The sequence below is a fragment of the Eriocheir sinensis genome, chromosome 39, assembly GCF_024679095.1.
Source record: "Eriocheir sinensis breed Jianghai 21 chromosome 39, ASM2467909v1, whole genome shotgun sequence".
NCBI lineage: Eukaryota > Metazoa > Arthropoda > Malacostraca > Decapoda > Varunidae > Eriocheir > Eriocheir sinensis.
The window spans coordinates 15,569,476-15,857,833 of NC_066547.1; the positions used below are offsets into that span (position 1 = coordinate 15,569,476).

At 44.9% G+C, this 288,358-nt stretch overlaps 3 protein-coding genes, 8 long non-coding RNA genes and 1 pseudogene across 67 annotated transcripts in view; 7 read left to right on the plus strand and 5 right to left on the minus strand.

Annotated features, from left to right (window-relative positions):
- Positions 1 to 32,496: 32,496 nt before the first annotated feature.
- LOC127009069 (uncharacterized) lies at positions 32,497 to 48,670 on the plus strand. 2 transcript variants are annotated; one of them, XR_007761559.1, is made up of 4 exons: positions 32,497 to 32,644; positions 42,096 to 42,419; positions 47,351 to 47,429; positions 47,649 to 48,670. It is a non-coding gene; the product is annotated as an uncharacterized LOC127009069 (long non-coding RNA). The 2 variants fall into 2 exon arrangements; XR_007761558.1 differs by lacking the exon at positions 32,497 to 32,644 and having other exon boundaries at positions 41,872 to 42,419.
- Positions 35,596 to 38,292, minus strand: LOC127009075 (uncharacterized). 6 transcript variants are annotated; one of them, XR_007761569.1, is made up of 4 exons: positions 37,437 to 38,292; positions 36,684 to 37,262; positions 36,535 to 36,594; positions 36,232 to 36,444 (listed from the first exon to the last, which is right to left on the minus strand). It is a non-coding gene; the product is annotated as an uncharacterized LOC127009075 (long non-coding RNA). The 6 variants fall into 6 exon arrangements; XR_007761566.1 differs by lacking the exons at positions 36,232 to 36,444; positions 36,535 to 36,594 and adding an exon at positions 35,596 to 36,223 and having other exon boundaries at positions 37,437 to 38,290; XR_007761568.1 differs by lacking the exon at positions 36,232 to 36,444 and adding an exon at positions 35,663 to 36,163 and having other exon boundaries at positions 36,535 to 37,262; positions 37,437 to 37,553.
- Positions 48,671 to 50,396: 1,726 nt separating the features above from the next.
- Positions 50,397 to 55,631, plus strand: LOC127009072 (uncharacterized). Its single transcript, XR_007761562.1, has 5 exons — positions 50,397 to 50,681; positions 50,888 to 51,062; positions 52,226 to 52,422; positions 52,926 to 53,026; positions 54,839 to 55,631. It is a non-coding gene; the product is annotated as an uncharacterized LOC127009072 (long non-coding RNA).
- A 3,030-nt stretch (positions 55,632 to 58,661) lies between these two features.
- On the plus strand, positions 58,662 to 66,390 carry LOC127009068 (uncharacterized). The gene is made up of 4 exons (XR_007761557.1): positions 58,662 to 58,936; positions 60,488 to 60,642; positions 62,778 to 62,910; positions 66,353 to 66,390. It is a non-coding gene; the product is annotated as an uncharacterized LOC127009068 (long non-coding RNA).
- Positions 66,391 to 66,687: 297 nt separating this feature from the next.
- Positions 66,688 to 70,656, minus strand: LOC127009071 (uncharacterized). Its single transcript, XR_007761561.1, has 2 exons — positions 69,437 to 70,656; positions 66,688 to 68,759 (listed from the first exon to the last, which is right to left on the minus strand). It is a non-coding gene; the product is annotated as an uncharacterized LOC127009071 (long non-coding RNA).
- A 1,620-nt stretch (positions 70,657 to 72,276) lies between these two features.
- LOC127009082 (uncharacterized) lies at positions 72,277 to 86,545 on the minus strand. 2 transcript variants are annotated; one of them, XR_007761573.1, is made up of 5 exons: positions 86,389 to 86,545; positions 80,097 to 80,909; positions 77,634 to 78,684; positions 75,730 to 75,837; positions 72,277 to 74,983 (listed from the first exon to the last, which is right to left on the minus strand). It is a non-coding gene; the product is annotated as an uncharacterized LOC127009082 (long non-coding RNA). The 2 variants fall into 2 exon arrangements; XR_007761574.1 differs by lacking the exon at positions 86,389 to 86,545 and adding an exon at positions 84,717 to 84,805.
- A 2,830-nt stretch (positions 86,546 to 89,375) lies between these two features.
- Positions 89,376 to 89,944, minus strand: LOC127009081 (uncharacterized; annotated as a pseudogene).
- Positions 89,945 to 90,392: 448 nt separating this feature from the next.
- Positions 90,393 to 134,132, plus strand: LOC127009076 (GRAM domain-containing protein 4-like). Of its 21 annotated transcripts, none has more exons than XR_007761571.1 (15): positions 97,483 to 97,965; positions 112,759 to 112,810; positions 115,882 to 115,969; positions 116,922 to 117,126; positions 118,357 to 118,596; positions 119,548 to 119,834; positions 122,296 to 122,506; positions 123,862 to 124,068; positions 124,685 to 124,858; positions 125,198 to 125,444; positions 126,360 to 126,447; positions 127,283 to 127,373; positions 130,511 to 130,652; positions 132,054 to 132,773; positions 132,918 to 134,132. XR_007761571.1 is itself a non-coding variant. In XM_050881799.1 (14 exons), exons 4-14 carry the CDS (start codon positions 112,766 to 112,768, stop codon positions 128,119 to 128,121), a joined length of 2,631 nt encoding a protein of 876 aa, XP_050737756.1. In that variant the 5' UTR covers positions 97,476 to 97,682; positions 109,744 to 110,289; positions 110,433 to 110,864; positions 112,759 to 112,765; the 3' UTR covers positions 128,122 to 128,813. The 21 variants fall into 21 exon arrangements, 19 of the variants coding, with proteins under 19 accessions (XP_050737751.1, XP_050737753.1, XP_050737754.1 ...); XR_007761572.1 differs by having other exon boundaries at positions 132,054 to 132,694; positions 132,839 to 134,132; XM_050881799.1 differs by lacking the exons at positions 130,511 to 130,652; positions 132,054 to 132,773; positions 132,918 to 134,132 and adding exons at positions 109,744 to 110,289; positions 110,433 to 110,864 and having other exon boundaries at positions 97,476 to 97,682; positions 127,283 to 128,813.
- A 1,483-nt stretch (positions 134,133 to 135,615) lies between these two features.
- Positions 135,616 to 232,349, plus strand: LOC127009077 (uncharacterized abhydrolase domain-containing protein DDB_G0269086-like). 30 transcript variants are annotated; one of them, XM_050881840.1, is made up of 15 exons: positions 135,628 to 136,012; positions 140,131 to 140,160; positions 173,082 to 173,255; positions 176,452 to 176,555; positions 177,070 to 177,163; positions 178,826 to 178,879; positions 190,648 to 190,988; positions 191,308 to 191,357; positions 192,169 to 192,312; positions 199,559 to 199,699; positions 207,774 to 207,818; positions 213,415 to 213,626; positions 222,368 to 222,406; positions 223,615 to 224,035; positions 229,995 to 232,349. In XM_050881840.1, exons 1-15 carry the CDS (start codon positions 135,887 to 135,889, stop codon positions 230,222 to 230,224), a joined length of 2,205 nt encoding a protein of 734 aa, XP_050737797.1. In that variant the 5' UTR covers positions 135,628 to 135,886; the 3' UTR covers positions 230,225 to 232,349. The 30 variants fall into 30 exon arrangements, with proteins under 30 accessions (XP_050737798.1, XP_050737797.1, XP_050737801.1 ...); XM_050881828.1 differs by lacking the exons at positions 135,628 to 136,012; positions 140,131 to 140,160 and adding exons at positions 170,439 to 170,999; positions 226,004 to 226,051 and having other exon boundaries at positions 223,615 to 224,056; positions 229,995 to 230,143; XM_050881841.1 differs by lacking the exon at positions 140,131 to 140,160 and having other exon boundaries at positions 135,616 to 136,012.
- Positions 174,442 to 176,444, minus strand: LOC127009084 (uncharacterized). The gene is made up of 2 exons (XR_007761575.1): positions 175,955 to 176,444; positions 174,442 to 175,861 (listed from the first exon to the last, which is right to left on the minus strand). It is a non-coding gene; the product is annotated as an uncharacterized LOC127009084 (long non-coding RNA).
- A 9,171-nt stretch (positions 232,350 to 241,520) lies between the features above and the next one.
- Positions 241,521 to 288,358, plus strand: part of LOC127009080 (uncharacterized) — a 71,633-nt gene continuing 24,795 nt past the window's right edge. Inside the window, exon 1 of the mRNA XM_050881849.1 lies at positions 241,521 to 242,849. Within this exon, the coding sequence (XP_050737806.1) occupies positions 242,583 to 242,849 (267 nt within the window). The 5' untranslated portion in view covers positions 241,521 to 242,582. The remainder of the gene's footprint in view (positions 242,850 to 288,358) is intronic.
- On the plus strand, positions 260,637 to 261,513 carry LOC127009085 (uncharacterized). The gene is made up of 2 exons (XR_007761576.1): positions 260,637 to 260,798; positions 260,896 to 261,513. It is a non-coding gene; the product is annotated as an uncharacterized LOC127009085 (long non-coding RNA).

The following is a 288,358-nucleotide window of genomic DNA, read 5'->3' on the forward strand; positions in this document are numbered from 1 at the left end:
CCATGCTGCCTGTCCTTCCTCCTCCCAGCACTGTGTACGTCTGTGTGTGTGTGTGTGTGTAATAATTCTCTCCCAGCACTGTGTACGTCTGTGTGTGTGTGTGTACGTCTGTGTGTGTGTGTGTGTGTTGCTTAATTCTCCCTCACAGCACTGTGTACGTCTGTGTGTGTGTGTTTCTTAATAATCCCTCACAGCACTGTGTACGTCTGTGTGTGTGTGTGTGTGTGTGGCTTAAATCTCCCTCACTGCTCTGTGAGCGTCTGTGTGTGTGTGTGGCTATTTTCCACCTCACTGCACTGTGTACGTCTGTGTGTGTGTGTTGCTTAATTCTCCCTCCCAGCACTGTGTACGTCTGTGTGTGTGTGTGTGTGTTGCTTAATTCTCCCTCACTGCACTGTGTACGTCTGTGTGTGTGTGTTGCTTAATTCTCCCTCACTGCACTGTGCGTACGTCTGTGTGTGTGTGTTGCTCTGTCTCTGTCTCTCAATCTCTGTCTCTGTCTCTCAATCTCTGTCTCTGTCTCTCTATCTCTCAATCTCTCTCTGTGTCTCTCTCTCTAGTTAGTAAAGAACGGGCAACGTTTGCCATGGAAGACTCTACAGTATACATAAGACTACAGTGTACATCCCAACCCTCTACGGCCGTTGCTGCTCCACCCGGGCATTACCACATCCACCCGGGTCTACAAGAAACCTCCACGGCCGAGCCTCAACCACAGAACACACCGCTACCGTTGATGAGGTTCCACGCCCCGGACTACCGCCATGTTAACCTCCATAATAGTCCTCGGCGCACTTGTTCTGAGACGTCCTGGTGAGTGAGTGTCCTAATTGCCTTTACTGATAATGTCGCAGGTACCCAGTGGTTCAGGTGTGGCTTCGGATATTTTTGTTATTGTGTCGTAAATATCCAGTGATTATTTCCGAGTCGCTGAATGTTCGCTACACAGTTTGTCTTTGAGTAAAACACTGATTAATATCCATGATCGGTTAGGTTAAACTCCTCGATTTCAGACTGGAGAGCTACACAACACTGGTCATCCGCTGAGTGGTTGAATTCCTGGTCTACGGCCCCTGGAGGAGTGGTCAATTGCCTGGTCTACCGTGGATATGAGTGGTTGATTCCCTGGTCTACCCCTGGATGACGGCTGTTCCTATGCAGGGAAGACTCACTTACAAGATAAGGTAAGATTTTAATGGCTGGGTTTACAAGAGTTTTAGCTGGGTTCAAGAGGTTTTAATAGCTGGGTTTACAAGAGGTTTTAATAGCTGGGTTTACAAGAGGTTTTAATGGCTGGGTTTACAAGAGGTTTTAATAGTTGGGTTTACAAGAGGTTTTAATGGCTGGGTTCAAGAGAGGTTTTAATGGCTGGGTTTAAAAGAGTTTTTAAATTCTAGGTTTACAAGAGGTTTTAATGGCTGGGTTTACAAGAGGTTTTAATGGCTGGGTTTACAAGAGGTTTTAATGGCTGGGTTCAAGAGAGGTTTTAATGGCTGGGTTTACAAGAGGTTTTAATGGCTGGGTTTACAAGAGGTTTTAATGGCTGGGTTTAAAAGAGGTTTTAATAGCTGGGTTTAAAAGAGGTTTTAATAGCTGGGTTCAAGAGAGGTTTTAATGGCTGGGTTTACAAGAGGTTTTAATGTCTGGGTTTACAAGAGGTTTTAATGTCTGGGTTTACAAGAGGTTTTAATGTCTGGGTTTACAAGAGGTTTTAATAACTGGGTTCAAGAGAGGTTTTAATGGCTGGGTTTACAAGAGGTTTTAATGGCTGGGTTCAAGAGAGGTTTTAATAGCTGGGTTTAAAATCGTTATGAATAGCTGGGTTCAAGAGAGGTTTTAATAGCTGGGTTTACAAGAGGTTTTAATGGCTGGGTTTACAAGAGGTTTTAATGGCTGGGTTTACAAGAGGTTTTAATGGCTGGGTTCAAGAGAGGTTTTAATAGCTGCATGGGTTTACAAGAGGTTTTAATAGCTGGGTTCAAGAGAGGTTTTAATGTCTGGGTTCAAGAGAGGTTTTAATGTCTGGGTTCAAGAGAGGTTTTAATAGCTGCATGGGTTTACAAGAGGTTTTAATGTCTGGGTTCAAGAGAGGTTTTAATAGCTGGGTTTACAAGAGGTTTTAATGGCTGGGTTTACAAGAGGTTTTAATAGCTGGGTTTACAAGAGGTTTTAATGGCTGGGTTTACAAGAGGTTTTAATGGTACATATCTACTGAATGTTACTTCCCCCCCTCCCCCAGCACCTGTCAGACCTGGAGACTCCCCCCTGAGCCTGACGGTGGAGCTGTGGGCCCTGCACCAGACCCCCACACCCCCCCACACCACCCACAGCAGGGGCAGGGCGTTGAGACTCCCCCCCACAGGCTAAGACAGGGAGGGACTTGAAGATCCAGGTTTTTGTCATCTGCACAGGAATTGACACGTGGTATTTGGGACCAGCGGGTAGCAGGCTTTTTTAATAGAGTTTCCTTTTTTGTGTGTGCCCTTGAGCTGCCTCCTTTGTTGTAGAAAAAAAAATACTTGACAAGGCTTTCATAGGTGTTTGGGGCATTTCCATGGGTAGTTTAATGACCCTGGTGGTAGTCTGACCCTTCCTCTGTGCAATGAACTTGAAAACGCTCAAAAACATGCAGATATTAACCCAGTAGCAGCAGGGATCATGTTTCTTAATGGTCCCTCAAGAGAAAAAATGAGAAAAATTCACCTCACACACACCATTTCCTATATATCAAAGCATTTGCGATCAGATTCTGTATCTTCTATTTTGGGGGGGTTATATCATGGCTCACAACCAAGAGAGCCCGGGCAAAGTGGAAAAATTTGGGTAGCTTTTCCGATACCTACGCCCCTATCCACCCAGCAGTGATTGGGTACCAGGTATTAATCAGGGGTTGTGTCCCGTCTCCTGGGGTCTGTTCCTTCTCCTATAATTCTTCCCTTCTGTCTCTCTCTGGCATATGATCACCGATGTTGCACTCCACTAAACAAAAACTTTCCTTCCTTCCTTCTGTCTCTAAGGTTCCCTCCCATATGACCACAGATGTTGCGCCACTAAACAAAATCTTTCTCCTTCCCCTTCTGTCTTCCTGCATATGGACCACAGATGTTGCTGCCCACTAAACAAAAACTTCTTCCTTCCTTCCCCTCTCTGGTCTCCTCCGGCACATGACTTCTTCACAGATGTTGCACCCACTAAACTCAGAATCTCTTCCTTCCTTCCCTTCTGTCTCCCCTCTCCGGCATATGACCACAGATGTTGCAACTCCTGGATGGTACTAAACAAATCTTTCCTTCCTTCCCCTTTCTGTCTCCGGGTTCAATTCAGGCATATGACCACAGATGTTGCACCCACTCAAACAAAAACTTTCCTTCTTCCCCTTCCAGTCTCCTCCTCCGGCATATGGACCACAGATGTTGCACCCACTAATCAGTGTAAAAACTTTCCTTCCTTCCCCTAGGGGTCTGTTCTCTCCTCCATATGAGACCACAGATGTTGCACCCACTAAAACAAAAATCCTTTCCTCTCCTTCCCCTTCTGTCTCTCTCCGGCATATGACCACAGATGTTGCAACCCACTAAACAAAACTTTCAACTTTCCAACTTTCCACGGTTGAATTACAGTTTGGTCCAAGTGCTGTCCCTCAGTGGCTCACCTCCTTGGGAGAAACATCTGTTGCTCTGAGGATAAACTTAAGCAGGAATTAGACCATAGAAATACTAGGGTGTCATTGTTGAAGAAAATAAATCCACAGATCGGCTCAATAGTATGACATATATGTGGCATCCTTGTGTGTTACAGCCATAATATATATACTGTGTCATCTGTATATAAAAGTAGTGGATAAGGAAACACTAATTGACATACCATTATTTACATAACATATAGTTAACAAAGGAAGTCTCAGGATTTATATATATTTATTTATTTTCTTTTAATCAAGGTTTTAGTAAGAAGAGGAACCCTGTACCCTGTACTTCCCACCTACACACACTCACACACAAACACAAACACAAACACAAACACACACACACAAACACACACACACAAAACAACAAACAAACACACACAAAAAATATATATATGAAAAATATTGATGAATTTTTCCATTTCTTTACTTGCCTCCTAAACATAACCCACCCTCCGTTTGACCCCACCATGGCCTCTTCATGACCTAACCTAACCTGACCTGACCTAGGACTCTTCCTGAGCCATCGACGCTGGCTGAAGAGCTGGCAGCCGGGTCAAGCTACGGACAAGGGAAGTTCTGCAGAGATGTCGTCGTGATGTTGTTACGACCTCGGCCACATCAATGTTACTAAGGTAGGAGAGGTAGGAACGGCATCTACATTGACATTTGTATTTGACTCAAGGAGACTCGCTGAGACTATTATTATTCACTACTACTATTACTATATACTGTCCTTATACTGCTATGTGTACTATTAAATCCTTCTGCACTGTTACTATGTGTACTATTGAATCCCTCATATAGTACTTCCATGACAGCTGATGAGTAATACTACTACTACTACTACTATGACCAATTAACTCTTGGTAAGTACACTGTCATTATTTCATTATCATTATTTAGGTTAAGGTCCATTTATTTCAATCTTCCTGAGCAGTTGGATGCTTTATGGCTCTCCCTCCATCTCCCCACTTCCCTGTCTTCTGCCCAATGCTTCCCTACGGTCCTATCAATCCCAAAGTCTTCCTGTACACCTTCTCCATGTTTTCCTAGGGTTCTACCAACTGGTCTCCTTCCTTCTACCCCCCAATCTCTCCAACACTCCCAGCACTGTATCCTCCCCTGCTCTCTTTACATGTCCAAACCATTGGAGTCTTTCCCTTCTGAGCACTGTTTCCAGGTCCTCTACTAAAACTCCCAGCACTGTGTCCTCCCCTGCTCTCTTCACATGTCCAAACCATCGGAGTCTTTCCCTTCTGAGCACTGTTTCCAGGTCCTCTACTAAAACTCCCAGCACTGTGTCCTCCCCTGCTCTCTTTACATGTCTCTGCCAAATATTTCCCTCTCCCTGCCTCTGTCCCTGCCAAATCACTCTCTCCCTGCCTGTGTCCCTGCCATATCTCTCCCTCCCTGCCAAATCTAGCCTCTCCTCCTTACCTAACCTACCTGACCCTACCCTAAGCTACCCTAACCTACCTCTCTCTCCACCAGGTTGACAAGCCCGTCCATGGTGAAGAAGCCCTGTCCTACCTGCACTGAGATGACCCGTGTGGGCAACGCTACCATGGACGGAGCAGTGGGGGAGGCGGTGGCTGAGTGGATAGCATGATGGCGCCATATTCGGAACAACGTGAGTTCAATCCCTGCCCGGTGCCACCAAGCTGGGATTTTTCAGCCGCCGCCGAGTGGCTTAAAACTACCCACATGCGAGCAAAATCTGGAAACTTATCTTCGTTACTGGGGCTATTTCCTTGCAAATGGGGACTCTCCTGGGAGAGTACATCACGGCAAAGCCATTTCTGGTCTCAAAATTGCAATACAGCGCCTACCGGTCGAGATAGCCTTGTCTCGTTCTGTCTCTCTCTTATCTCTGTGTGTTATGTAAAGGGTGGCCTCTAACAATACATGCAAAAACATATGTAACTGTACCTAATGGGCTATTAAGAAATGTTTCAAATGTTTTAAATGTTTCAAATGTTCTGTCTTTACCTCTCAGTTAATTCATTCTTCCTCATATATATATCTTGATTGCCCTCTCATCTTTTTAATTAATCCTTGATCGCTCTCTCTTAATCATCCCAGCCAGCTGTTCCTCATAGGGCACTCACACACTTGTACACAATTTTCCTTACATACCAAGATACACTTTTAATCGTCAGCCAACTCTAATATAAATTCTCTCTCCCACTCCTCTTTATAATAGTTCTGTCTCTCTCATCTCTGTGTGTTCTGTCTTTACCTCACAGTTCATAATTTCTCTGTATCTCATAACTCTTGCCTCATGTGTAGTTCTGTCTCTCTCTGTGTGTTCTGTCTTTACCTCACAGTTCATAATTTCTCTGTATCTCATAATTCTTGCCTTATGTGTAGTTCTGTCTCTCTTGTCTCTGTGTGTTCTGTCTTTACCTCACAGATCATCATTTCTCTCTATCTCATAACTCTTACCTTATGTGTAGTTCTGTCTCTCATCTCTGTGTGTTCTGTCTTTACCTCACAGTTCATCATTTCTCTCTATCTCATAACTCTTGCCTTATGTCTAGTTCTGTCTCTTACCTCTGTGTGTTCTGTCTTTACCTCACAGTTCATCATTTCTCTCTATCTCATAACTCTTGCCTTATGTCTAGTTCTGTCTCTCTCTGTGTGTTCTGTCTTTACCTCACAGATCATCATTTCTCTCTATCTCATAACTCTTGCCTTATGTCTAGTTCTGTCTCTTATCTCTGTGTGTTCTGTCTTTACCTCACAGATCATCATTTCTCTCTATCTCATAACTCTTGCCTTATGTCTAGTTCTGTCTCTTATCTCTGTGTGTTCTGTCTTTACCTCACAGATCATCATTTCTCTCTATCTCATAACTCTTGCCTTATGTCTAGTTCTGTCTCTCTTTGTGTGTTCTGTCTTTACCTCACAGATCATCATTTCTCTCTATCTCATAATTCTTGCCTTATGTCTAGTTCTGTCTCTCTTTGTGTGTTCTGTCTTTACCTCACAGTTCATCATTTCTCTCTATCTCATAATTCTTGCCTTATGTCTAGTTCTGTCTCTGTGTGTTCTGTCTTTACCTCACAGTTCATCATTTCTGTCTCATAATTCTTGCCTTATGTCAGGGTATTAGGCTTTATTAACAGGACGGTAACCAACAGGAGTGCAGAGGTCATCCTCAGACTCTATTTAGCGTTAGTTAGGCCACACTTAGATTATGCTGTCCAGTTTTGGTGCCCACACTACAGAATGGACATCAACTTGCTTGAATCAGTTCAGAGGAGGATGACCAAGATGATTCAGGGGCTGAGGAACCTCCCATATCAAAATAGGCTGAAACATCTAAACTTACATTCACTAGAGAGATGAAGAGTGCGGGGAGATCTGATAGAAGTATTCAAATGGGTCAAGGGTTACAACAAAAGCGATATAAGTAAAGTATTGAGAATTAGCCAACAGGATAGATCACGCAGTAATGGATTTAAATTAGAAAAGTATAGATTTAGGAGAGATATATGCAAGCATTGGTTTAGTAATAGGGTGGTGGGGGAATGGAATAAACTCAGCAAGCACATAGTGCAGGGATGATAGCTTGTTTTAAGAGTAGACTGGATAGCTACATGGATGACAGGTGGCAGTGAGGTGTGGGTGCAGTAAGGTGACGGGGTGCTGGATGCGTGCCTGGGTACCGCCGGTATAGCGAGGATCAAGCATCTACCTGTAACCCCTGTAACTACACCTCACCCACCGTGAGTAGTGGGAGGGATTCTGGAGCTGCCCTGTGTAGGCCACCCGGCCTCTTGCAGTTTCCCTATGTTCTTATGTTCTTATGTCTTACAACTCACAAAGCCTAGCTACCATCTGCCTGGAAAACTGCTGCGGTCATTTCCATTCCTAAGGGTGATGGTAACCTTAGACCTATTTCCTTAACAAGCTGTCTGTGTAAGATGATGGAAAGGATAGCTTAGGCGCTTGACTGTATAAGTGGGAGATACCAATCATACCATGTCACGGAATCTGTATGGCTGTATGAAGGGACTGGTGACTGCTTGATTCAGTGCTTATAAGTTCTGCAGGTGCTGTTTGTCGTGCTTTCATTGACCTCAAAGGTGCCTTTGACAGAGCCAATAAAGAGGTTATATTGGAACAACTTATTTTAAAGGGCGTTAAAGGGAAATTACTGGGGTGGCTCAAAGACTATTTGCATAATAGGAAGGCTGAGGTGTGGCTCCATGCTCTGCTGAAGGGAGTTTTGAATTGGGCACTCCACAGGGAGGGGTCCTTAGTCCTTTGCTCTTTAATATTCTCATGGACAAAATTGCACAGTACCCCGGCCTTTCCTCAGGGCACAGAAGTTTTTATATATGCTGAAGATATACTGCTTCAGTGTAATGCTCCACGGACGCTTACTTTAGCCCTCCACCAGCTTGAAGACTTGTGCACTTCTATGGGTCTAGTTAATGAATCCAAAACTAAACTTCACTCCTCCTCCAACTCCTTGCACCCACTTATAGATCCACCTTAATTTCCTCTATCCATCTACACTATCCACATCTTCCTATCCTTATCCGTTCTCCTGCTATCCATGTGTTTATCCAGGACTATGCTTATCATCTTCCATCTTTCTTGGGGGTCAGAATAGATAGAGTATGTCACGTGACACGTATCAATGACGTCAAACTCGATCGTGTCCACTGTTACAAATACTTGGGTGTCTATCTTAGCTTTAATAAATTGAGTTAATCACGTTGCCATAGTACTGCCATAATTCATACACAGAATCTGCCATAATTTATAGGCAAATTCCATAATTTTAACATTGCGGTACAACAATTTGGTCCGGCTGGCGTCATGCCCAAAAGAAGAAGAAGAAGAGTAGGTGCACGGGCCGGCCTGCGTAGCGCCATAAACCTTACTTTTTCTCGTGTTTTCCTTCAAACTACAATGACGAGAAGATCCACAGCCTGTGAGAAGAAGGTGGAGAGTACAGTGGCGGCCAGGGAAAGGAAGAAACACCGCAGAGAAGCCTTCATATGACGAAAGTGCCCTTCCACTACGCCACCACCACCACCACCACAACCACTACCACCACAACCACCACCAAATCACCACACTAAGGTATCTTAGTACGAAAGAATTTACTTAGTGATGTGACGTGACATCTTCATTTCCTACACTGAAGAAGGAAAATGTTACTACTGACGAACTTTTGTCATTTGAAGGTCACATGTCCGAAAAAGTCAACAGAGCCAATCAGGTAATGGGGCTAATACGACGTACATTTGCTGCTCTGGATGTTACTACTTTTAGATGTCTCTTCAAGTCCATGGTAAGACCTCATCTGGAATATGCACAATCTGTTTGGTCTCCCTACAAGAAGAAGGACATCTGCACAGTTGAAAATGTTTTGAGGAGAGCCTCTAAGTTGGTACCAGGGATGAAAAATCTTTCATATGAAGATCGTCTGAAACAGCTAGATATGCCAACAATGGCATACAGACGAGCAAGGGGGGATATGATTGAGGTATATAAAATCCTCAATGGAAAATATGATGAGGAGGTAACCATACATTTGGAGAGGCACACAGGACCAACACGAGGAAACAACTTGAAACTTAGTAAGACTAGATTTAGGACTCAGAAGAGGCAAATGTTTTTCAGCTGCAGAGTTGTGGACGCCTGGAATAGTCTTCCTAATGATGTCATAGAGGCAGTGAGCATAGCATCCTTTGAAAAGCGATTGGACAAGTTTTGGGCGGATCAACCAATCAAGTACAATTGGGAGGAGAAATTAATAACCACCAGTGCCCACCACCGTAGTATAAGTTTAAACAGTGACGACACAGAGGATCTGGATATAGAGGCCTAGTAGGCCTGCGTCCAGTATTTCCGTAAGGTTCCGTAAGGTAAGGTAAGGTTATTATTGAAAAAGATGTTTTATATAGGTATGTTTGAAGTTAGTTTACTGGTAGGTTTTCAGGGTAGGTCTATGCATGGATAAGCTATAACTGAGTATTAGAAACAAATCAGTACTAGACAAGTGGAGGAAGAGGCCCGCTGTTGATGTGCCGAGGACCCCCAGTGGGTTAGGTAATTGTTTCCGGCAAAGGCCTAGAACAAATGTGTTGACAAAATCCTTTAATATTAAGCTAGAGTTACCATTGTTTGGTTACAACATGGCCTATAGGCATAACAGAAGTGACCAAAGTTTGATGCACGTAGGACTCATACTTCCTGAGTTATGACACAAACAGTGTTGTGTTTCTTGGATTCCCGGAAAATGATATTTTTGAAGTATAAAATTTCCCAGAATGCTTATTTATGGGGGGATTTTGAAAATAAAAAATACACCCCTTGTGACATAAACATGCCACCTGTCCGCTTGTCAAAACCAATATTTTTTGTCCCTGAAGGCTGTACAGGGACCTAGGGAAAATAGAGGGAGTTGAGGGGGGCACAGCATTAAGATAGGTTAGAGCTGTACGAGTACGAGCCTTCCATAGCTCAGAGGGGCCAGCCTCAGACAGACTGGTTAAGGAGTACTACGTGGCTCTCCCGCCTTGGTGGGCGCCGATTTAATCCCCGGGGCCGGCAAAACCTTTCCTTGTCTGGATTAATTTCTCGTGTGTTAAGTTACACACTGTGGTTGTGTGAGAGTGTAGAAAAGAGAAAATTCAGGGCGTTTCATGTGGTCCACAATAGGGATATCGTGTGCTGGCCCCAGGCGCTGAAAAGTCACTCATTTAGTGGTACATAGGGTGCTTCGTGGTGCAGTGGTTAGCACACTCGGCTCACAACTGAGAGCCCAGGTTTGATTCCCGGGCGGAGTGGAAAAATTTGGGCGGCTTTTCTGATACCCTACGCCCCTGTCCACCCAGCAGTGAATGGGTACCAGGTATTAAATCGGGGGTTGTGTCCCGTCTCCTGGGGTCTGTTCCCTTCTATAATTCCTTCCCCTTCTGTCTCTCTCCGGCATATGACCACAGATGTTGCGCCAACTGAACGAAACTTTCCAACTGTTCGCTTCTCCTATAATCCCTTCCCCTTCTGTCTCTCTCCGGCATATGACCATAGATGTTGTGCCGACTAAACGAAACTTTCCAAATTTAGTGGTACATAGAAAGTAACATTGCCTCCATAGTAAATATCATCATGTCTTGCACAGAAATAAATAGTCAGGGTCTCAAAAATAATAGGCTACCCCTTCCTCAACAATACACATTGTTATTATTATTATTATTATTATTATTATTATTATTATTATTATTATTATTTCTACTACAATTTTTATTTCTTTATAGCTTACACTGGTATAGGAAACTACCTTTATCATATTTATTATTATTATTATTATTATTATTATTATTATTATTTCAGCGTGAAGATGTCAGGTCGCGACACGTTGGTCCATCGGCGCACCTTCCAGAACGCCAACCAGGTGGTGGAGTTGACCACACGCACCATTCCCAAGGCTCAACACCACCAGCGAGGACATCAACACCAATCACCACCACCACCACCACCTTTCGCTCGTAACTACTGCAACAAAAAACAAAAACAAGAACAACACCACCTTGAAATACACCACCATTCACCACCACCACCACCACCAACACCACCACCAACACCAACACCACCACCACCACCAGGGTGCTCTATGAAGGGTTTAGTGTCCATGTCGTCAAGTCCATCTCCGTCAATCTGTTCTGGGACCATTTTAGTTGTGGTTCTCTGTATCCTTTCCAACTCCACATACTCCACCACTTCTTCCCGCAAGCTGTTCCATGTGTTAATACTTCTGTGTGAAAAACTTTACTTTTTCCAGTCACTTAAACAGGCTCCTTTATTAAGTTTCCTTCCGTGTCCTCTCAGCCCCTGCGTTAGTGATGCTAAGAAGAGATCATCTCTATCCATCTCATCAAACAGGGGGCTTCATGGTGCAGTGGTTAGCACACTCAGCTCACGACTGAGAGAGCCCGGGTTCGATTCTCGGGCGGAGTGGAAAAATTTGGGCGGCTTTTCTGACACCCTACGCCCCTGTCCTCCCAGCAGTGAATGGGTACCAGGTATTAATAGGGGGTTGTGTCCTGTCTCCTGGGATCTGTTCCCTTCTCCTATAATTCCTTCCCCTTCTGTCTCTCTCTGGCATATGACCACAGATGTTGCTCTGACTAAACCAAACTTTCCAACTGTTCCCTTCTCCTATAATTCCTTCCCCTTCTGTCTCTCTCCGGCATATGACCACAGATGTTGCTCTGACTAAACCAAACTTTCCAACTGTTCCCTTCTCCTATAATTCCTTCCCCTTCTGTTTCTCTCCGGCATATGACCACAGATGTTGCGCCCAATAAACAAAGCTTTCCAACTCTTTCCTCATCAAACTTATTTACCAACTTGTACAGTGTGATCAAATCTCCTCTCTCCCTTCTTTGTTCCAGTGTCGTCAAGTCCATCTCCCTCAATCTGTCTTCATACGTCATATTCGAGAGTTCTGGGACCATTTTGTTGCAATTCTCTGTCTTGAGTCCAACATAATAATCTTCCTTTGCATAGTTTTTCCTTTTTTCCTTATATGCCTCATCTTGGTATTCAAATCCTTCCATAGTTTTCATCTGTCATAGTTGATGGCCATTCTTTCCTAAGGGGCACTCGTGACTGACTCCTTTATCTAACTCAACATTTTTTGTGAAAATTAGGTCAAGTCTTGATGGTTGGTCATCTCCTCTTAGCCTTGTTTCTCCTTTAACCCACTGCATCAACAGATTATCACATCAGGTGTGTGTGTGTGTGTGTGTGTGTTTAGCTAATTGTTGTATTTACCTAGTTGTAGTTTTATAGGGCCTGGGCTTGACGTTCGTGTGGTCCCATCTCTATATCTACATTTATCCAACTTTTCCTTGAAGCTTTGCACACTCCTTTCTGATACTACATCCTCACTTAGTCTGTTCCAAACCTCTATATTTCTTTGCGGGAAGCTATATTTCTTTATGTCTCTCAAGCATCTTCCCTTCCTCAATTTTTTACTGTGTCCTCTTGTGTTCCTGGTGGTAATTTCTTCTTTTAGTAGTAACTCCTCGTTGTCTACTTCTTCCATTTTGCTCAATAATTTGTAGATTTGTATTAGGTCTCCCGTTTCTCTTCTTTGTTCTAGTGTTGGTAAGTCCATTTCCTTTAGTCTCTCCTCGTATGTCAATCCCTGGAAGCATTTTTGTTGCCATCTTTTGTATTCTTTCTAGTTTCTTGATGTGTTTCTTCTTATGGGGAGACCACACTGCCTCTGCATGTGTGTGTGTGTGTGTGTGTGTAAGATTGACTGACTGATGAATGAATAACTGAGATTAAGGCTGGTATTACAAGACACTTTCCCTTCTCACATCAGCTATTTCTAAAGGTCAAAGGGGGATATCAATCAGGTTCTAATGAGTGTTTTTCAGGCTCATGGCACAGAAGAAGGGTTAAACTACCACCAGGGTCATAAAACTACTCCTGGAAATGCCCACAACTCCTGCGAAAGCCTTGTCAAATAGGTGTTCTTGGGCGGCGAAATGTCTTATAATACGACCCTAAGTAAATAACTTCCTGATGGAGTGGATGATTGACTTGGCATCTTGTAGCTTTACTCTCAGCCATTTCAAGTTCCCAACTGATGTACTAATACCCCCTCAGATTGGCTACAGTGAAGGTCGTGGCAGCCAATCAGAGAGTGTACTGAAACTCCTGCTGTGAGCTACTCCTGAGGGCCAAGACCTGCACCCTCACCACCCCTGTAAAGGATGCCCAGCTGACCCAACCCTCCACGGTGAGTCTGTCCCACTTAATGTTGCAAGAGTTATCCAGTATCTTCACTCTCTCATGCTTTCCCTATGTCCTGTGCTGTCCAACTTAATAATGTGAGAGTTAACTGGTGTTTTCACTATCATCTTTTTAGAGTGTCTGATTAAAAAACTAATGCAAGAGTCATGGTGTCTTCACATTTTTGTTCCTGTTGAGTGCCTGGACTTATCAGCTGTCTTGTGCTGTCCAACTTATTAATGCAAGTCATGGTGTCTTCACTCTTAACCCTTTCATTGCTAAGCGCTCGCAAAGAGACTATCCCCTCAGGCACGCTCGGGCACCCCAGCGGGGGAAGGGAATCTCTTTTAACCGCTATATCTCAAAAACTATTCATCACAGCTACAAAACAAAGACACCATTGGAAAGAGGAGGCCAAGATCTATAAGATTCGGTTATGTAAGCCTCTCCTGCGAACGTACAGGCATGTTCAGGTGTTTTTATTTGCTGTGAGTGCGACTGGTGCTTGCAGCGAGCTTTTAGCACCACCAGAAAGTAACGCTAGTGCTCGCTCTTTTAACCTCTGTATCTCAAAAACTATTCATCACAGCTACAAAACAAAACCACCATTGGAAAGAGGAGGCCAAGATCTATAGGATTCGGTTATGTAAGCCTCTCCTGCAAACGTTCAGGGCGTGTTTTTTGCTGTGAGTGTGTCTGGCGCCCGCAGCGAGCTTTCAACACCACCAGCAAGTGACGTTAGTGCTCGCTCTTTTAACCTCTGTATCTCAAAAACTATTCATCACAGCTACAAAACAAAACCACCATTGGAAAGAGGAGGCCAAGATCTATAGGATTCAGTAAAGTAAACCTCTCCTGCGAAAGTACAGGCACATTCAGGGGGTGTTGCCTGTGAAGACGTACATTTATACGTGCGCGACGGTCAGCCGTAAGGCAACTACTGTAGATCTCTTGATGATGGGGTGGTGGCAGGGCAGTATTGCCAACTGCAAAATTTACAACTATTTGGTCAAAATATCAGTCATGTGAAGCTATGCAAAAATGTCGCTATATTGGACAACAACATCCACCAGTTGCTCGTTCGTAGATTTTCCACGCTGGGCTGATATGATTTTCCACCAAATTTAGTGAAGATTCCACTCACTTGGCAATCCTGTGTTGTGAGAATTAGTGTTGGAACACTCATACACGGGAGATTTGAGTGCGGGTGGAGCTCACAGCGAGCGTTTAGCAACACCAGGAAATACGCCTAACACTCACTGTGAGCATTTAGCCATGAAAGGGTTAAGAAACATGATCCATGCTGCTGCCACCACCGGGTTAAAAGAGTTAGATCCTGATGTTTCTTGGCAATAGTAGGTGTCAGAAACCAGTAAATACAATGCTCTGAGTATGACAATCTGTTAACGGTGGGGAGAATGCTGACAGACCAACGATTGGCTTATGTCAGCCTGGCCAGCAAGTCGGTCCGTCTATGAGGACTGACGTGTCTCTCTGTACAGGTGGAAGGCATGAGTGCGGGTTCCCTTTGTTTGCCGCAAGACGAGAGTGCTCACAGCGGAAAACAATGGGAAGAGAGCCTCAGGGCCGTATTTTAAAACATTTCAGCGCCCAAGTTCACCTATTTGACGAGGCTTTCCTAAGAGTTTGGGGCATTTCCAGGAGTAGTTTTATGACCCTGGTGGTAGATTGACCCTTCTTCTGTACCGTGAACCTAAAGAAACACTCATTAGAACCCGCTTGATGCCCTCTTTGACCTTTGTAAACAGTTGATGTGAGAAGCAAAATTGTCTTAAAATACCAACCTCAGTTTGCTATGAGGGTAGAGGGTAGCAGGTTGCCTAGCGGGTCAGAGGCAAGAACAAACACATGTTATCTAATAGGAGTGGCCATACAGGACGCGGGTAGCGGGTTCCCTCCAAGCTTACCCATTGTATTACATAACGTGTTTATTCTTGCCTCCGACCCGCTGGGCATCCCACTACCCTCTACCCTCCCAGCAAACCACCGTGTGCAGTGTGGCCGCACCCTTAGGGCTTCGGCCACCTTGAACTAAGAAAAATAAGGAACACAATCCTCCAGTACAGAACCAATACATAGTTTAACCCCCAAAAGTCGGCAGGTTTGAGCTTGTACAAGTTTTCCGCCCCACCCGCCTGCTACACTACAGTACGGCTAGCGAGTGGAAAGCTGCCGATTTTCACTTTACTATTTCCCAATATGCTCACTCTCAACCTATATACACAACCCCCGATTAATACCTGGTACCCATTCACTGCTGGGTGGACAGGGGCTATGTAGGGTATCAGAAAAGCCGCCCAAATTTTTCCACTCCGCCCGGGAATCGAACCCAGGCCCTCTCAGTTGTGAACAGAGTGTGCTAACCACTGCACTACGAAGCCCCCCAAGAATAGGGAAACTGTGGCTGCTAAATTCCGGTGCAAAGCCTGCACCTCCAGCATAATAACTGGTTGAGGGAGTCTCCCTAACAACCGTAACACAGTGATTCGTGTTGTATGTCATTTGTCATTGATATTTGTTCATAAAATTACTTTTAACTCATATAAAATAACATCTATAATGATTTTTGGTAATATTTTGATGGGATATGGGATGCATTAATGGAATTCACAGTAATTCATAGATTTGCATCCACATGCACACATACTCGTAAACGCACACAAACGTACATATACATTCACACAAACATACATATACATACACATAGCTGGGCGTTATCGCAATAAATTATCGCGATACTTTATCGCTAATAACAAAATCGGATTATGGACCATCCACTACTTATTTAAATATATATCGGTATCTTCGTTACTTTTGTAACCAAACTAGCGATAATCGCTACTTTTTTTCCGCCTCTCAGAAAAAAACGTTGTCTCCCTACTGCGCATGCGTGGCCCGGTGTTGTGTGAAAAAACTTCGGGGTATGAAATATCTTCGGTGATGAGATTTCATACTTAGATCATGAAAATTAAAACGCAAGGTTATTTTTTTATGCTACTCAAAAATCAATATATCACTGAGAAAAATCATTTAACTTTCCCCCAAAATGATTATTCACTGCCTCAAATTTGATATTCCATATTAGTTTGTGACCATGCCATGGTACTGAAGGCACCCGGTGTTGTGTTGTTTGGTGTCCCATCATCAAAAGCTGGCGATTTTGTGTACAAACACTGGTCTCTCGTGAACTGCGCATGCTCAGACCATTAAGTGTAGACCTGTACAGTCTCACAATGCTTTTTTAACACATTAAGAGTTGCTGGAAGGCTGAATCAAACATACAGTACCACCATCCTTGCTGTTTCTAGAACGACGTACACTCTGTACATATAAATACAACTCGTACAGAGTGTCGTTCTAGAAACAGTGAGGATGGTGGTATTGTTACTATATGTCTGATTCAGCCTTCCAGCAACTCTTAATTACGGTTTAAAATCTTTATGAGACTGTACAGGTGTACGCTTGCTGGTCTGAGCATGCACCGTTCACGAGAGACCAGAGTTTGTAAACAATTTTTGACGGTGGGGACGCCAAATAACACAACACGGTTCAGGCATTTCTAGTACTACCGTCCATATGTACGTGCCAACGTGTGGTTTTAAGGTTTTGTAAGTTTCCTAAAATACAGATGATGAAAATTTTAATTCATCAATGTTGTTCTATCTGAAATATCAATATAGTATCGTTTTCGCCTATTGGACTTATCGCTAGCTAGTATCGGAATTGTGGATTTTTATCGGGTATCGGTTATCAGTTATCGCCTATATTTGTGTCTCTAGTTAATGAATATCGGTTATCGCCGTTAAGGTTTTTCATTATCAGTTATCAGTTATCGGGAATAAGGTTTTCTGTTATCGTGCCCAGCTATGTACATACATACATATACATACACACACATACACATCCATACATATATATACATACACAAAATAAACACACATGTACATACCTATATATCAAACCTTTTACTATACACCAAATATATAGAAATTCTCATTCATTCTGACAATTAATTAAATGATTTTTTCTTTTCTTTTTGAATGGCGAAAGATTGCAGGTTAACATAAGATTTTTTCAATGTGTTGCCAGTGAACTCCATATTCCTGGACCAAGACAGGCAATGCTATTATTACAGAGAGATGTATTAAATCGCGGGACATGAAGATTTGTACTGTTTGCTCTTTGTCCATCTATTAACAAGAAGGTTAAAGAGTCTGTTTCCTTAATGGCAGTGAGTTCCATATTCCTGGACCAAGACAGGCAATGCTATTATTACAGAGAGATGTATTAAATCGCGGGACATGAAGATTTGTACTGTTTGCTCTTTGTCCATCTATTAACGAGAAGATTAAAGAGTCTGTTTCCTTAATGGCAGTGAGTTCCATATTCCTGGACCAAGACAGGCAATGCTATCATAATATTAAATAATGTATTAAAGCGCGGGACATGAAGATTTGTACTATTTTCTCTTGTTACTCTTTGTCCATCTATTAACGAGAAGGTTAAAGAGTCTGTTTCCTTAATGGCAGTGAGTTCCATATTCCTGGACCAAGACAGGCAATGCTATCATAATATTAAATAATGTATTAAAGCGCGGGACATGAAGATTTGTACTATTTGCCCTTGTTACTCTTTGTCCATCTATTAACGAGAAGATTAAAGAGTCTGTTTCCTTAATGGCAGTGAGTTCCATATTCCTGGACCAAGACAGGCAATGCTATTATTACAGAGAGATGTATTGAAGCGCGGGACATGGAGACTTGTACTATTTGCCCTTGTTACTCTTTGTCCATCTATTAACGAGAAGATTAAAGAGTCTGTTTCCTTAACCCGGTAGCAGCGACGGACCAAATTTGTGGCTTTAGCGGGTACCAGCGACGGGCCACATTTTTGCCATGATATAAACCCCCCAAAAATAGATGATGCATAAACTGATCACACATGCGTTGATATATGTTATGAAATGGTTTGCGTGAGTGATGATTCTTTCTCATTGTTTTACTTAGAGGGGCCTTTAACCTAACCTAACCTAACCTAACCTAAGAAACATGACCCCCCGCAGCTTCCGGGTTGATGGTTTTAAATATCAATAACAGCAGGAAATAATTATGAATTGAGCCGATATTCAACAAATGATGTTCAGAAAATATCTCTCAAGTTGAACTGAATTGTCTAATGAAAAATATACATCTGAATACCGTTTTCTGTGCTACTACTGACTTATTTATAGCGTCTTCCATTTAGCGTAATCTGTTTTTGGGTCGTGATCTGTAGAGTCCCTTATAGAGTCCCGACTACCTAAGATTTGGACGCCATTATTGTGCCTGTTTTCGCCGTGCTTTTCAAACGCTATCACACGCTCTCGTGGGGACAACAGGACCAATAATGGCGTCTAAATCTTAGGTTGTCGGGACTCTATCTTTAAAGGGACTATACAGATCACGACCCAGAAACAGGTTACGCTAAATGGAAGACACTATTAGAAGAGAAGGCCGAGGACAGACACACACAGAAATGCAATAATGGAGGAAGGGAAAGGCGAGCGTTTAGTGTGGCTGGACATTATACCGATATGTTTATTTTGTATTTATAATGTCTATTTTCCTTTTATTTTCCTTCCTTCCTTCCTTCCTTCCTTTGTTCCTTCCTTCCTTCCTTCCTTCCTTTGTTCCTTCCTTCCTTCCTTCCTTTGTTCCTTCCTTCCTTCCTTCCTTCCTTCCTTCCTTTGTTCCTTCCTTCCTTCCTTCCTTTGTTCCTTCCTTCCTTTGTTCCTTCCTTCCTTTGTTCCTTCCTTCCTTCCTTCCTTCCTTTGTTCCTTCCTTCCTTCCTTCCTTCCTTTGTTCCTTCCTTCCTTCCTTCCTTCCTTTGTTCCTTCCTTCCTTCCTTTGTTCCTTCCTTCCTTCCTTCCTTCCTTCTCAATTTTATCATCTAATCTTTCCTTTTTATTAATGTTAATGACTGTGAATGTATGTTATTATTGTTATTATTATTATTATTATTATTATTATTATTATTATTATTATTTATCTTTTTCTGTCTGTGTGTGTTCAGAATTATGTATTATATGTGTATTTTATTTATTTTAGTTCTCTCTCTCTCTCTCTCTCTCTCTCTCTCTCTCTCTCTCTCTCTCTCTCTCTCTCTCTCTCTCTCTCTCTCTCTCTCTCTCTCTCTCTCTCTCTCTCTCTTAATAACTTTTTAGATAATATGAATTCTCTCCCTCTTCCCTTTTCCTTTCATTCCCTTCCCTTTCCTTCCCTTCCCTTTCCTTCTCTTCCTTTCCCATCCCTTCTCTTCCCTTTTCCTTTCCTTCCCTTCCCTTTCCTTCTCTTCCTTTCCCATCCCTTCTCTTCCCTTTTCCTTCCCTTCCCTTTCCTTCCCTTCCCTTCCCTTTTCTTCTCTTCCTTTCCCATCCCTTCTCTTCCTTTCCCTTCCCTTTCATTCCCTTTCCTTCCCTTCCCTTTTCTTCTCTTCCTTTCCCATCCCTTCTCTTCCTTTCCCATCCCTTCTCTTCCTTTCCCTTCCCTTTCATTCCCTTTCCTTCCCTTCCCTTCCCTTTCATTCCCTTTCCTTCCCTTCCCTTTTCTTCTCTTCCTTTCCCATCCCTTCTCTTCCTTTCCCTTCCCTTTCATTCCCTTTCCTTCCCTTCCCTTTTCTTCTCTTCCTTTCCCATCCCTTCTCTTCCTTTCCCTTCCCTTTCATTCCCTTTCCTTCCCTTCCCTTCTCTTCCTTTCCCATCCCTTCTCTTCCTTTCCCTTCCCTTTCCTTCCCTTTCCTTTCCTTCCCTTCCCTTTCCTTCTCTTCCTTTCCCATCCCTTCTCTTCCTTTCCCTTCCCTTTCATTCCCTTTCATTCCCTTCCCTTTCCTTCTCTTCCTTTCCCATCCCTTCTCTTCCTTTCCCTTCCCTTTAATTCCCTTTCCTTCCCTTCCCTTCCCTTTCCTTCTCTTCCTTTCCCTTCTCTTCTCTTCCTTTCCTTCCTTTCATTCCTTTCCTTCCTTCCATCCTTCCTTCCCTTTTCTTCTCTTCCTTTCCCTTCCCTTCTCTTCCTTTCCCTTCCCTTTCATTACCTTCCCTTCCCTTTCCTTCCCTTCCCTTCCCTTTTCTTCTCTTCCTTTCCCATCCCTTCTCTTCCTTTCCCTTCCCTTTCATTCCCTTTCCTTCCCTTCCCTTTTCTTCTCTTCCTTTCCCTTCCCTTCTCTTCCTTTCCCTTCCCTTTCATTCCCTTTCATTCCCTTTTCTTCTCTTCCTTTCCCATCCCTTCTCTTCCTTTCCCTTCCCTTTCATTCCCTTTTCTTCTCTTCCTTTCCCATCCCTTCTCTTCCTTTCCCTTCCCTTTCATTCCCTTTCCTTCCCTTTTCTTCTCTTCCTTTCCCATCCCTTCTTTTCCTTTCCCTTCCCTTTCATTCCCTTTCCTTCCCTTCCCTTCCCTTTCCTTCTCTTCCTTTCCCTTCCCTTTCCTTCTCTTCCCTTCCCTTCCTTTTCCTTCTCTTCCTTTCCCATCCCTTCTCTTCCTTTCCCATCCCTTCTCTTCCTTTCCCTTCCCTTTCATTCCCTTTCCTTCCCTTCCCTTCCCTTTTCTTCTCTTCCTTTCCCATCCCTTCTCTTCCTTTCCCTTCCCTTTCCTTCCCTTCCCTTTTCTTCTCTTCCTTTCCCTTCCCTTCTCTTCCTTTCCCTTTCCTTCCCTTTCCTTCCCTTCCCTTCCCTTTCCTTCTCTTCCTTTCCCTTCTCTTCCTTTCCCTTTCCTTCCCTTCCCTTCCCTTTCCTTCTCTTCCTTTCCCATCCCTTCTCTTCCTTTCCCTTCCCTTTCCTTCCCTTTCCTTCCCTTCCCTTCCCTTTCATTCCCTTTCCTTCCCTTTCCTTCTCTTCCTTTCCCATCCCTTCTCTTCCTTTCCCTTCCCTTTCATTCCCTTTCCTTCCCTTCCCTTCCCTTTTCTTCTCTTCCTTTCCCATCCCTTCTCTTCCTTTCCCTTCCCTTTCCTTCCCTTCCCTTCCCTTCCCTTCTCTTCCTTTCCCTTCCTTTTCATTCCCTTTCCTTCCCCTTCCCTTTCATTCCCTTTCCTTCCCTTCCCTTCCCTTTCCTTCTCTTCCTTTCCCTTCCCTTTCATTCCCTTTCCTTCCCTTCCTTTGCCTTCCCTTCCCTTTCCTTCCCTTAAACTGCTCTCAAAGGCAAGGCAAGGAGAGAGACAGAGGTGATAGATAAACTTATTATTATTATTATTATTATTATTATTATTATTGTTATATGGATGGGAATGTCTTTAAGGAGGAGGAAGAGGAGGAGGAACACAAAGGAACACAAAGGAAGAACAAACAACAGCAGACCTGCTGGTCCTTACGAGGTTGTTTGTGACAAGCTACACTAACTATCTAATCAAAGGTGGAAGATGAAGGACAGCAAAGGCAGGCTCCTCACCCCATCCCTCCAGCCAAAGCTGGCAGGAAAGGAAAAAGAACCATGCAGCATGGAAAAACTGCATGGAATTTATGTAGGAAAGAGGAAAGAACTACCATTACTGCTACCACTAACCGGGCGATAAAAGCGGACAAGGGCACCAGTATTCGAAAGAACTTAACGTTATTACGACAATGAGTAATATCTTAGTTGCTGGTTGGATTCAAAACACTTGTCTAATCTATTCTTGAAGGCCGTAACTGTTGTACTATCAACGACATCACAGGGTAGAGAGTTCCAAACATTAACAACTCGATTGAAGAAGAAGTGTTTAGCTGATGCGACGAGAATCTTTTACCACTTATCTTCAAATTGTGATTTCTTCTTGTTCTATTTGATCGATCAATTGTAAAGTAATCTTCCGCATTAATATCACTGAATCCTTTGAACATTTTAAACACTTCTATTAGATCGCCTCGCATTCTTCGTTTTGATAGGCTGAATAAATTTACTTCTTTAAGCCTTTGTTCATATGACAAATTTCTCAACCTAGGAATCATCTTTGTTACTCTTCGTTGGACCCGTTCCAACTTTTCTATGTCTTTTCTGTAGTAGGGAGACCAAAACTGTACACAGTACTCTAGACGGGGTCGAACCAACGAATTATACAGTTTTAATATTACTTTTTCCGATTTATTATTAAAGACTCGTCCGATGAAGCCAACCAATTTGTTTGCAGTTTTGAGGAGGAGGAGGAAGAGAAGAATTAGTTGATAATGAAGGACTGGGAGGAGGAGGAGGAGGAGGAAGAGGAGGTCCTTCATTATCCACTATTTCCTCTCTTCCTCTTCTTCCTCCTTTTTCTCTCCTGTTTTATTTCTCTTCCTTCTCCTTATTTTCCTCATTTTTTTTTTTTTTTTTTTTTTTTTTTTATTTATTCCTCCTCCTCCTCCTCCTCCTCCTCCTTCCTCTTCTCATCCATCTTTTGACTCCTTATTTTCCATGTATTTTTATTTACTGTTATAACTGAACTTTCAACAAAGCAATATTAACAAGTCTCCCCTTTGACCAGGTTTCCCCGTGACCCGCGTGCCGATTTCGTTGACCAGCGGGGCATACAGTGCTTCTGAGAGCCCCCGCCCCAGCCCCGAGACCTGCGGGGTGATCCACTGGACTTGAGGTGGGTCTGGGTTCCTATGCTGTCACATCCCTTATGCAAGAGTTCACCAGCATCTTCACTCTTTCATCCCTGTGCTGTCTAAATCCCTTATGCAAGAGTTCACCAGCATCTTCACTCTTTCATCCCTGTGCTGTCTAAATCCCTTATGCAAGAGTTCACCAGCATCTTCACTCTTTCATCCCTGTGCTGTCCAAATCCCTTATGCAAGAGTTCACCAGCATCTTCACTCTTTCATCCCTGTGCTGTCTAAATCCCTTATGCAAGAGTTCACCAGCATCTTCACTCTTTCATCCCTGTGCTGTTCCAACACGCTCGCAGCGGGCGTTTAAGGCCACCAGCAAATACGCCTAATGCTTGCTGTGAGCGTTTAGCAATGAAAGGGTTAAATCAAGTGATTTAAATCAATTTAAATGAGAGTAAAAAAATCATGATTTAAATCAAAATTAAATATACTGTATTTAAAATGATTTAAGTGATTTATCAAGAGTAAAATACTTAATAATTTATATATATATATATATATATATATATATATATATATATATATATATATATATATATATATATATATATATATATATATATATATATATATATATAATAACATGTGAATCAGTTGTAGAGGAAAAGTATCAAATCTACTTGTCCTGTAGTGGTCCTGTATTGGTCCTGTAGCAAGTCAGGCACCAGTTAATCATTGCCATCTCTTACAAGTCAGGCACCAGTTAATCATTGCCATCTCTTACAAGTCAGGCACCAGTTAATCATTGCCATCTCTTACAAGTCAGGCACCAGTTAATCATTGCCATCTCTTACAAGTCAGGCACCAGTTAATCATTGCCATCTCTTACAAGTCAGGCACCAGTTAATCATTGCCATCTCTTACAAGTCAGGCACCAGTTAATCATTGCCATCTCTTACAAGTCAGGCACCAGTTAATCATTGCCATCTCTTACAAGTCAGGCACCAGTTAATCATTGCCGTCTCTTACAAGTCAGGCACCAGTTAATCATTGCCATCTCTTACAAGTCAGGCACCAGTGAATCATTGCCATCTCTTACAAGTCAGGCACCAGTTAATCATTGCCATCTCTTACAAGTCAGGCACCAGTTAATCATTGCCATCTCTTACAAGTCAGGCACCAGTTAATCATTGCCATCTCTTACAAGTCAGGCACCAGTTAATCATTGCCATCTCTTACAAGTCAGGCACCAGTGAATCATTGCCATCTCTTACAAGTCAGGCACCAGTTAATCATTGCCATCTCTTACAAGTCAGGCACCAGTTAATCATTGCCGTCTCTTACAAGAAAAATATTCAAAATCATAAAAAAAGATAAACTATTAGTCCTACTTATGATTTTTGTGTGAAAAACTCCTCTTGGGTAATGTATATTAAACTATGATTTCATTGGCCAAGTTTAATACAAGAAATTGTCCCCATCAGGCTGAGTAGCTAGCGTGCGGCCTTGCATTCTCCCTGGACAGTTCTGCATCTTTATAATTTCCTGTACCTTTCAATGTTACTTTCACTTTTTTCCTGTCACCAGCGAGGGGCCTAAGACTACCCACATGCTGTCCTGAAGACCACCCAGCAACCCGGACTCTAGAGGAAACCGCCCAAGTAAATCAAGAATGAGTTCCGGGGGGCAGCATGAGCCAAGATTAAATGGCGTCACTATAAAAATTGCCTGCGCCATGACGGGCTGGGGCCGACCACCAGGCCCCTGAAGAAGGCCTACCGGTGCTATAGGGGAACACATAAAAAAAAAAATGGAAACAAAGAAGAATTTATGCAAAAAAAATCATTTCAATCAAAAAAATCGATTTAAATAAGAAAAATCTCCTTTAAATCAATTAAGTCGATTTTTTTAATTTTTTTTTTTAGAACATCATGATTTTTTCCAACCCTGCCTCTCGGAAACTCTTGGGAGCTTTCTGTAACCTGGGAGAGCTCTTTGGAACCCCTGAGAACTCTTGGGAGCTTTCTGTAACCTGGGAGAGCTCTTTGGAACCCCTGAGAACTCTTGGAAGCTTTCTGTAACCTGGGAGAGCTCTTTGGAACCCCTGAGAACTCTTGGAAGCTTTCTGTAACCTGGGAGAGCTCTTTGGAACCCCTGAGAACTCTTGGAAGCTTTCTGTAACCTGGGAGAGCTCTTTGGAACCCCTGATAACTCTTGGGAGCTTTCCGTAACTTAGGAGACTCTTGGAAATGCTTACGAAATCTCTTAAAACTCCCTCAAACTCTACTGAAAGGATCACCCCATTTCCGCAGGTCCTGGTGGCACCCGACCCGAGCTACTGGTACTGCCCTTGGCTGGCGGATGAGATCTTCCTGACGGATGTGACGGCCAACTTCCTGACTGTGAGGATCGGGGAGTGCAAGAAGCGGCCGGAGGTTTTCAAGGACACGACCGACCCAAACCAGAATTCCCAGTGCTCGATTGTGTGATGTGTTGTGATTGTGAATATGTCTTGACTTTGCTGGTGAAGGTTTCCATGGTGAACAGGATCATACTGAAAAGATATTAGCCGGGGGTCTTCAAGGACACGACCGACCCAAACCAGAAATCCTAGTACTCAATTATGTGGTTATTGCGAATATGTCTTGACTTTGCTGGTGAAGGTTTCCAGGGTGAACATGATCATACTGAAAAGATATTAGCACGGAAAGATATTGTTGTGCTGTGTTCGTGGGAGTCCCGTAAACAAACATGTGGGTACAGCTATTACTGGACGCAAAATGTTATTGTAAAGCATGCTGGATACATTTGACAAGCATAGAAAACCACCTAAAAATTACAAGTTAAAACTCTGTCATCACTTGCAGAATTGGAAGTCCAAACAATCTAAACTGATACTTCAAAGGGAGCCCACAGCCTTGGGATTACTTTAGGCATTTGGGTTTGAGTCTTGGTGCAAAGCCAGATTTTTAGGAAATTTATTTATAAAATTGTGCGGGCCGTGACCACCTCGTGTGTGACCCCCTGCTGCTCACAAGCCGTACACCAATTAACCTGGTAGCAGCGACGGGACAAATTTGTGGCTTTACCGTGGAGCAGCGACGAGCCAAACTTGTGCCATGATTTAAACCCAAAAAAATAGATGATACATAAGCTGATCACAAATGTTTTGATATATACTATGAAATGGTTTGTGTGAGGGGTGATTTTTTCTCATTTTTCTCGCTTAGAGGGACCATTAAGAAATATGATCCCCGCTGCTACCAGGTTAAAAAAAAAAAAACATCCTATGGAGAAAAAATATTCTCTGGGGAAGCTCAAGAGATAGAGGAAGGCCATTTCCTGAGGAGTATTTGCACTCTTTGTTTTGCTTATTAGGGCAAACACAGATTTTTAATTAGTATTTTCCCACCAGTAGTACTATGGGTTGTCCACCTCACCCTACAATGGAAACAATATAACATTTGAAAAATCATGCTATTCCGCCTTCTGTATAAAAAGAGATGTTATATGTTTTTTCCTGTTTTAGTAATGGAATTTACTATTAAGCAGAATATTGTTGTACACTTGGGCACTTAAACAGGAGGAGGCTTTTCAAACAGGCAAATGTTGGTGCCCAGATGTTTAAAAATGCTGCTTGGAAGTCTGGAAGAGTGACTGGAATCTGCGACGTCTTTGCTGATGGGGGCTTCGTGGTGCAGTGGTTAGCACACTCGGCTCACAACCGAGAGAGCACGGGGTCGATTCCCAGGCGGAGTGGAAAAATTTGGGCGGCTTTTCTGATACCCTACGCCCCTGTCCACCCAGCAGTGAATGGGTACCAGGTATTAATCGGGGGTTGTGTCCCGTCTCCTGGGGTTTGTTCTCTTCTATAATTCCTTCCCCTTCTGTCTCTCTCCGGCACATGACCACAGATGTTGCGCCCACTAAACAAAACTTTCCAACTTTTTCTCTGGTGATTCTCTGTACAGGCAGTGGTTCGGAAGGTGTACTAGACTGCCTCCAGCTGACTGTTTGAGGCTCTACCATGTCTACCGGTCATGGTTTTAGGGTTTCCGCCGTCCATAAGCTTAAGAAATCTTGTGTACTGTATTTCCAAGCTTCTGAAAATGGACCCAAAATATCATACTGAGTGCCTTTCTAATGTTTATCTCTATGTATAGGGAAGGGAGTTGTATCATAGCCTGTTAAGAATATTAAGGTGTCTATTGTGTATTTCCAGGCCTCTGAAAATGGACCCAAAATATCATACTGAGTGCCTCTCTAATGTTCATCTCTATGTATAAGGAAGGGAGTTGTATCATAGCCTGTTAAGAATATTAAGGTGTCTATTGTGTATTTCCAGGCCTCTGAAAATGGACCCAAAATGTCAGAATGAGTGCATGTTGTACCTCTAATGTTTATCGCTATGTATAGGGAAGGGAGTTGTACCCACAGAGTTATATACATAGAGGGTTCCCAGAGCCTGGATTTTGAAGCAACTGGCGGCCATCTTAGGGTGACGAATGGCGAGACAGAGAGAAATTTACTTTCCCATAGTTATGTCTGCTATTATCAGGTCAGCAGTGCCTCAGCGACCCTCTGTCAGATAGACTTGTTATTTTCTTGTCCATTTTCTACCCACTGACTATTGTTACATTGGTACATGTCATATACCATCTGCATCGGAAAAACATGCTCAATTTGAAGCTGTAAACGAAAATCTAATACAATAAAAAGTTCCTGAATGACAAGTAATTGAAGCAAAAAAGATGAACAAAAATGTTTATACACTACCATCATGATATGCAGCAATGTCTCATGAACACGATGATCGGCTCAGTTTTCCAAAATATCATAATGGTGGCTTGCTAATAGTGGTTAAGCGTAAACATGTGGAACAACGGAAAGGTCGCCAATCCGTCACTCTATGGCGGCCGACCACAGGCAGGAGCAGTGGCTTCACCTCTCACCGTGGCGAGAGATTGGAGTTGAGCCCTCTAGTCTATAACTCTGTGGTTGTACCATATCCTGTTAAGAATATTAAGGAGTCTGTTGTGTATTTCCAGGCCTTGGGAACTGTGACAATGGACTGAAAACAACATTGGAATTAGTGCAAGATATACCCCTGATGTCCTGTTCCTGTTCTTCTCTTGTATATAGAGAGAGGAGAGAAAGAACAGACATAGTTAGTGAAGTGCCTTTCTTATGCCTGCCTAGTAAAAAATAATAATAATAAGAGGGAGAGATAATGTTATAAGCTATTGTGTTCTTAAGGGCTGATTAAACTTTGCTGGTATTGGAATCTGATTTTTTTTCTTTAATTCCTATTAGATATTATTAATTAAGTCCACCTTAGAAAGTTAAGTAAGATATGAAAAGAGAGAGAGAGAGAGAGAGAGAGAGAGAGACATATCTCCCACAAAGTCAAAATATATTGGCTCCCCATGTTTAAAGGGAGAGAGAGAGAGACATATCTCCCTCAAAGTCAAAATATATTGGCTCCCCATGTTTAAAGGGAGAGAGAGAGAGACATATCTCCCTCAAAGTCAAAATATATTGGCTCCCCATGTTTAAAGGGAGAGAGAGAGACATATCTCCCACAAAGTCAAAATATATTGGCTCCCCATGTTTAAAGAGAGAGAGAGAGACATATCTCCCACAAAGTCAAAATATATTGGCTCCCCATGTTTAAAGGGAGAGAGAGAGAGAGACATATCTCCCACAAAGTCAAAATATATTGGCTCCCCATGTTTAAAGGGAGAGAGAGAGAGAGAGAGAGATATCGCACAAAGTCAAAATATATTGGCTCCCCATGTTTAAAGGGAGAGAGAGAGAGACATATCTCCCACAAAGTCAAAATATATTGGCTCCCCATGTTTAAAGAGAGAGAGAGAGAGAGACATATCTCCCACAAAGTCAAAATATATTGGCTCCCCATGTTTAAAGAGAGAGAGAGAGAGAGAGACATATCTCCCACAAAGTCAAAATATATTGGCTCCCCATGTTTAAAGAGAGAGAGAGAGAGAGACATATCTCCCACAAAGTCAAAATATATTGGCTCCCCATGTTTAAAGGGAGAGAGAGAGAGACATATCTCCCACAAAGTCAAAATATATTGGCTCCCCATGTTTAAAGAGAGAGAGAGAGAGACATATCTCCCACAAAGTCAAAATATATTGGCTCCCCATGTTTAAAGGGAGAGAGAGAGAGAGACATATCTCCCACAAAGTCAAAATATATTGGCTCCCCATGTTTAAAGAGAGAGAGAGAGAGACATATCTCCCTCAAAGTCAAAATATATTGGCTCCCCATGTTTAAAGAGAGAGAGAGAGAGAGAGAGAGAGAGAGAGAGAGAGAGAGAGAGACATATCTCCCACAAAGTCAAAATATATTGGCTCCCCATGTTTAAAGAGAGAGAGAGAGAGAGAGAGAGAGAGAGAGAGAGAGAGAGAGAGAGAGAGAGAGAGAGAGAGAGAGAGAGAGAGAGAGAGAGACATATCTCCCACAAAGTCAAAATATATTGGCTCCCCATGTTTAAAGAGAGAGAGAGAGAGAGAGAGAGAGAGAGAGAGAGAGAGAGAGAGAGAGAGAGAGAGAGAGAGAGAGAGAGAGAGAGAGAGAGACATATCACACAAAATCAAAATATATTGGCTCCCCAAGTTTAAAGAGAGAGAGAGAGAGAGAGAGAGAGAGAGAGAGAGAGAGAGAGAGAGAGAGAGAGAGAGAGACATATCTCCCACAAAGTCAAAATATATTGGCTCCCCATGTTTAAAGAGAGACAGAGAGAGAGAGAGAGAGACAGACAGACAGAGAGAGACATATCTCCCTCAAAGTCAAAATATATTAGTTCCCCCATGTCTAAAGAGAGAGAGAGAGAGAGAGAGAGAGGTCTTATAAATCCGTTGAGGGAGAGAGATATTTAATTAAATGTCTCGAAAATCTGTTTAGGCAAACGTGACATTTAAGCTGATAAGAGTTTGTTTGGGAAGGAAGATGAAGGCAATTAGTCCGTCAGTCAGCTGGTAAGTCAATCTGTCAGGCAATCAATTTTCATTCATTCTCTCTCTCTCTCTCTCTCTCTCTCTCTCTCTTTAGGCATGGGGAACTAATATATTTGACTCTCTCTCTCTCTCTCTCTCTCTCTCTCTCTCTCTCTCTCTCTCTCTCTCTCTCTCTCTCTCTCTTTAGGCATGGGGGAACTAATATATTTTGACTTTGTGTGATCTCTCTCTCTCTCTCTCTCTCTCTCTCTCTCTCTCCCCCGACGTGAGCAAGTATACGCCTCCTTTGTTATAAAAAAAAACTCATTATCGTGTATCTGTGGGTACTGCCAGGACCTCACACAGCCCATCCTCCTTGCTCAAGGGGGGACAGTAACCACTCCTAATGAACGGAGAGAATCCGGCCTGAGCGGGGCTTGAACCGCCGTCTGTTTGGCCGTGAAGTCTGGCAGCGCGGCGCTCTAACTGACTGAGCTACTGGAGCGGTGTGTGTGTGTGTGTGTGTGTGTGTGTGTGTGTGTGTGTGACTGGCTGACTAAGTGATTGACTGATTAACTGACTCACTCACTAATGGATGGACTGATTGAGTGACTGACTGACTGAATGCAGATGAATTCAATTAGTCAGTCAGTCAGCCAGTCAGTCAGTCAGCCAGCGATAATGTTAACTACTACTTTCCTGTGCGAAGCCGAGTTCCTCATAAGTATAGGTCTTTGAGAGAGTGGCGGGGGGGAGGGGGGACTGCATGTGTGTGTGTGTAGGTGTGTATTTTCCATTTTGCCTCCAAACCTCCTCCTCCTCTTCATTGTCTAAAAGTCTATATCCTTGTTTTTCAGGCGTAGAAGAGAGGGTGCAGGTCACAGGCTCGGGCAAGGTAGGGTAAGGTAGGTATGCGGTTCTTACATCAGCTATTTCTAAAGGTCAAAGAAGGGTCAGTCGGGTTCTAATGAGTGTTTCTTCAGGTTCATGGTACAGAGGAAGGGTCAAACTACCACCAGGGTCATAAAACTACCCCTGGAAATGCCCACAACTTCTAGGAAAGCCTTGTCAAATAGGTGTTTGTTTCTTCAGGTTCATGGTACAGAGGAAGGGTCAAACTACCACCAGGGTCATAAAACTACCCCTGGAAATGCCCACAACTCCTAGGAAAGCCTTGTCAAATAGGTGTTTCTTCAGGTTCACGGTAAAGAAGAAGGGTCAAACTACCACCAGGGTCATAAAACTACCCCTGGAAATGCCCACAACTTCCAGGAAAGCCTTGTCAAATAGGTGTTTCTTCAGGTTCATGGTACAGAGGAAGGGTCAAACTACCACCAGGGTCATAAAACTACCCCTGGAAATGCCCACAACTCCTAGGAAAGCCTTGTCAAATAGGTGTTTCTTCAGGTTCACGGTAAAGAAGAAGGGTCAAACTACCACCAGGGTCATAAAACTACCCCTGGAAATGCCCACAACTTCCAGGAAAGCCTTGTCAAATAGGTGTTTCTTCAGGTTCATGGTACAGAGGAAGGGTCAAACTACCACCAGGGTCATAAAACTACCCCTGGAAATGCCCACAACTCCTAGGAAAGCCTTGTCAAATAGCTCAGTAGGACTGTGCCAATGATTCAGAGGTGCCAGGCAACAGAGCAGCAATTAAGGCTTTTGTTAACCGCGTATGGCTCAAGTTGAAAGCAGACGAGTGCCATTCAAGTTAGCCTAGTCTGGACCATGCCGGGTCTGTGTGGTCTGATTTTCTATGTAATTCTATGTAATTCGATGTAATTTTCTCTCTCTCTCTCTCTCTCTCTCTCTCTCTCTATCTATCTATCTATCTATCTTTCACACACACACACACACACACACACACACAGAGAGAGAGAGAGAGAGAGAGAGAGAGAGAGAGAGAGAGAGAGAGAGAGAGAGAGAGAGAGAATTACATAGAATTACATAGAATTATATATCAGACAATCACATGCAGGGAGACAGTAACGCACAGAGAGAGAGAGAGAGAGAGAGAGAGAGAGAGAGAGAGAGAGAGAGAGAGAGAGAGAGAGAGAGAGAGAGAGAGAGAGAGAGAGAGAGAGAGAGAGAGAGAGAGAATTACATAGAATTACATATCAGACAATCACAGGGAGACAGTAACGCACAGAGAGAGAGAGAGAGAGAGAGAGAGAGAGAGAGAGAGAGAGAGAGAGAGAGAGAGAGAGAGAGAGAATTACATAGAATTACATATCAGACAATCACAGGGAGACAGTAACGCACAGAGAGAGAGAGAGAGAGAGAGAGAGAGAGAGAGAGAGAGAGAGAGAGAGAGAGAGAGAGAGAGAGAGAGAGAGAGAGAGAGAGAGGAAAAAAGGTTTATGAGAACAGAAAAAGATAAAAAAAGAGAAAAAAAGAAAAATACACGGAAAACAACGAGAAAAACAAGTAGATGAAGAACAGGAAGATAAAAAGAAAAAGAAGAAGAAGAAGAAGAAGAAGAAGAGTGAGTCTCCCGCGCGAATCAGCTGAGTTGGTCTGTGACGCAGCGCAAAACTTAATCCTTTTTACTTATTTTGCGCTAAGTACGCGGTGCCAGCAAACCACAGTGCCACAGGAAGGATAAAAAGGGCCAGAGATTACGTGGGTGCCATATATAGACCTTGGGAGGCCCTAAATAAGGTAAAAAATTGAGATAAACTGAGGGGAGGGAGGGAACATGGCGGGTAACGATGGGAGTTCACTCAAGTGCCGACGTTTTTTTTCGTGTTTTTGGGCATGTTACGTGTTCCCGAGTGCCACAGTGCCATCAAGGGAAGATGAAGGTGCCAGTGATATTACAGTGCCAATCGTAGGTCCTGGAAAGCTCGGATAATGTGATAAATAGGACAAAATGAGAGAAGGGGAAAAATGGCGAGGGGGGGGATGGAGTTGCAATTATATATTTTAAAGTTTTAGAGGGAATTACGTGTTCCCATAGTGCCACAGTGCCATCAAGGGAAGATAAAGGTGCCAGTCGATCCTAGTGCCTGGAAAGCTCGGATAATGTGATAAATAGGACAAAATGAGAGAAGGGGAAAAATGGCGAGGGGGGAGGGAGTTGCAATTATATATTTTAAAGTTTTAGAGGGAATTACGTGTTCCCGAGTGCCACAGTGCCATTGAGAGGGGAATGTGGTGCCAGTGATCTTGCAGTGCCATTCATAGTGCCTGGAAAAGCTTGGATACGGTTTGAAATAAGAAAGTCAAGGGAGGAAGTGAGGTAAGTGCTTATTATTATTATTATTATTATTATTATTATTACTTCTACTACTACTACTACTGCTATACTGCTACTACTATTATTATTATTATTATTATTATTACTACTACTGCTACGTCTACTACTACTACTACTAATACTATTATTATTACTATTATTATTATTATTATTATTATTATTATTATTATTATTATTACTACTACTACTGCTACGTCTACTACTACTACTACTAATACTATTATTATTACTATTACTATTATTATTATTATTATTATTATTATTATTGCTAGAAAAAATCGTATGATCATAAGCCGTTGTAGAGAAGTGTTCGTGCTGGAAAATGAGTGAAAGTGTTGAAAATGACGTTGATAATTAATGGTGGTTAGTTTAGAAAGGAGGAATTATTATTATTATTACGAAAAAAGTGAAGATGAATTCGTAAGATTAAAAAGAGAGAGAAAATGATGGAAAGTGTTGAAAATGACGTATTTAATTAATGGTGGTTAGTTTAGAAAGGAGGAATTATTAATATTATTATTACGAGAAAAGTGAAGATGAATTCGTAAGATTAAAAAGAGAGAGAAAATGATGGAAAGTGTTGAAAATGACGTTGATAATTAATGGTGGTTAGTTTAGAAAGGAGGAATTATTATTATTATTACGAGAAAAGTGAAGATGAATTCGTAGATTAAAAAGAGAGAGAAAATGAGTGAAAGTGTTGAAAATGACGTTGATAATTAATGGTGGTTAGTTTAGAAAGGAGGAATTATTATTATTATTATTACGAGAAAAGTGAAGATGAATTCGTAAGATTAAAAAGAGAGAGAAAATGATGGAAAGTGTTGAAAATGACGTTGTTGATATTAATGCTGGTTAGTTAAGAAAAGAGGAATTATAAGAAGAAGAAGAAGAGTGATTGTTAATATCCTCGTTACACACACACACACACACACACACACACACACACTATTATTACTACTACTACTACTACTACTACTACTACTACTACTACTACTCCTTACTTTGATATTTGATATTTTTAGGTAAGATAAAAAGAAAGAAAATAAAATCGCCATAAGTTAAGTTCTAAATCAATCTTAATGTAGTTCAGAAAAGCACATACAAAAATAAGGAGGATTTTTTTTATATATATATATAATAAAAATATATCTCTATCTATATATCTATCTGTCAGTGTGTGTGTGTGTGTGTGTGTGTGTGTGTGTACATATAACCCCTTGGAAGGTATTGTGTTTAAAAGTCGTTGGCTGGAGGGTCGTCACGTGATATGTAGAGACGTCTGTTCCATTAATATTATCTGCTAACAATAAACTGGATAGGATTTTAATTATAGCCTCTACTGTGGGTATTTGGAAATAGATAGATAGATAGATAGATAGATAGATAGATAGATAGAGAGAGAGACTCTCTCTTCTCTCTCTCTCTCTCTCTATCTATCTATCTATTTCAATACAGTAGAGAGCTATAATTAAAATCCTATCCAGTTTAATATTAATGGAACAGACGTGACGACCTCCAGCCAACGACTTTAAACACAACTATCAAGGGGTTATATGTACACACACACACACACACACACACACACACACTGACAGATAGATATATAGATAGAGATATATTTTTATTGACCACAAATGTACATAAAACCAAAACCTTATACTCAATTCGGAAGTTATTCAAGAATGCTAGTTTCGTTAATATAAGAACGTTTCCAATTTGTAGTAAAATCTTTATCTAGTCACTTAAATATACGGAACTCTAGTGTCGTTTCCGGCTTAAAAATAGTTTGAAAAAATATTAAAACTTTACAAATTTAGATAATGATACGAAACTACTTATAATCACTCTCTCTCTCTCTCTCTCTCTCTCTCTCTGACAAAAGAAAACTTAATAAGAAAAACCTGTAAAACACAAACCCTGGAAGATGACGAGTTCTCTAAAATAAATATATACTGAAATGTTAATAGCCCGGACATTTTAAGACGTCCAGGACATTTATAATTGAAATGAGCTTGTTCGGATCAGCGGTCTCGTGATTTGGACAAGATAACTTACACACACACACACACACACACACACACACGACCGTTTAACTAGCTCGTATAATATTGTGAAAGGTGTGGTGTCACCTGTCATCCCGTATCGTGAGACATCCCATATCCTTATTTTATCATCGCGAAACCCCAAAATTGCTATCATAGACTGACTAATTAAGTGAAGCATCTAAGTGTGAAAAAAGTACTACTGAGGACTTAAATAACGATGGAAGGCTTGTTATTAGGTCACAAGAAGAAGAGGAAGAGTGACGGGTGATATCCTCGTTACACACACACACACACACACACACACACACACGTCATCATTTGCTTTCATAATAAAATAAATAAACTTGGCTGGGACAGATTCCGACAAGCAGACGACAAAAGACACGGTACCTTGTCGAAATTCGGGTATGTCTTCAGGATATGGGATGTCTCATGATACCCGGATGTCTCATGACGCCACACCCTGGGCTTACACGTCATTCAAAGTGCCCGTTAACACGCACACACACACACACACACACACACACGACCCTTAACAATAGCCCTGCTCCGCCCTCTCCAATAGGCCAACAAGCGAACTAGGTACTCGGAACAACTATCTCCAACTATCATTCACCCACAAAGAGTAGTAAGTGGGCGGGGCGAGCGCGCGCCCTTCCTCTCTTAAACCCAGTACCTCAGTGTAGCACAAACCTCCACGTCGTCCGGCAGTAGTCTCCGTCAAGCCGCTGTTCAGTGTTGGCCGCGGGAGCTCTTCACCAGTACCTCAGTTTAACACAAACCTCCACCTCGTTCGGTAACAGTCTCCGTCAGGCCGCTGTTCAGTGTGTTGATCGCGGGAGCTCTTCACCAGTACCTCAGTTTAACACAAACCTCCACCTCGTTCGGTAACAGTCTCCGTCAGGCCGCTGTTCAGTGTGTTGATCGCGGGAGCTCTTCACCAGTAGTCCAGTACCTCAGTTTAACACAAACCTCCACGTCGTCCGGCAGTAGTCTCCGTCAAGCCGCTGTTCAGTGTGTTGATCGCGGGAGCTCTTCACCAGTACCTCAGTTTAACACAAACCTCCACCTCGTTCGGTAACAGTCTCCGTCAGGCCGCTGTTCAGTGTGTTGATCGCGGGAGCTCTTCACCAGTACCTCAGTTTAACACAAACCTCCACCTCGTTCGGTAACAGTCTCCGTCAAGCCGCTGTTCAGTGTGTTGATCGCGGGAGCTCTTCACCAGTACCTCAGTTAACACAAACCTCCACCTCGTTCGGTAACAGTCTCCGTCAGGCCGCTGTTCAGTATGTTGGCCGCGGGAGCTCTTCACCAGTACCTCAGTTTAACACAAACCTCCACCTCGTTCGGTAACAGTCTCCGTCAAGCCGCTGTTCAGTGTTGGCCGCGGGACCTCTTCACCAGTACCTCAGTTTAACACAAACCTCCACCTCGTTCGGTAACAGTCTCCGTCAGGCCGCTGTTCAGTGTGTTGATCGCGGGAGCTCTTCACCAGTACCTCAGTTTAACACAAACCTCCACCTCGTTCGGTAACAGTCTCCGTCAGGCCGCTGTTCAGTGGTGGCCGCGGGACCTCTTCGCCAACACCCGCTGCCCCTGAATCTGCTGGTCTGGGTTCGATTCCCATGCACCGTAGGTCAAGTGTTTGTGTTACGGCCCCCGACTATGTATCTTCCGGGTCCCAGTTCGATACCCGCCCTCTGCTGCATGTTAGAAGTGTGTTATATCGGCGGGGAGTCTTAACAAGCGCCGCCCCCGCCCACGTAACTGTTGTCCCCGGTTCGAATCCCGCCCTCATCTACAAGCCCCGTAGCCGCCCACGTAACTGTTGTCCCCGGTTCGAATCCCGCCCTCACCTACAAGCCCCGTAGCCGCCCACGTAACTGTTGGCCCCGTTTCGAACCCCGCCCTCACCTACAAGCCCCGTAGCCGCCCACGTAACTGCTGGACCCGGTTCGAATCCCGCCCTCACCTACAAGCCCCGTAGCCGCCCACGTAACTGTTGTCCCCGGTTCGAATCCCGCCCTCATCTACAAGCCCCGTAGCCGCCCACGTAACTGTTGGCCCCGGTTCGAATCCCGCCCTCACCTACAAGCCCCGTAGCCGCCCATGTAACTGTTGACCCCGGTTCAAATCCCGCCCTCACCTACAAGCCCCGTAGCCGCCCACGTAACTGTTGGCCCCGGTTCGAATCCCGCCCTCACCTACAAGCCCCGTAGCCGCCCACGTAACTGTTGGCCCCGGTTCGAATCCCGCCCTCACCTACAAGCCCCGTAGCCGCCCACGTAACTGTTGGCCCCGGTTCGAACCCCGCCCTCACCTACAAGCCCCGTAGCCGCCCACGTAACTGTTGGCCCCGGTTCGAACCCCGCCCTCACCTACAAGCCCCGTAGCCGCCCGGCCCCGGTTCGAACCCCGGCCTCTGCTGCATGTTACAAGTGACCTCGCCTCCACCCCAGCGTAACCAGCGTGTCACTATACAAAGGAAGGAGCTTGTGAGACTTCAATGACCTCCGGCAGTACTTCGAGGTCAACATCACCACGTCAGAGTACTTAAGTATACATTGAAATTATACGTGTTTTTGATGTGGTTGTGGTGACCGGAGGGGTGGTTGTGGTGGTGGTTGTGGTGGTTGTGGTGACCGGAGGGGTGGTTGTGGTGGTTGTGGTGACGAGGGATGTATGGTTCCGACGGAAATACCGGTTTTCTTAAATAATAATACCACCCCGCCTCTTCCCGGTATAAGTCATAATACCAGTAAAAAAAAAAAATACCGATAATATATGTAGTGGTGTTTACTTTTGAAATTTAAAACTTTTGGCTTGTCTATTCTCATACAATAACCTTAATAACCTTAATAAACTGCGCAAGGCAGTTTATTAAGGTGACTTCAAACTTTAATTATTTTTTGCATGAGAGAGAGAGAGAGAGAGAGAGAGAGAGAGAGAGAGAGAGAGAGAGAGAGAGAGAGAGAGAGAGAGAGAGACTACAATCGCACAATGCAGTTTATTAAGGTGACTTCAAACTTTACTTATTTTTTGCATGAGAGAGAGAGAGAGAGAGAGAGAGAGAGAGAGAGAGAGAGAGAGAGAGAGAGAGAGAGAGAGAGAGAGAGAGACTACAATCGCACAATGCAGTTTATTAAGGTGACTTCAAACTTTAATTATTTTTGTCATGAGAGAGAGAGAGAGAGAGAGAGAGAGAGAGAGAGAGAGAGAGAGAGAGAGAGAGAGAGAGAGAGACTACAATCGCACAATGCAGTTTATTAAGGTGACTTCAAACTTTAATTATTTTTGCATGAGAGAGAGAGAGAGAGAGAGAGAGAGAGAGAGAGAGAGAGAGAGAGAGAGAGAGAGAGAGAGAGAGAGAGAGAGACTACAATCGCACAATGCAGTTTATTAAGGTGACTTCAAACTTTAATTATTTTTTGCATGAGAGAGAGAGAGAGAGAGAGAGAGAGAGAGAGAGAGAGAGAGAGAGAGAGAGAGAGAGACTACAATCGCACAATGCAGTTTATTAAGGTGACTTCAAACTTTAATTATTTTTTGCATGAGAGAGAGAGAGAGAGAGAGAGAGAGAGAGAGAGAGAGAGAGAGAGAGAGAGAGAGAGAGAGAGAGAGACTACAATCGCACAATGCAGTTTATTAAGGTGACTTCAAACTTTAATTATTTTTGCATGAGAGAGAGAGAGAGAGAGAGAGAGAGAGAGAGAGAGAGAGAGAGAGAGAGAGAGAGAGAGAGAGAGAGACTACAATCGCACAATGCAGTTTATTAAGGTGACTTCAAACTTTAATTATTTTTTGCATGAGAGAGAGAGAGAGAGAGAGAGAGAGAGAGAGAGAGAGAGAGAGAGAGAGAGAGAGAGAGAGAGAGAGAGACTACAATCGCACAATGCAGTTTATTAAGGTGACTTCAAACTTTAATTATTTTTGCATGAGAGAGAGAGAGAGAGAGAGAGAGAGAGAGAGAGAGACAATGCAGTTTATTAAGGTGACTTCAAACTTTAATTATTTTTGCATGAGAGAGAGAGAGAGAGACTACAATCGCACAATGCAGTTTGTTAAGGTGACTTCAAACTTTAATTATTTTTGCATGAGAGAGAGAGAGAGAGCGAGAGAGAGAGAGACTACAATCGCACAATGCAGTTTGTTAAGGTGACTTCAAACTTTAATTATTTTTTGCATGAGAGAGAGAGAGAGAGAGAGAGAGAGAGAGAGAGAGAGAGAGAGAGAGAGAGAGAGAGAGAGAGAGACATACCCCGAGTTCACTTCCTTTTGAATCATCCATCTGTCACATAACTTAGCTCTTTCTCTCTCTCCTTTTTATATAGGTAACAGATTCTCGTGTCATATGAAATGCCTTCTATATCTCCTGTGTCCCCTCCCCCACACCCAGGAGCTGCCGTGACCAAGGCCTATCTCAGCGCCTGTGTCCTGTCCCCCACACCCAGGAGCTGCCGTGACCAAGGCCTATCTCAGCGCCTGTGTCCCCTCCCCCACACCCAGGAGCTGCCGTGACCAAGGCCTATCTCAGCGCCTGTGTCCCCTCCCCCACACCCAGGAGCTGCCGTGACCAAGGCCTATCTCAGCGCCTGTGTCCCCTCCCCCACACCCAGGAGCGGCGATGATACTGTTCAATGTGCTAGGGAGGATAGGTCATCACTGGTTAGCTGGTGTTGGGAGAGCGGGGCACCACCACAGATATAAAGTTCTTTATATTACAGCAACACTTATAAAGTAACTCAATCCCTTTCCCTTGAAGCAATAGTTCCAACACCTTTGATTTAGTGATTGAATGTTTCCTTCCTACACTTTTCATTTCCTTGTTTCCTCTGACCCATTCTCTCTCCTCCTCCTCCTCCTCCTCCTCCTCCTCCTCCTCCTCCTCTTCTCTGTCTATCTTCATCCCTTCCTTCCTTTTAATTAATGTCTAAGTTATCCTTTGTGTGATGTTCCTTCTGGTGGTCAAATCTTGCATCTAATTTCCCTTCGTCTATTCTCTCTCCTCCTCCTCCTCCTCCTCTCTGTCTATCTTCATCCCTTCCTTCCTTTTAATTAATGTCTAAGTTATCCTTTGTGTGATGTTCCTTCTGGTGGTCAAATCTTGCATCTAATTTCCCTTCGTCTATTCTCTCTCCTCCTCCTCCTCCTCCTCCTCCTCTCTCTGTCTATCTTCATCCCTTCCTTCCTTTTAAGTAATGTCTAAGTTATCTTTCGCTCAAGGTTCCTTCCAGTGTGTTTGTGGTGCCCGGCTCTGCTAGCTAGTTTGTTTTGCCACTGTATAATTGTCAATCCTAGTTAGTTTTGTCACTGTATAATTGTCAATCCTAGTTAGTTTTGTCACTGTATAATTGTCAGTCCTAGTTTGTTTTGTCACTGTATAATTGTCAATCCTAGTTTGTTTTGTCACTGTATAATTGTCAATCCTAGTTTGTTTTGTCACTGTATAATTGTCAATCCTAGTTTGTTTTGTCACTGTATAATTGTCAATCCTAGTTTGTTTTGTCACTGTATAATTGTCAATCCTAGTTTGTTTTGTCACTGTATAATTGTCAATCCTAGTTTGTTTTGTCACTGTATAATTGTCAATCCTAGTTTGTTTGTCACTGTATAATTGTCAATCCTAGTTTGTTTTGTCACTGTATAATTGTCAATCCTAGTTTGTTTTGTCACTGTATAATTGTCAATCCTAGTTTGTTTTGTCACTGTATAATTGTCAATCCTAGTTTGTTTTGTCACTGTATAATTGTCAATCCGTGAATGTAAATTAACCGAAATCCTTGTTACTAAGCCCTGCACGGTGCTCTCTCACATAATGCTTCTTTAAATTTTCAGTCTCACTTAATTTCCGGGGTTAGTAATATATTTTGCCATAAGCTAACTCCCCGTGATGGCCAGTTTCATGCACTATATATAAGTAATTTGCCTTTTGCATGGCTATAATTCTGCATCTGTGTCTAAGGCCCAGTTTCACAGTTCCTCATGATGGGTTAGTAAGCTCCCAAACCAATACCAGAGCCTTCGAAATTTCCTGTACAGTGTCTGGAGTTTATATTCAAGTTCGCAAATTTGACAAGACTATACAGGAAAGGTCTTGTGTGTTTATGCTACGAAGGAAAGGGAGGAGAAGGGAGATGAGATTGGGAGACGAGTGAGCCGAGATCCTGTTTATATTCAAGTTCACAAATTTGACAAGACTATACAGGAAAGGTCTTATATTGTCATGATACGAAGGAAAGGGAAGAGAAGGGAGATGAGATTGGGAGACAAGTGAGCTGAGATCCTGTTTATATTCAAGTTCACAAATTTGACAAGACTATACAGGAAAGGTCTTATATTGTCGTGATACGAAGGAAAGGGAAGAGAAGGGAGATGAGATTGGGAGACGAGTGACCCGAGATCCTGTTTATATTCAAGTTCACAAATTTGACAAGACTATACAGGAAAAGCTGTTTTTATGGTATGAAGGAAAGGGAAGAGAAGGGAGATGAGTAAGCTGAGATGCTGTTTATATTCAAGTTCACAAATTTGACAAGACTATACAGGAAAAGCTCTCTGTTTATGATATGAAGTAAAGGGAAGAGAAGGGAGATGAGTAAGCTGAGATCCTGTTTTTATTCAAGTCCACAAATTTGACGACACAATACAGGAAAAGCTCTTTGTATTTAGTGTGTCATCGAAGACCGCGCCATTTTGAACAGTATGGGATTCTATAGCTTGGTTCGGGAGTGTTACAAAGACCATGATGGACTGTGGAAGCGGCCCTTAATGTTCCCTTTTCTAATATGCCTCTCTGTTTTTGCAGGATGCCGCGGACGGACCATGCAGAGGACTCATCGCGACGACACCAACGGTTTGGTTAAGTGGGTTCTCTTGTGTGTGCGTCTGTGTGTGAATGGCAGGCCTGTCGTATGATTGTGTGTGTGTGTGCGTTGGCGTTATGCCTTCGCACTATTATTTTGTTAGGATGTATTTTTGTGTGTGAACTTTTTGCACGTAATCTTTTTTTATACCCATAGCTAGCGTTTGTTTGTGTGGCAGTGTTCCGGGAGATGGACGCCGGGGGACATGGGCTTGGGGAGGCGCACATGACCTCCTCTGTCCGTGACCTCTTCAGCTGGGGAGACCGGTAAGCATTTTGACATAGTTGTGTGGATAATGGATATTGTTTTTTACAGCTAAAGAAACCACTCTAGGGCAACAAGAAAATAGGTTTAGAAAAAGCCCGTTAACCCCTTCCCGGCAGCAGGGCTGACATGATTTTCCACCAAGTTTAGTAGAAAACACTCGCTTGTCAATCCTGTGTTGTGAGAGTTAGTGTTGGAACACTCATACACGGGAGATTTTAGTGCGGCTGGAGGTCGCAGTGAGTGTTTAGCAACCCCAGCAAACACGCCTAACGCCCACTGCAAGCGTTTAGCAATGAAAGGGTTAAGTTAGACTAGTTATATGTATATTGATACATTCAAATGAAGGTTTAGAGTGTAACCACTGATGGTACATGAGTCAGGATCATCAAAATCATTCAAAAAATCAGCATCTATATCCTCAGCTACCAAAGGAGTTATTTCCTCCGGCTCAAGAGGTCTCTTACTCCTTGACATGATAGACTATAATAAAAGAAACTAGGAAAAATGCAAAAATTCCCAGTGTCAGCTGATGTGCGTTGCATATGTAGTGCGGCGACGGCCTGATGAACGAGCCTCCCATAACCCACTTAGCCAGGGGGGCACCTCTTTGGCCGACTCGGTAAGGAGTGGCTCTCCCGTCACGCTGGTCGCGGGTTCAATCCCAGGCAGCCGGCGAATACCCTGATCTTGATTAATTTCTCGTGTTATTTCGATACACGCAGAGGACGTGTTGAGAAATAGGAACGATTTAGAAAAGAAGCTCGTCGGGGCATTACACATATCCGACAATGCACAAGGGTGACTGTCCTTGAGAGGCAATGTCGGCAAGTGTCCGGGGGGCTTGAGATGCCTAATAATAATTTATTTTGTTCATTTTGTCAGTAGTAAGGAATCGTCTATTTTTTTGGGGGGTCGGCCCAGCCCGTTCTGGCGCAGGCGAGTGTTTATAGTGGCGCCATGATGCTATCTAATGAGGGCAAATGAGAGCAAACGTCTATACACAGACGCGCCGACAAAAAGTCCCAATTTCCAAACGTCTCTATATAGATCCTCCGCCGGGAAGGGCTTAACCCGTGGGCTTGGGCCGTGGGGAAGCCGAGAAGTGGCCGAGAAATGGCAAAATTACACTGCATTTTGAGACTAAGAAAACACCATGGAACGTACTTCAGAGCACCTGGTACTCTCATAACCATAAAGCCATTAAGAGTATTTCTTTTACTCAAACTCCATTCTGTTTGTGTGGTGTTTGTCACAAAATAAACAGTCTTGCGACGCGTGGCATCTAGCCGAGAGTCGCTTGTTGTCTACTTTAAAGAATTTGACGAGTGATTACTGTATGGATAGCTAATTCAGTCTGCCATGACCTTACAGCACCACCCATGACAAAAAAGCCCACCTCAAGATCACTCACCCACCACAATGACCCAGGGCATGCATGGTGGGTTCCTCTATGCCACAACCGCCTACAATTAGCTTGAATCAGGGGTTTTATGGTGAGCCCTTTTTAGGGTCCACTGTACTACAGCCATGACCCGTGAAACCCCAGAAAAGGGTCTGCCGATGTTCTTGGGTTAATCGCTACTCCTTCAGAGACAAAAGTTATGAGCGGCTGAAAGGGAGGTCAATTTTGGGAGGAGAGGCGTCTCGATACGTCATTCCTCGTGAGAGAATTCAAGTCGAAGGCAGGAGGAGATATAGATACAGGAAGGGTGCCCCAGAGTTTACCAGTGTAAGGGATGAAAGAATGAAGATGTTGGTTAACTCTTGCATAATAGGTTTGGACAGTATAGGGATGAAAGAATGAAGATGCTGGTTAACTTGCATAAGGGGTTGGACAGTATAGGGATGAAAGAGTGGAGATGCTGGTTGACTCTTGCATAATGGGTTTGGACAGCACAGGGATGAAAGAATGAAGATGCTGGTTAACTCTTGCATAATGGGTTTGGACAGTATAGGGATGAAAGAGTGAAGATGCTGGTTGACTCTTGCATAATGGGTTTGGACAGTATAGGGATGAAAGAGTGGAGATGCTGGTTGACTCTTGCATAATGGGTTTGGACAGCACAGGGATGAAAGAATGAAGATGCTGGTTAACTCTTGCATAATGGGTTTGGACAGCACAGGGATGAAAGAATGAAGATGCTGGTTGACTCTTGCATAATGGGTTTGGACAGTATAGGGATGAAAGAGTGGAGATGCTGGTTGACTCTTGCATAATGGGTTTGGACAGTATAGGGATGAAAGAGTGGAGATGCTGGTTGACTCTTGCATAATGGGTTTGGACAGCACAGGGATGAAAGAATGAAGATGCTGGTTAACTCTTGCATAATGGGTTTGGACAGCACAGGGATGAAAGAATGAAGATGCTGGTTGACTCTTGCATAATGGGTTTGGACAGTATAGGGATGAAAGAGTGGAGATGCTGGTTGACTCTTGCATAATGGGTTTGGACAGTATAGGGATGAAAGAGTGGAGATGCTGGTTGACTCTTGCATAATGGGTTTGGACAGCACAGGGATGAAAGAATGAAGATGCTGGTTAACTCTTGCATAATGGGTTTGGACAGTATAGGGATGAAAGAGTTGAGATGCTGGTTGACTCTTGCATAATGGGTTTGGACAGCACAGGGATGAAAGAATGAAGATGCTGGTTAACTCTTGCATAATGGGTTTGGACAGTATAGGGATGAAAGAGTGGAGATGCTGGTTGACTTTTGCATAATGGGTTTGGACAGTATAGGGATGAAAGAGTGGAGATGCTGGTTGACTCTTGCATAATGGGTTTGGACAGCACAGGGATGAAAGAATGAAGATGCTGGTTAACTCTTGCATAATGGGTTTGGACAGTATAGGGATAAAAGAGTGGAGATGCTGGTTAACTCTTGCATAATGGGTTTGGACAGTATAGGGATGAAAGAGTGGAGATGCTGGTTGACTCTTGCATAATGGGTTTGGACAGCACAGGGATGAAAGAATGAAGATGCTGGTTAACTCTTGCATAATGGGTTTGGACAGCACAGGGATGAAAGAATGAAGATGCTGGTTAACTCTTGCATAAGGGGTTTGGACAGTATAGGGATGAAAGAGTGGAGATGCTGGTTAACTCTTGCATAATGGGTTTGGACAGTATAGGGATGAAAGAGTGAAGATGCTGGTTAACTCTTGCATAATGGGTTTGGACAGTATAGGGATGAAAGAATGAAGATGCTGGTTAACTCTTGCATAATGGGTTTGGACAGTATAGGGATGAAAGAATGAAGATGCTGGTTAACTCTTGCATAAGGGGTTGGACAGTATAGGAATGAAAGAATGAAGATGCTGGTTAACTCTTGCATAAGGGGTTGGACAGTATTGGGTATATGTAAGAGTAGTATTTATATATATGTGTGAAAAATTATTTAAATGAGTATATAATGTTAGGAATTGCAAAAATGATTATATATGCATAATAGAGGAGATCGGTGATGATTTGACCATTTTTAGTTTAAGAAAAATTCAATTAAGTATGGAAGAGACAGAGATGGAATTTATACATTCTTAAAAATACTTAAAACTACTTATCCTCCCTAATTTCTATCTTTCCCATACTTAATTAAATTTTGGCATTACAATTTTGTTGACCTTAACCCAGTGGTGGCGGTGGTAGCAGCGTGGGTCATGTTTCTTAATGGTCCCTCCAAGCGAGAAAAATGAGAAAAATCACCCTCACACAAACCATTTCATAATATATATATCAAAGCATTTGTGATCAGTTTATATATCATCTATTTTGGGGAGTTTAAATCATGGCACAAATTTGGCCCGTTGCTGCTTCACGGTAAAGCCACAAATTTGGCCCGTTGCTGCTACAAGGTAAAGCCACAAATTTGGCCCATCGCTGCTTCACAGTAAAGCCACAAATTTGGCCCGTCGCTGCTACACGGTAAGGCCACAAATTTGGCCCGTCACTGCTACACGGTAAAGCCACAAATTTGGCCCGTCACTGCTACACGGTAAAGCCACAAATTATAGCCGGGAGCATTCTGGACCATCTAGAAAAGCATAATTTAATTCATGATTCACAGCATAGGTTCACAAAGGATAGGTCTTGACCTGTTGTCCTTCTACACTAAAGTAATCGAGGCGGTTGACCAAGATGAAAACTATGACATATTGTATCTAGATTTCAGTAAAGCATTTGACAAAGTCCCTCATCACCGGCTATTACTAAAATTACAGGCTCACGGTGTAGATGGGAAAGTTTTGAACTGGATCGGGGCGTGGCTCAGTGGTAGGAAGCAGAGTGCAAATCAATGGTAAACAATCTGAATGGGGCAGTGTTACGAGTGGAGTCCCACAAGGGTCGGTGCTGGGTCCTCTGCTTTTTATTAATTACATCAATGACTTGGACACAGGAATTAGTAGTGATGTCAGCAAGTTCACAGATGATACCAAGATCGGTAGAATAATCCAATCAGACAGGGACGCTACCGTTCTCCAGGATGAGTTTGACAGATTATATGATTGGGCGGGGAAGTGGCAGATGGAATTCAATGTCGGGAGGTGTAGCATTCTGAGTGTAGGTAGGAATCATCCCTCACACAATTACTCCTTAAATGGCACTCCTCTAAGCAGGTCTGGGCGTGAGCAAGACTTAGGAGTCCTAGTGGGTGCTGACCTCCGTCCTAGGGCTCAATGCATTCAGGCCAAAAAAACCCTCACACAAACCATTTCATAATACCAAAGCATTTGTGATCAGATTATGCATCATCTATTTTTGGGGGTTTAAATATCATGGCACAAACTTGGCCCATCGCTGCTACACGGTAAAGCCACAAACTTGGCCCGTCGCTGCTGCTGGGTTAATGGAGCAGCCACCTGTGTCTGAGCCAAGATGTCTGGATGTCTCCGCCGCTGCCTCTCCGCATGTCTGAGTCTCCCTGTACTTCCAGTGTGTTGCCCCGCCTGGAGAGACACGTTGATGGAGGTGGCCGTGTGTGTCACCCTTTGCCTGTATCCTCTGGCGCCCAGGTAAACAATGATAATGATTATGATAATACCAATAATAGTAATGAATATAATAATACCAATAATAGTAATGAATATAACAATACCAATAATAGTAATGAAATGATAGTCGGTCAAATAACGAGATCATTAAACACTGTTGCTCTTGTATAATTTTCATAGTGTGTCTAATTCTCCGTCACTGTCTCCTGGGTTGTGTCTAAGTCGGTCTTGTTCTTTCAGAGGCGCGTAAGCGGAGAGCATCGGCGCAGCGCGGGAGCAGCACGTCAGGGTGTAGGGTGTTTGTTTAGCTGGTGTAGGGAGCTTAGGGTGTTAGGGTGTTAGGTGTAACAACGGTTGGCTCTTTCACAGAACGGGTGTGATTCCGTTCTGCGTTTGAGTCTTCCACCTTCAGACGGTCTCCCTCTGAGATGTCTGAAGTTTTTTTGTCGGTTTTCTCCGTAGGAGGAAGCCGACTCTAGCTACTCTGGCCTCTCTTCCGGGGGTCAGGGCGGTCGGGCTCTGCTTGGCCAGGCGTTGCCTTTCGCGTTGTCTCCGCCGACGTTTTGCCAGACTCTTCCGTAAGGTTGAGCCTGGCTTTTTTATTAGGTGGATCAGGCTGCCTTCTTCCAAGGAGTCTGATGGGAGTGGAGTCTTTTTTTTGGTGTATGTCTGTGGGTACTTAGTGGGTAAGGGAGGGTGGGGTAGAATGGTTGGTGGGCTGGAAGTGGGTTGGGGGATGAGCCTCCTGGGATTTGGGTTGTGTCGAGCCTTACCGCCTGGTGTGTTGGGTAACCTTCACGCCAGGGGGGGGGTGCCAAGACCATATCCATCTCCTGGGCAGGGCGATTCCCCTTTCCCATGCCAACTGGCCCTCCTCCGTCTGCCTCCCCAAACCCCCGCTAAGTGCTTGTGTGTGTTATTTTATTTAGGATGTCTTTTTTTTCTATGCCTTTTTCCCGTGTGTTTATACCCAATAGCTAGCGTGTGTGTGTGTGTGGCAGTCCAGAGGCGCGTGCAGCGAGGACATCACTTCACGTCACTACGGTATATCCACGGTATTTGGTTTAGTGTGTGCTGTGTGTGTTTGTGTGTGTGATGGCAGGCCTGCCGTGTGTTTGACCTTTTGCTGTGTGTTGCTGTGTGACTGCTAGGATTTCATTTCTATGTATGTTTTTTTCCCCATAACCCCCTTCCTCCCTAGCTCTTTAGCTGTTGTCCCTGCTGGGTGGATGCTGCCGGGCGACCAACGGCGGTGGCGGTGTGCAACGGGAGCTGCTGAGGTTTGGGGTAGCACTACGTGCAGGTTATGTAGGGTGTGTGAGTTTTTTTGTGTGAGTGTCTTTTTTTGTGGGGTGTTGGCGGGGGACTTAGCTAATCACTGTGTCAGGAAGGCATGGGCGTGGCCGTCTGTCCATCAGGCCGACGGGCGGGTGTGCCACCTGGCAGTCAGGCTAGCAGGTGACAGGCAAGCTATCTGGTGGTCAGGCTGTAAGTCGGGCCATCAGATAGGTAGGCAGGCCACCTTGCGGTCAGGTTGTCGGGCGGGCACCCCACCCTCGGTCAGGTAGGCAGGCAGCAGCGTCTACGCTGAACCGTACGGCCACACGTACGAACGCACGGAACCCGTACGCTACGTTCCGCCGCACTGACGCTCGTCGTACCTCTGCTCGCACGCTTGCGGGCGGGTAGAAAGGGGGCGGATGGGCGGACGGGCGGCGTCGATGGGAAACGGGCGGCGGGCGGACGGTGGTCGGGAGTCGGAGTCGAGCAACGCTTGAAAGACGCGCAGATAGATGTCAGATTCTCCCGTAGGGAGGTCTGGCAAGGTGATAGTTTAGGCGGCGGAGTTGTACGGGCCAGTCTGTGTTACAGCTTTGCCGTCAGGGTAGCTCCTTACGAGCTGCCCAAACTGAGGACCAGTTTTCCTCACAGGAGGAGGCTGGTGGGGCCTAGGGTGTTAGGGGTACAACGGTTGGCTCTTTCACAGAACGGGTGTTTTCCGTTCTGCGTTTGAGTCTGCCGTCTTTGGGCGTCTCCCTCTGAGATGTCGGTTAGGATTTCTTTTTTTTATATGTCCGTGTGTGTAACTGTTGCCTTTTAGCCTGTTGTGTTCCTGAGCAGCAAGAAGAGGCGGCTGTGGTGACCCGCCCGATGCGGAAGGCTTCTGGGCCCTGTCGGCGGGGGCGCACCTCTCTGGCTGACTGGTTGACCAGGCTTTGACCAGGTGGCCGGGGAGGCGCATCCTCGCTGGGCGGGGTCTGGGGGCCCTCCGTCTTGGGGAGGTCGCTGCAGCAGGAGGAGGTAACTACTGCTGGTTTTGTAAGGCATTGTGGTTGAGAGCACCTTGCAGCTGTAACGCGAATTTCGTTCCGTAATAAACAATGTACCGCCATGCTGCCTGTCCTTCCTCCCTCCCAGCACTGTGTACGTCTGTGTGTGTGTGTGTTGCTTAATTCTCCCTCACTGCACTGTGTACGTCTGTGTGTGTGTGTTGCTTAATTCTCCCTCCCAGCACTGTGTACGTCTGTGTGTGTGTGTGTTGCTTAATTCTCCCTCCCAGCACTGTGTACGTCTGTGTGTGTGTGTTGCTTAATTCTCCCTCCCAGCACTGTGTACGTCTGTGTGTGTGTGTGTTGCTTAATTCTCCCTCACTGCACTGTGTACGTCTGTGTGTGTGTGTGTTGCTTAATTCTCCCTCCCAGCACTGTGTACGTCTGTGTGTGTGTGTTGCTTAATTCTCCCTCCCAGCACTGTGTACGTCTGTGTGTGTGTGTGTGTTGCTTAATTCTCCCTCCCAGCACTGTGTACGTCTGTGTGTGTGTGTGTGTTGCTTAATTCTCCCTCACTGCACTGTGTACGTCTGTGTGTGTGTGTTGCTTAATTCTCCCTCACTGCACTGTGCGTACGTCTGTGTGTGTGTGTTGCTCTGTCTCTGTCTCTCAATCTCTGTCTCTGTCTCTCTCTCTCTGTCTGTCTCTCTATCTCTCAATCTCTCTCTGTGTCTTTCTCTCTCTCTAGTTAGTAAAGAACGGGCAACGTTTGCCATGGAAGACTCTACAGTATACATAAGAGTCTACAGTGTACATCCCAACCCTCTACGGCCGTTGCTGCTCCACCCGGGCATTACCACATCCACCCGGGTCTACAAGAAACCTCCACGGCCGAGCCTCAACCACAGAACACACCGCTACCGTTGATGAGGTTCCACGCCCCGGACTACCGCCATGTTAACCTCCATAATAGTCCTCGGCGCACTTGTTCTGAGACGTCCTGGTGAGTGAGTGTCCTAATTGCCTTTACTGATAATGTCGCAGGTACCCAGTGGTTCAGGTGTGGCTTCGGATATTTTTGTTATTGTGTCGTAAATATCCAGTGATTATTTCCGAGTCGCTGAATGTTCATCGCACACAGTTTGTCTTTGAGTAAAAACACTGATTAATATCCATGATCGGTTAGGTTACAAACTCCCTCGATTTCAGACTGGAGAGCTACACAACACTGGTCATCCGCTGAGTGGTTGAATTCCTGGTCTACCGGCCCCTGGAGGAGTGGTCGGTTGCCTGGTCTACTGTGGATATGAGTGGTTGATTCCCTGGTCTACCCCTGGATGACGCGGCTGTTCCTATGCAGGGGAAGACTCACCCAAGCGATAAGGTAAGATTTTAATGGCTGGGTTTACAAGAGGTTTTAATGGCTGGGTTTACAAGAGGTTTTAATGTCTGGGTTTACAAGAGGTTTTAATAGCTGGGTTTACAAGAGGTTTTAATGTCTGGGTTTACAAGAGGTTTTAATGGCTGGGTTTACAAGAGGTTTTAATGGCTGGGTTTACAAGAGGTTTTAATGTCTGGGTTTACAAGAGGTTTTAATGTCTGGGTTTACAAGAGGTTTTAATGTCTGGGTTTACAAGAGGTTTTAATGGCTGGGTTTACAAGAGGTTTTAATGTCTGGGTTTACAAGAGGTTTTAATGGCTGGGTTTACAAGAGGTTTTAATGGCTGGGTTTACAAGAGGTTTTAATGGCTGGGTTTACAAGAGGTTTTAATAGCTGGGTTTACAAGAGGTTTTAATAGCTGGGTTTACAAGAGGTTTTAATGGCTGGGTTTACAAGAGGTTTTAATGTCTGGGTTTACAAGAGGTTTTAATGGCTGGGTTTACAAGAGGTTTTAATGGCTGGGTTTACAAGAGGTTTTAATGGCTGGGTTTACAAGAGGTTTTAATGGCTGGGTTTACAAGAGGTTTTAATAGCTGGGTTTACAAGAGGTTTTAATAGCTGGGTTTACAAGAGGTTTTAATAGCTGGGTTTACAAGAGGTTTTAATAGCTGGGTTTACAAGAGGTTTTAATAGCTGGGTTTACAAGAGGTTTTAATGGCTGGGTTTACAAGAGGTTTTAATGTCTGGGTTTACAAGAGGTTTTAATGTCTGGGTTTACAAGAGGTTTTAATGTCTGGGTTTACAAGAGGTTTTAATGTCTGGGTTTACAAGAGGTTTTAATAACTGGGTTCAAGAGAGGTTTTAATGGCTGGGTTTACAAGAGGTTTTAATGGCTGGGTTCAAGAGAGGTTTTAATAGCTGCATGGGTTTACAAGAGGTTTTAATAGCTGGGTTTACAAGAGGTTTTAATAGCTGGGTTTACAAGAGGTTTTAATAGCTGGGTTTACAAGAGGTTTTAATAGCTGCATGGGTTTACAAGAGGTTTTAATAGCTGGGTTTACAAGAGGTTTTAATGGTACATATCTACTGAATGTTGCTGTATTACGTATCTTGACATGCTCTCAGGGTAAGGAGTATTTTGATATGGTGCCTTCCCTCTCCCCCAGCACCCGTCGGACCTGGAGACTCCCCCCTGAGCCTGACGGTGGAGCTGTGGGCCCTGCACCAGACCCCCACCCCCCCCCACACCACCCACAGCAGGGGCAGGGCGTTGAGACTCCCCCCACAGGCTAAGACAGGGAGGGACTTGAAGATCCGGGTTTTTGTCATCTGCACAGGAGTTGACACGTGGTATTTGGGAGCAGTGAGTAGCGGGCTTTTTTTTTAGTTTCCTTTTTTGTGTGTGCCCTTGAGCTGTCTCCTTTGTTGTAGAAAAAAAATACTTGACAAGGCTTTCATAGGTGTTTGGGGCATTTCCAGGGGTAGTTTAATGACCCTGGTGGTAGTCTGACCCTTCCTCTGTGCAGTGAACTTGAAAAACCGCTCATAAAAATGCAGATATTAACCCAGTAGCAGCGGGGATCATGTTTCTTAATGGTCCCTCCAAGCGAGAAAAATGAGAAAAAAATCACCCCTCACACAAACCATTTCATATATATCAAAGCATTTGCGATCAGATTATGTATCATCTATTTTTTGGGGTTTATATCATGGCACAAATTTGGCCTGTCGCTGCAAAGTGGAAAAATTTGGCCCATCCCTGCTACCTGTTAACCTCAGTATTACCAGGTATTAATCCCTGTATCTCGTCTCCTGTCTGTTCCTCTATATTATTTGTCAATCTCTCTCTTTCTCTCTCTCCCACAGATGTCTAAGGTTCCGCCCATGCAGCTGAAGGATGCCAATGCCTACACATGCATCGACCACAGGTGTGCGCTGGACATTGCCTACAATTCATGGTGGAAATGGTATGTTGGAGGAATTCTTTGATGTATTTGAGGGACTGGGATGCCTGCTGGATGGTACCGGTAGATTACTTGGATCACAATTGAGAGAGCCCGGGTTCAATTCCCAGGCAGAGTGGAAAAATTTGGGCGGCTTTTCCGATACCCTATGCCCCTGTCCACCCAGCAGTGAATGGGTACCAGGTATTAATCAGGGGTTGTGTCCCGTCTCCTGGGGTCTGTTCCCTTCTCCTATAATTCTTTCCCCTTCTGTCTCTCTCCGGTATATGACCACAGATGTTGCACCCACTAAACAAAACTTTCCTTCCTTCCCCTTCTGTCTCTCTCCGGCATATGACCACAGATGTTGCGCCCACTAAACAAAACTTTCCTTCCTTCCCCTTCTGTCTCTCCGGCATATGACCACAGATGTTGCGCCCACTAAACAAAACTTTCCTTCCTTCCCCTTCTGTCTCTCTCCGGCATATGACCACAGATGTTGCACCCACTAAACAAAACTTTCCTTCCTTCCCCTTCTGTCTCCCTCCAGCATATGACCACAGATGTTGCACCCACTAAACAAAACTTTCCTTCCTTCCCCTTCTGTCTCTCTCCGGCATATGACCACAGATGTTGCGCCCACTAAACAAAACTTTCCTTCCTTCCCCTTCTGTCTCTCTCCGGCATATGACCACAGATGTTGCACCCACTAAACAAAACTTTCCTTCCTTCCCCTTCTGTCTCCCTCCGGCATATGACCACAGATGTTGCACCCACTAAACAAAACTTTCCTTCCTTCCCCTTCTGTCTCTCTCCGACATATGACCACAGATGTTGCCCCCACTAAAAAAACATTCCTTCCTTCCCCTTCTGTGTCTCTCCGGCATATGACCACAGATGTTGCACCCACTAAACAAAACTTTCCTTACTTCCCCTTCTGTCTCTCTCCGGCATATGACCACAGATGTTGCGCCCACTAAACAAAACTTTCCTTCCTTCCCCTTCTGTCTCCCTCCAGCATATGACCACAGATGTTGCACCCACTAAACAAAACTTTCCTTCCTTCCCCTTCTGTCTCACTCCGGCATATGACCACAGATGTTGCACCCACTAAACAAAACTTTCCTTCCTTCCCCTTCTGTCTCTCTCCGGCATATGACCACAGATGTTGCGCCCACTAAACAAAACTTTCCTTCCTTCCCCTTCTGTCTCTCTCCGGCATATGACCACAGATGTTGCACCCACTAAACAAAACTTTCCAACTTTCCAACAGTTGAATTACAGTTTGGTCCAAGTGCTGTCCCTGTGGCTCACCCTCCTTGAGAAATATCTGTTGCTCTGAGGGATAAACTTAAGAAGGAATTAGACCATATAGAAAGACTAGGTGTCATTGTTGAAGAAAATAAATCCACAGATTGGCTCAATAGTATGATTATTACATGTGGCATCCTTGTGTGTTACAGCTAATATATATACTGTGTCATCTGCATATAAAAGTAGTGGATAGGAAACACTAATTGACATACCATTTACATAACATAAGAATAAAATAGCTCCCAGGTTTTATATATATTTATTTATTTTAATCAAGGTTTTAGCAAGAAGAGGAACCCTGTACCCTGCCTCCCACTACACACACACACACAAACACAAACACAAACACACACAAACACAAACACACACACAAACACACACACACAAAAAAATATATATATATAAAAAAATAGCCCAGTGATTTTTCCATTTCTTTACTTGCCTCCTAAAACATAACCCACCCTCGTTTGACCCCACCATGGCCTCTCGCGACCTAACCTAACCTGACCTGACCTTTCCCAGGGAGCGTCAGCGGAGATCGAGCTGGCTGAAGGTTGGCAGCCGGGTCAAGCTCGCCTCGGACAAGGAGTTCTGTGAGATGTGCTCGGCCGATGTTGTTGACCTCGGCCACATCAATGTTACTAAGGTGGTGGAGGTGGGGAACGGCATCTACATTGACGACGGACTCAAGGAGATCGCTGAGACTACTACTACTACTATTACTATTACTGTCCTCTATACTGCTATGTGTACTATTAAATCCTCTTTACTGCTACTATGTGTACTATTGAATCCCTTACATAGTACTTCCATGACAGCTGATGAGTAATACTACTACTACTACTACTATGACCACTCAATCCCTGGTAAGTACAATGTCATTATCATTATCATTATTTAGGTTAAGGTCCATTTATTTCAATCTTCCTGAGCAGTTGGATGCTTTATGGCTCTCCTCCATTCTACTCTGTCTTCTGCCCAATGCTTCTACGGTCCTATCAATCCCAAGTCTTCCTGTACACCTTCTCCATGTTTTCCTAGGTCTACCAACTGGTCTCCTTCCTTCTACCTCCAATCTCTCCAACACTCCCAGCACTGTGTCCTCCCCTGCTCTGTTTACATGTCCAAACCATTGGAGTCTTTCCCTTCTGAGCACTGTTTCCAGGTCCTCTACTAAAACTCCCAGCACTGTGTCCTCCCCTGCTCTCTTTACATGTCCAAACCATCGGAGTCTTTCCCTTCTGAGCACTGTTTCCAGGTCCTCTACTAAAACTCCCAGCACTGTGTCCTCCCCTGCTCTCTTTACATGTCTCTGCCAAATATTTCCCTCTCCCTGCCAAATCACTCTCTCCCTGCCTGTGTCCCTGCCATATCTCTCCCTCCCTGCCAAATCTAGCCTCTCCTCCTTACCTAACCTACCTTACCCTACCCTAAGCTACCCTAACCTCCCTCTCTCTCCACCAGGTTGACAAGCCCGTCCATGGTGAAGAAGCCTTGTCCTACCCGCGCTGAGATGACCCGTGTGGGCAACGCTACCATGGACGGAGCAGTGGGGGAGGTGGTGGCTGAGTGGATAGCATGATGGCGCCACATTCGGGACAACGCAAGTTCAATCCCCGCCCGGTGCCACCAAGCTGGGATTTTTCAGCCGCCGCCGAGTGGCTTAAAACTACCCACATGCGAGCAAAATCTGGAAACTCATCTTCGTTATTCGGGTTATTTCCTTGCAAATGGGGATATTCCTGGGAGCGTACGTCACGGCAAAGCCATTTCTGGTCTCAAAATTGCAATACAGCGCCTACTGGTCAAGATAGCCTTGTCTAGTTCTGTCTCTCTTATCTCTATGTGTTGTCTATGCCTCACAGTTAATTAATTCTTCCTCATATATATATCTTGATTGCCCTCTCATCTTTTTAATTAATCCTCGATCGCTCTCTCTAAATCATCCCAGCCAGCTGTTCCTTATAGGGCACTCACACACTTGTACACAATTTTCCTTACATACCAAGATCCATTTCTAATCGTCAGCCAACTCTAATATAAATTCTCTCTCCCACTCCTCTTTATAATAGTTCTGTCTCTCTTATCTCTGTGTGTTCTGTCTTTACCTCACAGTTCATCATTTCTCTGTATCTCATAATTCTTGCCTTAATTATGTCTAGTTCTGTCTCTCTTTGTATGTTCTGTCTTTACCTCACAGTTCATCATTTCTCTCTATCTCATAACTCTTGCCTTATGTCTAGTTCTGTCTCTGTATGTTCTGTCTTTACCTCACAGATCATCATTTCTCTCTATCTCATAACTCTTGCCTTATGTCTAGTTCTGTCTCTGTGTGTTCTGTCTTTACCTCACAGATCATCATTTCTCTCTATCTCATAACTCTTGCCTTATGTCTAGTTCTGTCTCTGTGTGTTCTGTCTTTACCTCACAGTTCATCATTTCTCTCTATCTCATAACTCTTGCCTTATGTCTAGTTCTGTCTCTCTTTGTGTGTTCTGTCTTTACCTCACAGTTCATCATTTCTCTCTATCTCATAACTCTTGCCTTATGTCTAGTTCTGTCTCTGTGTGTTCTGTCTTTACCTCACAGTTCATCATTTCTGTCTCATAATTCTTGCCTTATGTCAGGGTATTAGGCTTTATTAACAGGACGGTAACCAACAGGAGTGCAGAGGTCATCCTCAGACTCTATTTAGCGTTAGTTAGGCCACACTTAGATTATGCTGTCCAGTTTTGGTGCCCACACTACAGAATGGACATCAACTTGCTTGAATCAGTTCAGAGGAGGATGACCAAGATGATTCAGGGGCTGAGGAACCTCCCATATCAAAATAGGCTGAAACATCTAAACTTACATTCACTAGAGAGACGAAGAGTGCGGGGAGATCTGATAGAAGTATTCAAATGGGTCAAGGGTTACAACAAAAGCGATATAAGTAAAGTATTGAGAATTAGCCAACAGGATAGATCACGCAGTAATGGATTTAAATTAGAAAAGTATAGATTTAGGAGAGATATATGCAAGCATTGGTTTAGTAATAGGGTGGTGGGGGAATGGAATAAACTCAGCAAGCACATAGTGCAGGGATGATAGCTTGTTTTAAGAGTAGACTGGATAGCTACATGGATGACAGGTGGCAGTGAGGTGTGGGTGCAGTAAGGTGACGGGGTGCTGGATGCGTGCCTGGGTACCGCCGGTATAGCGAGGATCAAGCATCTACCTGTAACCCCTGTAACTACACCTCACCCACCGTGAGTAGTGGGAGGGATTCTGGAGCTGCCCTGTGTAGGCCACCCGGCCTCTTGCAGTTTCCCTATGTTCTTATGTTCTTATGTCTTACAACTCACAAAGCCTAGCTACCATCTGCCTGGAAAACTGCTGCGGTCATTTCCATTCCTAAGGGTGATGGTAACCTTAGACCTATTTCCTTAACAAGCTGTCTGTGTAAGATGATGGAAAGGATAGCTTAGGCGCTTGACTGTATAAGTGGGAGATACCAATCATACCATGTCACGGAATCTGTATGGCTGTATGAAGGGACTGGTGACTGCTTGATTCAGTGCTTATAAGTTCTGCAGGTGCTGTTTGTCGTGCTTTCATTGACCTCAAAGGTGCCTTTGACAGAGCCAATAAAGAGGTTATATTGGAACAACTTATTTTAAAGGGCGTTAAAGGGAAATTACTGGGGTGGCTCAAAGACTATTTGCATAATAGGAAGGCTGAGGTGTGGCTCCATGCTCTGCTGAAGGGAGTTTTGAATTGGGCACTCCACAGGGAGGGGTCCTTAGTCCTTTGCTCTTTAATATTCTCATGGACAAAATTGCACAGTACCCCGGCCTTTCCTCAGGGCACAGAAGTTTTTATATATGCTGAAGATATACTGCTTCAGTGTAATGCTCCACGGACGCTTACTTTAGCCCTCCACCAGCTTGAAGACTTGTGCACTTCTATGGGTCTAGTTAATGAATCCAAAACTAAACTTCACTCCTCCTCCAACTCCTTGCACCCACTTATAGATCCACCTTAATTTCCTCTATCCATCTACACTATCCACATCTTCCTATCCTTATCCGTTCTCCTGCTATCCATGTTTTTATCCAGGACTATGCCTATCATCTTCCATCTTTCTTGGGGGTCAGAATAGATAGAGTATGTCACGTGACACGTATCAATGACGTCAAACTCGATCGTGTCCACTGTTACAAATACTTGGGTGTCTATCTTAGCTTTAATAAATTGAGTTAATCACGTTGCCATAGTACTGCCATAATTCATACACAGAATCTGCCATAATTTATAGGCAAATTCCATAATTTTAACATTGCGGTACAACAATTTGGTCCGGCTGGCGTCATGCCCAAAAGAAGAAGAAGAAGAGTAGGTGCACGGGCCGGCCTGCGTAGCGCCATAAACCTTACTTTTTCTCGTGTTTTCCTTCAAACTACAATGACGAGAAGATCCACAGCCTGTGAGAAGAAGGTGGAGAGTACAGTGGCGGCCAGGGAAAGGAAGAAACACCGCAGAGAAGCCTTCATATGACGAAAGTGCCCTTCCACTACGCCACCACCACCACCACCACAACCACTACCACCACAACCACCACCAAATCACCACACTAAGGTATCTTAGTACGAAAGAATTTACTTAGTGATGTGACGTGACATCTTCATTTCCTACACTGAAGAAGGAAAATGTTATTATTGAAAAAGATGTTTTATATAGGTATGTTTGAAGTTAGTTTACTGGTAGGTTTTCAGGGTAGGCCTATGCATGGATAAGCTATAACTGAGTATTAGAAACAAATCAGTACTAGACAAGTGGAGGAAGAGGCCCGCTGTTGATGTGCCGAGGACCCCCAGTGGGTTAGGTAATTGTTTCCGGCAAAGGCCTAGAACAAATGTGTTGACAAAATCCTTTAATATTAAGCTAGAGTTACCATTGTTTGGTTACAACATGGCCTATAGGCATAACAGAAGTGACCAAAGTTTGATGCACGTAGGACTCATACTTCCTGAGTTATGACACAAACAGTGTTGTGTTTCTTGGATTCCCGGAAAATGATATTTTTGAAGTATAAAATTTCCCAGAATGCTTATTTATGGGGGGATTTTGAAAATAAAAAATACACCCCTTGTGACATAAACATGCCACCTGTCCGCTTGTCAAAACCAATATTTTTTGTCCCTGAAGGCTGTACAGGGACCTAGGGAAAATAGAGGGAGTTGAGGGGGGCACAGCATTAAGATAGGTTAGAGCTGTACGAGTACGAGCCTCCCATAGCTCAGAGGGGCCAGCCTCAGACAGACTGGTTAAGGAGTACTACGCGGCTCTCCCGCCTTGGTGGGCGCCGATTTAATCCCCGGGGCCGGCAAAACCTTTCCTTGTCTGGATTAATTTCTCGTGTGTTAAGTTACACACTGTGGTTGTGTGAGAGTGTAGAAAAGAGAAAATTCAGGGCGTTTCATGTGGTCCACAATAGGGATATCTGTGCTGGCCCCAGGCGCTGAAAAGTCACTCATTTAGTGGTACATAGGGTGCTTCGTGGTGCAGTGGTTAGCACACTCGGCTCACAACTGAGAGCCCAGGTTTGATTCCCGGGCGGAGTGGAAAAATTTGGGCGGCTTTTCTGATACCCTACGCCCCTGTCCACCCAGCAGTGAATGGGTACCAGGTATTAAATCGGGGGTTGTGTCCCGTCTCCTGGGGTCTGTTCCCTTCTATAATTCCTTCCCCTTCTGTCTCTCTCCGGCATATGACCACAGATGTTGCGCCAACTGAACGAAACTTTCCAACTGTTCGCTTCTCCTATAATCCCTTCCCCTTCTGTCTCTCTCCGGCATATGACCATAGATGTTGTGCCGACTAAACGAAACTTTCCAAATTTAGTGGTACATAGAAAGTAACATTGCCTCCATAGTAAATATCATCATGTCTTGCACAGAAATAAATAGTCAGGGTCTCAAAAATAATAGGCTACCCCTTCCTCAACAATACACATTGTTATTATTATTATTATTATTATTATTATTATTATTATTATTATTATTATTATTATTATTTCTACTACAATTTTTATTTCTTTATAGCTTACACTGGTATAGGAAACTACCTTTATCATATTTGTTATTATTATTATTATTATTATTATTATTATTATTATTATTATTTCAGCGTGAAGATGTCAGGTCGCGACACGTTGGTCCATCGGCGCACCTTCCAGAACGCCAACCAGGTGGTGGAGTTGACCACACGCACCATTCCCAAGGCTCAACACCACCAGCGAGGACATCAACACCAATCACCACCACCACCACCACCTTTCGCTCGTAACTACTGCAACAAAAAACAAAAACAAGAACAACACCACCTTGAAATACACCACCACTCAACACCATTCACCACCACCACCACCACCAACACCACCACCACCACCAACACCACCACCACCACCAGGGTGCTCTATGAAGGGTTTAGTGTCCATGTCGTCAAGTCCATCTCCGTCAATCTGTTCTGGGACCATTTTAGTTGCGGTTCTCTGTATCCTTTCCAACTCCACATACTCCACCACTTCTTCCCGCAAGCTGTTCCATGTGTTAATACTTCTGTGTGAAAAACTTTACTTTTTCCAGTCACTTAAACAGGCTCCTTTATTAAGTTTCCTTCCGTGTCCTCTCAGCCCCTGCGTTAGTGATGCTAAGAAGAGATCATCTCTATCCACCTCATCAAACAGGGGGCTTCGTGGTGCAGTGGTTAGCACACTCAGCTCACGACTGAGAGAGCCCGGGTTCGATTCTCGGGCGGAGTGGAAAAATTTGGGCGGCTTTTCTGACACCCTACGCCCCTGTCCTCCCAGCAGTGAATGGGTACCAGGTATTAATAGGGGGTTGTGTCCTGTCTCCTGGGATCTGTTCCCTTCTCCTATAATTCCTTCCCCTTCTGTCTCTCTCTGGCATATGACCACAGATGTTGCTCTGACTAAACCAAACTTTCTAACTGTTCCCTTCTCCTATAATTCCTTCCTCTTCTGTCTCTCTCCGGCATATGACCACAGATGTTGCTCTGACTAAACCAAACTTTCCAACTGTTCCCTTCTCCTATAATTCCTTCCCCTTCTGTTTCTCTCCGGCATATGACCACAGATGTTGCGCCCAATAAACAAAGCTTTCCAACTCTTTCCTCATCAAACTTATTTACCAACTTGTACAGTGTGATCAAATCTCCTCTCCCTTCTTTGTTCCAGTGTCGTCAAGTCCATCTCCCTCAATCTGTCTTCATACGTCATATTCGAGAGTTCTGGGACCATTTTGTTGCAATTCTCTGTCTTGAGTCCAACATAATAATCTTCCTTTGCATAGTTTTTCCTTTTTTCCTTATATGCCTCATCTTGGTATTCAAATCCTTCCATAGTTTTCATCTGTCATAGTTGATGGCCATTCTTTCCTAAGGGGCACTCGTGACTGACTCCTTTATCTAACTCAACATTTTTTGTGAAAATTAGGTCAAGTCTTGATGGTTGGTCATCTCCTCTTAGCCTTGTTTCTCCTTTAACCCACTGCATCAACAGATTATCACATCAGGTGTGTGTGTGTGTGTGTGTGTGTTTAGCTAATTGTTGTATTTACCTAGTTGTAGTTTTATAGGGCCTGGGCTTGACGTTCGTGTGGTCCCATCTCTATATCTACATTTATCCAACTTTTCCTTGAAGCTTTGCACACTCCTTTCTGATACTACATCCTCACTTAGTCTGTTCCAAACCTCTATATTTCTTTATGGAAGCTATATTTCTTTATGTCTCTCAAGCATCTTCCCTTCCTCAATTTTTTACTGTGTCCTCTTGTGTTCCTGGTGGTAATTTCTTCTTTTAGTAGTAACTCCTCGTTGTCTACTTCTTCCATTTTGCTCAATAATTTGTAGATTTGTATTAGGTCTCCCGTTTCTCTTCTTTGTTCTAGTGTTGGTAAGTCCATTTCCTTTAGTCTCTCCTCGTATGTCAATCCCTGGAAGCATTTTTGTTGCCATCTTTTGTATTCTTTCTAGTTTCTTGATGTGTTTCTTCTTATGGGGAGACCACACTGCCTCTGCATGTGTGTGTGTGTGTGTAAGATTGACTGACTGATGAATGAATAACTGAGATTAAGGCTGGTATTACAAGACACTTTCCCTTCTCACATCAGCTATTTCTAAAGGTCAAAGGGGGATATCAGTCAGGTTCTAATGAGTGTTTTTCAGGCTCATGGCACAGAAGAAGGGTTAAACTACCACCAGGGTCATAAAACTACTCCTGGAAATGCCCACAACTCCTGCGAAAGCCTTGTCAAATAGGTGTTCTTGGGCGGCGAAATGTCTTATAATACGACCCTAAGTAAATAACTTCCTGATGGAGTGGATGATTGACTTGGCATCTTGTAGCTTTACTCTCAGCCATTTCAAGTTCCCAACTGATGTACTAATACCCCCTCAGATTGGCTACAGTGAAGGTCGTGGCAGCCAATCAGAGAGTGTACTGAAACTCCTGCTGTGAGCTACTCCTGAGGGCCAAGACCTGCACCCTCACCACCCCTGTAAAGGATGCCCAGCTGACCCAACCCTCCACGGTGAGTCTGTCCCACTTAATGTTGCAAGAGTTATCCAGTATCTTCACTCTCTCATGCTTTCCCTATGTCCTGTGCTGTCCAACTTAATAATGTGAGAGTTAACTGGTGTTTTCACTATCATCTTTTTAGAGTGTCTGATTAAAAAACTAATGCAAGAGTCATGGTGTCTTCACATTTTTGTTCCTGTTGAGTGCCTGGACTTATCAGCTGTCTTGTGCTGTCCAACTTATTAATGCAAGTCATGGTGTCTTCACTCTTAACCCTTTCATTGCTAAGCGCTCGCAAAGAGACTATCCCCTCAGGCACGCTCGGGCACCCCAGCGGGGGAAGGGAATCTCTTTTAACCGCTATATCTCAAAAACTATTCATCACAGCTACAAAACAAAGACACCATTGGAAAGAGGAGGCCAAGATCTATAAGATTCGGTTATGTAAGCCTCTCCTGCGAACGTACAGGCATGTTCAGGTGTTTTTTTTTGCTGTGAGTGCGACTGGTGCTTGCAGCGAGCTTTTAGCACCACCAGAAAGTAACGCTAGTGCTCGCTCTTTTAACCTCTGTATCTCAAAAATTATTCATCACAGCTACAAAACAAAAACCCCATTGGAAAGAGGAGGCCAAGATCTATAGGATTCGGTTATGTAAGCCTCTCCTGCGAACGTACAGGCACGTTCAGGGGGTGTTTTTTGCTGTGAGTGCGACTGGTGCTCGCAGCGAGCTTTTAGCACCACCAGCAAGTGACGCTAGTGCTCGCTCTTTTAACCTCTGTATCTCAAAAACTATTCATCACAGCTACAAAACAAAAACACCATTGGAAAGAGGAGGCCAAGATCTATAGGATTCAGTAAAGTAAACCTCTCCTGCGAAAGTACAGGCACATTCAGGGGGTGTTGCCTGTGAAGACGTACATTTATACGTGCGCGACGGTCAGCCGTAAGGCAACTACTGTAGATCTCTTGATGATGGGGTGGTGGCAGGGCAGTATTGCCAACTGCAAAATTTACAACTATTTGGTCAAAATATCAGTCATGTGAAGCTATGCAAAAATGTCGCTATATTGGACAACAACATCCACCAGTTGCTCATTCGTAGATTTTCCACGCTGGGCTGATATGATTTTCCACCAAATTTAGTGAAGATTCCACTCACTTGGCAATCCTGTGTTGTGAGAATTAGTGTTGGAACACTCATACACGGGAGATTTGAGTGCGGGTGGAGCTCACAGCGAGCGTTTAGCAACACCAGGAAATACGCCTAACACTCACTGTGAGCATTTAGCCATGAAAGGGTTAAGAAACATGATCCATGCTGCTGCCACCACCGGGTTAAAAGAGTTAGATCCTGATGTTTCTTGGCAATAGTAGGTGTCAGAAACCAGTAAATACAATGCTCTGAGTATGACAATCTGTTAACGGTGGGGAGAATGCTGACAGACCAACGATTGGCTTATGTCAGCCTGGCCAGCAAGTCGGTCCGTCTACGAGGACTGACGTGTCTCTCTGTACAGGTGGAAGGCGTGAGTGCGGGTTCCCTTTGTTTGCCGCAAGACGAGAGTGCTCACAGCGGAAAACAATGGGAAGAGAGCCTCAGGGCCGTATTTTAAAACATTTCAGCGCCCAAGTTCACCTATTTGACGAGGCTTTCCTAAGAGTTTGGGGCATTTCCAGGAGTAGTTTTATGACCCTGGTGGTAGATTGACCCTTCTTCTGTACCGTGAACCTAAAGAAACACTCATTAGAACCCGATTGATGCCCTCTTTGACCTTTAGAAATAGTTGATGTGAGAAGCGAAAGTGTCTTAAAATACCAACCTCAGTTTGCTGGGAGGGTAGAGGGTAGCAGGTTGCCTAGTGGGTCAGAGGCAAGAACAAACACATGTTACCTAATACGAGTGGCCATACCGGACGCGGATAGCGGGTTCCTTCCAAGCTTGACCACTCGTATTAGATTACGTGTTTGTTCTTGCCTCTGACCCGCTGGGCACCCCGCTACCCTCTACCCTCCCAGCAAACCACCGTGTGCAGTGTGGCCGCACCCTTAGGGCTTCGGCCACCTTGAACTAAGAAAAATAAGGAACACAATCCTCCAGTACAGAACCAATACATATTTTAACCCCCAAAAGTCGGCAGGTTTGAGCTTGTACAAGTTTTCCGCCCCACCCGCCTGCTACACTACAGTACGGCTAGCGAGTGGAAAGCTGCCGATTTTCACTTTACTATTTCCCAATATGCTCACTCTCAACCTATATACACAACCCCCGATTAATACCTGGTACCCATTCACTGCTGGGTGGACAGGGGCTATGTAGGGTATCAGAAAAGCCGCCCAAATTTTTCCACTCCGCCCGGGAATCGAACCCAGGCCCTCTCAGTTGTGAACAGAGTGTGCTAACCACTGCACTACGAAGCCCCCCAAGAATAGGGAAACTGTGGCTGCTAAATTCCGGTGCAAAGCCTGCACCTCCAGCATAATAACTGGTTGAGGGAGTCTCCCTAACAACCGTAACACAGTGATTCGTGTTGTATGTCATTTGTCATTGATATTTGTTCATAAAATTACTTTTAACTCATATAAAATAACATCTATAATGATTTTTGGTAATATTTTGATGGGATATGGGATGCATTAATGGAATTCACAGTAATTTCAATGGAGGGGAAGTGCCTTTTGGTTTACGAGTGTTTAGTCATGCTGGGAAAAATTACCCAACAAATTAAACTCGTAAACTGACTGTATCTTTAAATTTCCGCCACTTATAACGGACTAAGTTCCCACCCAATTAGCCCATTATATCCAGGGTCTACTGTAGTGCAAAACAGCAGTGGGTCTCGGCAGGCCTGGCAGACCATGGTGTTGTGGACTCACTCAGTACGAATATATTACATTGTCAATATCTAGATAGGCAGGCAATGTGTGTGTGTTGTTTTTCTGTGTAATATTATAAGTACTCTCTCTCTCTCTCTCTCTTCCTTCCATAGTTTCAGCATTCTCTCTTCCTTCCATAGCTTCAGCATTCTCTCTATCTCTTCCTTCCATAGCTTCAGCATTCTCTCTCTCTCTTCCTTCCATAGCTTCAGCATTCTCTCTCTCTCTCTCTCTCTCTCTCTCTCTCTCTCCCTTCTACTTGTAATTTCTTCTCCATTTTCCCCCACTTACCTCCTTCCATTTGGTTCTCTCCCTTCCTTCTCCTCTTCTTTCTCTTCCTCCGATTATCACATTTTCTCTTCCTCCCTCCATTTGGTTCTCTCCCTTCCTTCCTTCCTCCTCCTTTATTCTCTCTTTCTCTGATCATCACATTTACTCTTCCTTTTTCCTCTCTCTCTCATATTTCTCTTTTTTAGCATAGTTTCTCCTCCTCCTTCCGTTATTGCATCTTCTTCCTCTTCTTCATTTGGTATAGGTCTCTCTCTCTCTCTCCATTCCATTAATAAAGTTTTTTCCTCAGGTGTGTGTTGATGCTGGGACCAAGAAGAGAAAGAGGAGGAGGAGGAAGATGATAATGGCAACAGGAAGATCAGAAGAGGAGGAGGAGGAGGAAGAGTGGAAGAAGAAGAACAAGAGGAGGAGGAAGAATGGAAGAAGAAGAGGAGGAAGAATGGAAGAAGAAGAGTACACACACACACACATATATATGACAAACACCTTTTTCTTTATATTTTTCACTTTTATTAGTTCATACAACTTACATATACAATACATATTATACAACATATACATAACTATACATTAGATCATAGAGTGAGTGAGAGAGAGACTCGAGAGGTGAGATAGAGAGAGGTGCCCCCCCCTCTCTCTCTCTCTCTCTCTCTCTCTCTCTCTCTCTCTCTCTCTCTCTCTCTCACCTCGCCACAGCTCACAGGACCCCACAGTATGTACCCCCCACAGACACATACCCCCCCAGCCTCATGAAGGACCCCCTCCTCCCTCCCTCCCCCCTAGTCAACATAGCCTTATCAATGTTACTATGTGTATGTATGTATGTGTGTTTTTCTATTAATAAAAAGTTAATTTGTAATGTTTGTGTGTTATATTCCTATGAGAGAGGAAGAGAGTGGAAAAGGTAAAGAGGGAGAGAGAGAACGTAATGAGAAGAATAAGAGAGAGAGGAGGTAAGGGAAGGAGAGAGATGAGAGAAGGAAAATAAATAATGAAAGAAAGAACAGAAGAAATTTACCGATAAAAGAGATAATCAGATTATGTATCATCTATTTTTGGGGGGTTATATCATGGCACAAATTTGGCCTGTCGCTGCTACACGGTAAAGCCACAAATTTGGCCTGTCGCTGCTACCGGGTTAACAATATACATAATACAGTAAACCCTGGATATAACGGACCCGCTCATAATGGATTTTGGATATAACGGACAAGGTCAGAGGGTGAGAAATCCACGGGGACGGACCTAGAATAGCTTTTGAACCACCCGCTTCTGGTAACTACAACAGCTTAACCATATACATATACAGTAAACCCTGGATATAACAGACCCACTTATAATGGATTTCAGATATAATGGAGAAGGTCAGAAAAAGTTGGAAAGTTTGGTTTAGTCGGCGCAACATCTGTGGTCATATGCCGGAGAGAGACAGAAGGGGAAGGAATTATAGGAGAAGGCAACAGATCCCAGGAGACGGTACACAACCCTCGATTAATACCTGGTGCCCATTCACTGCTGGGTGGACAGGGGCGTAGTATCAGAAAAGCCGCCCAAATTTTTCAACTTCGCCCAGGAATCGAACCTGGTGCGAAATATAGAAACTAAGCAAGTTGAACATTTCTCTATGCAAGTTATTTTACAGGTGCTGTGGCGGGTGTACACCAGGCATTGAAAAGTCAATCATTTAATTATGTGACAGAAACAGTTAGCAGGTTATTTCATAACACACCAAAACCTACAAAAAAAATGCTTCGTCTGCCAGTGTGAGATTGGCGCAATTTTTTTTTTTTTTTTTTTTTACAACAAAGGAGACAGCTGAAGGGCACAAAAAAAGTAAACAATAATAAAAAAAAGCCTGCTACTCACTGCACTTGTAAAATCATACCCATACCCGTAACAATATGACCCCCACGCAAGACTCCACTCACAACCTAGCAACCTCAGTGCCTCGGAGTGCATTGCCAAGTGTGCTGTGTGGCCATGCAGACAACGTGCACACAACATACACAATAAAAAATATATATACCTACGTTTACTAGCTTCATCGTTTTATTATTTTACGTTTTTTTTAAATCTTCGCTGCTTATAACGGACTTTCGGCCCTAATGGACTAAGTTCCCCCAAAATTGAGTGTGTATCAAGACACCTCTCCACCCAAAATTGACCTCTCTTTTGGCTACTCTTCACTTTTATCTTTTATAGGAGCGGCGAGTAGCGCGCTTTTTTTTTTTGTACTCCTTACTGCCCTTGAGACGTGTCCTCTGATGTGAAAAAAATAAATGAATAAATAGAAATGAAAATTAGTCCGTTAAATCGAGGGTTTACCGTACTTGTGTTGAGCGAGTCCATAACACCGTGGGCCGGGCCAATCCGCTACCCACTGAATCAAACGCCTTCGTCAAATGCACCATCGAAACTGTATGTAAATCTATGTGAGTGTATATGACTTTAAGCTTAACTATATATACACTTCTCTGTTCCTTCCCTTTCCTATCCTTTCCTTTCATTTCTTTCCCTTCCCTATCCTTTCCTATCCCTTCCCTTCCCTTTCCAATAACTTGACTTGACTGGACTGCTCCTTCATACTGTGACCTCCTTGACCTCTTGTGACCTTTCCTTGGACTGGGGTGACTGGTTCTTGAGTTTTCCAAGATGGCCTTCCCTCCTTTCTTCTGTTCTCCCTTCGTTCTTCAGAGCTGTGGATAAAGACGGTTATTAATATATTTTTTCATTATTATTCTCTTTCATTCTCTCTCACTCTCTCTCCTTATTCCTCTTCCTTCTCTCCTCTCCCTTCTTTTATCTCTCTCTCTCTCTCTCTTTGTCTTATCTCCTCGTTCCTCCATATCTTTAATTTTATCTGTTTCTCCCTTTATCGTCCTTTCTCTCTCTCTTCCTTCCTTTCCTTTCCTTTCCCTTCCCTTTCCTTTCCTTCCCATTCCTTCCTTTCCCTATCATTTCCTCTCCTCTCCTTTCCCTTTCCTTTCTTTCTTTCCCTTTGCTTTCCTTTCCTTCCCTTCCCTATCATTTCATAAGGTAGGTAATAATACTGGCACGGACCTAAAACGAATCTTAACCATCCTCCCTTCCTTTCCTCCCCAGTCAAAATACATCTTCCCTTCCTTCCTTCCTCCTCCCCATTCTGTCCTCCCTTCCTTCCTTTCCTCCCCAGTCGAAATACGTCTTCCTTCCCTCCCTCTCCCTTCACTGTCCTCCCTCGAAGAAATTCCTCCCCAGCTCCCATCTCTTCTTCTTGGGTGTTTTATGGGGCTCTAGAGCCCCGAGCTCCCATCTCTCTCCCTCCTCCACCATGGCGCTTGTTTTCCCCCTATTTTCTCCTCTTCCACAGCCTCCACATGCTTCCTGCACTCACCACAGACGGCACGGAGTGGCTTTTCCAACACGGCACTCGTCTCCCTCATCTTGGCGGCGTAAACCACGGGTAAAAAGTAGAAATATGGACTCGGCGGAGTTGGTTTAGGTCCCCGCTCTCTTGCTGTTCCTGAACTCAGGCCGATGCAAAGGCCTGACTCTCCAACGGGTCACCCGTTGGAGAGTCGCACAACCTGTAAAAATAAAACAACACAAGCAGTATCCATTACAAATCTTCCAATTCCCTATTTCTTGTACACCACATCTTTTCCAGAAAACTCTTCATGGCTTCTATAATTCTATCATTTGCTTCAGCACTCAGTCCCAGCAGCAGCAGCATCCATTCCCTCTCTGTTCTTGCAATCCTCCCATTCACATCCCAGCCCATTTCACTCAGTGCCACCCTCATCGTCTCCGTCCTTTCTCTCCTGTACCTCCCATACACCAGTATCACATGCACGACAGTTTTATCCACACCCCTGTCACACATCTGACACACTTTGCTGCGGGACTCAGACCACCTGTAATTTCTTGCATTCACATTCATTCACTGCGCTCGAGCTTGGAAGAGAAGATCACCACCCAGGCTTGCATCATACCAGCTGACACACTGCGGGGCTTCCTTTTCCCTGTACCACTCCATCGCATGCTTCCACCTCCTCAGACCGTCGCCTTTCACTGCACTGTCTATCTCTTTCTTCCACTTCCTCACATTCCATTCTAGACCCTCACTATTCCTGTCAGTCACCTTTCATTCAAAGAAACGCCTCCCTTCCTCTCTGCTCACCCACCTGACTCGCATATCATTGTCATCAACCATTCTCATGTATGCAGTTCTTAATCCACTTAGTCACTTAATGCAAAATAACGTCGGTAATGAAGGATTTTAACGATAATGATAAATTTAGCTTGTTATCGGAGTGGGCGTGACAGTTTTTGGTCGGTGCCCAGCCTAGTACGGTGCACACATATATTTGACAAGGCTTTCGTCGGCATTATGGGCATCTCCAGGGATAGATGTGTGACCCTGGTGGTAGTTTGACCCTTCTTCTGCACCACAAACCTTAGGAAACACTCGAGAACCCGATTAATCTCCTTTTTGACCTTTGGAAATAGTCGATGTGAGAGGAAGCGTCTATGGGAGAGATTTTAGCGCCCAAGTTCACATTAATTGACAAGGCTATCGAAGACATAGTGGGCATTTCCAGGGGTAGATTTAGGACTTTTCTAGTAGTTTGACCTTTCTTCTGTATCATAAACTTTAGGAAACACTCATGAGAACCCGATCAATCTCCTTCTTGACCTTTGGATATAGTTGATGTGACAGGTGGAAGCGTATATATATATATATATATATATATATATATATATATATATATATATATATATATATATATATATATATATATATATATATATATATATATATATATATATATATATATATATATATATATATATATATATATATATATATATATATATATATATATATATATATATATATATATATATATATATATATGTCTTCCTTTGGCAGGTATTCATATACGTGTTTAGCTTCTTAATTAATTCTGCATCACAATTAATAATAAGTGACATTACTGAGCGGCAGACTGACTGACAGGTTAGGCAAGTGAAGGAATTAAGATCGTCTAAAATGAGGGATTTTAAATTATAGTTGGCTGACGATTAGAAATGGATCATATTACCAGTGCAAATTGCTTGCAAGTGTGCGATTGCCACTATAAGGAACAGCTGGGATAATTAAGAGAGATCGAGGATTAAAGTTACGAGGGCGATCTAGATAAATATGAAGATAAAGACAGAATACACACAGCAGATAAGAGAGACAGAACTAGACAAGAATTCTGAGATAGAGAGAAATGATGATCTGTGAGGTAAAGACAGAGATCAGAGAGACAGATACGACAAGAATTCTGATAGAGAGAAATGATGATCTGTGAGGTAGACACAGAGATCAGATGAGGCAAGAGTTCTGAGATAGAGAGAAATGCAGTATATAGTCCTCCAATCACTTTGACTGCACCTTACACCTAAAATCAAGTAAATCTGAGAGGCAAGGAGAGAAGGCACACTTACGACTTTCGTGCTCTCTCTCTCTGCCAGAACCATCCCAATCTCGTATTCCTCTTCTTCCTGTCTCCCGCCACAAACAGCCCTCCGCCAGTTGACAGCTTGACATCGCACGCTACACAATTTTATGAACCCATCATTTAACACCTTACTTTTTTTTTTTCACTCAGAGCACACCTTGTATCTACCATTAACTCAAAACAAAACCAAAGGGAAAATATAACTCGGTGCCACTGAGCTCTCAACTCCACACACACTCACACGTAATCGTAATACTAAAAATACATATTCCTATTATTTTCCTGTGACATTTATTTATTCATTATTATTTTTCTTTGCCCCATGGCCCCCCCCCCTCGGTACGCCACTGCCACTACCACATGGGAAACACTCCTCTCCCGACGGGGTGCTGAGAGCGTATGGGTTTGAGACCTGCCCGGTGCCGTGGAGGTGGAAAGGTGGGCTCTTTCCGACGCCCTCAGCCCCGTTGTTGGGCCTTCTTGAAAAAATTGGGCATCTCTCTCCAGCAGCCTGGGTGGTTGCACCGCCTCCCTTCCTTGGGGTATGTATCCCCAACGAAATATATATATATACATACACACACACACACACACACACACACACACACAAAAAAAAAAAAAAAAAAAAAAAAAAATCCAAGTGTAAAAAGATGCAAATTCCAAGAGTACAAGAACTTTTTAGGCACACACACACACACAGAAGCATAATCAAACCTTACCTAATAGTACCTGTAAATATAATCAGGCAGTGTTCGAGGCATAAAGTATAAGCTGTAAGGAAAAATTATTAGATGTGGATTACGAGACAGGAGCGTAAGTGTTCCTCAGGCCCAGTACACCATAGCTAATACACAGGTAATATTTGTTCACAGCTCGAAGTTATGCACATATTAGCAGATCCATGTCCCCCTGCAGGTTCCTTAATGAAGAAAAATATATAGTCCTGCACCTTGGGAGGGGATATCCAGCACACCAATACCACATGGGAAGCACTCCACTATCCACCACAGAGGCAGAGAATGATCTGGGAGTACATGTTACCAGGCTACCAGTGAAGGCGAAATCTGTGCCAATCACAACAGACGGGTAAAAACATTTGCTAATAATCTGAACTGTCCGAGAAAACACATGAAAACCAGTGGAGTAGATACCAACCTTCCGCTTTGGGATGACCACAGACACATACATTTAATTTAAGGTGGATGTCATTATTTAGATCCATGAAAGGGGCATCAAACCAAAAAAAATGATAGACCCAAACATTCCCTCAATGACACGACATATGAGGGACAGTAACTTCGGTATAAAAAATAAGTGCAAATTCATTACCTTATAATATATAGAACAAATAATAGACCCAGACACTCCCCTTAATGACACGACATATAAGGGACACTAACATCAGTATATAAAAAAATAAGTGCAAATTCATTACCTTATATATAGAACAAATAATAGACCCAAACACTCCCCTTAATGACAAGACATATAAGGGACACTAACATCAGTATAAAAAAAATAAGTGCAAATTCAATACCTTGAGTTAACCACAAATAGTACAGATTTTTGGGTATTTGGTAAGCTTTGATTCTTTCTGGTAAGGCACTGGTAGAGGTTTTGTTTTAGGAAAGGCTTTCATATGGGTTGTGTTGGTAGTAGTATTTCCATGTGTAGATTTGCGAGCGTAGACAAGACTTCCGCAACAACACGAAAAACACTCATAAACCTGACTGGTATCCCTGGAGGCTTTGGGAAACAGCTGTCACGACCCAGACTCGCCAGATTCTATGCAGTGTAGTGCAGAGGACGCGGAGACAAACACAAAGACTCTGGGGTCAAGACGTTGGCCAGCGGCTGTAATAAACAACTCATTTTTTCAACCCTTGTTACATCTACGCTGCTGACGGAGAATGCAGGCAAACATTTTATTCAACTTTCTTTTCCTTGTTATGTATATTTGGTTGTTTTGTACAGAGATTAGAATTTAGTACCCTTACTGCTAACATGGGAGCATATGCAGGAAACAACAGAATGTCTGAGCCCTCTCAACCTTTGTGTTCTCATAAGACTGAGACACTTTCATGGAGTATAAGATACTTATTTTCGTGATTGGACTTTTTTTCCACACCACCTCTGAGGTAAAAGTCCCAGGCGCGTTTTTATTTAAGAGGTGTCCCCTGAAGGCCTAATCCTCTCTTTGATCTTTGATCAGAAAATTCATTGGTTGGATTGTTGCCAAGTTGGCAACACAGCGGGTCATTGCGACAGCAGAAGCAGAAGTGGCGCAGGCGAATTTTATCTCTCGTGACTGACTGCTTGGCCAACGTGCAGTTCAACCAAGCCACTGTAAGAAGATCTGGGGAGCACGGGGGCAGCAGCAGCAGCAGTGTGGGTTGTTGTGATAATCGAAGCAGCGGAAACAATACGTTTTAAAATGGAAGCAGCAGTAAGTTATTGCAATAGCAACAGTAAGAGTTGTTACAATAGCAGAAGCAGCACAGGTCATTATGCGTTAGCAGTACGGGTCGTTGCGGCAGCGGAAAAAACCACGGGTTGGTATGAGTCATGCAGCAGTACGGGTCGTTGCCGCAACGGAAAAAACACAGGTTGCTATGCGTCATGCAGCAGTACGGGTTGTTGCGACAGCGGAAAAGAACACAGGTTGCTATGCGTCATGCAGCAGTACAGGTTGTTGCAACAGCGGAAAAAAACACGGGTTGCTATATATATATATGCGTCATGCAGCAGAATGGGTTGTTATGACAGGAGCACCACAGTATCCCCCAGCACCTTAAATATATTCGATCAATAATCTTACACTCTAACACGGGTGTGGAGTTGGATATAAAAAAAATTGACTCCACCCCCTCCCCCTACCCTTGTCTGGTGCAGTGGTAGGCAAATTAAAGCCCGCAACGCCACACCGCACCACAATAAATGAACCACACCTCACCTCAGTTAATGAGCCACACCGCACCACAGTAAACGAACCATACCGCACCACAGTAAACGAACCATACAGCACTACAGTAAATGAACCAAACCACACCACAATAAACGAACCATACCACACCACAGTAAATGAACCATACCGCACCACAATAAGCGAACCACACCGCACCACAGTAAACGAACCATACCGCACCACAATAAACGAACCACACCGCACCACAATAAAGGAGTCGGAGAGCATTTTACCGTCTCCCAACTCTGACTCCAGGCAAAAGTAGGCTACACACTAGTACCGTTAAATACATCCTAAAGTACCTTATTTAAATTCATCGCAGTATATCAGACTTAAATATACCCTTTGTAAATTCATGACACTTCAGGTATAGACAGAAAAAATATCCCCTCCTCCTGTTTTGCCTCTTCTTTTTTCTTTCTTCTTGTCTTCTTTTCCTCTTCATTGACTGGGCTCTCTTGCAGGCCTGGAAAAGATGGTGCTGTCAGTCACTTCCACATCAACTATTTCAAAAACACCAAAAAGGAGATCAACTGAGTTCTAGTGAGTGTGTTTTCTACGTTCATGGTACAAAAGAAGGGTCGTCTACCTCCACCACCAGGGTCATAAAACTACCCGTGGAAAGACACAGAAATCCCTTGTCAAATATGTGAGCTTAAGTGCTAAACGGTTTATTTAAGTATGCCCCAAAATTTGTTAATCAGAGAAAGGTTTACATTTTCTGCAAACTGAAAAGGGTCAAACTGCCACCAGGGTCTTAAAACTACGTGTGGAAAGGCACAGGAATCCCATGAAAGCCTAATCAAATACATGCAAGCTTGGGCGCCAAAATGTTATGTTAATGTTAACCCAGTAGCAGTGGGGATCATGTTTCTTAATGGTCCATCTAAGCGAAAAAAAATGAGAAAAAAATCACCCCTCACACAAACCATTTCATAATATATATATCAAAGCATTTGTGATCAGTTTATGTATCATCTATTTTTGGGGGTTTGAATCATGGCACAAATTTGGCCCGTCGCTGCTACATGGTAAAGCCACAAATTTGGCCCGTCGCTGCTACCGGGTTAAAATATGTCTGTAATTAGAAAGGTTTACACTTGCAGAAGACTTCACACTAAATGAATTCATGTCCAACAGCACTATGAGACCTCTACCCATAATAATCCACATGAAAAAGTTTTGATTGTAACAAAAGAAATCAGTCGGTACCTTAACCCGCTGTGTGTGAGGGTGGTGCTGTCGTCTCCTTCCCTGACACACACACACCGCCTCCTGCAGTCATCTTCCTCCTCTTCACATCATCAACCATCTGGCTGCCTGGAAGAAACTCTGTTGTTAGTCTAATGAAGGTTACATTTTCTGAGTCTACATAAGTTTGTGATTATCCAGGATGAGTGAGACAGAAGTTGGAGAGATGCTTCCACCTCTCTCATTAACTATTTCCAAATGCTAAAAAAGAGATCAGCAATGTTCTAAAGAGTGTTTTATTAGGTTCATGGCACAGAAGAAGGGTCAAGCTACACTTTTGCCTCTATCATTAACTATTTTCAAGGGCCAAAGAGGAGATCAGTCAGGTTCTAATGAGTGTTTTATTAGGTTTATGGAACAGAAGAAGGGTCAAGCTACCACAGGATCATTAACCCGGTAGCAGCGACGGGCCAAATTTGTGGCTTCACTGAGTAGCAGCGACGGGCCAAATTTGTGCCATGATATTTACCCCCCAAAATAGATGATACATAAACTGATCACAAATGCTTTGATATATATTATGAAATGGTTTGTGTGAGAGGTAATTTTTTCTCATTTTTCTCGCTTGGAGGGACCATTAAGAAACATGATCCCGCTGCTACTGGGTTAACCCACCCCTGGGAATGCCTGAAACTCCTATAAAAGCTTTAAAAATGTGAGCTTGGGCACCAAAATATTTAAGAAAATGACCCAGAGAAGCTGGCAATGATTCGAACACATGAAGAGAGGAGAGGGTGGAGTGCTGAGGATGGTGGAGGATATTGAGGTACCCAGAAGGAGGACAGTTAGAAGCCCAAGGATAACATGGAGAGGAACAGTGACACAAGACCTGGAAGTGTTAGAAAGAGGAAGGATTAGCATTGGACCCAGCAAAATGGAGGAGCATCAAGGCAAGTCCGCCATCAAGACTGGAAGGACTATAAACAAAGAAGAAGGAGAATATGGAGCAGCTAACGACTCTGTGTATATCTGAGGTAGTGTTACAGAAGCAACCAAACCAAGGCGGAGTTCTGTTTTTGGTGGCATCTGCCGGTTGAATTCTTGCTACAGTGTGGTGTTGGGTTACTTGGCCAAAGTGACAGAGATGAGCGCTGAGGCCATGTGCAGCTTTAGCCTATGCCCCAAAGCTTTCCATGAACACCACAGCAACAGAGAAGGAATTAACCCCTTGACTGTGGATTTCCTACAAGAAGACATCACCAAGCTACAGGAATGGAACAAAAAGTGGCTGCTACAATTCAATGAAGAAATATGTAAAGTCCTGCACCTTGGGAGGGGATATCCAGCACACCAATACCACATGGGAAACACTCCACTATCCACCACAGAGCCAGAGAGTGACCTGGGAGTGTATGTTACCAGGCTACCAGTGAAGGGATATCCAGCACACCAATACCACATGGGAAACACTCTACTATCCACCACAGAGGCACAGAAAGACCTGAGAGTGTATGTTACCAGGCTACCAGTGAAGGGATATCCAGCACACCAATACCACACAGGAAACACTCTACTATCCACCACAGAGGCGAGAAAGACCTGGGACTATATGATATCAGGCTACCAGTGAAGGGATATCCAGCACACCAATACCACATGGGAAACACTCCACTATCCACCACAGAGCCAGAGAAAGACCTGGGAGTGTATGTTACCAGGCTACCAGTGAAGAGATATCCAGCATACCAATACCACATGGGAAACACTCCACTATCCACCACAGAGCCAGAGAAAGACCTGGGAGTGTATGTTACCAGGCTACCAGTGAAGGCCAAATCCATGCCAATCGCAGTGGCCGGGTTAAAAGTGTCACAAGTAAATTAAATATGAATGGTAAAAATCCAGGATAAAGAGATAGAGCTCACCTTTCTGTTCCTGCGTCTCTGCTTCTTGTCTCTTGCCTCCTCGTGCTCGAGTCGTCTCTCCCTCCGCCTCCTTTCACCTCCTCGTCCTAGTGCTCCTCCTCCATTCGCCGGCCAGCAAGGGGAGGAGGAGGGGAAGAGAAGAGACGAAAATTAGTGCACATCCCTAAATAGAGGGTGCAAAACCTATTACAATCTCGCCACCTTCGTAAAGAAACCGCCCAAGTCGTTATTTTCTATCTTTCAAGAAGAGAACATCATCATCTCATTTGGCTGAAGATTTAGGCAGAAATAAAAAGGGCAATTCTAGAACACTCAAACCCTGAATATCTAAGACAACTTAACAAAAATGGAAATCACTGAAAAATGACTTAGGCAATTACTTTATGAGGGTGACGATATACCAGCAGGAGGTGTGTGGGGGAGGGGGTGGAGGAGGAGGGGGAAAAGATAGGAAAGAAGGCCATGCTATTTGCACCTCTGTGACATGTGCACCGCGGGGAGACTTGACATGAGAGCCCCGCCCCGCCCAACGGTGTTACGACGTCGGGATGACATCAGCTTCATTCACACTCTCTTCTGCCACCACTATGACATGTGCACCTCAAGGGAGGCAGATCCTCAATCCGGCTGAACGACAAACAACCCAGACAGTGGTTCAGGCCACCCTAGCCAGCCACATTCCGCCGAAACGGAGTGGAGGTGTCGGCGCAACCCTCCCCACCTTAGGGCTGCCGCCGCCGCCTTCATGAGTCCCCCCACTCCCAAACGGGTGTTACGACGTCGGGATGGTCTCGCCGGATCTCGGGACGGACAGATTCACACAAGGAGGAAAAGGAAGTTGAAGGAGGAGGAGGAGGAGGAGGCAGGCTGAGAAAAAGATTAAGGTTCGTTAAAAAGTAAAAAGTTTTGAATAGAAGGCAAAAATGAGGCCAAACCCTCAGAATGTCATAGTGAGGTACTTAACTTAGTAATGCAGAGCTCTTCCTCCTCTTTCTGTGGTCTGGGCAGGGCAGCCCCTTGCTTGCTGTGGAGGGCAGCACTCCTACAGAAGCTGAGGAGAGGGAAGGAAGAGGTCACACCAAGGTCCATATCATTAACCCGGTAGCAGCGACGGGCCAAATTTGTGGCTTTACCGTGTAGCAGCAACGGGCCAAATTTGTGCCATGATATAAACCTAAAAAAAATAGATGATACATAATCTGATCACAAATGCTTTGATATATATTATGAAATGGTTTGTGTGAGGGGTGATTTTTTCTCATTTTTCTCGCTTAGAGGGACCATTAAGAAACATGATCCCCACTACTACCAGGTTAATAAAAAGGCATTTGTATTTAGACATAGAAATAACGGCTCGATCTACTACACACGCAATACTGAAGCATGTCAAAGGAGGCAGAAGTGAGTGTATCAGTGAGAAGTGTCAGATGAGGTAAGGGAAACTAATCCTATCACTTATACCTCTTTACTGGGATATAATAATAATAATAATCTTTTGTATATAGACATAGAAATAACTCCATTGGATTTGATATTCTGCTGAGGCAATACTACAGCATGTTTAAGGCAGCAGCAGCATACATAGCTGATATATTAATAATAAAAACCTTGTAATTTATAAATAAATCTTGGCAATAAATTTGCAAAGAACAAAATACCTGGCTGATATATTAAATTAAAACCTTGTAAATATATAGGTACAGAAGACTGAGAATATGTTTGAAGGGAGGAGGAGGAGGAGGAGGAGGAGGGGGGAGGAGAAGGAGGAGGAGGAGGAGGAGGAGGAGGAGGAGGAGGGAGGAGAAGAAAAGGAAGGGAAAGGAGAAGAAAAGGAAGGAAAATGAGAAGAAAAGGAAGGAAAAGGAAGAGAAGAAAAGGAAGGGAAAGGAGAAGAAAAGGAAAAGAAAATGAAGGGAAAGGAAGAAAATGAAGGGAAAGGAGAAGAAAATGAAGGGAAAGGAAGAGAAGAAAATGAAGGGAAAGGAGAAGAAAAGGAAGGGAAAGGAGAAGAAAAGGAAGGGAAATGAAGAGAAGAAAAGGAAGGGAAAGGAGAAGAAAAGGAAGTTAAAGGAAGAGAAGGAAGAAAATAACAGAAATAAGGGTAGAAAGAAAGAGGAGGAATGTAGAGAATGGAAGAAAAGAAGGGAGAGAAAAATACTAAGAGAAGGAGGAACAAGGGAAGAGAAGGAAGGGAAGGAAGAAGAGGAAATATATTACTAATGAAAACCTTGCAATATATTAGTAAAGAAAACCTTGGTAATAGTTAAACAATCAAATACCTGGTTGATAAAAGTGAAAACCTTGTTAGTATATAAGAAAACCTACCTAGTTGACAGAATAGTAATGGTACATAGTAAATATAGTACCCAGTTCATAAAATAATAGTACCTAGTTGACATAAAAGTACTGAAAACCTTTGCTTTCTATCATACACCCATACAGCAGGTAAAATCACATACACACCTTTCGTAGAGACGCCCTGCCGCCAGTACTCCATCCCGGGTCACTTGTACAGGCGCCGTAACCAGGTCAGTTCAGTGCAGAGTAGTTCGGAGGGAGTGCCTTTGCAGCGGCCCCTCTAAATGGTCTTCTTGTGCCTGGTTGTGCTGCCTTTTCTTCTCCAGTTTTAAGCGATTCTTCCAAAAGTCTTGAGTATATTTAATTTCCTCCCTTCTGTTTGTTTCCAGTTCTGTTCAGAGGGTTGCCTTTGCCCCTCTAAATGGTCTTCTTGTGCTTAGTTGTGCTGCCTTCTCTTCTCTGATTTTTAAGCGATTCTTCTAAAATTCTTGAGTATATTAATATCCTCCCTTCTGATTAAGTTTACAGTTCAGTTCAATGCAGTTCGGAGCCTCCTCTTCTTGATTTTCTTGTGCCTGGTTGAGTGCTGCCGTCTCTTCTCAGATTTTAAGCAATTCTTCCAAAACTCTTGCATATATTTAATTTCCTTCTTTCTGTTTATGCATTTGCTTCAAGTTTCTTGATTAAAGCTGCAATATAGTAGTAGTAGTCTGTGTAAAAAGGAGGGGTCCAGTAACTTGTGTATTGTAAAAGAGGTCAGTTTTCTTTTCTTCTTTTTTTCTTCCACATTCTTCTGATCAGGTCTTTCTTGACTTCACAGTCTTATTGCTTCTTTACATACTAACAGCAGTTCTAAAATGTCCACCTTGTTTTCTTGATATGGCTGTGCTAGTATTGTGTGTAGTAGCATGTCGTGGTAGGTATTGGGTGCTATAATCTGTTTCTGCCCCGCACCCATTACATGTTCTGTCAGGGCAACTGTGGAAGAAGGAGAATAAGAGTTAAAGGCTGGTATTACACGACACTTTGCCATATCACATCAGCTATTTCTAAAGGTCAAAGAGGGGATCAATCGGGTTCTAATGAGTGGTTCTTTAAGTTCATGGTACAGAAGAAGGTGTTTGAGAGAGGAAGAAGGACGTGTGTGTGAGTGACTCAAGAGTTTTTGTGAGGATTTTCCATCTGTGCAGTATTTTGGTGAGCACTTTACCTAAGAGTTAAGAAGAGATGGGCAAGGACTACTGTGGTGTGTGTGGGAAGGATGTGAGTGACAATGGATTGTGCTGTGAAAGGTGTGAGGAGTGGTCCCACCTGACCTGCGTTAACATCAAGACCGCCTCACGGATCCTAGAGCATAGCCTGATTGTGTTCTTGTGCACGGTGCGCCTCGACATGAGCAGGAAGGAATGGAAAAGGAAGAAAGAGGACAAGGAGGTGCAGACAGAGGCCAACGTGGTGGAGAAGGCTGCCCAGACAACCAGCGTGAAAGCCGCCCCAGCGAGTGAGCCTGCTGCCCCCAAGATCACCGTGGAGTCCAGGGAAGTGGAGGTGCAGGTCGAGGATGTTGGGGGAGGTAGGGGTGGGTGTGAAAAGTGTGAGAAGTAGAAGGACAGGCCACAGGTGAGGAAGGCGATTAAGAGTATGCCCCCCATTTGTGTCGTTGGGGACAGTATGATGAAGAATGTCAAGAGTCAGTTGGGGTGTAAGGCCGAGGGGAGTGGTGTGGAGAGCTTGAGTGGTGCCAGGATTGGAGAAGTGAGGAGGAAGGTTGAGGAGAAGGCAGGAGAGTTTAAGGATGGCCTCTTGATCATTCAGGGTGGTGGGAACGATTTGGAGAATGTAGGCACAGAAGACATGGTAAGAGAGGTGGTAGAGGCAGTGAAGGCAGTGGAGGGAGTGAAAGTACAAGCTGTGGTGGAATGGGGAGATCAGGGATGCTAGGAAGGAGCGAAAGAGGCTGAATAAGGTTTGTAGGAGACTGAGGAAAGAGACATGAAAACATTGAGGCAGAGAATGAATATCAGAATACATGGTCAGAGTATGTAAGGCAACAGAGGGTCACTAAACGGAAGATTAGGGAGGCCAAGGTCAGGTGTGAGAGGAATGTGATTGAGGCTCTGAAAGAAAAAGGCCTAGAAGGTGGGCATGAAGGGTATAAATTCTTGAGGGGTGAGAGTGTAACTGATAGTGAAACCGTGGAGTGCCTGAAAGTAAATGGTGAGGATATCAGGGACACAGGTAGAACGAAAGTGTATAAAAAGTTTCTGGGAAGAGACTGGAGGGGTGGGTGAAGTTTTTGAGGTGAGAGAGGGATGTGTAACGCTTGAGAGGAAGGATGCGGATGAGCTGAATGAGAGAATTAGCAGAGAGGAAGTCGAGGTATGTTTGAAGAAGCAGAAGAATTGCAAGGCAGCAGGGCTGGATGAGATCCCGTATGAATTGTAAAAGAATGGAGGTGAGGTGGTGATAGACAGGATGACTGAGCTGTTCAATTGTGTATGGGAGAATGAGAGAGTGCCTCGGGAATGGAACAAATGCAGAGTGACTCTGATACACAAGCGGAGGAACTGCAGGAACTATTAGATGTGGTGAATGAGTATGGGAGAGATTTTGGAGTAAAAAATAGTAGTGAGAAAAGTCAGATAATGGTTGTGAATGGGGCAGAAGATGAGAGAAATAGGACCTGGAGGCTAGGAGACACAGAGCTAGGGCAAACAAATGCATACAAGTACCTGGGTGTATGGATGAGTCCGAGCGGATGTGACAGGACAAAGAATGAGAAGATTAGCCGAGTGAATCAACGGGTGGCCCGTCTGTGAAGTGCGGCAAGAATGAGAGCATGTAAGTATGATGTGCTGAGAGAGGTGTGGAAGAGTGTTGCAGTGCCGAGTGTGATGTATGGGATGGAGGTGATTACATGGAGTGAGTTGGAAATAAATAAATTGGAAGTAGGGCAAAACAGGATCGGTAAGTTAGCTTTGAATGCACCAAGGTATGCAGCGGTGGAAGCATTGAGGGGCGATATGGGGTGGAGTACCTTTAGGGAAAGATTTAGGAAGGCTACCCTTAGATACAAAGTCAGATTGGAACGAATGGATGACGCGAGACTGGCATGGAAGGTTTACTTGTGGAGTGTGCAAGAGAGCAAATGGATTAAGAACTGCGTGAGAATGGTTGGTGACAGTGGTATGCGAGTCAGGTGGGTGAGCAGAGAGGAAGGGAGGCGTTTCTTTGAATGAAAGGTGACTGACAGGAATAGTGAGGGTCTAGAATGGAATGTGAGAAAGTGGAAGAAAGAGATATACAGTGCAGGGAAAGGTGACGGTCTGAGGAAGTGGAAGCATGCGATGGAGCGAAAGACTACTTTGGAGTGGTACAGGGAAAAGGAAGCCCCGCAGTGTGTCAGCTGGTATGATGGAAGCCTGGGTGGTGATCTTCTCTTCCAAGCTCGAGCGCAGTGTATGAATGTGAATGCAAGAAATTACAGGTGGTCTGAGTCCCGCAGCAAAGTGTGTCAGATGTGTGGATGAAACTGTCGTGCATGTGATACTGGTGTGTGGGAGGTACCGGAGAGAAAGGACGGAGATGATGAGGGTGGCACTGAGTGAGATGGGCTGGGATGTGAATGGGAGGATTGCAAGAACAGAGAGGGAATGGATGCTGCTGCTGCTGGGACTGAATGTTGAAGCAAATGATAGAATTATAGAAGCCATGAAGAGTTTTCTGGAAAAGATGTGGTGTGCAAGAAATTGGGAATAGGAAGATTTGTAATGGATAGTGCTCGTTTTGTTTTTATTTTTACAGGTTGTGCCGATATGAAGGCCTGACTCTCCATCTTGATCTTGATCCAACGGGTCAACTGTACAGCAAGAGCAAGAAGGGTCACACTACCACCAGGGTCATAAAACTACCCCTGGAAATGCCCACAACTCCTACGAAAGCCCTGGCAAATATGTGTTCTTGGGCGGGGAAATGTCTTGTAATACGGCCCATAGACACGGTCCCGTCACGCAGGTGCCTTGGCAGGTAACAAAATACGTAACACTCCTTGACCACACGTCACACGCCTTCCACGCCCGTCACAATGCGTAGACGTAACACAGTACCATACATCACCGTGACGAGGCTATATAGCGTGGCAGGTAACGAAATAATAATGTAACACTAGTTTAGGGTACGAAATCACTGTCTCTGGCACTGCGTGACACCTTCAACCCGTCACACGCCTTCCCCGCCCGTCACAATGCGTAGACGTAACATTACCATACATCACCATGACGAAGCTGTATAGTGTGGCAGGTAACGAAATAATAACGTAACACTAGTTTAGGGTTGGAAATCACTGTCTCTGGCACTGCTTAACACCTTCAACGCGTCACACGCCTCCCTGACCGTCACCTTAATGCGTAGACGTAACACAGTACCATACATCACCGTGACGAAGCTATATAGTGTGGCAGGTAACGAAATAATAACGTAACACTAGTTTAGGGTACGAAATCACTGTCTCTGGCACTGCGTAACACCTCCAACCCGTCACACGTCTCCCTGACCGTCACCTCAAGACGTAGACGTAACACAGCACACAGGAGCACAGTAACACAGCTGAAGATTTAGTCACGCATGCAAATAACAACGTGTAAGTCTCTCACCTCAAAATATATATTAATCACGGCCCTGCCACGACTGCCCGGCGGTCACCTCAACACTAGACGCCACACAGCCCTATTACGCACTTATATCATTGACCCAGCAATAATATAATGACTCATAGCACTGTCTCACCTCAAATTACACTCCACAAGTCCCTGGCAAGCTCGTGGAGGCAAGAAAAAGTGGGAGCCAGCGGGGCTATGGCGTGGGGAGGACAGGTGGCCATGGCTGTTTTGGCGCGAAGACTCCCAGCCAATCAGCGCACAGGAAGCCCCGGGCAGCCAATCAGAGCAGAGAATAGGGACGCTGCCCTCTCCCGCCAAAGCCAAAGATATATTATAGTTATTTCCAAGCCTGTTTTAAGCCTTACACTGTTGCTATGGCTTTCCGGGAGGTTAGAATTAGTCTTTGCGCACTTTAATTATGGTTTTCAAGGAGCTTTGAAGGTTTAGAGGCGTGAGTGTGAAGGAGCGAGAAACTGGCGGGTCCAAACACACATATAGTTATTTCCAAGCCTATTTTAAGCCTTACAATGTTACTATGGCTTTCCGGGAGGTTAGTTTTAGTCTTTGTACACTTTAATTATGGTTTTCTAGGAGCTTTGAAGGTTAATACAGGTGTGTGGCAGGGTGCGAGAAATTGGCGGCAAAGATTCTTACGAGGGAAGCCGTCCTTTGTACCGCGACCAAGCCTGTTTAAGCCTTACACTCTTACTATGGCTTTCCGGGAGGTTACTTTTAGTATTTGCACACTTTAATTATGGTTTTCTACGAGTCTTGAAGATTAAGAGGCGTGTGTGTGAGGGAGCGAGATATTGGCGCCAAAGTTGCAATGAGGGGGAAGCTGCTGACCTGGTGCCGCGACCAATCACAGAACAGGAAAAAAAGGCGGGGGCTCACAGCCAATCAGCGCACAGCAAGGCCCCCAGGACAGCCAATCAGAGCCGAGAATAGGGACGCCCCCCATTTCCCGCTCAAAATCACTCAAGAAAGCCACACACAGATATATTATAGCCATTTTCAAGCACTTTTAGAGGCTTAAACATAATTATGGCTTTCCTGGAGACTAGTTTTTATATTTTCACACTTTAATTATGGCTTTCCGGGAGCTCTGAAGGTGAATTAACGTGTCTAAGAGGGAGAAAGCGGTGCGCGTCTTCATATCTCGTCGAATTATTAATAAAACCAAACTTACTTACCGGCGTGGAAATATAATATGGATAAAATTATATTAAAACTTACCTGAAACTTACTTGGTCCGTATAGTAATAAGGGAAATATGAGTAACGAAGCCAGTCAGAATTAGTTTGTCTTACAGGAATATAAAATCACACTAAAAAACATAAATTACTGATAAAATGTAACAGATATGGATAATTAATGTGATAATGAAGGTAATACTGAAGGAATAAATGATAAGGGAAATAAATAAATTAACCAGAATCTCGATAAAGCCTTCTGGAAATATAAAACCAAACTACAAACCGTATATTACCGCGGAAGTGTGACAGATGGATAATTAATGTGATAACGAAAGGAATAATGAAGGAATAAGCGATAAGATAAATAAATATGCTTGCCACAACTCGATTGAGCCTTTCGGAAATATTAAAAAAAAACACTGCAAACCATAAATGACTTCGAAAATATGAAATAAATTAATAAAAAGAAACTATCACTGAAGTATCTAAGTTTACCCTTGCCACACACACACACACACACACACACACACACACACACACACACACTTCAACCTTATAACGTGACCGCTTCGCCCCCTTTCTGCCCCACAGCTATTATCTTACCTTAGTTAAGTAGTGCTATTGCCTAATAACCGGGCTGCGGCGTTATAATCGTGAATATTTGGCGCCATCGTGAGGAGCGTCTTGCCGTGCGTCTGCTTGGGATGGAGGTCGGCCCGGGAATGGCGCCAACGCTCGCTTCCCCGCCAAGCTTAGTATCTCAACCAAGCTTATTAATGGTCTTACGCAGGGACGAACTATAAATTAATGACTATAAAAACACAATAATATAGCTCATAACCGTAAAGCTAAAGGACATTTTAAATACACGAATATTCCAGGAAAGAACCGACGCGCTGACCCCGCCAAATTTACCATAGTGCCTCCCCCAAGCGTATTAATGATCTTACGCACGGACGAACTATGAATTAATGACTATAAAGACACAATAATATAGCTCATAACCGTAAAGCTGAAGGACATTTAGAATATTCGATCATTTCAGAGAAGAACCAACGCGCTGTTCCCGCCAAATTTACCATAGTGCCTCCCCCAAGCGTATTAATGATCTTACGCACGGACGAACTATGAATTAATGACTATAAAAACACAATAATATAGCTCATAACCGTAAAGCTGAAGGACATTTAAATACACGAATATTCCAGGAAAGAACCGACGCGCTGACCCCGCCAAATTTACCATAGTGCCTCCCCCAAGCGTATTAATGATCTTACGCACGGACGAACTATAAATTAATGACTATAAAAATACAATTATATAACTCATAACCATAAAGCTCAAGGACATTTAAAATACACGAATATTCTAAAGAGCAACCCACCGAGTCCAGAGTTGCCAGATTGGTCTTTTTGAGGCTAAATGAAACCTCATTTTGGCTTTTTGTGTCAAGCGTTTGGCCTAAATCAATTCACTTTGGCCTAAAATACCTGATCGGGCACAATTTTGCCTTTTTTCATATTGTCTGGGTCGGCATTCTTGAAAAACGCCTCCGATTCTCACATCAGTTATGTCTACATGACAAAAAACGAGGTTAAATGCGCCTAATAAATGTTTTTCACGTTTATGTAAGAGAAAATAAAATAAAACTACCCTAGGAAAGGCCCATGACTCCTATATAGGCCTTGTAAAACGTATGTGGGGAAAAGGGTTCTCGTCAAGGTGTTGAATTTATTCTTGTTACTTTGCACACCCCTAATGATGAAATTTTCTTTGCTAATTTATATATTAACTCAGGTGCTTTTCATGTTCAACATCTCCCTGACTGTATTTTGGAAGAAAAGACTGTACTCATGGGTGATCTCAATGCTAGATGTAAAGACCTTGGTAGCCATCAGACCTCACATGTGAATGGTATTAGATGGAAGGCACTTCTTGACTCTACTGGTGCAATTATGCTTACAGGTGATAGTGTTCCGACTCATGTGCAAGGTGGTAGATTCGATTATGTGGCTCTTATCAACATGCTTCTGCTAGCACTGTCCTCCTTTATTATCTTCTCAGTGATCATTTCGCTTTGGAGACGACCCTCCCCATTGTCTCGGCTCCTTTTGTTCGGAGACGAAGGCTCAGTGTGCCTTTGTCACAAGTTCCTCATCTTGTCACCTGGGTCACTGCCTGGTATGCTGCCACAAAGGGCACCTTTCCTGATGCAGACTCTTTGTATCAGGCCCTTTCCTGATGCAGACTCTTTGTATCAGGGACTTGTTAGTACAATTGAGGACTTTATTGGGCACAGCGAGATTCTTTCCAGGTCACCGGTGTGTAGGCTACCCGTAGTAATATCTGTGCCAGGGACCCAGTTCTTAACCTGCTTAACAGACTTGATATTGTAAACCTATATTTCAACATTGTCCATGCTCCCATGTACCCCTCTTGGAGACCTCGTAGTGTTAGTGTTGACATAGAACAGCTACAACCTTCAAAATCAGCATGGTTTCCTCATGAACTTAAATCACATTTCATGGAAAAAATAGCGGCCTACCCCCTGGTTCATGCTGTCCATATTTATTGTGATGGGTCTATTGATGGCAGCAAATCAGGTTGTGGTGTCTTTATCCGCAGTTATGATAGCCCACATACCTACACTGATATTGAGATCTCCAAGAGTCTTCCAGATCACCTGTCTTCCACGCGTGCAGAACTCTATGCCATTCTGGAAGGACTACGTGTTGTGGTTCCTTTTGCTAAAGATGTATTCTTCTTTGTTGATAGTCAAGGGGCCTTATATGAACTACTGTCTACCTCTCCATGTGACGGCGATATTGTACATCAGTGTCTTCTTGCCATTGACGGCTTAGAGAGGGATAATCATCGGGTTCACTTCACTCGAGTGCCATCTCATGTGGGCATCCTTTTTAATGAACAAGCGGATGCTTTGGCTCGGCGTACCCTTAATAGGACTTTAGAAGGCACTCCTGCAGAATATACTTATAATTATATCAAGGGCAAACTTAAACTCTACACACAAAGCTCAATCGACTCTGCCATTGCCAGCTGCTATGAGAGGGGTAGTCCAAGCTTTATCCACTATGTCCGTGTTTCGCAAGACACCAATGTCACCTACGGTAGAAAGAGTGCCTTATATGATCTGGTTGTAATGCGTCTTAGACTAGGGTATAAATACTATTGGGAGGTGAGTGGTGCCCCACCCGAGTCTTGTGCTGTGTGCGCTAGGTCACACTCTACAACATTATGTCCTTGAGTGTCCTGCCATAGCCTGTTACCGTCCTCAGGGTATAAGTGATGTGCCTTCCCTTGTCGCCTAGTTCATTAATCATAACATTGTATGTACGTCTGTTTGTTTGTTTGTATTGCATGAAGAAAATATTGCCTCCCTCATCAACAGCAAATCCTCCTTTTCTTTCCACATGCCATGACAGATAAACTTCAAGCCTGTTGTTAGTTCATTATCACAAAACACCTTGTGACTATAGGAGCATAAAATGTCAATGGTAGTTCAAAATATAACTGCCTTAACTCTTTAGGGCTAAAATACATTACATCACATGACTGACTCGCTCACTTCCTCACTTCGCATCGAATATGTCACGCTTTGCACGGACCGTTCCCTCGGTAATGTACACTTTGGGTCTATCTTTGATTCTGAAGGTATCACGCGGCGCTCGGAGCGAAGGCAAGGCAGACAGCACACTTTTGGTACATTGCAATCTTTGGTGTTGAAGGAATTTGACGGCAGAAGACTCCCGTTCTGGTGGGCCTGACACGGGTACCCGGGCAGCCTGTACCCAGCGTGAAGGCTGCTGAATTCATGGGTCAACAACAGCACCAGACTCCCCTGCCCCTGCTGCAGCCGCGAGGACTGCCGCCGAGGCCTCTCCATGCCAGTGTCTCCGATGTTCTGTTCAAAGAAGTTCACAATCTGATGGATGTCTGTGTCCACCTCACAGGCCCAGAGTTTGCTCCTGTCCATGTCACATAGGGAGGCGAGGTCACAGTTTTGGGGGTCGTGGCAGCACCCTAAACTAGATGAATCCTCCGAGCTATCAGTGACGACGGACGATGACCTCTGCGCAAAGCACTGGTGGCCGGCCTCCTCGTCCTTGGCGGAGAAGAGCGAGGCCGTGCTCAGCTCTGAGTACGTAGGATAGACACAGGTCGCGAGTCCCCATATATTAAGGGAAGGAGTGAGAGAGTAAGTGGGTGAGAGAATGTGTAAGTGAGTAAGTGAGTAAGGGAGTGAGTGAGTGAGAGGAGTAAGTGAGTGAGTGAGTGAAAAAGTGAGTGAGTAAGGGAGTGAGTGAGAGAAGGAGTAAGCGAGTGAGTGAGTGAGTGTAGGAAGGAATGAGAGAGTGAGTGAAAGAATGAGTGAGTGAGTGAGGGAAGAAGTAAGGGAGTGAGTGAGTGAAAGAATGAGTAAGTGAGTGAGTGAGTGAGAGATTGTGAGTGAGTGAGTGAACGCCCACCGCCTCCTCGTCCTGCCTGCCTCACGTTGCTAAACTTAACGAAGAAGAAAACGCGGAGGAGACAGCAACCCATACCGCGCACGGGAAACCCTTTTGCTGCCCCGAGACCGAGGGAGTGTGTGTGTGTTCAGTGTGCCTTGAGCCGCCTCGCAGGCCGTGGCGACCCGCAGCCCCTAGGCGTTGACCAGCTACAGACAGGCAGCGTTGACGTTTTTGGTACTAATGAATCAGAGGGAGTACTTGTGGCTGTCTTAAGTTCATTGGTGTTATAGTGTTTGGTACGAATACTTATACTTTTTGTGCGCGCGGATAAGAAAATAAATAATTAATGGTATACGAAACTAAGGTAGATCCGAAGACCCTTTATCCTCCTCCTAGTGAAATACATACTTAGATATCTATATAAAGAAAAATAGATTCTAGCGCGGAAGTGAAGCTGAAAATGACGAAGGTTTCCCAGAATCTAACACGAAGGGAATTAGCAGAGTGGCAGAAGGGAAGAAAGGAAGTGAAAAAAAGGAAGGGAGAAGGGAAATGAGAAAGGAAGGAGGGGGAAGAAGAAAGGAAGAAAGAAAAAAAGGAAAAACGGGAAAAAAGAAGGAAGGAAAAAATGTAAGAATGAATGAATGAGGGAAGGAAGGAAGGAAGGAAGAAAAGATGGAAAGAAAGAGGAAGTGAAAGAGGAAGTGAATGAATGAGGGAATGAATGAATGAATGAATGAGGGAAGGAAGGAAGGAAGGAAGGAAAGAAGGAAGAAGAGATGGAAAGAAAGAAGTGTGACTTAATGAATGAATGAATGAATGAGAGAAGGAAGGAAGGAGAGAAGGAAGAAATTATGGCAAGAAAGAAAGGAGTGTAAGACTAACTGAATAAATGAATGGAGAGATTAGGGGATGGGAGGAAGAAAGAGAGGGAGAGAGGGGGTGAGATAATCAGTCAGGGAGGGGATAAATCGTGCTATACTCTCTCTCTCTCTCTCTCTCTCTCTCTCTCTCTCTCTCTCTCTCTCTCTCTCTCTCTCTCTCAAATTTCTATTCGTATACCGGTTTCCATCAAGTTGAGATCGTTAGTTTTCTGTATAGGAGAGGCGCAGAGTGTAGGGCAGAGGCGGAGAGATACATTTAGGTATGTGTGTGTGTGTGTGTGTGTGTGTGTGTGTGTGTGTGTCGCCTCGGAGTGGGTACAGATTAAACGGTGCCAAGGTAACCGTGCCGTGAGTGTAAAGGCAAAACAACACTTGAAGGGTCATATTCTTAACCATTTCGACGTCCAAGCTCACACATTTGACAAGGCTTTCGTTCGAGTTTTGGGCATTTCCAGGGGTAACTTTATGAGCCTGGTGGTAGTCTGACCTTTCTTTTGTATCGCAAGCCTCAAAAACCAATCATTAGAAACAAGCTGATCTCCTTTTTGGCCTTTGGAAATAGTTGGTGCGAGAGGCGGAAGCGTCTGAGAGTATACCAACCTCGGGTCTATCAGAGGATGTCTTTCCTTGCCCCGCCCTACGCAGCTCACCTTGCCTTATACTAACTACCTTAGCATCGTTGAAAGAGGAAGGAAGGAAGACTTACGAGTGTGCAATAATTGCCCAGGCCTCGCCCAAGGGACACCTCCACCACGACCAGCACCAACACCAACCTTTGCTACTACTACTACTACTACTACTACTACCGACAGCAGAACCACCAAGTTTACTTCGCTCTCGTCTACAGCAACGTCAAGGGAACGAGGTGTGTGTGTGTGTGTGTGTGTGTGTGTGTGTGTGTGTGTGTGTGTGTGTGTGTGTGTGTGTGTGTGTGTGTGTGTGTGTGTGTGTGTGTGTGTGTGTGTGTGTGTGTGTGTGTGTGTGTGTGTTCATTCACTTATACAACCCCTGATAAACCTTCCCTTTGCACCATTTTCTCGTTAACTTTTGCTCTGGTAAGAAATGAAATCAGTTCACTTTCAGCTTACCACCTAAAAAATCTAGTCTTGTTACTCACATTCTCACTCTATAATCCCTTTCTTCCTCTCCGTCCTGGCAGCCTTAATCTATTGCATATACTACATAACCTTCGTGCAATATATACCTTCCGCTAATAACCTTCCACCAAAAATCTAACTCTATAATCCCTGTCTTCCTATCCGTCCCAGTAGTCTTAATCTATTGCATATCGTACATTTTCTTAGTACAAAGTAAATCATAATGCTCCTATGAGACACAGTTAAGAGTGGTCCTTCCCCACTTGACACACGCTCCGGCACGCCTTCCCTTCATAGCAAACCAGCGTCTCCCGCCCTCATCAATACCTACTGTGTGTGTGTGTGTCTGGCAGTCCCCTCACTTGGTGGGTTTCCTTCCCTCTCTCGCTAAGCCCTGCCCGTCTCTTTCTCTGGGTCACCTCTTTCCTCTTCCTCCCCCTCCTCCTCCTTCATTTATTGTTATGGTTAGCATTCTCATATTATTATTATTATTATTATTATTATTATTATTATTATTATTATTATTATTATTATTATTATTATTATTATTATTATTATTATTATTATTATTATTATTATTATTATTATTATTATTATTATTATTATTATTATTATTATTATTATTATTATTATTATTATTTTCATTACTACTACTACTACTACTACTACTACTACTACTACTACTACTGCTACCATTACTACTGCTACTACCACTTTTTCACTTTTTTTTCCTCCATTCTTTTCCATCTACCATTTCGTGCTCGTTCCCTCTTCCTCCTCCTCCTCCTTCTTCACCTCCTCTAATGTAAGCCGTCAGGTGAGCGGGGCCAGGTGCGACCCTCCCTGCCCTCCTCTTCCTTCTCCTCCTCACCTTCCCGCCTCTTGATGACTAGGTATGTTTACGGTCTGGCTCAACACGCTTTCCCCGTTTCTGCCTTCCCCTGCCCTGCCTTGCCCGCCTTCACTCTGCTCCGCCCCGCCGTCGCCCTTGCCTCCTTCAACGTATCATCTTCGCCCCAGCATCCTTTTCCACATCTCAACGCTCTCAGCATCTCATCTCTTCATCATAACTTCCCTCAGCATCACCTCTTTAAATATAACACACCTTACGCGTCATGTCATCGTAAATCATCTCATCTGAATCTCCCTCTCTCCCTCCCTTCCTCTACCCTGTGATGTGTGACGCGTTAGGTGGCCTTGATTTCCACGTAGAAGTAATATGATGATGATGGTGTTAATAATGAGTACTACTATTGCTATTGGTACTATACTATAAGTCTATTACCACTACTACTACTACTACTACTACTACTACTACTACTACTACTACTACTACTACTACTACTACTATTACTACTACTACTACTACTACTACTACACACACACACACACACACACACACACACACACACTTTTTTCATAGCATTCCCCATCCAGTAGTAATTTAGTTTTGTCTGCCTGGCGAACAGATCGGGGGGTGGGAGCTGACAGGTTATATAGCATAGTATTGAAGGCTATAAGAGGTGGCGGGGGTGGCGGTGAGCGTAGAGGCTAAGGTTCATATTATTCTTAAACGTATCGGTCTCCCATTACGACTATTTCCCAAGGCCACAGAGAGAAGATTACTCGGGTTTTCTTGGGTGATTTTCCCACTCGCGATGCATATATGCCACTCTTTCCTCTTGTCTATTATGGGAGCGGTGAGTAGCGGGCATTTTTTTTCTCGGCACTGTTTTTGTAGCCCTTGAGCCGTTTCCTTTGCTGTAAAAAAAAAATAAAAATGTCGCTGGGATCACAAAACAGTCCATGGAAATCCCAGCAACTTCTACGAGAGCTTTTCAAACAGGCGAACTGAGGGGCCTAGAAGGGGTGGAGAGTTAGAGGAGGCCAAGTATGGGTGGGTGCGGTGGGTGGACGGGTGACTGGGCTGGGAGAAATAACCTTAGCTGAGAGGCAGACAAATGGTTTGGGCGGGTGGGCTGGGAGTGGATAGGGATAGGCTATATTTGGGTAGGTGGAATAGGTTGGCGGGAGGTGAGATAAAGGTGGACAGCTGTAGGTGCATGGGTGAACGGACGAGCACTTGAGAGAGATAGGCGGGTACTGATTAGGAAGCTTACATGAAGGTACGAAAAAAAGTTAGGGATAGATTGATAAGGCTGGGCGAGGAAGCACTGAATATGTGGGCTGGAGGGATGGCGAGCGGAGAGCTGTGTGGGGGTGAGCGGACGAGCACGTGGCGGAGGGATAGGCGGGTATTGATTAGGAAGTTTACATGAGGGGAGGAAATAAAGTTAGGGAAAGATTGATAAGCTTGGACGGGGAAGCATTGGTCATAGGTGATAGCCAGCGGACGAAGAGGCGGCGGAAGTGTGAGAGGGGCGCGGGGTGGGTGACGGGGGGGCCAGGTCGGGGCGAGGGGGGAGAGCACGCCCCACATCGCCACACCGCCGAGGTTTCCCGGAGAGCCAGGCTGCCTTTATTATGACGAGCAGCGGGATAGCAACACCGCATAGTTGCTGCTGCTCTGACGCACGCACGCAGGCACTCACCCTGTCTTGCGCCTCACCCACTCCCGGGGCTATATTCTTAAACACCCCGACGTCCAAACACACATTTTTGACGAGGCTTTCGCACAGGGTTTTTGGGCATTTCCAGGGGTAGTTTAAAGACCCTGGCGGTAGTGTGACTCTTAATCTGTACCATGAACGTGAAAAAACCCTTATGAAAACCCGGTTGATCTTCTTTTCGCCCTTTGGAAATAGCTGATGTGAGGGGCGGGAGCGTCTGAGAATAGTGACCCTGGACGGTTTGGTTAGCTCACCTCTCCTCACCTCACCTTCACTCACCTCTTCCTCCCTGTTCAACCTCACCCTCTGACTGACTGGCCGGCTGGAACTTCTTGGCGTTGGCACTGGTTACAATAGCTAGGGCATGGATTTTATATGTGTGCCTGTGTCAGTGCCATCTCTCTCTCTCTCTCTCTCTCTCTCTCTCTCTCTCTCTCTCTCTCTCCTCCCCCCTTGAGTCCTCATCCATGTCTTTGATCTTTTCCTGACATCCTACACAATTTTTTTCCTAATAACGCGGAATTTCTGGCTGTAAATATCAGCGCTAATGCAGCAGCAACAACAACAACAACAACAACACTACTACTACTACTAACAATAATAATAATAATGATAATGATAATAATAATAATAATAATAATAATAATAATAATAATAATAATAATAATAATAATAATAATAATAATAATAACCATCACAACCATCCCCAACATTACCACCACCAAAACAACCACCACCACAACCACCATCACCACCATCATCCTCCCCCTCGATCCCCCCCATCACCTCACGCCCTCCCGCCTCCTCCAGGATGTCCGCCCGGGCCATCAGGAGTCGTCTGCGCAGCGAGGGGGCGGCGGAGAGCCAGTCCCCGACGCACGCGGCGGCCCACACCTCCTCCTCCTCCCTGCTAGATCCCGACTTCGAGGTGAGGATTCGATTCTTGTAGGAGTAACTGATCTTCGCTAATTTCAACTAGCGCTCTTACTTAAGTGATCATAGAGTTTGCAGGTCTATTCGTACGCAGTCTTTAAGTGTTCAAGTACAGAGTGTCCTCGCCAATTAGTCCGCACGTTTTGAATGAGTATTCGCGGGATGTCAACTGTTCCCCCTGTCCCTCGCTGCTTTAAGGGACCTCCTGCTTGGGTAAGAGCTTTCGGGAAGAGGGGTGAGTCGTTTTAACACCGTGAGGGTTGTTGTCCTGTAGCGACACACACACACACACACACACACACACACACACACACACACACACACACACACAGCAAAAATAAAATAAAACCGAAAGATATGGAAAGCAAAAAGCAAAAAAGTATTAGAATCTTTTTTTGTGTAATTTCGTATTTCAGTTTCTCTCACGCGCTAATTATCTCCCTTACCTCTCCTCCCTCTCCTCTCTCTCTCTCTCTCTCTCTCTCTCTCTCTCTCTCGCTTTGCCGGGAGAGGAGATAAGAGAGAAGAGGAAGAGGAAAGAGGAGGAGGAAGAGGAAGAAGGGAGAGGAAGTTTAGAGAGGAGAGAAGAGAAAGAGACAGAAAAGAGAGGTAAGATGGGGAAGGGAAGGAAAGGAAAAATGAGAGAAACGGAGGAGGGAGAAAAAGAGATGAGGAGAGAAGAGAAAACGGGAAGGGAGGATGGGAGACAAGTGGGGAGGAGGAGGAGGAGGGGGAGGAGGAGGGGACAGAAGACAGGCCAAGGATACAAATAATACACGACTGTTTGAGGTGGTTGGTCGTCGTAAACATTGGGTGTGTTAAAGGGAAGCTCTGCATTGCCGCTCCCCGCACCGCCCGTGGTAACACTTCGCGGGCTCATGAGGACCAAGTGGCAGGGGTTAGGAAGGCCCATCACCCCTGTCACGCCCCTCACTGTGTCCCCTGCCTGGTGCACTGTATAAGAACCAAGTGGCAGGGGTTAGGAAGGCCCATCACCCCTGTCACGCCCCTCACTGTGTCCCCTGCCTGGTGCACTGTATAAGAACCAAGTGGCAGGGGTTAGGAAGGCCCATCACCCCTGTCACACCCCTCACTGTGTAAAGGAAGCAGCTCAAAGGCAGAAAAAAACAAAAACTAATAATGATGAGGAAAAAGCCCGCGAATCACTGCCCCTGTATAAAGAGTTTAGGAGGGTGGCCAAAAGAGAGGTCAATTTCGCCCCCAAATGAAGATGCCTAGACCCTAAACGTGTTCCAGACATGAATGAAACATGTCCTCCTCCGCTCCCCTTCCCTGTTTCCCCTTTATTCCTCTTTTCCTTCCCCATCCTTTCTTTCTTCTCTTTTCCTTCTCCCCTTTCTTTCTTCCTCCTCTCCCACCCTTGCCTCATCCTCCCATCTCCTTCTTTCTCTCCTTTCATTCTTCTCTCCTCTTCTCCCTGCCTCCTTCTTCTTTCTCCCCTTCTTTCCTCCTCATTCTTCCCCTTCTCTTATTTTCTTTTATTCCTCTTCTCTCTTCTCCGTCTTCCCTCCCCTTTGTAGACGAAGAAAGGGGAGGAGGAGGAAGAGGAGGAGGAGGAGGAGGAGTATGACATTCTTGCGAGTCGGCTGTTGCTTCAGGCGGCGCTTTTCATGAACAATGTGAATGAAAGGAGAAAGAGGAGGAGGAGGAGGAGGAGGAGGAGAGAGGCAAGTTTGCATAAGGAAGAGAGAGGAGGAGGAGGAAGAGGAGGAGGAGGATTAGGTTCAGCTACAGGTACAGGGCGACGACGCCGATGATGATGATGAGGAGGAGGAAGCGGTGCCTGACTGCTGGGGGTTTCCAAGCAGACAGACTCACCCAGTTGGTCGCGGACACTCAATAGTGTCGGACGGCGGGCGAGAAGGGCTGCTCGGCGCTCCGTACACCCCGCTCCGTTAAACCTATTCCCTGCTGCTACCCCGTGTAAATACCCCTTAATACCATACCCTAGCAAGCCCTGACACCCCGAAGGAACATACGTATAGTGATAAACGACTCCTTGATATGTCTACGCGTTAGGAAATGTACAAAACCATATAGAGAGAAACATAAATGACATTCGTATGCTTGCTTACTCATTCAGTGCTCCGATTCTGTGTAAATATCCATCGATTTCTTTAACCTCATGTGACGCAACGCTTGGAGAGGACACGAGTACGGAGACAAACAAACACACACCTTTAAGCGCCTCGGAGGGTGAAGCAAGGTAGAAAAAGCCTCAAAAAGTACGGTTATAATTGTAATGTATTCGTTGGGTGGGAGAAATTCGTGACTGCGTGGACTGCAGTGTAGTATAATAAGGAGCTTGAGAGGGGTAGGATGTGTGTGTGTGTGTCAAATAATGAGGTAAATACAATCAGACAGACTGGCTTGATTGACTGACTGACTACTGGGTGGATGGCTGACTGTGTGGCTGACTGACTGACTGACTGGGTGAGTGGCTGACTGAGTGGCTGACTGACTGACTGAGTGGGTGGCTGACTGTGTGAGTGACCGACTGGTGTTGATGGGAGAGTAACGCCTTTAAGTGGTGGTGGTGATGGTGTTTGCTAGGGATGACAGCATTGGAGGTGGTGGAGGTGGAGGTGGTGGTGGTGGTGGTGGCTGTGGATTACGAAACTGATTATTCTGTCTGTCTTTCTGTCTGTCTGTCTGTCTGTCTCACACACACACACACACACACACACACACACATACACTTGTGACACTCGCTTCGGCAACTATCTTATCATTTCCTCCTCCTCCTCCTCCTCCACCTCCTCCTCCTCTTCCTTCCTCTCCCTCTCATCTTTTATTTTTCCTCCTCTCCTTACGTGCGCGTGCTTAGAAATGTTTGTAAATGCTTGAGTTTGTTTATTTGATACGAGAGAGAGAGAGAGAGAGAGAGAGAGAGAGAGAGAGAGAGAGAGAGAGAGAGAGAGAGAGAGAGAGAGAGAGAGAGAGAAATACACATCTCATTATTCTGCACCTCATTAGATTCCTTTACCACCACCACCACCACCACCACCATAGTCATCACAACCATCTTTTCCTTCTCTGCTTCTTTCTTGTCGATTTTTTTTTATCTTCCTCCTCCTCCTCCTCCTCCTTCTTCTCCTCCTCCTCCTCCTCTTTTATATAAACTGGTACACTTTTCTTCCCTTTCGTATGCTGTTTGTTTCCATTTTTCTTCCTCTTCCTCCTCCTCCTCTATAAAGCCTTGTGTTACAACTTTAAATTTCGTCCCTGGAGGATAAAATATTGGGGTGGAAAGGGGAGACAGAGAAGGAGGAAAAGGAGGAGGAGGAGGAGGAGGAGGAGGAGGAGGAAAAGTTGATTAATGTGGTGCTGTATTCTATAATCGGTAAAAGTTCGCGCGCGCGCTCATGTGTGTGTGTGTGTGTGTGTGTGTGTGTGTGTGTGTGTGTGTGTGTGTGCGAACAAGATTTGTAGGGTTTCATGAAGTGATGACACACACACACACACACACACACACACACACACACACACACACACACACGCAATTCTCACCCGGGGATTAGCAAACCCTGTTTCCGTGAGGCGTGCAGCGTGAGATGTGGCCCAACAAGGGTTGGCTGGGGGGCGTATCAAGCCTTTTAGTTCTCATAGCGTTGGGTGTCGAGACGTGACTTGACGGACGGAAGGAAGGAAGGAAGGGTGGAAAGGGAAGGAAGGGAGAGGAAGGGAAGGAGAGAAAGGCGAAGACAGTGGAGAGAAGAGAGAGAGAGAGAGAGAGAGAGAGAGAGAGAGAGAGAGAGAGAGAGAGAGAGAGAGAGAGAGAGAGAGAGAGAGAGAGAGAGAGAGAGAGAGAGAGAGAGAGAGAGAGAGAGAGATGAGAAGCTAGGAGAGGTGGAGGGAGGTAAAAATAGAGAGGAAGGGAGAGAAAGAGAGGGAACGTTGGATGGAGGGAAGGAGAGGAAAGAAATGAAAGAAGAATGGAAAGAGGGAACGAGGGAGGGAGGGAGGAAAGGAGAGATGGAGGGAGGTAGAAAGGGAGGAAAAAGGAGGAATGGAAGAAAGAAGGGTGGACAGAAGGAAATAGGGAAGGAGAGGGAGGGAGGAAGGAAGAAGGTAAGATCAAGTGATTAATAATAAATATCACGTGTGTGTGTGTGTGTGTGTGTGTGTGTGTAGAAGCCAGTTAGGAATGCAAACAACATAGATGAAGGTCTCTCTCTCTCTCTCTCTCTCTCTCTCTCTCTCTCTCTCTCTCTCTCTCTCTCTCTCTCTCTCTCTCTCTGTCCCAGCTTTGACGTGAATGGACGGCTAGTTTGAATGAGTGGGCGCTGTCAACAGAACCCGGAGCTTAGGAAAAATATATCCAAGTGGGCGGGGCGAGGGAATGTCAAACGAGGTGAAGTGCGCGCGAGCAGAAAAATGATCTCGAAGGGTTAAGCGCCGCTGGAAGTTTGCTGACGAGCGCCATTAAACTAAATATAGAACTTGTAGGAGGAGAGGAGAGTGAAGGCGCGGAGAGAGAGGTGGGCGAGGACGGAATGAAGGAAGGGAAAGGAGATTGAGAGGAGGAAGGAAGGAGGAAAAGGAGGAAGGAAGGAACCAAGGAGGAATGAGGAAAGACAGGGATGAGAGAAACAGAGAGAGAGAGAGAGAGAGAGAGAGAGAGAGAGAGAGAGAGAGAGAGAGAGAGAGAGAGAGAGAGAGAGAGAGAGAGAGAGAGAGAGAGAGAGAGAGAGAGAGAGAGAGAGAGAGAGAGAGAGAGAGAGAGAGAGAGAAATCATATTCAGATTCATAACCATCGTCATATTCTTAAACATTTCGCTGCCCAAGCACAGACATATTTGACAAGGCTTTCGTATAGGCGTTTTGGACACTTCCAGGGGTAGTTTTATGACCCTGGTGATAGTTTGACCCTTCTTCTGTGCCATTAACCTATAAAACACTCATTATAACCGCTGATGTGAGGGGTGGAAACGCCGCCCAAGTACACATATTTGACAAGGCTTTCGTATAGGCGCTTTGAACACTTCCAGGGGTAGTTTTATGACCCTGGTGGTAGTTTGACCCTTCTTCTGTGCCATGAACCTAAAAACACTCATTATAACCACTGATGTGAGGGTGGAAGCGCCGCCCAAGTACACATATTTGACAAGGCTTTCGTATAGGCGTTTTGAACACTTCCAGGGTAATTTTATGACCCTGGTGATAGTTTGACCCTTCTTCTGTGCCATGAACCTAAAAACACTCATTAGGACCGTTGATGTGAGGGGTGGAAGGGTCTGACAACACAATACCGAGTTTTTAACTTGGCGAAGAGGGAAAAAAACTTCTCGTCCAGGAGGGAGTCTTGTTACCACCGATGATATTTCACCCTCGAGATAGTGACGTCCTGATAGGGAAGTGAAGGATGGCGACGAGGAAATGGGCGGAGGAGGAGGAGGAAGAGGAGGAGGAGGAGGATGAGGGCAATGAGAAAACAAATAGAATAGGAAGGAATAAAGGCAATGAATAACGAGGAAAGAGGAGGAGGAGGAGAAGGAGAAGGAGGAAAAACGAGAACAAAGAACGAGAAAAAAGAAAAGCTGAAAAAGGAGGCAAAAAAGAAACAAAAACAAGGAAAAGAAGAAGAGAATAACAGGAATAAAAGAAATAAAAACGAAGAGTGAAAGAAGAAGGACGAAGGAGAAGAATAGAGGGAAGAGGAAGAGAAGGAGGAGGAGGAGGAAGAAGAAGAAGAAAAGAACGAAGGAAGGGAAATGAAAAAAAAACTAAAAAATAAGATTAATTAACCGAGGCTAATAACATGATGAGAGGAGGAAGATGAAGGTGATGGGAAGGAAATGAGGATGAGATAAGAGGAGGAGGAGAAGGAGGAGGAGGAGGAGAAGGAGGAGGAGGAGGTGGAAGACGAGGAGGAGGAGGAAAGAAAAAAAAAGATAATTAGGAGGAAAGAGGTAGGAGAAGGAAAAGGAAAGAAAGGAGAGATGGAAGAAGGAAAGGAGAGCTGAGAGGAAGAGGAGGAAGAGGAGGAGGAGGAGGAGGAAAAAATGAGGCAAATAAACTGTAATAAAAATAGATAGATAGATAGATACACACACACACACACACACACACACACACACACACACACACACACACACACACACACACACACATACACACACACGTACCTCCCCCCCCCCCCCAATATTTTATACACTATCTTCTAAACTTTCTCATTTCTTTAACTTTTTCTTCAATCTCGATTTCCTACATTTTCTCATTTTCTTGGTTAATCTTTTTCCTTTCTTTCTCTTTTCCTTCCCTTTTCTCCTCTTTCTTCTTCCCTCACTTTACTTCCTCACAACTTAGTATCGGGTCAACTCATTCTTCTCCTCCTCCTCCTCCTCCTCCTCCTCCTCCTCTTCCTCCTCCTCTTCTGATTTCCGCTTCAGTAATTTCCTCTTAACTTTCGGCTCGCACAAGGAACAGATTCTCTTTTTATATGTCATGTATTTTCTCAAGTTTAAGTTTAGGAAGTAAGTGACTCTCTCTCTCTCTCTCTCTCTGTTTCAAGTTAGAAAATGAAGGTCAATGTGAGTTTTAACGTCCTTGCAGCCTGTCTCTCTCTCTCTCTCTCTCTCTCTCTCTCTCTCTCTCTCTCTCTCTCACACACACACAAACACACACACACACACATGCACACACACACACACCCGGCCACCAGGAGGTCCACAAGGGCGTCATTTGTATGGTGATGTGTTAGTCCTTTCGCCCTTCCCTCCTCGTCCTCAGTAAGTAGCTATTCCCTTCCTTCTTCCCTTCAGTTTCTTTCCTCCCCTTCCATTTCCTTACCTTACCTTAATTCCTTCTGTCCTCACCTTTCTTTCTATGTGATATTCTATTCTTTCTTCTCCTATTCCTCATCGTTCTATCCTATTTTCATTCTCCTCTTCTTCCTCTTCCTCCTTCTCCTCTTTATTTTTCTTTTCCTAGTTCCTCTCCTCTTCCTCCTCTTTTTCTTTTTCTTGTTATCCTTCTCCTCCTCCTCACCCTTCTCTTTTCCTAATCCTCCTCCTTTTCCTTCCTCCTCCTGTCACACGACCCTCACTTATACACAATCCTATCAACATACCCAGAGAGAGAATTGAATCCCACAAAAACACGCCCCGAATTCCCGGCAAAGAGAGCTCAATCCCACAAAATCTTCTGAATTCTCCTTCGCGAATCCCACAAACCCAGTGCACTTTCCTCTTCATTCTCTCTCTCTCTCTCTCTCTCTCTCTCTCTCTCTCTCTCTCTCTCTCTCTCTCTCTCTCTCTCTCTCTCTCTCTCTCTCTCTCTCTCTCTCTCTCTCTCTCTCTCTCCCCCCACCACTTCACCTTTCACCAACCCCAAAAAGGTCAGTGAGTCGATAAGCGCATTGCATCTCTGCGCGCCAACCAGCCTACTGCGAGCCCTCCTTTGGGGTTCCCGAGGGCGAATGACTGAGGCCTTTGTTGTGCCTTATCTCGGAGCGCTGGGCTGGGAGCGGGAAGGAAGGAGTGACACCGTGCGAAAAGACGAGGAGGAAGAGGAGGAGGAGGAGGAGGAGGAGGAGGAGAAGGAACAGGAGGAAGAGGAGGAGGCCATTGTTCGTGTTAGCTGGAGAGGGTGAGGTGGATGGGGAGGAATGAGAGGAGAGAAGAGGAGAGAAGGAGGAAGGGAGGGAGGAAGGAGGCTTTGTGGAGGAGTGGAGGAAGAAGTGTAAGGAAGGAGGTGAGATAAGAATATGAGAAATGGAACAAAAAAGAGAGGCCTGATATATATATATATATATATATATATATATATATATATATATATATATATATATTTTTATATATATATATATATATATATATATATATAGTTAGATAGAGAGAGATAGAGAGAGAGAGAGAGAGAGAGAGAGAGAGAGAGAGAGAGAGAGAGAGAGAGAGAGAGAGAGAGAGAGAGAGAGAGAGAGAGAGAGAGAGAGAGAGAGCATAAAGAACATTAGAACTATCTCTTTCTCTTTAGGGTCACTCTCTCTCTCTCTCTCTCTCTCTCTCTCTCTGTGTGTGTGTGTGTTGGAAAAGCTACGTTAAAGGCGCACCAGCCAGCATGCCTCTTTGGCCTTAGGAAATAGCTGATGTGCGGGGCGGAGACGTCTGAGGATAGAGGCTTTAGAGACACGACAAGACTCATAGAAATAAATGAGTGATAAGATAATAAAGTAAATGATATGATGAGGAAATGGTGTAAACAGAGTGGGAGAGGTGTGGATTGCCTTGTCAACGGTCACACTACCTCCCCCCTTCCATCCACCACCACCACCACCACCACCGTCACATCGATCACCTTCCCTCCTCCTCCTTCTCCACTCAGTCACCTTCACCGCCTCGTGTCTGTCTCTGTTTTTCTCCTTTTAATCTATTTTTTTTTACATTTTCTTAAACCATTTTCTTTTTATAATGTTATTTGGTTTATATATATATATATATATATATATATATATATATATATATATATATATATATATATATATATATTTTTTTTTTTTTTTTTTTGTTTGTTTGTTTTTTTCTCTCTCTCTCTCTCTCTCTCTCTCTCTCTCTCTCTCTCTCTCTCTCTCTCTCTCTCTCTCTCTCTCTCTGTGTGTGTGTGTGTGTGTGTGTGTGTGTGTGTGTGTTTCTCTCTCTCTCTCTCTCTCTCTCTTCTTTTTTACGCTTCCAGTCTTGTATTTTTTTAATTTTCTAAACTCTTTCTCATTAAATTCATTTGCTTTATATGCCTTTTTTTTGGGTCTCTCTCTCTCTCTCTCTCTCTCTCTCTCTCTCTCTCTCTCTCTCTCTCTCTCTCTCTCTCTCAAACTCTTTCAGCCTTATTCCAAGCTATCACTCATTACCAAGTTAAGATGAGCTTACAACTATTTTTCCTTTCTTTAATGGAGAAATGGAGGAGAGGAGAGAAAAGGAGAGCTGGGCGGATTAGGAAGAGAAAAAAACTGAGGGAGGATCAAAACCCGAACTCTTAAACGTATCGACATCTCAGTTCGCCTGTTTGAGAAGCCTCTCGTTCGTAGAAGTTGCTGGGGCTTCCATGGACTGTTTGGCGACCCCAGTGATTGTTTTACCCGACTGCTGCATCTTGAACGGGAAAATCACCCAACGAAAACCCGATTAATCTTCTCTGTGGCCATGGAAAACAGCCGTAATGGGAGCCCGATAGGTATAAGAATATGGACCTAAGGAGAGAGAGGTTCGATACAAAACAACTACATCAGAAGAATCAACGAACCAACACAATACGACTGTACACTCCTGTCGGTATGCTCAGACGCTTGCGCCCTTCACATCCGGCATTTCCGAAGGCCAAAAAGGAGATCAGTCGGGTTCTAATGAGTCGTTTTTTCAGGTTCATGGTATAGAAGGATGCTTGAAATATCTCCAGGGTCATAAAGCTACCCCTGGTAATGCCCACAACTCCTATGAAAGCTTTATTAAATACGTGTGCTTGCGGACCGAGATGTTGAAGAATATGACCATTACTGCTTTTTCTCCTCCAACAATTATACCTTCGTCTTTACCCTATTTCCTCTTCGTGCTATGCCCTTGATAAATAAAAGAGTAAGAGAAAGAGAGAGAGAGAAAGAGGGGGTGATGGAGGACAGAGAAGTGATGGGGGAGAGGAGAGAAAGGGGGAGGAGGGAGGGAGGAAGATGACAAGTAGAAGGTGAGAAGGGAAAGAGAGAGGAAAAGAGGAGAGGGAGGGAAGGAGGGAGCTGTGGAGGAGAGCTGCTCGTCGGGTCAAATGTCAAAGGGAAGGGTCAAACGTGTGTGTGTGTGTGTGTGTGTGTGTGTGTGTGTGTGTGTGTGTGTGTGTGTGTGTGTTTGGGATTGTACCACAGAGAAACAGAAACACACACACACACACACACACACACACACACACACACACACAACACTCTCTCTCTCTCTCTCTCTCTCTCTCTCTCTCTCTCTCTCTCTCTCTCTCTCTCTCTCTCTCTCTCTCTCTCTCGTTCTTCATTTAGATTGCAATGGAAGTCTGACTCTCTCTCTCTCTCTCTCTCTCTTGGTTATTTAGAAATGAATGAGTTTTGGTAAACACCCACACCCACATACACACCCACACACACACCCACACCCACACCCACACCCACACACACACACACACACACACACACACGGCAAGATAAAGAAAAGTAAATAGAAAAATGAAAGAATGTTGTTGCTAAATTATAGTAGAAATTTTCCTCTTCCTCTCCTTCTTCCTACTCCTGCACCCTCCTTCTCCTCCTTCAACTCCTCCACCACCACCACCACCACTACCACCTCCACCGCATCCTCCTGCTCCTCCACCTCCTCCTCCTCCTCCTCCTCTTGACGGGAACATTTTGGAAGGAGGCAAGTCAATAGCTTACCTTTACTAACATGAGAGAGAGAGAGAGAGAGAGAGAGAGAGAGAGAGAGAGAGAGAGAGAGAGAGAGAGAGAGAGAGAGAGAGAGAGAGAGAGAGAGAGAGAGAGAGAGAGAGAGAGAGAGAGAGAGAGAGAGAGAGAGAGAGAGAGAGAGAGAGAGAGAGAGAGAGAGAGAGAGAGAGAGAGAGAGAGAGAGAGAGAGAGAGAGAGAGAGAGAGAAGAGAGGAGGGAGAGGAGGAGGAGGAGGAGGAGGAAGAGGAGGAGGAAGGAGAGAATGGAATATTGAATTCTTTAAAATTACAAGGCAAAAAAAAAAAAATAGCAAGGGTGTATTATTATTATTATTATTATTATTATTATTATTATTAGTGGTAGTAGTAGTAGTAGTAGTAGTAGTAGTAGTAGTAGTAGTAGTAGTAGTAGTAGTAGTAGTAGTAGTAGTAATGGTAGTAGTAGTAGTAGTACGGCTTAGTGGTTGTAGTAGTAGTAGTAGTAGTAAAAGTAGCAGCAGTAGCAGTAGTAGTAGTAGTAGTCGCAGTAGTAGTAGTAGTAGTAGTAGTAGTAGTAGTAGTAACAGTAGTAGCAGTAAACACACACAAAAAAATTAACATGGGCACAATAAAAAAAAAAAAAAACATGCGTCACGCGTCGCAAAAAACAAAACAAAAACAAACAATCAAACAAAAAACAAAAGTAAATAAATAAAATACAGGTCAAACAAACAAATAATCAAACCCATAAATCAGCGACACTTATTTTCTTGGCAGCGAGAAGTCATTAAGTTAAATTCTCGGGGCAGGAAGGGAAGGAAAATTACAAAAACACGGAGAGGTATAAAAAGGGCAGGAAAAAGGTGAACCCGGCTGCCAAAAATAGTCCTCGCTGAGCTCCTCTTGCCCTGCCAACACCTGACTTATAAGCGTGACACCAAGGGAAGGGAAAAAAGAAAACTGTAGAGACGGAAAAGAAAAGTAGAAATAATTGCATGGAGGAATAGAGAAAAAATATAATGGGAGAGAAATAGGAAAGAAAGGAAAAGAAAGGAGGAAAAAAAGAAGGGAAAAGGAAACGATGAAGCGTGACGCCAAGGGAACGGAAAAAATTAAACTGTAGAGACGTAAAAGAGATGTAGAAATAATTGAGTAGAGGAATAGAGAAATGTAAAGAGAGAAAAAAAGAGAAAGGAAAAGAAAGGATGAAGATGAAAAAGGAAAAGGAAATGAGGAAATGAAAAGGAGACGAAGAAAAGGATAGAAGAAAAAGTGTTATTAAAAAAAACTAAAGAAAAATACCGGGAAAGAAAGTAACGAGAGAAGGAGGGAAAGAAAGAGGGATGGAAGCGAAAAAAAAAAAGGAATGGAAGAAAACAGAAAATAATGTGAAGAAAATTAAAGAAAGAAAAGGAAAGAAAGAAAAAAAGAAAGGAATGGAGAAACGAAGAAGAAAAGGGAGTAGAGAAAGGAAAACAGGAAGAAAGAGGAAATATTGAGGAAAGGAAAGAAAGGAGGAAAAGAGGAAAAAAGGAGTGGAAGAAATTAGAAAAGAATGAAAGAAAATTAAAGAGAAATGATGAAAAATAAACGGGAAGGGAAGAAAAAGGAAGAAAAAGATAAGAAAGGAAAAGGAAAAAGAAAGAAAAAAGAAATATTGAGAAGAGGAAAAAAAAGGAATGGAAACGAATGGAGAGGAATGAAATAAAGTAAAAAGAAAGAGAAGGAAAGGAAGGAAGGAAGGAGGGAACAGATGAAGAAAGGAAGGACGAAAGAAAAAGAAAATACTGAGGAAAGAAAAGAAAGGAGGAGAGGAAAAGGAAAAAAAAGGAGTGGAAAAAATAGGAATGAAAGAAGAATTACAAAGAAAGAGAAGGAAAGAAAGGAGGGAGGGAATAGAGAAAGAAAGGAAGAAAGAATTAGGCAACAAAGAAGGAAATAAGGAAGGAAGGAAGGAAGAAGGAAAGACAAAAAAAAAATAATTCTTTCTTTTCATTCATTCATTTTCTTTTTTTTCTCTGCTTTTCCGACATTATTCTTTATTACATCTCTCTCTCTCTCTCTCTCTCTCTCTCTCTCTCTCTCTCTCTCTCTCTCTCTATCTCTCTCTCCTCTCTCTCTCCTCCTCCTCCCTCCTTTCCCTCCTCCTCCTTCTTTCCTTCCTCCTCCCTCCCTCCCTCCTTTCCTCCTCCTTTTCCCTCCAGCCTACACGTTCCCCCCTCCCTCTCTCTCTCCTCTCCTCTCCTCTCTCTCTCTCTCTCTCTCTCTCTCTCTCTCTCTCTCTCTCTCTCTCTCTCTCTCTTCTTCTCTTCTCTCTCTCTCTCTTCTTTCTTCCTCTTTCTGCCTCTTCCTTTCTTCCTTCTTCACTCTTTCTTTCTTCCTCTCTCTCTCTCTCTCTCTCTCTCTCTCTGATCGTATCACACGGGTCAAGGCTTCGTTTCATACATATCAATTGTATAAATTTCAGTTTTCTCCCTATTCCTCCTCCTCCTCCTCCTCGTTCCTGATCTATTTTTCTCTTTTTTCCATTATACATCCTTGAAAAATATGATCTCCCGTCTCGCCTGGTGTCGGGGGAAGGTGGAGAGGGAATCATCGGAGCAAGGAAAGCGTCTATGTTGGTGTTCAGGAAATATATATGTGCTAATTATAAAGGCTAGTGGGGCCGGATTCGAGGGTCTTATAGCGCTGTCAGATTGTCGTAGGTATAGTCACATTATTAAACGTATTGGGCTCTCGTGACGACTGTTTCCCAAGGTCACAGAGAAGGTTAATAATCGGGTTTTCATGGGTGGTTTTCCCCGCTCAAGGTGCATATGCCGTGTAAAACTATCCCTAGAATCACAAAACAGTCCCTGAAAATCCCAGGAACTTCCACGAGAGGCTTTTCAAACAGGCGATCTGAGGCGCCGATATGATTAAGAATACTGGCTTTAGAACATTGTGTTTATCAGTTTCAATCACCCAAAACTGTTTCCTACACCCCAATAACAAGATTTATTTATAGTTACGGTTGCAAGGGATAATTATTAGTGACTTTTTCCAGTAGCTATGGGTGAAAAACTTTAAAATACAGTGTGCTAACTAGGATAAAATGGTAACGTTGCTTGGGTCTGTATTCTCAAACGTTTCGACAATCTAGTATATCTATTTGAAAAGGCTCTCGTAGATGTTGTTGCTGGGATTTTCATGAGTGGTTTTATTTGAGTAATCTGGTAACGTTGCGTGCGTCCGTGTTCTCAAACGCTTCGACATTCAAGTACACCTGTCTAAAAAGGCTCTCTTAGAAGCTGTTGCTGGGATTTCTATGGGTGGTTTCTCATGACCCTGGCGGTAGTTCTGCTGCGCCAAGAAGGGAAAAAAACACTCCTGACAACACGACTGTAGCCTTAAAAGTGAGTTATAACAAGATTCTCAAGGGTTTCGACACTTTAGTAAGCTACATCTAGCTAGAAAGGCTCTCGTAGAAGTTGTTGCTGGGATTTCCAAGGGTGTTTTTTCATGGGCCTTGCGGAAGTTTGGCAAAGTATCTGCGTCATAAAGGGTGCGAAGGTCGGCATTGTCAGACGCTTTCGGCTCTCACATCAACAACCTTTTTTTTTTTTTTAACTTCCAGCTATACGCGAGCTAAAGGTTTTATTCTTCGCCACACGAAAATAGAAGAGAAATTAAGAAAAGGTTACAGTGACATAAAATAAAAGTTTTTCGCTACACGGAAATAGAAGATAAATTAATAAAAGGTTACAGTGTTTGACATAAAAGAAGACCTTTGAGATACCTGAACTAGATAATGATAAATAAAAAAAACTTAAAACTCCAAGAAACAAAGAAAGGAAAATATTACCACAAAAACTGAAAATAACTTACGCCAACGATTGATAAAAAGACGAAAAAAAAGAAAATAGAAGAAAATAATGAAACAGAGAATCAAAAGTATAGAAAATAGACGAGGAAAACAATAGAAAGTGAAGCTGAGTAAAAATAAGTAAGAGTAAGAGATTGCGATAAAGAGAGACACTGAAGAAAAAGCTTGAAACTGAGAAAAAGAAAAAGCATAGAAAGGAAGAGAAAGAAATTTAACAAAAAGTAAAGCTAAGTGAAGGTAAATAAGAGTAAGTAAGAGACTGCGACAAAGAAAGAGAAAGAGAGAGAGAAAAAAAAAGTGAAATATAACCCACTGAAAAGCAAAAGAAGAAAATATTGAGACAGAAACGAAAGAAGAAAATTGAAGAGAAAAATAAGAAATATGAGTAAGTAAGAGATTGCGATAAAGAAAGAGAGAAAGAGAGAGAGAGAGAAAACAAGTGAAATATAACCCACTGAAAAACAAAAGAAAAAAAAATATTGAGACAGAAACGAAAGTAAAAAATTGAAGAGAAAAATAAGAAATATGAGTAAGTAAGAGATTGCGATAAGGAAAGAGAGAAAGAGAGAGAGAGAGAGAAAACAAGTGAAATATAACCCACTGAAAAGCAAAAGAAGAAAATATTGAGGCAGAGCAACAAAAGAAGAAAATTGATGAGAAAAAAAATATATAAAAAGTGGTTAAGTGCAGATATATAAGTGTTAGTAAGAGATAAAGAGAGAGACAGAGAAAGAAAGCAAGTGCAATGTAACCCGCTGAAAAATTAAAAGAAGAAGAAACGGACCATAATTTAATAAGAAAATGTAAAAAAAAAAAAAAAAAAAAAAAAAATACCACCAGAAAAAAAAATGATAAGTGAAATGTAACTCTTGGTAAGACTTTCTCCTTTGTGAGTTTTCGTCCCCCCCCTCCATTCTCTCTCTCTCTCTCTCTCTCTCTCTCTCCCTTTACTTCCTACACCAACCAATCAGCTCCCTTCACCACCATCACCACCATCACCATCACCACCACGGACCATTAAAACCTTTTCTCCTCGTATTTTCCAGTTTTACGTTCATATCTGATTAATTTTTCAGTCCAACGATTTCCATTATATATTTTTTTTTATCACTTAAACCTCATTTCTGCGCTCGTGTTAAACTTTCCTTCCCCCTTTTCTACGTTTAATTAGTTCTCTTTCCTTTGGTATAGATTTTTACACCCTAAACTCTTCTCATTTTCCAACGTTAACTTTTTCCTCCCTTTGGTACAAGTTTCCCTCCCTTCCTCAAGCCATTCCTTTTCCTGATTCACTTTTTCTCCCTTACATTCTCATTCGGTCCTTTATTTCTTATTTGCGCGCTTCCTCCCTCTCTCAGTCTTCCCTTGGCCTTCATTTGTCTCCTTCCTCAAGACATTTCCATTCTCCATATACTTCTTTTTCTCTCTCTTTTACGTTTTATTTCGGTCCTTTATTTCTTCTTTGCACGCTTCCTCCCTCTCTCTCAGTCTTCCCTTGCTCTCCATTTGTCTCCTTCCTCAAGACATTTCCATTCCCCATATATTTCTTTTTCTCTCACTTTTACGTTGTAATTCTGTTCTTTTTCCTCCGCCGCACGTTTCCTCCCTCTCTCAGTCTTCCTTTGCCCTCCATTTGTCTCCTCCGCCAGACCCCGAGACGACTAATCTAAGAGTTATGTTCCTCGTTCCTGCAGTGGCCGCCTCAGATTCGCCTCATTCGCCTCGTCCTTGGCAATATATCGGCCGCAGGAAGTCACGCTCGCCCAATCTCTCCTAGGATACCTAACTCCCCACGACTACTACTACTTCTACTACTGCTACTACTACTACTACTACTACTACTACTACTACTTCTATTACAACACACTGCCCGCTGAAACCACCACTACTACAACAGAAACAACAACTACTACTACTACTACTACTACTACTACTACTACTACTACTACTACCACTAATCTAAACCTTCGTCCGCTACAACCTACTTTCTTTTCTGATTCTATGTTTACAGCCTCGCTCGCAACCTTCCCTGAACATAAGCTTCCTAACACCACTGCCATACAAACACAAGGCTGACTCCTGTGTTTCTAGGTCAACAGGTTAAATAGTGTTTGGGAACGGTACAGTATGTTTAGACTGAGCACCGCCCTGACACACCTCGAATAGCTAGACCTGAGCCTGGTAGTATTTGATCCGATCTCTTAAGACAACAGGTTGGATCCCATGTTTATAGATTCATAGGTCCCTTTCAATTGCATTAGTTTGTTTGCTCTCTAATACTGAAGAGAAGAGAGACTGACCGACAGCATCCGATCCCTTAAGACAAGAGCTTAGATCCCATGTTAATAGATTCATTGGTCCCTCAGTTTGCATCCCATAGCTTTAAAGTGCTTACGTTTGCTTGCTCTGAAATTAAAGAGAAAAAGACGGACTGACAGAGAGGCAGACAGACTTACAATCTGACAAAAAGAAAGAAAAACAGATACAGGAAGACAGACAGGCACACGCACACGAACACACACACACACACACACACACACACACACACACACACACACACACACACACACACACACACACACACACACACACACACACACACACACACATCACCATCACCACCACCACCACCACCTTCATCTTATCTGGTCTCCGCGCACAACTGTTTACTGTGTTTGTACTCGTTCTTCGTTCTTCGACGTTTTGACATTTTCCACCATTCCCCGCCCCGGCCCTTCGCCCCGCCCCGCCCCGTCCGCCCCACAGCCCCGCAATGAGAGCCCTGATCAGGAGTAACCCCAAGATGGAACATTTGAAGGTGAGTTTCGTTACCTTTCCTCTCTCCAACAAACTTAATTTAAAACTTTTCCCTTCAAGTATAATAGAAATTCGAAACTCTTGAAAACATAATTGCTCCATCAAAGAGGAGCTTTACCGCCTAATACGTCTTAGCTCCACCAGTAAGGGATTCGAAACTTCATCCTTAACTTTCTCTCCGTCGGTAAGTTTTGGTGAGGGGCAGCGGTTTGGTGTCGGCCCCAGCCCATTAGTGGCAGGGGAGACCTTTTTTATAGTGATGCAGGGACATATGCATGCGCCGTCTGCTGCTGTTCTACCCTTCTTGAAGCTATGTAATGGGTTAGAGGCACGTCCCGCCCGCCGCCACAAGCTGGGATTTTTCAGTCACCTCCAAGTGGCCTAAGACTAATCATATGATGTCCTGAAGACCTCCTATCAACCAGGACTCTAGATCCTCTCTCTCTAAAAAAAAAGAGGATGAAAGATGAGCTCCGGGGGCAGCATGAGACAAGCAAGATGGCGCCACAATAAACACTTGCCTGCGCCACAATGGGCTAGGGGTTGACTATCAGGCCCCGCCAAGAAAAAAAAAAATCCATCGGGAAATACAGTCTTAGAACCCCTGCCTCGCTCTGTACCTCACTCTGGCATTTACCATTCAATTCCCCTATACTCCGACCTTCCCTTCCCTCGCAGCCCGGCGCGGCGAATTTACATGATTCAACATTATTTATTCAATTTACATCACGGGACGGGACGATGGAAGTGGAAGGGAAGGAGAGGTCGTTGGTTCGTATAAGGGAGGTTAGGGCGAAGGAGGAAGAAAGGGAGGAAAGGAAAGTAGAGGACGAAGATAACAGAGAGAAGAAAAGAAAGAGGGTGATAATAGAGGAATAAGAAAGGAGGAAGAAGAGAGAGAGAGAGAGAGAGAGAGAGAGAGAGAGAGAGAGAGAGAGAGAGAGAGAGAGAGAGAGAGAGAGAGAGAGAGAGAGAGAGAGAGAGAGAGAGAGAGAGAGAGAGAGAGAGAGAGAGAGAGAGAGAGAGAGAGAGAGAGAGAGAGAGAGAGAGAGAGAGAGAGAGAGAGAGAGAGAGAGAGAGAGAGAGAGAGAGAGAGGGGGGGGGAGAGGAAAGCGAGAGAGAGAGAGAGGAGTATGGTAAGGATGCTGATGTAGAGTGTGTGTGTGTGTGTGTGTGTGTGTGCCGGGTGGCAGGTGGCGGCAGGTAATGGGTTAACAGGTGCTTAGGATGGGATGAAAGAGGCTGTGACAGGAGGGAAGGTATGGAGGAGGCGAGGGGCGACAACCACTGAGGAAGAGGAGGAGGAGGAGGAGGAGGAGGAGGAGGAGGAGCCAAGTTGAAGAGTAAGAGGAAAAGAAGTATATAGAATTTAACGTAAGCGAAAAACAGTTTACGTAGAAGCTGCCGCTGATTTTTGAGTTTGTAACATTTTTTATTTTTTATGTTTCGCTTATGGTGCCGGTAGGATTTTTTGGTGAGTCCTGGTGATCGGCCCCAGCCCGTTATGGTACAGGCAAGCATTTATAGTGGTGCCATCTTGCTTGGCTCATGCTGTACCCCGGAGCTCATTTTTGATCCTCTATTAGAGAGAATCTTGAATCCGGGTTGATAGGAGGTCTTCAGGACAACAAGTGGGTAGTCTTAGGCCACTCGGCGGTGACTGAAAACTGTCCGCTTATGGTAGTGGGTGGGATGCGAACCCGGGTCCTCTTGAATGACGCGCCCGCACGCTGACCACTCACCCACCGCCTGAAGACATTGGGAATTGCTAAATGAAATGGAACACGGCCGCGAGACACTCTTGGGGGCTCCATCAACTCATTAGGGACGAATTTCTCTTCCTGGTTCAGTGGCGCCTAATTAGGACGGACTTAAAGTTTGACATAAGAGACTTTTGTGAAACCTCTAAGGGGATGTTTTTGACAAGGCTTAGTGACAGGCCGCGCAGAGTGGCTGAGCGACGCTGTAATTGCATCCCGCTCCACTCTGGGTGTGATGGAGGAGCGAGAAAGCGGCAGGGAGGGGGAGGCAAAGGGGGTGAGAGGAGGAGCAGGGGATGGGACGCAACGGGAAGGAGGGAAAGGAAAAAGGTAAGGGATGAGGGGAAGCAGGAAGGACACGTGAGGAAGGGTACATGGAGGTCAATAATCTCTCTATCTCTCTAGTATTCTATCTATTCATCTATCAATATGAATGAATAAATAATGAGTGAGTGAATAAACCAGCCACTCTGTATATACATCTACCCTCCCCCCTCCAAACACTACGATTAGGGAAGATATTGCAATGACGATTAAGAATGATAAATTGCAAAAAAAAAAAAAAAAAGATAATTATACGCGAAATAATTATGTGACGCTCCCAGCCAGACGTGGTTTTGAAGATATTTTTTCACGTAACTTTTATCGGCGCCATGTCTTCGTGTGTCTTATATATACCTAGATGTGTTTTTGTTTTCTTTAAATTCTCTTTGGGCCATTTTTGCGTGTTTATGTACCCGGGCATCTATTTTCCTATCTATCTATGGTTCTTCGTGTGTCTTGTACCTGGACATCTGTTTTTCTGTCCAGGGCGAAGCGTTTGTATTCTTTAATTGCTTCTTCTTCCGTAACTTTTCTTGGTGTCATATCTTCGTGTGTCTTATACCCGGATGTCTTTCTGTCTCTCTCCAGGACGAAGCGGTTGTATCTTTTAACTTCTTCTTCCGTAACTTCTCTTGGTGTCATGTCTTCGTGTGTCTTATACCCGGATGTCTTTCTGTCTCTCTCCAGGACGAAGCGGTTGTATCTTTTAACTTCTTCTTCCGTAACTTCTCTTGGTGTCATATCTTCGTGTGTCTTATACCCGGATGTCTTTCTGTCTCTCTCCAGGGCGAAGCGGTTGTATCTTTTAACTTCTTCTTCCGTAACTTCTCTTGGTGTCATGTCTTCGTGTGTCTTATACCCGGATGTCTTTCTGTCTCTCTCCAGGGCGAAGCGGTTGTATCTTTTAACTTCTTCTTTCTCCGTAACTAATCTTGATATCATGTCTTCGTGTGTCTTATACCTGGATGTCTGTTTTTTTTCTGTTCAGGGCGATGCGGACCAGCAGACGACGGAGGCACAGCTGTCGGCCCTGCAGGAACAGCTGGTGGCTGTCATGCTGGAGAACCAACACTTGGGTGAGGCATCTGTTTGGGATCTTAGGTTTTGCTCTTCTTGTTCTTCTTCGTGTTCTAGTTGTTTCTTGGTTGCTCTTCATTATCATATTTCCCTTCTTCTTGTTCTTCTTGTTATTGTTCTCTTGTTCTTGATCCTGTTCTTCATGTTCTAATTCTCCTTTTTCTTTTTGTTCTTCGTTTTATTTGTTCTTTTTTGTTCTTGTTCTCTTGTTCTTGTTCTTCTCTTCTTCTTCTACTTAGTCTTCTTTTTGTTCTTTTTGTTCAACTTGTTTTTTCATATTTTTTTCTTGTCCTTGTATTTCTTGTTCTTCTTTTCTTCTACTTCTCGTTCTTCTTGCTCTTGTTCTTGTTCTTATTCTTGTTCTTGTTTTCTCGTTCTGCTTCTTCTTCTTCTCCTTCTTCTTCTTCTTCTTCTTCTTCTTCTTCTTCTTCCGGTTATTATCAACGTCATTATCATTCTTTACCAACTTCCTGTTCCTGCATCTGTTGTGTCCTCCTTCCTCTTCTCTCTCTCTCTCTCTCTCTCTCTCTCTTATTCTATTTTTATCTTCCGTTCCTTCCTTTCTCCTCTTCATAATTATCTTACAGTCCCTCCTCCTCCTCCTCCTCCTCCTCTTCTTCTTCCCCGTCAGCCATTTGCTTCTCTTTCTCTTCCATTACCCATGATAACCGAGCCATTAGTAGAACACACACACGAACACACACACACACACACACACACACACACACACACACACACACACACACACACACACACACACACACACACACACACACACATATGTACCTTCCAATACGATAGTTTTATCTTTCTATCTATTTATCTATCTCTAAGCAGTGTATTATAACATAGTAATCTCTCTCTCTCTCTCTCTCTCTCTCTCTCTCTCTCTCTCTCTCTCTCTCTCTCTCTCTCTCTCTCTCTCTCTCTCTCTCTCTCTCTCTCCCGTAGCCGAGGAGGCCAAGGCGTTGAGGGAAGCGAGCGCCGCGGAACAACTTCGGCAGCAGCTTGAGAGGGAGAGGGAGAAAAGCAGGATACTGATGGAGCGGCTGCAGGAGAAGGAGGCCAAGGAGAAGGAGAAGGGCGAGAGGGAGGCGAGGGATAGGGAGAGACACACCAGGGAGAAGAGTCTGCCTGCTGGAGATAAGTCGCCGAGGTAGAGTATGCATGTGTTGGTCTGATCTTAATTTACATCTTACGTTAAACCTCTAGTGACTTGAGGCAGGGAAAGGAAAGAAGGGATGGAGGTTTAGAAGGAGCAAGTTTATATTTCTCTCGATAAGATAACTTCTATGGCCTTAAGGAGATATGCAAGGTAATGTATACGTTTATGCCACCACCCAAAATAACTCCTTAAAACGCTACTAACCTCTTCTATAGTCTGTTCTAACGAAGGGTTCCTAGTGGCGGCGTTTCTCAGGGCTTTCCTCAATGACTGGATTCCTCTCTCGTTCTCATGGAGGTTGTCTGTCACTCACCTGTGTTTTCCTGCTACATGTTGCTATATTATTTCTATATGATAAACTCTACGGACTCAACATCCATGTTTACATAACTCAACTGTACCCTTCATGCACAAACCAAACACCCCTGATGTATTCGCTCCTATTACAGCATAATTCTACACCACCGTCTGGATCACATGTTAGCAGGGCGATAAATGAACGCACTGATCATTCTTCGTATCACTGAGCTCTTCTTCCCCTCAGAGCCACTAATTCCTTCTCGCTCCTATGCACTACACCTGACCCTGCAAGTATCACAGTTAGTTCTTGATGAGTAGCAGATTGAGCAGAAATTAAGGAAGCCATATGAAGGATAAAGAATGATAAAGCCGAAGAGAAAAAGTGTTTGCTTGTTAAGCGTGGCCAGCGCGCCCACGGCCAGGCGCTCTGAGGGAGGCGGAAACATATTCCTATGAATTATTCAAATTTTAATTTACATTCAAATTATTTATAATCTGGTTATGCTGTCGTGCTCAGAAGACCTCTTCATAGGATGAAATGATTTGTTTTAGTGCTGTTTTAATGACTCTTGCCAATGACAATGGCATGTAAAAAAAGGTATAAACATTTCAGAGCTCTTATTTCAAATATATTCTTTAGCATTTCCTTATTCTTTTGCTTTACCGAATTTTGACTAAGGTATGTTAGTTTTACAATCACTGCTGAGCTACTGGTGCCAGACATGACAATCTAGCTTGTGTTGACTCGAGGCGCATATTGTGAAAATTCGCAGCACGATAATGTGTGAGAGACAGACTACGTCCATGGGCGCGCGAGAGGAATCCAGCCAGTCAGGAGAAGCCTGATAAACCCCATCCACGTGCCAGGGTAATCCTTCCTCTGACCAACCTATAACCCCCCACTAACCCCTACACTAACAGCCTGCCGCAGCGGATACGAAAGAGAATTAACCAGATGCACAAGACTCAGTCGTTCGAGGTGGAGGACAGCTGTCCCGGGCCGCCGCCTCAGAGCCAGAATCAGGCGGCCGACAGACTCCGGCTACAGGTGGACGAGAAGGCCAGCCCCAGGTCCCCCTTCGACCACCCGCCCGGCCAGAGCGTAAAGTACGGAGGAGAAGCAGCCAATCCCAAGTCGAGTTCACCATTTGATGTTGTTGAGTTAGTGTCTCCACCTCTCTCCGCCTGTCTCCGTCCGTTTGCCTGCTCGTCTGTTCTCTGCTTGTCTGTCTGCTGCCCTCTGTTGTGTGCTTCTCTGCTTCTGGACGAGACTGACTCATAAATACACATCGCGTTTCTCATATCACCACGTAGTGTTACTTCATGCAGAGAATTACGCGTTTACGAAAGACTCAGAACGAAACATAGGTTTAGGTAAGCCCATTCTCCTCACAATGCCATCCTCGCTCCAGACTACGCAGCATTTAATATCTTCCTCCCTCAGATGTACCCAACACGACGCTCCTCCCTCACCCTTATCACACGCTCAGGACACATCATCAGCACTTAGCTGAGTATTCTTCCCTACGCCTCCCTTCCCTTGCACTTCCCAGACTCCCTCTCCTCACCATCCCGCGGTTATGACAAGACTACACTTCACACCTCTCTCTCTCATCCCTTCCTCTCCGCCTATGCCTGTCCCCGCCACCTGTTTCCTGCTGTCCCTCGCACCCGCGTGCATGCATTAGTGGCTGAGAGTTTTAGGTTATTTCAATGGTTTAAGAGATTGCAGCAAGAAAAGGCAGCACTTGGAAAGCCCCCTCCCCACATCAAAAAAAGATGGAGGTATTTGAATAAGTTTACATGTTTTTTTTGTGTATGTATATGCGTGATATAACCCCCATCCTTTCCCTTCACCACCGCAGCCACATCCCCGCCCCATAAGGCCACATCTCTGCCCTACACAGTTATATTTTCACCCTACACAGGCTCACTTGACCCTCTGATCCTGCCCCTTACAGAAGCCCTTTGCACGGTAGGTTTGCATGGAAGCGACACTTAAAACCCTGAACTATAATATTTACACTCAGCACGGTCACCCCTATCACAAAATTTACATGCTAACCCTCTGATCCTGCCCCTCGCTTAACCCTCTGCTCCTGCCCCTTCCAGAAGCCCCTCGCGTGGTAGGTTCGCCTGGAAGCGCCGTGGCTTGGAGAAGAGCAAGTCCCTGGATCAGTCTGAGTTCTTAGCGTCCCTGAACAGCGCTAGCTCAACTTTGGGCGCGACGGGCGGCTCCAGCGTGGCCACCACCACCTCCACCACCACCACCACTACCATCACCACCCCGCCCACGCCTACTACCGCCACCGCCGCCGCCGCCTCCGCCGCCTCCAGCTTGTGGCTAGACGACGACCCAAGGAGAGACCGAGACAGTGACTCTGATGATGGTGAGAGAGGTGAGGCAGGGCAGGATAGCGTGACAGCCGGATAGTGACAGTTAGATAACGATAGAACGAAAAATGGTGAATGGTGACTTTGACAGTGAGACAGATGAAGCTTGAAAGTTACTGAGGTAGAGTGTATGGTGATGTTTGCAGGAATATAGTGACGGATTTACTAGTATGGTGATGCTTGCAGAAATAAAGTGACGGATTTACTAGTATGGTGATGTTTGCAGGAATATAGTGACGGATTTACTAGTATGGTGATGCTTGCAGAAATAAAGTGACGGATTTACTAGTATGGTGATGCTTGCAGAAATAAAGTGACGGATTTACTAGTATGGTGATGCTTGCAGAAATAAAGTGACGGATTTACTAGTATGGTGATGCTTGCAGAAATAAAGTGACGGATTTACTAGTATGGTGATGCTTGCAGAAATAAAGTGACGGATTACTAGTATGGTGATGCTTGCAGGAATATAGTGACGGATTTACTAGTATGGTGATGCTTGCAGAAATAAAGTGACGGATTTACTAGTATGGTGATGCTTTCAGGAATATAGTGACGGATTTACTAGTATGGTGATGCTTGCAGAAATAAAGTGACGGATTTACTAGTATGGTGATGCTTGCAGAAATAAAGTGACGGATTTACTAGTATGGTGATGCTTGCAGGAATATAGTGACGGATTTACTAGTATGGTGATGTTTGCAGGAATATAGTGACGGATTTACTAGTATGGTGATGCTTGCAGAAATAAAGTGACGGATTTACTAGTATGGTGATGCTTGCAGGAATATAGTGACGGATTTACTAGTATGGTGATGCTTGCAGAAATAAAGTGACGGATTTACTAGTATGGTGATGCTTTCAGGAATATAGTGACGGATTTACTAGTATGGTGATGCTTTCAGGAATATAGTGACGGATTTACTAGTATGGTGATGCTTTCAGGAATATAGTGACGGATTTACTAGTATGGTGATGCTTGCAGGAATATAGTGACGAATTTACTAGTATGGTGATGCTTGCAGGAATATAGTGACGGATTTACTAGTATGGTGATGCTTGCAGGAATATAGTGACGGATTTACTAGTATGGTGATGCTTGCAGAAATAAAGTGACGGATTTACTAGTATGGTGATGCTTTCAGGAATATAGTGACGGATTTACTAGTATGGTGATGCTTTCAGGAATATAGTGACGAATTTACTAGTATGGTGATGCTTGCAGAAATAAAGTGACGGATTTACTAGTATGGTGATGCTTTCAGGAATATAGTGACGGATTTACTAGTACGGTGATGCTTTCAGGAATATAGTGACGGATTTACTAGTATGGTGATGCTTTCAGGAATATAGTGACGGATTTACTAGTATGGTGATGCTTTCAGGAATATAGTGACGGATTCAAGAGTATTGTGATGCTTGCAGAAATATAGTGACGGATTTACTAGTATGGTGATGCTTTCAGGAATATAGTGACGGATTCAAGAGTATTGTGATGCTTGCAGAAATATAGTGACGGATTTACTAGTATGGTGATGCTTTCAGGAATATAGTGACGGATTCAAGAGTATTGTGATGCTTGCAGAAATATAGTGACGGATTTACTAGTATGGTGATGCTTTCAGGAATATAGTGACGGATTCAAGAGTATTGTGATGCTTGCAGAAATATAGTGACGGATTTACTAGTATGGTGGTGCTTGCAGGAATATAGTGACGGATTTACTGGGCCATATTTAGAGATAGTGAGTGAGATGATAGTTGATAAAGTATGAATGGTGACTTTGATGATAGTGAAATAGGGAATGCTTGAAAGTTACTTAGGTAGACAGTTTAGCAGAGGTTCTCAAACTATGTGCCGCGGCACCGTGGGGTGCCACGGACAGTGCATAGGGGTGCCACAAGATCATCAATTATAACTCTTGAAGTTAATCCAATTCGACTGATGAGTTCTGTTTGGGCACGTACTGTACCGTATGTTAATTTTGGTTTGAGTATGGATAATAATTTAAATTCATTAATTAAAGTAATTTAAACAGGTACACTTGTGCATAAAAAGTTAATTCAAGTGAGGAGGGGGGGGGGGTGAAAAAGGGGTGCCACAAAAGGGTTTATATAAGTTCAGGGTGCCATCACTGAAAAAAAGATTGAGAACCTCAGCAGTATAGTGATGTTTACAGGAATATAGTGATGGATTTACTTGGCCATATTCAGAGATAGTGATCGAGATGATAGTGAAAAAAAGGTGATGTGAGGCAGGTCAGCAAACAAGGTACCAAGACAGAGAGAAATACTGAGCAATATAATGACAACTATAGTGAAGGGTTGTGATGGATGATGGTGTGAAGACGAGGAGGAGAACTAATAAGAGAGAGGGAATGGTTATAAATGGTGATATAGTGACCACCACCACCACCACCACCACTACCACCACCACTGCTCCACCTCCCCTTCTCTTCCTCGCTAGGGAATGTAAGTGACACCGGCGGGGCGGACATGGAGCACAGCCTGGGGACACAGATATCGGGGGCCACAATGAGCGCCAAGGACCCGTGGTGGCGGAGGCTGGAGGTGAGGGTGGTGACGGCCATAGGGGAGCTACTACGAGACTTCTCCGAGGTGGCAGAAGAGGAGCAGCCTGACGGAGACCCTGAAGGCGACCCGCTGACTGTTAAGAAGTGAGTGAATGGGAAGGAGGAAGGGAAGGAGGGAGGGAAGGATAGAGCATGGCTGTTTGGGTACCTGATAAGGGAAAGAGGGAGGGAACGTGTGTGTGTGTGTGTGTGTGTGTGTGTGTGTGTGTGTGTGTGTGTGTGTGTGTGTGTGTGTGTGTGTGTGTGTGTGTGTGTGTGTGTGTGTGTGTGTGTGTGTGTGTGTGTGTGTGTGTGTGAACGGGGGTTATTTTTGGCATATATAATTATTATGTCATGATTCTAACATTGCTGCAGTACCATAAAATTTGGGCCTGTCAGTCGTGCGCAAAACTAAAACAAAATATCGCGATCACAAAGAATAATACAGAGATAGACATCTGCTTATCTGTTTGCTATTTGCGGTTCCCTCATCTGAACGATTTATATTTGACGCCACAAACAGGCTGAGGCAGCACGCGTGAGGCTATTCCTGTAACATCAATATTCATCGCGATGTAATCTTAACGTGGATCACATGACGGCACGATATGAGAATCTTGTGTAGTGTTCGAGTGATGTGCCCAAACTAATTGAAGAAAGAAGACACTTAAACCAGTAGCTGCGATTGGCACGGATTTCGCCTTCACTGGTAGCTTAGTTACATATGCTCCCAGGTCTTCCTCTGCCTCTGTAGTGGGTAGTGGAGTGTTTCCCATATGGTATTGGTATGCTGGATTTCCCCTCCCAAGATACATGACCTCACATTTTTCTTCACTAAATTGGAGCAGCCACTTTTTGTTCCACTCCAGTAGCTTGGTGATGTATTCTTGTAGGAAATCCTCATCCGGGTTAACAAAGCGATATACAGATAGGCAACAGTTGCAAGGAGAGGCAGCAGAAATAGATGTAGCATTAACACATCGCATCAACACTGTAACGGCGGACAAAACCTGGAAATAAATTAGAAAACAGAGAAAAGAGAGAAAACAGTAATCTTTAGGTAAAGAAAGAAGAAACAGTGATTGTTACTCAGAAAACCAACCCACCACTTTGCTGCAGCCAGGACCAAATTTTATCTTAGGTTTTTAATACGATATATATTTTTTTCTTTTTGGCTCATAATATTTTCCACTATTATTATTATTATTATTATTATTATTATTATTATTATTATTATTATTATTATCATCATTTCTGTGTAGTTTCAAGCTAGCTTACATTTGATTTGAAAACTCACTTCCAAAGAATATATAATAAAATTCGTTCTAAATGAATAACACCACTTGAAAACCAGTAATATATCGCAGGGAGTTGGTTTCCGAATAGGCTAGTACCGTAACCTCAAAGTCTGCCCGGTACTCACCACGCCGTGCCGCTGAAGAACCGTTTTCCCTCCCCAGGCTGAAGGAGAACATTCTGCGGTTCGGGTGTGTGCGGCTGCTGACGGAGCTCTCAGCGGTGGTGACGTCGCTGCTGCATTGGGAGTCGCCCTCGGCCACTCTCCTCGCCCTGCTCGTCTACCTGTACAGCGTTCTCTTCGGCTGGCTGCTTACCCTCATCCTGCTCCTCGCCATCCTCAAGCTCTCCTTCAACTACCTGAAGAAGAGGTGAGAAGGCGACCTTCATTAAGGAGAAAGGAATAGCCATTAGCTCTCTACTCAAGTCCATTTTAAGGATATTCATCTACCTAATGCAAGAGTTGATCAGCATCTCCACTCTTTCACTCACCCCTTCCGCTGTTATCTCTGAACTTACGGTAACAAGAAAATAGTTGTCGCTCTAGGTGTGAAAATAGTAGGGAAGAATAGAGTTTCGTTCGTTTCACAATATATTCTAGCGATGGGAGAGCATCAAGACACCTCTCCACCCTGAACTGACGTCTGTTCTGGCCTCTCGTTATTGTTTCTTTCGTTTAGAGCTGCGTCTAGAGGGCTTTTTTTTCTTTGCCCCTTGTTGTTGATAAAAAAAAAACCTCCTTCATTTGCCTGTTTGATAAAGGGCTGAGAGGAACAAGTTCTATATTAACATAGAAGGAGTTACCGTTTAAGTGCTATGAAAAGGACCTTACATTCTATTCAGTGTCCCCTTCATGTGCCTGTCAGACAAAGAGGTGAGAGGAAACTGACTTATATTAGCATGAAAGGAGTCACCGTTTGAGTGCTATGAAAAGGACCTTACATTCTATTCAGTGTCCCCTTCTTAATCCTCTCCGTGGCCTGACAGGGGATGGACGCAGATCTTCTTACGGCGGCTGCGGCGACGGGAGGGCGGCGAGTCCGTGGACGTGGCGGCAGGGGAGGCGGGGCTCGGAGACAAGTTCGCGCTGGTGCTGCAGGTGGCGAGGCGCGTCCAGAACCAGCTGGGCGCCGTGTCCAACGCTGCCGAGAAGGTCAAAAAGTAAGTGTGTGTGTGTTAGTGTGTGTGTGTGTGTGTGTGTGTGTGTGTGTGTGTGTGTGTGTGTGTGTGTGTGTGTGTTTGTTTGTTTCAGTGAGTTTTAACCTTCCCACCACCCCTTTTCTCTCTCTCTCTCTCTCTCTCTCTCTCTCTCTCTCTCTCTCTCTCTCTCTCTCTCTCTCTCTCTCTCTCTCTCTCTCTCTCTCTCTCTCTCTCTCTCTCTCCTCCCCTCCCCCCCACACACACCACCCATCCTTCAGTCCTTATTAATGGAAGCAAGAGGCCAGCAAGCATTTCTAAACCTCCGCCGTGCATACCTCACTCTCTTCTCTTCCCCCTCAGTCTATGTCTATGGGAGCACGAGGCCACACAGCGCCTCTATCTGTTCCTGTGCGTGCTCCTGGTGGCCTCGGTGCTGCTCCCCGCCGCCCAGCTCTTCACGCTCACGGGGATCTACCTTGGGCTCAAGTTCTTCGTGCTGGACTTCATCTTCTTCCGCTACCCGAGGATCAGACTCAAGTACGACACCACCTCGAGGCTCTGGGACACGCTGCCTACCGATGCTGACCTGGAGAGGCGCGCCGAGAAGGTGGGCTCTGGGGGAGGGAATGAAAGAGGTGGTTAGGAGGGTAATATTGGCTGTAGGAAAGGGAAGGAAAGGAAAGGAAGCGGCAGTGGACGAGAGGGGAGGGTGGGATGTAGAGCGGAAGGAAGAGTATATGTACCTAAAGTGGGAGGGCAAGGAAGCGAGTACTGAGGTGAACGGAAGGGAGAGGTGGAGTCTAGGGAGAGAAAAATGAGAAGGAGAGACCGTGTTTATTGAGGTGGGTATCAGAAGGGAAACCTGAGTAAATGTACCTTAAGTGGGAGGGAGAGGAAGCAAGTACTGAGGCGGATGGTAGAGAAAGGTGGAGTCTAGAGAGAGAAAAAGAGGGAGAAGGAGTGATCCAATTTGTTTCGCCTTAGGATTGCTCATAAGTGAAAGAAATCCACTAAACCACCTTGACAGCTTGCGTAAATTGCACTCATATTTTTACCATCAACAAAATGCATCTTGAAGTCCAAATATAAGCAGAGAAACAATCGCTTCGCATGGTAACAAGTGTTGGATCATAGGTCTGTATTCTTAAACGTATTAGGCTCCCATTACGACTACTTCCCAAGGCCACGTAGAAGAATAACCGGGTTTTCATGGGTGATTTTGCCGCTCAGGGTTCAGAAGTTGCGTAAGACTTTCCCTGGGCTCACAAAAGTCCATGAAAATACAGCAACTTTTACGAGAGGCTCTTCAAATAGACGAACTGAGGCCCCGATACGTTTAGAAATACGGGCAAAAAACTAACGATACGATTTTACTTCCAGAACTGAACTGAGAACATTCCCTCTTGCTCACTTCCCATCCTTCACTATAAAAAAAACTCTAAGACCAGCGAGGTACCAGAAACACCCTCGTCGCTGCACACACTCACAGGGACCAAAGTCTAACGCTGCATTTGACTTTCAGAACCGCACCGACAACGGCAATTCGTCCCCCGACCTGAGTTCTTTCTTGGAGCTGTTCAACCTGCCGCCCACGGAGACCCCGCTACCAGGTGCGTGTACCAACCCACGCCTCACCTCACCTCATTACCTTAGTCCACTCTACCTATCGTGTATTACTTGAAGCTATTGTATATAACATTAGACAGACTTGCTTGTGGTCATATTCTTTCAAACTATCGCATTTAGTTCACTTTCAGACCCTTGGTGCAAGAAAAATATCGTAACTCTTCGTCTCAGTTGTGTTGTCTTACCTCGCGCCCAATACCTTTTTTTCCCTGTCGCACTAAGCTGAATCACAGACTCTTGATGCGCGTGAAATATCGTAACTCTTTGTCTCAGTCCTGTTTATTTACGTATCCTGCCTCGCGCCCAATGCAGTTTCCTCATTAGGATGCCGCTCACTCCCAGGTTTCCTCCTCCAGCCACAAGACTGAGATTAAATAATTTTCTCGTCTTCCTCCTCACGCGCCGGAAGAGTCTCCTTGGGCCACGCCGGCACTGGTTGCATATTAATAAGCTTAATGAAATTCGAGGAGCACAGTGTCGCAGAGGAAAGAATATGACCACAGGCAGGGGGAGGGAAAGAATATGACCACAGGCAATGGGAGGAGGAAAGAATATGACCACAGGCAGGGGGAGGGAAAGAATATGACCACACGGAATGGGAGGAGAAAAAAAAATATAATAACCGCTGCCGAATTATAAGATACGAATCACTATTATTATTATCATTATCATCACCATTAAAAGCTTCCCTCTTATATCTTTGTCCACTCTATCGTGTATTAGTCAGACTGTCTTTACTTTTAGTTTACCCAATAATGTCCTTAGTAATACATTCCCTTTTATCTCCCTTTTATATTCCCATTCTCCCTCTCGTTGCAGGCTGGCAAAGTGGCCGACGCTGCACGCTCGTCAACCGGGATCGCTCCCTTACCTCCGCCTTTAAGAACGGCCGCCTCTACCTCACCAACAGGTTAGGCAAGCAGGAGAAACCTTCGATCCCATCTAGCAAACTAACAATGCCCACTAACAAACTTGCAGCCTCGCCACCGCCCGGCAAACTCTCAGTGACGCACAGAACCAAGGGCGGCCAGAAGGTGAGGACCTCGGCTTCCTTCTGCTCCAAACACCCGCTGGAGGGAGCCAAAAAGAGCGCCTTCACTAGGACATACACGGAGACAGCATCCACCTCCTCCGGTTTCAGCTTCCTCAACATCAACAAGTCAAGCAAGGGGAAGGAGGCGAAGGAGGAGAAAGACGATGATTTTCTGGCGTTGCAGAAGATGCTTGAGGATGTAGACGAGCAAGAACCGATCATCCCCTCCAAGCTTCTCTTCCCGACGTGCGAAGTGAAGGGCAGCCCCAAGCACTCCAGAAGAAGAGAGTTGTCCCATCAAACGTGGAAGTCCCTGGGTGAGGCCAAGGAGAAACAGCCCAGTTCTCTGTCCAACGCGAAGGGAGTACTACTGCATTCTCTGAGCGAGCAGTGCGAGCTTCAACCGGAGTCTTCTGGGGATGAAGGGACAAGCTTCTTATCGTGTTCGGCCCCTGAGATCAAGAAGCACAAGGCAGAAGGGGCGTCGGGCGAGCAGCAAGAGAGTGTCGAGAAGACGAAACCCAAGAAGTCGTGCCTCAACATGCTTAAGTCCCTGAGCAGTGACGACTCCAAACACAAAACCGTCATCGATAAGCTGAATGATCGCGTCTTCTATGCCGTGTGAGGGACCGGGTGGGACTTGCTTCGGCAGTACAGTGATGACTTCTGTGTCTTGCTCGTGGCTGATGACTTGAGGACAGAATGATGACGGTGATGTTGATTTTACAAGGGGATAAGATAATGAACGTTTAACAGACCTACAAGCAAAAACAGACGATGTTCAGCTCAGCATTTCCTTGACCGTGATATTTCTGCCCATCCTTCCTATGGCCACTCGCCTGTTGCACGTTGGTTGTTGTGAAGCTAACTGACTAACTCAAGTCTGTGTGTAGTGTCTCCTCCTCGTCCCTATGAAAACACTCGCTCCACCTCCAAGTTGTACTGTCCCGATGGTTTTAACTAACTCTATAACAATACAACTAATATCACACAACATAATACTGAACGGGTAACTTAGGACAATAAACAACAGATACGAAAACAATCGGTCTCTGCCCTCGTACTCCCCTTCTGCAATCAGTGTTCGTCGTTGCTATCATGTGATATAGACGTTCGCCGTTCCCTCTAGCATATCAAGACTAATGGCGTCACCAGGACACTCCCCCCCGCCGCGAGCCATCCTGCCCCCCTCTGTGTCCCCCGAGTCGTGCATCGTGACAGTGTTGTGACGTGAACAGGTTACATGACGTTGTTCTCCACGTGTTCTCAACCCCGGCTGTGTCGTCCTCACAACATGGAAATAAAATACGAACTCGATACAGTATATGATTTTTCAACACCATTTTTTTAAGGTCCTTGGCCTGAGTATCGCAGGCGTGTTGTTACTTACTGAATGGTATCACTCTGTCGCAGAAAGTGGATGTTTTCGCAGCGCCGGTTCTAGGTAGACTACCCGTGTAACCAACACCCGTTTGCAGCCCTTAGTGGGACGCCAAACATTCATGGTTTGAAAATAGTGGATGAATTTGATATTGAATTTTTCGCTATTGGAGCTGCAGCAGCGGCGCTAAGCAACACTGCTTGTCACTGTGTCACGTACAGCGACATGCCCGGGGGAGGGTACATTAGGTGAACAGAGTATACAGGGGCTTAGGGCCTTAACAAGACTAGAACCGGCACTGCCTTTGTGTGTTGAGCGACACGCGGTCTGTCGTGCCTGGCCGCCGCCCCCACGCCCCTCACCTCGCTAATGGACGGTATGTCACCCGAGGCCGGTACTGCTGCGGTATGTCTCCCCCCTACGCCATGGTTTTTAATGAACAAGAGACCATAATATGGACCATAATACCCTAACAGATATGTACCTCGTTATATCCCTTAGTTTGTGTCTGGGTAAGTCTTCCTCTACCAAGTCGTTACCTATCACCTGGAAATTGCTTCAGAAAATGTCAATACTCTGGAAAACCTCAAATATACAGACTGTTTGTGTACTGCTCTCTCTCTCTCTCTCTCTCTCTCTCTCTCTCTCTCTCTCTCTCTCTCTCTCTCTCTCTCTCTCTCTCTCTCTCTCTCTCTCTCTCTCTCTCTCTCTCTCTCTCTCCCCCCCCTTTCAGTCTTATTCATAATCTCAAAAGAGTAATACGACACACAACATTATCAGGCAAACTTCACCTTGTTACGGATTGTCGTTCCTATATAACATTAGTTTGTATTTGTTTTCACTGGGTTTTCTTAATTTGCATGACGCCTTTATCTTACGTATCTAAGTGCTACCTAACATGTCTTTACTGCTGGATAATATTTTCAACTTATTTATTGTATAGTGTTTACCTAGATGTACACTTGACACTATTATTTATTATCAAGTACAACAAAAGTATTTATTGGCTAAGTTATTTTGATACATTAGTTTCTATATTGGAATTAGTTTTAGTTTATATCTATATATATAGATATATATATATATATATATATATATATATATATATATATATATCTATATATATATATATATATATATATATGAGTTTACATACATATTATCTTATTCAGATCTAATACTTGTCGATTACAAAAAAGTATTCCTTCAACAGTATTTACTCCATAAATTATGTTGTGGTAAACTTACTTTAATTTCATCTTAGTTTTCATATTGGATTTAGCTTTATATTGTTTAGTAAGAGTTTACATACATAGCCCCCTATTCAGATGTAATACTTGTCCATTACATAAAAGTATTCCATCAACAGTATTTACTCGATAAGTTATGCTGTGATAAATTTCCTTTCATTTTATCTTAGTTTCCATACCGGATTTCCCTTTACAGTGTTGAGTAAAAGTTTACATCCATGATTATACATACATATTCCCTCATTCAAATCTACTACAATTACAGAAACAAAACTGCCTTATGTCATTTTAAACAGTAACTTTACCCTTGACATTTAAAGCTTATGTAGTGAACTCGAGACTCGGGTTTGCCTCCCTCCTTTTCCATGGTCGTGTCTCGGCAGCTTCCTGTGCTTTGAGCGGAGCAAGAGTCACTCGGCCAAGAACCTGAGACTCCCGCTGAAGGAGGCGCGGGTGGAGAAGGCCAACAGTTACCCGTGGATCCCCGGCGGAGGAATGGCTATCGAGGTGTCCGTGGATCGCAAGGTACGGAGGGGGGGAGGGAGTAGTGGTTCTGGTAGTGGTAGAGGGTGGGGTAGTGGTGATGGTCGTGGTGGAGGGGGTGAGTGGGACGGTGGTTATGGGGGGGCGGTGAGTGGGATGGTGGTTATGGGGGGGGGGGTTAGTGGGGTGGTGGTGGTGAGATCGGAAGTCATGGTGAGTGGTGGTCTTGGTGGTAGTGGTGATGGTGATGGTGGTAGTGGTGGTGGTGATGGTGGTAATAGGTAATCGGGTTATCAGTATATCTCAAATGTCACCCTAGATAATTACTGTGTGATCTTCCCAGCTTAATCACACTCACCCAGTTCATTCCAAGCCTTCTTAACCCAGCCCAGCTTCACTCCGTTTAGGCTAGTCTTTATGTAACCTTCCCATAACCTTCAGACTCACCCAAACTTTCCTCTCATCGTTTCTCCCCTCCATCTTTCCTATCGTCTGTCCATTCATTCATGCACCGATCCTTTCTTTCATCCGTTCATCTATCTCTTCTTTCTTCCTTCCTTCCTTCCTTCTCTCTCCACATCACCCAGGCTCTTCATGTTATCCCCAGTTAAGTCCCTTGCGTCCAACCTCACTTCATCTACAAAAATATCCTAACTCAGCCTCCCAATTCGTCTATCCAGCCCACCCTTACCAGCTCCTAAAATTCACCTCACCAGCTCCTTCTAACTCTCACCCAGGCTCTTCAGGTTATCCACAGTAAGTCCCACGAGGGCAAAACTTCATCGACTTAACTTGTATCTTAACCCAGCCTCGAGTTTCGCCTGCCTACCTAACCCACCCTCACCAGCTCCACCTAACCCTCACCCAGGCTCTTCAGATCCTCCCCAGTTATGTCCCGCGAGGGCAAAGCTTCGTCTATTTAACTTGTATCTTAACCCAGCCTCGAGTTTCGCCTGCCTACCTAACCCACCCTCACCAGCTCCACCTAACCTTCACTCAGGCTCTTCAGGTCCTCCCTAGTTAAGTCCCACGAGGGCAAAGCTTCGTCTATTTAACTTATATTTTAACCCAGCCTCCAGTTTCGCCTGCCTAACTAAACCACCCTCACCAGCTCCACCTAACCTTCACTCAGGCTCTTCAGGTCCTCCCTAGTTAAGTCCCACGAGGGCAAAGCTTCGTCTATCTAACTTATATCTTAACCCAGCCTCCAGTTTCGCCTGCCTACCTAAACCACCCTCACCAGCTCCACCTAACCTTCACTCAGGCTCTTCACGTCATCACTAGTTAAGTCCCACACCCCCAGCCTCATTTCATCTATATAAATCATGTCTTAGTTCAGCCTCCAGTTTCGCCTGCCCACCTAACTCATCTTTACCAGCCTCATTGAACATCATATAAGCCTCTCCAGGTCACCCCCAGTTAACTTCCTCGCGTCTCCCGCAGAGCTACTTCTTCGCCGCCATCCTCAACCGAGACGACGTGTTTGACGGGGTGCTGGAGGGCTGCCGACGGGCGGGCTCCTCCAGGTGTGACGCCCCGCATCCCGTCGAGAAGCCCAAGGAGCCCAAAGAACCCAAGGACGCTAAGGAAAAGGAGGTGAAGGACGCAAAAGAGGCCAAGGACAAATAAAGTGCCAATAATAGTTGTAGTTTTGGATGTGTTAGAATAGATTAGGGGAACAGAAGCTCAAGGAATCCCAAGACGTGAAAATCAGTCTCGCAAGGAACTGGAAAAGGCCAAGGACAAAGATCAGGAGAACGCCAAAGAAGAGAAAGAAAAATAAAGTGCCAAAACAGAGGTAGACGCAGATGTGCTTGAATAGATGACTGATAGTTTCAAGGCGACACGAACAGGGCATCGAGGAGCTTATAATCAAGGAAGTAAAGAACGTTGAGAACAAGAACCAAAAAGTCGAACCAAAGAAGTCAGTGCCAAGAAGGTAATATAGAGTTGTAGATGTGCTGCATAGAGAAAGGGAAGGTTGTATAGAAGAAACGAATATAAGGACACGAACGAAAGGCCTCCGAGAACGAGAACCAAAAAGTCAAACCAAAGAATTCAATTACAAATACAGTGCCAAGAAGGTAATATAGAGTTGTACATGTGTTGCATAGAGGACGGGAAGTCTGTGTAGATGAAGGAATATAAGGACACAATCGAGAGGTCTCCGAGAACGAGAGCCAAAAAGTCAAACCAAGGAATTCAATTACAAATACAGTGCCAAGGAGATAATATAGAGTTGTACATGTGTTGCATAGAGGACGGGAAGTCTGTATAGATGGAGGAATATAAGGACACAATCGAGAGGACTCCGAGAACGAGAACCAAAAAGTCAGACCAGAGAACCCAGTTACAAATACAGTGCCAAGAAGGTAATATAGAGTTGTAGATGTTATTAATAGATGAAGAAAAGTTTGTATAGATGAAACGAATATAAGGTCACGAAAGAAAGGCCTCCGACGACGAGAATCATAAAGACGAGACGAAAAAGACGAGGAAGAAGAAGAAGAAGAAGAAGAAGAAGAAGAAGCCCCAAAAGCCAAGGAGAAATACAGCGCCATAGATATATATAGTCATCCTTTTTAAAGTAGATGAAGAAAACATAATAAATAGAATTGGACACGTACATAGAAAACAACAACAAGAAAAACAAAACAAAACAAAAAAAGAGAACGGATACAAACACAGCCATAGATAACTGCACACACACACACACACACACACACACACACACAGACACAGAGGAAGGAAGATAAGGAATAAAGAGTAAGGAAAGATGGGTGGAGAAGGGGAATAAGGAGTGTAGAGAGAGGAAAGAAGGGCGAATAGGAGAGAAGGTGAGGAAGACGGTTATTCAGCAAACCAAACCCGCGAGGAGGAAGGAGAGGCAAGGCAAACGAACTAAGTGCCATTGTTATACTGTGACGAGCTCGACGCCGCCTCTGTGACAGCCCTTGCTAGATCAAACGTGTGTGTGTATGTGTGTGTGTTTGTGTGTGTGTGTGTGTGTGTGTGTGTGTGTGTGTGTGTGTATCTGAGACAAATCTACAGGAGAGAGTATTCAGATGTCCAATGACGTAAAAATTCACTCATGAGAACTCGATTAATCTCCTTCGTGGCCTTGGGAAACAGTTGATTTGGGAGCCGATAGCGTCTGAGAATACGGGCCCCCGAGCCTGTCTGTCTGTCAGCAAGAAGACTGGTTTAATAGATCGTTCCCACAACCACGACAAGCACAAAGAGGGAAAGGCTGGGGCCGCTGCGGTGACCCTAGGGACGGGTGTGCCTGGCGTGGGCGTGGGCGTGGGTGTGGGCGGTGCTGTCTAATATTAATGTGTAGCCTATACCTAAAACATACGCATTTATATATTCACCCAAAGATAAGTAGCGATGGTTTGGGAGACTCAAACTATCCATATATTTTAGCTGAGTATGTATATAGACCACGAGAGGAATAGTCTATATTATCTATTTTATAAGAGAGCATTATATGGCCTTGAAAAATAAACTATTTATCAGCAAGCAAGACTGTATGTACCCAGAGACAAATACTGGTAGCTTTGGACTGAAAACTTCGTGAATTATCCATCTATCTATCTGTCTAAATATCTATCTATCTGTCTACCTATATATCACTAGATGAGACTGCGAGTATATCACTTAAATGTTAGATTATATTATATATAGCCTTTAAAACTGAGCTATCCACAAGAAAGAGTTAACCAATATTTTTTTCTTCTTCACTAGTTAGCTCCGGAGCAACTTTCCTTCTGCAGTATTTCTTTCTTCCTACGACTTGGACTCATGAGGAGAGGCGTATCAAGACACAGCTGTAACTTGATGACGCCTGTTTTGTGGCAGCCGTGTTCCTTGCAGAGCAGCGTGTGGTGAACATTCATTAATTCTGCTTTGCCGTTGGTCTGTTTCCTTGATCGTATCAGTACGACTAAGGAACTATTCGTTCTATGTCCCTTTCTTGAGGCATGTCGAGGAAATCTAAGACTCTATATACAGACACCACCACCACCAGCACCACCATCCCGGAAGCGGCATCAGTGACGTAAGTCTCCACGCGTTGTGCAACACCCTTGGCTGTTTCGTCGTTCCTGATAAGATAAACAATTAGTCCCGTGACGTGTTTGCAGATGCAGCCTTGAGGCGAGGGGCTGACAGGGGACGAGTGGTCTTCCCTGTCACTTAAGTCACTCACTCTCTTGAAACGTAAACCCAGCTTTGTGGGATCACAGAACCATATGATGCGGTTTGTCCTACCAGTGATCTGCCTCAAGGGTAGCTAGCTCTGGGCAACTACTTTTAAGTTATAACTTATATCGTGGTTCAATATAGTGGTTCAATATTAAGGTACCACTGAATCTTTGGGCGATGCTACGGGCGAGTGACGGTAGGAAGGCCAGCGACGGGGCGGGTGGTGGTGGTGGTGGTGGGGTCCTCGTCCCCGCCCGCCCTTCCCGCAGTCCTTGAACAAGAAAATATGAGTGACAGAGACTGGCAGCGACGGGGAAGCAGCGAGCGGAAGGTGATGATGCTGATGGTAATGGGGGCTGGGAACGTTCCCCTCCCTACCCTAACCCGCCCCCTTCCTCTCACCGGCGGCCCTGAACAACAAAATATGAGTTGTGATTGTTCGGGGGGAGGCAGTGGTGGTAGTGGGGGTTTAACGGTAGGGCGAACTTCCCCGCTCACCTCAGCTCTCCCTCCCTCTCTCCCATGCACGCACTCTCTCTAATCACCGGAGTCCCTAAGCAAAATATGAGTTGTGACTGGGAGCGGGGCAGACCGTTGGTGGTAAGGGTTGAGGGGGATCACATAAGATCCCCCGCTCTCCTCAGTCCTCCCCCCACTCTGTCTCCCCTCATCGGCGGCCCTGAACAACAAAATATGAATTGTGATTGGGCGCGGGGCAGTGGCAGACGGGTGTTGGGGTGGCTGGGGGAGGTCACACAAGCTTCCCCGCTCCCCTCGGTCCTCCGCACTCGGTCTCCCTTCACCGGCGTCCCTGAACAACAAAATATGAGTTGTGATTGGGCGCTGGGCGTGGCTGGCGGCGTGAGCGAACTAGAGGCCAGGCCGGAGTGCGGGCAGGCAGGTAGCTATTTCAGGAGGGTGAAGGAAGTGACGCCGGGCGGGCAGGGGCGCCGAAAATAGCCGCGTGGTGAGTGTGGAGGGCTGGCGGGCACACAGGCGGGCAGTGGGCGATAGGAGCGGGGCCGCGAGGTGTTGTCAGTCCACACAGTGTCGCTAGCACCTGAGGCACCATGATGCGAGGACCGAGTTATGACGATGCGTACATCGGGCGGAAAATGTCGCAGATGTCTGGACCGACCTTCAGCTCGCCGGGACCCATCTCCTACGGGCGGCCCCCCTACGGCGGCTACATGCAAGTAGGTAGACGTGGAGGTGACCTGCAAGACTCCAGCGTTCAAGTGTGTGTTTGTGTGTTTGTATGTGTGAGAACAGGACCTTGTATTGTTCCTTCACCCTGTTGGCGTCCCTGTACTGACCACGTTATAAGCAAGGCTGCCACACTTGGGTAGAGCGGTGCCACAATTAGGCGAGTGACCAGCCTTGCACCTTGGCCCTCGTGTGTGGACGCAAGACAATTCATACCAATACGATTACCATTATTATTATCATCCATTTACCAATGATGCAAAACACGGGTGTCGAGGGTTTAAACCACAAACTAAACACATCCACTTACAAACTCTACGACCTCAACACGGCACAAACCCAACCCTCGTAAGTGTGTGGAGGGGAAGGTTAAGGTATTGTCCTTTTACTTCCCACACCAGCACGAGTATGGCACAGTGATAGAAAAGCAGAGTTCATTAGCAGCACACGTTGGCGGCCATGCATACCACGTTGCTCCCGGCTACCCAAAAACACAGGCCAAGACGAGGGGGAAGGGAGGGAAGGAGGAGGAGGAGGAGGAGGAGGAGCAGGAGGGGAAGGCAAGATGGAAGCTGATGGCGCCACCGTCGTCGTTGCAACACTCGCCAACCTACATAGACACTTTTACAATCTCACCTTGGATATTTTCACTCTATTTTTTGTATTATCTTCTGTCAAGTATTTACGCCCACCTGATTCTTTTTCTTCCCATTTCGCTTTGTTCTACGTAGCTTTTAATGTCTTAGATATCTGACTGGTCCACTTATTTTCTTCCCTTCGATCTCTCTATCCATAAGCCCATCGAGATATTCACTCTATATTTAATATCATCATCGCCTTTGGACTCTTAATATGCCCACCTGATTCTTTTTTACTTTTCATTTCACTCTCTTCTACGTGGCAAATCTGATGTCTTTTGTCCTTTCCTCTATAACTGTTCAACTTCCCCTCCATTTTTTCTACTTTCATCTAACTTATTTTCCCCTTTGGATTTCCTTTGAATCTCTACCTACCACTTCCTATTAGCCTTTGAATCCCTCAGCTCTATACGCAACCTTGTCATCGCCTTCAAGCATTACCGAACCTTCCCTTGTATATTACTGCCCTCATTCGTGTCGTTTTTCCCATAGGTTAGATTTCTTTTCAGTAACTTGTCTATTCCTTCTCGTCACTTAACTTTGCGTCCCTCGACCCGATACACAACCTTGTCATCGCCTTCATGCATTACCGAACCTTCCCCTATGCCTTGTTATTCGTGTTCTTTTTCCCTTAGGTTAGATTTCATTTCAGTAACTTGTTTATGTCTTTTTGTCACATCCCTTTGCAACCCTCGACTCTATTTCCAACCTTGTCATCGCCGTCCTTCACACATTACCAAACCTTCCCTTTCAACACGACCCCTACACAGCCACGCCTCACTGCCCTCACTCCCCTTTGACATGTTTTTTCTGCTCGTCTAATCCCGTACATACATACCTACACCCCTGGACACACACACACACGCACGCAGACACATCCTTAACGCTTCTGTCCCGTGTCATTCTCCTCTCCTCTCCTTTCCTCTCCTGCTCTCTCAAACCAGACCCAAATAAGGGGAGGCAGCTCTTGCGGAGACTGAACTAGAAGACTCCACGCTGGTCTAACACGGAAATCATCGATGTAAAGAGAGGTTATCCGCACACCCTCACGCACTGACACATCCAAACACTCACCCACCCACACCCACACACACTAGAGGACAAGCTGTATGCATATATGAGTGTATTATCAAGTACACTTACCTACACTAACGTACAAAATAGTGTTACTTTAGTCGTCGAAGGAACAAACTCCCAATCATCCTTCAGCCCAGTGACGTAGACAGTAATGTAATTAAAGAATGCTACTACTTTATTTCATAGAAGGAAAACGAGTTAATTCACAGGGTCAGGGTGGAGAGAGAGAGAGAGAGAGAGAGAGAGAGAGAGAGAGAGAGAGAGAGAGAGAGAGAGAGAGAGAGAGAGAGAGAGAGAGCACGGTAAAAACAAAATCTAATCGAAATAGGAATAACATAGTAATCGCACAAGTCCCAGAACATACTAAAGCTTACCTTAACCCTCCTGCCCATTGTTTATCCTGCTGTCACCCCTCTATTAACCTTTACGTTCAAATCTTCCCTTCAGTGATCACCTTCTTATGAACAGGCTTCTTATCTTTGAATCCGTCCTCACTAAGCCATAAAATCTTAAGTCTACCTTCGTACTTGTTGTGTTTACCTGCATTATATCCCACATTCAAGCCTTCCATTCAGTGATTATCTCCTTATTAACAGGCTTTTTATATTCGAATCCGTCCTCACTAAGCCATAAAATCTTAAGTCTACCTTCGTACTTGTTGTGTTTACCTGCATTATATCCCACATTCAAGCCTTCCATTCAGTGATTATCTCCTTATTAACAGACTTTTTATCTTCGAGTCCGTCGTCACTAAGCTATAAAATCTTAAGTCTACCTTCGTACTTGTTGTGTTTACCTGCATTATATCCCACATTCAAGCCTTCCATTCTGTGATTACCTTATTAACAGGCCTCCTATTCTCTGTCCTTCTAACTCTCTCAACTTGCCCTCACTAACACTGACTACCTTCATTCCTTCCTTCCTTCCTTTCCTTCCTCCCTCCGTCCCTCATTTTCTTTCTTCTTCCCTTCTTTTCTTTCATCTCCTCCCTTGTTTCCACTCTTTTTCCTTTCTCTGTAATTTCCTTTCCTCCCCTTTTATTATTTATACTACCTCTTGAGCTTTTTCTAGGGTATTTTATGGTTAAAGAAAGTATCGAGCCTCCAATCAGCTACCCTACAACTTATTTCCTAATTAGTATGATACGTAACATACATGGACCATTACTACTATCCATTACTGTTACTACCATCCATCACTACCTTCCTACCTGTTGTTTTTACCTGCATTATCAACTACATGCAAGCCTTCCCTTCAGCCTTCACGTCCACGCTCCCTTCCCTCTATTCCACTGCCATGCTCACTGCTCCTGCTTCGGCTCACACTATATATAACTTGGACCAGCCATCTCTCTCTCTCTCTCTCTCTCTCTCTCTCTCTCTCTCTCTGGTTTCACGAATGTAGACAGATCAACATTGTTTATGATCGATGACACTTTGCGTACGAGGAACAATGGCGTAAAACTCAACTGTAGACAAGTAAATTCAGACTGCACCAAATTTTTCTTCACCAACGTTGTAGTACGAGAATGGAATAAGCTCCCACCGTCAGTGGTCCAGTGTAGCACGATTGACTCCTTCAAAAACAAGCTCGACCGTCACTTCCTTCAACTTAATATTAACTAGAGTTGAAATGCAACGTTTTGGAGCCATCTGATTAATGTAGAATCACTTAGGTTTAAGGACAGACCACCTAGTCTGGACCATGGGGTCTGTGTGGTCTGATTTTCTATGTAAATCTATGTAATTTTCTCTCTCTCTCTCTCTCTCTCTCTCTCTCTCTCTCTGTGTGTGTGTGTGTGTGTGTGTGTGTGTGTGTGTGTGTGTGTATTTGAGAGCTAGATTATGTCCCTCTGTCTGTCTGTCTATCTCTCTGTCTGTTTGTCTACCTGTCTGCTGTTCTTGAAGGAAAGGAGATACAAAAAAAGGGAGGCAGAAGGGAGGATGGGAAGAGGGGAAGCAGGACGGAGGGAAGCGAAATGAAAAGGAAGCCGGAATGGAAGGAAAGAAGGAAATAATGAGGAAAGGAAAATAGAAAGGAAACAAGGAAAAGAAAAAAGGAAGAAGGAAATGAAGGAAGAAAGAAAAGGAGAGAAGGAAATGCATGAATGAATGAATGAATGAATTACTGAATGAATGCAGGAAGGAAGGCAGGAAGGAGAGTGAAATGACTCATTAGAGGTCTTGATCTGTCCCGTGTCAATTATTAAAAAAGGCAGGAAGGAAAAAGGATTGGGAAGGAAAGTTAGGAGGAAACAAAGTGAAAAAAAACACTTACTTAAGAAAAGAAGGCATAAAATAATGAAAAAAACCCAGTGTTATCAATTTGGTCATGTCTCTATCAGTCTACCATTTGTTATAACACGGATTAATTATGTTCTTGTCTCCCTGCAGGACCCCCACGCCTACGGCTACATGCCTCCGGTTAGTGTGGTTTGGTGCGACGAGTGCTTTGCCTCGTGAGTCAGTCTTGTTGCCTAGTACACGCAAGAGCTTTTACCTCTATCGTGTTGTTACCGTGTGTAGTTTGGGCCCGTTGTGTGCCTTCCCTAGTGTGTTAGTCGCTGCCTAGTCCAAGCAACATCTATTACTTCTATAGTGTGTTCCTTCCATAGTGTCTTGTTTAGTTTACACAACACCTATTACCTCAGTCGTGTTGCTACCGTGTGTAGTTTGGGCCCGTTGTCTTCCTTCCCTAGTGTGTTAGTCGTTGTCTAGTCCAAGCAAAATGCAACATATGATCTACTGTGTTGTCTGGACCCGACTTGTGCCTTCCCTAGTGTCTTACTGCAACATCTATTATCTCTATCGTGTTCTTGTGGGACCTTGTGTTGTTTGGGCCCGACGCGTGTCTTTCTTAGTATGTTAGTTTCGTTGCCTAAATTCTTCGTCATGCTCTAGTGGTATCTCCTGTTGTGTGGGTCTTTGTGACAGGCCTAGTGTGTTAGTCATGTTTTCTCAAGTTTACGTATTATCTATATTACCTCAACCATGCTTTTGAGGTATCTCGTGCTGTGTGTCTTGCTGTCTAGTGTCACTGTAGTAGACTCTCGTTCCCGAGTCTCTAACCTTCGCTGCTTCGTATCCTAGTCACAGCTGCGGTCTTTTTCGTGGCCTATAGAGTATTCGTTTTGTTCTCTATCTTGAGGGTGAACTTCATCCACCTGAATGCTATGTAGAGTCATGTTCCTCTCCCTAGTCTCCATGTTAGCTAGTGCCTGCCGTGTTCTCTGTGCTATCTTGTTTTCATGCATCTGTCTTATAGTTACACGTAAAGTCCTTTCCGTGTCCTGATATAAGTACTGCTCTCTGTTTTGCGAGTCCGTATAACACTAAGCTTCTATCCTCAAGCCCGTATTTTTAAACGTATCGGCACTTCAGTTCGCCTGTTTGAAAAGCCTCTCGTGGAAGTTGCTGGCATTTTCATGGACTGTTTTGAGATCCCAGCGATTGTTTTACATGACATCTGAACGAAAAAAAACCCACCCATGAAAACTAGGCCAACTTCTCTGTGGACTTAGCAAACAGTCGTAATGGGAGACCGATACATATAAGACTATGGTCCTTAGTCTTCGTGTTAGTACTAGTATATGTCGTGAATCTGCATCGTGATATTGTACCTTAGTCTTTACCTTACTTACAAGTACAGTTATTTTTCAGGCCCTAGTACTAGATATATCAACTTTATTACAGAAACTTTTGTCAGCGAGATAAAAAGTACCATGTTTCCTGATGCTTGCAAGTATTCTGGATTTTTTTTTTCACTTTACGACAGCAAATATACTCGATACTTTTTTTCATATGGACAAGTACTAGTTCGTGACCATTTCTCGACACCCGGCTCATCCAATGGCCCTTCGAGACACTAAATGGGCAAAACCCGCAGCCCGGTAACAGTTCCTACGTCATGCCCTCGTCCTTGTGTTGTTGCTCAGGACGCACCCTTATAGGTGGATATCTAGCAAGCAAAGAACAACTAACTTGACATGTTGAGTCATACTGCTTGTTGGTTTACCACACACGTTGATAAAGAAATGGATTAACGAAGTAGAATGTTAAGAAACGCGGAAACAATAAAAATATGACTCGTCTGTGGTGTGTGTGTGTGTGTGTGTGTGTGTGTGTGTGTGTGTGTATGTGTGTGTTTGACAAGAACACTAATGATATCGCTTAACAAGACGCCATTAAACTCAGGTACATATTTAAGTGTCTACTTATATACACACACACACACACACACACACACACACACACACACACACACACACATACACACCGGTTGGCCATGAACTCGGGCTAAGACGGACACACACACACACACACACACACACACACACACACACACACACACACACACACACACACACACACACACACACACACAGAATTTCAGGCGCCAAAATATATCTGGAGACTCTTAGACCCTTGGCACACGACACACGCTTCCGGCACTATCTCTCAGCGGGGATCACATATTGTTTTACACGCGTGGAAATACAGAGCAAAAGAATAGTTGTAATATCACTTTGGGAGGAACGCACACACGCACACACACACACCTCTTCCCCGCAGGCCCGAACCCAACACCGCCACAGCGAACTCTATACCGCGGGAGGGAGAGGCGGGTGGGAGGAAGGACTGAATGGAGGTCTGACACGAAAGGCACAGTACATTCTCCTCTCCCCTCTTTCTCCCTCTCTCCTCCCTTCCATGTTGGTTACTCTTAAATAAAAAAAAAGGTAGGAAATATATCTACAGTCATACACAATAATTTTACTTCATTCTTATTACTGTTGATATGATTTGTGCGTTCTTAGCAGCGTAAAAAATAGAAAAGCAGGCACAGAGTAAATAGAGGGTAAAGTAAGATTAAACAACAGCTATGCACGTAATTACTGAGGGAGGGGAACATCTTAGACCTGTAGTATTAAACGTATCGGCACTTAAGTTCGCCTGTTTGATAAGCCTCATGTTGTAGAAATTGCTGGGATTTTCATGTACTGTTTGGATATTCTAGTGCTAGATTTACACGACTTCTGCATCTTGAACGGGTAAATTACACATGAAAACCTAATCAATCTTCTCTGTGGCCTTGGAAAATAGTCGTAATGGGAGACTGAGACGTTTAACCTGGTACCTGCGGGGATCATGTTTCTTAAAGGCCCCTCTAAGCGAGAATAGTGAGAAAAAATCATCACTCACGCACACCATTTCATTATATATATCAACGCATTTGTGATCGGTTTATGCATCATCTATTTTTTGGGGTTTATATCATGGCACAAATTTGGCCCGTCGCTGCTACACGGTAAAGCCACAAATTTAGCCCGTCGCTGCTACCAGGTTAAAAATGCGGAGCTAGAGCGAGAGTGTCGGTATCACGAAGAAAAGGTGTCAAAGACGAGCTACTGGGGACAAACAGGACGGCAGAATCGCTCAAACAGATGAAGCTTGTCCCTCCCTCCGCCACGCCTTGAACAACGGGCCAAAGGAAGACAAAGCACCCACACTATTGTTGATGGAGACCAAGACGACGTGTAAATATTCACGCGTTAGTGTTGGAGGTGGAGGAAGGACGGAAGACATTTAGAAGCTGGGAAAAGTCACGGTCGCCACGCCTGGTTGCAAAAGACAACAGTGATGGCATTGGCACTTAGCTCTTCCAACCTTCACGTGGGCTGGTGATAGAAAAGACGTAGCCACTCTTTCCAACCCTTCATCCTCGGACCTATCGCTAATGCTTTACTGTGTTGCATTAGGTAAGGATTCAGGACCGTGTTTTTAAATATATCAGCCCCCCCCAGTTTGCTTATTTGAAAAGCTCCTCGTCGTAGAAGTTGCTGGGATATTCAAGGACTGTTTTGTGATCCTGGTGATAGTTTTACACGACGTCTGGGTCTTGAACGGGAAAATCACCCATGAAAACCAGGTTAATCCTCTCTGTGGCCTTGGGAAAAAGTCGCTGTGGGAGCCCGATACGTTTAAGAATATGGACAACAATCTTATCCCGCTCCTGCACACTCTTCAGTCAGGCGAATCCCTCCCACGGGTCTCGTAAGGCCTAGAGAGTGATCTACAGAGCGCCTTGCCGGCTGAGTTACTGCATAATTATCCCGCGCGTATATTTTTGCCGCACCTTTACCGAGGAGTGACGCGGCCGTAAAGAGGACGAGATATGGCCCGGCTCAGTGGTGGCGGCGGCTTCTTGGACGATGCAGGGACTATATATAGGGGGACATGGACCGTTGTGTGTGTATAGCGGTGATGGATGGGACACGCTGTTACTCTATGCAAGGAATATATAGGGGGACCTGCGGCCATATTCTTAAACATTTCGGCGCCCAAACATACACATTTGATAAGGCTTTTGTAGGAGTTTAGTTCATTTCCAAGGGTAGTTTTATGACCCTGGTAATAGTCTGACCCTTTTTCTGTACCATGAATCCTAAAAAAACACTCATGAGGACCTTATTGATCTCCTTTTCGGCCTTTGGAAATAGTTGATGTGAGAGGTGAAAGTGTCTAAGAATACCGACCATAGACGATTGTATAATATCAATGATGGCCGGGTCACGCTATTACTCAATGCAGGGAATATATGGAGGGGGAACATGGACGCTTGCATGTGCATAGCAATGATGGACGGGGCACGCTACCACCTCTGTCATAATACAGTGTTAAGTGTCGAGATGAAGAGTCTCAAAAATACATAAATGTCAAGATGCTTGTGTTTGTAATGGGGTACAGAACACTTTCCCCCTCTAGCTGATATATATAGATTGGCAGATAGATTTACTAATAGACTGATAGGTAGGCAGACGGATGAAAAGATATTGATATGGACAGAAATGGATAAGGAAAAGTTAGTTCGTTAGATTGAAAATAAGATAAGTTGGTGCGTAAATATGTCGATAAAAAAATAATACAACTCAGGACTGATAGGTAGACAGAAATAGATAAGGAAAAGTTAGTTCGGTATATTGGTAGACAAAAATAAAAGCTCGTTCGTAAAAAAAAATAGACAAGAAATTCAATAAACACAGCGCAGGATTACATGACAGACGCGACATTCTTGTAAATACATAAATACCACGTTAGTAATAGCATTGCGATGTATATGGGAAGCGATTACTCCCGTCAGAGAAATAAAAAGACGTATATATTTTGTACAGTCCCACATTATTAAGCCATGAATGTTGATACCCTTGTGATGTATTTGAGCACCCATTACGCCCGTCAGAGAGGTAGATAGATTGATTTTTTTCATTTCTCTCTCTCTCTCTCTCTCTCTCTCTCTCTCTCTCTCTCTCTCTCTCTCTCTCTCTCTCTCTCTCGCTCGGTGATGCTCAAACGAGACTAATAACAGCGAGGAAAACCGATATTGCGCTAACACACACACACACACACACACACACACACACACACACACTGGGTAATATCATGTAACAATACTACTACGCGGGTTTCGAAGTGGGGATACACATACCTTTTCCTTGGTTTGAATTTACATTTCTCTCTTTCTTTATTTTTATTATTATTTATCAGAGCTGTTTTTCTTTAATTTGCTGTTCCCGTATCTTTTTTTTATCTCAATTAGATATTCTTTATATATCTATTCATCCATCTATCTGTCTATCTATCTATCTATCTATCTATGAGGCTGTAGTAAGGCAGTTAATGTCAAAGGAGATGAAATTAGATTAAGATTGCAACACAAGGAGGTAAATTGAGAGGGGCTCATGACAGTATAAAAAGTATTAGAGAAGATTAGAGAGGAGGCGGAGGAGGAGGAGGAGGTGGAGGAAAGAGGGGAAAATGGGGAATAGAAAGGAGAGGGAGAGGAGGGAAGTGGAGCTAAGGAGAGAGAGAGAGAGAAGGCAAGGTAGGGGAGTAAGAGGAGGGGGGAGAGGAGGGGGCACGAGGGGGAGGAAAGGGGAAAGGATGGAGGTTGAGGTAGGAAGGAGAGAGAGAGAAGGGAAGACAGAGGATTAAGAGGAAGAGGAGGAAGAGGAAGAGATGAAAGAGGAAGGAAAGATGGGAAGAGTGGGGAACAGAGAAGGAAGAGGAGGAGGAGGAAGAGAGGAAGGAAGAAGAGAAGGAGGAGGAGGAGGAGGAAGAGGAAGGGATGAAAGAGGAAGGAAAGATGGGAAGAGTGGGGAACAGAGAAGGAAGAGGAGGAGGAAGAGAGGAAGGAAGAAGAGAAGGAGGAGGAGGAGGAGGAAGAGGAAGGGATGAAAGAGGAAGGAAAGATGGGAAGAATGGGGAAACAGAGAAGGAAGAGGAGGAGGAGGAAGAGAGGAAGGAAGAAGAGAAGGAGGAGGAGGAGGAGGGGGAGTGAAGGGGAGGAGAGGGGTAATCTGACACTAAGCGAACCAAAAATACATAAGAGTTGTCACTGGTCCAGATAGCTTCGAGGCAAGGGATGCGCGCACACACAACCTCCCCCCCACCCCTTACCTCCCTCCCCTCCCCTTCCCTTCCCTTCCCTCCCTTCCCTCCCTTTCCTTTTCTCTCCTCCTCCATCCTTCATCTCTCCCTTCGCCAGTCAAGTATTCTTCATCATTTTCCCTCCTCTCTCCTTCCTCCTCCTCCTCCTCCTCTTCTGTCTCTCCATCTCTCCATTTTCCTTCTCTTCCCTTTCCTTCCCTCCTCCTCCTTCTTCTCTCTCCTCTTCTCCTCCTCCTCCTCCTCCTTATCCTACCCTTTTCTTTCCTTTGCCTTCCAATCCCTTTCCTTCCCTTCCCTTCCTTTCCCTTTCCCTTTCCCTTCCCTTCCCTTTCCTTTCTTTCTCCTCTCTTCTCCTCTCTCCCTTCCCCAGTTCAAAATTCTCCGTTTCCCCTCCCTCCTTCCCCTCCCCTTTCCCTCCCCTCCCCTTCCTTTCTCTACTTCCTCATTTCCTTCATTTTTTACCTGCCTCAACTGTTCCTCTCTTCCTTCCCCTTCTCTCCCCTCTCCTCACCTCTCTTCCCCTCTCCTCCCCTCTTCCCTAACTCTCTCTCGACACGACACTCTTCCTTTTCTCACATTCCCGGCCTTCTCTTTATGTTCAGCGTGATAGACGAAGCAGAATAAAGAAAAGTAATGGAGAGGAAGTTTTTCAGGTAAGGTATAGGAGGTAAGGCGAGGGCTCGAGCGTGTTTTCTTGTGTTATAGCTACGAGTGCAACGCTTAAAACAATAGCATGTGATTATAAAAGAACATACTGACTGGGATGAAACTTGCTGGAGTGCCAAAAGTTACCTCGTCGTTCAGAAACGGAGACTATATAGGTATTCTCAGAAGCTTCCCCCTCGCACATCAACAATTTCCCAAGGCCGAGGAGATGAATCGGGTTGTCATGAGTGTTTTATTTTAGGTTGATGGTGCAGAGGGAGGTTCAGACTACCACCAGGGTCATAAAACTACACATGAAAATGCCCAGAATTTCTACGAAAGCCTTGTTAAATGTCTGTGGACGACGAAATGTTTAAGGATATGACCCTCTATTGCTGCGCTTGAAAAGAGGAGCTTAAAATGTTGTATCAATGCCTCGTTTAAACGCTTGACAGGCTATGCAATCACGAATAGGTAAATGGGGATAACTTTACTATTTCGTATTCCATGATGGCAAGATTAAATATATATTATAGACATTGAAAGGGATATACACAAGTTATTTTGAACCAATGGCAGATGCTGAGAAAAAAAGAACTGCTGACGTGTGTGTGTGTGTGTGTGTGTGTGTGTGTGTGTGTGTGTGTGTGTGTGTGTGTGTGTTTACTTACTCTATAGTCCACAGCATATTCTGAAGCCCATAAACTACCCACATCTCTACCTAGCAATCTCCTAATGTGCGCATGTAACTATGTATACACGCACCAATCACTGAATGCATATGACTATTATTACTTCTCTCCCCTCGTGAAGTAAGAGTGCTGGCGAGGCGAGTGAGTCAGCGAGCGAGTGAGTGAGTGAGGGTCGGCTTCCTCGGAGTGATGGACTGTATTAATAGTGACAGGGAGAGTGGCAGGCAGTGAGGAGGAGGATAAAGCCGGAATTCTTTAGCGTCTCGGCACCTCAGTTCGCCTGTTGGAAATGCCTCTCTTCGAAGTCGCTGGGATTTTAATGGGTATTGTTATGACCATGGTGGTTGTTTGACCCTATTCTGTACCATGAACCTAAAAAAACACTCACAATAACCCATCAACAAGTTCCAAAGGCCAAAAAGGAGATCAATCGGGTTATAATGGGTGTTTTTTTAGGTTCATGGTACAGAAAAAGGGTCATACTACCATCAGGGTCATTAGATTACCTACGGAAATCCTACGAAGAAATCCTACGAAAGCCTTGTCAATTGTGTGTGCTTGGGCGTAGAAATGTTTAAAGCTCGTATTTGAAAAAGGTATCGGGAGGCATTGATGAGGAGGATAAAGCCCGATTTCTTTAACGTATCGTCGCCTCGGCACACATATATGACAAGGCTTTCGTAGGAGTTTTCGGCATTTCCAGGGGGCGCTGTGTGACCCTGGTGTTGGTAGTTTGACCCTGCCTCCGTACCATGCATCTGATCTTGTGCCTCCCCTCCCTTTCCCCATCTCGTCCCCTTCAAATCATGTTCCCTTACCCCCTCTCTCTCTCTCTCCTGGCAACAGTGCCCATGCAGTATCACTTTCCCTTTTCATCTCTCTCTCTCTCTCTCTCTCTCTCTCTCTCTCTCTCTCTCTCTCTCTCTCTCTCTCTCTCTCTCTCTCTCTCTCTCTCTCTCTCTCTCTCTCTCTCTCTGCGGTATTTTAAAGGTCCGGTTTCGTCATCCCCAACATTACTTTCTGGTCGTAATGTTCTTTTTTGTGTTGTTGTTGCTGTTGTTGTTGTCGTAATGGGAGAGGTGAGGCCGCGGCTTGGCAGACTGACCCCCGCGCCGGACAGTAACGTAACACCGCGCCCGTGCCAACTATAGGCGGCTTGGGGTAGCAATCACGGCATCACTGTCTCCGGCGCCCTTCACTCGGCCACTTTATCTTCATTGTTTGTATCGCTTTGCTTCCTTCTCTCCTTCTCTTCCCTTGCTTCTTCTTCTCTCCTGTATCTTCTGCGTCTTTCAATCATCCTTTTCATCTCCTTTGTTTCTATCGCTTTTCTTCTTTCTCCTAACTTGCCCTCTCTTGCTTCTTTATTCCTTCTTCTTCTCTCCTGTATCTTCTGCGTCTTTCAATCATCCTTTTCATCTCCTTTGTTTCTGTCGCTTTTCTTCTCTCTCCTAACTTGCCCTCTCTTGCTTCTTTATTCCTTCTTCTTCTCTCCTGTATCTTCATCATTCATTCTGTTCATCTCCTTTATTTCTACCGCTTGTCTTCCTTCTCCTTCTTCTATTGGTCTTCCAAGCCTCCTTTTCTTCCCTTACTTACCCGCCCCCTCTTCCCTAACCCCCTAACCCTTCCTCTTCCTTCCTTCCCTACTATATTTCTTCCTCACTTTCTTCTTTCCTTCCTGACTTCCAACCCTTTCCTTGTTCCCTTTCTTATTCCTATCCTTTTCCCTTACCTTCCCTTCCCTTTCCTTACCCTTCCTCTTCCTTCCTTCCTTCCTTCCTGACTTCCAACCCTTTCCTTGCTCCCTTTCTTATTCCTATCCTTTTCCCTTCCCTTCCCTTCCCTTTCCTTACCCTTCCTCTTCCTTCCTTCCTTCCTTCCTGACTTCATGCCTTTCTCTTTCTCCGTTTCTTCTTGTTTTTCTCCCCTTCCTTGCCTTCCTCCCCTTCCCTTCCATCCCCTTTCCGAGTCGTGGCGACCCATCAGACAAGCGACGGACTGAGACGGACTGAGACATGATGCTGTGCTATATTTATTCTCTCTCTCTCTCTCTCTCTCTCTCTCTCTCTCTCTCTCTCTCTCTCTCTCTCTCTCTCTCTCTCTCTCTCTCTCTCTCTCTCTCTCTCTGTCTCTCTGTCTCTCTCTCTCTCTCTCTCTCTCTCTCTCTCTCTCTCTCTCTCTCTCTCTCTCTCTCTCTCTCTCTCTCTCTCTCTCTCTCTCTCTCTCTCTCTCTCTCTCTCTCTCTCTCTCTCTCTCTCTCTCTCTCTCTCTCTCTCTCTCTCTTAAACATGATCACGAGGTCTTTTAAGCATAAGTTAATTCACGGTAAAGAGGATATATCGCGCATTTCTCTTCACAAATCAACAAACACAAGAGGAAAAAAACTGAGTCGCGTCCCCTTTACAAACAACATAAATCTGGGGCGAACGTGAACGTGCCTCGTGACGCTTCCAATTATAAGTGACGCCAAGGCCCGAGCGAGGAAGAGGAAGATCCATTTCCTTATACACGGCGGAAATAGGCCCGGATCCATCCTCGTCTTTTTACCGTGGGAGAGAGAGAGAGAGAGAGAGAGAGAGAGAGAGAGAGAGAGAGAGAGAGAGAGAGAGAGAGAGACGCTATAATTAAAAAGATCATAAGGGAAGTAAAGAGGGAGGAGAGAGAGGGAACGGAAAGGCGCTTTTCTCTATAATGTCAAAGGTCGCTTAATTTCCGAGAGTGGAATCCTGTTGGTAATGGTTTGTATATTATCGTTGCTACTACTGTCATATCATTGGTATTACATGACTATTACTACTAATACTGCTCCTCCTCCTCCCCCTCCTTTTTTTCTTCTTCATTTTTTTTTTATTTCTTCTTCTATTTCTTTTTCTTCTTCTTTTTCTTCTTCTTCTTCTTCTTTTTCTTCTTCTTTTTCTTCTCCTCCTCCTCCTCCTCCTACTACTACTACTACTACTACTGTTACCACTACTACTACAACTACTACTACTACTACAACTACTACTACTACTACTACTGTTACCACTACTACTACAACTACTACTACTCCGAAACACTATGTATCTATTTTCTTATATCTGAATTGAAATTTCGCTCTGAAAATTTCACACACACACACACACACACACACACACACACTCACCTATCCACCCACATCCACGTCCTATACACCCCTCCCCCTTCACGCATAACACCAGCATCTCGGCACCACCACATTTAGACACCACCACCACCATCACAGCCCCGGGTCGAGTGTCTGTCTGTCTGCCAGGTCGCATCATTCTCTGCCAAGGTGACGCAGGGCTCGGATATTTAGTGTTATTCTGTGTTATGTGTTCTCCGCCCCTACACTTCGTTGGCTTTGGTCGTGTCCTGTTGAGTGTCTGGTTATTTCGATCTTATACGGCATGGTAGTAGGGAAGAGAGAGAGAGAGAGAGAGAGAGAGAGAGAGAGAGAGAGAGAGAGAGAGAGAGAGAGAGAGAGAGAGAGAGAGAGAGAGAGAGAGAGAGAGAGAGAGAGAGAGAGAGAGAGAGAGAGAGAGAGAGAGAGAGAGACATAAATACATACACACAGACAGCCAGACAGACAGACAGGGTAGAGAGACCAATCAATGCTGCTCTCCATCAGACCGTCGAAACTTGCCGGGTATTTTGGGCTGCCTGGGACATGAAAGAGCGTCATATTTCCCTTCCAATCGGCGGGAGGCCATAGCAGAGAGCGCGGACCTCCATGTATTGCATCTGTTAGGAGTGAACCAAGCGGCGCGAGTGAACGGAGGGAAATAAACCGCTTGTAACACGATATTTCAGGCCGGCGACGACTTGAATGTGTGCGATGTTTTCCTCTGAAGCAACGGAACATGTTATGGCAGGCAGTCTTTGACGATTCCGCCTCTCACATCAACTAATTCCAAAGGCCAAAAATGAGATTAGTTGTGGTGTACCTACTGAGTGTTTGTTTAGATTAATTTTTTTTGGTGCTCCTTAAGGCACCGGTAGGCTCTCATGGGGGCCTCTTAGACGATCCCAGCCCGTTAGTGGCGCAGGCGAATTTTATTTAGATGGGTGCCGTGATGTATGACTTGCTTGACCCATGCTGGCCTCGGTGTTCCTCTTGACCGAAGCTACGGAAGTTAGGGTTGACTGAAGATCCGGGCAGCATGTGGGTCATCTTCCGACAGTCGGCGATCGTTGAAAATTGTCAGCGTGCACCGGTGGAGCTCGAACCTAGGTCCTCGAGACGTAGGGTTCGCACGCTGAGTACTCGCCACCATCAGGCTCATAAAACTACCCATGAAAATGCCTGCAACTACGAAAGCTTTGTTAATTGTGTGCGTCTGGGCTCCGAAGTGTTTAAGAATATGGCTCATAATGTAGTGCGCGGACCTCACAATATCGCTGTTGACTACTATGTTTGCTTCTGCCTGCCGCTGACATGAGAGGGCAATACTTCCCCTCAATTCAACGCGGGGCCATATTGCTTTGGGTGGACCTCGGCATATTGAAGGCGGCCTGAGCGAAACGGAAAGCAATAACAACGTCAATATTTAGGCAGGAAAATGCAATATGTAACTTCATGCGGCTGTGAAAAACTGCGCGTAACATGAATGAAAGGGAAAGAAATTACACGGTTAGTTGTGACACTGGAATGGAAAAGAGCAAAGGGAAAAAAATATAATGGCCTGGAACATTATTGCTTACGCTTACATTCTCTGCCTATTCCTTACCTATATGTTTACCTGCACCTAATTGATAAGAAAAAAAAAATATACTTGTACAATACTAACTGACGCACTAAAGCAAGTAGCGTCGTACATTAACCTTCTTTTTATTCCCTTTTTCTCCTTTATAATCTGACAAACTGATTTTTCCACATTTCTTCACTCTATTGAAGATCGTATCTGCACAATATACTAATACATAAATAGTTACCAACAGTCTTTTTATTTTTTATATGCTCAAAGACTTTCTGCTGTGCCTGCTATTATGTGCTTCCATGTTTCCTCATTTTCCTCCTCCTCCTCCTCCTCCTCCTCCTCCTCCTCTACTTCTGTCTCAGTCTCCGTGTTTTTTTTCATGTCTAAGTTATTTTTTCACGGTCTGCGCCCTCTCATTCACCTTCCCATCCTCTCAGTCATCTCACGCCTCCACGCTAATCTCCTCCTCCTTTCCCCTCTCATACTGACCTCTTTTCCAACTCAGTAACAACAGCTTCCTTCCTTCCCTCACACGTTATATATTTCACGGTCTGCGCCCTCTCATTCTGTCTGTCTGTCACCTCACGTCTCCACGCTAACATCCTCCTCCTTTCCTTTCTCATTTTTACTTCCTTCTCCATTCAGTAACAACCGCCCCTTCCAACACATATCCTAAGACTCACCCCTTCTTTCCCCTATTACATTGACTTCCTTTCCCTTCCTACACACATCATAAATCTCCACTTCTAGGTCCTTCAATCTTTAAATACTAGTTATAACAAGAACATAATGTCATAAGGAGTTTGCAAGAGGCCGGTCTGGTTACATAAGGCAGTTCCTGTAAGCCTAACCCCACCTAACCTCACTATCCATGAACTTATCTAACCTTTTCTTGCGTGTGTCTACCGTGTTTACTCATCACAGTCTTCTTCCCATTCCCTCACGGCCCATCAACCCTCCGAACTTACTTAAACCCACCTAACCTCACTATCCATGAACTTATTTAAACCCTTTTCTTGAGTGTATTGTGTTTGCTCCTCACATTCTTCTCCCGACTCACCCGTCATCCCTTCACACATAAGCCTTGATCCTCTCTCCACCCTCCCGTATTCTTTATGTCTCCCCGCCGCATGGAAATTCCCGCCAGCAAACTCATCTCCCCACCCTTCGTTCACTCCCCAAAATACTTCCACACCCACACCACCCACCAGCTTTAAGCATCCCTCCTCCCCGCCCGCCTACCACACTGCCAGTTACAGCACTTCGATTAGGCCACGTTGTCTTGCCCCTACACACTATCTATCTTTATCTCGTCAATATACCTTCCTCGCCTCACAACCCACCCCCACCCCGTGTTGTAGTCTCGTTGTTAGGCCGCGGTGTCTTACTCCTATACTGTCATCTCTCTATCTGCTTGTCTATATGCCTTCCCTGCCACTCTTACCACTCACACCCACCCTATGTTATAATCCCGTTGTTAAGCCACGTTGTCTGACCCCTACCCTCTCTTACCACTCACCTCCATCACTTCTCTACGTTACAATGCCGCTGTTAGGCTAAGCACGTCTATGTCTGGTTGTCTTTCATATACCTTCCCTGCCTCACTTACACCCACACACACACCCAAGAGGTTACACCCACGTTGAGTTAGTTACGTCCAATCACACATGTTTGACAAAGCTTTCGTGGGCGTTTTGGGCATTTCCAGGGGTAGTTTTATAACCCAAGTGGTAGTTGGACTCCTCATCAGTGCCAATAGCTTAAAAACATTCCTTAGAACTCGATTCACCTTCTTTTTGAGATTTGGAAATGGTTGATGTGAGAGGCGGAAGCGCTTGAAAATACCAACACTATTACTACTGCCCACCACCAGCCCTGCAAACCAGTGACGTAAGAAACCAGGCGATGAAAAGCGCTGTTTGTGTTGGACCAGTCTGATAAAGTATACCATTTACAAGACGTTATATCAGATAAGTTGCCCGATAATAGAGTGACACAGTATGACATTTTTACTTATATATCAGTAAAAATAAAGAAGAATTCTCGGGGAAACTGAACCAAAGAGACTCGGCCATATCTTTACTGACGAATAGAGGAAGTAAAGAAGGAAGGAGGGAAGGAAAGAAGGGAGGAGGGAGGGAGGGAGGGAGGGAGACAATGGGGGAGACATTACCGAGGTGGAGACCCGAGCCAACGAGATAATAGAAAACAAAACACTGCCAACCTCTCTCTCTCTCTCTCTCTCTCTCTCTCTCTCTCTCTCTCTCTCTCTCTCTCTCTCTCTCTCTCTCTCTCTCTCTCTCTCTCTCTCTCTCTCTCTCTCTCTCTCTCTCTCTCTCTCTCTCTCTCTCTCTCTCTCTCTCTCTCTCTCTCTCCTCCTCCTCCTCCTCCTCCTCCTCCTCCTCCTCCTACTACTACTACTACTACTACTACTACTACTACCACTGCTAATAATAATAACAACAATATCGGAATGGCATTTGCAGATGGTGGCCTACTGATTAAAATGGTGCGTACAAATTGGTAATCTGATTCAACTGGAAATGTGCGTACAGACTGGTGAACATGCCACATAAGACCTAAACGTGTATCCTTGCGAAGAATAAATAAAGAGAGAGAGAGAGAGAGAGAGAGAGAGAGAGAGAGAGAGAGAGAGAGAGAGAGAGAGAGAGAGAGAGAGAGAGAGAGAGAGAGAGAGAGAGAGAGAGAGAGAGAGAGAGAGAGAGAGAGAGAGAGAGATACTGCCCTAAGCCCTCGCTCTCTCTCTCTCTCTCTCTCTCTCTCTCTCTCTGTCGAAGCAACAGGTTAACGGTCGCTTATAGGCGTGACGATGAGATAGAGAGAGAGAGAGAGAGAGAGAGAGAGAGAGAGAGAGAGAGAGAGAGAGAGAGAGAGAGAGAGAGAGAGAGAGAGAGAGAGAGAGAGAGAGAGAGAGAGAGAGAGAGAGAGAGAGAGAGAGAGAGAGAGAGAGAGAGAGAGAGAGAAGGAATGTAGATTGATAAAAAGAAATAATGTTTAAGTGCCACAACGTCGTTTTTTTGGGGGGAAATTTGGTTTGAAGAAGAGGGAAGAAATGGCCGAGTGTTATAAGACGGAGAAACTGTGATGGATTTACGGGGGTTTTAATGGAAGGGTTGAAAAGAAGCTGTTTATATTAGGCAAGGAGGAAGTGCTGTTACTGAACTCTTGGAAGGTTTGAAATGGACGTGAGATATCGGAGACGGGGCGAGGAGGTATACAGGAAACTGAGGTTGGGTTTACGAGAGGTTAAGGAAAGAAAGCCGAGGAAAAAAATGGTAGTGAAAATGTGAGACCAACATGAAAGAAATATTTAATGAATCAGAGAAGGACGGGAGGAAAGAAGGAAGGAAGGAAGGAAGGGTGAGGCAGTGTTCGTGAAAGTGTGAAGGGCTTACAAGAGGTTACGGAAAGACAGGAGGAAGAAGGCACTGAAAATGTGAGTCTAGCATGAAGTAAATATTTAAAGAATCAGGGAATGAAGGAAAGAAGGGAGGAAGGAAGAGGAAATATGAGAAGTGAAGGGTTTATAAGAGGTTTAGTGGAAAGGGTGAAGGTTGCTGAAGCTCTCATGCAAAGAAAAATAAGAGTATTGTAAGGTTGAAGAATGAGATGTTATGTTAGTACCTGGGGAGGGGTGCGGAAGTCTTGGGGAATGATACAGAAGCTTAGCGCGCCTAGGAAGGGAGTGAATGCATGAAGGAGTGAGTGCTTTGATGCTATTTTTTTTTTACAGTAAAGGAAGCAACTCGAGGGCAAAAATAAATGAGTAAAAAACCTTGTTAATCACTGCTTCTGTGTATAAAGAATGCATAGATGGGTGGCAAAAAAACAGAGGTCAGTTTCGGTGGTGGAGTTAAAAAGTGTCATATTTTTAAGCATTTCGGCGCCAAGCACACACACGATTGTCAGGTCTTTCGTAGCAGTTGTGGTGGGCGTTTCCAAGGGGTAGTTTTGTGACCTTGGTGGTATTACGACTCTATTCTGTACCATGAACTTAAAGAAACACTCATGACAACCCGATCAATCCTCTTATTGGCGATATTTTGACCCTTTTTTTCCATGAATCTAAAGAAACACTTATCAGAAACCGTAGGTATTTAGACCCTTCTTCTGTAGCATGAACCTAAAGAAACACTCATTAGAAGCCGATTAATCCTCTTGTCGGCCTTTAGAGGAAATCGTTAATGTGAGAGGCTGAAACGTTTGAGGATATCGACCAAAGTGTCTTGAGAGAGGAAGTGTGTAATGGCCTGTAGCCACGCCCATCCTCTTGAAAGTTGGACCATGACGCGGGCGGTTGGCTAGTGGCCCCGCGGAACACCATATGTTACCCCGCCCCTGCCTACCAACCCCCTTCCCCTCCCATTCAACCCTGGCAGCCACACACTCGTCTCCCACGTCGCTCCCCCATGTGAGTAATCGCTCGAGACATGACTTCCGACAGATCATCAATGTTATAAGAGAGAAAAAAACTGTGACCCATTTTAGTACCTTCCTCTGATTTCACTTTCATTACCTTTCGATTAATCTAAGACTCCGAACTGACGGCATAAGATCTTCTTACTCGGAGTCCGATAGAGTGTCACAATTGATGTAGAAGGAATTTTGGAGTGTGTGTTATTTCTTACAGTTAGGGAAGTAGCTCAAGGGCAAAAATAAATGACTAACTGAATAAAATAAACAAATGAATATAACAGATGTGTGACAGTCTGTTTATGTTTGTCTCTTCGTGTGTCTGTCGGAATGGGTCTGTGATTTGTGTAACAATTAGTTGGCTGTCACAATGTTTTTTTTTTTTTTAATACCAGTTCGTTTTATTGAGCTGGTTGTTTTTTCTAACCGTTTTAGGTTCGTGACGCGATCCAACGAGGCTCTGCCAAGACATAGAACAGAGTAAAGTAAAGGGACGCAAGGCTCGGTATTCTCAGACACCCGCCCATCACATCAAATATTTCCAAAGGCCGCACAGGAGATTAATCAAATCATGAGTGTTTTTTTCAGGTCCATGGTACTACCACCAGGTCATAAAAGTACCCATGGAAATACCTAGACACCCTACGAAAGCCTTGTCAAATGTGTGTGCCTGGGCGTCGAGGTGTTTAAGTATATGGGTCAATGTGTTTTGGGAGTTTAACTCCCAAGTTTTGAGGCTCCAGCAAGACGCGTGTTTCTGTGCGGCCGCCAGCTCGCCAAGAGTGTGTACCCGCACCGTGGGGTTCGCGTGCTTTGGGAAAACCCTGCCAATATGTCAAGATACTTTTTGCGTGATCGTGGCCATTTTTAAACGGGGGGTACGTCTGCATTCACCTAGTTCGGGACGAGGAGCCACCTCCATCATGCGCTAGTACTACTTACGCTGTTTTTTCTGCTCATTTGCTTAAAATAAATAGTTCCACCGGAAGATTATACAAACCGATGTTAACAGCTCTCGCACGGGGTGTTAAGCTTATAAACACTTGGAATAATCTGTGTAGGTGAGGTCCGTCCCGAACCAACCAAGCCTTCCCTCGTTATGGCGCCCCAGACAAGTGCAGTGATGGAAGACTTTAATGAGAATCACCTCCCAGGATGAAGGCCACAACATGCACCTTGTATACCTAAGCACTGCTGAGTACCGGAGGAAAACGTGTAAAGAGACCGCCTGTTTGTCAACTCTCCACTCTCCGCTAGTCTGGTCAGCCAGGTGGTACCGAGCTATGTGACGGGGAAAGGCTACATGCAGGCGATTTACGGAACACGTGTGGCTGACGCAGCTGCCCCGACAACACACTCACACTGGGGGCCGTCAACACTGCCAGGGGACCCACTGCCCGACGACCTACATTCATTGATTAACTAAATACTGACTGCCATTAGTTGTTATCTTCTAAAGGTGGCCTGGTGGTTCCTTATATTTTTTTACGCAAAGAAAACAGCTCAAGTGGAAAAAGTCTGCCGGCATTGCTCCCATAAAATTAACAAGACAAGAATGGCCAAAAGAGAGGTCAATTTCGAAAGGAGAGGGATCTATGTGTCAATGTACCCAATTATAGGGGGAATGATCGCTTTATTTATTTATAGTGGTATTGTTACACGAGTTTAAGATGGCTAGTGTTAGTAATCTTCCTTCGAATGCTTTTTTTTTATTCGTGTGTGTGTGTGTGTGTGTGTGTGTGTGTGTGTGTGTGTGTGTGTGTGTGTGTGTGTGTGTGTGTGTGTGTGTGTGTGTGTGTGTGTGTGTGTGTGACTTTAATTTTATAGAGAAGTCCCAGCTCAAAACTTTCCCCTGTAAAACTCTCCGGGATTTGGTCACCAGATTTCAATACTCAGCTTAGTCGACCTCATGGAAGAACTGTCAATGAACAAGGGAACAAAAACACAAGTATCCATAGCTTACAACAAGACATACATATCCAGCCCACTCTCACTTATTTATATTAGCGGAATCAAGTACACTTACTCCTTGCCTTACGGAAAGACTGCAATAGGAGAACAGACGAGTAAACACACACACACACACACACACACACACACACACACATATATATATATATATATATATATATATATATATATATATATATATATATATATATATATATATATATATATATATATAACGGATAAACACGAGTTTAAATGAAGAAGAACAAGTCAAAATACAACTTATTAAAACGGGAAACCAAATCATACCTCTCCATCTCTCGCCCTATCTGTTCTCTGCCGCTTCCTTGCGCCTCGCTATTCATTAAAAGTTGCTCACCTGTTAACGCGAGAGGAGGGGAGAAGACGAGGCGAGGGAAAGGCATAGGAGGGAAGGACGGAGGGTAAAAAATAGTTGCAGGATTCGGAGAAAGACACAAAAGCCGGGAGAAACTTGCAATATTACTTCGGGACTTCACAATTTCACCCTACAGTATGGGGCTACTCTCTCGATACTTACTTTCTTAATTAACTGACATATAGAACTAAAAATATGACGCTGAATACATGAACAAAAAGGAAATTGATATAGATATTGATAAGAGAATAGATTTGTAAGATTGATAAGAGGAGGAGGAGGAAGAGGAGGAGGAAAAGGAGGAAGAAGAGGAGAAGGAATTGAAGGAGGATGAATATGATGATTATGGTGAGGATTTTGATGAGGAAGAGGAGGATCAGGAGGAGGAAGATAATAAAGATGATGATGATGATGATGATGGTGATGATGAAATAACCAAATCTCTATACTGCATACGTATCATAATCCTAACGCGCAAAGTCCCCCTTCCAAACACCCAAGTTCTCTATTTCAACAAGAGACCTCAAAATAGAACAAGAAGGCGTAGAAAACGGGAGATCAGAGCTTTGTCTAAGGGGGTAACAGGTAGTCAAACTTCCCCCGAATATCACAGTCCCTCTTACAAGACTCCACTCTCTATAAGCAAGCCAGAAACTCGTGTGAAGCTCGCTATAGAAAACGTAGGGTAAGGTTGGCACTGACGAGGGAGTGTAGGCAGGGAGGTAAGAGAGAGAGAGAGAGAGAGAACAGTCGGTATTTCTAGAGACGCGCTCAGACCCCGCCAATTCAACAACAGCATCCTCGGCAATCTGTATATCGGTGTGTCATAACCCGTACCGCTAGCAAGGACGCGGAACATAAGGAAACAAGGACGAAATCGGAGTCTTATGCAACAACCCTCGCAGGCCTGTATTCTAAGGCGGTTTCGGCTCACAATAATCTATTTCCTGAGGCCACAAAGACAATAAATCAGGTCTTCATGAGTGTTTTTCACGTTCATGGTGCAGAGGTCTTGTCAAACTATCACTAGACTCATAGAACTACCCTGGGAAATACCTCACAGTCTCTACGAAAGCCTGATCAAATGTGGGTGTGTAAGCCTTGAAATGTTTGAAAATACAGTACAACCCTTTATGATGACTCTATATACTTCACTATTAAACAAAAGTCTGTAATAACCAGTCTCGTATGAATAGACCTCGCAGCAAGAGATGGAGAGCAAAAGATATCAGCCACAACAACCCTCACAACCTAGAACAGACCCCCACAATGCCTCTGCACACTTCACAACTAAACAAAGGCCTGTAATAACCAGTCTCGTGTGCATAGACCTCGCAACAAAAATGGGGAGTAAAAGATATCAGCCACAACAACCCTCACAGCCTAGAACAGACCCCCACAATCCCTCTACACACTTCACTGACAAAGGAAAGAGTGTAATAACCAGTCTCGTATAAATAGACCTCGCAGTAAGAGATGGGAAGCAATAGATCTCAGACACAACAACCCTCACAGCCTAGAACAGACCCCCACAATCCCTCAACACATTTCACTGCCAAAGGAAAGAGTGTAATAACCAGTCTAGTGTCTATAGGATCATTTTCTTAAGCGTTACGTCACCCAAGCACACATATTTGACAAGGCTTTCACAGGAGTTGTGGGGGGCATTTCCAGCAGTAGTTTTATGAGCCTGGTGGTAGTGTGACCCTTCTTCTGTGCCATAAACCTAAAGGAACACTACTTAGAACCCGACTGATCTCCTTTTCGGCCTTTGGAAATAGATGATGTGAGAGGCGGAAGCTTTCGTAGTTGTGGCCATTTCCAGTAGTTTTATGACCCCGGTGGTAGTGTGACCCTTCTTCTGTACCATGAACCTAAAAGAACACTCATTAGAACCTGACTGATCTCATTTTCGGCCTTTGTAAATAGCTGATGTGAGAGCCTGAAGCGTTTAATACTAACTTAAAACTCAACAAGGGACGGGAAATAAAAGATAGCGACTTCCAGAGCCCAGAACAGTCCTCAACAATTCCTCTTCTTTAATCTTCTTTCTTAAACACTAAACAAAAGGCTGAAATAACCGGTCTCATTTACATAGGGGTTGCAATAGACGAGGGGAAGCAAAAAATCTCAGCCAAACACACTGACACCCCAGCCCTTCCCAGCCATACCGGTCCCCAGCATCCAGAGTTACTCATCACCATAAAAGCCAGAACGGTGTCGCTTCCTGGGTCCACCTGGCGACACCTAGAGGCTACTTAGCTTATTGGCTGGCGATAGGGGGAAGGAATGGCCAGGGATGGGGTGGGGGAGAGAGAGGGACAAGAGGGAGAGAGAGAGAGAGAGAGAGAGAGAGAGAGAGAGAGAGAGAGAGAGAGAGAGAGAGAGAGAGAGAGAGAGAGAATCAATCTATCTATCTATCTATCTATCTATCTATCTATCTATCTATCTATCTATCTATCTATCTACTTATCTATTTATCTACATAACTTTGTCTTGTCTCTCATTCATCTTTTTTCCTTTTACTGTTTATTTCTTTATTTTTACTTTTTTTCTGTTTTACTTTCTGATTTTCTGTTTTCTTCTTTTCCCGTTACTTTTCATCGCTTTTTTTATAATTTTTTTTACTGCTCTTTAATTTATTTTTCTTGTTTTTTTTTAATGTTTTTACTGATTATTCTTTTCTGTTTTAATATTTGGCCTCTGTTTTACTGGTTATGTATCTCTTCATTGTTTCGTAAGTGAATAAAACGAGAGACAAAGAGAGAAGAATAAAAAGGAGAAGAGGAAAAGGAGGAAAAAAAAGCACATCGTATATTATTATTATTTTTTTTTTTACAACAAAGGAGGCAGCTCAAGGGCACAAAAAAAGGAACCAATAAAAAAAGCCCGCTACTCGCTGCTCCTAAAAAAAATGTTCCGAAAATAAGAAAAAAATAAACGAACGAAATAAATAAATAAAAGAAGAATAAGGAGCAGATGAAGACGAAAGGAGAAGAGAAAAAGCGCATCGCCTATTGTCCGTCACATAATGAATGACTCTTAATGCTCCAATTTTTTCCGTGTGATTCATCTTTACCCTTTTAAAATCTCTCTCTCTCTCTCTCTCTCTCTCTCTCTCTCTCTCTCTCTCTCTCTCTCTCTCCTCCGCCTCCTCGTTCACCGCCTCCACACTGACTGCCGGGCTAATTGGGGCTTTAAGAGGGCGATGGAATTGGGCTTAAGTCCCGTCATTAGCTGCTTATGTATTGGACGCGTTCCTTGAGGCATATTGGAGACAGAATTTTAGTGAGAAAGGAGGTGGAGGTGGATGATGATGATGATGATGATGAGGAGGAGGAGGAGGAGAAGGAGGAGCTAGAGGAGGATGAGGACGAGGTGGTAGAAGAGGAGGAGGAAGAGAACAATGATAATGATAAAAAGGAAGAAGAGGACGATGACGACGAGGAGGAGGATTATGAGGAGCAAGAGGAGGAGGAGGAGGAGGAGGAGGAGGAGGAGATGTTACTTGACATTTATCGTGACATTTCCTGACTGTTAATAATCTGAAAGTCAAAATACTATCGCTCTCTGTCTGTCTGTTAGTCTGTGTATCTCTCTCTCTCTCTCTCTCTCTCTCTCTCTCTCTCTCTCTCTCTCTCTCTCTCTCTCTCCAACTCTTTTTCTTTTCCTCTTTTTTCCTTTAGTTTCCCATCACCAGCCAATCCTTTTCCTCGCGCCGCCCTAAAGACAATCCAATACCATATATTGTCTCCGGAAACGGCTCAAGTGTTGGCCGCTGTGTCAAGCTGAACGTCTCTGGGGACAGGCGACTTGAAGAGGAGGAGCGGGAGAAGGGAGGGAGAGGTGATGGTGAGGAAGGAAGGAAGATTGAGGGAGGAAGAGCTAGGTAAGGAATGAGAGAGAGGAAAGAGAAGGGAAGGAGTAAGAGACGAAAGGGTAAGGATGGGAGGAAGATTGAGGGAAGCAAAGCTGGGTAAGGAAATGGAGGGAGGGAAAGGAAAGGAAGAGAAGGAAAGGAAAGGGGGGAGAGAAAGGTAAGGAGGAAAAAAATAAAAACATAAGAACGTAAGGAGTCTGCAAGAGGCTGGTTGGCCTAAGGGAGAGAGGAGATCTGGGGAAAGGAAGGGGAGGAGAAAGGAGGAAAGACTACAGAAGGGGAAGAAGGAAAGGAGGGAAAAGGAAAATAGAAAAAGTAATCTCTCTCTCTCTCTCTCTCTCTCTCTCTCTCTCTCTCTCTCTCTCTCTCTCCTTTGTCTCTGCCGCGGCCTCGAGTAATCTATTGTATGGCATCGAATAAAGGTCGAAAGAGGAGGAGGAGGAGGAGGAGGAGGAGGAGCTGGCTGTGAAGTTGTTGTGATTGTCATGTGAGGCATCAAGTGTTTGTGTGTGTGTGTGTGTGTGTGTGTGTGTGTGTGTGTGTGTGTGTGTGTGTGTGTGTGTGTGTGTGTGGGCGGAGTTATTATTTGGTCGTGGCGGTCAGAGAGAGAGAGAGAGAGAGAAAGAGCGAGTACGAGAGAGAGAATGGGAGCGAGCGAGCGAGTGCAAGAGAGAGAAAGAGAGAGAGAAAGCGCTTGGCAAGTCTCCCTTCCCTTCTGTGTTGGGTCGCCAAATTACTTAACGTGAATCAAGGCGGTAAAGATAGACACTGCAATGACGGAGGCAACGTTCATATAAGCGCCACATCACATTGGTTGGCCTTTCGTTTCCTTGATAAATATTCACTACCTACTGCCTTACCGGTGCTAGTGAGTGCTAGACACCCATTCGGCACCTACCATGATTGTACGCCTGTTAGAAACGCCTCAGGGTGGAAGGAAAGAGGAGGAGGAGCAGGAGGAGGAGAAGAAGAGCTGGCTGCGAGGTGGTTGTAATTGTCATGTTGGGATTTTCATGGACTGTTTTGTGATGCTAGTGATGGTTTTACAATAATTCTGCACCTTGAAAGGAAATAATCACCCATGAGAACCCGGTTAATCTTCTCTGCGGCCTTGGGTAATAGTCGTAATGTCATAATGCGAGCCCGATACGTTTAATGATATGGTCCTTATTTCCTAATGTAGAGCCAACGACTACTACTACTACTACTATTTTTATCATAAGGGACGTGGCTTGCTCGTGGACTGGCCAATGTTATACGTAATCTGAGTATAGTATAATGTTTGATAGAATATGAAAAGTGAAAAGAATGCAAGTGGTAAGGGAGGGAGAGGTGAATTTAAATGTTATAATTGGAAACAGCAACAATGAAGATAATTTGATTTGTTTTTATTTTATACGAATCTCAATTTGTTTGCCGTGAAGAACAAAAAGATTAAAGAAATCACATCGTGAGTGAAAATAGAGAAAAAGGAAACGGAAAATAGAAATATGAATCAGAGTAAGAAAGAGAGAAGAGAGAAAAAAGAACAATAAAAAAAGCTTTCGTATGCTGTTTTTATATAGAGAATAGAATAAAAAAGTCTCCGTTTGCTGTTTATATAAGACTAGATTCTGTTTTTATTAAGAGAAGAGAATAAAAGAGTCTTCGTCTGCTGTTTATATAAGACTAGATTCAGTTTTTATAAGATGATAATTAACAAAGTCTTCGTCTGCTGTTTATATAAGACTAGATTCTGTTTTTTTTTATTGATAAAGAGAAGATAATAAAAAAGTCTTCGTGTTCTGTTTATGTAAGATTAGATTCTGTTTTTTTATAAGGAAAGAGAATTAAAAAGTTTTCGTCTGAGATTTATATAAGATTAGATTCTCTTTATTAGATTCGTTATTTTTGTAGAAAGGAAGATGAAAAAGATGAATAATTTCTTTGAGTAAAGAACGATAGGGAAAACATATAGCTGGCTGGCACTGGTTAGATCTCCGTCCATCCATCATGTTTCTATTAGCTGATTGAATTACTCACTATGATAGCCTTACAATTTTTGCCATAATGAATAACTGTCAATCTAACTTCTTCGACAGTGTTATAATCTATATTTTTAGCTGTACTATTTCTCTGGGAATGGGAGATGGACTTACTTGTATGTAATATTATTAGTCTAGAATACTTATCTCCCTTAACTTCATCAAAATAATACGACTCAACCCAGCATCCTTTTCAAACTAAATTTACACACATCGTAAATAAACTCCCTGGATGCTCTTTCCGATATATATCCGAATATTTTTTGTCATATGGAACTACCGTCAGTTTGGCATCTTTGGCAGTGCTGTAGTTGATATTTCTAGCTGCCTTTTTTGTGGGAGGGGGGATGAACTTATTTGCTACTATTTTTGCCTATAATACTTATCTACCGTTACCTTCATCAGTACGACTCCAACCAGCATCTTCCCAAACTCCTGCAAATCGTAAACTCATTTTTCCCTACAAGCTGACATCATCTCATTCTACAGCCATGAACTCAAACTTGGCAGCATCCTTTCTTTCTACGGCGATGGTCACCGTCGTAGAATAAACTCACATTCGAGCGCTCGGAAAGTGCCTAACCTAATTGGGCTTGGGTAGGCATAGGGTAGAGCAGTGAGGGACGAGTTGGTACAGAATAGGAAGGGACTAGCTTGGGAGGTGATGGGAAGAACATTTTGTTTTTATAAAGACATTAATGGTTTTGGAACAGAAGGGACAATAAAAAAGAAGGAATGTTGTGTTCGTGTTAGAAAGAAATATTGACGAGATTGGAGAATGATAAACAAGTAAAGAAGGATGAGTGAGAGGTAGAATATCAGTAAGACATAGAGTATTAGTAAGATATACTTATTGATTAATTAAACCGGGACTGGGAACTAAAGAGGTATCAGGACCATGATGGGGAGAGGGAGAATAGGATGGGGTGATAAGAGATGGGGTTGGAGATGGCGGTGATATAGAAGGAGAAGGACTTGGCAGGAATAGGAAGGGGAGGAGGAATAGGATGGGGTGAAAAGGGATGGGGGTGGACAAGGTGGGACAGGATAATACAAGATTGGATGGAAAGAGAGCAGGATAGTGGCGAATTTGATGGGATAGAATGGGATGGGATGGCTTATGACGGGGTGGACAGATAGGGTAAGGGACAGGGAGCGCTCAGATGAAATGGGGGGTGGTGGGTGAAGTGATGGGATGTGGCAGGATGGCTGGGCAGGAACGTAAGGGAGGAAGGGGGAAGGGGTGAGGCGGGAGACTGATAGAAAAGTAAAATAAAAGAAAGGGCGAAGTAGGGAGGTAAGGTAAGGTAAGCGATCAGGTGTGCAGTGATGCGATGTGACGGGATGGCTGGGCAGGAACGTAAGGGAGGAAGGGGGAAGGGGTGAGGCGGGAGACTGATAGAAAAGTAAAATAAAAAGAAAGGGCGAAGTAGGGAGGTAAGGTAAGGTAAGGTAAGGTAAGGTAAGCGATGGGGTGTGAAGTGATGCGATGTGGCGGGATGGCTGGGCAGGAACGTAAGGGAGGGAGGAGGAAGGGGTGGGACGGGGCATAGATGGTAAAGTAAAAAAGGGTGGTTCGTGGTCCGGCCTGCCAACGCTGGGCCAGATATAGCTAGCACGAGTGGAGGCACTGCTTACACCACCACCACCACCACCACCACTACCACCACCACACGTTGAGTTACGAGGTTAGGCGGCGCCCTTGCCACATCAAACACCTTTACCTGTAAATCTCTCCTCACCTGGGCATCCTTGGGCCTCAGAAACGTGGAGGAGTAAGTTATATTCGTCAATCCGTATTCAACATTAGACTGAATACACAAACTATAGTCACCATACACTGAACTGGCACCCAGAAGCCCCGCCCTTTCCTCTGTACCTATGGGAGCTGATTGGTGGGATGAAAGGAGGTTGGGGTTAAGAGTCAACGGCCTACATTCTCAACCCTTACCATCCACCATCATCATTTGACACCCACATTTAATAAGGCTTTCGTAGAGGTGGTTTTAGTATTTCCATGGGATTTTTTTGAGCCTAGTAATAGTTTGACAAGGGTCCTGCACCATGAACGTGAAGAACACTCATGAAAACCCGACTAATCTCCTTCGTGGCCGAAATAGATGATGTAAGATCCGAAAGCGTTGAGAATATGTAACATTGGGTAAGGCTTTCGTATTTGTTGTTAGTATTTCCATGGGTAGTTTTTCGAGCCTATTGATAGTTTGACAAGGCTTGTACATCATAAACGTGAAAAACTCTCATGAGAACCCGACTAATCTCCTTCGTGGCTTTGGGAAATACTTGTTGCGAGAGGCGGCAGCGTCTGAAAATATGGATCATTGAGTGTTACCTGAGAGGGTTGGAGGGAGGGCGAGGAAGGGGGCGGGGCGTGTGTCAGTGATTTTTTGTTACTCCAAGTGGTGTGTTGATGCGCGTACGTCATCCTTACGTCATTCAACACCTGCACGAACCACACACACACACACACACACACACACACACACAAAGCTGCCTCATAAACGTCACAGCAGAACCAGTATCAGCTATTTGTTTACACTCGCTATAAGAGTAACTTGTGGAGATGATTTGCAGACGCACTCAACAGTATTAAGTGATCGTAAAGTAATATGAAAATGATGTAGAAGATCATTCATTCCCAGAGTTCATTCACGTTTTCTGTTTTCGCTCACTCTACATCATTCAATTCCAGTTAACAGCATCCAACCCTACTCTAGATATCGATCATTCTATCTCACTCAATCACAGTCTTCCTCTATCAACTTTCATCCTGTCTTTCCCTCTCTACCCTTCGCTCTCTCATTCTATCGCTCATGTAACTACGTAAGTCCTGTTTGCGGCACGTATCGGACCTGGTGACTAAGCGTTGGCAGGTGTTTGGGGGCGTGGTGAGTATGTGTGTGTGTGTGTGTGTGTGTGTGTGTGTGTGTGTGTGTGTGTGTGTGTGTGTGTGTGTGTGTGTGTGTGTGTGTGTGTGTGTGTGTGTGTGTGTGTGTGTATGCCCAGAAAACCAGCGATGATTCACCAACATTTACGAGGAAGTCTGCATAATTATCTCCACATATTCGTTCGCACTTGTCGGGAAGGCTAAATTATAAGGTTGAAGGTAGCCATTATTTTGAAGGTCAGGAGCTGTTTCCAAGCACGCTGAATCGGGAAGGATGTTGTGTATTTTTTCTCCCATCATTCACGTTATGTTCCTCCCACCCCTTCGTGTCATCGCCTTTTATACAATCTAGACATCTTATCCTTGGCCTTCCTCTCTTTCTTCTTCCTTCAGTCTCCATCCTGTCTTCCCCTATCTACTGTCCGCTGTATCCTTCTATCCTCGCCTTCCTCTCTTCCTTCTTCCTGCATCCTCAATCCTGTCTTCCCGTTTCTGCTCTCCGCTAATCCTTCTACCCTTGGTCATTCACGAGAAAATTCGCAAAAGTGACTCAATATTCGTTCGTACCAGTCGGAAAGAGGTTGCAAAATCGAGGGTATTGCGTCGGAATTCTCAGACGCTTTCGCCTCTCACATAAAAAAGGAGATCTGTCGGATTCTAATGAGTGCTTTTATTGGGCTCACGTTACAGAAGAAGGGTCAGACTATTACCAGGGTCATAACACTACCCATGGAAATGCCCAAAACTCCTACAAAAGCCTCGTCAAATATGCGTGCTTGGGCGCCAAATGTTTAAGAAAATGGCCCAATGAATTACAACAATACTAAGTCAGTTTTTCAAGCAAGAAGGAGAGAGTCAAGGTCGTTCGTGCTCCGTTCATTCATCACCAACACGTACGAGGAAGTTGACACCCGTTCTCAGCCGTCATCACCAAAAGCTATATAAAGGTCGAGTGCATCTTCCAAGTGCAGCTTCCAAGCACTGAGGACACTGACAAGGTCGTCTGCGTTAAACTAGTATGTGTGAGGTGCTTTGTCAAATTTACTCCCTACTCGTTCTCAGCGGCTAGAAAATTAAGGCATAATATTGGAGTGAAGCCAAGCACAGTTCCCAAGCAGAAAGGGCAGACCAATTAATTCAGGCCGTCTGTGTCTAATATCTATGGGGAGCTTTGTGACACCAGCTCCCTACTCGTTCTTAGCGGCTAGAAAAGGTTTATTAAAGGCCTCAAGCCACACACAGTTCCCGTGTAGAAAGGACAGGATTCAGGTCGTCTGTAATTCACTTGTCATTGCTGTGCGAGGTGTAGCTCTTTGTATCTATATCCACGTTCGTAGCTTAGTCTTCAACGTCCATCTTATATGTTTTTAAGCTTAATTTCTTTCAGGCAGTAATACAAACATTATTGCCATAGCCACTTTTTTACAGCAAAGGAAGCAGCTCAAGGACAAAACTAAATAAATTAAAAAAGTCCGCTAAACACTGCTTATCATAGCCATTTTTTACAGTAACGGGAGCAGCTCAAGGGCACACATAAATAAATATAAAAAAAAACCTGCTAATCACTGTCCCTTTATATAAAGTAGAAATGAATGGAAATAGCCGTGGTTAAATCAATGGACGCATCTCGTTTCGCCATCCCTATGTTACGATCCTTCACTGACGCAGATACGGACGCACGAGTGACGAGGGCCAAAGTTGTACTCAGCGATGGAGACAAAGATTCTTGCGCAAGGGGGCACGTTCGGTACGCCCGGGTGTGAAAATCTACCTTGAAAAGTCATGTACCTCACGTGTTGCTGGGAACATCAGCAAGAAAGCGACTTGGCGATGTTAAGGGAGGCATTATGGTCCTGCCAAGAGGCGCTGCGCTATGCTTAACGGAAAAAGTGTTTTCTAGTCTATGTGCAGGAGTTCTCAGTCTGTCCCCGCTACAACACACTCAGTATGATTATAGAACATGATATACAAGACGATGTTTTATACTGTTAAGCTACGCGGTCGATCATTTCAGTACAACAGTTACGTAACACACCCATGCCTGTTATTCCTTTGTCTACGTGTTCAGCCTAACAACATAACATACCCAAACGACTTATCCCTGTTCAAAAGTCTAAATGTTCTGCTTCATTACAAAACACGAAACATCATATTAAAGCATGTCTAAATTCTCAAATTCGATTTGGACCAATAGGTATCTGATGCATCCTTGATTTATTTACGCCCTCTCCAGTCTAGTCTTCACTTGTTCAGATTAATTACAGAAAGCAATCCGACAGCCACCCTGAGCAAGCACTCCGCTGGCATGCCATTCTGTTGAACTTGAACAGGGGCCTAAAGTGTTCGCGCTAAGCCAAGCCAAACAAAGCCAAGCAAAGCCCTCAATTAGCTCACGGCCGCATGCAGTTTTCTAGCGTCTAATCAGTAGACTTCGAAGGGACACTTAGGAAGGCTACATCACACAACCCAACACACTGAAAACAAACGGAAAACTCCAAAATAAAACGAGCGTGTGTGTGTGTTTAAGCGCAGCTCCAGCCTTGATATGGTGTTGTCTATTCTTGGACCGAGCTGACACATCGCCGAATATATTTTTGCGGGGAGGCGGGTTCCCTGCTTTCCTGGACGTGTTGGCGGCGGCGGTGAGGTTAGTAGGAGTCAGGCGCCGCTCACGGATGGTTCTCGAGCCAGAGCATCGTGCCAGCATGAGGAGGCAGGCACAACCCTACAGGTCCCGGAGCCTCAGTCCCCGAGCTCCGTACCTCTGGCAAGACAGGGAGGTGGACGTGCCATCCGTCGAGAGGAGGTCACGGAAGGGCTGGTACCGCGTGGACTACGGTCCCGAGAAGTCCGATGAGGTGCTGTACCTGCCCTCCTTCAAGGACAGGATGAACTTCCTCGAGAGGTCCGTGAATCGCGCCACCAGCGAGCCACGCATAAGGGCGACGTCCGTGCCTCCTCTCACCGTGGACGTGCGCCGCACCAAGGCCCTCTCCATTGACCCCATCGTCCGCGACCCCTACCGCTGGAGGACGTGGCCCTTCTACTACCACAACTACCGCCGGCCGTACAGCAACTACTACGACATGTACTGGCCCACCCTCGGCCCCTACTCAGGACGCATCTGGCGGCTGCCCTGGTACCGCTACCCAAGCTCCCCCCTGACCACGTCGACTGCATGGAGATACGTAAGTCCGCGGGGACGACACGAGGACTACACGACTAGACTCCCTGCCTCGACGGCCGCCTTTCAACACCCCCTACCTAGTTCGGCCCTGCACGACCTGCCTCAGCTACACTTGCCCTCAAAACCAGCATCCTTATTACCTTTGCCACGCCACGCCACGCCACGCCGCACCCTCATCAACCAATGCCCTCTCCCTTCCTTCAGAAGGCGCCGCCGTCCTCTTCCTTACCCACGCCACGTCCCAGGGGGCTACAAGCTCTCAGCACCACCGCTCCGTGACCTGCCTGACCCCCGCCACGAATCCATCACTCCCCGACCCCTTCGTCACCGTAGCCGCCTCCTCCGTCACCCTCTTTCTTCGATCTCGAAGATCCTAATACATCCTTCATCCCCTTCAAGATAAAACCCTTGATAGCGCCGCCTCAACACCACCACCACTGCCGGGCCGCACCGCTGCCAAGACATCTGTTGGTGGTGTCTTGACTCTCGCGTTCACGTAGATTACTTCAAAGATCTATTCTCGGCTGAGCGGCTCCGTGTTTCTTACATGATCGTGGTGTCAAGGACCAGCCAAACAATCCCACACAGTGCCTCTGTGAGTGCCAAAGTCAGACAACTCCCCAAGTTTGTTTGCTTTCCTGCCATCCACCAAAGAGTGCGGAAATTCCTTGATGTTGTCTGGTGTTTGATTCTGAAGCTAACAAACTCGAAGATACTGTACAAAATGCTCCGTATTCTTGGTGGTTTACAGGAAGGCTACCAAACTTGGGGCACTGTTTCTACTTTGCACTTCCAAAGCCACTGTGTTGGCCTGCGGTGGTGGCCCTCAGACTCGCCATCTCCGTCCGCGTTTGCCGGCGCAGGAACCTAAGGAAAACAATCTCTCCTTACCTCGTCTTACCTTCTCTAGCGCCAAATAGGGACCAACACACAACGTTTTACTCTCTAGCGTTACCCCCATGCTAATTGCGTCTAAATCTCGTGAACTTGTTGGTCGGGGAGCGCTAAACTAAGCCTCTTGTCGCTTCGTACCTTCTCTACCGCCAAACTGAGACCAACACACAACGTTTTACTCTCGTATGAGCTGCTTCGCGTTACCTCCCTACTAGTTGCGTCAAAGTCCAGCTCTTCAAGTCTCGTGCGTGTCGGCCGGGGAGCGCTAAGCAAAGCCTCTTGTCGCCTCACCTTCCCTGCAGCCAAAATTGGGACCAACACTCAACGTTTTACTCTGGCTGATTCGCTCGACATGGGGGACGGTTTGCCTGAGAGCGCTAAGCTAAAGCCGACTCGCCTCGTCTCGCCTCGCCTCGCTTGCCTTGCCGCCAAATAGAGAGCAACACTTTTAGACGACCTTGCATTCACCTCGAGGACGGAGGCTGCAAGGGACAGACCCACCGCGGGACAGCTCGTGGGCGGGAACATGATTCACTTTTGCTCGCTTCAATGTCGGCGGTTTCGTTCTCTTCTTTTCCCTCTCGCCCCTCTCTCTCACTCGCCCACACGTCAACGTCACTCATTCGTCCCTTTCCTCTGCCCTACCGTCTCTCCCTCTCTCCCTCGCCCCCGTTAACTCTTTCCTCCCCTTCCATCTCCCTCTCTCCCTGCCTCTGTCCTCCCTCCTCGTCACGTTAGGCACGAAGGACATAATTTAAGAAAGCAGCACAAATATTCTACTTTCTCTTCTTCATCTCATCTTTATATTCACCTTCTTATCCTCCTCTCCATTTGCAAGGGAAAATAGAACCTCAACAGACATGCACAATGACGTTCGGGAAATGTCTTATTACTTTTTAAATTTCAAGTAAAGTTTGCGATTCCAGTTTTTTTTTTTATGTATGTAATTGACATTGATAGAGTGATAAAGTTCTTAAAGATATATGAGGAAGTTCTCATTACGCAAAAAAAAAACAAAAAAACATCCTGCTACACACCAACACACACTCACACATAACCACCACCCACACACACACATACCTACACTCCCCCTTACACCCACACCCACAAGCACCGCCAACCCTTCCATCCTGCCTCGTCCTGGGTGACTGACGCGGGCCTTCCTTCTCGCACTGTCTGCTTACATTAGGTCTCGTCGCCCTACTCGTCCTACTCCGCCACCACCACGATCGGGCCCGACTGTACAGAGGTGATGGAGGAGCGCCGAAGCCTCTCCCCCCCGCCCGTGCACTACCGCCCCCCGGCCTCCACGCAGCTCATCCTCAACCGAGTGGCGTTGGGCCGATCGTCCGTCCCACCGCGGGTAAGGCGAGGCGAACGTCAAGCTGTTACGTTTTCCACTAGGTCACCAGCCACGTCACGCCACCCACGCAAGACAGCCACGCCACCCACGCAAGACATGCCAAGCCACCGCGCCCACGGCCACCCCTGAGTCACCCCACGCCCACATCCTCCTCTCCCTCCGTTCCTCTTCCTCATATTCTTCTCCCCACTCTTCCTCTTCTCACTTTCTCGCCTTCCTCCTTTCTCTTCTTTCTCCTCTCACCCTGACCTCTCCTCTCTCCTCCTCTCCTTTCCCCACTCTTCCTCTTCTTCACTCTCTCCTCTCCCTCCTTCCTCTTCCTTCTCCTCTCCTCCTTTTCACGTCCTTCTATATTTCCTCTTACTCTCTTACTCTCATTTATCCATTTTCTTCTTGTCCTCTCTTATTCTCCCTTTTATTTCACTCTCCCTATCTATCCCTCCCTTCCCTGGCTGACTGAGTGGCTGGCTGGCGGAGTGACTGGCTGGCTATCCTTCCCTGCGACTCCTCAATGCTGCTGGCCTGCCACCTCCTACGCCGCCGACATTCTTTGCGTTCCTGCAGTAGTGGTTTTGTTTATTTTTTTCTGGACGTTCAAAGTAATTCTTCCTGAGGCTGCTGGCGGCCGTTTTCCTCTTTATTATTTATGTCTATATAAGCAGCCTTTGATTTGGTTTCTGACGCTTTCCGACTTCTCCGGCACCTCGTCCGTGGGTTCTCCCTCTAATTCTTCGCTTCAGACGATGTTCTTTACCATATCTTTTTCCAACCGTCGAAGTACAACGGTGTTTCTTGCCCTTGCTGACTTTATATTTTGCTTTGCGCGCTGTCTCGTTCGTTCTTTATTTTACTTTCCGCTTTGAGGATTTCCATTATTTTCACCTCTCGTAGTACAACGCTGTTTATATTGTTTTTGCTGGTTTTTGCTTTCCTACAACGCTTCGCTTGCTTCCTATAACCTTTACTTATTCCATGACCTCAACGGTAAGTATCTATATTTACAAGTTTTTTTTGAAGACACGTAAATAAAATTGAATTTCTCAAAAGGTTGAATCATATTTTGTCACAATCATTATAATTAACTTCATATTACAACTTTATAGAATTAACCCAACCCAACCTGTTCAAACCAAACCAGACCTAACCTAATAATAACTCTCTCTCTCTCTCTCTCTCTCTCTCTCTCTCTCTCTCTCTCTCTCTCTCTCTCTCTCTCTCTCTCTCTCTCTCTCTCTCTCTCTCTCTCTCTCTCTCTCTCGTGGATTCTTTGCGGCCTTCCTCATGTATCTAATTTTAAGACTTGCACCCACACCACTTTCAAACCATTATTTTTCTTCCTTGCTATAACACACCTCATCCTCATATTCCATTACCACTGACACACGTAGCTAAGATCACCCTTCCATTAGCATCACCAGTGTACGCATGAATCAGTCCTTACAGCTGTGTGATCCAAAACGGAGCATTAGATGGCAGGCGCGGGAAGGGAGGAAGGAAGGGAAGGCGAGAAGGAGCAAGAGGGAGAGCAGGGAGGGCAGGGAAACCTTGGCACACTCACTCACCCTTTTTTCTCTCTCTCCCTCCCAGCCTCACTACCACCTGAAGGCCATATTTAGGCAAGGCAGGCATAGAGGACGCAGCAAAGGGTACTAAACACCACTGGACGTCATCTTGAAACTAATGCCTGAGTGTCTAGATTAATAAACAAAGGCTTGGAACACATTGTAAAGTTAGACATCCCAAATCCTCTTCCACAGGCAACATCGATCACTGAAGGGACGCTAAATAGGAGTAAATTCCTTAAAAGTATTCACCATCCTTTTTAAGCTTGTGACTAATTATTTTGAGTGCCAAACAAAGATGGTGACACAGAATGCAAAGTCAAGCTTCAACAATTTTCTTATCTTGCGATCCTCTGAGGGGATATCAAAGAACAGGTGGTGCCGCGGTGACAGTGCCAGGCCCGCCGCCAGATTTAAGAGTTAAGAGTTATGTGCCAAGATCCCTCTGGCTGCAGTCGTGCCTATGTATGTCTTGCCTGTACGAATATGTGAGTTAGGGATCCCACCCACCGCCAGCCTCCCAACACCCGCCTCCAGCCAACGTTCAACACCACTATACATCACCCACCACCCACCACCGCCGCCCACCTCCCACCACCCATCACCCAGCGTTCACCACCACCTACCACCAACGTTCAACTCCCAGCATCCATCACCCGCCGACCACTATTCACCTTCACAATTCACCACACTTAACTCATTTTTCTCTTTCTCCACTTTTCATGACATAGTTTATCTGGTCTCCCTCCACCCCCCTCTTTTCCCTACGTCCTCCCTCTCCCCCACACACACAACTCTGAACTTATATTATTCCTTCACTGGTCAGGATTTCCTACACATTCGACTTATTTATCAATGTTATTATTTCCCTTAGTATCATTTTCCTTTCCTTTCCACCCCTTTTATTGCTACCAACCTCACACACACACACACACAACCCTGAACCTCTATTATTCCTTCACGCATCAAGACTCCTTCCTCATTTCTCCATTCGGTTACCCACAATACTGGCTGATCTATCAATATTTTTTTTCTATCATCAACCTCCTTATTGTCAACTCCTTCCTCATTTCTCCAGTCTGTTTCTACGATTTTCTATACTGACTGATCCTTCAATATTTTTTTCCTATCATCAACTCCCTTATTGTCAACTCCTTCCTCATTTCTCCAGTCTGTTTCCACGATTTTCTATACTGAGAATATTTTTTTCCTATCATCAACTCCCTTATTGTCAACTCCTTCCTCATTTCTCCCGTCTGTTTCCACGATTTTCTATACTGAGAATATCTTTTTCCTATCATCAACTCCTTTATTGTCAACTCCCTCCTTACTTCACCCGGTTTTCACGATTACTTATACTGACTCGTCTATCAATATTTTTTTCCTATAAACTTCCTTATTTTTAACGCCTTCCTCATTTCCCCGCTCGGTTTCCACGATTTTCTATGTTGACTGATCTATCAACATTTTTCCCCCATTCTCAACTTCCTTACCTTCACCTTCCCTAGTCTACCTAACCACTAAAACTATCCATTATACCTCACCACCACCACAACCACCACTACCATACCCATACAACCACAACTACCACCACGGCAGCCACTCTTCAAATAACTTAAATCTCTTTCTTGCAGAGTTACCCACCCGCCCGGTACACCCCTCGCTACTACCCCTCCTACCTCGACTACGACTATGGCTACGGCGGCTACTACTACCCCCCCTACTACCCCAGGATGAGGTAAGTACGTACACCCCCTGCCCGCTGTCTCCTCCCCCAGGCCGCCCCAGGTGACTTGCGGCCCTCAAATCTGCATCTTTCGTCGTGGGTGGATCTGAAGAGTGAATGGATGGATAGAAAGGTTGCTGGAAGTTGAGTTTAGGGTCTGAGTTTAGCGGCTGAGTGTGAATGTGAGTGAGGGTGAGACTAAAAGTAAGTATAAAAGAATAAAGAGTGACATGGACGAGAACTGCAGAGGAAGGGGAGAGGATTTAGAAAGTATGAATGTTTGTGTGAAAGCGAGAACATAAATTAGATGAAAGAAAAGGGTAAGAATGAGAAGGAAAAGAACAGGAGGGAAGGAAGATAAAGGAAGAAAAGAGGAAAGGATTTAGAAAGTAGGAAGGAATGACTGAATAAACAAGAGTGAAAATAAAAGAGAGGAATAAATGATGAGGAGACAAAAGCAGAAGGGGAGGAGGATGAGGGGCGGAGGGCGTGAGAGCCGGCCGGACTGACCCTTGCCTCCCCCCAGCCGCTACGACTACCTGGATGACCTGGATTCCCCGTACCTGTCGTCCTCCTACCGCCCACGCGCCCTCGACCTCGACACAGACTACCGCGAGAAGGTACGTACGCGTTCAAAACCTGTACACAGCCATACATTTACAAACATATAGGTGTACACATCACCTAGACAGATACATACATCAATAAACGTACATACTAAGACACATGAACACTTATATATACAAAATTAGGTCCAGAGACACATACAGAGAACAAAAGAAGTATAACCGTGTTTGATATCTATATGTCTCTCTCTTTCTTTACCTAGCTATCTATCAGTCTGCCCGTCTGTCTGTCTGTCTATCTACAACACCCACATAAACACACATCCACACCCACCCACACCCACCCACCCACCTACACACACACACACACACACACAAGCATACACACACACACACATGTACACACTCAATTTATCTTCCTTCTTCTTTTTCTTTCGCTTTTTCCAAAACTGAACAATTACATCAAAAGAAACGAAGAGGAAGCAAAAATATACTCTCCACACACACACACACACACACACACACACACACTCGCTGCTTCTTCAAACAAACAAATTCTCGGCCTGTGTGTGCGTGTGTGTGTGTGTGTGTGTGTATTCCTTTTCCTTCTCCTTTTCCGTGCATTCCTTTAGGGTTCCAGTTTCTTCTTTTATATTGTTCGTCTTTCCACAGGTTTTTACATCTTCACACATATATTTGAGAGCAGCGGATCACCACCAGCACCACCCCATATAACTTCATACTTTTTATTGTTCTTTTCACGTATATATCTGCAGTCAATCTCTATCTGTGTGTCCTGATGTAGCTATTTCTTGTGTCTTGATCATTAAGTCTGTGTCCAAAAACCTGTTGTTGTATACTTTGTCAATGTTATCTTTTCCATCCCTCTTTTTCCACTCCCTACCAGTTGCTTTAAATCTTGTCAGTGTCCTTCCTTTCACTGTCTTTCCCCGTTGCTGCATCCTTGGTCAATGTTACCTTTTTCATCCTACATTTTCCTCTCGTCCCAAAGTCTCCTACTGTTCCTGCCTTCTCCGTCCTCTTCCTTCCCTGCAGTAAGTTACCCACAAATTCTCCACGCGTCTCCCTCACAGTGTAAAAAACTTCGTTCGTGTATACAATGTTATCTTTTACCTTTTCCATCGTTCTTTTTTTCTCCTCCCAAAGTATCATACTGTTCCCACCGTACCAGTACCTTTCCTTTCCCTGCAGTCAATTACCCACAAGTTCTTCACTCGCTTCCCTATCACACATGTACTGCTTCCCACCTCCCTCGCCAATGTTTCCAAGCTCCCCCATTGAAGACCTCCAGCGTCACCACTACCTGTGAACTATTCCCTTCTGTTGATGAGGTTTCCCCGTGTCCCATCCTCTCCGCTCTCTCCCCTTCTTATGATGTACACTATGTCTTTTCTTATTCCATGTTTTTAAGCTCCCCTACTGAAGACCTTTATTTCTTACTTCCAATGCCCTTTTGTTAGTGAGGTTTCCCTGTGTCCATCCTACCCGCTCTCTCCTCTCCCCTCCTTATGATGTACACTATGTCTATTCTTCTTCCCGTTGGTCATTCCTTGTTTCCATGCTCCCCAGCAGAAGATCGTCCCCACCACCACTCCGTGTTCCCTTCCTCCCCGCCCTTTCCTCTCCCCTCCATATGATGTACACAAAGTATTTTCTTCTCCCCTTGTTCATCCTCTGTTTCCATGCTCCCCACAGAAGACCACCACACCGTCGAGGGTCATCACCACGTACAGAACCTATACCCCCGGCGTAAGTGAGAGCACGAGTCGCTATACCACGCAAACGTACTACCCGGCCATTTGCTATTAAGTGTGGAGGAGAGAAAGGAAAGGAGGGAAGGAGAGAAGGAAGGAGGGCCAGTCTGTACGCAGCACTACAGTTATAAGTCTCCGTTTCATCGTCTTTGCCCAAAACAATGATTACAGATCCATGCGTCGTTCCTTGTGGCTGAAAGAAGAAATCACTTATGCTTCTATCAACACGTTACAGCTGATGGATAAGAGTAAACCTATTGACGTAGCTGTCCACACACTTCACGCTACCACGAGAAGTATACGTCAAGGAACGAAGCTGTTGAAGTAGGATGATCATTGTTTGGACGGAGATGATAGAACGGGTCACAGAACTCATGTCAAGAAGAAACGTTCTCGGCATCACTATTACATAACTTGATCATCTTGTTTGGCATCTTCCTGTCTTCTTCGGTACAGAGAAACGTATTGCGGCAGACTATTCTTGTCTAATCTGTTCTGTTCTTAATCAATCTCATGTACAGTTAGAAAAAGGATGCTGAAAGTTTCTCTTCATTCTATTTCTACAACATATGTCACTGGTTGATCTAGCGCGACTCTTACCTAACGAAATAATAATCTTCTTAGGAAATGTATGCTGAGGTGTTAAAACTGAACGATTGGCAAGGTCCATCACGATTCATCTTGGCATTAGTTCACTTTTATATCTCAGCTCTTTTATTCATAGTAGTTATTCACCTGACACGAGTTCTGTTTAGCTGGAGTGGTGCGTACAGGTTGGCGAACATACTCTGATAGGATAAGAGAGTGACCGAGTGTTTGATAGAGAGAGAGAGAGAGAGTGACAGAGAGCATTCAAACGTCAAAGAGAGAGTGAATGAGAGCCAGAGAGAGATATGAGGGAAAAAATAAGTGTGCTAATTTTTTTGATGGGAATGTTAGTTTTAAACTGCTGAATAATTTTGTGGTGAGGGTTTCACTTTTTGCTGCATAATTGAGTGTGGTGGTGGTGATCACTGCTGCCACCACCACCACTACTACTATTACTACCACTACTACTTCTTCTGCTACAACGACAACGACTACTACGAACTCTGCAACGACCACTACGGTGATGATGGTGATGATATTGCTGATGCTGATGTTATATTTTCGGCTTTGCTGCCTCAGTAATAATGATATGTGGTGATGGTCTTCCCGCCTGTAAAGCGACTCTACATTTAGTCTGGTGAAATACTACTAGTGTAATAATAAACTATTAAAAAGATTATAACAGGAACTCTGAGTGCAGTACTTTGCTTCCTTTCCCTTCGCTGTGTGTGAGATGAGTAAGAAGATAAAAAAAACAAAAAACAGTTGATGGGGATGAGTTAATTGAAGTATTATGTTGGGAAAAATAAATTGTTTGCAAGCATTTACATAGGGAAAATTGATATCACATTTGCCGGGAATAATATAATGTTTTAGATAATTTTGCATAGAGATAGTGCCATTTATGAGCACGATTAAAAAAATATAATATAGGAATGATCAAATTAAACTGAAATCAGGTTCGAAATTAGACACTGAAAGGCTCAGACTTTTTAGCATTTTCCTTACATTCCCTTCGCTGTTGTTGTAGGAGTTTGGCCGAAGAAAAAGAGAAAAAAATAAGATGAAGACAAGATTAAAGTCACACACACACACACACACACACACACACACACACACACACACACACACACACAGCTAACGGGCAAAAATAGATTAAGAAATTCTAGACTCGGATCAAATTAACAAGAACAGCTTTAGTTAGATAGACAGACGGATAGAAAAGAGATAAAGAATAGATAAATAGATGGTTAAATAGCTAGATAGATAGAGCTTGAAGGCACACACGCTTGCAGACCGTCTCCTAAAAATAGCTTCAGAAATGCGACACTCTGGTTATGTTGGTTGGCTTCTCCGCACGTGGTAACTGGGCTCAAAACAAGTCCCGCAAAGCCTCGCCGCCTGGTGTCTGCGAGGCGGCCAGGGCAGGAACGGCTCATTATCGCGTCTCCCTCAGCTTAGCGCCACAAAGGTTGAGCTCTGGCAACAACAAGCTCGTAATGATGAGGCTGTACGAGGTGTGACACTGTGCAGGGCTAGGATATTTACGATAACTTCTCCTTCTGCTTCTCTTTCTCTTCTTTTGCCTCTTTATCCTCCTCCTCTTCTGTTCCTCTGTATCATCCTCCTCTCCTCTCCTTTTCATCTTCCCACACTTTTGTCCCTTCCTCCTCCTCCTCCTCCTCCATTCCTCTCCTTTTCTCCTTCCTCCTTCTCCTTCTCCTCCTCCTCCTTTCCTTTTCCTTTTCTTCCTCCTCCTCCTTCTCCTCGAAATATTCTTGACTCTAAGCCCGTGTCATGCATTCCAAGCCCCGACATTGCCCAGTCAACACAATAACAATGGGAGTATAAATATGTCTGTCAACACGGTGTCTTATTAACGCTATACGAGGGTGAGACTCCACGCTAAGGGTTTTACCATGAACGAGAGGTGGATAATTGGTTCTAAGGAGATGTCTCGTGTAATATAACTGGCCTCTGGTGAACACTTTCTTCCCTTGTGGATTTCGTGGTACAAAAAAAAGTCCTTTCCTCTGAGGTCTTAATATTTTTCAGCCGCTGCCATCTAACTAACGGGGAGCTGTTCAAGGGTAAAAAAAAGAAAAAAGAAAAAAAAAAAAGAACAACAAAAAGGCCCACAATTGGCTTATACATCCTTGGGCGCGTCGCTTCACTCACTCGCCGCCTCATCATTTCTCCCGCCACTTTCTTGCTCCCGTAATCATAAAAAGAAAAAGAAATATAAACTTGACTAAGACTTAAACAATTCTTAGTCATGTCTAAAGTTCTGACGTGCCCGAGACTGCCAATCCAACATAATAATAAAGAGACTAATTACTACAAAGGACAAAACTCAGCGATTGAAGCTAATGATTGCCACGAGGAGAGATTAAGTTACGGCCACAAACATCTGGATTAGCGTGGGAGACTTCGACTAATTACTACCAGCACGATCATTATGAAGATTAATATATACGTGATTGAGTCCAGTGGCTGAATATAACATGAGATCAACGGTAATAATAATAATGATAATAATAATAAGTCAGTAATATTGCAGGCCTATAATTAAGCCACGCAACCAATGATCTGCGTTATCTGACTACGCCAGAGCTACATTTAATCAGTAATATTCAAAGGATTAGCCGGGATGACATATCAGGGGGAAATTAGCGAGGACGTGAGGCTTAGTGGCAGGCCAGTATCAGTGCCGAACCTCCGAAGTGCGTAAAGTTTTTAGACGCTTCCGCCTTTCACATCAACTATTTCTTAAGTCCAAAAGGAAGATCAATCGTGTTCTAATGAGTAATATTTTAGATTCATGGTACAGAAGAAGGGTCAAGGTACCACCAGGAAGTGCGTAAGAGTTAGGAGAGTGTGCGGGACGTCAACAGAACGGGAAAGGGTGCGTGCAAAGCTTATGTAGACAGATTTGCCAGCCACTCACAATGGTTGTCCTCCGTTGACTTGCCAAGAATAACAAATAAGAACAACAAATAGAACATCTTTACTACAACCAAAATTGCCACCACCTCTTACAACACCAAAACGACTATCACCACCAACATTTACATTACTGCCACCACCACCTACATTACCAACGACTTACGACCACCAACATTGCCACCACCTCTACCACCACCACCGTTATCACCACTAACATTATCACACACACCCCCACACACACTTGCACCCACACCACCACCACCGCCAGCTACACCACCAACTTTCAAACAACAGCTGGGCAATCAATCACCGTGTCCCTGCTTCAATACATAGGCTTCAGGGCGCCACACGAGTTAACATGGAGAGTTCAGTCAATTATAAGACGAACAAGGAGAGCGAATTAGACGAGCGTGGTGACTCAGGCGAAGGATGTATTGACTTAATAATATCTTTGCAATCTACTGATGAAACGATAGCGTGTGTGTGTGTGTGTGTGTGTGTGTGTGTGTGTGTGTGTGTGTGTGTGTGTGTGTGTGTGTGTGTGTATGCCTTTGATTTATAGTTTTACTCATCCACGTGAATCACTTACTCAGCGAAGGGAATGTGTAAGCTTTAGGAGACTGTATTGCTATAGTTACTCCTACCAGTCACTTTATAATACTCTACGATGGTCTTTAATACATAGTTGTAATCACCTACGTGAACCATTCTCACTCAGCGAAGGGAACGCGTAATTACTGCAAGACTGTAATGGAGTAGTTACCCTTACCAATAATTTTATATCCCTCTACTATGGTCATTACTTTTAACTCGGCAAAAGAAATGTAACGCTTGGAAAGGTTTATGAGTATTTCTTTAAGCCAGTGAAGGGCACGTAAGGTTTGGAAGGCAGCATCGTTATGTTAATCTACCACCAGCATCAGCATCAGAAGAAGCAGTTTGTACCTCACCACAAAATTTGATGCGGATTTTTTTTTTGAAAAGTTATGCATGCATATCTCTCTCTCTCTCTCTCTCTCTCTCTCTCTCTCTCTCTCTCTCTCTCTCTCTCTCTCTCTCTCTCTCTCTCTCTCTCTCTCTCTCTCTCTCTCTCTCTCTCCATGGGTATTTACTTACATTTCAATAATATTAAGAGCTATAAAATTAGTCTGACCTGAGATACCTTAATAATGAACCATATACAGACCTGCCTAGCATTCTCAGTTGTGTAGGATAATATAACAAGTCCGTCAATGTGCGTAGAGAATGTTCAGAGCGGCGGACACTTGTACAAAGCTCACACAGGCGGGAAACACACGGTAAGGTTCATGGCCCGTATTCTCAGACGCTTTCGGCTCTCAACAACTATTTCCCAAGATCACAAAAGAGATTGGTCGTGTTCTCATGAGTCTTCTTCAGTTCACGGTGCAGAGAGGCCTTGGCAAACTATCACTAGGCTCATCAAACTACCCATGGAACTACCCACAATCTCTACTACATCCTTATCAAGTGTGGGTGTGTAAGCCCCGAACAAAATCCCTACCAAAGCCTTATCAAGTGTGGGTGTGTAAGCCCCGAACACAATCCCTACCAAAGCCTTATCATGTGTGGGTGTGTAAGCCCCGAACACAATCCCTACCAAAGCCTTATCATGTGTGGGTGTGTAAGCCCCAAGATGTCTGAGAATATGGGCCTTTGATGTACTCTTCTACTGCGTCGCTTCGAGGCTAAATTCTTAACCCCGCTCGCCCGCTCGTAGTCGCAAACACGCAAATTTGTCGCCTTAATACAGCACGGCAGGCGTTCTTAATGGGTATACAAACGACAAGTAAAGTATCGAACACCCTTGGGTCGACTGGAAAGACTGAGCGACATCTATAGACATGGCGTTGTGTTGGTTAGGCTGGTACCAGTTGGTAGACTCCATCCAACAGCACCCACCTAACCAACACAACACCATGTCTATAGATTTCGCTCAAGGTCTTTTCAGTCGGCCCATGGGTGTTTGATACCTTTATAAGCCGACTGTATCTCTGTAACACTCTTTGAAACTCCCGGCTATCTCTCGCGACTTCTCTAAACTGCATGGCGAGACCGTTCTTATATATAATACTCCGTAAATAACTTTGATTTAACTAAGCTCTTTAGCCATATACACTTACATACCTAAATAATATATACTGCTTCATTAACGTTCTCTCAGTGTAACGGTAACCTCATATATATTCCTATACTTTAGTTCTTCGCTTATGCTCTCACGCACACTTGTAAAAATACTATTCGTTAATATTATATCGCATTTTCTGACTGGTTTAATCAACGGCATGAAGTCATCTGTTAAACTCATGTTATTCACTATGTCTTCCTCCGGGCTTCCTACTTTTTGTCTTCGTCTATGAAACCAAAACCCTACCCATTTACCATTCTTGCTTCAGCCTTCGATGTAATATGTGACTTTTGTCTTCCTATAAGTCACGAACATCACTTCAAATAATCCCTTCAGTATATACACACATTGAAATACACTGCCACGTAACCCAACATTTTTTCACCTGATCACTTCAGTATTCTCACCTTGAAAACATGACACATAACCCTATTTTTTTCACCTCCTCACGAAAGTATAAACACACATTGATATACACTGCCACATAACCCTATTTTTGACAGCTTATCACGTCAGTAAACATACATTGAAACACACTGACATATAACCCTATTTTTAACAGCTTATCACGTCAGTAAACACACATTGAAACACACTGACACATAACCTTATTTTTGACAGCTTATCACGTCAGTAAACATACATTGAAACACACTGACATATAACCCTATTTTTGACAGCTTATCACGTCAGTAAACATACATTGAAACACACTGCCACATAACCCTATTTTTAGCAGCTTATCACGTCAGTAAACACACATTGAAACACACTGACACATAACCTTATTTTTAGCAGCTTATCACGTCAGTAAACACACATTAAAACACACTGACACATAACCTTATTTTTAACAGCTAATCACGTCAGTAAACACACATTGAAACACACTGACACATAACCCTATTTTTAAGAGCTTATCACGTCAGTAAACACACATTGAAACACACTGACACATAACCCTATTTTTAACAGCTTATCACGTCAGTAAACACACATTGAAACACACTGACACATAACCCTATTTTTAACAGCTTATCACGTCAGTAAACACACATTGAAACACACTGACACATAACCCTATTTTTAACAGCTTATCACGTCAGTAAACACACATTGAGACACACTGACACATAACCCTATTTTAACAGCTTATCACGTCAGTAAACACACATTGAAACACACTGACACATAACCCTATTTTTAACAGCTTATCACGTCAGTAAACACACATTGAAACACACTGCCACATAACCCTATTTTTAACAGCTTATCACGTCAGTAAACACACATTGAAACACACTGACACATAACCCTATTTTTAACAGCTTATCACGTCAGTAAACACACATTGATATACACTGCCACATAACCCTATTTTTAGCAGCTTATCACGTCAGTAAACACACATTGATATACACTGCCACATAACCCTATTTTTGACAGCTTATCACGTCAGTAAACACACATTGATATACACTGCCACATAACCCTATTTTTGACAGCTTATCACGTCAGTAAACACACATTGATATACACTGCCACATAACCCTATTTTTGACAGCTTATCACGTCAGTAAACACACATTGATATACACTGACACATAACCCTATTTTTAACAGCTTATCACGTCAGTAAACACACATTGAAACACACTGACACATAACCCTATTTTTAACAGCTTATCACGTCAGTAAACACACATTGAAACACACTGACACATAACCTTATTTTTAACAGCTTATCACGTCAGTAAACACACATTGAAACACACTGACACATAACCTTATTTTTAACAGCTTATCACGTCAGTATAAACACACTAACACATAACCAGAGATTTTTTTCAGCGTCCCTCATCATCGCATCGGATTTCCTTCACTTTCAGATTTTCTTTTATCTTTATTAGTTTTATCTTTTATCGTCCCTGTGTCTGTTTGTGTCCGCTGTGATACTGGTTTCCATATTTATTCTTTTTCCTCTACCTCTCTTCCTTCCGCGAGGCAACACGTTATAACACACTCATGCACACACACACACACACACACACACACACACTCTCTCTCTCTCTCTCTCTCTCTCAACTCCATTACATTTTCACACTCGCCCATCATGCAAACCGACACTCGCTGACTGCCGCTCACCCAACACACTAATGGGATGCAGCGATTCCCTCACACACAAACGTTTAATACAATACTGCACAAAACCTAGACCGACTCTTTTGCAACTGGCCAAAACGAAACACTGGGAACTTTCACATTACCGTAGCACGTATTCCACACAGTCTATTCTCCCTTTTGACTCTGGTAACGTGAGACTTCGTACGTGAGATTCGATATGAACAAACTCGTAGGACATATTTAACAGACAGACCCTGACAGTACCATAGCACTTATTCCAAACAGTCTGTATTCATTTTTAATCCTGGTAACGTAAGACTCCGTGCGTGAGACTTGATATAATGCTGACATCTCTGTACCCACCACTTGTGACTCTGAAACCTGATGCATTGCCCTGAATACCTTTAGATACCAACCCAATTCTGCTCACAGCTCTATACCTACTACTACTGACTCAGAAACCTGATGTACCAGATTGAATACCTTTTGATACCAACCCAATCCTGCTGACAACTCTATACCCACTACTGCTGACTCTGATATCCCGGAACCTCTACTGTGATCTGCTGACTCCCACCCGCTCCTGCTCACCCTGACGTCTGATAACACTGCTGACGCTTCCTTTCTGCTTACTCTCATACCTGATAACATGGGCAACTCATAACACATAACACTAACACTATACCCGCTGACACCTTACTGACACACTCACACTCTTAACACACGGCTTTAAAGTTTACAGCCATGTGACGTCTGCTTAGATAAGTTTCATCGATGCTTTTTACTATTTTAAGTTTATAATTACATTCTGCATAAAAAGTTCACCGCTTGTCTTTTGTGTATTGAGTTCTCAGTTATCATTTACGTATTTCTTCGATGGTTTGTTCATTTTTAGTTGATTTTTTATATTTTTAGTTGCAGGCTAATATTTTTTGTTCTCCACTTCCCTGCCATAGAGAATATAACTCCTTTTGTCTGCCAGATGCTAATAATTCTTTAACCCGCAGTCTCATCTCAAAGGTATTTAACTTGTGTTATATTTGTATTCATTTACGTGCCGCCTAACCCCGTTCTTCATCCCAGTTTTAATCAGCGTTTCTCTGCATCTTTTTAGTTGCATACTTTGAATATTAATCCCGCTGCCCATGTTTAGTTGTCTTGCTAACACACGCTGCTTGAGAGTAATTTCTAGCACCTCAGAGCACTACACATGTTGATTTTCTTACAGCGACCTGGTTTTGGATATGAGTCACCACCTTCTCACATTTATATATGTAAATGCTGTCTTTATTTCCCCCATTTGTTTTTTGCCCTTGAGCTGGTGCCTTTACCGTAAAAAAATACCAAACAGCGGGAGACCCACAGCTCTTAGTACTGTCAAGGGACTTACGAAGGATCCCGAGGCAAGGCTTCAATCAAAACTGGGTCGCTTTAGGAAAGGTTTGAGGAGCAATGTCTTAGATAATAACACCGAACAGTGCTTTTGGGTGCTATATGGAATGTGTTATGTGTTTAGGTCCTCCTTTCAGCATTCATTCCTTACTTCCCGTCTTGCACCTTGTCACGCTCCTGCTGCCACTGCTCCAGATGTCAGCATGACCTCCTTCCCTTTTACCTCCACAGCCAGAAGTTAGTAAAGTCATCCGTTTCCCTTAGCTTACTACCCCTAGATACACCCATCTATGTCCTTCCCTTCTGCCCTCACCGCCCTGCTTTCCCCATAGCCAGAAGTTAGCATGGTCACCCCTTCCCATCTTTTTATCTTAATACCCTAAAGTTACACCCATCTCTGTCCTCCCCCTCGACCCTCAGCGCTTCCCCTCACAGCCAGAAGTTAGCAGAGTCACTTCCCCTGTTTACCTTATCACCCTCAGTCAAGGCCTTTACTATACCCTCAGAGTTTAGTATTGTTAGACCCTTCCCTTTAGACCCCTCCCGTTCCTCCACCTCCCTTTTATCCATTCCCTTTCCCCTTTCTTCCTCTTTCCTTTCCTCAACGTAGAGTCAGCCACCACACTACCAAAGGATTACCAGCAGTATTAGATGCCTCTCACACGTTGCAAATATATTCTTTCCTTTCTCCTTTCCTTGTGTCCTTTTTACATTCCGTTTCCTCCCGTCCCTCCCTTCTTTCCTCCTTGCATCTTCTACGCCCACCCCTTCCCTGCCCTATAATACTAAGTCCCCCAAAGAGTAACCTAACATCTCTCTCCTGCAGGTGGAATAAATCTGCTTGGCGTCTTCATAGTCTCAGCACCTAAGTAATGCCTGAACTATTTTGTTACTTGCAGCTCGTGACTGACTGGACAAAATGCTTGATCAGGTCTAATTCCCAAATGGATTGTAAGCACCACGCTCCCCACAGACGGGTATGGCTAGCCCGACCCTTTGTCCGTTATCCGTGATCAGCGCTGCATCAGAATCCGTCAGAGAAAACTCGGACGTGTAGGAAGAGGCAAAGAAACAGCTGTTGATCCTATAAAATTGACCATAGCTGAGGCAGTAATTGGCACACGTCTCATCCCTTTAGTATCACCCTGCCTTGAAAGTCCAGCAAAATAAGCTTAAAAAACATATCTGATGCACTCTAAGGAACACTGCACTGTATTTTCTCCTGCCTACGACTTGAACTTTCAAAGAGGAGAGTACCAAGACACCTCTCCACCCGAAATTAACCTCTCCTCTGTCCTCTCGCTCATTTTTCTTTTGTCAGAGCAGCGTCTATCGGGCTTTTTTGTTTTTGTTTTTTGTTTCCTGCCTTTAAGCTGCTTCCCTTGATGTAAAAAGAACCCTACAAAATATGGATGCAGAGTGGAGCACGGATCACGGAAGCACGGACACACGGATAGCCACCTGGCCTTGTAATCAACAACATTATGCGTCAGCCTCAAAGAAACTCGATATTAATATGTGAGTGGCCGCCCGTCCGTGGGAAGCCAATAAGACGTTATCCGATGTAATTTTGGAGCCTTTTATTCTGACATTATTGAGACCATTAGATCAATTTTCTCCGGTATAAAAACAGTCTTGTCAGTGGAAAGTTTGTGGACAGAGGGAAAGAGAGGCAACGGCTGCCATCCAAGACATTTTTTTTCCCGACTCTGACTTGCGAAGTGGGTTTGGTCTGATGTTAGAATACTTCATCCTGCCCGCTTGAGTCACTCTCTCTTAGTTAGTGGAGGGAGGGGACAACGGCTGAAGATCTATAGTAGCGTTTAAGAGTACTATTTAGTAGTTTTGGGCAAGTAAAGGGAACAGACAAAGGCTGAAAATAATATAGTGCCTGACGTTTAGGAGTATGACGTGGATTTAGGCAAGACAGATCATGAGTAAAATCGATAACAGATTGATAACCTAAATATTATAGCAACGTTTAAGAGCATTAGGTGGATTTAAAAAGGCAGATCATGAGTAAAACTGATAGCAGATTGATAACATAAATAAGAGATTGCCGACTTAGGAACAGCAGAGGTCAGGGCAGGCAGCGGGCCAGGTGGAGGAATTTGGGGGCCAGATAATGCATAAAATCGATAACAGACTGACCTAAATAACAGACTGCCGACCCGGGAATGGCAGAGGTGAGGGCAGGCAGAGGACCAGGTGGAGGTTTGGGGGGTCAGATAATGCATAAAACTGATAACAGATTGATAACCTAAATAACAGACTGCCGACCCAGGAAGCATAGAGATCAGGGCAGGCAGAGGACAGAGGACAGAGCCAAAGCCGGGGACGGATGAAGTACACTAATATCAGACAGAGAAAGATGGCGGACACTGAAAAAGACCTTTGTGCTGCAGTAAACTAATAATGGGTGATGATAATGATGATAATGATGATGATTAAATGGTCTAGCCGCAGCCCGGAGGAGCGGAGACCAGACTCAGTGCAATACTCGCTGAGCCGCTAGCTGCTGACTCTTAGCGTGGTAGTGGCTGGCACTAACTCACTAACACCTCCAGGCAGCACTCTCCACCGCCTCCACGACTACCACCACCACGCCGCGCACAAGGTTCGAGGACGAGGAGGACAGCAAGGACCTGGTGCCCAAGTTGGATCACCGGCCGTCCTCGAGGGTGCGGTCACACGCCTACTCCCGAGTGGAGGACCTAAAGGGTGAGAGTGAGGCGGACAAACGTCTCGCCCAACTGGAGCGTCGTTATCCCAAGCTTTCTGAACCACAGATGCTCCAGGACCACGTCGAAAACATGCGATTCCGCCTCAAGTCGCTCGCCCACTCCCTGGACCCCACCGGACCCGTGCCTGAGATCGTCATCCCCGAGCGATCCACCACCACCAAGAAGTGAGTGCAGAGATGAGACACACACGAGACTCCCTTTACTATGTTATGACACACCAACCCCCAAACAGTACTGACTAAAGATTTCTACCCACATTAACCCCACTCCCTCCTCCGTGCCCATGATCGCCTCCAAGCAACCCACAACCCACGAGAATTGAGTTTATATACAGGATACACACGCGACTCTCTTCTTTATAGAACTGCACACAAACTCCGAATGGCACTTAAAGAGTATTCTATTAGGCAAGGTAATGGAGGGGAAGGACGGGAAGGGAAAACAACAACCATCTGAATATTAAAAAAAAATCATTCTTCGCAGGTCGACCGCCGTTGCCCTGCCCGAGGAAAAGAAGTCATACTCCTCCTCTGGTGAGACAATCCAGCCTGTTCTTGTCCCTCAGTCAACCCTGCCTCTAAGTCTATCTCAGTTCAATATATTTGGTCAGCTTTAATTTTTTTCACATATTCCATTACCTCTCTCCTTCATAGATGCATATACTTATTTGTCTTGGCTTAAGTATCTGTAATCACTAGTGGGATGCTGCATTCAAGTCCTTTTTTTCATCCCATTTGAGTCTAGAGTCACAAGCTTTGCAAATCTTATCAACAATTGTTTACTTCGTGTGACCAATGTTTCCTGTGATATATTTATCTTTTTGTCCAATCAGGAATCCTCGACTGCCACAACAAGTACAAGACACTATTTTACATGATTTATACATTAATATTCTTTTACAGGCATGAACTCATTTATTACTTGATATTAAATGAAAGAACTCTGGAATTTATTTGTTAATGATTTCCATAATGACAAGGTAATTAACTGATCAGTCAAAGAGTTACTTAATAATAAAATGAGAGAAAAAACGCACATACTTTCAACGTTTGTCAATAATAAATCAGCACGTAAATAAGAGATCCATAAAAATATTCTTTTACTCATTTTAATGCTATTGTGTCTAATGTAAATAATTTCATGTTAATCCCCTTACCTTTATGCCATTTTCTCTACACCCTACACCTTATGCCCTCCCTGACCCCCTGACTGAGCGACTGTGTGTGTGTGCGTGTGTGCGAGCGAGTGAGTGGTGTGGCTGAGTGTGAGTGCTACGTGGTGGCGTGGCGTGGCGTGGCGTGGCGTGGCGTGTGTTGGGGCGAGTAATAACCCCCGAGGCTGCAGGGCCGAAGCATCTGGCCTGCGTCGATTATGCTGGCGGCCAACCGAGGTGGAAGCGCCGCGCGATGGCTCGTTACCCGCCGGAAGACCACGAACACTTGGTGGCTCTGTGCAGGGCGGATCACGCGGAGACCGAGAGAGACCCCGGTAGGTCCCTGTTCCTCCTCTGTCACTCCTTCCTTGCTCTGTCTATATCTCTTCCTCCGTCACACTCAGTCACACTCATTCATACACACGGGATACACACACGTGGTGCTCTGTTCCAGTTAGTCTCAACAACAAGCCAAGACATCTATTAGATTTAAGCTTTCCCAGCATCAGCGATGGGATTAAACCTTTCCCAGCATCCACCGATAAGATTTAACATTTCCCAGCATCCACCGATGAGATACAACCTTTCCCAGCATCCACCGATGAGATTTAACCTTTCCCAGCATCCACCGAATGAGCTCTAACCTTTCCCAGCAATACTGATGAGATTAAGCCTTTCCCAGCATCCACCGATGGAATTTACCATTTCCCAGCATCCACCGAATGAAATTTAACCTTTCCCAGCATCCTATTTACATTATTCGATATAAATATTAGGCCCTGCTCACGGCAACACAGCAATCACTAGCAAGATTTAACCTTTAAGCTTCTCCAGCAACGTCATTAAGATTTAACCTTGTCCAACATCCAACAACCACATACAGCCTGGGAGGACGAGGGCCGTGGCCTTGTTTGTGTGCTGACGAGTGACATACATTTAATGGGCAAGTTGGAGCGGCGTATTAGCCAGTGTTAACTGAGCAGAGTATATACACGTAAACACAAATGTTATCGTAAATGTTTGTTCCTCACATGCACACACAACTCGCACATACACACGCACGCAACTGTACCAGATTGGAGTCGATCACTTCAAGACTCACTTTAATAATCACTTAATTATACTTTTCGTCCTTCGTTTTTACGAGGTGAAAAACGTCACATTATAAATCAGTTCATTACAAATTTTTAATCCACTCACTATCATTTCTACTTATTTTTAGCTCAATATTCCCCGCTCATAAGCAATATTAACAAACAATGGTCCATTTCTTGACAAGCCCAGTACAGATGGGTGACTTCGCACACACAAAGCCTCAGAGCCGTCGCTATAACCCTCAGAGCTCCTACACAGACGAGGAGAGGCATCAGCGAGGGCTCTCAGGCGCTCAGAAACACTCACACACACTCACACTCCCTGACAGGCCTTGTACTCGCTAAGCGCTGCCCCGCTGCTTCCCGTCACTGGCGGTGTGTGGCAGACGCTGTGCACGCGCGGGAAGCTGCCAAAGCATTATTAACGTGGACTGACACCTCTTTTATGATTTACCGCTTGACTCCATTTGCTTCAACACTGAGCGAGGGGAGCATATTTGGAGAGAGAGAGAGAGAGAGAGAGAGAGAGAGAGAGAGAGAGAGAGAGAGAGAGAGAGAGAGAGAGAGAGAGAGAGTGAGTGTGTGTGTGTGTGTGTGTGTGTGTGTGTGTGTGTGTGTGTGTGTGTGTGTGTGTGTGTGTGTGTGTGTGTGTGTGTGTGTGTGTGTGTGTGTGTTTGGTTTGGGCGTAAAAATGTGGGTGAATGCGAGCGCAGCAAATGAACACTGCAACCTTAATTAAAGCTCTGCCCCTGACTGTTTGCATTCATGAGGGAGAGATCTAATAAAAAGAGTGTGTGTGTGTGTATGTGTGTGGATATATGTGTAGTGTAGTGTAGTGTGTGTGTGTGTGTGTGTGTGTGTGTGTGTGTGTGTGTGTGTGTGTGTGTGTGTGTGTGTGTGTGTGTGTGTGTGTGTGTGTGTGAGATTTATTCTATGTACTTTTTTTGTGTGTGTGTGATTTATTTTATGTACTTTTTTTGTGTGTGTATGTATCTGTATGTGTTTGTGTGTTTGTGTGTGTGTGTGTGTGTGTGTGTGTGTGTGTGTGTGTGTGTGTGTGTGTGTGTGTGTGTGTGTGTGTGTGTGTGTGTGTAAGTGGCCTGCCCCAGAGCTGTTCTTGACCAGCCTCACTCACTCCCTCCAGCCACCTTAAAGTTGATGTGGGATACAACAACACCACTTCCACCACCACCTCCACCTCTACCACCACCACCACCACCCTCAGCTACCAGCCTCCTCACACTTCCATGGCCTGCCCCGCCGACCCTCCCTCTCCCCCACGCCCTGCCCTGCCTCACAACCCTTCCTCTCCACCCTCCTTTTTTCCTCCTCCATTACACTGCTTGCAATAACAATAATAATGATGATGGCCCTTCATTTCCATCCTCTTCTCCTTCTACTCCCTCATAATATACTGCTTGGAATAGTGATGATGATGATGATGATGTTTTTCTTGACTGAGCTGCCTTAGAAGTATATTATTTCAACCCTCTCTTCATTTTCCTTCTTCCTAACACATTACTTGGGATGATAATAATAACTGTCTCCCTTGTCCCTTCCTTCCTTCCATAATCCCTTGTCTTCTACTCCTTCTACCACACATAATAATGGTAATAGTAGTGACATTGATACTGAAGTCCCCTGATGTCTTGGCCCATGTCCTCTCTCCTCTCTTCCTCGCTTCCTTTCCCTTCTCCTTCTCCCTGACACACTCTCTAACGTGCCCTGATATCTTGCCCTAGGCCATCTTTCTCCTGCCCCACTCTCCCTTTCCTTATTCTTCTCCCTTACACCCCCTATGCACGTGTCCTGAGGTTGATGGCACCTTACATCTCGCCCATGTCCCGCCTCCACCTCTCCCTCGCTCCCTTCCCTTATCCTACTCCCTGACACACCAACGTCTGTGCTCTGGGGCTGGCTGGCGGGTGGGTGCACGGCTGCCACCAGGAACAGCTCTGACTGACCACCCTGACCTAAGTTTATTTTGTTCTCTCTCACTCTCTCTTGTTATCTCCTTCCACTCTCCCCCATCAGCGTCTTTTTTAACGTTAAAGCGACTAATTCTCCTCCAGTTTCAACCCTTAATGAGAGACTAACTTGGCACTTGGTTGGTTAATCGTGCGGCACAGACAAGCACTGCACGGCACGATTCCGCTTGTCTTGTCTCCAGTCGAAGTTGTAACCCTGTCTCACTAACTTCAGCCTTCGCCCTGCAGGGCGCCGCGTCAACCAGAAACAATTAACGGTCGACTAACCGGATTGCTGATGTTGATGGTAGAGACAAGTATTGCACTGCACGTTCTCTCCCTCCCTCTCCCTCTACTTCTAGTAAGCTTGTACGGAACGGCCGTTTGTAACCTCCTTCACTAAACTAAGACTCAACTTTCTGCCCCGGCGCGTAAACCACAAGGCATCAGTATTAACAACCGAGATCTTCCTTCCCTTACGTACTGCTTCTCACGTCTCCTCTCCTGGTCTTCAGATGTTTTTAATCTCCTTCGCTAAACTAAGCCTCAACACTCTGCCATGGCGCGTAAACCACAAGAAATCAATATTAACAACCGAGATACTTCTACTTTTGAATACTACTTCTCACGTCTCCTCTCCCTCTCGCTCTCTCCCTTTTTAAAGCTTGTCTCCCGCCACTCCTTCACTAAACTAAGCCTCAATACTCTGCCTCGGCGCGTAAATCACCAGGAATCAGTATTAACAACCGAGATCTTCCTTCCCTTACGTACTACTGCTCACACCTCCTCTCTCTCCATTTTTAAAGCTTGTCTCCAGCTAAACTTATGACAAATCTCTGCCCAGCGCCTAAATCTTAAACATTAACCAACGAGAGCTTCCTTCAGCTCTGCTCTACGCGCCCTCTCTCAATATCTCGACTTCAGCCGCCGCTCGCCTTTCCTTACTAACTTCGGCTTCAGCTCGGAGCGCAAACACAGTCAATGAAGCGCCTCCCTCTGAACCTGTCTTACGTGACCTCTCCCAGCGAAGGGACCGACAGCTAAATAAAGGCACTCTTTAACATCACTAAACTAATAAATAATAATAAATAAACAAATGGATAAATAAATGGATAAATAAAATGCGTTAACGCATGAATTACGAACGTAATAATGGGAAAAACGAAAACATCCCCGTTTATTAAATATCATGAGGCGCTGGTAGCTTGTTCCAGTAATTACATAAAAAAAAAAATGGTTATATAAATAAATAAAAATAAATAAATAAATAAATAAACAAATAAATAATACCCTTGAACAAATGAATAGCGAATGTCATCTAAACAAGTAAAGCCACGAGAGCTTCTCCCCTTCTAAAGCATCAAGTCTCCCCAACCCCAAGCAAGGAAGGGACTCAGTGTGCCTGAAATAAATAAATAACTGCCGCTCGCCGCCGCCGCCGCCGCCGAGAACACGGTAACAGTACAGTGGCAGGCGTGAAGTGCAGTGATGCGAGTAACATTAACAACCAAAGATTAGTAAGACCCAAAACAAACACAAGCACTGGCATCTATATTTGCTCTGCCTCTAAACACATAAAATGATCACCGACACACCCACACATAAGAAACAGAACAGACCCGAGGAGGAGGAGGAGGAGGAGGGAGAGCAACAAGGTATCAACACAGGTAGCAATGGTGGAGTACAGTGGTCCAGTCCAGGTACAGTAGTGGTACATCTTATTCCATGAACATAAGCTCGCTCCCCCTTTTCTCTCCCCTCATTGACTCCCCTCCTCCTGCAACACACACACACACACACACACACACACACACACACACACACACACACACACACACACACACACACACACACTCGCCGGTCCCCACCTCACCACGCACCACGCACAGTGTCAGTGACTCAGAGTGAGAGAGCAAGCAGCGTACACACGTGCCCAAACCAGCTGTGACTGACTCGCGACTCTCAGCCCCCCCAACACAACCACTGTATGAGCCCCACACGAGTGCCAGAGAGAGACCAACCCAACGGGACTATTTGACAGCTATGGAGTTCTCGGAGCTGCCCAAGCTGGCCTCCCGCAGACAGCGTTACTACCCCGAGGATGATCACATGAAGGACAACCTTAGGATCCAGTGCCTCAGCCACTACAAGACAACCCGCACCGCTGCTGGTAAGTCTCAAGCCTCCCTCTCCACTGGGACACCATAGGAAACGGAGCCTGCAGGGAAGCATACACACTCCCTATATATAGACACACAGCTCTTGTTCTTATGTAATATAGTCCCGAGTATTGCCCCTGTCATTAGGTTCTCCACGAAAGCTTCCGTGCCATAATGAAAAATATATATATATTTACAATCAGTAAAACCAAGGTATTTCCCCGCAAGTTAGCATCAACAAGTATATGGAGGCACATTTCCCAGAAGCCTTGAAGCAGGAGCGGCAGCAACGAGCAGATAACGCGTGTGTGTGGGCCGCGGGCGACGAGGCCAAAAGAACACGGTGACGCGTTCACTGGCGGCTCAGGGCCAGGCCGAGCGAGGCCAGGGGGGAGCACACGTGCCCGCCCGCCGCCCCTCCCTCGGGAACGCGGCAAACCCTCGTCGCAACAACACGATCGCTAAACAGACGCAAGGTTCCTTAAGTCCTTCACTAATCCTGCACGAGATCGAGAACAGCGACGCCTCCACTCCTTTCTTCCTTCCTTCTTTCCTTCCTTTCAGTCTTCGGTTATTATTTCTTTAAATTGCTTTGGTGCACTGCAAGCCAAACAAAGAAAAATTGACTCTTAAACCACTAATCCCTTGGCCGCCGCCGCCGCCGCCGCTGCGAGAGAAAAGTGCTGCATGGACTGACGCCGCTGTGCTAACGTGCCTTGTAACCACTCACCACCACCACCACCACCACCTCGGGGTGAGTCACCACTACCACCACCACCAGAAGGGTACTAACCAACACCAACAGCTTCACCACCACTGTCACAAGGATGTCACCACCAATACCACCACAAACTCCACCACCATCACCGCCAGAACACCATACCACTTACGACCACCAGCACCACCATCACCACCACTACTACCACTACTATCATCACACAAAATATGCACCACTACCAACATCTACCACCACCACCACCACCACAAAACTCAGTCACCATACTTCCACTTTACGTACATTTTAATCTTCTTTTCTCATAAAAATTGTATTATCACTTATAAAACCATAGACCAACATGTTATTATATTACAGTATATGTTTCAGGGAAAATACCACTGAAAGCATATTTTACCTCTTATTACATGAGAAGCTGTTATTGTCATTATTGTTACTGATGTTAATATTTAGGAGAGAAATTACTACTAACCAGCAACACACACACACACACACACACACACACACACACACACACACACACACACACACACACACACACACACACACACACACACACACACACACACACACACACACACACACACACACACACACACACAGAACGTAATTATATTCAACACAATTACTACTTCACTTTCTCGTTCCACGTTCCTCGTTCAGTCCCTTCGTTTTATTCTCCTTTTCGTTCTCTCCTTCTCCTCCTCCTCTTCCTCCTCCTCTTACAAAATAGGTTTCCCTTCACACAATATTGCCACACTCTCCCTTTGAAGAGGTCAGAGTCGCCCTTTGTGACGATCCAATATCTTTGTTTTTCCCCCGCTGTGAGGCCGCCTATGTGGCCCTTCTGTTTATGATGTTCCCTCACGCCACGACCGCAATAAGGGACGAGAAATGAAGGAAGGCCTGATGGAGTTCCATTTGTTCCCTGTCAGACTTTGTTTCATTTCTTCCTGCGATGTTAGAACACTGTCTCCAATGACCTCAATCAGTCTGGTTCTCTCTCCTTCGCTCCACTTTTCCTGCGATAATAGAACACTGTCTGCAGTGACCTCAATCAGTCTGGTTTTCTTTCTTTCGCTTCACTTCTTCCTTCGATATTAGGACAATGCCTGCAGTGGCCTTAATCAATTCACTCTTCTCTGTTTCCTTCTCTTAGTCACTTCGCTTCACTTGTTCCCTCGATATTAGAACACTGTCTGACCTCTATCAATCCGGTTCTCTTCTTCCCTGTTTCCTGTTCCTGTTCTACACACCAAGTACATACATAACACAGCACTTATCTATCGATATCTATAACTCATTTCAAGGTATGTGACTTCATTGTGACTATTAGGTTAGGCAACGTTTCTTTTCCTCTCATTATCAATATAAATGGAAAGGTATTGCATTACACTCTAATCGAACACATACACACACCTACCTAAACCCATATTTTACGCCTAAACACACCCACAGAGGCACACATACCCACCGAGTCAATAGCAACACGAAAAATATATAAAGAGATCAAATACACACACCAAGTTACTCATACACGTTACACCCACACCCACACTAACGCCCTCACCCAGCCCCACACCACACAATATTCACTGGTGTCTCGGGTCCTTCCAACTGCTCAGTGAAAGAAAAAGAGAAACTGATCTTGAAGGACCGCCTCTCCAACCGCATCCATCAGTTCTTCAACACGACCCTTGGAGCCGAGCAGTTCGACAAATACCTCAAGACGTACCGGGAGCCCGTGCCGATGCGGACCACCACCAGTAAGTAGCTCAACGTTACTACACACATATAAAGAATCGGACACTTGGGTTCTCTTTACGGTCTCATATTCGATTAGCAAACACAAGGCGTCTTCTTTTGAGGGCGTGAAAGGCCCCTCGGGTGAGTAGCAGCGGCTCCGCACTAAGCTTAAACTGCTGAAGCAAGGCTAAAGGTATTCTTCCATGCGTTGTCTTCACTCTTCTTGCTCTATTAACGTCTGACGCTCTCCTGCCCTCTGTTCACCTTCATTGCTGGCGGCCCTGAGCGGCTCGCTCCCAGCCTTCACCGAGGAGTCGGCTTCCTTAACCCAGCCATCGCGACGCAGCGCTGCCTAAATTAACGTCTTCAGGCTCTCTGCATAAGTAATAGCGGCCATCCATTTGTCCGGGAATCGCGCGCCACGGTTGCGTCTGCAGTCTTTAGTGTGTATTAAATATGTTTTGAGCTCAACTTCCTGAGCTTTTGAGGTCGGAATATACCATTATAAAGGGAAGACTTGCAATTACTGCCGTAGCCACAGCCGCGGCAGGGTCAGTGGACGCTTCTCAGTAACTTTTCGCATGTTGGATTTATCGGCGACACTGATACATTCGGGAACACGGATCGTGGACAAATGGATGGCCGTCCTTCCTCTCTTTCTCCTCAAGACCCGGAGGCGCCTCGAGGCCTCCGCTTCGGTCCATTTCCGAGCCCTTGCCTCTCACTGCCTTGACATGTTCGATTTGGCTTACTGGGGCTTGACTTCGCTCGCAAGGGCTCGGATCCGCTTTCTAGGAATCTGTTTTCTTTCTTATGACTCGGAAAACATCCTCACGGCGATGAAACCAGTGATCAGAGCATCCTTGAATTACTGACGTCTCTTAGCTGATTCTCTCTTTGTTCTGTTTCCTTCTCTTTCTCTCTCTGTTCCCCCGCCTCCTCCTCCTTCGGTGGAGCGAGGAGCTGCGTTACTCCATCGCAGGACACAGTAAGGACTACTCCTGTATTGTAGCGTCAATCTGGCCCTGTAGGCTGCCAAGCCGCAAGGGACAACGTAGTGCCTGTTTGCCGTAGTTTTTAGTTGAAATACTTTATTTACAATTACTCTAAATTTTCAGTAGATTTTTCAGAGTAGATTAGATGAAGGATATAGTTTTTTTATGGTAAAAATAGCCATTTTCATGGTTTAAAATGCATTTTGCTATTGGAGAATGGATATTGCAGACAGATGATCGGTTGACTTTCACTACAAAAATATGCACTGAAGTGACTTTAGTGGATCCAAAAACTCTGATTTGAGAGACGAGATTCACTGTCAATGACTGTTGTCACTGCTTCCTTTGGCTTCCTGTTGTGTGACATGCTTGGCACCGCTGAGACATGGTTTAAACGAGTGTCAGTGGGTGCATGCTTCGAGGCATTAAACTCTTGCGTCTAAGCCTAGGCAATACACCCCTTTTGACACTCAAACTCAGACTCCCGTAAATTTTTCTCCTACAGAAACGCAATTGAGAAGACGTAAGTAGAAACAGACCAGGGTCGGTGGGTGTGGGTGTGCATGGGTGGTGGTGATGGTGGTGATGGTGATGATGGTGATGATGGTCGCTTCGTCGTGGACAATGGTCAGTCTATCCCGTGGTGTTGGTTTAATGCACTCATTCTCATCCATCCCTTGTGTGCATGCTGACGTCCGTGCATGTAAGACTGTCTCTCTCACTCTCTTCGTCTCTGTCTATCTTTCTGCCATAAACACCTTGCACGATGCTCCTTTAAATGATCAAACGATGCCCGTGGTGTGTTCCTTCTTGCTCGTGTTCTGTCACCAGTCGAATGTTACTTACGTTTGTCACCTGTTTGCGTCACTCTCTTCCTATCGTCGACCTGGATGTTGCTGGTTGTTCAGTGTTCGTTGTTTTACTGTTTATAAGGTACAGATGATCGTGGTGTGTTCCTTCTTGCTCGTCGTGTGACAACTGCGTGTGTCATCCTCTTCCTTTCGTCGACTTGCCGCTGGTTGTTCCGTGGTCTCTCTTGACTGTTTGTGTGGTGTTCGTTCTCTGCGTTTAGCGAAATAACAAACATCGGCGTTCTTGCCATTGCTCCGCTTCGTTTTGTGTCTGTTTTACGTGACTTTCTCCTATACGTTGAGCGGGGTTATATATCGCTCGGAAAGGTCGTTGTCGTCATCGTCGCCTTCAGCGCTGCTTATTTAGCCTGAAAAATTCTATCAGGGGACGCGATGAAAACCTGTACGGCGTTTGTCTAGTTATTTTTAATTATTTATTTTCACCGTTGTTGCTGTTATTGTTGTCGTCGCTATTACTGTATTGTGCTCGCTCTTACTGTTGTCATGATCATTATTGCTTTTATAATATAGATAGAGGAACGTTGTGTTATCAGGTTATTAGTGAGCGAGCGAACACGTCTTGTTTGAAGAGGGATGGAGAGGGAAGCGATAACAGAGAAAGTGAATGGTGATAAGAAGGGGTGGTGGTGGTGGTGATAAGAGGTGCAGGTGGTGCTTATGAGGGTGAGGTACTGATGGTGATGGTGGTTATGGAAGTGTTGGAGGTGATAATCATGGTGGTGATGGTGGCAAGGGAAGAAAGAGAAAGAGAGAGGGGGAGAGAAAGAAGGAGAGGGAGGAAGAGAAGGACATTAAGGAGAAGGAAAGGAAGCATGGAGGAAGGGGTAGAGAAGAGAGGGAGAAAATAATGAAATATGGAGAGGATATTTTATAGGTCATAGGAACATAAGGAGGGAGGAATGGAGGGAAGGTGGCTGAGAATAAACACCTCCATCCCTCCTTTCCTCCCTCCCTCCCTTCCTCCTTCCCTTCCACTTGTCTCCAACAGACCTCCACCACCAAAACCACCGCGCCGCCGCCGTTCACACCACCCTCCTTCCCTTCCTTTCTCCCTCCCTCCCTCCCTCCCTCCTCGGCCAGTCCTCCTCACTCCCCAACTCAATCACTCCTTCTCTCCCATAGAGTGCGAGGCAGACCGCGGTGTGTTAGTGCAGTCACCTTTTTATTCGGGTTTCTAAGCAGACTTTTTAATCAGTGAGAGAAGAGTTACGCGTGGTGCCTCGACGGTGTAAGAGAGGACTATTTTGGCCGTAAACAATGATTTAATAGTTTATGAAAGAGGAAAAGGAACATGTAGTGCCTCGACGGTGTTAGAGAGGAATATTTCGTTCGCAAACAATGATTTAATAGTTTATGGAAGAGGAAAAGGAACATGTAGTGCCTCGACGGTGTTAGAGAGCAATATTTCGTTCGCAAACAATGATTTAATAGTTTATGGAAGAGGAAAAGGAACATGTAGTGCCTCGACGGTGTTAGAGAGGAGTATTTCGTTCGCAAACAATGATTTAATAGTTTATGGAAAAGGAAAAGTAACCCGTAGTGCCCGTAGAGGAATGTACTGGTTGCAAACGGTGTGTGATTTGGCATTTAGAAATCAGAAAATGTGTTCAGTTGTTCCATATAGCGTGTGAAACGGACCTTATCGTTTTTTGCAATACCTTCAAACTAAAAATTGTCTGGAAAAAGTTTACGAAAGAGAAGAAAATTACATGGCATTTAGAAATCAGAAAATGTGTTCAGTTGTTTCATGAATCGTGCGGAACAGATCTTAGCGCTTTTGGCAAGACTTTCTTTTTAAAAAGTGGAAAAAGGGACAGTTTGTTTAGAAAGTAGATAAAAAAGGTAGTCTGGCTTTAAATGTTCTATGACGCAAAAAATTATACTCTCTTTTTAGAGAAGGCGTCTGAGTAAGTAATGTTTAATGTTTAAAAGATACACAGAAGTAAAAAAAATATTAATCTGGAAAACACGGTGGCGATCAAATAATATAAACACATTCATAAAGTCTTCTGCAGGAATAAAAAAAAATTGTGCCCAGCTGAAAAGTATATATTTGTGACAAACTAAATAAAGACCGACAGAAAAAAACATACTTCTTTTACGTATCACACTAACGTCAAGAGGATATTAAAGCAAGCCTAGTAAAAAAATAGTGTTCAAATCCTTCTATACGGGTTTAGTGTTAAGATAATCTCTAGAAAACAAAACAAAGCAAAAAAATATAAGGGAAAGAACACGAACTTTATAATTTTAGTGTCAAGATAAGCTCTACAAACCCCAAAAATAAAAGAGAAAGAAAAAGGAGATAACAACATACCACATCATCGTCGAAAGAAATATTTATACACACTCAAAACTCTAAGAGGTTCAAATCTTCCGATAAGAGGATTCGATTGCTCTCCATGTCATCGGTTAGGCCTGAGAGGGAAGAGTGTAGGGAGCTGTCCTGCTCTGGTCTGGTGCAAAGTAAGTATGTCTTCAGTTCTGTCTATGTCTGCGAGATTGTCCATTCCTATTACTGTACCTCGGGCTTGTCCAGGGTCTGTTTTATTGTCTGTCTGTTTGTCTGTCTGTGTCTGCGAGATTGTCCATTCCTATTACTGTACCTCGGGCTTGTCCAGGGTCTGTTTTATTGTCTGTCTGTTTGTCTGTCTGTGCCTGCAAGATTGTCTGTTCCCATCAACTTGCTGCCTATGATTATCTAGGGTCTGTCCAGGGTATGTTTTTCTGTCTGTCTGTCTGCCAGTCGGGTTTTTTGTCGGTTTATGGGTTCGTTTTTCTTTCATTATTCACATTTCGCTTAATTTCGTGTCTGCAAGATTGTGTGCTCCCATCAACTTGCTACACCATGACTGTCTCGGGCATGTCCAGGGGTCCGTTTTCTTGTCTGTCTGTTTGTCGGAGTTTCTGTCGTTTTATGGGTTCATCTTTCTGTCTTTATGTGCATTTTGTTTTTGTCTCTGGTCTGCTTGTGGTTAATATCTTCTTTTTATTCTGTTCCTCGTATTTACGGAAACTGACTTTTTTTTCGGTAAAGTCATCGGCGCTCCGTGAAATATTAAGTTACTGCACGCCAGAGGTACGCGACAGTGTGAGGTTGATATATTGTAACTCTTATCGGTCTTCCAAGCGCATGATTCACGATTTTTCTTTTTGCTTCTTTTCTTTAATTTACTTCTCTCAGCAAACACAATCACACACGAGAAAATTAGCATAGAAAGAGACCCACAATCTCGCTATATCGTCCCTCCCTTCCTCCCTCCCCTTCGCTTGCATCTGGCTCGGTTTCCCTTCCCATCCCCTCCCTTCCCTTCTCTTGCCTTCCCTTCCCGTCCCTTCGCTTGCCTTTCCTTCCATTGCCTTCCCTTGCATTCTCTCCCCTTTTCTTTCCTTTCCGTCCTTTTCCTTCCCTTCCCACCCCTTGTCTTCCTTTTCCTTCCCTTCCCATGCCCTCCCTTCCCTCCCCTTCCCCTCCTATCTCTTCCGCTGCCACCTCTTCCCTTTCCTTCCCTTCCCTTCCATTCCCCGCTCGCCTACCCGCCCGCCTCGACCCGCATCGTCAACCCCGGCTTGGCCCACACCGCTAGTTCGCCCCGCCCCGCCCCGCCCCGCCTTTTGCTGCAATCCGCGTGTTATCTGCTCGTTGCTGCTCCCGCTCCTCGCCCCGTCCCTCGCCTCCGCGGTAATAGAGGCAGGTGGACTCAGCATTAGACCTGTTTCACCTGTGTTCCCTCGCTATTCCATGATCAGGCAATGTTTCCTAACCCACACACTTTTATTTTTCCCGGAATAAGTAAGTTCTGAGACAAATGGGGACTTCTACGCTACTTCTAGGCAGAGGAAAATGCTATACCTCTCAGGCTCTCTTCCCGGAGTAAACAGAGCTGTGGTAACCTGTCATGCAGAGTAACAACATTGACTTCAAGATAAAAAAAAGAATAAAAGATTGGTTCAGGGAAAGTCTGGCAGGTACATCGCTCTCCTCCACCTCGATCCAGCTTTAGAAGTCCCCGTGTGAAGCATTCTTACCAGCATCCGTCTCAGAACGCTTTATTTTATCAGCTTTATTGTATTTTATTATTATTATTATTATTATTATTATTATTATTATTATTATTATTATTTCCGTTGTGTCTTTCTCCCACTCGCCATCCCGCCCCTTCCTCATTATATTTTCTCTTTATTTACTTGATATTTTACTATGTTAAGTGTGTGTTCCTTTTCTTTAAGCAGGCCTGGACCCTTTTCTCCTTTATTTACCTCAGTTTTCTCTCCCTTCACCAGAGAAAGCAAAGGTTGGCTCTTGGCTTCTTATCCCTGTGTTATTCATCCTTTATTTTGTTCCTCCTGCCTTCCAGATTACCCTAAGACTCGCTTGTATGACTCTACTGGATATGGTTAGTCGCCTTGGTTTGCTTTTTTGCTTTACCTTTGTTTGACGTAGACAGAGATTATGTTATTGTACCTTCGACCGAGATATTCCTCTGGTTTGACTTAGCTAGAAAGGAGATTGACGTGCCTTGTGTTTCTGTTCGAGTTTGATCAAATATTCTAGCGTTTACTTTATTTTCCTGTGTGACTCAGACGGAGATTATGTTACCAAAGCCACGACTGAAATATTATGTTGGTTTGACTTAACTGAGGAGATTGACGTGATTTGTTTTCTGTTTGAGTTAGCTTGAATATATTAGCGTTTATTGTTTTCCTGTTTGACTTAACTGAGAAGGAGATTGACGTGAGTTGTTTTCTGTTTGAGTTAGCTTGAATATATTAGCGTTTATTGTTTTCCTGTTTGACTTAACTGAGAAGGAGATTGACGTGAGTTGTTTTCTGTTTGAGTTAGCTTGAATATATTAGCGTTTATTGTTTTCCTGTTTGACTTAGCTGAAAAATTACTTTGACGGAGATGATTTGCTCTTTTTTTTTACCTGAAATATCTTTGAATTAGCTTTGATGAATAGAATTTAGCTTCGACTTTACTTTTCTGTTCCTGTCTTTGTTTGTCTTAGTTGACAGTCAGTCTTGACACAGCTTTTGTGTCCTTCTCTTTGATTTAAATTAGTTAAAAGAAACTTATTTGATCTGAAAAGTTATTTTGATATTTTTATTCTGTTTGCTTGACCTAGCTGAAAATTAGCCTTACTATTACCTTATTTTCTTCTTCCTTTAGTTGATACCTTTCCCCCGTGTTTCTCCTCCTGGCCTACTAAAACCCTTGCCATTTGTTAAGATTATTTCTCCCTCTCTCTATGTTAATTCTTTCAGTGCCTCTACATACTTGTTTGAACACTTAGGGTATAATCAGGACCTCTCAACAAAGATGCATTCATGTTTTCTTCCCTGGAAAATGATGATTGCTGTTTGCTTGAGTGAGGTCAAGCGTAAAGCCTTCCGATCTTAAAGAGCCAGCTCCACAGTGGCATTTTAAGCTCCCAAAACAAATTATACACTCTTATACACTCCACAAGTGAATCAGTGGTGCAATGGTTAGCGTTCTTAACTTTGAATCTGCGGGACTGGGTTCAAATCCCGGCCTGTGTAGTCCTTTCGGGATGGTCGATAAATGGGTACCTTGGAAAACCTGGGGAAGGTACACTGTGGGAACCCGGAGCTTACTAGCCAATCCTGTGGAACTGGCTCCCCAATTCTCTGTCTCAATGACGTTCGCTTCAGGAGTGATTAGCTTTATAGGCATTCCAGATATTTAGTTAGATAATAGATGACTTTACTTCCTTAGTCACTGTTTTATTTATGTATTGCAGTAGTTGTTATTCCATTATGTTGTGAAATTTCCTTTAGTGGGTGTATACGTGTGTTGCATTAGTATCAAAATCGATTTCCTGTTTTTTTTTCCATTTTCATTCCCTTTCCTTCATTACTTCCCCCCTTTCTCATTCCTTATTCCTTCTCTTTCATTCCCTTCCTTGCCTCTCATTCCCTCCCCTTCTTTCTCTCTTTAGCGCATCATCCCTTCCTTCCGTCTTTCTTACTTTCCATATTACCTCCTTCACAACCCTCCCTCTCTCGCTTCCTTCCTTTCTTCATTTTCTTCCTAGTCTCATTCCCTTATCTGCTATCATTCTTTTCCTCTCCTCCCCTTCCTTCCTTCCTTCTTTCTTTCTTCCCAAATCAACCTCACTCACCTTATCCATCCCCTCCCCCCTCGCTTTCTGCCCTCTCTCATTCCCTTCCTCCGTCGCTCATTCCCATGTCCTTGGTGTTTACAGATTACTGGAAGCCAAAACAATACATTCCTACAGAGCCTTTGTCGGGTCTGTACTAGCCAAAGGGTGTTCAACGCTATCTCTGCATCCCCCTGAACCACCATACCCAACCTAACCCAGTTGCTCGTCACGGCAGCCCATTACCTTAATATTACCTATAGCCCAACACACCACGACTAACCCTCAACGTGTAGGCTATAGCGTAATGTTATGGGCTACGTGGCTAGAGCATACTGTGGTTTTAGATGCTATGCCAAGGCTCCGGAACTTGCCATTACTTATAGCCCTACACAGCTTTGTTTAACCCTCAAATGTGTGGCTGTAATGTAATGGTGTGGGGCTAATGGTCTATAGCATCTTGTGGGCTAAAAAAAGGATGTGATTTTATGGCTGGATTTTCTCGTCATGTTGTCTTGTGTTGTCGTCTTTGTCGCTGTTGTTCTTGATGTTGTTGTTGTGATGATTAAATGTTTGCATGGGAGGAATGATTTGAGGGTATGTGTGTTTCTCGGGAGTTCTTTGTGTGTTGCATGTTGTCTAGGGTGTTGTGTGCTTGTGTGCGTGTGTGTTGTTTGTTGTTCAGTAGCTTTGTAGTTTCCTGGCTTGGGCTTGTGCTATCAACTGTTTGTATAATTGTGTGTTTCAAGTCTCTCGTCTCCTTCCTCCATCACACACACACACACACACACACACACACACACACACAGACCCCCCCCCCCCCCAACACACACACGAAGATCGCACCCCCCACCCCCTACCCCACAAACACGTACAGCATTTCTCTACCAAGCAATAAAAATAAAAATAAACCAATCAAATATAGCCCCTTAAAACAACACTTCCTAATCGTATAACATTTTACTCTGAGTGGCTCAAGTCAACAAAATCTGCTTACCCATACGAGGCAATACAATACACTTTATACACACTGGCTTGAGTAGATGAATTATAAGAACGAGATGGTATGAGAGAGACAGAGAAAGAGAGGGAGGAAAGTATGAAGGGTAAGGGGTAAGCGAAGGAATAGCCTGAGAAAGATTATAGGAAGAGAATGAGAAGAATTGGAGGTTGAAAGATCAATAAAGACAAAAAGGACGATGAAAGCAGAGAAGGAGAGGGACGAAAGGATGAAGGATAAGGGGGTAGGTAAAAGAAGAGCAAGAGAATGAGAATAGCAAGAGAATGAGAATAAGGAGAAGCTGAAAATTAGACAAAGGAGAAATAGGACGATGAAAACAGAGAAGGAGAACGAGGAAAGAATAAAGAGTGAGAGAGTAGGCTAATATATAACAAGAGAATTAAAGACAATGAAATGAAGGCTGAAAAATGAATAAAGGAGAAATGATGAAAATTGATGAGGACAAAGAGGAGTAGAGGGAGAATGAGAGGGGGGGAAAGGGACAGAGGGCGACAAGGGAAGGGGAGATGGTGGAAGTGGCCTTGTGTCGTCTCGTAATGTAATTGTACTTGGACTCGAGTGTAATAAAAATGTACTTGAACCAAAGCCTGATAAGAAAAACCTAATAAAGAGGATTGAGTGGAGCAGAAAGAGCAGGAAATGAGTGGTAGAAGAGGAAACATGGAAGGGCAAACAGTGTAGAGGAGGAGGAGGAGGAATGGCGCCGTTGATGAGAGGAAGGTGATGGGAGACGTGATCAGGCAGGTCGTGGGCGCCGGCAGTCTGTCTTGTCTGAGGCTGAGGCTGAGGAGGAGTAGAGGAGGAGGAGGAGGAGGAGAAAAAAGATGATGAAGAAGAGGAGGAGGAGGTCACCCTTCCGCGTTACTATGACAACCAAGAACTAGAATTAAAAAAAATCGTATGTATAGTAAGATGGAAGAGGGGAGGCAGAGCAGACAGGAGGAAAACATCAAGCTATTATTTATAACTTCCTCGTTTATAATACAGACTAAGGGCTGTATTTTAAGACACCATCGCTTCTCACATCAACTATTTCTAAAGGTCAAAGAGGGGATCAATCGGGTTTTCATGAGCGTTTTTTAAGGTTCATGGCACAGAAGAAGGGTCAAACTACCACCAGGGTCATAAAACTACCCCTGGAAAGGCCTACAGCTCCTACGAAAGCCATGTCAAATATGTGAACTTGGTCGACGAAATGTAAAATACGACCCTAAAACCGCTCCTTAGGTGTTTGTCTGGGAGTGAGGAGGGGAGGAGAGAGGAGTGAAGAAGAGGAAGAGAGAAACAGGAGGAAAGAAGTGAAAAGCAGACAAAAGAAGTTGGAGGGAGAGAGAATGGGATGGAGAGGAAGAGAGAGGAATAGAGGAGCAGGATGAAAAGGAGAGAGAGAAAGAGGAGAGGGGAATGACAAGCGGGAGAGAAATGAAAGAAAATGGAGGGAGAGAGGGGAGGGAGGGAGAGAGGAGGGAGAGGGGAGGGTACCGTCATTTAAAGAATCGACCTTGCTTGTGTGTGTGTGTGTGTGTGTGTGTGTGTGTGTGTGTGTATTATAATGCTTATGTGTACTTTTGAGCAACGCGAACACATATACCCCCCACGTACACACACACACACACACACACACACACATCAAATCTCACATACAAATTTTCAGACACACTTTTCCTACCCTGTTCTGTTTCTCTTCCTTTTTCTCCTCCCCTCCCCTTCTCCTCCTCCTCCTCCTCCTCTTATTTTCTGTCCCCTTTGCATGCCTCAACAAGCGTATCTAAGAAACAAACACACAAAAGAAAAACAAAATCACGTAAGTAACTAATTGGATCGCCAGCACTCACCCGACTGACACTATTTCATTAAGGAGAAACAAACACTAATGAACTAACACGCACACACCACCTGGCGGGGCACCACTCACCTAGCAGCCTCGCCAGGGAAGCAAATTACCCGCCTCTCTACGGGTATGTGAATGGTCCCTGTTGCCCCGAAAATAACGACGGGGTGTTCAGGAAAATACTCTCATTGTCATTCCCATTCGAAATTACCTTACATAGGACTTTAACTAAACCTTACCTAACCTATCCTTACCTAACTTAACCTAACGTATCCTGGCCTGTTCAAGAATGGTCCCCACATACAAGTAGAGAGATGGGGAATACGCCGCCCGGGAAGGATCGCCGCCGGGGACTTTAATTAATCCGGAAATATTCGCGTCCTGACTAATAAACATTTTAATTTACTCTCTGGAGGAATGTGTAATTATTTCCGGGCTGCAGCAAATGCCTTTTTTCTCTTATCTCGTTGAGCTCTGTTGCTAGTCTTTTTATCTAACATTTAATTGATACTGATGGAGTGTAAGTATTTCCGGGCTGCAGCAAATGCCTTTTTTCTCTTATCTCGTTGTATGTAAGTAAGTAAAGTTGGGGTCACACGCTACAGCTGCGCGTGGCCTCGGTGATCATCTCCGTCCCATTGGCTCTGTAAGCTCTGTTATTGTCTTTTCCTTCTCTTTAACTGATACTGATGGAGAGTAATTATTTCGGGCTCTGTCAAACCAATTTCACTTATCTCGTGCCCTGTAGCTATTTTTTTCTTCCATTTAATTAATACTGATGGAGTGAGCGAGGCAGCGGGTCCCAGGCGGCGAACCCAGGCAATGTAAACACGGTGGCTTCGCTAATCCGTACGCACCATTCCTGTTAGTACGCACATATAGGGAAAAGAAAGAAACCATGGAAAAAATAATCTCTGGCATAAAAAAAAAAACGATCAAAATCAAGAATGTCTGTCAGTCTTGATTTTGACAACTATTTTTTCTATGCCTCATTTAATTATTTTATTCCCATAGTGGATTTGTTTTTTGCTATGCGTGCTAATTGGGGAGATGCGTACGATCTGGGGGACTTTTTTTTACGTTTGGGTCTCGTCAGCTGGGTGGCGGTCTTTTTTTAGGGAGGGGTTGGTGGGTGCCGCTCCCAGCCAGGTAAGTAAGCCCATAATGTTCTTCCCCTTCCAGTATTAGAAAGTTCGTAGGCCTATAATGCTCCTCCCCTTCCTGTAATACAAAGTTCATAGGCCTATTATGTTCTTCATCTTGCAGTATCACAAAGCTCAGTAGTTCAGTGGTAAAGTTTTCAATCATGCAATAAGTAATCTGTTTAGCTTTTTTTACCTTTCAATATGATCAAGTTACTTCCTGCCTCAATACTTCCATAACTTGATCTAAAGAGCTTGCAGAGGGTTAATGCCAGGCGTCAGTGAGCCTCCGGATGAAGCAGAGCGACGAGGGTATCAAGACAACTCTCCAGCTGAAACTGATTGATCCCTCTTCTGGCCGCTCATTACTTTTTTACTGTAGCAGCGCTTGTGTTTGTTTGTTATGCCCTTTCGCTGCTTCCACTGATGTAAAAAAAAGTACAAAAATAAAGGTGTGGAGGCCTCCGTAAAGTTGCCTGCTCACTACTCGTTCCAAATCAGGCAAACTATACACAGAAGGCAAGGGTTGGACTGCTCTCCCGGGGCGGCACACAACCTCCGGCGGACACTGGGCGCACACTTCCTGATGGGTGGACAGGTCACAAGTGTATGGCCACCTCCCATATGTGTCCACTCCGCCTGGGAATCAAACTCGGGATATTTCAATTATGAACTGGAGATGCTAACCACTGTACTGTATATTTGTTAACTGTTTGTGATGTACGGCACTAGTATATATAGGTATCATGTAGATAGAAATGTGTGGAATGCATCCCTATATATATTTAGTGCCTTACATATTTACATTATTAAGTAAATTGAACGAAAGTCGATGTGGGGAGCCTTGGATAGTTTGCCTGACTTTTGCCAAAACAAAGAAAAACTGAACAGGCAATTTCGGAGATCTTTGCATCGCGCTGTGGAACAAGTCAACGCTCTGCTTCATCCAAGGCCTGTCTGTCGCTTCTAATTAAGGGCACCTAGGGACAGCCAGGCTCAGGATACCACGGTAGATAAAGAAATGATGAGTTAATTAATATAACTATTGAGGATATTATATTCTTTCCCTTTGGTTAGGGTGTCACGAGGAATCAGCCTGAGAGGTAAGGCGGGGTATACCTAGGCCAGCTGGGGGGTGGGTGTGTCCAGGCCCAGGCAGGTGTAGGGCAGCTTCGCGTACAGGGGGAGTCTGCTGGTTCGCTCTCACCCTTCCAGTTAGCGCTCATAGAGGGAAAAAATAATATGAAAAAAATTAGCTGCGGTTTGGTAAGGAATTAATCCTGTCAAATTTTGCTTCATTTCTGCGGTGTTCAATTTCTTAATGCAAAATTTGATCAATATTTTCGCTCTCATCCTTCACTGGTAAACTCTAAAACAGCCTTCCTATGACTTAAGTTCTTCCAAGGAGGAATCCCCACGACACCTATAACTACTAAACTGATAGTGCCTTTTAAGTGTCTAGTGTCTTCCCACAAGCGAGGATTTTTATCGGTTTTTCGGTTTGTCTTCTTTACCGTAGAAAATATTAAGCAAAGAATTTTGAATCTGATCAAATCTAAGTAATTTCTAATCAAACCATCCAATTTGACACTAGTTCACTATTCATTTCTCAGCTCAGTAATAATATCCAGAGTAAGTCCATCCCGAGACATGAGTGCTAACTGGAATGAGTGGAGCGAGCGAACAGGCAGACGCCCCCTTACCCTGCTGAGCGAGCCCTCCTACATAGACTAACGGGCCTTGTGTCTGCAGTGATGCCAGAGACCTCGTACCGCTCCTCCAAGTTCTCGGCCAGCAAGTGGGAGGAGCCCGACACTGTCTTCGGCGGCCCCTCGGACAAGAAGCCGTACTCCAAGGTAGAGACTGGTTCTTCATTCTTCTCTACCTATGGTTACACCAACCGAAAGAAGGATTATGTGGCTGAGAAGGTGCGTGATTATTACTACTTCGGGGACAGCGAAAAGGTACTTCGGCCCGTCGGGGGATCCAGCCGCTCTACGCATGGACAGGCTGACAAGGCTTAGTCTCCATAACACCCTTCTCTTAGAGTCCGTCATGACCCCACAACGTGACAACTACAGTCATCTTTCCCCTTAAAACACACGGGTCCCTAGACTATAAAGGGTCACCACCAGCCCTAAACGTGACGCCTCTAGTCATCACCTCCCCCTTAAACACAAGCGTCCGTAGCGTAATGACCCCCACACCGTGACACCGACAGCCATCACCTCCCCCTCCAACACAGCGTCCGTAGCTCCTAAGGTCATGACCCCCAACCCGTGACACCGACAGCCATCACCCCCTCCAACACAGCGTCCGTACCTCCTAAGGTCATGACCCCCAACCCGTGACACCGACAGCCATCACCTCCCCCTAAACACAGCGTCCGTAGCTCCTAAGGTCATGACCCCCAACCCGTGACACCGACAGCCATCACCCCCTCCAACACAGCGTCCGTAACTCCTAAGGTCATGACCCCCAACCCGTGACACCGACAGCCATCACCCCCTCCAACACAACGTCCGTAGCTCCTAAGGTCATGACCCCCAACCCGTGACACCGACAGCCATCACCCCCTCCAACACAGCGTCCGTAGCTCCTAAGGTCATGACCCCCAACCCGTGACACCGACAGCCATCACCTCCCCCTAAACACAGCGTCCGTAGCTCATAGGGCGTCTTCACGTGTAAACAGAGACCCGCCTTCCTTAATGGACGCCTAAACAAACACACGATTCGCCTCATCAAAAACGTACCGTCATCCAGGTCGTTCGTTATGTCGTCCGCCGTTGTGACGTCTGCCGCTGTCGTCCCAGCTAAGAGGGGAGGGTGTGGGCCGTCAGCGGGGAGTGCACGTGGCTGGGGATTTAGACGGTCAAAATAAGGGTCAGTTGGGAGACAATACCCACGTCATGGACTAGACTTAGGGGGTGTGAGGGAGGAGTGGGTGCATAAGTTGTTTGTAGGAGTTATCTAAGGAAGGGATTAAGAAAGGGAGGGAGGGTACAGAAGAGGGAGGATTTAGGGAGGGAGGTCAAAATGAAGAAGAGAGTAAGGCAGAGGAGGTGAAACGGAGGAAGAAACAAAGGAAGGGAGGCAGGACAAAGGGAGGAAGGAAGGGATGCATGAAGAAAAAGAGTAAGAGAGGGAAGGATGGAGAGAAGGAAGATAGAAATAGAGGGCTAAAAATACTGAGGAAAAATAGAATGAAAGAAGAAAAGGAGAAAGAGAGAATGATGAAGAAAAGGAAGAGAAGGAGGAAAGAATAGAAGAAGGGAGGGACAAGCAGGGAGAAAAGGAGGAAGGAAGGGAGGAAGGAAGGGAGGGGCAGGAGGGATGGGATGCAGAACCAAAAACTGACAAAAAAAGGAAAGAAGGGAGGGTTAAGAAGGGAGGGAGAGAGGAAGGGAGGGATAAGAAGGGAGGAAAGAAGGGAGGGAGAGAGGAAGGGAGGGCTGACGACAAACCCGCAAGCACGCAGACACTAAAGAGACGCGCCACTTGACCGTTTGACTAATTAACGCAGAGAGCTCATTAATTACCCTCATTAGCCTGGGAGATAATACGAACCCGAGACGCACACAGCCAGACCAACCCACCCACGCAGCGACCCCCGACCCCCGACCAGCGCCCTAACTAAACCAACACTGAATAAAACACAAACGCCCCTATCTAGCATCCGTAAATCACTCAGGCAGCGTTTCTTGACCTATCCCTCCCCTGCACTGTAGTTTAGGCAGCCCAGAAACCCTTGAATCAGTGTTAGCTTGCTCTGGAGAAGTCAAGCACAATGGAAACTCATCCCACATCCTTAATAGACACACATGGCCCTGTTCAGCCTCCGTAAATAGCTCAGCCAGTGTTTCTTAGCCTTTTCCAGTCTTACCTCTCCTGCACTGTAGTTTAGGCGGCCCATGACCCCTTGAGTCAGTGTCTTAGCTTGCTCTGGAAAAGTCAAACCCAATGGAAACTCGCCCCACACCACTGAAAAGACACAAATGCCCCTGTTCAGCCTCCGTAAATACCTCAGCCAGCGTTTTCTTGACCTGTCCTATTCTCAACACCCCTTCAGTGTGATATAGGCGACCCATAACTCCTTCAATCAGTGTCTTAGCTCGCTCTGGAAAAGTTAAACCTGATAAAAACTCCCCACACCACTAAATAGACACACACGCCTTTTTCAGGCTGCACAAATAACTCAGCCAGCGTTTCTTGACCTGTTCCAGTCTCAACACCACTTCATTGACGTATAGGTAGGCAACCCATAATCCCTTGAGTCAGTGGGCCATATTTTTAAACATATCGGCGTCCAACACATATATTTGACACAGTTTTTGTAGGAGTTTTGGGGATTTCTATGGGTAGTTTTATAACCCTGGTGGTAGTGTGTTCTGTACCAAGAACCAAAAAAAACTTTAGAACTCCACTAATCGCCTTTTTAGAAATAGGTTCCAACACATATCATTTCAGCCCCTGGTTAAGAAACGCTGCCCTTTGTAGAAGCTTAAATAATGTAACCTATAACTGGCAGACTCTGAGCTTAATATAAAAACGCAACATAAATAAATTAATGCTATAAGCAAACAAGTGCTATTGCGTCGCCTAAATCAAGTATACTTTCAACCCTAAATAACAAAAACGTATAGAATCGTAACCTATTTTGATGTTCCAAATAGTCGATAAAGTGATGTCAGCCCGTTGCGCCTCTCTGAACAAGGTCTTTCTATATGCAAACTAACAACTCAAAACAAAAATCGCAGGTAAGTTAATAGCGCTTCTTAATTCTCCACAACAAGACTAACTTCACCTCCAGACACGTAGATGCCCGCCTTAATATGCTGAGCCTCAAGCGCCGTATGCCTAGACTCTGTGTTAAAACATCTTCACACTTCCTGCCTTTCCCTTCACGCATACACTGCCGGGCTCATCATGGACATATTCTGCAACATTTCGGAACCCAAGTACACATATATTTGATAAGGCTTTCGTAGGAGTTTTGAGCATTTCCATGAATAGCTGTATGACCTAGGTGGTAGTTTGACCCTTCTTCTGGACCATGAACTTAAAAAAAAAACTCATTAGAACTCGACTAATCTCCTTTTCGGCCTTCGAAAATAGTTGGTATGAGGGGAGGAAGTGTCTGAGGGTCCTTTTCCTAAAGATTTCGGTGCCCAAGTAGTTACATATATTTGACAAGGCTTTCTTTCGTAGGAGTCTTGAGAGTTTCCATGGATAGCTATATGACCTAGGTGGTAGTTTGTCCCTTCTTCTGTACCATGAATCTAAAAACACACTCATTAGAACCCGACTGATCTCCTCTTCGGCCTTTGGAAATAGTTGATAGTGGAAGCGTCTGACAGTACCGACCTCAGACTACGACCCACAGAGTAATACGGGGAAGGGCGAGGGAAGAGTTTGATGAGAGTGAGTGAGCACGTAATCAGACCGTGGGTGAATGATACACACACACACACACACACACACACACACACACACACACACACACACACACACACACACACACAAACAAACATACTCTCTCTCAACAATAACGGCAAAACAACACGTCAACTAAATCATGGATAACAACGCCATGAGCTGATTACCTAATAGAATCATTTACGCTCAAAAAAACAAACGCGTAATATCAGCAACATGGCGCCGCCGCTGCTCAGCTAAATGGAAAAACACGCTCACAACATTTATTTTTAAACCCTTAATTGCGAACATGCCGGGAGAATGATGGCTATTTCGGAACACTGCGTCGCCCGCTGTACAGGGATAAGTGGGCTATTAAGTGTTAAATATAAGTATGGACGAGACTGAGCGGCCAGTCCATACATGACAGCTTCTGAGAACTCTATTGTTATTAACCTCGGCATTTGTGTTATGCCAGGAAGTGAACATTCAACTATAGAGCGCCTAATATAAGGGATACACATAAATATGAGAGAGACTGTAAGCAGCCAGTCGGTCCCTATATGACAGCTTATGGGAACTACACTGTTATCAACCTCGGTATTGTTTGTTGTGCCAGGAAAGGAAGGATTCAATAGGGCGCCCAATATTGACGGCTACACATGGATAGAAGGGAGACTGTAAGTAGTTAGTTAGTTAGATAGTAAGTAGCCAATCGGTCCGTAAATGGCAACAAAAATCTGCTATTACTCAAGAGCGATGCGTCACAACAAATTAATGAAGCTCTAACGCTAAGCTTCACAGATTGGAAGCCACGACCACAGCCAACACTGCCTCCCGTAAATCAAGCCGCCTCGATTACCTCTAACAACACAAACAGGCCAAACAAATTTGCCCTGATAATCACACGCTGGCCAATTTCAATTAACCTTGCAATAAAAAATATTTATTACTCACAGCAATCATTGTCTGGCGGTAAATCAGGCAAGGCAACTAGACCTTCATAACGCCAACACTCCAGACATTTGCCTTGCTATCAATAATCTAAGGAACCAAACCGAATAATAATAAAAAACACATGCATTACTTTTGAAGCCATCGTAATCTTGGAAAACACTCAGGATGGCTCGATTTGCCTGGTAGTGATAACCTGAAGAACCAAACTTAATAATAAAAGGAAAACATGTACTACTTTTAAAACCATCATAATGGAAAACATTCACGAAGGCTCGATTTGTTTCCACAATACCAAAAGACAATAAAAATCTCACTAACCAAATTTAACTTGGCACATAAGAAGCCCTTCTTGTATATATTATGCAGCCGATCATGCTGGCTACACTCCCTGACAACAGTACAACCAAATTTAACTGTGAAATAAAAGCAAAGATTTCAGTACTTACTCCTTGCCGTTTGTCATCAGTTGTGCCGTGATGAACTCCTCCCTGTGAAAGAAAAGCCTTATTAACGTCGTAAGCTTGGGAACTCTCCTCACAACGACGCAGTTATAGTCCAGGCACAACTCGCATGACCCATCTACACGCCTCATGAAAGTACTAAGAGCTGTGTGAAAGCCTCTCGCGGTCTGGTATAACCCTAACCTACTTGTGAGGTGGTGACGCATCCAGGAGTACGATTAACTTGAGAAAGAAAGCGATGTGGAGGGAAAGAAGGAAAGAAGAAAAGATATGGAGGAACAAATAAGAGCGTAACCTATCGCCACTCATACTGGAAAACCTTGATAGACACACAAAGACGGCTCAACACACGATGCCTCAGTGCCATATAACACTGAGCTCTAATAACAAGGAGGATCATATTGCACAGGGAACGTGACTTAACGACTGGCAGATTCCGATAAGCTTGACCTATACAGAATCGATAAGTGAACTCGCTGAAGCCTAAACACACACACAAAACCTCGAATCATGTCATTAAAATCGCATCTTTTCGCGTGTTTAATGCCTCCTCCTCCTCCTCCCTTTCCCCCTCCTCCTCCTCCTACTTCCCCTTCACCCCTGAACGTGTGTGTGTGTGTGTGTGTGTTCTTCGCCATTGTCTGATCACGTGCTGGACTCGCGATCGCCAGCCAGTACTTCGCCCGGGAATCAAACCCGGGACCTCTCGGTTGTGAAATGAGCGCGGTAACCAATGCGCTATACGGAGATCTGCGGCCGTGTGTGTGTGTGTGTGTGTGTGTGTGTGTGTGTGTGTGTTAGTTTGGTCCTCAGATAATTTATTCATTTCCCTTTCCATACAACACACTATTGACTATGACTCACGCTGCTGATGACTCTACAGACTACCTCAATACCTTAATCTTGTACGTATGTGAACAAGACTCGCTCAACCCACCCAGACCCAGTTACTCCATCATTCATCTGCTAGGTTTAGGAGTTCATGTGTTTATCTAATGACTCACGATGCTGCCGACTCTGATACATTAGTTGTACGCATAGTGAAGAAAACTCGAAAATCCTACCCAGACCAAGGCTTGCTGAGTACCGCTGACCCAAGACGCTGAGATGGTAACGGAAAACTCGGGGAAAATATTAAGCAGTGTTCCGGCGGATTTCTGATAGTTTTTCTTGTTCTCTTATTCCTTCACGTGTTTGACCTAAGCTTACGTAGTCCATCCCCTTCTCCTCCTACCTTACCCCACCCCACCCATACCATTACTCTGATAAAGTTAACCTCGTAAATAAGCCTCTCCCCTCCACATCCTGGCAGCCACCAATAAGATTTAACCTTTCCCAGCATCCAGCAATCACGCTCGGCTCAATTTCAAATGGGGGTGTAGCTTGCAATCCCTTATATGATTCAACCCTTTCCAACACTCACCTATTACGCCAAGCTCAATTTTAATGGCTTACAATTCCCTTACAATTGCCAGTATGATTCAGCCCTCCCAACATTCATCAAGCACATGCAGCCTCGTTTGGGTTGGAGGTCTGGCATGTATGCAGGATGTTTAACGAATAGGCTACATCCAGTGCCGGTAAGAGAAGGGGTACACGCGTGGAAGGTAAAGTAAAAGTTAAATCCATCTCCGTCCCGTTGGCCCTTTAAGTCTGCGGTGGGAGGCTAAGGTGGAGAGGGAATTAGGCTTCTTTGCATCTCTCTCTCTTCCCCTACTCTCGCCCCCTAGCCCTTTAGCAGTGACGAAGTGGCCCCTTAGATGCGACGCAAGAGTGATTTCTTCTCTAGTTTACTACCAACAAAACAAAGGAGTGAAAGACTGTGTGACCGGTGAAATAAGTATCTTTGGTGTAGAGTGTTCGTTAGTATGTAAATGCCATTCCAGACAGTACTGATATCAGGGGAAAATGAATGCAAAAAATTAACTGAATTGCAGAGAGAATAAGTGACCATAAATAATTTGACAGAAGCTGCGTGATGGGAAATTAAGACTACCCAACAAAATAAATGAACTGAAATAAATAAAGAAGAAAAAAATAATGAGTAACTCTAAAGACTTTGACAGAAGCTCATGGTAATTCCTTGGGTCAATTTCTAAGGGTAGTCTTCTTTTACACTGGTATTGATACGTGTTGGAATGGTGCGTACGAACTGGCGAACTCGACCCACTTCGGTGTAGCGGTGATGATACAGTAAGTGGGGCGATGCGGGCACCTCAGCCACAGCCACAGCCACACTCGGGGGTAGGGAGGAGGGAGGCAGGGAGGGAAGGGAATGAGGAAAGTGAGAAACGGTAAAGAACGTCACACAAAGTTTAGTCAAGTTCTTGGGTCTCTCTCTCTCTCTCTCTCTCTCTCTCTCTCTCTCTCTCTCTCTCTCTCTCTCTCTCTCTCTCTCTCTCTCTCTCTCTCTCTCTCTCTCTCTCTCTCTCTCTCTCTCTCTCTCTCTCTCTCTCTCTCAATGTTTATCTATCTATCTTTCTTTATCTCAATCTATATCTATCTCTCTATCTTCATATATTTATCTTTCTCTATCTCTATCTATCTATCGTTATCACTCTCTCTGTTAATTAAGGTCACAGACACTCATAGACTCACTCACAACGTACATGTTTTTCCTTGGCTCACTTCCCTCGCTGACTACCACCTACTAATCTGACTTCGCCTTCAGCCTCTTCGTTCTCTGACCACAGACCTCACACCCATGCACTCGAAACTACCCCTTCCTCCTTTATGTATTATTTTATCTACTCCACTGACTGACCATTTACTAATCTTGCTTTACTTCCAGCCTTATGTATTACTATTTTTTTCCACCTCCTCCGTCTGTCTCTCTCACAGTCTCTTATTAAGTTATTTTTAGCCCTGGCGCCATTATCTTATTATTCTTATATTTCTTTCCCCATAATTCCAGCTTTCTTTTGAATCTGAGCAACAATTTTCCATCCAGATGAGTTTATAATGGCCGCCTTTCTTTATGCCGTGACTAGTGAAGGAACAACAGGAATATAAACGGCTCCGGCAGCACGGGATCCGATAATCTGTGAGATGGAAACTCGATTAGAGAAGTTTGGTAGTCTGAAGGCTGGAAGGGACGGAGTTGGATCGTGCTCTAATGTGCTCCTTTATATTCCTATTGTTGCCTTTAGCTTCTTCAAATGCATTCAACCATTTGATATTAATGTGCTCAAAACACACTGCAACAGAATACCACGAGTACACTAAACTATAACTCACATAGCGTAGCACTTAACGCAACGCGTTCAAAACATAGCCCAAAAAATTATAAATTATTTCACACACACCACCACCACCACCACCACCACCACCAGGATAAGCACACGCCTGGCAACTGTCAACGCTATTATTTAATAATCTTCTCTTATCTACCAAATGGCATCCCAGGGAACCGCTGTTGCTCGCTCGCTCGCTCACTCGGCAATACTGGGAAGGTTTGTTTACATTTGTTCCCCACGCGTTGTCTGCGTGAGTGTTCATGAGATGATGATGGTGATACACAAGCCAATGAATGCCATTTGTGAGCATAATGTGATACAAGGGATGCTGGGCCGGGCTTTCTTTCTTACTCTTAATACTAAGACCTGTTTCCCAAGTCATTCTCTCGATGCAAACTCGCAGTCACACGCGAACAAATGCGAACTGTTTGCACTCACGGCCATGCAGATACGAAGGCAATCACTCCACGCTATTAGTCGAGTAAATTTGCTTCTGACGTGATTAATTAAGGCGCCTGATAACTGGCTGCTGGCTGGCGGGTGAGCGAGGCGGGCAGCACCGCTTCCTTTGGGCGCCGACCCTCCGCTGTAACGCCCCGTGACCTCCACTAACAAGCACTCTCTGCCCGCCCAGGACTCAGGACGGGTGCGGTTCGACAGCAGCGCCCGCAAGGTGAGCCGCCCGCCGCCCAACGCTGCCCCGACCCCCCCATGGACGGGGCGTCGCGGCGGGTGGACGGTGCTGGCCGGGACGTCCCGCAAACTTGACTTGTACTGAGTGTGGCGCCTCTCAGGTGTCCCATTTGGCAATGACAAATGTCACGTAAAAGTATGCTGTCATGAGTCAATGTTTTTACTGGACGTCCAGCCTTGCGCCGTCCATCCTGGGGCCTCGACCCCTTGGCAAGGGCAAACAAGCAGCGGCCGCCATGCTGCAAACTTTCCCGGGCACTGGGCCGGCTTTTTTTTCCCTAGAACTTGACTTTCTTATTGCTCTGTGTTGTGTCTGTCCCTGAGTGGCACCGTCCCGTTCTGGCCATTTGTACCCCTGTGTACCCTTCCACGAGGACCACGGCACCGGCACCTCCGCAGCGCCCTGTCTGGCAGTGGTCCTGCTGGGGAGAGGCCGCTCGACCACTTCCAGACAACAATCATCATGTTTGTTGGTGCGAACGACACCGCCTTTCTTAGTGTATAAATGACTTTTTCGATAGCACGACACCACCCGCAAGATTCTTGCTTAAAAGTTGTTATTTCTGAGACTTGATTTGCGATATTTTATCTCGCATAAGTGAGCGTGTGTGTGAGTCTGAATCCTGCTGAATAACATTCGTGATTGGTAGACAAGACTAAAGCCTAATTATAAAATATGATTTCAAATGTTAACAAGTTTTCCTTCACGTCGGTAAAGATTATAATAACCTCTTTGCCTTCAAAGTTTTCTTCACCTTGATTAAAGCGTCCGTTGAGTGGGAGGACAGACTCAAACTCCTCGGGTGCCGGGTGCCGGATGCCGGGGCCGCCTCAATCCTGGCAGTGGCCGTGACACACTGCTGCGCTTTCCCCTTGACCCTGTCCTTCAGCGACTTTGCGTGACGTACTTCCTTGGCGTGAGGGACGACCCCGGGTGTTGCGTAGCTATAGTGGTCGTGTCTTCGTGGTAGCCGAAGCTTTGGTGGTCAGCGATACGAGTTCAGAGGTTTTCTGATAGTCTGTCGTCTTCACTATATATGGAAGGCGTAGTGTGTCCGTTTTTATAGCAAATAGCATTCCAGAAGTCAGAGTCAGTGTAGCCTTAGTGGGGCTTGAGATAGATGTTAGCCAGTAGTCGCGTTCTGTCTCGCTCCTCCACGCCGAGCGCTCACCCTCCCTCCCCCACAGGCCATCACTGACGGCACCAGCGAAGAGGTCAGCGAAGAGAAGAAGGAGCGCAGGAAGAAGAAGAAGTCCAAGGAGCGTGACGTGCCTGAGGCCTCCACTGACGCTGCCTCGGCGTCCGCCACCGCCGCCGCCGACCACTCCACCTCAGAGGCGGACCCTGTCTCTGCCACGACCGACGAGGCCGGCACCGGCGACGCCGCCGAGGACGAGAAGGAGCGTAAGAGGCAGGAGAAGAAGAAGAGGAAGGCCGAGCGCGAGGCAGCTGCCAAGGCCGCCATGGAGGCCGAGTTGGCCGCACTTGCTGCCGCCGAGGCCGAGCTGGCTCGTCTGGAGGCCGAGAGCAACAAAAAGGAGGCCCCCGCCCCCGCCCCCGCCCCCGCCGAGGCTGCCCCTGCCGAGGCCGCCCCCGCTGAGGTGAAAAGTGAGTCCGCTGCCGAAAAATGTGAGTCATCGACTGAGGTGGTGTATGAGGGTGTGTGTGTGACGCCTGAGCTGGCCCCCCCCCAGACCCCCCCACAGGTCCCCCCACAGGAGCCGCAGGTCCCCGAGGAGCCACCAGCCGCCCAAGAGACAGAGCAGGCTGTGGAACCTCAAGCCGAGGAGCCCCAGCCGGAGCCGCCCGCGCCGGAGGAGCCCATCCCTGAGGACCTCCCTCCACTGAAGGATACCCGAGTGGAGCCTCCTGCAGTGGAGGAGCCTCAGGCTGAGCCCCCCGCCGAGGAGCCTCCGGCTGAGGTGGCCCCGGAAGAGTCGCCGGCGGAGCTTCCGGTAGAGTCTCCGGCCGAGCCCCCGGCTGAGGAGGCCTCGGCTGAGCCTCCCGTCGAAGAGGCACCAGTAGATTCTCCGGCCGAGCCTCCGGTTGAAGAGGCTCCGGCAGAGTCTGCAGTTGAGGAGGCTCCGGTTGAGTCTGCTGTTGAAGAGGCTCCGGTAGAGCCAGCAGCTGAGGTGCCACAAATGGAAGAGCCTCAGACAGAGCCCACAGTGGAGGAGCCCCAGGTTGAGGAGCCAAAGCCTGAGCCCCCAGTGGAGGCTCAGGTGGAGGCAGCCTCGGTGGAGGAACCTGTGGAACAGGTGGATGAGCCTGGCTCGGCGCCTCGCCGTCGCCCTGCCTTAGACGAAGACGCGGGGTGGCTGGATGCCTGGGACGGGGAGGCCGCGGCTGCGGAGGCCGGCGCCCAGGAGGCGGGGCCACAGCTAGGTTAGTCGGCCGCCAGTCACCACTCACCGCTCCGCCGCCAAGCTCAACGACGTCGTCTTTATTTTCTCTCTGTCCCTTCATCTTCCCTACCCTACCCTACCCTGCCCTGCCCTGCCAACCCTCAACTCGCGGCAAAGCCTCAGCAGGGCGCCTCGTCCCCTGCTTTTGTTGCTGCTGGGGCGTTGCCTGTCCGCCTAAACTGGTAGTTTGACTGAAAAACGTCCCAAACTTGACTTTGAACACTCTTCCTTCACTGTAACGTCTTCACAGTCAGCTCTTGAAAGTATTCAATGTTTTCAGTTAGACGCCAAACTTGCATGACCTTAAACCCGCGGCGAGGCGCCTCCCCTCCCGCCCTGGCCGAGCAGTCATCAACGGCAACTTTGCTCCCATACTTAACTCCTGACTGCCTCAGGGGAGGGAGAGTGTCTCGTCCGCACGTAGAACGGCTTTTTATTTCAGTAATTAAGTTAGTTAGTTTACCATTAAACTTTATGCTACTCACGACAGACTAATGATCATTCTCTTCGTTTTGTAAGTCGCTGCGCTACACAAGACGGCCTGAGATCATGTACAAACGATGCACGACTCACACAGTTACGTTGAGTACAAAACGAATCGAGCTGTACCATCCAAGACGGCCTGAGATCACAGAGAAGTGATAAAGCACAAGACAAATGACCAGACACCTAAACCAACTGATATTTTGTTGTTATTGTAGCTGTTGGAGATCAAAGTCAATGTATGAAGTATGCATAACCTATTCTGGCGCGATTCACCAGAGGCAGCTCATACAATACAGAATAAACAATACTCAAAACAAGAGTAGACTGGATTGTTGCTACTGCTAAATCATATAAAATAGTATGTATATAATCTGTTCTGCCGTGATAGACACAAGGCACATAATTTTCACATAAACTCAAGCATAGAGACATAATATAAGCCACCTGTCAGCATCTCAGAGCCACGTACAGCTTCTACGCTTTTATTTTGCCATTAATTTACTTTACTGAGTTTATTGAGTTTACCGAGTTATTGTTTAGTGTTACTTTGGCAGCTTCACTCACTCACTCACTCAGTTGGCTTCCACCTTGATTTGGAGAGTTGTTTCTTTTCTTTGGCTAACATCTCGACGCCCCGAATAGAGTGACAGCACGCGTGAGCTTTGTCCCTTTGCTTCCATTCTAGCCGAGTAAAAGCTGCCAATTCTTCACCTTTCCCCCGGATCTATCATCGGTATGTATCGTTTTGCTCCCCTTTCTTGTGTTTTTTCTTTATTTTTCTTTATTTTTCAACCGTTTTTAGTTTAGTTTTTCTTGATTTTTCCTTTATCCCGTTTCTTGTGTTTTTTTTTCGAGATTTTTCTTTATTTTCAACCATTTTTAGTTTAGTTTTCTTGATTTTTACTTTATATCCCGTTTCTTGATTTTTTTCCGAAATTTGCCTTTGTTTTCCATTATTTTTCGACAATTTTAAGTTTTGTTTCTCATGATTTTCCTCTGTCATAGGTGAGCTTCTTTTCGTTATTATTACTCCCTTATTATTACTGTTAGTTTCTCTTTTATTTATTTAATTTTCACACTATTCATAAGTTATATTCTTCATTTCCCTCTCCAATAGTCAAGTATCATATTATCGTTATATTTTTGCTCCTTATTTTGAGTTTCCTTTTATTTTTCAAGCATTTGCAAGTCAACCTTCCTTTCCCTCTTAATATGTATGTATGATTTTATTTTTACGATCATTTTCCACTCCTTTCTTAAGTTTACTTCTTCTTTTTCACCTTCCTTAATCCACCATTTTTAATTATTCAATGTCTGCTTTATTTTGGGGTTCAGTTTTGCCTCCCTTACTCCTATTTATGTCATCAAGAAATTTCCTTATCCATATTTCTCTTTTGTATCTTCATTTTCCGTTTTCCCTTCATTTGTCCACCTTTTTGTTGCTTCTTCAGTGTCCTGTTCAGTTAAATTCTTATTCCTTTATTCTGATCTATGGCATTATAAACCCCATTCTATGTGTTTATTTTCTGTACGTCTCTTCCTTATCACTGTGCCGTAGTCCTTGCTTACGTACCCTTCCCTACAACACATTTTTTCTTCTCTACATAAACTTGCGTACGTACAGTTGCGAGCAAAGAGTATAGATCCACTTTATATTATACTTGTTACTCTGTGGCTCATTTTTACATAGTTAGCATCCTTCCCCGAATTTCCTATCTCTTTTTTTCACTCTTTCTATATTAGTTCATTCTCCCACTCTTCTCTTTTCTCTTTTGTATAATTAGTCTTCCCTCCGTCCCCATCAGTTCATTCCCCGACTCTCCTCTCTCCCGTGTTCCATGGTTAATCTTCCTTCCTAATCAGCGCATCTCCCTTTCTCCACTGTTAGTCTTCCCTCCTCCCCCCTCAATTAATTCCCCGATTCTCCTCTCTCCCTCTCTCACTCCCCCTTTACTCTCCTTCTCATGGGACTTGTCGTAAGGGAAGACACAACCGAGTAACAGCGAGTATAGGAGTAAAGTGGATCGCTACTTTTGCCTACAACTACACCTCTCTCAGAACCTCTTTTCCCATGAGCTCTTCCTACACTAAACATACCTACAAGCCGCCGCACCCAAACCCATTTTTCTATTCAGCACTTTTTACACTCTTCATGTATTTCAACCTATACCAATTTTAAAAGTCTGGAGTCACTATGCTGTTTTTGAAGGTTGACTCATTTTTGTGCTCTCCGTGCCCTGTCCGTGACCTGACCTCATGTTTTGGACTTACACAGCTGCCCTAAGTGACCTTGGAGATGTGCTTGTGACTGTCCCCTCTCTGACCTGACAATAAATGGTGTGGTGACCCATGTTAACTGTGATCCATAGTTGACGTTTCTAACTGTCCTCCACGCGTGACTGGTAACTCCTGCAAGGTGGTGACAACACAAATAATCTCTGGTGAACTAAATACTACGAAACTAAACACCAAACCTGACACTCACAAGGTTGTAGTAAAAGGATCTGACCCAAGTAATCGGTGAACCTTTCACATAAATACGTAGACTAAGAACTAAACCTCACGCGGTGTAAATAATGAATACTAAACGTTACCAGACTAAACAGCAAGTCTTCTCGCACGCTAAGTTTAAGGTTTAACATAAAAATCATTACTACCATTCTCCTCTAAATAAAACTCCACAACTTACATGTATAAATTAGTTTTAATATGTCTCTTACTTTTAATCTTAAGTCGTGTATTGCCCAAGGAATTGTGAGCGTATGTTTATAATGATGCTCGTCCGTTCTTACAGGGTACCAAGCTATGTAACTCACAACCACTTTTTAAACCTAGGCATAAACTTATTCCACAAAATAATCATAAATAATTCGCTAAAAAGTATAATAAAACTTTTTCATCGTGATTTAGCTCTCACTTAGTCAAGGTTGCACATAAAAAAAAAACTCGATGATAAAAAAATAATCTCCGTGGCCGTCGATTAATCAGCATCACTACATATAAAAACGACGTAAAACTCCAATGAAAAATATTTATGAGTCTCAGTGTTCAGAAAGAATGGCATACTTTTTTCAATTAACGCTGAATCATTTTCCACACACAAGCACGGCCATTATGGGGAACAGAAAAAAAACTATATAATTACACAGAAAATCACTACAAAATGTTGAGAGGCTTTCTAAATACATAAGCCTGTTGGTTACGCTGAAATCTCTTGATAGGAACTGTAAATAATGATTGAAAATGAATAAATAAAATCTAATACCATCTCATACTCGTCACTAGAATAGGTAATGTACGGGGAAAATTTCTATACCAGTCAACACCACCACCACCACCACAACACAACCACCACCACCAGTAAAACAACACCATCAACACCGCTTAGAAGGTAAACACCGCAATTAGCCACTCAGACAGTCAGTTCAGTCAGTCAGCCACTCTATCAGTCAGTCAGTCAGCCACTCAGTTAGCCATTTAGTTACCCACTCAGTCAGTCAGCCAGTCAGTTAGTCAGTAAGCCACTCAGTCAGTCAGTCACACACTTAGGCAGTCAGCCATTCACTCGGTCACCCAGTTAGTCAGTCAGTCAGGCAGTCAGTCAGCCACTCAGTTAATAACACAGTCAACTGGTCGGGCAGTCAATTAGCTACTCAGTCAGTCAGTCAGTTGTCCAACCAGTCAGTCAGTTACCCAGAAAACCAGCATCAGTCAGGTAGTCAGTCAGCCACACAGTCAGTCCCCCAGCTAGTTAGTCAGTCAGTCAGTCGACCACACAGCCAATCAATCAACCAGTCAGTCATTACCAGCCCTCACCTCCCCCCCCCCGCTGAATATGCTACAAAGAAAAGGGTCTCTTACATCGAATACCCCAAAATTATTCCTCCCTTCCTCCCTCCCTCCATCTGTTTCCTTCCCTCTCTCCCGACCTCTCCTTCCCTCCCTCCTTCCTTCCCTTCCTCCTCCTCCGTCAAATCCCTTCGACAAGAAAAGGGAGCCATCACTGCCTCGCCCCAGTATTAAAGATCAAAGAAAAGGAAAAGCAAGACAGCCCCATTTTTCCATGATCACCTCGCCCTGTCTTCCTTTCCATAAACATTTTGTCCTTCATCTTTTTTCCTTTTTTCTCTTTCCTTCCATTTTTGTTTATCTCCTCCTATCAACAACTCCTCTTCTCCTATCCTCCTTTTCCTCCTCTTTCTTTTCTTTTTATCTCTTTCCTCTTACATATTCTCCTCCTTGTCTTCTCGCTCATCTTCTTTCTCTTTTTCTCTTTCCTTCTATTTTAATTTATCTCCTCGTATCAAACAACTCCTCTTCTCCTATCTTCTTTTTCCTCCGCTTCCTTTTATTCACTCTCCTCCTTTTCTCCTAGTTCATCTCCTCTCGTTCCCTTTCTCCTCATCTCCTTAAGAAAAGCGCAGGAACTTGCATCTTCTCCTCCTCCCAAATATCTCCTTCTCTTCTCCCTTCGTTCCTTCTTCATCTCATCTCGTTCCCCTTCGTTTCCTTTCCTCCTGACATATTAACGAAACCTCTTGTAAATCTCCTCCTCTTCCCCTACAAAATCTATGTATATCTCCTCTTTTCACTTCTTTCCTTATTCATCCCATCTCGTTCCCCGTCTTTTCCCTTCCTCCTGGCAAATTAACAAAACCTCGTGCGCGGTTTTCTAGGAACAGACGCGATCCCGGAGCCGGCCACCAGCACAGCCGAGGAGGCCAGGCTGGGGGCGCAGGAGGACACCGAGGCAGCAGCCGAGTACACCGCCACCACCACCGACGCCGCTGACACCACCACCCACGACCCAGAAACCGCCGCAGTCGCCGACATCGCCGCTCACACAGAGGCTGACGATCATGCTGACGCTCCCCCGCCCGCCAGGTTCGACGAGGAGGCTGAATAAGTGCTGTTCCCATCACCACCACTATCACCACCACCACCACCACCACAGCCTTGCCACACCGTCAGCCTCCCCTCTGCTTTCACGGCTGAACTCTCTGCTTTGTGTACTGGATGAGTGTTTTAGCTGCTGGCAATGTCTCCTTTACTACCTGGGGGCGTGTGTAGCGCTCCTCTGTACGGTGCTTGTAGCCTTGTCAACACTTCCAAAACTCTCACACCCAGGGACAGTTCATATAGCTCTCCTGTACATCACGAGTTCTCATAACATCAACACCATATATTATACATTCAGCATCGCAAGAACTCCAAGACCCAAACATCTGAGGAGCTGCCAAAGGTCTGCTCTGCGTTACATCTGCGAGTCTTGTAACATTAAACGTCCCTGGTTACAAAATCCTATACATATTTAATTGAAAAACTTAAAAAAACTTTAATAGAGAAGTCATACCGTGTGGCATTGCTCAAAATAGATCGTGAAACATATTAAAAAGGCTGATAGAGGGGTCAAAATATATTATAATAGGTCGAAATAATAGGTCGTGACGCTAAAGGCATTCACCACAAAGCTAGAAACGATGGGGAATGAAAATGTCTTACTCTTCTCCTAATATGAAGTCACAAAGCTAAAAATACTGATCACAAAGCTATAAAAGATATGGGAATAAAAATGTGTTACCTTCCTCCTAATAAAAAGTCACGAAGCTTAAGTGTTGATCGCAAAGCTAGAAATATCGATCGCCAAACCCCAACGCGTTACACTCTAGGCCTGCGAGGCGACACCCGTTTGTATGTATTATAATAGGCTTTCTGTCGTCGGATTCTGGAGTGGTTGTGTGACGTCCTTGGTCTCGGCTCCTCGGCTCCTCCACCCTTCAGGCCGCCCCAACCGACCTAACGCCCGCGGGAATGCTAGACCGCCGGGACGCGTCTGAAGGGGAGAGCGGCGAGGAGAACTGAGTGCGTCCGTGTCTTTGCTAGTTACTTTGTTTATCTCCTGAGTAGTGAGTGGAGGAACGACACACCGAACGGCAACTGTAGGTCAAGTAATTAAATGAACATCCAGAACGGCAAAAGGTCACAGTAAATGATCAAATGAAACTCTAGCAAGGCGAAGGGATTTAAATAGTTAATTGAATGCTAAGAACGGCAACAACAACAACTATATCGTCAACTGTGAATGAAAATGCAATAAGATAATCATGATACTCAAATAAATGTCTAGAGCAGGAACAATAAAGTCAAATGAATGTTTAGAGCAGCCATAACAAGAATGAAAGTCAACGCTGATAAGACATAATACATAATAGCTACACATAACAGTCGTTTTTTGCGGTCAGGGAGATACCAAAGGGATGAATATAAGATTATTCCTCAAATACAAGAAAACGCTCCCATAATCTTAAGCGAAAAAGACATAATACACACACATTGGTCGTTTTTATGCTTACGGAGCTGTACAGACCAAGGGATGAACACAAAATTATCCCTCAGACACAACAATCTGCTCCAATAATATTAAGCGGAAAGAGCTGCCCGTAATGTAGGTCTAGCCAAGAGGTGCCGTTCGTGTGCCGTGTGTGTGGGGTGTGTCGCTGGGTCCTCAGCCTCCTCCTCCTCCTCCTGCCCCTTCCCCCTCGTCACCACCGCCCCCAGCCTGCCAGTCGTCGGCCAGGCGTCAAGGGCCACGGAAGGGGTGATGCTCGACCCGCCAGCCTCACTCAGCTGTTGTATGATCCTTCCTCTCCCTCCGTGGGTCGGAAACGAAACACACGAACACACACACACAATCATCTTCGTACACATACACTGCAAGACAATTCACAAGCAAGCAACTAAGCCCACACAAACGAAAACACAGCAACCTTCCCTACACATACACACACGCACATACACACACATAAACTATCCATTATGATGTTGAACAAGCTCCTAAGAGAAAAATTCAAACTGGGCTTGTGTGAAATCTACTCCAAAACCTAGTCCGGCACATGTTATAAAAGCAGGGAAAAAATACATAATAATCTGGAATCTTGGCCTGTCGGAATCTTTTTTTCTTATGCACCCTCCTCGAGAGTTACTATTATAATGTCTTGTTCACAATAAAGATTATAACCACACTGAAAAAATATTGGCTTTTTTCTTAAGTCACTGGAGTCACAAGAGTACGACAGCGTATCTCTGCTAACCCAAACTAACATCTCCGAGACGCAATGGTTTAACGTCTGATTTCAACTACTGTGATGTACTATCGATTATATTTTGTCACTGATCACCCATGCATTTGCCTTCCCGCCAACATTAACATCTGCTAAACACACTTAATAATATTTCTGGAGTTTCACGATACACATATTTGGTCACAATAAGCCCAGAATGATTAAGAGTATTCATGGATTTACCTCACCATAAACATCGGCGCTCGCTCATACACTAACGACTTGCATCCCTGCTAACAGACAGAACTAAATACATGTATGGGCTTACCTATATATGTATGTATGTTTGTTTATGCATGTATGTATGTATGTATGTATGTATGTATGGATCTATATATATATGTATGTGTGTATGTATGTATATATGTATATCTATCAATCCATCCATCCATCTATCTATCTGTGTATCTATCTATCTATGTGTATGTGTGAGCCTTTTGCAAGACTACAGCGCTAACTGCTTCCTTGGTTGCTAAAAACTAAGTTAAGTATCTCTCAGCACGTATTTTCGGAGCACTTTAATGTCTCCCAACACACCAGCCACTTTACTTTAACCAGACAGTCATTCTTTATACAAAAACAACAAGGTATAGCCATATAATTTAAAACGAGCTTCCACTGTGCATATATTTTGGAGATTTTAATATCTTCTAACATACCAGACCATTTGCTTTAACCCAAGATTATCATACTATTTAAAAAAACAAAAGGTAAGATTACGTATAAGTCATGCGAGCTTCCACTATACATAGCTTTCCCAGCATTTTAATACCTCCTTATATATCTGCCTACACATAACAACAAGAGGAAAAGAAGTAATGTTTATCAGTGCCAGCTGCTTATGAAGTTAGCTTAATAGTCACTAACTTAACACCCATGCTGGTAAGTAGACTATTAATAGAATAAACTAGTATAATGTAATAGACGTTCTCCTCCCCTGACTAACCCCGACTAACGCCTCCCTTCGCAGGATCGGCCGCTACAAGCTCTTCAAGACGGAATCCAACGTGAGGTAAGTTTCTGAACACACAAACTTAAACTGTTGATTTTGACTCTCATTCATGCCTTGGAAAGCTTCTTGTACATACACTGTTTTGTGTTTTTTCGTCACCTAAATGCTTGATTATTTTTGTAAATGAAAAAACTTTTTGCACGTAATTCCTCGAACCAATGATTTTGCCGCGACGAAAACTTGAGGAAACAAAACTCTCAAGTGGATTTTGGCAGAGAAGACTCCAGCATCGTTTACAAACTGAGGTTAAATACTACGTCGCTTGATTATCGTAGGCGAAAAAAAAAATGTTTGCACTTAATATCTACAGCTCATGATTTTGCCGCGAGGTAAATTTATGGGGACGTAATTTTAAGGCACATTTTGGCAGGGAACACTCCAGCATCTTTTACACACGCAGAGTAAATAGTACGTGGCTTAAGCGCTTGCCCGTCGTGTGCGGGGAACCGTGTTTGCTTTTTATCTGCCATTAATGAGCACTTTTCTCTCTTAAAGGGGAATAACTTATGTGAAGAAAAAAGAAGTTAAACGGTGAAATTAGGTAAAGCACACACACACACACACACACACACACACACACACACACACACACACACACACACACACACACACACACAGGGCATTCTCTCCTCGTGATAACTCCCGCGGCGGAACACAGCACGCGCTTAAAGTGGCAGTATTGTGCTTCAGTGTTACGGCAGCGAGTCTTATTGACCGCCGACGACAAAGTGAGGGAAGGGAGAGAGAGAGAGAGAAGGAAGGGAAGGGGGATGAAAGGAGTATAAGAATGGGGAGGAGAGGGAGAGAAAAGTATAAAATCAGGGAGTAGGGAAAGGATAGGAAGAGGAAACGGTAAAACAGAGAGAAAGGGGAGAAGAAAAGTGTGTGTGAGGGAACGGAAGGAGAGGTGAGGGGAAGGGGAGACATTGTAGGGATGGGGGAGAGGGGGAGGAGGATATAAACTAGGTGAGTAAAGAAGGGACAGGGAGAGGAAAGAGTTAAAAAGGGAGGAAGGTGAAATTATAAAGAGGGAAGGGAGAGAAGAGGATGGAGGGAGTAGGGAGGAAGAGGGAGAGAAAACGGTAAGGATGGGAGGCTGAAAGGGAGAGAAGAGGGAAGTAAGGGAGTAGAAAGGGATAGGAAGAGCAAATAAACGGTCGAAAGGATGAAGGGAGAAGAATATAATAAAGCAAATAAACGGTCGAAAGGGTGAAGGGAGAAGAATATAATAAAGCAAATAAACGGTCGAAAGGGTGAAGGGAGAATATAATAAAGCAAATAAACGGTCGAAAGGGTGAAGGGAGAATAATATAATAAAGCAAATAAACGGTCGAAAGGATGAAGGGAAAAGAATATAATAAAAGAAAAGCGCGTGGGAGGATATTAAATGAAAGGGAGGGAGGGAGAGAGGGAGAGAGCCACGGGGGGGAATTGAACGGTTCGCTGACGTCACTCGGTAAATGGAAGGGAGGGAGGAGGAGGGGAAGTGGAGGGAAAGGGGGAGGAAGGAGTGAGAGATGGGAGCCGGGGAGGGAAGGAGGAGAGGGAGGGAAAAGAGGTAGTGAGGATGTGGTTGATATTCTGAGACGCTTCCACCTCCCACATCAACTATTTCCAAAGGCCAAATTGGAGATCAGTCGGGTTCTCATGAGTGGTATTTTAGGTTCGTGGTACAGAAGAAGGGGCAAACTACCACCAGGGTCATAAAACTACCCCTGGAAATGCCCAAAACTCCTAGGAAAACCTTGTCAAATGTGTCCTTGGGTGCCGATATGTTTAAGGATATGGCCCTATGAGTCTTGAGAGAGGATGTTAGTGTGGGGATAAACCATATAGAAGGAAGAGAAAGGGAAAGAAAGAGAAGAAAACAATAAGTGAGAAACAGAGGTAGAAAGGGAGAGACAGGGAAGGAAGTGCGGAGAGCGAAGGAGAGAAAGAGAAGGTTAGTGTGGGCAATAATTACAGAGAAGGAAGAGAAAGGGAAGCAAAGAGGGAGGAAAAAAAGAAGAAACAGAGGTAGGAAGACTATAAGAAGAGGGGAATGGGAAGGTTAAGGGAGTGGATAAGAGCAAGGCAGGGAGAGACAGGGAGGAAAGTGGAAATAACGAGGGAGAGATAAGAGAAGGTTACAAGCCCACATTTGCTAAGGTTTTCGTATAGGTTGTGGGTACTTCCATGGGTAGCTTTATGAGCCTAGTGATAGTTTGACAAGACTTCATGAACGTGAAAAACTCATGAAAATCAGATTCCTCTCCTCTGTGGCCTTTGGAAATGATGGTTGTGGAAGCCGAAAGTGACTGAATACGGGCCATGGTTGGGAAGGAGAAAAGGTAAGGGCAGATAGCGAGCGGCTGTGTGTCCCTGACGTCACCAGATGAATGATGCAGCTCCCGGCCACAAACGGAGCCTATTGTTGCCTGATGCGAGCCACTGCGGGGACAAGCATTCCCTTGACAGCTACAGTGAGGACATACCGTACAGCCAGACTCCAATACACTAAACTTAAACCAACATAAGTACACTGAACCGGTTAAACGCGAAGGTCCATATTCTTAAACATATCAGGCTCCCATTACGACTATTTTCCAGGGCCACAGAGAAGATTAACCGGGTTTTTATGGTTGGGTTTCTCGATCATGGTGCAGAAGTAGTGTTAAGCTATTTACTGGGATCACAAAATAGTCCACGGAAATCCCAGCAACTTCTACGAGAGGCTTTTCAAACAGGCTTCCTGAACTGAGGTGTTGAGACGTTTAAAATTTCTGGCTAAACTATCATCCACTTTCCACAGTCAATACGTTTCTGCCTCCTCCTCCTCCTCCTCCTCCTCCTCCTCCTCCTCCTCCTCCTCCTCCTCCTTCTTCTCCTCCTCCTCCTCCTTCCTCACCTCTAAAAGCCGTAAAGTCAACACACATAACCTGACTCAGCCTGGCAGTCATGAGGCGTTGATAGCCACCAGGGAACGACTGAACACGTTTATCTTTTTTTTTTTGCTCTCTCTCTCTCTCTCTCTCTCTCTCTCTCTCTCTCTCTCTCTCTCTCTCTCTCTCTCTCTCTCTCTCTCTCTCAGTTTCGTAGGCGGTGTATGTGTGTGTGTGTGTGTGTGTGTGTTAAACTTTTAGCTACTTCCAGGGCTGCCTCCTCCTCCTCCTCCTCCTCCTCCTCTTCCTCCATGTCCTTTTTCTCCTCCTCCTCGTCCTTCATGTCCTCCTTTTGTTTTTCCTCTCATAGTGTTTTTGTCCTCATTCCTCCTCCACTGTCCCTTTTTTCTCCTCCTCCTCCTCCTTCCACTTCTGTCCTTGTCCTATATTTGTCTTCCCCTCCTTGTGATCTCCTCCTCCTCGACCTCCTTGTCCTATTTCTTCCTCCACTCCACCTCCTCCTCCTCCTCCTCCTCCTCCTTCTCCTGATCAAAGGGTGTCAATAGATTCCATGACAGTCGGCCGGAAATTCTCGTCTATATACAGCACGCGGGAGTAACTAGGCTCGGGACCGAAGGAAGGGCGGAAGGAAGGAAAGGAGAGAGGTCATACAATACCACATACCAATAACAAATAACCTGCAGAAACACGAGGAAGAGGAGGGAAAGATGGTTACACACGGCTCGTATGAAGTAACTCGCCTTGCTGATCTAATTCATAGCAAAACAGATTTAGATGACCAAGAACGAAGGAGGGAAAGAAGGAAGGAAAGAGGGAAGGGCGGAAATACAACGCCACATAGTAATAATAAACAGCAGGAATACGAAGAAAAGGAAAGATGGTTAGATTTTGTACATATAAAATAAGAACAGAATTACAAGACCAGGAACGCAGGAAGGATGGAAGGAAGGAAGGAAGGAAGGAAATACAACACGACATACTAACAAATAACAGGAATATGAGGAAGAGATGAGAGAGATGGTTTGACATTGCTCGAATAAACTATAAAGTAACTCACATTGTTGCGTAAATCGATTGCAAAACAGAATATATATATAGTAACAGCGACTTTAAGAATCCCTTGAAGCGAGTGTGTGTTTAGTTCATCAAAGAGAGAGGAAGAGAGAACAGAACGAAGGAAATTTAGAGGAAAGAAGAATTACATGATCAAACGAAAAAAATATATAGAAACAGCGACTTTAAGAATCCCTTGAAGCGAGTGAGTGTTTAGTTCATCAAAGAGAGAGGAACAGAGAAAAGAACGAAGGAAATTTAGAGGAAAGAAGAATTACATGATCAAACGAAAAAAATATATAGTAACAGCGACTTTAAGAATCCCTTGAAGCGAGTGAGTGTTTAGTTCATCAAAGAGAGGGGAACAGAGAAAAGAACGAAGGAAATTTAGAGAAAAGAAGAATTGCAACATGATCAAACGAAAAAAATATATAACAGAGAGTGGCAAGATTTAGGGTGGAAAAAATAAGTTAAAATTGCTTCCCTGTTTCTCATAGTCTCCTTTTTTATTGATATTTAGTTATATGTGATGACCTTACTTTATCTATTTTTCTCCGATGCTTTTTCTTGATTAAGTTACATTGTATTATTTTAAACGAAGCCAATATGGACACCCGCAGCCTAATAGTTACACAAAAAAGATTAAATAAACGCACGTAGCGCACACACACACACACACACACACACACACACACGGAGGCGGTGGCTGAACGGATAGCGTGACGGCGCCGCGTTCAGGACGACGCGAGTTCAATCCCCGCCCAGTGCCACCAAGCTGGAATTTTTCAGCCGCCGCCGAGTGGCTTAAAACTACCCACATGCTGTCCAGAAGACCACCTATCAACCCGGACTCTAGATTCTAGGATTAAAGATGAGCTCCGGGAGGGCAGCATGAGCCAGTGCAAGATGGCGCCACTATAAACACTCGCCTGCGCCAGAATGGGCTGGGCCGACCATCAGGCCCCACCGGGAAGAAGCCTTGGGCCGACCATCAGGATCCACCGGGAAGAAGCCTTGGGCCGACCATCAGGATCCACCGGGAAGAAGCCTTGGGCCGACCATCAGGATCCACCGGGAAGAAGCATACCGGCGCAATAGGCCACGACGTAAAACACACACACACACACACACACACACACACACACACACACATAGAGACCAGGGCAAAAACATGTTTGTGAAACAGACTATCAGGTGGACACCAGTGGCGGCTCCATCCATCATCACCGCCGCATCTCACCTCCACTCCATCCATCACCACCGCCACCACCACCACCACCATACCCACCATCCGAACTGGCCCCATCAAAATCAACTCCACCACCACCACTACCATCACCACCACCACCACCACCATACCCACCATCCGAACTGGCCCCATCAAAATCAACTCCACCACCACCACTACCACCATTACTACAACCATCACCGCCACCACTACCACCATTCGAACTGCCTCCACCACCACCACACGCATTGCTACCACCACCACTACCATCACCACCACCACCACTACCATCACCACCTGACCGAAAAACCACCTGCCCGACGAATGACTACCACCAATAATAATAATAATAATAATAATAATAATAATAATAATAATAATAATAATAATAATAATAATAATAATAATAATAATAATAATGAGATGAAACTCCGCCAGTGAAAAAAAGTCAACTCTCTCTCTCTCTCTCTCTCTCTCTCTCTCTCTCTCTCTCTCTCTCTCTCTCTCTCTCTCTCTCTCTCTCTCTCTCTCTCTCTCTCTCTCCTTCGACACCCTTTACCCTTTACCTCCCTGCCTTACCTTCCCCAGCCTCTTTCCTCTCTTTCCTCCTCTCCTCCTCCCTTCCTTCCTTCCTTCCCCCCCTCCGTCCCTCCAGCGGTTACCTTAAGGCCAATATTCCTCCATTCATCACCGCCAGGCCGCCCTTGTGGTATTGATCTGCGAAAATCTTCGCCTCTTCCTCTTTCTCTTCTTTTCTCTCTCCTCTATTTTCTTTCTTTCCTACCTTCCGCCTCTTCCTCTTTCTCCTCCTGCTTCTCCTTTTCTTAATCATTTTCCTTTCCTCCTCCTCCTATTATCTTTTTCTCTTTTCTTCTTGTTTTCCTCTCGTCTCCTCTTCTCCGACACACATTTGCTACATCTTCTTCTTCCTCCTCCTCTTCCTCTTCCTTCTCTCCTCCTATTTTTTTCTTCTTTCTCTTCTTCTCTTCACGTGTCTCTCTTTCGTCTCCTCTTCTCCGACACAGCTGGCACATCTTGCTTCTCTCCTCCTCCGCCCCTTCCTCTTTCTTCACCTTTCCTTCCTCTTCTCCTCCTCTTCCTCTTCCTTCACCTCCTCCTCTTCCTGCCGCTTCTTACACTCACTCCCTAAGCATGTCTTCCAAAGGGCGGCTTATCTGCTTGCTCGGCCTTCCTGTTCATGCGCTCGCTGAGGAGAAGCCGAGAAAGGAACGGACGCACTTCAGGACGACTTTGTGCTCCCCGCCTGCCATCCGTCTCTCTCTCTGCCTGAGCTTGAAGGGATTAAGAAAACGGCTTTTGTGCCATTATTTGCCCCGTGTTTACTGCGTCTTTTAGTGAGCTTATGCGCGTGGTAGTAGTAGTAGTAGTAGTCGTAGTAGTAGTAGTAGTAGCAGTAGTAGTAGTAGTAGAAGTAGTTGTAGTAGTAAAAACAATAGGAGCAGTAGTGAATGTGTGTGTGTGTGTGTGTGTGTGTGTGTGTGTGTGTGTGTGTGTGTGTGTGTGTGTGTGTGTGTGTGTGTGTGTGTCCCGAGTATGTGAACGCGTCGACCCAAACCCCGTAGACCTTTACAAGCAAATTTTCATTAGGTGAACATTGTCGAATGTGTGACTTCTAACCCTCAAACCTAAAAAGACCCTAACTAGCCCCTTCCATCTATACATAACGATAAACGAAGATACACAATGATATATAGAGAGACTTAAAGAAGCAAGTTAACCTTACGTCATTTAAGGGGTGAATTTTGACCCCTTCATAACTATAAACAATCCAATACGACTTATTTAAACTTAACCAATACGACTTGTCTAGACCTTGAATCCAGCCTCTTTCCTTCGCCAGTCGCTTCTCTCCTGAAAACAGCTCTTATTAGCATACAACCTTTGGACTTTGTATCGAGAGGAAGGCATAATGTTCTGTCACTACCCATTCTATTCTCTCCCCTCTCTCAGCCCCCTTCTGCCGCTCCTGAACGTAGAAATAGCATAAGTGCCCTCTCTCCGTTCTCTTCCTCCTCCTCCTCCTCCTTCTTCCACTATTACTACAATTACTACTAACTACTACTACTACTACTACTACTACTACTACTACTAGTAATAATAATAATAATAATAATGCTACTACTTCTACTACTGATATTACTGCCACCTCTTCATCCCATCCTCCTTCTGTTCCTCCTCCTCCTTCTCTTCGTCCTCTTTCTCCTCCTCCTCCTCCTCCTCCTCCTCCTCCTCCCCCTCCCCCTCCTCCCCTTCTTCAATTACATCAAATGTCACACCAATCAAACGGAGAGACATACGCTTTTTATATAACGGATGCATTGTCATTACGAAAGTGTGTGTGTGTGTGTGTGTGTGTGTGTGTGTGTGTGTGTGTGTGTGTGTGTGTGTGTGTGTGTGTGTGTTGCGGCGCTCGACGGTTCATATCAACGCCACGGAGATGAAGCCAATAGGGAAGTTTTTAATAATCCTCTCGTTCTTTTCATCCCTTTTCCCTTCCTTTGTCGTCATCTTGAACGGCTCGGATGCCCATCAGTCAGAGAAATGCGCCCTGGAGGGAAATTGTATACCACTGAGATTTAAGTTTTAAGAATTCCAATGTTTTCTCGCGTTTTTCCTGACATCCGACTGTCTGTGTGTCTGGTTTCCCTCCTGTTGAAAGATCAAGCCTTCAGGCCTACCAGAGTGCTCTACAACTGTGTTATTAGTTGATTCCGTTCGCTCCTTCGGTTAGTATCATCCATCTCGCCGTGTGTCAGTTTCTTTGCTGCTGGGTGATCGATTCTAGTGACTCATTACTTTTCTGTACGCCCCTCGCCTCCTATGCCCTCATATTTTTTAACCCTCCATCGCTGTTTTACAGTCCATATATATCATACTAGTCATCTCTATGTTGGGTGCTTTCTTCAGACTGGGAAATCAATTCTGGAGCCCCACTGCCTTCCTCTGCCCCCTCTCCTCTCGCCTCCCTTGAGGCGGCACGCGGCGGCACTTGTAGGGCAGGTGGTCTGAGCGTGGCCGGGGCCGCTCAGCACGTGAAGAGAACCGCCCACACGCCCTGCTCAAAGGCTGCGCAGCTCACGAGTGACGTGCGCACTTTGTTCCCGTCAGCGCCGCCGGGACCCGCACCTTTGCCAGCGCCCCGTGACAAGCAACCCTTCTGGCCGCCCATGATAAGCGATACTAACAATAGCCGCGTCATGTTTGATTGCTTAATACATAATGGTCGCCATATTTATGTTCAAATAAACGTCGTCATTACTGTGTAATTAACCCAACGTCACTACGTCAGAGGCGAGGGAGATCCGGGAGTTGGTCACAGCGCCGCAGAGGTACACCAACAACTGACGGCCTCTATGCCGCTCGCCGCTCGCGCCTGGTTAGTCTCGCTCAGATTCCCGTCGTGTCAGTGTGTGCTCCGCCACCCATCCAGACCGCGCGCTCCCTCACGCTCAGCGCTGCACGCCCCCTGTGACCACGACCGTCTTGTGACGCACGGAAGGACCTCCTTTGCCTTGCTCGGGATTAAGAATCAAGAGTGGGTAAAAAAAACACCCGCTGCCCCATAACACGTGTTGTGCGCGCCCCCAACCAGGCGGACAGCAGGCAGATCCCAGGCCGTGGCGTACCACCCGCGTCAGGTATATCGCGCCGCCAGCAGGAGGACTGCAACCTGATTGGTGGACAAGGTGTTCCTGGGGGTTAAGAGAAAGCCGTGGAGACTTACGGACACTTTGGAGGGGCGCGATTCCATTGACAGAGCATTAGGTCACACTCGCTGAAGGCTGCTGAGGATTAGTCATTCCCCCGCTGCCCTCCAGCCCCGAGGCGGTGAGTCGCCGACACTCGCCCGTCGCCAGCCACTAGCTACCCGTGCGTGTCACCCGTGTCGGTGGCGCGGCACCACTTTTTTCGCACGCCCGGTCCCCAAACTTGTCGCCAAGATTAACATGGCAGCGGCTTTAGTGGCCCGCGGGCCAGTCCGCTCCAGATCGACTGAGATTCTGTGTGCGGGTTCCTTCAGCATCGTGGTGGACAGCGTGGACGGCGAGGTGACGGGCGGCGCCGCGGACGAGGATGTGTTCGGGGACGAGGCGGGGCTGGCCGGCGGGGGCGGAGACGTGGACGCCCGCAGCGACATCTCCAACGCCTCCAGCCGCGGCTCCAGGACCTCGCTGTCCAAGGAGGAGACCGACGCCAAGCTCGCCCTCTTCAAGGTAGGTGAAGATGCTTACAGCTCTCTCAACCCAGCACTGCTACCCTCAGCCGTGCCCTGAATGACCCTAACAACTCCCTCTCAACCCATCTCTATTACTCTCAGCCGTGCATTGAGTGCCCCTAACAACTCCCTCTCAACCCATCTCTATTACTCTCAGCCGTGCATTGAGTGCCCCTAACAACTCCCTCTCAACCCATCTCTATTACTCTCAGCCGTGCATTGAGTGCCCCTAACAACTCCCTCTCAACCCATCTCTATTACTCTCAGCCGTGCATTGAGTGCCCCTAACAACTCCCTCTCAACCCATCTCTATTACTCTCAGCCGTGCATTGAGTGCCCCTAACAACTCCCTCTCAACCCATCTCTATTACTCTCAGCCGTACACTGAATGCTCTTTTAAACAAACTCCATTGCTCCCATACGTAAAGTTGCCACTATTTAACGTTTTTATATACACCTGTCACTGTTACTCTCAGCCGTGCAGCGACAGCTTCTTCCAGTTTTCTATCACCCCATCACTGTTGTCCTGAGCCGTGCAGTGGAAGTTGATAGCGTCGTGCTGAGTTTTAAGTAAATGTCAGGTGGGGTGTCTGGCCAGTCGTGACGTCTTGCAGCAAAGGTCGCGGCCAGCCGGGACCAGACATGGTGCGCCTCAACCAGGCTGATAAATATTTGGGCTTAAAAAAGACAACCGCGGACCCACAAAGTAACCATCAAGTAGAGTGTATATACAGGACCCTTTCAGTACCACTTGTATGGGTTTGTTATCGCTGGTAGCGAAGAATAAGAAAAAGCTTACAAATAGGGTGGTGGATTACTGAACGAAACGATATAAGCAAATATAAAGTGGCTGTAAATGTCTCCTTATATGCTTGTGTCCTTACGAGTGTAGAAACTTCAATAGACCAGTTTTTCTATTCTTACCCATGACCCGCCGCCTCACAGACGACGCAGCAACAGCCTTATTTGCCGCACTAAACCATTAAGAGAAAGAATGCTTACCCCGCACAACACTTCGCGTCTTTCAAGGGCGGTAAATCTGGCCGAGAATGTGTTGAAGAGGCGCTTAACTGTTTACACGAGGCGCGCCGCGGGGAGGGAGTGCAGGGAGGTGCTTGCGGCCGCTGCGTATTGCCCTGACACGGCCCTCCCTAGCCAGCTCGTCTCCCTGTATTGCCTATAGTAACAACACTATTGTCCTGCCAGGGTTCTAGTCAGCTCCCTCAGCCTAAGGCGCAGGTGGCAGCATAAAGGTAATAAAGGCGGCAACACCTTACACAATACACAGGTGGAGGTTACATACAGTTTGAAGGAGAGATTGACAAAATAACAGTTTGTATTGCCCTGCCACGGCCCTAGTGATCTCGTTCCCCTCAGGCTAAAGGCGCAGGTGGCAGCATAAAGGTAATAAAGCCGACAACACCTTACACAATACACAGGTGATGGCTTTACCTACAGTTTGAGGGACAGATTGGTATATTTCCATTAATATTTTCATAGGGCTAACTCAAGCTCGTTGTTTCCCATATTATAACTTTTCCGCATTAACAGTTTGCTGATCAGTGATTATAATGCTGAAGTGTGAACAGCTTATACACATAATACATCCATAATCTTACTAGAATAGCTTTGTATTACGATGAATGAAACATACTAAGCCCTTCAATAAATATCTCCCACGACAAAGGTTCGCGTTATCAGACAGGTGAAAGCTTTGATTATATGAACGTGGCAGTACCTTGGGACATAAATATAGAACTACACTTGACCAGCTTCTTCTTACGGTAAAGGGTATAGATTGAGCGATAGATATAATATACCGGGTCTAAGGTCTGCATTATTTGACACAGGTGAAAGCTCTCATTGAATGCACGTGGCAGGACCTTGGAACATAGAAATAAAACCACACTGGAACAACTTCTTCTTACGGTATAGGGGATAGATGGAGCGATAGATATAATATACCCGTGTCTAAGGTCCGCATTATTTGACACAGGTGAAAGCTCTCATTAAATGCACGTGGCAGTACCTTGGAACATAGAAATAAAACCACACTGGAACAACTTTTTCTTACGGTAGAGGGAATAGATAAGTGATAAATACAATATATATCAAAATACCTCTTCTGCCTTATGTACACGGCTCCAGACACTTGTGAAAGCCCTGACTAATACGCGTGACAAGCCTTCCACGAAACACAGATGCAACGGCTCAGACACAGGTCTCTCTCTCTCTCTCTCTCTCTCTCTCTCTCTCTCTCTCTCTCTCTCTCTCTCTCTCTCTCTCTCTCTCTCTCTCTCTCTCTCTCCTCCTCTGTCGCCTCCGCCTCCTCCTCCTCTCCCTTCAAGGCGGCACAAAGGCACGGCCCATTACTGTCACGCGCCACAAACAAGACAGCCAGGCAAACACTGAAGGCTTGTAGGCGGCGGAACCAATCTAGTACAGAGGGGAGAACACCACCACAACCACCACACCACCACCACTACCACTACCCCACAACCACCATCATCACCACCATCACTACCACCACCACGACCACCTTAGTTAGTCACGTGGTGAGTGCCAATACGATAGACAAATTCCAGTAAGCATTAGATAGATGAATTCATGGATAGTTGGGTTAAGTTCACAGGAGCTGCCTTGCATAGACCTACCATAGGCCTCTTGCAGACTCCTTATGTTCCTATCATCACCACCACCACCACAACCAACAGCAACAGCAACAACAACAACAACAACAACAACGGCTCTGTCCACTGTTAGTTCACGGAAAGAAAATAGACGAGAAACAATTAAAGAAGCTAAAATTAGAGAGAGAGAGAATAGGAACGATTAGGTGACTTCCAGCCGCCCGCCCACCAACCCGCCCGCGCGCTTGTGTGTGTGTGTGTGTGTGTGTGTGTGTGTGTATCGTGACGTTAGCGCGTTCCGATGACGTCAAAAGTTGTGTGTTAGTCCGTCCTATTCACCCCCTTCCCCCTCCCCCCCTCGTCCTCCTCCTCCTCCTCCTCCTCCTCCTCCTCCTCCTCTTCCTTCTTTTCGTCCCTTTCTACCTCAGTTCTCTCCTCCCTTGGCTTATCTTCCCTTCCCTCCTCCTCCTCCTCCTCCTCCTCCTTCTCCTCCTTTCCTCATTTATCTCTCTCATCACCTCCTCTTATCTCTTCCTTTCTCCTTCTCCTCTCATCATCTCTCCCACTTGTCTCTCTCTCTCTCTTCCTCCTCCTCCTCCTTCTCCTCCATTTTCCTGTCTCCTTATTTTCTTCCCTCCATCTCTTTCTCTTTTTTGCCTTTCCTTTCTCCTCATTCATCTCTTTTCTTTCTTTCCATTCCTTTATCCTTTTCCCTTTCTTCCTCCTCTTCTCTCCTTTTCCCTTCATCTCTTCTTCCTGTTTTCCTTTCTTTCTCTTCTTTTAATCATTTCATCCTTGCCCTCCCTTCATCATTTCTCTTTTTTTCTCTTTCCTTCCTTATCACTCAGTTTCTTCCCTTACCCCTTCGTCTTTCCTCTTTCTTTCTCCTCTCCTCTTTCTATTACTCCATTTCTTCTCCTTGTCCTTCATTATCCATCTCATTCCTTCCCTTCACCCTCCTCTTTCCCTTTCTCCTTCTCCTCATTCCTCTCTCCTCTTCTCCATTCATTCATTCTCTGCTACTCTCTCTCTATCTTTCCCCTCGTACCTTCCCCATCACCTACCTCTTCCTTCTTATCCTTCTTCTAATTCGTCATTCCCACATTATCCCTCCCTCCCTCCCTCCCTCCGGCCCCTCCCTCGCATTATCAACCCGCCCCATAAATAGAAACACAATAATTCAGCTGCCGGCTCCCTCGCGTGCCTGGAGATTAATGTGATACCGCCGGGACAAAAAGGGAACCAAAATCGGGAGAAATTGTCTGTCCGATGGTTTCAACGTGGGACACAGAGACACACACGTACGGATACATAGAGGTGAAAATATAATAATAAATGATACAGAGGAGTAGAGATTGGTCTGTTCTAATACGTCAGCGCTACACACACACACACACACACACACACACACACACACACACACTAATAATAAAACTCGACTTGTTCCCTTTCTTCAGAGCAAATGGTACAGACATAAATATATACCTTTAGCTACCTCTGATAACATACTCTTAATAGGGGATGATACAGGAGGTTGCTTGGGGTAGAAGAAAAGTATGATAATATATATATAGGACAAGGGTTCGACCTGTTCCCTCCCTTCAACGATACCTCTCCACCTGCACCGCTAATAACATACTCATTATAGGGGACGAAATAGGAGCACACAAGATAATAAAGGAGAGTAAGGGGGGTAGGGAAGCAGTTAGGAAGTGAAGGGTACGAAGAAGAAGGAAGAGGAAGAGGAGGAGGAGGAGGAGGAGGTGGAAGGTAGACAATTTTCACTAAGTTATGTAGAGAATGTGGATTATGGAACGGAGAGAGAGAGAGAGAGAGAGGGGGGGGGGTAGCCGTCACCTGTCACCCGTTTCGCGCCATCTTGCACATCTGACTCACTATTTCTGTCCCATGTGTTACCTCACCTGCGCCTTCCCTTTGCACCTGTGGACCTAACTAAACATACCTCCTCCTCCTCCTCCTCCTCCTCCTCCTCCTACCCTTGTCCCTGTTTACTTATATAATCTTTGCCTTCCTTTATTTTCTTCTTTTCCTTCCTGTTTCTGCTTTTTTCTGGCACTTTTACCTTTGTCTTCTGTTGTTTGCATTGATTTTCTCCTCTCCTTTCTTTCCTTCTCTTTCTTTCTCTCTTTTCCTGTTTGTCTCTCCTTCTCTTCCAATCTCTTTCTCTTTTTCTCTCTGTTTCTCTTCTTTCTGTCACTATTTCTGTCTTCTGCCTCTATAGATTTTCTCCTTTCTTTCCTTTCCTTTTTCCTCCTCAACTCAGCGCTACCCACCCCTAACAAATAACCTTGCTTGAACCCCTGTCTCTATCCCTGTCTCCCTACCCCTGTCACTACACCTGTTTTCTGCTTCTATTGACTTACTCCTTTCCACGGCTTCCCTTCCTCCCCCTCCCTAGCCCGGCGCTCCAGTCAAGCCCCTCCCTGACCCTTCCTCCCCAAGCAAGCAAGCAGTTAATATACGGTAAGTCACTGTTAGCCAAAGGTATTGAACGTAATAGCCGGCGATACATAACCATTCCCTTGACGTTGTGTGTGCCTGTGTGTGTGTGTGTGTGTGTGTGTGTGTGTGTGTGTGTGTGTGTGTGTGTGTGTGTGTGTGTGTGTGTGTGTGTTTTCCCTTCCATTGCTCCTTTACCTTCCCTTTCCTTCCTTTCCTTTTCCTTTCCTTTCCTTTCCTTTCCCTTCCCTTCGCTTTCTCTTTCCTTTCACAAACATTCTAAACGATAACTCAGGCTTAAGCATTTAATTTCCACTCTATCTCTCTCCTCTCCTCTCCTCTCTTCTCTTCTCTTCTCTTCTCTTCTCTTCTCTTCTCTCTCTCTCTCTCTCTCTCTCTCTCTCTCTCTCTCTCTCTCTCTCTCTCTCTCTCTCTCTCTCTCTCTCTCTCTCTGTCTCCCAAGCAAATTACGACTCTCCATCTCGCTCTGCGCCTGTCTCTATCTCCGGCTGTCTCTCTTCGTTTAGTGACTCCTATTATTGCTTTCCTTTCTTCTTCTTCTTCTTCTTCTTCTTCTTCTTCATTAATTTCCTCTCCCGCTGCACTTCATCCCGCATTCATTTATAATTATTTTCCAATTTTTCCTGTCTTCCTTTTTTCTTGTATTCCCTTCAAACGTATCCTTTCTTATTTCGTTCTATGATTGTTTCTTTTTCTTCCTTTTCTTCTTCTTTGTTTCCTTAATTTCCTCTCCTCCTGCAAGTCTTCCTTCCTTCCTTCTTCCACTGTTTTCCTGTCTTCCTTTTTTCTTGTATTCCCTTCATACGTTTCCTTTCTTATTTCGTTCTATGATTGTTTCTTTTTCTTCCTTTTCTTCTTCTTTGTTTCCTTAATTTCCTCTCCTCCTGCATATCTTCCTTCCTTCCTTCTTGCATTGTTTTCCTGTCTTCTTTTTTCCTGCATTAGCTTTCTTACATGTCTTCCATCCTTCCACTATTTCTCTCCTATTTTCCTCCTAACATCGCTTTCCTTTCTTCCTCTTCTCTCACGACTATAATATTTTCCCTCATTTTTCTTTCATTGTTTTCCTATCTTCTTTTTTCCTGCATTATCTTTCTTACATGTCTTCCATCCTTCCACTATTTCTCTCCTATTTTCCTCCTAACATCGCTTTCCTTTCTTCCTCTTCTCTCACGACTATAATATTTTCCCTCATTTTTCTTTCATTGTTTTCCTGTCTTCTTTTTTCCTGCATTAGCTTTCTTACATGTCTTCCATCCTTCCACTATTTCTCTCATATTTTCCTCCTAACATCGCTTTCCTTTCTTTCTTTTCTCTCACGAATATAATATTTTCCCTCATTTTTCTTTCATTAATTTCCTATGCTCTTTTTTACATTCATTCCCTTCCTATATACCATCCACCTTCCCTCCCATTCTCCTCCTACTTTCCTTTCTTTTTTTCTCAGTTTTCTTTCATATTTCTCTATCTTTCTATTTTCCCCTGTATTGCATTAATATATAATGATCACCCACTCTTCAAAGAATGTCCTTCCTACTCTCCTCCTGACATTCCTTTCCTTTCTCCTCGTATTTTCTCCCATTTTTTTCCGCTAACATTATAATTACCATGTCCACCTTCTTGCCTTCCTGATAATGGGCGGACGAACTTGATATCGCAGTAATTTCTCGTGATATCGTGACCGCCGGAACTTTCGCGTTTTCTTTTTTGCATGTCGGGTTTCTCAATGACGGTTTGCGGCTTATTCGCTGACGCAGAGCAGAAACGCGATACTGAGAGTCATATTCTTATTAAGCATTTCGGCGCCCACGCACGAATATCTGACTAGGCTTTCGAAGGAGTTTAGGGAGGCATTTCCAGAGGTAGTTTTATGACCCTTGTCCTCCATTCCTCGACATTACCAAAGCAAGACATAAGGCTATTACGCAGTCTTGAGCAGCTTGCGTGAGGAGAGTCAACTGGTAACGTCTTATATATACATTATTCCTCCTTTGTTTGAAATGGGGAGTATCAAACACTTCTTCCGAAACTGGCCTCTCTTTCGGACAATTTTCTCTACGTTCTTTAATAGGAGCAGTGCAAGCGGGCTTTCCTTTATTTTCTTTATTTATTGCTTCCTTTATTGTAAAAAAAAAAATATGTAAGACTCTCCTCCCGAAATTGACCTCTCTTTTGGCCACAGTTAATTTAAGTTTTTATTATTTTTTGTCCTTGAGCTGCTTCCTTTACTGCCAAAAAAGAAATGTAAGCCTCCCAAGTGACTGTTCTCATTCTCTTAATCCACCTCTGCCTCACGAAGCTGTAGGGCTGCACAGCATATCCTTACCATGCTCACGTTTAATGCTGTTACACACTCACGGGTTTTATACTCATGCAGATGTAATGCTTCTCTTTTTTTTTTCATTAACATTCTCTTGTGGCCTAGATGTGAACGACTCAAGTGCAAATTGCCAGCCTAATGTCGTATTCTGTTCACGGGCTTTATATATACTTATGCAGATGTAAGGCTTGTCTTTGATCTTATTATCCTAATGTTGTGGCCTAGATATGAACGGCTCGTGTGTGTATCGCCAGCCTCACGTTGAATTCTGCCACTCAATCGGGTTTTATGCTTCATTAATGCCTGGGAAATATACATCTTTCGTCTGCAGGAGTGGGTTTTATTTTCACCAAGAAGATTACGTCGCAGTGAAAACTCCTGCTAGATGAAGCAACAAAACGAGCAAGGTAAATGTTGTCATAGTGCGTTTTACTCTCACCAAGAAGATTACGTCACTGAAAAATCCCGGGGTAACATCAATGAAGCAACAAATGGAGCAAGGAAAATGTCATCACAGCCCTGCCGTTCTATTTTCCACACGTGCGCGAGTCAAGATCAAACGGCGGACCATAAGGCCGTCTTTTCTGTTTCCCCGGCAACGCTCGCCCTCCCCTTCCTCGTCTCTTATTCCCGACCTGCTGACTTCACGTTATTACCAAGTGTGTGTGTGTGTGTGTGTGTGTGTGTATGTGGTGTGTGTGTGTGTGTGTGTGTGTGTGTGTTGAAGCCATAGCGTTCAAAATGACAGTTCTATTGAGTGATTCTCCCTAATGTATTTTGTTCCGCTCTCTCTCTCTCTCTCTCTCTCTCTCTCTCTCTCTCTCTCTCTCTCTCTCTCTCTCTCTCTCTCTCTCTCTCTCTCTCTCTCTCTCCCTTCTTTTTCTCTCCACTCTTTCCTCCATTTCACCTTCTTTCCTCTCCCCCTCATCACTCAGTCTTCTCAAGCTTTTCTCTCTCCTCCTCCTCCTCCTCCTCCTCCTCCTCTCCTCTCTCTCTTCTCCTCATAAGACAGTCACTCACGCCTCTCTCTCTCTCTCTCTCTCTCTCTCTCTCTCTCTCTCTCTCTCTCTCTCTCTCTCTCTCTCTCTCTCTCTCTCTCTCTCTCTCTCTCTCTCTCTCTCTCTCTCTCTCTCTCTCTCTCTCTCTCCGTCGAGGTTTATGGAAAGATTTAGTGTATTAGTAATTTTTCCTCCCATCTGGCCTTCACCTTTTCCCCCTCCTCCTCCCCATCCTCCTCCTCCTCCTCTTCTTTTCCTCTTTCTTGTCTTCCTCTTCCTCCTGTTCATCTTCATCTTTTTTTCTTCTTTCTCCTCCTCTTGTTTTTTCTTTTCCTGCTCCTCCTCCTCTTCCTCTTTATCAACCTCCTCCTCCTCTTCTTCTTCTTCTTCTTCTTCTTATTATTATTATTATTATTATTATTATTATTATTATTATTATTATTATTATTATTATCCTTTCTCCCTCTCCTGTTTTTCCTCTTCTTCCTCTTCATCTCCTTTCTCTTCCTCCTTTTCTTAGTGTATTTCTTTTTCCTTCTGTTTCTTCTTCATCTCCTCCTCCTCCTCCTCCTCCTCCTCCTCCTACTCCTCCTCCTTCACCCTCCCTTTAGTTCCATATCCATTTCCTCGTCTTTCTTTTTCTGCTTGTTTTTCCTTAATCTTTTTCTTTCTTGTTTCACCTCCTTCACTTTTATGTTCTTCTTTTATGTCTTTTCTTCCTCCTCTTCCTCCTTCTCCTTACTCTCTCCATTCTCTCACACCTTCATACTCTCTTCTTCCTCCTCCTCCTCCTTCTCCTCATCTTCCCTTTTATGTCCCTTTTTTTCCCTCCTCCTCCTCCTCTTCGACCTTCATCTCCTCTTACATTTTTCCTCCTCATCTCTCACCGCCATCTCCTTCTCTTCATTTATCTTCACGTCCTCCTCCTCCTCCTCTTCCTCCTCCTCCTCCTCCTATCATGGTAAAAAATAGACTGTAAAAACCCTAATTACAGACGTCACACACTGTTTCAGAAGACTTGAGGAGGAGGAGGAGGAGGAGGAGGAGGAGGAGGGGGAGGAGGAAGAGAGTTTGAAGGATAAATGAAGGAGAGGTTGAGGGATGGAAAGGAGGAGGAGGAGGAGGAGGAGGAGGAGGAGAGTTTGAGGGATAAATGCAGGAGAGGTTGAGGGATGGAAAGGAGGAGGAGGAGGAGGAGGAGGAGGAGGGTTTGGATAAATGAAGGAGAGGTTGAGGGATGGAAAGGAGGAGGAGGGGGAGGAGGGGGAGGAGGAGGAGGAGGAGTAGGAGGAGGAGAGTTTGAGGGATAGATAAATAAATGAATCAGTTATAAAGGAGTCATTACACTGCATTTACTCTCTCTCTCTCTCTCTCTCTCTCTCTCTCTCTCTCTCTCTCTCTCTCTCTCTCTCTCTCTCTCTCTCTCTCTCTCTCTCTCTCTCTCTCTCTCTCTCTCTCGTTCACTTCCTGGTGCTCGTCTTAGTTATTTTTGACACGCGATAATTAAGTACAAACAAAAGAGGAGGAGGAGGAGGAGGAGGAATGAGGAAGGAAGAGTAAGAAGGAACATAGAGAGGGAGGGACAGAAGTATGGGAGGAAGGTAAGGAGGTGAGGTAAGGTGCGAGGAGGAGGAGGAGGAGGAGGAGGAGGAAGGAAGAATAAGAAGGAACAGAAGTATAGGAGGAAGGTAAGGAGGTGAGGCAGGGTGATAGAATGAGGAGGAGGAGAATGATGATGATGAGGAGGAGGAGGAGGAGGAGAATGATGATGATGATGATGATGATGAGGAGGAGGAGGAGGAGAATGATGATGATGATGATGATGATGATGATGAGGAGGAGGAGGAGGAGAAGGAGAAGGAGGCCTCATCTTTCCCCTTCCTATGGTGCTTTCTCTCATTCTTCTTTCCTTCCTTCTTTTCCCCTCCCTTCCCTTCTCTCCCCTTCCTTCCCTTCCCTTCCCTTCCCATCCCATCCCATCCTTTCTTCATTCCTTCCTTTTTATGCCTACAGCCTCCCCTACTCCCCCCTCTTACCCACCCCTCGACACACACAAACACGGCTGCCTCTCCGATATTACCAATCCCCTGAACGTGGCATTCCCTTTAAACTTATTAAGCTCCCGCGGCGCTGATAAGGGGCGGCGAGGGGCGGCGGAGGACGACGAAAGGGCCATACTGTTAAAAATGGGACGGGGAAGGAGAGAGAGGAGAAAGAGGAGGGGAGAGACATGTGAGGAGAGGGAAAGGAGAGCATAGGAGAGGGAGGAGGAGGCTGGGAGAGAGATATGGGAGAGGGGAGGAGGGAGGAGGAGGAGGAGGAGGAGGAGGAGGAAGAGAGATATGGGGAGGAAAGGAGAGAATGACACACACACACACACACACACACACACACACACACACACACACACACACACACACACACACATTCCATTACCACGAACTCTTCTCATCTCCTCGACCTCAATTTTGCAATCCGTTCTTCGAATACACACACACACACACACACACACACACACACACACACACACACAGGGTATTATGTATCTTGGCTATGGAATAACACAACAAGGCTTAATCTAGGTTGCTATTCTCAAACGGGCGCCGAAATGTTTAAGAATGCCCCCTCTACTATAGGTTCCCGCCTCCACGCCCTCGCCGCCCACCCAAAGCTTGTGGCAGTGCGTGGGAGGGAAGGTAAACATGGACTTGGAGGGCCAATGAGAGCATACAAAGGTAGAGGAGGCCGCTGGTGGTGTGTGACAAACGTATATAGACTTGTAGGTAAACTTTGGGTGGGCGGCGAGCTGTCAGTCAGTGAGGAGGCCGCGTGGAATAATTCGGCGCCAAACCACACACATTGACACGCTTTTAGCAGGAGTTTCGGGCATTCCCAGCGGATAGTTTAAAGACCCTGGTGGTAGTGTGACCTTTCTTCTGTACCATGAACCTAAAAAAACACTCATGAGAACCCGATTGATCTCCTTTTTGGCCTTTGGAAATTGTTGATGTGAGAGGCGGAGACATCTGAGAATACCAACACTGGCTCTGGTGGCGGAGGGCTTACGGTACAGGGACAGCGGGTCGCACAAAGGTAAGTAAGATAGCAAATAAATGTGTGGCAAACGGATATAGGCTTGTAGGAAACTTGGGTGAAGGGCGGAAAGCTGTCAATCAGGGAGGCGGCTGCACGTAACGGCTGGGTATGATGGAGGAGGGCTTGCGGGCTTTAAACTGGTAGAGGAGGAAGGATGAGGATGGAAGGAATGGAGAGAAGAGTGGATGGAAAGGGAGGTAGAAACTGAGTGATAGAAGTGTGAGGGGAAGGTAGGGAGGAGAGGAAAGGTGAGAGGAGGTATTAAGTAAGGGAAGAGGAAGGAGGAGGAAGAAGGGATGGCTGGAGGAAGGGAAAGAGATACGGAGAGATAGGAAGGAGTATAGGAGGCAAGTGAGAGAGAAAGACTAAAGGGGCTTACACGATGAGAGAGAACTGATGCCGATACTGATACTGCACACACACACACACACACACACACACACACACACACACACACACACACACACACACACACACACACACACGAACCAAATCCATACGCCAACAAAGGCAAACAAATAAGAGCCAAACCATTGTGCCGAGCTGAAAGAAAATCCATCGATCTCTCGTCGCGGCGCGGGATGCAAAAATATAGGACAGAGGAAGAGGCCTTATTTGAGCCTTGCCCGGCCTTACCTTGCCTTTCTCAGCCTACCTTTGCCTCCCCTTCCCTTCCCGCCTCTCTCTCAGTTCCTTTTCCATGTATCTTCTCGCCCTCCTTCCCTTTCCCTTCCCTTCCTTTCCCTTGTCTCATCTTGCTGCCTGCGCCTTACCTTACTTTCCTTTGCCTTTCCCTTACCTTTCCTCACCTCCCTCCCTAAATCTTCCCTTACCTCTCTTCCTCCTCCCCTCCTCTCTCTCTCTCTCTCTCTCTCTCTCTCTCTCTCTCTCTCTCTCTCTCTCTCAGGGATGGGGAGAATACAAGAACTGTGTATTCGAATACGAATACTTCATATTTATACGAATACGAATACTCTGAAATACTAATAATTCGAATACAAATACGAATAGTAGTAGTAGTAGTAGTGGTAGTTGTGGTAGTAGTGGTAGTAATAGTGGTAGTAGTAGTAGCAGTAGTAGTAGTAGTAGTAGTAGTAGTAATAGTAGTAGTAGTAGATATTTAATTAAAAAAAGAACATATGCAAGAAAATGAACGAGAAGAGTAAAAATATTGCAGTAGGAGGTAAATAGAAAAATATTATGTAAGTCGAAGGATGATGGCGAGTCTAAAGAACCATTAATAAAAGACTTGGATGACTAATGAGAGAGAGAGAGAGAGAGAGAGAGAGAGAGAGAGAGAGAGAGAGAGAGAGAGAGAGAGAGAGAGAGAGAGAGAGAGAGAGAGAGAGAGAGAGAGAATGATACAAGTTGCTATAAAAAGGAGATCATGTATACATATATATTATTAGACGTGGAAGGAAGAAAGAAAAGGATTTAAAAAGAAGATAAATCAAGGAACGGACAGTAACAGCGCAGCGAAATCCCAGACTTCGTTCCAACGTAATATAAAAAGACGCAACAGGCAACAGTGAACCTTGACGTAGCTCGCAAATAAGACGCAAAAATAACCTTTCCCGGAAACTCCAGAAATTGACGTATAAAGCAAACTGCGCAGCGAGGGAAGGAGAAAAAGATACACAAATAAAAATACTTAAAATACATTGACAAACTGAACTAGAGGATAATAATACTAATACTCTGTTCCCTTTCTCCAAGCCTCCCTTCCCTCCCCTTTCTCTCCCTTCTCCCCTTCTCCTCCCCTCTCTCCCCCCTCTCTCTTACCCTCCCTTTCTCCTCCTCTTTCTCCCCTCTTTCCATAGAAATGATATTAATACTCAGCTCCCTTCTTCTAAGCCTCCCTTCCCTCCTCTTTCTCTACCTTCCCCCTTCTCCTCCCCTCTCTCCCCCCTCTCTCCTCCCCTCCCCTCCCCTTCTCCTCCTCTTTCTTCCCTCTTCCCATAGAAATAATAATACTCTTCACCTAAGCCTCCCCCCCCCTCATTCTCTCCCTTACCTATCCTTTTCCTCCCCTCTCCCCCCTCTCTCTCTCTTACCTCCCCTTCTCCTCCCCTCTCTCCACTCTTCCCCCCATAGAAATAATAATACTCTATTCTCTTCACCTATGCCTCTACCCCCCTCATTCTCTCCCTTACCTATCCTTTTCCTTCTCCCCTCTCTCTCTTACCCTCCCCTTCTCCGCCCCTCTCTCCCCTCCTCCCCTAGTGTCACTCTCTCTGATAAAAGGGTAAAACATTCATGCATACTTTCATGGCCGCGGTGTAAGAGTTTGAATATTTATAGTTTCGTCGCCGTGTTCTGTGTGAAAGCTGGAAAGAAAGTATTTGGGAGGCGAACAGATGTGGTTAGATGTGTGTTTTCTATTGTGTCGGGTCCTTGTGCTCCTGGTATGCTTAAAGTCTGATTAGAGTTGATTATTTATGGTTTTGTCGCGGTGTTCTATTGGAAAGCTGAAAAGAAAGTATTTGGGCGGCGAACAGGTGCATGAGATGTGTTATTCTATGGCTCTGTGTTTCTTTGGTTCTAATTACGTTCGGAGGCAAGATCAGAGTAGGGAACAACAGTTTAAATGCATAAGAACCTATTTGAGCAACGGAGTTTTTATGTTCCAATGTCCAAATGCTTCGAGGAGAGTCAGAAATGCACGCACACATACACACGCACAAATAAGCTATCACGGAGTTCTTATGAATTCAACGTCATTTTCACTTTCTTTCTTATGCCTCTGTTTCACCCTATTTAAATCATTATCTTAAGTCTGTGTTGTTTTTCACGTCCGAGTGCATCAAGTGAGCAAGGTTTGTAGGCTATCAACGCGTCATTATCTTAAGTCTGCGTTGTTTTCAGGTCCGAGTGCGTGATGTGAGCAAGATTTGTAGGCTATCAACGCGTCCTTATCAATCTTTTTCTTTTTGCGTATCAGTCTTTATCGCACTGACCCGTTTTCAAGCTGCACCTGTTATCTCGTATGTTTCAAGGATCTAGGCTACACTCTGCTGCAATAGGAGACATTTACTGCTTACCACGGAGCCTCTAAATCATTATAAGCTGTTAGTCATCGTCGTCTCAATCTCGTATCTCTTTTCATCGTCACAGTCAGGCGGCATTAGGCCACTGCCGGACAAAAGACTTTCTCGGCATCCTTCACTCTCTCTGTGTTAATGTTGGCGTATTCACTTATGTTCTGGTCAAGGTTTTAATGTCATCTTTCCATTTTTGTCTTTTCCTTACTTGACTGCCGAACAAAAGCTCTTCTCGGCGTCCTTCACCTCTCTCTGTGTTAAGTTAGCGTATTCCGTCAAGTTCTGGTCAAGCTTCTAATGTCATCTTTCCATTTTTGTCTTTTCCTTACTTGACTGCCGAACAAAAGCTCTTCTCGGCGTCCTTCACCTCTCTCTGTTAGCGTATCAGCCCTGTTCTGGTCAAGGTTCTAATGTCACCTCTCCAATGAGCTCTTTTCCTACCCTGACTGCTCCTACAATTCCTCGTTTGTCACTCTGCTACTTCAGTTGCCCACTCGTTATCAGTACCACGCACGGTATGACTGCCTGCCGACGACTTGAACCCTTTCACGAGGAGAGTATCAAGACGCCTCTCCCTCCGAAATTGACCTCTCTCCTCTTATTTTTTTTTTCTTTTACTGGAGCAGCGACCAGTCTTGCATTCTTATTGTTTTTTGTTCTCCCTTCCCCCCTTCTTTCTCTCTCTTAACCTCCCCCCCTTCCTTCCTTTCACCCTCTCCCCCTCCCTCTCTCCCACCTCGTCCTAGTGACTTTGATGGAAGGATAAAAGCCATGCATACTTTGAGCTGCCTCCCTTGCTGTAAAAAAATATGGTCCGTTCTTCCCAGGCATGTTATCTCTCCTGTCTGGGAATCTGGGTTAAACGCTATCAAAGGAGGTTAAGTTTATCGCGGAATTTTATGTCTTTTGTTGCTGTCGCTTCCTTTGTTCCGACTGACCCAGGCACGCTTCTTGCACCATCTGGCCGTCGAAGAGTTATTGCGTCTTAAGAAAAACTGGGTGTCTGTAAGAATGACTCACCCGTACACCGGTGACACACATTACAAAGCCGTCTGTCTGCGGCGCGCCTTGTGACACAGATCGTATGAGAGGTGCTTTTGGAAACTGAGTGACTGATATAATCTTTGAACACTGAACTGTACGGGAGTTGTCTTTCAAAACTAACTGCTTACTATGTTTTAATATCAACTGCCTACCTGACTGACCGACTGACTGACTGACTGTGGAGATTCATATAACTGTGTGTCCTGTCTGGATATGTTGTTTTTCAAGTCATCCATTTAAGTCTTGCCTAACTGCCTGTCACTAGTAAATGGCTGTCTGTTGCTCTATTTAACTAACAGCCTGTTCTCCAGCCGGCACATGTTGTTTTAACATGTTATCTCGCAGCCCCTAAAATTAATGAACACAGCCGCGGGGTTTTGTAAATACGGGAAGCAGGTAGGCAAAGGGTTCAACAAAGGGTAGGAAGCAGAGCATGGAGAACAGAGTGAAGGGGAAGGAAGGGGAGACAGGAGAAGGGAAAGGAAAGAAATGTAAATGATGTGAAGGGAAGGGAAAAGGAAAACAAGGGAAGGGAAAGACATGTAAAGGAAGTGAAGGGATGTGAAGGGAAAGGAAGGAAAGGCAAGGCAAGATAAGGAAAAGGGAAGGAAAGACAGGAGGGAGGGGAAAGGAAAGGAAGGGAAGGGAAAGACATGTAAGGGAAGTGAAGGGAGGTGAAGGGAAGGAAAGGGAAGGCAAGGGAATGGAATGCAAGGGAAGGAGGAAGGAGGAGGAGGAAAAGAAGGAAGAAACAGAAAAAAATATGAAGGAGAATCAGACATAGATGGAGGAGGAGAAAAAGGAGGAGCATCAAGAGGAAGAGGAGGGGCATAAGGAGGAGGAGGAGGAAGGGGTGAAACAGGAGGAGGTAGGAAAAGGAAAAGGATGATGATGAAGAAGAGGAGCAGGAAGAGAAGGAGGAGGAGGAGGAGGAGGAGGAGAAAAAATGAGGAAGGAGGAGGGGAGAGGAAAAGGGGATGAAAGAGGAAGTAGGAGAAGGAAGAGAATGATGAGGAGGAAGAGGAAGAGGAGGAGGAGGAGGAGGAGGAGGTGGAGGAGGTAGTGACCCTATGCAGGCCAACCCTTCCTCTGTTAATGGTGTTAAAGCTAATGGTGGTAATGGCCAGGCCTCCTCCTCCCCCTCCTCCTCCTCCTCCTCACGGCTTGACTTATAAACAGGAACAAGGAAAAAATAGTTAATTGATTATAATGTTAAGATTGTGTTTCTTCGTCTCTCTCTCTCTCTCTCTCTCTCTCTCTCTCTCTCTCTCTCTCTCTCTCTCTCTCTCTCTCTCTCTCATTCTTTTAACAAACTTACATTACGAGCGACAAAGTAAATAACAGGAAGGAAAGAAAGAAAGAAAAGAAAGATGAAAAAAAAAAGTTTGCTTGAGTGTTTTCCTGCAAGATGGCCACGGGGACACACACACACACACACACACGCACACACACACACTTCATCCCCCACCTCTCTCTCTCTCTCTCTCTCTCTCTCTCTCTCTCTCTCTCTTGCTTTCACAAATCGGTCTGGTTGAAGGAGAAGGAGGGAGGGATAGGAAGAGGAAGAGGAGGAGGAGGAGGAGGTGGAGGGAGGTGACTGAAAGGAGTAAGTGGAGGGAAGGAAAGGTGGAGGGTGAAGGGAGTAGGTGCCAGTGGAGTTAATGGAAGGGAAAGGGAGTGGATGGAAGGGAAGAGACGGCAAGAGGTGGAAGAGGAAGAGGAGAAGGATGATAAAAAGAAGAAACAGAAGGAAGGGAAGGTTGGGAGAGGCAAAAAAAAAAATGGAAGAAAAGGGAACGTGATTGACCAGAATGAAGGAAGGGAAGAGGAGAAAAATGATAAATGAGGAAAAAGAAGGTTGGAAGAGATAAAAGAAAGGAAGGAAAGGAAAAGTGACTAGCTGAGATGGAAGAAGGGAGGAGGAGAAGAATGATAAAAGGGGAAGAGGAGTAGGAAGAGGAGAAGAAGAGTGCACGAGAAAGGAAGGGAAGAGAAAGGGAGGAAGAGGGAGTCGGGATGTGAATGGAAGGGAAGGAGTGAGAGAAGAAGAAGAAGAAGAAGAAGAAGAAGAGAGAGAGAGAGAGAGAGAGAGAGAGAGAGAGAGAGAGAGAGAGAGAGAGAGAGAGAGAGAGAGAGAAGAAGAGAGAGAGAAAGGAGAGAGAAAGAGAGATAAAATGTGGGAGGCATGGAGTCACGAGGAGAAAGGAGTGGTTAGTTAGAACGCGAATATATTAAGAGGAGAGACAAGGAACAGACAGGCGTAAGAGACGGGGATATGACAGGGGAAGGGAAGGGAAGGGAAGGAAAGGAACAAGAAGATAGGACAAGAAATACGAGGTTAAGAGATACAGAGAAAGGAAGGCAAGTGGCTGGGGCGGAAACAAGGGTAGGGAAGAGAAGGGAACGGGACAGAAGATAGGACAAGAAATATGAGGTTAAGAGATACAGAGAAAGGAAGGTAAGTGGCTGGGGCGGAAACAAGGGTAGGGAAGAGAAGGGAACGGGACAGAAGATAGGACAAGAAATATGAGGTTGAGAGATACAGAGAAAGGAAGGTAACTGGCTGGGGCGGAAACAAAGGTAGGGAAGAGAAGGGAACGGGACAGAGGACAGGATAGGAAATGTGGGGTTGAGAGAGCAGAGAAAGGAAGGTAACTGGCTGGGGCGGAAACAAAGGTAGGGAAGAGAAGGGAACGGGACAGAGGACAGGATAGGAAAACGAGAGAGATATTGAAAGATGTGATCAGAGTAGGGAAGGGGATGCTGGGATGCTGGGATGCTGATTGACTGGCCTCGGAGGGAAGGTGACTGACTAGAATGGAGGAAAGGAAGACGGGAAGGACAAGAAGGAGGAACAAGGAAGAGGGGAACAGAAACGACAGTCTAAGGCATGACAAGGGCAGGAAAGGGGATGCTGGGCCGCTGAGATGCTGGCTAGCGGGCCGGGGAGGTGCAGAAAGCCAGCTTGGGCTCTAGTATTGATCAAGGCCTTAGTCACTCCAGCCAGATGGTGACACGCACTTCAAAAAATAAAGAAAGAAAGAAAGAAATAGATAGATAGATAAAGAAGGGAGGGAAGAAAATATATAGAAGAGAAAGGAAAGGAAAGGAGAGAGGGAAGGGAAGGAAAAGGAAAGGGCAAAAACAGAGGAAAAATAAAAAAAGAGCAAAAGAAGAAACGAAATGAAATGATAAAATAGCTAGATAGAGAGAGAGAGAGAGAGAGAGAGAGAGAGAGAGAGAGAGAGAGAGAGAGAGAGAGAGAGAGAGAGAGAGAGAGAGAGAGAGAGAGAGAGAGAGAGAGAGAGAGAGAGAGAGAGAGAGAGAGAGAGAGAGAGAGAGAGAGAGAGAGAGAGAGAGAGAGAGAGAGAGAGAGAGAGAGAGAGAGAGAGAGAGAGAGAGAGAGAGAGAGAGAGAGAGAGAGAGAGAGAGAGAGAGAGAGAGAGAGAGAGAGAGAGAGAGATAGCAAACTAGGCGAAGATGAAAGACATGAAAGAGGAAATAAAAAAGGAAGTTGTTGAAAAGTGGAGGAAGGAAGGAGGAGGAGGAGGAGGAGGAGGAGGAGGAGGAGGAGGAATGTGAAGAAGATGGAGAAAGAAGAGAAATGAGAAGCAGGTGAAGTTAGGGGAGACGGAGGAGGAGGAGGAGGAAGAGGAGGAGGAGGAGGAAGACAGGATGGCAGGTACATTGAGCAAGCAGGGGGAAAGGGACGGGAAAGGAAGGGAAAGAGGGAGAGAAGAAGGAGGGGAAGGGAAAGGAAAGGAAGGGAAGGGAAGGAAACGTAAGAAAGGGAAAGAGAAGAGAGAAAGGAATATAAGGAAAAAATGGAGGAGGGGAGAGAAGGGGAAAAAAAAGTGGGAAGGAGGAAATTGAGGATGGAGGAGAAGAAATATAAATGGAACAGAGAGAGAGAGAGAGAGAGAGAGAGAGAGAGAGAGAGAGAGAGAGAGAGAGAGAGAGAGAGAGAGAGAGAGAGAGAGATGCACCATTTGCTAATTAGATATGCAAAGTGTCCCCGTATTCATCAAAGGCAATGTATTAATGTGTGAGTCACGACGCCTTGAAGGGACTCAGCCGTGTATAGTCACTGAGGAGCGCCCAGCTGACTCACGCCCACTGACTCAAGGTGACTCAAGCTCATTAGCTAACTCCAGGGTGCTCTCTCTCTCTCTCAGCATTCACTCCTACCTTTCGATTTCTTCCCTTTTTCCTCTTTTTTCCTCAATTTCCTCTTCGCTTCGTACCTCTTTTTATCTCGCCTTTCTTTCCCTTCTCTTCTATCAACTTCCCCTTCCCCCTTATCTCCCCTGTCCTTTCCATGCTCTCCCATTTTTTCGTTTCCTATACTGATGATAAAAACTTCAAACTCACTAATGAATCATCAGAACGCAAACGAAAAGGAGGAGGAGGAGGAGGAGGAGGAGGAGGAGAAGCATAAGGCAAAACTCTATGCAACTTTCGTGATGTGAATATGTATGTCTTGAGGCTGTTTAGCATAAGCGAGTTAGTCCCCTTCCCAAACTCTCTGTCTCGAAGGATTGGTGGTGTGTCTCGTACGCCTGTATGCGGATAAGGACGAGGGAAAGTTGGGGGCCTAAGAAGACAAGGGAAAAGGTAGGAAAATAAAACATAAGGGAGAGAGAAGACATGAGAGCAGAAGGAGAAGAGACGAACGGGAATAAACAGCAGGGAGAGGAGAGAAATGAGAGAAGGAAAAGAGACGAAGGAGAGTAGAAAGGAGAAAGGAAGCAGATGAAAAATAGGGAAAGGACAGCAGGACAACGAAAAAAAAAAATAAAAAAGTATGTGAGATTTGTACGCCTTGTTTAAGAAATAAAAGAGGAAACGTATAATACCAATAGCTTATAGACATACAAAATCCTAAATTAATGTGGAAATAAGTATATGGAATTTGTATGACTAGTTTATGATAAGAGATAAGAGAGGAAAGGCATACCAACAATAGCTTATCAACACACAAAATCTTATATCGATGTGGAAATGAGTATATGAAATTCGTATGACAAGTTTATGATAAGAGATAAGGAAGGGAAAGTACAAAAAACAGTAGCTTATAGACATTCAAAATTTCATATCGATGTGGGAGTGAGTTTATGAAATTCGTATGACTTGTTTATGATAAGAGATAAGGAAGAGACGGTACAAAAACAGCAGCTTATAGACATACAAAATTTTATATCGATGTGGGAGTGAGTTCATGAAATTCGTATGACTTGTTTATGATAAGAGATAAGGAAGGGAAAGTACAAAAAACAGTAGCTTATAGACATTAAAAATTTCATATCGGTGTGGGAGAGAGTGTATGAAATTCGTATGACAAGTTTGTGATAAGAGATAAGGAAGAGACGGTACATTAACAGTAGCGTTTAGACACACAAAATTTCATATCGATGTGGGAGTGAGTGTATGAAATTTGTATGACTTGTTTATGATAAGAGATAAGGAAGAGAAGGTACATTAACAGTAGCTTTTAGACTCACAAAATTTCATATCGATGTGGGAGTGAGTGTATGAAATTTGTATGACTTGTTTATGATAAGAGATAAGGAAGAGAAGGTACATTAACAGTAGCTTTTAGACACACAAAATTTTACATCGATGTGGGAGGGAGTGTATGAAATTTGTGACTTGTTTATGATAAGAGATAAGGAAGAGAAGGTACATTAACAGTAGCTTTTAGACACACAAAATCAAAATCAAAATCTTATATCAGTGTGGAAATGAGTACATGAAATTCGTATGACTTGTTTATGATAAAAAAATAAGGAAGGAAAGGCATACTAACAATAGCTTACAAAGACACAGAGTAAGATATTCCTCCCCTCCGTCATGCCTCGTAAGATTATTATAAAGCGATTCTGTTGCGTCTCGCTCGTAAAATATAACTTTTCTTTTTTCTCTCCCATTTATTTTGAAGCTCTGACGCACGAGATTTCTGGTGACATAATGCGAGACACGTAACGACCTATTTATAAGACGGGCTCACACACACACACACACACACACACACACACACACACGGCAAACACGCAAACATTCTTACCACCACCGTCATTACCTTCTCTTTCTCTTTTTCCTTTCCTTTTCTTTCCTTATCATCTACATTATCTTCCCCTCTCTCTCTCTCTCTCTCTCTCTCTCTCTCTCTCTCTCTCTTCCCTTTCGCATTCTCCTCCTTTTCTTCCCCCTTTCTTTGTCCTGATGTTTTTTTTTCTTCTGCTCCTCCTTCTAATTCTCCTTCGCTTCCTCTTTTCTTCCTGTTCTTTTTCCTTTTTCTCATTGTCTTATTTTCCTCATTTTTTCATCTGCTTCCTTTCTCCTTTCTACTCTCTTCCTCCTCCTCCTCCTCCTCCTCCTCCTCCTCTTCCCTGGCGTTCTGCTCTCATTTATCTCCTCTCCCTGCTGTATATCCTATTTTTTCCCTCCTCCTCCTCCTCCTCCTCTTTATCCTCCTTCTTCTCCTCCCCGGTTTGTGCTATCCTTAACCTCTCCGTCCTTCGCTTGAGCTTCATGTTTTCTTTATTCTTTCTTTATCCCCAATTGATATCTTCTCTTTGCTGTTTATCCTACTTTTCCCTCCGCCTTCTCTGCTCCTCCTCCTGCTTCTTCTCCTCCCCGACGTGCGCTGTCCCTCGCCGCCGCCGCTGTAGAGCCATCATTAGTAACAGGACGCCGACCATCGATCAGCCGCTCCGAGGGTCGCGCCGCGCCGCACCACCCGCACCACCCGCTATCCCGCCTTGAGGTCCCGAGGGTGGCGTAGGGCTGGGTGCTCGCTTACGGCCCGCAGCGCTTATGCCAGCACCTAATTGTCCTTGTTCTTTCTTGCTGTCTTTTTCATCGACCTATTGTTTCTTTGTCTACTTACTGATGCTGTTTAATATGTCTTCAAATCCTCACTTTTTTCCGTTATCTATTAATTTTCTTTCCCTTCTTTGCTTGCCCCTCCAACCTCTACCTCTTCTTGTCATTGTCCCTCTCCTTATATTTCCTACTTTTTTTCCGCTACCTCCTCTTTTGCATTACTTTCCCTCTCCCTCCTTTGCCTCTCCATCTTTAATATTCTATCTCCTCTCCTGATCACTCTCCTCTCTCCCTCTCCTTACTTTCTTTCCCTCTGCCTTCTCTCTCTGCTCTCCCTTGGCTATTTTTGTATCGGTTTCTTTCTCCCTTTTTTGTCGCCCCTTATCACCCTCTCCCTCTCCCTCCACCTCCTCTTCCCCTCGGCTCTCCCGTTCCACCGCGGTATCAAGGTAACCTGATCCCGTGGGTTAGGCCGCCGGCACCCGCTCCGAACATTACGAGGGTGCTGAGCCTATTGATTCGCCCTCTGCTATACGGTTTTGCGTGTTGGTGTGCGTGTGTGTGTGTGTGTGTGGGGGGGGGGGGGGGGATGTCCGTGTGTGTGTGTGTGTGTGTGTGTGTGTGTGTGTGAGACCATTTCAAATTGACCAGCTTACTTACGACTTCTGGAACCAACACTTTCATACCTCTTACTGCCTCCACTAACCCTCCCTCCTTCCTCCTCCCTTCTTCCATCCCTCTCTCCTTCCTTCTCTCTCTCTCCTTCTGTCTTTCCCACACGTTTTGTAACACTCTGTCCCCTCCCTCTCTCCCTCCCTCCCTGTCTCCCTATCATCCGCCAGCATCATCTTCATCTCAAGCCAAGCATCCACTCAGCATCCATCTCCATCCTTCTCTTCCTCCCTATCGTCCATATCATTCACTTCATCCGCCAGCATTAGTTTCATCTCAAGCCAAGCATCCACTCACCATCCATCTCTCTCCCTCTCTTCCTCAGAATCATCCGCTCTATCTGCCAGCATCCTTTTCTCTCTCCCTCTCTTCCTCTTCCTCATCCATTTCATCAGCCAGCATAATTTTCATCTCAAGCCAAGCATCCACGCAGCATCCTTCCCTCTCCCTTTCTTTCTCCGCCTCATCCACATCCATTCACTTCATCCGTCAGCGCTATCTTCATCTCCCTTTCTTTCTCCGCCTCATCCGCCAGCATCATCTTCATCTCAAGCCAAGCATCCACGCAGCATCCTTCTCTTCCTCCCTATCATCCATACCATTCACTTTATCCGCCAGCATCCTTTTCATCTCCAGGGGCCAATCAACACCTCAGCATCCTTCCCCCTCCACCTCTCCCCTTCCCCCCCCACCACCACCATCTCCATTCCTTGAACTCACCACTTTTCACACCATTCAACTCCACAACATCATTTTATTCAACACCACTTGATCATCACCACCACATGTTCTTCCTGCGACTGTAATTTCTCTGTATCACCGCCACTACGGCATAAGCACCACCACCATCACCATAACCACCACCACCACCACCATTACTTCCTTTCACACCGCCCAATCTTATGCAGAAGGCGAACCAAAATCCTTTTACTCTTTCTTCTCCTCCACCTCCTCCTCCTCCTTCTCCTCCTCCTCCTCCTCTTCCATTCCACCTTCACAGTCCACTGCTATACATTTCCTTAGCAATTCTTCTCTTCCTTTCCTCCTCCTCCTCCTCCTCCTCCTCCTCCTCCTCCTATTCCTCCTCTTCCCAAGAGAAACAACACGTCGCAACTTTCAACACCTGACCACCACTCTCTCTCTCTCTCTCTCTCTCTCTCTCTCTCTCTCTAACCACCACCACCACCATTTCCTGCAGTGTTATCCTCCTTTTGCTCCTCCTCCTCCTCCTCCTCCTCCTCCTCCTCTTCCTCCTCCTCTTCCATGGGCCGGTCATTTGCGAAGGCTATTGATCGTTCTCAGTTTGGACCAGAGGAACGGAAGGAAGAATGGAGGAAAGGTAGGAAAGAGAGAAGGAGAGAGGGAGAGGGAAAGAGAGAAGGATGGAGGGAAGGAGGGAAGGTTAGTGGAGGTAGCTGGAGGTATTCAAGAGGCATTCGGTTCTCTCTCTCTCTCTCTCTCTGGGTGTGAAGGAAAGGGCTCTGCAAGGGAGTTAAGTGGTGTGTGTGTGTGTGTGTGTGTGTGTGTGTGTGTGTGTGTGTGTGTGTGTGTGTGTGTGTGTGTGTGTGTGTGTGTGTGTGTGTGTGTGTGTGTGTGTGTGTGTGTGTGTGTGTGTGTGTGTGTGTGTGTGTGTGTGTGTGTGTGTGTGTGTGTCTTTTAAGAAACTGAATGGACTGTTAATAATAATAATAATAATAATAATAATAATAATAATAATAATAATAATAATAATAAGAAGAAGAAGAAGAAGAAGAAGAAGAAGAAGAAATAGAAGAAGAAGAAGAAGAAGAAGAAGAAGAACGAGAACAAGAAGTAGAATAAGAAACAACAAGTAGAACAACAACAACAACAACAACAACAGCGACAAAAAGAAAGAAAAAAAAAAGAAGAACGCAGAGAGGCCCTCCAACCCTAAGTTTCCCGATACATAAATACGAGTGTGATCCAACCAGCCAACCCAATGACGTCAGGGGCCAAGAGGGAGACATAAATAACGTGAAGATTCTCAAGAGGAGGAAGAAGAGGAGGAAGAGGAGGAGAAAGATATTTATAAGGACACTTGTATCATCAAACGTTTCTGGCTCTTGTTACGAACGTTTTTCAAGGCCAGAGAGGAGCTACGTCGGGTTGTCATGAGTTTAAAAGGGTTGTATCCTTAAACATTTCGTAGCCCAAGCACACGTATTTGACAAGCCTCTCATAGGAGTTGTGGGCATTTCCAGGGGTAAATCTATGACCCTGGTGATAGTTTGACCCTTCTTCTGGACAATGAACCTAAACTACCACTCATTAGAACTCGGCTGATCTCCGTTTTGGCCTTTGGAAATAGTTAATGTGAGAGTCCAAAGCGTCTGACAGTACCGATCTTTGTCATGTTCATAGCGCGAAAGCCTTGCCAAACTACCGCCAGGCTCAGGAAACCACCAACGGGAACCCGACAACTTCTACGAGAGCCTTTGGAAATAGATTGACTCAGGCTTCGAAAGACTTGATAATACGGACCTTAACTTAATTACTTCAAAACGACCCCAATCTCTTCCTTCTCCTCTTCCTCTCTCTGGCGTACTCCCTACCCCTCCTTCCCCCCATACACCCCAGGCATATCATTAGTTCCCTCGCTAGTCGAGTTTTCCCTTGAAATGGCTTTCCCGGCCTCATTAATTCCCCTGTCATGAACTCATCGCCTACTTCCTCTTCCACTCTCTCTCTCTCTCTCTCTCTCTCTCTCTCTCGTCTCAACTTATCCTGTTTCTAAACTTATTCACCTCCTTCTCCTTCTCCTCCTCTTCCTCTTCCTCCTCCTCCTTTTCCTCCTCCTTCTCCTTCTCATTTTACCTGCTTGAAATCTATGCTGAGGAAACTAAACTTATTCACCTCCTCCTCCCCCTCCTCCTCCTCCTCCTCCTCCTTCTCCTCCTTGAAATCAACGCTCAGGAAGGGATCGGGTTTGAGGGGGAGCGTCAGGTTAATTGTACAAAGTTAGCTTCAAGGGATTTTTTTTCTTTCCTGCCTTCGTTATTTTTTCCTTCCTCTCAAAGCACTCCGGAGTCAGGGGAGCGTCGAGGCGTGGGTGACGGGCGGCTCTTAGGAAGGAGAGGCTTAGGAGGAGAGATAGTGGCCGAGGAGGAGGAGGAAGAGGAGGAGTAGGAGGAGGAGGAGATAGAGAGGGATTAGCGTGGGAGAGATCACAGGGAAGGGGAAGAGGAGTGAAAATTGATGGAGGAAGGAGAATGCAAGAGAGAGAGAGAGAGAGAGAGAGAGAGAGAGAGAGAGAGAGAGAGAGAGAGAGAGAGAAGGGTGGCGGCGTTGGTGTGGGCGTTGAGGTAATGGAAATATTAATCAACTTGGAAGAGCTCCGGAGAGAGAGAGAGAGAGAGAGAGAGAGAGAGAGAGAGAGAGAGGGGTTACCGGGAATCTTTAGGTAATTACATAAGCCTCTTGTTACCCTGACGTGATTAATGTGTGTGTGTGTGTGTGTGTGTGTGTGTGTGTGTGTGTGTGTGTGTGTGTGTGTGTGTGTGTGTGTCTCTCTCTCTCTCTCTCTCTCTCTCTCTCTCTCTCTTTTATTTTTGAGAGAGAGAGAGAGAGAGAGAGAGAGAGAGAATGGGCAAGTTTCTGAATACCGATTGAAGTGAACTAACGTGACTATGAGAAGGAAGAGAAAGGAGGAGGAGGAGGAGGAGGAAGAGGAGGAGGAGGAGGAGGAAGGGACATAGCCAGCTGGTTTAGGCTAAATTTAGATCCCATACCTTCCCTTCCCTTCCCTTTTCTTCCTTTCCTCTTCCCTTCCCTCCCCTTACCTCTCTTCTCTCCCCTTCCTCTCTCTCCCTTATCCCCTTCTTTTTCCTCCCTAACCATGCCTACCTCTCTCTCCCCTTCCCTTCCCTTCCCCTCTCTCTCTTACCCCCTTCTCTTCCCTCCCCTCCCATGCCTACCTCTCTCTCCCCTTCCCTCCCCTTCCTTTCCCTTCTCTTCCTCTTCTCCAATCTCCCTCTACATCACTCGACATGCCACCTTTCCCTTCCCTTCTCTTCCCCTCCTATCCACATTCCGCCTCTTCGCTTTCCTCTTCTCCCCTCTTCCTCCCATATGCTCCCTTTCACCTCTCGTTCTCTCCCATCTTCTGCCGAAAGGAGAGAGAAGGAAAAGAGAGAAGAAAATGAGAAGGGAAAAATGGGAGGTGAGGAGAGGAGGAGGAGGAGGAGGAGGAGGAGGAGGAGGAGATAACCGACGTCAGGCTATTATGTCACGTATTTATGGTTCCTCCTCCTCCTCCTCCTCCTCCTCCTCCTCCTCCTCCTCCTCCTCCTCCCCTCTCTATTGTTCTTACACCTCCATTAGTACTCCGCTGCCACCTCTCTCTCTCTCTCTCTCTCTCTCTCTCTTACCCCCCCCCCACCAACACCACCATCACCACCACCATCACCACCACCACTACCATTTTCTTCACGTTAATCTATCGCCTAAGTTAATTAAGAGCTGAGTAATTTATTGTACGTACCGTAATACAAACAACAACAACAACAACAACAACAACAACAACAACAGTGGCAGTGATTAGCAGGCTTTTTATTTCTCTCATTTTTATTTTTTTCTCATTTTTATTTATTTTCTCTCATTATCATTTTCTCTCTATTTTTTTTTCATTATCATTTTTTGGCCCGTGAATTGCTTCCCTGACTGACAAAAAACAAGAACAAATATAACAACAACAACAACAAAACACTAACAATTTTTAGGTTAATCTTTCGCCTCGGGACCAAAGTTAGAGAGGTCATCTTATCACCACCACCACCACCACCACCTCTATCACCACCACCATCACCGCCACCACCAACAACACTAATCTATCGCCTTGGGAGCAAAGTTAAAGACATCACTTATTAATATTTTACCATCACCACCACCACCACCACCACCATCACCGCCACCACACTACCACCACCACCACTTCGATTCCTCTTTCAAATTACGAGCAAGATGTCCACTGTTGTGTATTTTAACTTTTTATTCGCTCTCTCTCCCTCCCTCTCTCCCTCCCTTCCCTCCTTCCCTCCTCATCCCATTCTTTATACTTTCTCCCCTTCCTTATTTTTCCTTCATCCGCCTATTGTCCCGACCCCTCTCTCCTTTCTCTTTTTTTTTCCTTTTTTTTCTTTTCTCCCCCCGAGCTCCTCTTTTTCTTTTTTTTCCCTTTCCTTTCGTTCTCCTTCCATCACTACCCTACAACCTTATCATCTAAGTTAGGTCTCTCTCTCTCTCTCTCTCTCTCTCTCTCTCTCTCTCTCTCTCTCTCTCTCTCTCTCTCTCTCTCTCTCTCTCTTATGGATTGGCTCGGGGCCAGGTGCCGTGGAAGAGAAAAAAGGTGTAGATGAGAAGGGGAGAGGGAAAAAATGGAGGGAAAAAGTAGGGAGGGAAGGGATTGGGGAGGGGCGAGAGTACGGAGGAGGAGGAGGAGGAGGAGGAGGATGACATAACAACCTACATTGGGTAAGAGAAAATTGGGTTATTTCGAGACAGTTTTTTTGCTACTAGTATAAGGAGGAAAAGGAGGAGGAGGAGGAGGAGGATTTTTATCATTCTTCTTCTTCCTCTTCTTCTTATTATTATTATATCTTTTTCTGTCTCTTTGTATGTAGGTGTCTGGCCCCCCCTCTCTCTCTCTCTCTCTCTCTCTCTCTACCTATATCACTATTTCAAATGTTAGTTAAGGTCACGATCAACATTTTTGGCGTTGATTACAAACACAGGCGGCCGTAAGCATGGAAATTGAGCCATCCTTCCAACATTCCGGCCGGCAAATACACGCCCCTCCCGCCCTCCTGGTCCCCTGCCTTCCTTCCATTCTTTCTTCTCTCCTCGGGGCAGAAACCGAGTCATCCTACCAACATTCCGGCCTGCAAACACCCGCCTCTTCCCCTTCCTTCCTGCCTTCTTTCTTCTCTCCTCGGGGCAGAAACCGAGTCATCCTACCAACATTCCGGCCTGCAAACACCCGCCTCTTCCCTGCCTTCCTGCTCTCCTTCCTTCTTTCCTCTCTTTTTCCTTCCTTCCATTCTTTCTTTCTTCTTTCCTCTAGGCAAAATCGAAGTCATCCTACCAACATTCCGGCCTGCAAACACCCCCCTCTTCCCTGCCTTCCTGCTCTCTTCCTCCCCAGAAAGGCTTGTACATATTAGCTCTCGAGTCTCATCTATATATCTAGGAAGAATTTGAATTAAGCTTATATAGTTCAGTTCTCGAGTCACATCTATATATCCAGAAAGAATTTGTATAAGTTTGTGTAGATTAGTTCTCGAGTCTCATCTATATATTATCTAGGGAGAGTTTGAATTAAGCTTGTATAGATTAGTTTCCCCCATCCTTCCTTCCTTCCTTCCTCTGGCCAGAAACGAAGTCAGGGAACGTATAGGAATCTTTGAACCGACATTCCAGGCGCCAAACACTTCGACTGCCTTCCTTAAATTTGTTCTCTCTTTCATTCCTTTCTTCCTTCTTTTCTTTCTTTCCTCCCGTTTTTTCCTCCTCTCTTTCTTCCCTTCTCTCTCTCTGCCTTCCTTCGTTACTCCGTCCTTCCTTTCTTTCTTCTTTCTTTCGTTCTCTGCCTTCCTTCGTTCCTTCCGATCAGAAACGAACTCGTGGAAAACAGGAATGAGAAAAATATAATGCCAGCTTGCAGTCTCTCTCTCTCTCTCTCTCTCTCTCTCTCTCTCTCTCTCTCTCTCTCTCTCTCACACACACACACACACACAAACGTACTCCGGCAAAAACAAAGCGCAGGAATGAAAAAAAAATCTCTCTCTCTCTCTCTCTCTCTCTCTCTCTCTCTCGCCAATAACAAACCGTCCCTCACATCACACCGCTCACTCCCTCATTTTCCTCCTCTTCCTCCTCCTCCTCCATTTCCTCCCTCCCCCCCTACGTCGTGAGTCAAGGCGGGAAGTCGCGTTAAATTGAGAAAACTGTACCGCCGTCGCTCACAAGGGAAAATTTCATCAGCCCGAGAGCCCCTTTCCGGCAGGCCCCGAGGCACGCTGGGGCGGGGACGAGGAGGGGGTGAGGAAGAAGAGATAAATAGTAGGAAAAGGAAGGAAGATGAATAGGAAAAGGAGGAAAGGGAGAGTGTCAAGTGTATAAAAGGGAGCATAGGCGTACGAGCCGGGGAGGCTGGGGGGTCTGGGGGGGGCTGCAGCTCCCCAGTAGAATCAGCGAACAAGGGAGGGGGAGGAGGGGGAGGACAAGCGGTGGACGGTGGGCGGGGCTTAGAGGACGTTTATACTACGTCCATGTGTTCCTTTAAGAGCTTGTCCATGGCTGTGAGACGGCCACCACATACTGTTATATCCATTTTTTTTTTTTTTTTTGTATTTCGTTGGGGATATACCCCAATGGAGGAAGGCGGTGCATGCCGCGCACCACCCAGATGGCTGGTAGAGAGATGCCCAATTATTTCAAGGAGGAGGCCCAACAACGGGGCTGAGGGTGTCGGAAAGAGCCCACCTTTCCACTCCCATGGCACCGGACAGGTCTGGAACCCGTAAGTTTCAGCACCCTGCCGGAACGCAGGTGGAGACTCTAGGCTACCACGGGACCACGGGAGCTCCCCAGTGTTATATCCCTACAGCTTATTCCCGCCCGATGCTGCTGATGAATTACGCCCCGTGTGGACAGTAACAGCAAATATTCACCTGGAGACAGACAGATTCAACCCGTGAGTCCCTCGAAGGGTAACAGACGAGGATTGCCATACGTCCCCGTCTGTCCCATCCCTTCCCTCCCCCACACAGCCCTCTGCAGGCGGCTACCACTGCTGTATCATGCCTCCTTATGTATAATTAGACAGCATTCACATCAAGAAGACCCTGCAGAGCCATTGGACGACGGCAATCGCAGGCCATCACCGTGTGTCGTCTTCCCCTCCTAGTCCTTCCCTTCGCCGCTCATCCACCCTCCCCAACACACTGCTCTCTGCCTCCACAGCCTCCACACACCCTCTCTTGTTGTTGCATTACGTGTATATCATTCACCAGAAGCTCCTCGAAGCTCACCTCCGCATGAAAAGCACCAAAAATAGATGTAGAAGGGACAAGATAAAGAAAAACTCGGCTTCCGACATAGTGCCTGGCTGCGGGGCGTGCGGCAGGTGGACTCGCTGCCTCCCGATGCAAACAAAATGGTGCCCGGGGCTTGCCAGTGTGTTTTGAGGCTGATGCCCAAGATATATGTCACTCACAACACGATAAATGGTTGAAGAACATTGCACTGAAGATACAATCAATAATTCGAGGGTGAGAAGTATGGTAAACCAGCCAGCAAGGGCGGGTGAGGACAGGCGGTGGGCGGGGCTTGGAGGATGAATGAATAGAAGGGGGCGAGGAGAGACCGCTTATACTACGTCGATGTGTTCCTTTAAGAGCTTGCCCCTGACTGTGAGAAGACTCTTTTCTAACTGCTTCCTCGTTCCCTTAGCATGCTGTAAATGATTGATAATGCTAAAAGGAAGACCACAATGCTATCCTTCCCTGAATGAAGTGAGGGAAGGGCGAGCGAGGCTGTAAACGACGTGGAGGCGAGGCAGAGCTGGGCAGAAAGGGAGGGTGGGGCAAGCGGCGAAGTGTTGTGGACTGTTCTTAGGGTTGGATGCATAGGCGTACGTGATAGGTGTGTGAGTGGGGGGGGGGGGGGCTGCAGCTGTATACCCGGACGATTAAGGAAAGAGGCAAGGAGGAGAATGAACAGGGCGGTTAGGGAGAGAAGGAGGAACGGGAGGAGGAGGAGGAGGAGGAGTTGAAGAAGAGAAGTGAGTATGAAGGAAGGTGGAGAGAAGTGTGAAAGGGAGAAGAAAAGGAAGAAGAAACAGAAGCGAAATGAATGAATAAGAAGAGAAGCAAAAATAATGAAAAGGAAGAAGACAAGGAAGAAGCAAAAATGAGGAAGAGGTATAACTTGAGAGAAGAGGCTTGGAGGTAGGAGGAGGAGGAGAGGGAGGTGTTGAAGGAGAAAGATGACACGGGGAGCTATGAGGAGGAGGAGGAGGAGGGGAGAGAAATTTTAGTAGTAACTGAGAAGAGGAGGAAAAAATAAAGACAAGGAGAGAAAAAGAGGAGGAAAGAAAGGCAGTGGGAGGCAAAAAGCTAAAAGTATGATGAAAGAGGAACTGAGAGGAGGAGGAGGAGGAGGTGGAGGAGGAGGAGGTGGAGGAGGAATGAGGAGGAGACCAGGAATAAACACAGCCAAGGAGATAAGGAGGAAGGTGAAGGAGATTAGACGAAAGAGGAACAGGATCGAGAGAGAGAGAGAGAGAGAGAGAGAGAGAGAGAGAGAGAGAGAGAGAGTACAAAAATAATCCTCCGTTTTTCAAAGTGATTTACGTGCACGAGAATTTTGCGTGCGCGCGTGTGGAGGTTTGGCACACACACACACACACACACACACACACACACACACACACACAGAGTTGGCGATAAGAGTGACGTGCAAGTGTGTTCAGGAATTTCATACACACACACACACACACACACACACACACACACAGATAGAGACAGACATATTTATCTTATTGCTCACATCAGAGAGAGAGAGAGAGAGAGAGAGAGAGAGAGAGAGAGAGAGATGAAACTTGATACACTTACATACATACATACATACATACATACATACACGAGGGAGGTGAGGCTATAAAAGGCGTTTGGGAGTTGAACGTATTGATTCCCTGGGCGTAGCGGTGGTGATGGTGGTGGTGATGGTGATGACGCAGTGGTGTGGTGGTGGTGGTGGTAGTGGTGGTGATGGTGATGGTGATGTGATGATGAGCTGGTAACGGAATGGTGCTGGTGTTGATCAATTCATTATGTGGTGATGAAGGAATGGTGATGACGATTAAATAGTGGTGATGAAGGAATGGTGATAACGAAACTATGGGGTGATGAAACAATGGTGGTGCTGAAGGATGTGGTGATGAAGGAATGGTGATAACGAAACTATGTGGTGATGAAAGAATGGTGGTGATGCAGGAATGGTGATAACGAAAGTATGTGGTGATGAAAGAATGGTGGTGATGCAGGAATGGTGATAACGCAAGTATGTGGTGATGAAAGAATGGTGGTGATGCAGGAATGGTGATAACGAAAGTATGTGGTGATGAAAGAATGGTGGTGATGCAGGAATGGTGATAACGAAAGTATGTGGTGATGAAAGAATGGTGGTGATGCAGGAATGGTGGTGACGCAAGTATGTGGTGATGAAAGAATGGTGGTGATGCAGGAATGGTGGTGACGCAAGTATGTGGTGATGAAAGAATGGTGGTGATGCAGGAAAGGTGGTGACGCAAGTATGTGGTGATGAAAGAATGGTGGTGATGCAGGAATGGTGGTGACGCAAGTATGTGGTGATGAAAGAATGGTGGTGATGCAGGAATGGTGGTGACGCAAGTATGTGGTGATGAAAGAATGGTGGTGATGCAGGAAAGGTGGTGACGCAAGTATGTGGTGATGACGACAGCGGTGACGGTGAAGAATTTAAAGCGGGTGCATACGATGTAGCTGCGCGTGGCTGCGGTGCTCATCTCCGAACCTTCAGCCCTTTGAGACTCTAGTAGATAAAAACCATTAACCAGACACGAGCCAATGTGAAATCCGGGATTGGCACAGTTTCCCTTCCCAGGCGTCCACAGGTATACCCATTTTATCGACAAACCCAAAAGTCAGGAGGAGGAGGAGGAGGAGGAGGAGGAGGAGGATAGAAAGGCAGTGAAGGTAGAGGAGAAGCTAAAAGTGATGAAAGAGGAACTGAGAGGAGGAAGAGGAAGAGGAGGAGGAGGGAGAGACCAGGAATAAACACAGCCAAGGAGATAAGGATGAAGGTGAAGGGATACGAACCGGGGCCCGCGGAGTCGTAGCCAGGCACGCTGACCACTACTCCAGGGAGGGGTTGAGGTGAATAAGTGTACAGAAAATAGCGCCCAGATGTTACACACAGCGTCATACAAAGAGAGAGAGAGAGAGAGAGAGAGAGAGAGAGAGAGAGATGCAACGGATGGAACATGCATACACACATACAAACCTGCCTCGGGACAAAGGGAGGAGAGCCTGGGGTGATAAATAATGAGATAAATAATGCGGGAAATTCCTTTATTATCTCTTTATTTACCGGTTGGAAGGAAAGCGATTAACACACTTTAATACCTGAGTGAGTGAGTGACGAGATGATCAGATCCCAGGAACACCACTTTAGTAACCCTTCCCAGTCCAGCAACAACAACAACAACAACAACAACAACAACAACACCAACAACAACAACAACACCAACAACAATAACAGCAACAACGATAACAGCAACAACAACAACAACAATAACAGCAACAACGATAACAGCAACAACAACAACAACAACACCAACAACAACAATAACAGCAACAACAACAACAATAACAGCAACAACAACAACAACAACAACAACAATAACAGCAACAAACAGAGCAGCAGCGGCGGAGGTGATGAACTAACGAGATGAAAATATTGAGCTTTTAACCTTTGTGTATGTTTTTCATCTTACATTTTTACATTTATTATTTATTATTATCATTATTCTCTCTCTCTCTCTCTCTCTCTCTCTCTCTCTCTCAAACAACAGCGTCCAATCAACAACAACAACAACAGCGATGAACTGAAGTTTAAAATTTCTTTGTTTCCCACACAAAGCAAAACAAACTGACTTCAAGTGACGGAGGGTAACAAAACCAAAGTTCCCCCCCCCCTCCCCCCTCTCTCTCTCTCTAAATCCAACGGCAAACAGACAGGCAGAGGAGGCGATACTGACAGGGCTATAACCACACACACACACACACACCCGCCAGGCAGCCGCAGTACCGCTGACGTCACGGTGACGTCATCGCCGCCATGAACGGAGGCACGAGATTCTTTAACGATTTCTGGCACCTCGCGGCGTGATGCTGTGCTATGTGTGTGTGTGAGAGAGAGAGAGAGAGAGAGAGAGAGAGAGAGAGAGAGAGAGAGAGAGAGAGAGAACACACACACACACACACACACACACAGAGGGGGGATAAATAGAGGTGCAGGATGAAAGACATAATTAAAACACACACACACACACACACACACACACACACACACACACACACACACACACACAGTTCTTACTTTCCTCTTTCCTCCTCCTTTTCTTTTCTTCTTACGTTCTTCTCTCTCATTAATTTCCTCTATTTCCTCTAATTTCCTCTTTTCTTCCTTTCTTTTCTCTCCCCTTCTTTTACCTCTCATTTCTCTCCTCTTGTCTCTCTGTGTCTCCTCCTCACCGATCCTTCACCACTTCCCATCTCTTCTCCCTCCCATCCCATCTCTTCGCTTATCTCTTTCCCTTTTCTCTTTCACCTTACCTTCCGTCCTTTCCCTTTTCCTCTCCTCTCTTCAATTATTCTTTAATCCTCTCGACACAATAACAGCGCTGGTGACAAATGAAGCGGGAAATCTCTCTGTTTTTCCCCACACTGTACACGCTTGCAACAGTGCACAAGCAACACACACATATTTGACAAGGCTTGTATAGGAGCTTAGGGCATTTCCAAGGGGTAGTTTTATGACCCTGGTGGTAGTTTGACCGTTCTTCTGTACCGTGAATATAAGGAAACATTACTTTTCATGAGAACCCAATTGATCCCCTTCCGCGCCTGAGAATACCAACCCTTCAGATATCCTCACTTACCAAAGAGGGAAGGAGTGAGACGGTTAGGGGGAAAAAATATAGCGCGCCAAACATCATCAGACACAACACTATGGCGATTGACGTGTGAAAGAACTGATTAACTGTGTGACATTATTACACAATCCATAATCAGGTTAGTGGCAAAATGACATGGAGCTACAGCACAGGAGCAACGTGGGTGCACACATTGAGGTACTTTCGAGTTTCTCCTTGGTTTTGATACTTTCTCAACCCCTGTGATTCCTCCTTGATCCACATTGCCTCCACGAACAGGTCAAAGGCAAAAAAATACGGGGCTCACACACCCATATTTGATCAGACTTCCGTGGAGACTGTTTATATTTTCATGGGTAGTTGAATGAGCCTAGTGGTAGTTTGACAAGGCTTAGTCTTCTGTACCATGAACGTAAAAAGTACTCATGAGAAACAGTTTAGTCTTTGTGGCCTTGGGAAATCTTTGTTGTGAGACCCGAAATCATCTGAGCATACGGCCCTATAAAGTACATATCCAAGATAAATACATAAGTCGGGGTACTCACCATTGCCTCCATGGTGTTGGTTTACTCCCTCCAGCCCTGGTTGTGGTGCCACTCCGCTGGGAGTCTCGATGTACGCCTGAAATATAGAGACAGGTATATTTAGTGCAGGCCGAAGAAAAGGAAGACAATTAAAAAGAGAAGGAAGATGAAGATGAAGGTGCACGCTGTGATGATAATTATGATGATGAAGACAAACGAAAAATACGTAGAAGAGGATAAGGATGATAATGCAGATATAAATGGTGATGAATAAAGGAGGAAGAGGAGGAACTTAAGCTAAGAAATCACACCAACGCCCTTGTCTCCCTCTCACGGTAAAGAATCACGACCCAGCAACCCAAAGCGGGGATTCTTTTAGCAGGGTGGACGAGGCGAGAAAGGCGTTGGCAGGGTAGGGGGATCAGGCAAAAATATATATATAAACACGGCACGCTCCAGCGATAATGTGTCTGGAAGGCGGAAGGAGGGGGAAGAGAGGGAAGATGTGAGAGGGAGAGGAGGACGAAATCAGGATGAGAGGAGGGAGAGATGGAGAGGGAGAAGAGAGGAAAGTTAAAGCAGAAAGAGGGAGAAGAGAAGGGAACAAAAGGAAAAGGAAAGCAAAATGGGAGGAAAAAGAAATTAGATATTGAAGAAGAGGTGAGTTTTGAAGGAAAAGGGAGAAGAGAAAAGGTTGAAAGCAGAAAGAATAAGGAAGAAAGAAGTTGAAGAAGAGATACTTGGTGAAGAAAGAGGAAGAAAACAGAAGAAAGATAAAAGTGGAGAACAAAAGCTGGATGAGAAAACGATTAATAGCTGTTGAAGAAGAGAGGAAGAAAAAGGTGATACAGGAGATAGAGAAAAAAAAAACAAGAGACAGGAAATACTTAGCTCTTGTCCAGATCGCAAGGAGACAAAGAAGAGAAAGACGAAACAGATGGAAAAAGATAGAAAGATAAAGACTGGAAAAGATAAAAAGAGAAAAAAAAGAGAAAATAATATAAAAAAGAAACAGGAATTAGTGAAGAGATAAGGGCGACAGGATGGGTGTCAAAATCATAAGAAAACAAAGGAAATAAAGAAAAGAAAGCGAAGAGAGAGAGAGAGAGAGAGAGAGAGAGAGAGGCTGGGTGGGTGGGTGGGGTGTCCAAATCGCTTGTTATAAGAGACAAACTATGTGTGTCTCATTACTGCCATGGCCTCTCTCTCTCTCTCTCTCTCTCTCCACTCATTCAGTCATGCAGCCATTCACAATATCACCACCACCACCACCACCACCACCAACAACAACAACAACAACAACAACAGTAGCAGCAACAAAAATAAATTAAATAACAATAAATGAAAATGAGCAACAGAAAAGAAATGTGTATGTAATTATTTTTTTCTTAATTTCTTCGTATTTCTCTGTTCTTCTCCTCCTTCTCTTCCTCCTCCTCCTCCTCCTTCACCTCCTTCTTTTCCTCCTCCTCTCTTATCTATTTTTTTTTTACTTTCTCTCTTATTTTAATTTCATTTTATTTATTTATTTTTTTTAGTTTTATATTTTACAACTTTTATTTTATTATATTTTTAAGTTTATTTCATTTTTACTTTTTTTATTTCATTTTACTTTCTCTTTTATTTCATTTTTACTTTCCTTTTTATTTCCTTTTTACTTTCCTTTTTATTTCATTTTACTTCTCTTTTATTTCATTTTTACTTTTTTTTTTACTTTCCTTTTTATTTCATTTTTACTTCCTCTTTTATTTCATTCTTACTTTCTTTTCCATTTCATTTTTCCTTCCTCTTTTATTTCATTTTTACTTCCTACTTTATTTCATTTTTCCTTCCTCTTTCATTTCATTTTTACTTTCCTTTTTATTTCATTTTTACTTTCTCTTTTATTTCCTTTTTACTTTCTTTTTTATTTCATTCTTACTTTCTTTTTTATTTCATTCTTACTTTCTTTTCCATTTCATTTTTACTTCCTCTTTTATTTCATTTATTTTGTTCGTATAATCATTATTCGCCTCCTCCTCTTCCTCCTTCATCTTCTCCTCTTCCTCCTTCCCTTCCCACAATCCATCATCACCACCATTAGCAACATCATTACCATCACCACCACCACCACCATCGCCACCAGGTGAGTATGACATGTAATTATGGTCGTCATGGCAACGCACCTGCCAGGTATCAAGGCATGAATGGTGCCCCACCCCGTCCCGGCCCGCCCCGCTAAGACACACACACACACACACACACACACACACACACACACACACACACACACACACACACACACACACATGACAAAACCCTAATACATATTCCCATCCGATTTTACACACACACACACACACACACACACACACACACACACACACACACACACACACACACACGCGCGAATTCTCATCCGTAAATTCAAGCGAAATGAAACACCGTGACACCCGAACACACACACACACACACACACACACACACACACACACGCGTGCGCGCGCATGACACTACATATTCTCATCCGTAAATCCAAGCGTAATGAAACACCGCGACACCTCAACACACACACGCACACACACACACATGACAACATATTCTCATCCGTAAATCCAAACGTAATGAAACACCGTGACCCCAAACACACACACACACACACACACACCGCCATCACCTCACTGGCCGCGGCTATCAAAACAAATTATGTCTAAGGATCAATAGCTGCTAGTTACGACACACACACACACACACACACACACACACACTGCAACAAGGTAAAAAAAATATATGAAAAAGGAGAGAATTAAGAACAATATGAAGGGTTAGGGCGAAGGAAAATAAATAAAGAGAGAGAGAGAGAGAGAGAGAGAGAGAGAGAGAGAGAGAGAGAGAGAGAGAGAGAGAGAGAGAGAATGAACGCGGAAAGATAAAGCAAGATAAAGGAAAACGAGGAAGAGCAGAAAGAGAAACGCTAAGACGAATTAAGGAAGGAAGGAAAGAAGGAAGGAAGAGGAAGGAAAGCGGGGAAGTATTAAGCGAGGGATAACGCATTGCGAGAGGGGAGAAGAGATGTAGAGGAGAAAGAAGAGAACAGGAGAAACAACGAGGAAGGAAGGAAGGAAGGAAAGGGAGAGAGCGGGGAGGCAGAACATGAAGGAGATATGAAAAGCAAAAGAACGAGAGGATAAGAGAGAGAGAGGCAGAAGAGAGGAGAAAGCAGTATAGTAAGAAGGGGAGACGAAAGAAATGAAGTAAGGAAAGGGAAAACAGGGAAGCAGAACATGAAGAAGAAGGAAAAGGAGATATGAAAAGCAAGATAACCATTACGAAAGCGATGTAACGAGAGAGAGAGAGAGAGAGAGAGAGAGAGAGAGAGAGAGAGAGAGAGAGAGAGAGAGAGAGAGAGAGAGAGGTCATAACGGGAAGCGAAAGAAAAGAAGGAAGGAATGAAAGCCCAAATGCGACGAACAGGAAACAGCAGCTGCATCGAAAAGGTTGAAGGTGAGGCGGAAAGGTGAACGAGGAAACACGACTGAGGGAGGAAAAAAAGAGACGGGAGAGTCGATTCTAAGGGACAGTTTCACGGTTCCCTATGATGGGTTAGTAGGCTCCCAAACCAATACCAGAGCCTTCGAAATTTCCTTGTATAGTGTCTGGTGTTTATATTCAAGTTCACAAATTTGATGAAACTATACAGGAAAAGTCTTGTGTATTTAGTGTGGCATCGAAGACCTCCCCATTTTGGATTGTATGGGATTCTATAGTTTGGTTCGGGCTGTTACGAAGACACTGTGTTGGACTGTGAAACCGGCTCAAAAGGGACAGCAGCTGGGACAGTATTCTCAGGCACTCTCGGGTCTCACAACAACCGTTTCCCAAGGCCACAAGGGAGATTAGTTGGGTTATCATGAGTGTTTTCACGTTCATGGTGCAAAAGCCTTATTAAACTATCACTAGGCTCATAAAACTACCAGTGGAAATACTAACAACAAATACGAAAGCCTTACCAAACGTTGCGCACTCTCAAGTGTTGCCAAACTACAACTAGGTTCCGAAAACTACCCATGGCCTGCGAACACGACCTCTACTAAAGCCACAAAGGAGATTAGTTGCCTTATCATTAGCGTTTTTTTACGTTCACGGTGCACAGGCCTTCACAAACTATCTCAAGACTCATAAAATTACCCATGGAAATACTAACACCACCTCTGCCAAAGCCACAGAGGGAATTAGTTGCGTTCTCATGAGTGTTTTTGACGTTCATGGTGCAGAAGTCTTGTCACACTATCACTAGGGTCACAAAACTACCCATGGACATACTAACGCAACCTCTACCAAAGCCTTACCAGCCTTGTCACGCTTTCATTAGGGTCACAAAACTACCCATGGACATACTAACGCAATCTCTACCAAGCCTTACCAGCCTTGTCACGCTATCATTAGGGTCACAAAACTACCCATGGACATACTAACGCAACCTCTACCAAGCCTTACCAGCCTTGTCACGCTATCATTAGGGTCACAAAACTACCCATGGACATACCAACGCAATCTCTACCAAAGCCTTACCAGCCTTGTCACAAAACTACCCATGGACATACTAGCGCAATCTCTACCAAAGCCTTACCAAATGTGGGTGTGTGAGCTCCGAAATGTTTGAGGATGCACACCCACACACCCATATTCCCAAACACTTCGGAGCCTACACTCCCACATAATGATAGGGCTTTGGTATAGAGGTTGTTGTTGGTATGTCCATGGGTAGTGTTATGAGCCTAGTGATAGTTTGACACTCCCACATACTGATAGGGCTATGGTATAGAGGTTGTTGGTAGTATTTCCATGGGCAGTGTTATGAGCCTAGTGACAGTTTGACACTCCCACATAATGATAGGGCTTTGGTAGAGGTGGTTGGTATGTCCATGGGCAGTGTTATGAGCCTAGTGATAGTTTGACACACCCACATACTGACAGGGCTTTGGTAGAGGTGGTTGGCATGTCCATGGGCAGTGTTATGAGCCTAGTGATAGTTTGACAAGCCTTCTGCGCCGTGAACGTGAAAGACACCCTTGAGAACCCGACTAATCTCTTTTGTGGCTACTGGAAATAGTTGTTGTGAGAACCGAAAGCGTCTGAGACAATGGGAACTTAAGCATAGAAATAAGCTTAAAATCACGTTCCAGGGTTTAGGTAAAGGAAACTGCCTTACCCTGACCACTCAACGCAGGTAGGACCGCCACCACCACCACCACCTGCACCACCAGGATACCCTAATAAATGGCAGCGATTTAGAAGGGTGTGAAGCCATAGCGAAGGCCATCATGACCCCCACATGACATTGCACGACCCGACCCGACCCTCACTCACCCTTCCCTCGCTCCCTCTCCTTCCAGCTCTCCGTTGCTCTCTTTACTTTTTTTTTTACCTCATCAAAGAAGTGTGTGTGTGTGTGTGTGTGTGTGTGTGTGTGTGTGTGTCATTATTACGTTGTGCGAGCGGAAACACTTTTTATACAGGTACGGTACGTGTCTTGGTGTTGGTAGTGGTAGTGGTGGTGGTGGTGGTGGTAGCGATGGTGGTGGTGGTGATGAAAATACAATCAAAGGAACAACAAAAAAGAGGTACGTAAGAAGAAGAAGAAGAAGAAGAAAAGAAGAAAAAGAAGAATGAGAATGATAACAATACTAACAATTCCCAAAGCAAATTCCCAAAAGAAGATAAAAATGTGAATAATAATAATAACAATACCAGTAAGTTCCAGAGCTAAACCTTTCATTCAAACCTCTTCCTCTCACACACACACACACACACAAAAAAAAAAAAAATCACCATTCATCTAATAATTCTAAACCAAAACACTTCCAGGAACCCGTGATACGACAACAATTACCGGCAGATTAACACACACACACACACACACACACACACACACACACACACACACACACAATGGACTCCTAACGTAACTACCCTCAGAGCAGCTTATCCGAATTCTTTACATGGGTCTCTCTTTACCAGGGGGTCTTTTTACCTGGGGAAACTTTACCTGGGGTATTAACACACACACAAGGGACTGCTAACGTAACTACCCTCCGAGCAGCTTATCCGATCTCTTTACCAGGGATTTATAAGCCTGAAAAGCGTCCATTGAGAGTTTTGTTGATCCGCTTACACCTCCTAGCCCTTTGTGTGTGTGTGTGTTTGTTTGTGTGTGTGTGTGTGTGTGTGTGTGTGTTGGTAAGGTTGTGAGTGTGGGTGTGGTGGGAAGGAAGGAAGAAAGGAAGGAAGGAAGGAAGGAAAGAAAGAATGGAGTGAGAGAGATACGAGGAGAGGGTCAGGGTAGGAAGGAAAAGAGGAAGGGAAGTAAGGAGGAATGAATGAATGAATGAAGGAAGGAAGGAAGGAAAGAGGGAAGGAGTGAGAAAGCAGAGGAACAATGGACAAGGAGAAAGTAAAGAAAGAAGAAAGAGGGAAGGAAGCAAGGGAGGGAAGGAAGGAAGGAAGGAGGGAAAGAGGAAGACCAAGATAAGGCGGACAGGAACAGACAGAAGGAAAGAGAACAAGGAAGGAAGGAAGGAAGGAAGGAGGGAAAGAGGAAGGAAGGCCGAGATAAGGCAGACAAGGCTATTATTCCGGCTTTCATTGTGCCTCCATGGAATTCTTTTTCTCCTCTCAATAGACGAGAGATATAAATATTCATAGAGAGAGAGAGAGAGAGAGAGAGAGAGAGAGAGAGAGAGAGAGAGAGTAATCCTCTTGACGTCTACCTCCTCTTGACTCTCTCTCTCTCTCTCTCTCTCTCTCTCACACACACACACACACACACACGCACGGAGATTAGAAGGAGACGAACAGGAATAGATGTTAAAGATTGTAATACGAATAATAATAATAATAATAATAATAATAATAATAATATCACTCAAAACAACAACAAATAACCCCAACAAACGCAACAACCCGAAAAACTTCAACGCGTAACAAAACACAACATCGGGGAGACAGACGCCCGTGCCCTTGAGTGGCCCGGGTCGCTTTCGTCAGTAAATCATCTCGGTGGTGCCCGGCGGAGGGGAGCGAGGCGTCTTGGGTTACCGAACGGCCGCTGGGGAGGGATGGAGTGGCGTCAGCGAGCCAGCGGACGAGAGGGAGAGAAGGGAAGGAGGGAGGGTGTGAGGGAGAGGTGAGTGACTCGAGAGGATGCTAAGGATGCTGTGGTAGCTTATAAGGAATGGAATGGACAGGGAGGCAAGTGAGGGGAAGGGAAGGAAAGGTAAGGGAAGGGAGGGAGGGTGTAAGGGTGAGGAGACTGAGAGGAGGAGGATGGCAAGGATTCAGTGGCAGCTTATAAGGAATGGAATGGACGAGAAGGCAAGAGAGGGGAAGGGAAGGGAGGGGAAGGGAAGAGAAGGGAAGGGAGGGGAAGGGAAAAGAAGAGAAGGGATGGGAAGGCGAGAGAGTGGAAGGGAAGGAAATAGAAAGACTGGGAAAGGAAGGGAAAGGACGGGAAGGGAAGCAAAGGGCTGGGAAAGCGAGAGAGAGGAAGGGAAGGAAGGGAAGGCAAGAGAAGGGAAGGAAAGTGATGCAAGGAAAAGGGAAGGGATGTGAAAGAATGGAAAGCAACGGGAAAGGAAGGAAAACACAAGGAAACAAGAGTGAAGGGAAAGAAATGGAAGCAAAACGTAAACATTGAAGACCGAGAACTGCAGGAGAGAAAGGAATAAAAGTGGAGCAAAAGACAAGGAGAGAGGAGGCAAAAGAGAGAGAAGAGAAAAGAGAAGGACAAACGAACTAAACCCAAAGGAAGCCATGGGAAAGGAGGAGGAGATAATAATGAGCACAACGAAGAAAAGGAAGGAAAAGAAGCCTGGCAAGCGGTGAAGTTGAATCGAGTCCCGGCGAAGCCACGAGACTCTGGACAAAGGGAACGGAAACTAAAACATGCGCTGGTTGACAAGGCGTTGGCGGTGGCCTTGGGAAAATAACGTTAGAAGAAAGAAAAAATTGAAGACATGACCAGAATACAAAGCAGAGAGAGAGAGAGAGAGAGAGAGAGAGAGAGAGAGAGAGAGAGAGGAATGGAAGGATAGTGGGTGTAGGATCATATGATAGTTAGTTCAAGGGGGCGGAATATGTTGACAAGCTTTAATAGAGCCAGTCGCAGAACGAGAAATGCTTATATGAACGTAGCATCAAAGACAGCTGGAGGGAAGAAGATTATGGGGGAGAAGGAAGAAATAGATATATAGGGAGACGAAAGGAAAATGATGATCTGGGAGAAGGAAGAAGATAGGGAGAATAAGGAAGGAAGAAGATAAGGAAGAGAAGGAATGCATAAAGAAGGCCCTGAGGAGAAGGGAGATAGATAGAAGGAGGAAATCAGATAGACAGGGAGACAGAAGGAAAATGATAGACAGGGAGAGGGAGGAGGAAGAAGACATGGAAGAGAAAGACGACAGAAGGAAGACCGAAGGGACGAAGAGGGAGGAAGAAGGAAGAGACAGAAAGATGAGTTGAAAGGAGCGGGCAAGAGGGAGCGATGACAAGTGTACGACAACTACTCCAAACTCGACAATGAAATGAGGTTTAGGGGCCCAAATTTACCCTTTTCACTCGTGTAACCCATGTCAGCAACTAGGATTTTTGTACAGTGTTTGATCGTGTACCGTTACTGATGACAGCGTGAGAGCTTTATGCCAGAAACCGCTTAATACAATGGGCTGGGTAGTGACAGACTGGTAACGAGAGGACTGCTGGGAGAATGGTGGGCAGAGCATCTAAGTGGGGAGAAGAGGCCTTATTTATCCATTTAAGAGCTGTCCTATGGCTGTGGGAAGGCCTCACCTATACTTTCTTATGCCTGAAGCTTCCGCATGTCTGATAAAACCAATGTGTCACGCCCTAACATGCAGATACAGCCCTGAACCTACCGAACCTACCTGGCCTGCGGGGAGGAGGGGGAGGGGGGATCCTGGCGGGGAGACGAGGCTGTGAACACGTCTAATAATCCCTTTAGGAAGTGGTCTATGGCTGTGGGAAGGCCTCACCTATACTGTTCTACGCCTGCAGCTTCCTGACGTCTGCTGACACTAATGCATCACGCCAATAACGCAAAGAAAAGCAAGGAAAACCGTAGAGCAAGGGACCCAATCAGACATGCGCGGCGGGGGTGGGCGGGG

Coding starts and splice junctions, on each gene's coding strand:
- LOC127009077 (XM_050881811.1), top strand. CDS start 170,487: ATGGTTCTCGAGCCAGAGCATCGTGCCAGCATGAGGAGGCAGGCACAA. Junction 190,989..191,307: donor CGATCCACCACCACCAAGAA/GTGAGTGCAGAG, acceptor CATTCTTCGCAG/GTCGACCGCCGTTGCCCTGC. Junction 191,358..192,168: donor GAAGTCATACTCCTCCTCTG/GTGAGACAATCC, acceptor CCGAGGCTGCAG/GGCCGAAGCATCTGGCCTGC.
- LOC127009076 (XM_050881791.1), top strand. CDS start 97,823: ATGCTTGCTTACTCATTCAGTGCTCCGATTCTGTGTAAATATCCATCG. Junction 124,859..125,197: donor GCTGCCGAGAAGGTCAAAAA/GTAAGTGTGTGT, acceptor CTTCCCCCTCAG/TCTATGTCTATGGGAGCACG. Junction 125,445..126,359: donor TGGAGAGGCGCGCCGAGAAG/GTGGGCTCTGGG, acceptor TTTGACTTTCAG/AACCGCACCGACAACGGCAA.